General features: G+C 37.9%; 13 protein-coding genes and 1 non-coding gene across 28 annotated transcripts; 6 read left to right on the top strand and 8 right to left on the bottom strand.

Annotated features, from left to right (window-relative positions):
• Nucleotides 1–3,649: 3,649 nt before the first annotated feature.
• Nucleotides 3,650–9,319, bottom strand: LOC6569751 (calnexin). 2 transcript variants are annotated; one of them, XM_032741510.2, is made up of 9 exons: nucleotides 8,917–9,319; nucleotides 7,659–7,994; nucleotides 7,430–7,501; nucleotides 6,892–7,025; nucleotides 5,890–6,478; nucleotides 5,449–5,589; nucleotides 4,921–5,049; nucleotides 4,565–4,837; nucleotides 3,650–4,495 (listed from the first exon to the last, which is right to left on the bottom strand). In XM_032741510.2, exons 1-9 carry the CDS (start codon nucleotides 9,037–9,039, stop codon nucleotides 4,448–4,450), a joined length of 1,845 nt encoding a protein of 614 aa, XP_032597401.1. In that variant the 5' UTR covers nucleotides 9,040–9,319; the 3' UTR covers nucleotides 3,650–4,447. The 2 variants fall into 2 exon arrangements, with proteins under 2 accessions (XP_032597401.1, XP_032597402.1); XM_032741511.2 differs by lacking the exon at nucleotides 4,921–5,049 and adding an exon at nucleotides 5,196–5,321 and having other exon boundaries at nucleotides 8,917–9,305.
• A 95,197-nt stretch (nucleotides 9,320–104,516) lies between these two features.
• Nucleotides 104,517–241,518, top strand: LOC6569754 (tyrosine-protein phosphatase 99A). 3 transcript variants are annotated; one of them, XM_043214870.1, is made up of 18 exons: nucleotides 104,517–104,646; nucleotides 144,636–144,805; nucleotides 148,102–148,228; nucleotides 149,179–149,302; nucleotides 153,980–154,161; nucleotides 156,809–156,996; nucleotides 161,971–162,085; nucleotides 219,277–219,480; nucleotides 222,656–222,936; nucleotides 225,388–225,504; nucleotides 227,461–227,600; nucleotides 237,397–237,686; nucleotides 237,948–238,288; nucleotides 238,356–238,522; nucleotides 238,591–239,146; nucleotides 239,210–239,478; nucleotides 240,365–240,639; nucleotides 241,441–241,518. In XM_043214870.1, the coding sequence occupies exons 1-18, from the start codon at nucleotides 104,532–104,534 to the stop codon at nucleotides 241,473–241,475; spliced, it is 3,696 nt and encodes a 1,231-aa protein (XP_043070805.1). In that variant the 5' UTR covers nucleotides 104,517–104,531; the 3' UTR covers nucleotides 241,476–241,518. The 3 variants fall into 3 exon arrangements, with proteins under 3 accessions (XP_043070805.1, XP_032597405.1, XP_032597407.1); XM_032741514.1 differs by lacking the exons at nucleotides 104,517–104,646; nucleotides 144,636–144,805; nucleotides 148,102–148,228; ... (2 more) ...; nucleotides 156,809–156,996; nucleotides 161,971–162,085 and adding an exon at nucleotides 205,646–206,301 and having other exon boundaries at nucleotides 240,365–241,518; XM_032741516.2 differs by lacking the exons at nucleotides 104,517–104,646; nucleotides 144,636–144,805; nucleotides 148,102–148,228; ... (6 more) ...; nucleotides 225,388–225,504; nucleotides 227,461–227,600 and adding an exon at nucleotides 233,586–234,161 and having other exon boundaries at nucleotides 237,400–237,686; nucleotides 240,365–241,518.
• Nucleotides 241,519–246,689: 5,171 nt separating this feature from the next.
• Nucleotides 246,690–248,422, bottom strand: LOC6569755 (elongation factor Tu, mitochondrial). Its single transcript, XM_001996070.2, has 2 exons — nucleotides 248,312–248,422; nucleotides 246,690–248,257 (listed from the first exon to the last, which is right to left on the bottom strand). The coding sequence occupies exon 2, from the start codon at nucleotides 248,238–248,240 to the stop codon at nucleotides 246,771–246,773; it is 1,470 nt and encodes a 489-aa protein (XP_001996106.2). The 5' UTR covers nucleotides 248,241–248,257; nucleotides 248,312–248,422; the 3' UTR covers nucleotides 246,690–246,770.
• Nucleotides 248,423–248,473: 51 nt separating this feature from the next.
• LOC6569771 (uncharacterized protein C2orf42 homolog) lies at nucleotides 248,474–251,291 on the bottom strand. Of its 3 annotated transcripts, XM_032741534.1 has the most exons (6): nucleotides 250,347–251,291; nucleotides 249,666–250,289; nucleotides 249,342–249,503; nucleotides 249,108–249,272; nucleotides 248,948–249,054; nucleotides 248,474–248,533 (listed from the first exon to the last, which is right to left on the bottom strand). In XM_032741534.1, the coding sequence occupies exons 1-5, from the start codon at nucleotides 251,283–251,285 to the stop codon at nucleotides 248,950–248,952; spliced, it is 1,995 nt and encodes a 664-aa protein (XP_032597425.1). In that variant the 5' UTR covers nucleotides 251,286–251,291; the 3' UTR covers nucleotides 248,474–248,533; nucleotides 248,948–248,949. The 3 variants fall into 3 exon arrangements, with proteins under 3 accessions (XP_032597425.1, XP_032597424.1, XP_043070877.1); XM_032741533.1 differs by lacking the exon at nucleotides 248,474–248,533 and having other exon boundaries at nucleotides 248,823–249,054; XM_043214942.1 differs by lacking the exons at nucleotides 248,474–248,533; nucleotides 248,948–249,054 and having other exon boundaries at nucleotides 249,169–249,267.
• A 164-nt stretch (nucleotides 251,292–251,455) lies between these two features.
• LOC6569772 (glutamyl-tRNA(Gln) amidotransferase subunit A, mitochondrial) lies at nucleotides 251,456–254,172 on the bottom strand. Its single transcript, XM_001996072.2, has 4 exons — nucleotides 254,029–254,172; nucleotides 253,722–253,969; nucleotides 253,426–253,668; nucleotides 251,456–252,494 (listed from the first exon to the last, which is right to left on the bottom strand). The coding sequence occupies exons 1-4, from the start codon at nucleotides 254,059–254,061 to the stop codon at nucleotides 251,492–251,494; spliced, it is 1,527 nt and encodes a 508-aa protein (XP_001996108.1). The 5' UTR covers nucleotides 254,062–254,172; the 3' UTR covers nucleotides 251,456–251,491.
• LOC6569773 (NADH dehydrogenase [ubiquinone] 1 beta subcomplex subunit 11, mitochondrial) lies at nucleotides 252,600–253,336 on the top strand. Its single transcript, XM_001996073.2, has one exon. It carries the CDS (start codon nucleotides 252,702–252,704, stop codon nucleotides 253,170–253,172), a length of 471 nt encoding a protein of 156 aa, XP_001996109.1. The 5' UTR covers nucleotides 252,600–252,701; the 3' UTR covers nucleotides 253,173–253,336.
• A 95-nt stretch (nucleotides 254,173–254,267) lies between the features above and the next one.
• LOC6569774 (KAT8 regulatory NSL complex subunit 2) lies at nucleotides 254,268–257,268 on the bottom strand. Of its 2 annotated transcripts, XM_032741507.2 has the most exons (6): nucleotides 256,666–257,219; nucleotides 256,229–256,421; nucleotides 256,005–256,168; nucleotides 255,535–255,935; nucleotides 254,615–255,148; nucleotides 254,493–254,522 (listed from the first exon to the last, which is right to left on the bottom strand). In XM_032741507.2, the coding sequence occupies exons 1-5, from the start codon at nucleotides 257,174–257,176 to the stop codon at nucleotides 254,651–254,653; spliced, it is 1,767 nt and encodes a 588-aa protein (XP_032597398.1). In that variant the 5' UTR covers nucleotides 257,177–257,219; the 3' UTR covers nucleotides 254,493–254,522; nucleotides 254,615–254,650. The 2 variants fall into 2 exon arrangements, with proteins under 2 accessions (XP_001996110.1, XP_032597398.1); XM_001996074.2 differs by lacking the exon at nucleotides 254,615–255,148 and having other exon boundaries at nucleotides 254,268–254,522; nucleotides 256,666–257,268.
• Nucleotides 257,269–257,642: 374 nt separating this feature from the next.
• LOC6569775 lies at nucleotides 257,643–259,697 on the top strand. The gene is made up of 5 exons (XM_001996075.3): nucleotides 257,643–257,745; nucleotides 257,804–258,048; nucleotides 258,102–258,290; nucleotides 258,347–259,003; nucleotides 259,075–259,697. Exons 1-5 carry the CDS (start codon nucleotides 257,715–257,717, stop codon nucleotides 259,585–259,587), a joined length of 1,635 nt encoding a protein of 544 aa, XP_001996111.2. The 5' UTR covers nucleotides 257,643–257,714; the 3' UTR covers nucleotides 259,588–259,697.
• Nucleotides 259,580–260,812, bottom strand: LOC6569776. Of its 2 annotated transcripts, none has more exons than XM_001996076.2 (2): nucleotides 260,049–260,812; nucleotides 259,580–259,990 (listed from the first exon to the last, which is right to left on the bottom strand). In XM_001996076.2, exons 1-2 carry the CDS (start codon nucleotides 260,700–260,702, stop codon nucleotides 259,700–259,702), a joined length of 945 nt encoding a protein of 314 aa, XP_001996112.1. In that variant the 5' UTR covers nucleotides 260,703–260,812; the 3' UTR covers nucleotides 259,580–259,699. The 2 variants fall into 2 exon arrangements, with proteins under 2 accessions (XP_001996112.1, XP_032597489.1); XM_032741598.1 differs by having other exon boundaries at nucleotides 259,580–259,969.
• A 363-nt stretch (nucleotides 260,813–261,175) lies between these two features.
• LOC6569777 (40S ribosomal protein S8) lies at nucleotides 261,176–262,818 on the top strand. Its single transcript, XM_001996077.3, has 4 exons — nucleotides 261,176–261,240; nucleotides 261,501–261,607; nucleotides 261,842–262,253; nucleotides 262,484–262,818. The coding sequence occupies exons 1-4, from the start codon at nucleotides 261,237–261,239 to the stop codon at nucleotides 262,585–262,587; spliced, it is 627 nt and encodes a 208-aa protein (XP_001996113.1). The 5' UTR covers nucleotides 261,176–261,236; the 3' UTR covers nucleotides 262,588–262,818.
• Nucleotides 262,354–262,400, top strand: LOC116806015. Its single transcript, XR_004365499.1, has one exon. It is a non-coding gene; the product is annotated as a small nucleolar RNA R442 (small nucleolar RNA).
• Nucleotides 262,819–263,737: 919 nt separating the features above from the next.
• Nucleotides 263,738–269,950, bottom strand: LOC6569778 (zinc transporter ZIP13 homolog). 4 transcript variants are annotated; one of them, XM_001996078.2, is made up of 6 exons: nucleotides 269,500–269,950; nucleotides 265,204–265,601; nucleotides 265,043–265,150; nucleotides 264,560–264,973; nucleotides 264,340–264,495; nucleotides 263,738–264,276 (listed from the first exon to the last, which is right to left on the bottom strand). In XM_001996078.2, the coding sequence occupies exons 2-6, from the start codon at nucleotides 265,412–265,414 to the stop codon at nucleotides 264,098–264,100; spliced, it is 1,068 nt and encodes a 355-aa protein (XP_001996114.1). In that variant the 5' UTR covers nucleotides 265,415–265,601; nucleotides 269,500–269,950; the 3' UTR covers nucleotides 263,738–264,097. The 4 variants fall into 4 exon arrangements, with proteins under 4 accessions (XP_001996114.1, XP_032597535.1, XP_032597534.1 ...); XM_032741644.1 differs by lacking the exon at nucleotides 269,500–269,950 and adding an exon at nucleotides 268,625–268,714; XM_032741643.1 differs by lacking the exon at nucleotides 269,500–269,950 and adding an exon at nucleotides 267,031–267,136.
• Nucleotides 269,951–270,043: 93 nt separating this feature from the next.
• LOC6569620 (protein RUFY3) lies at nucleotides 270,044–283,066 on the top strand. 3 transcript variants are annotated; one of them, XM_032741639.1, is made up of 6 exons: nucleotides 270,044–270,478; nucleotides 277,441–277,874; nucleotides 277,957–278,210; nucleotides 278,274–278,700; nucleotides 281,328–281,425; nucleotides 282,244–283,066. In XM_032741639.1, the coding sequence occupies exons 1-6, from the start codon at nucleotides 270,169–270,171 to the stop codon at nucleotides 282,875–282,877; spliced, it is 2,157 nt and encodes a 718-aa protein (XP_032597530.1). In that variant the 5' UTR covers nucleotides 270,044–270,168; the 3' UTR covers nucleotides 282,878–283,066. The 3 variants fall into 3 exon arrangements, with proteins under 3 accessions (XP_032597530.1, XP_032597531.1, XP_032597532.1); XM_032741640.1 differs by lacking the exons at nucleotides 281,328–281,425; nucleotides 282,244–283,066 and adding an exon at nucleotides 279,639–280,374 and having other exon boundaries at nucleotides 270,086–270,478; XM_032741641.2 differs by lacking the exons at nucleotides 270,044–270,478; nucleotides 281,328–281,425; nucleotides 282,244–283,066 and adding exons at nucleotides 271,379–271,935; nucleotides 279,639–280,374.
• On the bottom strand, nucleotides 273,168–276,673 carry LOC6569621. 3 transcript variants are annotated; one of them, XM_032741636.1, is made up of 6 exons: nucleotides 274,572–276,673; nucleotides 273,853–274,235; nucleotides 273,700–273,781; nucleotides 273,489–273,614; nucleotides 273,308–273,438; nucleotides 273,168–273,248 (listed from the first exon to the last, which is right to left on the bottom strand). In XM_032741636.1, the coding sequence occupies exons 1-6, from the start codon at nucleotides 276,640–276,642 to the stop codon at nucleotides 273,204–273,206; spliced, it is 2,838 nt and encodes a 945-aa protein (XP_032597527.1). In that variant the 5' UTR covers nucleotides 276,643–276,673; the 3' UTR covers nucleotides 273,168–273,203. The 3 variants fall into 3 exon arrangements, with proteins under 3 accessions (XP_032597527.1, XP_032597528.1, XP_001996116.2); XM_032741637.1 differs by having other exon boundaries at nucleotides 273,308–273,432; XM_001996080.2 differs by lacking the exons at nucleotides 273,168–273,248; nucleotides 273,308–273,438 and having other exon boundaries at nucleotides 273,550–273,642.
• Nucleotides 283,067–288,358: the final 5,292 nt, after the last annotated feature.

Genomic DNA, 288,358 nt, shown 5'->3' with positions numbered 1-288,358 from the left:
TCAGCTAAATCATGTGGCTTTTGTCACTTAGCAAAGATTTCATATATTTGCACATAGCACCAAGCAATTAACACAGAAGCAAGGTTGTGAAATTGACTAAAAAGTGCGGAGAGGTCACGACTTGTGATGAGATAAACATTAGATAATTCTTACTTGTGTATAGAAATAATAAATAAAATTATATGTAAATATATTGTAGATCAACACAGAAAATGACAACCCGACGACAGGCAATCAGAGTATCAACAAACACAAGCTGAATTGCAGTTGCCATCAGCACTTTCCTTTAAGTAAAACAGTCGAAGGATCGAAGCAGTTTCTTCTTTTTTAGACAGTGACTAACTGCTCGAGCCTTGATTAAGGACTATCATCAACATCATTCACCACCCGAGGAGCATGCAATTCTTATAGTTATATTTTGTAAGTATTAATTATTATTTAGTTTGCATTGGAATGAAATTGCTGAAGACTCGCCTAACATAAAGCTTCAATCGGGACAATAAGTCGACTAGAGAGAATCGAGCAGATTGAATGGATTATATAGCATAAGAGTAGGGTTTCTGAGGAGAGTTTCTCGGTATCAAAACTAAAGAGGTAAGTCTCGAAGGGTACGCTCTATGAGGTGTGGGCCAAACCAGAAGATAATCCACACGAACCAATTAAAAAGATACTGCTCAAAAATCGGCATCTTACTTACGTATATATATATATATGTATATATATATGGAGTCTGAGTTTCTGCAGAACATGTTAAATATTTGATTGACTAACAATAACGTGTCCTTTTCGGTCTTCCGCTCGCAACTCATTTGAGTATAAAACGAATGGACATTCATTAGAAACGCTAAAATATGCAAATCTGTTTACAAAATTCAAAGTATTTGAAATGACATCAAACCTTTTCACAAGTCAACTCAATTCCCTTGACAAACGCAATTGACTTGAGTGAAAAATGGTTATTGGGGAAATGGAAATGGTTGGGAAATTGGGGAAGGGGAAGGGGGAATGGGGACATAAGAAGATTGTCGCTGCACGAAATCAATAAAAGTAATTTCGCAATCGAATAAATCTTTCTGAGTGAGCGTATTCAAAAAGCAATTTAGTTTTATGAATTTTATTTTTGCTTTTAATTTTTTTTCGCTATATTTATCTATAATCTTTATGCTGAAATCGAGCCTGCAATGTGCCCAATGCGTAATTAATGTCCCGACAGGACTCTCGTGTTCACTGGTAGTTGTCCAACATTCGATTCGATCAGATATATGCACGACTTAATTGCACGGAACTTGCCAAAATCGCTTACCACACATAAGGCACTTAAATTGCAACCCTCAAAGCCAACAACCCCAACTTGTCAAGGGGGGGAGGAGTGGGGGGAGGTGTGGTTTCCCTTGCAATAACATTACATATGGCATGTGGCAGTCAGGCTTACGCATCGATTGGCATAGACGAGAGGCCTGCTGCTGCTGCTGTTGCTGCTGCTGCAATGAGTTCCAGTTCCCCCAAAAAGTGTGGGAGTCCCCAAATATAAATAAAATACCCGTTTAAACTAATTCTACTTAAAGCGCTCACTCGGAAGCCAGCCGTTTTGTGAAGTCTTCAAAGGGGAATTGTTCGGCTTGGTTTGGTCTGTGTCTGGACCCGCATGTTTATTGTCTGCTTGAAGGGTTCAAAGTTATATTTTTTTACCCTCTGCCTGCCTTTGACACAAAAGTATGGGCAGAGAAAAAAAAAAGAAAACATTTTTATTAAAAATTATAATGCTTACGCATGGCAAAACTCGGCGAAGTTTGAGGAGAATGAGAGCACTGGACACCAACCAATATAATTGCAGCAGCATATGAGCAGGACGACGAGGGGCGCTGCTGCTGCTGTTGTTGTTGTGTGTCTGTCTATGAATTATGGTTGCAAGCTCGTCGCCCACTCCCTCGTTTTGTGCCATGTTATTTTAATATGCGACGAGACGTTTGCCCGCCGCAGTCAGCACAAAAATGTTAATCCTTTTAAGTGCGTCGATATCGCAGCAGACATCAGTTAAAGCCCCAATCCCCCAACACCAACACCAACCCCAACCCCAACCCTTACTTTCGCACCATGCTAACCATTTAATCTTTTGTGTCCCAAAAAGGTTTCCGGGTTGATTTCTAGACGGAATTCGAGTCGCACACATCTGTTGGCGGGCATAAATCTAATTTGAATAGAGAGTATTTTCCAATCCCATATACACATACATATACATGTATATATCTATATATATGTACATATATGATTGCATACATTTGGCCTTCGGGTTGTCATAACAATTTCATTAACAATTGCCTTGCCGCTTTTATAGCCAAGAAACTGTCTGGCCTGGCATATTTATGGGTTTGGGAAAATGAATTAAATTGCTATTGATATTTGCTTAAGACTTGAAGAACCGTTTAAAGTTTGCTTGAAATTGAATTTATTATTGAAAATCACTTAAATTACATTATTTGAAAGATACGCGTTTTGATAGTTGAAAAACTATACAAATTGAAACTCTTCTGCGGCTTAACGATAAAGAATTTGATGTTAAGTATAAATTGAATTTATTATTCAAATTGAATTTGCTATAATGTTTAAATATGCTTTTTGATAGTTGAACAATCTGCATCTATTAAGTCCACTTTAAATAAATAAATAAAATGAAAACTTTGCGAGCTGATTAAAAATCTTCTTCAGAAATGCATCAGGTGAATCGAGATATATAGAAAAATTTGTGGTTCTCAAATCGAGCAAATGATTTTCTAAACAGAAAATAATCATTTCTAAAATGAAAGTAAATTCCATATGAGAACAATATGAATATTTGTGTCGAAAGTTTTGGTTAAAAGGTAGCAATTAGTCTCCAAACTCCTGACTTAATGGCTAAGTAGAAACTACAATTAAAAGCATAGGAAACTAAAGAAGGCAGAGGCCACTACTTAATTAAAGTTGTGATAAATGGAATCAATAGTTACCAGAAAATGTTCTTTGTGTAGCAAATTTAAACTTAATTGTTCCTCAGTAAACAAGAATGGATTGAAGTGTATCTTAATCGTCGTTAATTCCAGTTGGTCAAATGTGATTTTTATAAATGTATTAAATCATTTGTGGTTCCATTTAAGCACACTTAAATTACACATCTTATCTTAGATTTGGATTCTTCCGGCAGTAAAAAATTATATACAAAATCCGCCCCTTTTAGTTGCTGAATCTCAAAATGCGAAATGAGAAATTTAGTCGGCCAAAATGTTGGCATTTATCGCAAATCACATTTAGCAATCTGCAAAGCGAAATGTTTCCACACAACATTATGGAAATTGTGGCTAAAAACCACAAAATATGCAGAGACGCGTTGTCGTCGTCTCGTCTGCACCGCTGATTGTGGTGGTTGTCGCTGCACGCACCACCAAGCACAAATCCAATTGGATGCCCAACATTGGCTGCACAACAAAAGTTTTCCATCACAATTTACAAGGGTTTGACAATTTAAATTAACACATTTCAGGAGGCATCATTTTGGTGGTTGCTGGACTCGATACCAATGTTTGTGGGTTTAGTCCTTCCTGGCCGCTGTTTGGCGTCGGTTGCTGTTGTTGTTGCTTGGTTCATTGGGAATTGTATTAAATAATGATTTGTGTTGTTGGTTTTGACATTTAGTTTTTATTTTTCGCTGTAAATTTTCATTGTTACACATGAACAAAATGAAATTTGTTTAAACTCTGAGTATAACTAGCGTATTCATAAAATTTCGTTTAAATTACATAATATTAAACTAGATATTTTCCCGTTGCTCTCTCTTTATCTCTCGATCTCCCTTACTCTCTCTCATTTACTGGAGTTTCTTTGCCTGTATCGCTTATTGGTTTATTTTGTTTATCTTTGATTCCCTCATTTGCCTAGTTTCGTTTTGAATTAGTTGAAAAAGGACATAAATCAAAAGTTGTTGTGTGTGTGAACAGAAAACTACACCAAATGAGACAGACGATTTTTTGGGGGGGCTGGGCGTAAACAGATGTATAGAGCTATATATATATATATATATTTATGTGTGTGTGTGTGTGGTATATGTATAGGGAGAGTAGACGAACAGAAATACAATGATAATACAAAATGTACCGTACGTATTTAAGAAGAAGACTAAACCGAAAAACCACAAATAAACGAGTTCATTAAATTAGCAGCTGCATGCGATAATCAACTATGGAACTATGCTCTCTTTGTGTGCCTGTGTGTCTGTGTGTGCCCGTGTGTGTGTAGCAAGTATCAACAACATGGTTTTGGTATTTCGTGGGTGTTTTTTAGCTCGAGTGTTAATTGAATCTTGAACATGATGTGTGGTTTGTTGTTGTGTTGCTGTTAAACATTATTTGGAATTAGTTTAAGTTTCAAGTATTTGTGAATGCGAGAGCTGCTTTGGATTGTGCCCCGCGCCCGCCCTCTAGTCCTTGCGCACGGTACGCTTGCGAGCGGATTTTGTAGTTGATTCCTGTGGCAATAAAGACAAGTACTCGATTAGATTGCAAACTATTGGGCAGATTCGTTGTTGTTGACTTACCTCAGTCTGTGTAGGCTCATCATCATTCTGCTGCTGCAATTCCTCTTTAATATCTAAATCAGACTTTGTATTATTTTTGGGACTGGCAGACTCTGAGGTCTTGCTGTCATCATCAACAGCCGACTTCGGTGCTGGTGCCTCATCCACATCCTCCTCGCTCTCATCCTGCTCCTCATCATCAACAGCAGCAGCAGCAGCGAGCTCTTCCTCATCATCGGGCTGCGGGGCATCCGTTTTCTTTGCCTGTGCAGCAGCAGCTGTTGCCGCCGAATCCTATATAACCATAATAGGCATTAGAACAGTTCTAACTGCTTCAAAATGAGACTACAGTTTGAATAGCTAGCGTGTTGCGTTACCTGACTCTTAGCTTTGCCAAATTTAAGATAAATGCCGGTGACAGACAACATAAGAAAGGCGACCAGGCCCAGGAGCGAGGCCGTTGGATATGCCTTGGCTAGCTCAGTGACCTTGTTGACCAATGAGTCCTACAAAATGAGATGAAAAGTAGCAAATAGCAATAACGGTGCAAAGTGCAAAGGCAAATGTGAAGCAATGTGTGTATTTTTGGTGTTTAAGCAGATACATTTCTATACGATATATATATATATATATCAGTAAAGTCGCATGAAACCTCTTTGGAGCGTCGATACAAATAGAAGACATAGCAGCTGGCTGGTATCAGCAGATATAGAAAATATAATGCCCACCAGCCGGGCTTGTAGTTCATGTGACGCATCATTCGATGCCACAGCGTTTTCTTCCGGTTCGTAGCAGAGTTCAAAGTTCAATTGTTTGTTTATGTTGTGTTCATATTATGCATATTTTGGGGGTAGGTTTTGAGTTTTGGGATGTGGGTTATGGGATATGGGCCGTAGCCAACTTACCGATTCGCGATCAATATAGCGACGCTTGATGTCAAAGCTGTTGGCGGCAAAGTCACGTGCCACCTCCACATCGTCCGTAACGATGAGATTGTCAAATAAGATCTCATTGGACATGGACCACAACTCCAGGCCAACAGCGCTCTAGAAAATAAAGCGTTTAAGTGTCATAAATATTATATTATATATTAAATACATCAAATTGTGGCAATTAAAATAATATAATGTTTAAATACAGCAAAATACAATGGTTACACAGGAATTATTTTTTTCATTAAAACTTTTAAATATAAAACTCGGAAACCACTTTAAAATTGTACAAATTAAAGCTGCTTTAAAATTCGAATTACTTTTAGATTATAATTGATTGGAATTTTCATTGTTTTTCATTTAAAACTATTTGCATAATTGAATAAACATTTAGTAATCATTTCATGCACTTACAATTGGCGTCATTTTGAAGGGTTGCAGATCCTCAAAGAAATCGGGATTGGCTATCTTGCGCGGTGCCCACTTGCCCTGGTAGTTGGGATTCTCGATCATGGCTGCACGCCATTTGCCCTTGTATTCGGGATTGGGTATGAGTGGTGCCTTCCATTTGCCGCAACCGGCAGACTTTTCGCACACCGGGTTATCGACGAGAGGCGCCTCCCATTCACCATCGATTTCGGTATCCCAATCGTCGGGCTTGGACGCTGTGGGATCGGCAATCATATCGGGTTCATCCTCGAGCCAACCATCGGGCATAACAGCGCTGGCATCGGGTATTTGGGGCGGTGCATCCTCGTTCCAGTCATCGGGCTTTTGGGATGTTGGATCGGGTATCTTTTCGCGTTCATCCCAATCGGATGGCTTCTGATCTGAGGGATCATCGATCTCGGCCGGTGGATTGACAGCGGGCTTAAAGTCCGTCAGCAGCGAGCCCTCATTAATGATCTTGTGATCCAAACGAATCTCAAAGCTGTTGTCCGGTCGCAGCACAAGCTGATACAAATGTGGCAGCTTGTCCTTGAAGGGCTCCTCCAAGCGGTTCCTTAAATAATAATAATGAGGAAAACCGCAGTGAAAATGAGAGCATAGATCGAGGGCTAGGGTTTATATCTATATGTATATATTAATAATTATTATGTATCTATATTTATTTGTTTGTTTACATCAAAAGACAGACTACTGATTTGATACAACATTTATACATCTGTGCCACCTAATATAGAACCTGTGTGATTTCAAAATGGGGAATGGAAAGTGTGAACAAGTGAATGACCCGCGAGAGCCAGCAGCAACTGTTGCACATGGGGTTAATCTAAATGCATAAAATATTCACAGCTTATCTGCACACAGTAAAGCAAAAGCAAAGCAAATATAGCGGCAAACGGTGGTTGCAATCGCCTGTGGCATATGCCCACATATAAATATATATCTCGTATGGGGGCAGGAGGCACTTACTTTGGTTTGTTACAGTGTTTCTCGGTTATGGTGCCGTTAATTGGATTTACGTGGCGGAATATGAAGTGCATTTTCACATCGTTGCCGCACTTGTCCGGTCCAAACATAATCGTGTACGGTGTCTTGTCATTGAACTATAGCCGCCAAAAACACACAAAATAGTAAACAATTATTAGAATATAAGTATATAAATGTGTATATAGGTCAAACAGTGCTCGTTCCGAAATTAGATCCATTTTTGCAATTGAAATTGAAATGCAAAGAAAATAAATAAATATAGAAAAAGTACACAAAATAAATGAAATATTCCGAGAAGCCTAAAAATGTTCAAATATAGAATTGTTGTACATTTCACAGAAGTGAATGTGAATTTTTTAAGATCCTAAATATTGTTAAGTAAAGCATTGACTAATTACATATATTTTAAGTCCTAAACAGAAGTTGAAGAGTATAAAAAATAGAATAACTTTTAAAGCCAAATTGTTCTACTTATCGAGTGAGCACTGTATCACATTTGTGCATTTCACATTTCACCTACCGTTGTCAGATCTTCGGTTTCCTTGCCTGCGGACAGTAGCTTTAGATAGGAACCGCCGCACTCTTGTCCCTCCTGCGAACCACATAGAAAGAGAGCAAGCGAGAAATTGGGTCGATTAGTTGACAGTTGACTATTAATTGGATTAGCCAATCCGTAGGCGAGTGCTAGGCTGATGCAATCCACATTTGTGGCGGCTGGGGTTGTTTCTCTGTTGTTGTTGTTAACGCACCTGCATTGTGACCTCATATTGAACCACGAGTGGTTTCTCCGGCTTGAAGTCAAACTTTTTGGTTAGGCGCGCCGAGATTGCAGCATGTTTTGCCTTGGACTTTAGCACCAGACCCTTATCCTTGGGCCACACAATGCGCAGCGGGGATTCCCAGTTCCAGATGCCATCGTATTTGGCAATCTCCTCCGAAATATCATCCTTTTTGGCCTGCGATTTGACCCACAATTTTCGTGATGCTTCAATATCGTCAAAATGATCGGCAAAGTGGAATTTTCTGGGCTCGATGATGGGACTCTCATAGTTCAGCTCCTCGCCGGCTACGTCAACAGGTTCCTCCTGAAAATGTTGAGATATTGATAACGATAAGAGATAACCAAACAGAGATAAGAAGATATGAGGGTGACTTAGACAAGAGAAGGGAGTTTAATCAAATTTACTTTATCTTTTCATGCTGTGCATATTCAAGTTTTTTATCTACGAGACATATTCACTTAGAAACAAGAGGAGTATTTATAAATCTATTCTTTCCACGAATATTATTGATAAATTTCACTATGTTTCAGATCAGAACAGATGGCAGCTGATGAAGAATATATAAGTTGAAATTGAAAGAAATTGTTCTTGAGCTAATTGAAGTTTATCACATTTTAAATATTCTCTAATATAAAAAACTTGCTCTAAATAAGTGCATATTTTAAGACCCTAACTATAACTAATAAATTTATATTTACAGATGCTTAATATTCTGGAATATAGCATTTTGTATTGGAGTAAATGAATAGACGAATAAATGAAATGCTTTATTCCGCTTTTTGGCATAATTCGAAATACAATTTCAACCCACTTAGTACAGGGAGTAAAAAAAAACCACGCGGCTGACACATATTTTTCTCGGCGCGTGCAAGAGAGAGAAAGAACGAGCGAGTAACAGACACACATCTAGACAGGGCTGTGTATGTGTGGCGTGAGGGGGGGCTTGCGTAAGTTTGTTGGCTTAGTTTACATCCGTGCATATGAATATTTTGTATACAAACATACATATGCATCTATGTAAACCTTGCAAGCCGATGTGAATTGGAGTCAGTGTTGTAAACTGCTCTCTCGCACATATGAATGAGTATTAACCCCTATAACGCCCCCCACCCGTAGAACAACAAAAGTTGTTGCTACTGACGTGTACTTTTTTGTGCGCCGGCTGCCATACATACATATTTACTTATTATAAATAAAGAAATGTGTGTGTGTGTGTTTTGCTCACCTGCACATCTTCGACGAGTCCGTCGTCGTCAAAGTCGTCGATTTCGGCAGCAGCAGAAAGCAGACAGCAGCAAGCCATCAGCAGCGCCAGCGCTGCGCGGCCCCGGCTAAATTTTTGCTGCATTTCTTTCGCTTTGCTCTGCTTTGTGTGTGTTTTTTCTTCTTTCTTTCTTTATTGGTTGCTTCAAGCGCTGGTTATTTTTTTTTTGGTAGCGCTTGTTTTTCGCTTTGTGCCCGCTTGCGTAGCTTTTCAACGTTAGCTGCGTTCTGGCTGGCGTTGTGGGAAAACGTCAAATGAAATCTAGCGCGGCCAACTAATTGTAATTAAGTTAAATTAAATTATACATTCTCACTGCGCCTACTTTGTGACTGTTTTGCTTCTTCTTTCGCTTTTTATTTTTTTCTAGCTGTGCTGTAACCCTAACTGGGTTTTAGTTGCTAAAAAATACCGAAAAATTCGTGTACGACTGAGTGTGTGAGTAGTGTTGCGCGGTGCGCATGGTAGCCACGCTGTCGACGCCATAGGTGGCGTTTTGTAGCGACTGATTTGAATTTTGTAAATAACGGAAAGAAGCATATAAATGGCAATTTATCAAAAATATTAATTAATATTTATTAGTTTATTAAGTAGAGAAATATTATGTAAGTTATCTGGTTCCATCAAAATTTTATTAAGCGTCATTTAATTTAAATTACCTTTTGCAAATTAAATTATGTAAGTAAGAAGAGCTCTCCACATACATGTTAAAAGTATATTTGTTAATGCTTTTTGTTATTTTCTTTTAATCAAACATATCCTATATATTATTTTCGATATTCCTATAATGCCATTAAAAATTAAACATATTACAATTTGAAAGATTTTCTTCAAGAAATGGTGTTAAATTGCAATGATCTCTGTAATCAAAACTTTCTAATTTACGACCATATATAAGAATAAACTTATACACAGTCTATATAAAATGTGCCTGGAATTATCGTTCTTTAGAATTCCAAGTAACTATTATACTAAAACATACTACCCACAATCATGATTAGCTTTTATGTATTCCTAGAAACTTGCATTGTTTTTTTTATCAATTGATTGCTGCATTTCGATAGCTATTGAACAACATATAAAAAGCGATTAAACTTGCATGTTGGCAATTATTTTAAAAGCTTGCCAGCTTCATTAATTCTCATCTATGCCAGCCACTGGACGTCCCATAATAAAATCAATGCGGACAGGAAAACTTTTCCATACTATGTACGTACATATAAATATATATATATATATATATATATACAGAAAATGTCGGACATTTGAACATAGAATTATAATAAAAATGGCTGGCTTTTATTCAGAGCGCCCTCAACAGACTGTTACCCCTTTCGTGGTGGCCAAGGCTTATTTTACCCATTGAATTTATCTAGTCAGGCATCGCTGCTGCAGTTGCAGTTGGGAACAAAAAAGCTTTCTGCTTAATGGAATATTTAACACAATTTAGAAAGTTTCCAAAGACAAACAATGGCTAAAATACTCGCTTTACACAATCAGCCACAACTTTTATTGCAGCTCTCCCTTCCTCTCCTTACCTGTCTCTCTCTCTTTCTCCTTATCTCACGTTACACAGCACACACACACACTGGCGAACATTTGTTGTTTATGGAAATTGTGTAATGACAGTTAATGACGCCACTACACCTAGATACATATGCACACACCGCGCCCCCTCGCCCTTCGTCCTCCTCTTGACTACTTGATGCCCCCACGTCTCCGCACAGCAGCAGCGCATAATTAGCTTGGAGTGCCAGTGTTAGTAAGTGTTTTATTAGCTCAAGCAACAAGCAACAAGCAGGACGCCTACAAACACTTGTTCTCGATTCTCGTTGTTTGTTGCCACACAACTGTTAGGCAGAGCGGCACACAATAGAGGCTCACATTATGCCACGTTGTTATATGCAACATTCATGCTGCATAGTAGGTATACTTTATAATGAGTTCACTATCAGAGACAGACAGATTTGTCTTTGTTATATTTTTCTTACTATTCTTGGAATTCAGTTAATAATTTTGAAAATGATGAAGATTTGTGAATGAATGCAAAGAAAGCATGACATATATCGGCATATTCATTATCGGTATCAATATCCGACTGAATGTAGCAATGTGTATGTGTATGTACGACTGCTTGACAGCCCATCTGTTTGAAATGAGCCAATCTCAGAGCCTACAACAGCGAAATTCACATTTGAATTCAAGTAATTTTGTTAATGTAGATATTATTATTATATAGTTTATTTATTATTATAATGGATTGCTTGTGCTTGCATAATCCCGTTTCATTCGCTTGCTGTCTAACTCCACATACTTCCGCTTGGGAATTATCAATATTTTAAAGATATCGATAATCTGCTGTTATCGTTCCTTAACACTACGAGTATTTGCTACTCAGCAGTATCGAGGGGGCAATGACAGCAGGGTTGCCAGATAACTTTGTTCAGTTTTTTAGTTTGCTATTAGAAATTCTACACTAATATCGATGAAGATCTTTTTTTTCTTTATGAATATACATTGAGCTTATATTGATCGCTGCATTTATTTATAAATAGTAAATTATTTTTGGCTAGTTATAAAATCGCTTGTCGAACAAACAGCTTTGAAGAAGTGAAGCGCATTTCATAGCCCCTCATTAAAATAACAAAGGGTTGGCATATAAATAAATCATGTGAATAAATCACTTAACATTGTGAACAATTAATTGTATTGGGTAATTATGATTTTATTGTCACATTTATTTGTAATAATTGTAGCTAGTGTAATAATTTATAAGTATTAAATTTGTAGCTGGTATAAAAAATATATATTATTAAATAAATAATATGATTAAATTTCTTAAATTATTAGTAATTGTGCTGATTATTGCCCAAAAATGTGTTGTACTCTTGAGTTTTGAGCATGTCCTTTATTTGGGCGCACTCATGAGAATTTCTTAGTCCGGGTGCTGCGTAAACATGCAACACTTGAGGAACGTACTTAACACCATAAACATAAGTACACAGCAACAGAAAATATGCAAAACACACACACACACACACACATACATACACATGTATGCAAAGTAACATTGGTAGGAGCTCATCAGGCGCCTTAATGCGCAGGAGCAGCAGCGGCAAAGGATGTCGACATTCATTTTGATGGCATAGCGCAAAAGTTTTGTTTTAAGCCTTTGGACAGCGCCACTGTGTACACAATAATAATAACACAAAAAAAAAAGGAAGAAATAAACTCTAAACATTTTCACCTGCAGGCCAAGGGCAGAGGTGGTGTGGAGGGGAAGGGGTGTGTGTGTGTGTGTGTGTGTGTGTGGCGAGTATCAAAAAACATATGAAGGAAACGTTGCTACAAGCGCATGAGCTCAACTTAGTGTGTACTTAACTTCCGTTACATGAACGCCATGCTGCACTTACACACTCAAAGTCACACCGACACACACATAGTCCATTCACACGCATGGACAACTGCATATGTGTGCGTGTTTTGGTGTTTGTTTGTTTATGCCAAAAGTGTTGTAAAGTGCGGCGCTTTGTCGGCAGGAAACGCTGAAAATTTATTACCGGACAATTTTACCCAGGCATAAAAAAGAGTAAGAGAATGACAGAGAGAGAGAGAGAGAGAAAGGGATAGAGAGGGGTGGGGGAGGGAGAGACAAGCGCATGGGGCACCTACCCACACACACACACACACACACATACATAGCAGCATGCATATGCATAGTATGCTGGGCAACCTAAGTGTATGCAAACATGCCTAAAAAAAAAAGGAGAGGGAGAGAAAAAAAGGAAAAAAATTTGGAACAGCTCGACTTGTGGGTGAGGGGTGGGGAAGGAGGGGGAGAAGGTTGGGGTTCGTGCTGGTGGCAACCTAAGCAGGCCTGTATTAAAAATTCAAAATGCCCGACGCCCAAGCGGACAAGAGCCTGCCTGCCATTAACACGGAGCTAGGCGGCACATACACACACACACACACAACCGCACACACACACACATCAGCACACACATTTGTTTGGTGGCCTCTTAAGCACCAGCTTTTATGTGTGTGTGTGTGTGTATATTTCGACGCCTTTGCTCTACTATGCGCGCCTTTCAACAGCTCGTTTTCGCACCTTTCAAATGAAACCTGTTCATGTCCTGTGTGTTGTGTGTGTGTGTGTGTTGTGTGTGTGCTCTTGTGTGTGGGCGCTCAAGAATTTGCAGTGCCGTTAAAACTGAATTGATTTGTTATTCATGTTTGCTGACTTATGGCCAACACTTTTGGTGTTGCGCCTACCATTCAACAGTATATCTGCTCTGTGGCGCCACGTTTCCTTTTTCCTTTATTTCTCACTTTGCTTGTATTTTCCCCCCTCTTTTTTGGTTTATTTTGCCGCTTTACCTTTTTTTTAGATGAATAGTGAAAATTTAATGCACGCAGCGCGCGCATTCACCTGAAAGACCTGTAAAGGTTTTATTAGTGTATGTGTGTGTGTGTGTATGAGTGTGTGTGTGTGTGTGGGCGTGTGTGTGTCTGTGGGCTTAAAACAGGTGCTGTGCCGACTCTGAAGTTGTTCGGCTTGGCTTTTATTTTTATTAAATTGCCGCAAGGGGAACATTTAGCGCATGTTTTAATAAAAAATTAAAAAACCAAAAAAAAGTTAAATAAAAATAAATAAAAGCAAAATGCGCGAGTTTTGCGGGTCATGAATGGGGCAATGGAGTGGGAGAATGTGTTTGAGTTGGGGTTCTTTTTTTTAAGGGTTTGGGCTTACCCCGCTTAAGTGGCCAAAACTGTATAAGGGGGGTGGTGGTGGAAGTGCAGGAAGCAGCGGCTATGCAATTTTTTTTGAGGACGCGCGCATGCATTAAAATAATTTTTTTATGATTATTATTATTTTAATTAAACCATTGAAAGTAGATTTATATGAGCATTTCAGTTCTTCACTCAAGTTTAATCGCTCCGCACTCACGTAATTTGTATACTTTTGGTTATTCAGAGTATTTTTAAGTACTTTGAGTGTTTCAAGGTATTCAGTATTTATTTAAGTGCTTAGAAGTCTCGTTTTAAGTATACAAATGTTTTTAAGTATTCAGTATTTATTTCAGCGCTTTAACGAAAGCACTTTTTAAAATTATAATGATGGCTCATAATTATTATAATATATCAGGAATAGTATGGAGGAAAAGGCTTCCCAAAGGCTAAACAACTTTTCTTTGTTTAGCTTCCAGCCTTCCAGTACTCGTCTTAATCTATTGGAAACTTTCTCTTTCACTCTCTCTCTCTCTTTTTTGATTTGGGTATATACCTATTGGCTTTTGTGTACCTTGTGGCACCTACTACTACTATTATGCCTGGTACTTAACACAAAACTCTGCCGTATTATCTGCCACAATTTTGTAACATTTTGCTGGAGAAAAGAAAAGGCTACCAAAAGTTTTAATCACCGAGGCTGACAAGTCAAGACAAATAAATGCGCCGCCAGTCACATCTTTTGTGTGTTCGGGCGTGAAACGAGTAATGCCACGCCCACAGTCAGTCAGCCAGCCAGCCATCCACGCCCCCTCATCAGTCTTTGCCTGGCTGGCGGGGGGGTCACATTGTGGAAAAAACATTTGCAGGCCAAAATAATAAATCAAGGCATAGAAAAATATTTAAATTTAAATGTTTTAAGCAGACGGGAAACCGGAACTCTGGCTGCGGTGGTAGTCACTTTCATTATTGAATATATAAATCACATTCATTTGGCTGCAATAACAAAAAAACAACAGCAAAAACAACAACAGATCCATTCTATACACACAGAATATCGCATACACATACCCTTTGAGAGGTGCAAGTGAGACTGACCTGGTGGATGGGTGAATGGGTGGATGGGTCGATTGTTGTTGTTTGTTTTGTTTGTATTCTGTGGCTGGCTGTGTGGTGGGGTTTTTACGATAAAAACAAACAAATTCATAGCTAATAAAATTGCTAATAAATAAACGAGAATGGCGTAAGCGCAAAAAGGGACACCAGCCAAAACAAAGCAGCCGCAAAGTAAAAAAAAACACAAACACAAACTCTCTCCAGAAAAAAAAGGAAACATATAATGAAAAACTCGGTGACGCCAACCTGGCCACATTGACCAACAGCCGGCGGCCATTTTGGGGCTAACGGTGCATTAACCAGGTGTGGGCGGCAGCTTGCCCACCAAGTTGAGTTGGGCGTGGCACTCGCGTGCCACAACTGCCAGCAATTGCCACCAATTCGGTGTACTCTGTCTATGCCGCTTTTTATTTTTGTGCACCTTTGTTTATTGTTGCCACTGGCGTGTTTTTTTTAAATTTATTATCAACATTTAGGTGTAAGTTCGACCATTGGATGCTCAGTGTTTCAAATTATTTATGTGCGGTGCACCAAGTTAAATAAGTTTAGAAAGCAAATTAGACAAACATTAATATGCAGAATTAAATGTGCTACAATTGTTGAGTATATTGGCAGCATAACTTTGAAATTAGTAGAGATGCAAACATATATAAAATTATAATATTTATTTTAATTATACTGTCTTATAAGCAACTGCTTTTACATACTGTTTTTGTTATAGTTAAATTAAAGAAATATAGAAATTATTATAGATGAAAATATTTTGTTGCTTGTTTTAGGTTTATTATAGCAACTGTTTTTAAATCTCATTGTAAAGTCATTAAAGAGATTTTAATGATGTAATGTTATAGTTATATACATTGATATTAATAGTTATATATTTTAAGATACAAAGATTATGTAAACTGCCCGTTAAAATTATACTGTGCTGTTATTAAATAATATCACAAAATGTTCCTATAGGTAATTAATAAAAAATAATTATTTATACACAGATACAATTTTATAAGCATTATATATATGTTTAAAACTTTCTATCGTTCTTGGAAAATCCAATGCAAATAATAGTTTGAACATAGCTTCAACTACCGCACAGGTCGCACTGCCTACAAGTTGTATAGAGTGTGTGAAAACCGCACATGTTTTTTTAGATGTTATCTTTTCATTTTTTTTTGTTTATCAATATTATTGTTTTCTTTGGGCATTTTGTTTGTCTATTCTGGAGCAATTTTAATCAAATGATTTCCGGCGTCGTGTTGTCGTCAACCGAAATCCAGAAATCCAATTACCTTTTGATGAAAACAGCGCTGGGCAATAGCAATGGCAATAACAAGTCGTGGGTGGTTTATGTAAATCAGTTTGGGAAACTGTATTCAAGTTTATTAGCCCTTTTTGGGCTGACCGCAGGTGCTGGACCATAAAAAGTGCCCAGGCAGCAGCAAACTGAGCGTTGAAAAAGAATGAAAGATCGGAACGTTAAAAACGTGGGTCATCATTTCATGTCTCAGCTCATAAATCTATGGCATAAAATGCGCTGAGGGCGGCAAAATTCTAGAGTTGTTAACCCCCGCACACACTTACAGAAAGAAACTCAAACCCTGACTGTATCCAAACTCATAATTCTCGTGCAATTTGGTTTTTATTTTTATTTTTATTTTTTATTTTTTGCTAAATGACGGGAAGTTGGTTTTACGCTTTCCTCCACTCACTATTTGCATTTTTATGAAATCTGAAAGTCAGGCATTTAATGAGCGCTGAAGTTGCTTAAGCATTTGGCCAAAAAGATTCAACATTGGATATGCGAAGATTTAATGCGCATATAAAGATTGTACCGCAAATTCTAGATCAACTTTTAATGGGCATTTCCCCAAAAGCTTTTGTCTGCCTACCAGACACATTTTGCCAATTGTCTTCGGCCATCTCCCCAAAAATCGAGCAGAAAATAAGGGGTAAAGACACAAAATATTGCACAGTTTAATGCGAAATTAATAAACCAAAAACAGCTGCTAAGCCATAAACCAAACTAACTGAGCTGCTGCTGGCGCCAGAACGGCTCAAACCCTCTAAACTTAGCCTCTGAAATGCGACCTAAATAAACACAGCCACATACACAGATAGACTCTCACACACACACACACACGCACAGATAAAGATAGGCATACACACAGATAGAGATACTGATACACAGATACAAATCCAAATCCAAGGTCGTGCTTTGAGACGCGCTCGTTCGCTGATAAACTCGTAGGGCCACAACCGCAAGGGAGCCAAACCGAAAGGCAAAACAAACCAAAGACAAAACATCCTGCATACAGTCAAGGGACTAAACCAAGCAAATAATCCTTTGGCCTAAATAAAAAAAATACGCAAAAATAAAGAATGGACCAAATACAACTGTAATCTGCATACCGAAAATGTAATACCCTTGACTGTGATATGCTAATGCGATACTTACTAAATATCTTGTCATTGAAGATAGTAGTTGTTAAATTTCTTGTATTAATCTAATAAATTTCAGGTAATCCTCCAAAACTTTGTCATACAATTTATGTAGAGCGTCGGTATTAAAATTCTTTCTTTACTTTAGGCAATTTTTCTGTTTTTGATTGATGAATCCAGATAGACCTACATGATATAGTTACCCGATTTAAACACGTCAATATATATTTCTTTTGTGTCACAAAAAAATGTCATCGACATAATTACACAACAAAAGAAGTTACTATAAAAAGGTAGAGGTGGGTAAGCTCATCCTGCCAAGTTTGAAAAAAAGCATTTTCCAATACACTTCACATTTCTGGCCACACTTCTGAAATGCCCAGCAAGGACATGGAAGACTAAATAAAAATCAAGGCGAAACGACAGTCGAAAAGGACAAGCAAAGCCAACAAGAGGCGAGTCGAGGGAGCCGTCAAAAATAGCGCCAATTGCGCCATCGTAGCGTTCTTCGAATTCATCTAGCCTTCGCACCAGGCCTCAATCTTTACTTTACACATACAAACACACACACACACACATACACACACACACAACAACAACACTCAAAGACACAATTGTTTGCTCTTGCTTCGCATATTGTGTTTGTTTTTTTTTATAGAATTTTAAAGGATGCGCGCCAAGGCATCCGCTCACGGCCGCCGCATTGTCCTTTTGCTTATCGCGATGCACGTAACGAACGAGGGGGCGTGGCACCCTGTCCCATGCCTCCTTGGAGTCGGCATTTTGAACTTTCTCAGCTTTTTGGATTTTGATTTGACCTCATCATTCACTTTCACCCTTGGCCTGTGCGGCGTATCCTTTGGCATTAATGTGCCCAAGTGTTGTCCTTGTTAACGGCTTACGATTTGAGCGGACGATAAGCGAGCTAATTTTGTGTAATAAAATGAATTAAAATCTAGAAATAAATGTTGCCCATTGTGAGCATGATACACAAATTGCCTTGTTAATGCCTCATTACGCATACGCGATGATGTACGTCTCACATTTCAAACAAACATGAAATTCCAATTGAACGACACACAAAGTGTAAGAACTTGATTTCAATCTAGCTGCTAAAAAAGCATTCACAATCGAAGGATACGCAATCAAGGAGCGTTCGAGAAATTGTGCAAATTGTATTCACATAGATAAAGGATTTAAATATGCATAGGGCTCGCAATCAGCTTAAAGTTTTAAGGCTAACAACGAGAACTCAAATACTAATACAGCTTTATACCCACACACACACACACACACACACACACACACTTATACTACTTAGTTATGTGTGCTTACATGCAAACAATTTGCTCATATATTGAAATTGGCCTTGCTTGTCGCATGTTTCAAACGCCCTTCTTTCGGAGCGGATATTCTACACTTGCAGGCAAAATGTGTGAATCAATCAAAAATTGATTTATTAGTTTTTCCATTAATATTATTAGTAAATAATTAATAAGTATACAAGTACACATTAAACCAAAATATTGAATACTTTATAGAAAAAATATATATCTGATTTCAAATCTAATTATAATCAATAATACACAATCTGTTTTTGGTTCTGCTTAGATTTCTTGCAATATTATTCACCAAATTTATTTTAAGCATCAGTATTCAGCACATTTATTAAGTAAAAGTTGGAATTATTAATATATAATCATAATAATCTGTTGAATGCGCTTTTTGATTAAAAATATATATATCTTTTTTGCAAACACCAAGATGGAATGAGGACTATAGGCCTATAATCAGATTGATGATTTAAGCAAGTAATATCCATGGTGAAGAACAATCTTGAAATACTCACCGGGTCCTTGACAACGGACTGCAGACTAAGAGGTCATCTAGCTAAACTAGGTGTGATTTTGTTATAATGAGTAGGAGTTCTCAAAGCACATTAAATCGGATTGCGCTGCCTTAGACAGACGAAGATGTAGTATCCTAGGAAAAAATACCTTAAGCTCAGAAGACATAAAAGCTCTGAAAGAAGGAGCTATAATCCCAGAATGAGGTAGAGTAGATTCAACTGGGTTATACAACTGATATCTGTATACACTTTGTGTTCTTTTTTTCAGTGTATTTCGTATATGTTACCCACCGCACCGCATTGTGTCCCTCTGGGCTCCGTTGTCCCTCAGTAGCAATGCTAATTCGATGCCAAACTATAAATTTGTTAGCTTGCCACATATGAAAGCGTTTATTTCAATATGTGGGCGTTTTGCTATTCAAAACTTTGCCCATTCCGTGCGATGGTGTCTGTCTATATTTGTTTAGGCCAGGCCAGAGCTTAGCATATGGCAACTGGCAACTGGCAACTGGCATGAACGAGAGGCGACTCAAGTGGCCCATCCGTCCATATGTTTGTGAGTGTGCGTATGTGTATGTGTGTGTGTGTCTGGGAGCAATCTGTGTGTGTACGTGGCTGTTGGCTCCGCTTTGAATCTCATTTGTGACACTCGTTAAACTTGTCGCCATTTAGTTAAATCAACTAAAACCTAAACTAAACTCTGCACTGGCCCCATATAGGCTCACGTACTCTGGACCGGATGCGAGGCGGAAGTTGTGCATATCTCAACGTTCCTGACTCCCCGACACTCCGATTGCCCGATTCCTTATCCTGGCTGGGCATGACGTGACTTTACATAAAGCAAATTTTTATCAGCATAATTTAGTTGTGTGTGTTTGTGGTGTAAATGCCTCCGCTAATACTAATTCCACTGTGGTACGAACTGCATTAGTTGTCGCCACGCCTCCCGCCTACAAAAGCCACAGAATTTGGCTTTAATTAAGCTCGCTGTCACTTGACTTATTAAAGTGAAGCACGCTAAAAGAAAAACATAACAAATTCTTTCACATGCGTAATTCACATTAGTGGTTCTTTGGTGGTTACGGGTGGTTTGGGGTTAGTCTCGAATCACCGTCGTGCAATTAACGTCCTGTAAGTTTATATTTTTGAAGTAGTTCATAATTTTTCACCCTGGTAGTTCGAGTAGAAGAGAACTGCGGCTAAGTATGGCAATTGCCTATGGCCAACACTGTGCAGTTGGCCGAGAAGATGCGCATAATTTACAAAGATTGTAAATTAACAGTGGAAGACGGGGGAAGTGGGAGGAAGAGGGGGAGTTGCAGCTGCAACCCCGTTGCGCTTTGGGGCATAAAACTTAAAGTGCTGCAAAAAGTTGGATAATCAATTTAGACCTGAGTGTTGATAATAGCCATAATTTTACTGGAATTTCAATGCATGTCGCAGCACAGCGCAGCTTCAGGACTCGGACGACTTAGTCTTACGACTTGCACTGCTGTCATCTGAAAGTAAAATGGATGAAATATGCAAGACATGGCAACTACAACAGCAGCAGCAACAACAGCATCAAGAGCAATGACAGCAACAACAATGATAGCAGCAACTCTGCTCAAACCGACGCACAACCGCAGAATTTAATCTGCCAGTCACTTGGCCAGCCTCATTATACAGAGGGTATTATGACTCTGCGGTGAAGTTTGTAACGTTCTTTAAGCAGACGTCTCTGTCTCCCATAATGTATATATAATTTTGATCAGCATCACTGTCCGAGTCGAGTATTCAAAATCGTGCCTCTATTTTGCAGGCAAGACATATTTCCTAGGCGGGTAAGATATCTGTATTATATAGCTTTCATAGGAAGGATTGGTCGAAGGAGGAGTTTCTTTTTGAAAAACTTGTTTGTTTAACAAGTCATCCAAATTACCCAAACTGTTCTAAAATATGTCAAAGATAACTAACGAGATCAGACTTCTTTATGTCAATAAGAGTGCCCATCTATTTATAAGGGTATGTAATCTTCGGCTTGCATATGATAACCGTTCTTGCCTGCTTTTAACTAGAGTTGGACTCGTGTCTTACATACTAAATTGATGTCATTATAATGTGAAAGAATGATAAATATAATACAATTAATATTAATCCCTTTTTATTCAGTATTCTGGCTTAACACTATTTTAAGTGTGCTTGGTCATATCCATGTCTTTTTCAGACGTTTAATTTATTCCCCAGTCAAGTTTTTCAAAACTGCGAATTAAAACTAATTTTCAGATGAACTTACTATTTGTCATAAGAAAAATTGTTGTTTTTTATAGCAATATTTGAGAAGCATTGTTAAGCTTCTGATGAATAAGCTTCGTTTGTCGCCTGACCTTAATACTTTTAATCAACCTTTTATTTAATAACCCAAATATCAATCCTTCAAAATTGTAGAATTTTTACTCAACTTTCCAGCTTGCTTAACCTACATTTATGAAAAGAACTATGCAATTATTCAAATTTTTTATGTTTTAATATCTCCAAAAATGAATGCACTACAAATTTGAGCATTTCATTTAAAGCAAGGGTCGAGTTTTGTGGGTCTATCCATCTCGCAGCACGTATTCATCTTTATGGAAGACTACCCAGTTGGGCGATGGAAACATCAACCGATTCATGCCAAACTCTCTTGCACTGCCTTATTAAATGGTTATGCCTGTGGCAAAAATCTTTGCAACTGGCTGGCTCCGGCCGTGACTTTGACTTCAGCCGGTTTGGCCGTTTTTCCGTTCGGCCAGTGCTTTTTAGCCAGGTTTGTGCTCAGCCACAACGTCAACGGTTTTGCTAACTTGCCAACAACGCTCAAAGCCAAAACTGCGCGGCTCAGCCGCTTTTCGCGTAATTAAAAAATGCGGCGAACGTTATACTACTAAAACATCCCAGCCCACTCCCCCTTGGGCTACCCAAACTAAATGGTCGCCCATCTGTACACTCGCTTCACTTCGCGGCTTTGTTAGATGAGGGGAGGATGAGGAGTTGGCGGTGGTGGGTGGTCTGGGGATTGAGGGGTAGTTTCGGTGCTGGCTACGTCTGCTGTGGTCCATTTTTGCTGCGCTTTGAGTTTTAGACAGAGCATAAGAGGTATCAACTCATCTGATTTGAACGCCGCAGCGCATACCCCTCACCCTCTCCGCTTTTATCCCCTCGCCCGACCCTCTCCTCTTGTCCGACGCGTAATTTGCGTAGCGCACTGGGCGAAAAAAAAATTGCATATTTCAAATTAATTAACGCTAATGAAAATGTTTAAAAGCTGCAACTTGCAGTTGTAGCCAAGCTATGGTGGTTGCGGTGAGGGGGGAGCAACAGCAAGCATCTCTTTCTCTCTCTCTCTCTCATTCTATCCACTCTGCTTTTTCGCTTTATTTGGCTATGTCTCGCTTACTGTTTGTCTACCCACTTCGGCTCTTTGTGGCAACTTTAGAAACTTGACTAAATCAGCAAAATTGTCAGCACGCCACAAATAGCACAAAGGGGCGCTACCCCTTTTCTCTCCCTTTCCCTTTCCCTCTCTCTGTCTCTGTCCGCTGTCTGTTTCGGTCTCTTTCACACACTGGTTCTGATTTCCGGTTCCGTTTGGTCTTGCTTTTGCTTGTCGCACACAACCAAAGCGGTTGCAGCAAACTTATTTGTTTCACACAAACTGTTGCACACAATGCAATTTCAATCAATTTTATGGCACATTTATTTCGCAAGCACCTGAGCACATCTTTCCTTTTGCCACACCGCACTTGCCTCATTTAATACGCTGCGTGGCCCCTGTAAATTACTTGGCCAAGTGCATTTTCATTGCATTGCATAGAAAATTTCATAATAAATTATGGTAAAGTTGTCTGACTTTCATTGTTTGCGAGGTGAAACAAAAGCAGCTTTCCATCCAACTTTTCCAACTAGGTGCTTTTGTTGTTCGCTTTTGCTTTTGGTATTTGCATCGAGCCAGCGAAGGAAACTTTCCATTGAACCTGTAGTAGTATATGAGTGTATGACTATGCCAAATATGAGGAACACACACACACACACACACACCCACACACCCATACCGTTAACACACACATATTTTTAAGTGACTCTCGGCATGAGAGCAACTTTGAGGCAAACAATAATGCACCTTGCTAGATTTTACCTTCTCAATCTAATCGAATTTTGCCTACTTCTAGAAATCAATACTTACTCACACCAACACCCACACACCCACACACACAAATTTTAATTTGCTTGTGGGTTGGAACGAAATTAATGCAATTCCTCAACTTTGATTTGATTTGGCTTGATTTTGTAATCTTTCTATCTTTTTAATTTCTATGCAATTTTTAAGGGGAAGACTATTTCGTCAGAATTCTATTCCATAGAATTTTTCAATTTATTTGGGAATTTATTTTGAAAAAAATTAGTAAGTATTGTAAATTTATCAATAGTGTAAAACTCAAATGACTTCTTGGCTATTGATTTTCTACAGCAAGTTTTCTTTTTTTACTTGAGTCCTTTTCTAAGTACAAATAAATAAAGAAATAAGGCTGAAATGATTTTAAAAATTTTATAATAATAATAATAATCAAGTTGATTGACTAAAAGTCAATTATACATTTTGGTTTCAGTTGAGCATTCATTTTCACTTGCAAAGTGCAGGAAGTCCTGCCAAAATTATAAGAGTCGAGCATATAAATATATGTATATATATAAATATAAATCACTTAGCTTGTGTCAATAAATTTGTACATGGTGCTATCAATATATTTGGGTAATCCTTTCCATTCGTTTCGGCTTGTCATGTTGACTAAACATAACTTTTGCTGCCCCAAAGGCAAGACTATGACAAATAGCTGCAACAGAGAGCGTTGCACAAACAACACATATCAAGCGCACTCACATACACACACACACACACGCAATTGCTGGACCAAGGATGCCAAGCACACAATTGTGTGTGTGCGTGTGTGCGCGTGTGTGTGTGTGGCAGCCAAAGCCAACATATGCTGCACTCCGTGAAGCGACATCGCCGCCTTTCACTTGTCATGTTGCATGGGCCAGTTGGCTGCCTCCTGTCCTGTTCCAGTTCCTGGTTTCTGCTGTTGTTTACTGGCGCATTTGATGTCTGTATGCTGACATTTGAAGTGGCGCCCATGGAGTTAGCCGGAAAGCGGTCCATATAAATGCCGACAGCATGCCACAAGCAGCGCTAGCCACTTGCCACTTTTCATTTGCTCACTTGGCCACTTGGCACATACTTGATTGTTGCCTGGCCACGACATTTAAATGGCTCACGCAAATGCATAATCGTGTAATTATGTTTGGTTGTCCTGCAAGCAGCTGCACCTGAGTTTTCTCGACTTTACCGCCTTTTAGCTTCAACGTTGCGCATACGCAGGGTGAGCCGCCGCATTAAGTCTGGGATTATTTTTATGTTTTTTGGTCGCTTGCTTGATTTAATGCGCCGCTTAGTAACCGACAATTGTGCACAACACTTTGTTTGGCATTTCTTTTTAGCCGCCTCGCCATGACACTTAACTGTGAAAAATTGTGAATTATTATGGCAGCACTTGGACCCCCCCCTCCGGTCCTCCTTCTTTGCTGCCGTTGCAAGTCACCATCACGTTCTCCCTTCAGCCAGTTTATGGCTACGATTTGTTACGCACCATTGGGCTGCCTTGCCCACAAAAGCTGTTGACGAAGCTGAAGCTGAAGCTGGCCAAACTGGGCCCAGGTAAACAAATAATTCAAAGTCATTTGTGTGTGACCTGACTTTAAGTCCACAGCAGTCTGGAGGAAGGGTAAGGGGGGGGGGGAGGGGGTAGCTGCTCAACAAAGCGTTGCTTCTGCGACTGCGACTTCCAAGTGTTGAAAAACTGTCAGCTAACCGTGCTACCATGTTGGTGATTATGACACTAAAGAGGGGCAGACGCTCTGCTGGGATGGGGCACGAGACCTCGGGGCTTGAGGCTTTGGGCTTTGGCTTTGCTCGTGTGGCAGCAAAAGGTGTCAAGAACGCTTTACGCATTCGTTTAGCGCGGACAGCGAAAGTAGCACGTCTCCAGCGTACCCTGTTACCACGCTTGTTAGATGGGTTATTAGGTTTGGTAATAGAGCTTTGACTTCATTTTAATACAAAATTCGTGTGAAATAGTTTTACTAGATAAAGCTGAATAATGACTTTCTTTTGATGTAAAACTTTTTTGCATAAATGTGGATTATGATCCATATTTCTAAGCTTATGACTTTAGAGCTTCTTCAATTTCGGTTTGGGAAATTCTGCATGTCTGTTTAAGTTAAGAGATTGTAGTTCAAAGACACCTCGACACCTTTTTCAAGTGTGCTTTAAGGACTTTGACTTTATATTAATGGGTTGCAAACTGAAAACCTTTCCTTTCTTTTAATATACGATTCTAATGTATAAGTGTGGAAAATTATTCAAGTCATCGAAGCTTACATCTTATAGCTCTAGTAAATATTAGGTTTAATGTTAATATTTTTAAATGTTGGGTGAAGTCTTTATATCACTGGCGGTGTACTGTTTACATCCAGGATATTTATTAGTCAGGCTGCCTGCACTGTTGTTACTTTTTGTACATTGTGCTCAGTTGATGCAGAGACTCTTGTATTTTTCTTGCTTTATGCTCAGCTTAGAGGATTTGTTACGTTAGTTAGATATGACAAATAAGTTGAGTACATGAGGATTGAAATGCTTAAGTAAAGCCAAGGCTTTAGTCTGCTATTTTCCAGCAAGTGTTATAGTTCTTTAAGTAAGTTTAAAAAATATTTAATTACAACATGTACGAATGCTATCGATGAGTGGGCTCGACTACGGGATACTAAAAGCGCCTTCTTTGATACTGCATTTAAAGTAATGAAAGCGATTCATATTGAAATTTTATTCTCTATAAGTGCTTTTAGGTACAAGTTGACATTCTATCTCTTATAATCACGGAGATCGCTAGATCGATCTGAGTGGTGCTACTGATCAGGAATATATATATATCTTATGAGGTCAGAGATTATTTGTTCTGCATGCTACATACTTTTTCACAATTTCATTATACCCATTTTCAATGGTTTCAGGGTCAAATAATCAGAAAGTAATGTGATATAAATAATCTCATTTTCTTACAAATGTCATAAAGTTATTATCGAAATCTAAGCTAGATGGCATTAAGAAGCCTAATCGTGTGCTGTTGGTTGGCTTTTAACCTAGAAATACTCTTTGCTCTTGCATTTTGCACCCTTGCACATGAAATATGTTTACCCAGAAGAGAGAAGAAGATGAAGATGGGGCAGCGGCAGGGGGGGGGGGGGAAGAAAACCAACTCAAGTCACCTACGTCTTGCGACTGGTTTACTTAGTCGCCGCCCTGCTCCTCTTTCTACCCAAAAATGATGTTGGCTTTGGCAAACAAAAAATCTCATTAATCCATTAAGTAAATGCGAGGAGCAAAAAAAGTTCAAAGCTGCTGCTGCTCGCTGCTGTAGAAGCACATCTACAAATTTTTGAGTTTATATATATGTATAAATATATGTATATATATATGTGTGTGTGTGTGTGTGTGTGTGTGTAGGTGTATGTACTTAGACTGTTTGACGGCACTGTAAAAGAAATCCTTTTGGGAGCACTAATGAGTTTGACATTGTTTCCTACTAACAAGGCGCCAAAGTTAGAGCCAGGCCAAAAGCAGCCGCCAGGTGGGACAACCGGCAACCAGCTAGCATCACTAACAGCATCACCAGCACCACCCATCCGCCCAGTATTACATTTGCCTTGGCCTCCTCTTGGTATTTCTATTACAATTTCAACAGATGCGTTGCCAGCTGGCTGTGCGCAGCTTTAATGAATTTTCTTGGAAATCTTCGCTCATTTTCTGCACTAATTGAAAGCCGTGTGCTGATAGCATTTTGCAGTTTTTTTTTTTGGGCTGTTAAAGCGCCCAAAGCCGATTATTGGGTATACTGGGTATATTATTGAGTATTAGCACTCGCAACAGATATGTATATATATATATGGAGATATTTTTCGACTGTTTTCCTGCTTGCATATATATATATGTATATATATATTTTTGGTATGACTAATGTTTCCCTCTTGACTCATTTGGTTATGCACACACACACAGTAAAAGCTGATGTATGCCACTCACACATCAATACACACACACACACACACAGACACACTCTCAAACTACGTTTTCAGGCGCCGATTGTAAATTACGCCCTAATGCACCCATTTGTATGCTACAAAAATTGGCGCTTATTGAATATTTAGCAAGGACTGCGCGTTTACCTGACAACGGACTACGGACTACTGACTACTGAGTGGCAGCCAGCAGTGTGTGTGTGTGTGTGTGTGTGTGTGCCTCGTTCTGTTTTTTGAATGAACTCATTTGGGATTTCGTATGCGTGTTTTTGCGAGCAGGCAGTGGCAAAGAGTCAACGTCAACTTTTTGGCACTTTAAATAATTAAACAAAAAAAAAAAGAGAAGAAAAAAAAGATAAAGTGTGGGCGGAGCTGAGCGGGTTGCATTTAGATGACACGCCCACTTTGGCGCTTGGGCGTTCATGCAAATGTCAAACGTTGGCAATTCGGGTGAAGCATTCCTAATCTTGTAGCAGCATTGATAGGCCAACGTCGACGAATGACTGACAGGCCAACTGCTCGGGGCCAGACGGAGCCAAATATCCGATAAGAGCTAAACAAGCAAATGAAATTCGAAGTGTGCCCGGAGCAAACATTGACAATACTGTGGAACAAAATTAGTATATAGTCTGTTCAGTTAATCGGAACTAATATCGAATATATTATGTAAACATGCATTGATTTAATTGTGCGTAAGATATTAAATGCTGTTTACTAACAACTAATGGCTGTTATTTAACATCATTTATGCCTGATTAAGATAATGCAGACTAACCACTCAATTTGATTTGTAATAAATAATGTAAAGTTATGGTAATTTAATAAATTAATGTAAATAACCAAGAAAAGAAAAGTCATTTCAAATTTATTTTTAGATTGTGCACAACATCATGAAAATATGTAATAAATAAAAGTCAATTCTCAAAAAGAAAAGTCATTTCAAATTATATTTTTAGCTTACGTACAAATTCATGGAAAAAAATGTAATAAGTCCAAGTTAAATCTAAATAAGAAAAATCATTGCAATGTGTCTTTGCGCAACACTCTATTTGAGTACCAAAGCCAACAAAAATAGTTTTAATGAAATCCACCAACTATAACTCATTTATAAGGCAGATGCGATATTGATCCAAGTGGTCGCAGTGAACAGAATCTAACAATAAAAATAAGTATAACTTTTGATACATTTTAAAAGCTTCTCTTTTCTCTAATAATTGAGTTTTATGTGCAAATTGTGGTGCTCGATTCTACTGTGCCATCCTTGCAAATGTCATTTTAAAAAACCTTTCAATTCAATCCATGCATCCGCGCCGCTCCTCCAGCTACCTTCCACAGTTGCTCTCGGCAACAACAGCAGCAGGGGAAAAGACTGAGGCGCAATTGGAAATAGAGCCTGGTTGCCTTTTGGTGGCATTTGCAGTGACGCAATCGATACTTCATTAAGATATCGTGTTTTTGTGCCTAGACGCTTTCCGTTTACGTTTCCTTGATTACTTTACACAGTTGCTCGTCTACTACTTTACTATACTTTACTTTAATCGGTTCGACTTGGTTTGGCTCGATTGCTTCAGCGTTGGCCTGCCTTATCTACATTTTGGCCTAGACTTCAAGGCTGGCTTGCCTGTTGGCTCTTTGTCTTTTACACTTGGCAAATAAATCGCAAAATCCTATTGCAAACGCCCCAAAAACATTATTTGCCACCGGATGTATGCATGGAGGCGTCATGTGGCTGTGCTCGCTATTTGCCATTTGTGGCGTTGCTGGTTGCCGACCCTTATTTAATCGGGGGAGCGCTGAGCTGAGCCAATCCAGATGAGTTCTGCCCGTTTCTGCCAGCATTGTTTATCTCACGAATACAATCAAATTAGCGCACATCGAGTACAAATAACTAAAGATAGCCAAACAAATACCACAAATGCCAGCTGCCACCAGTCTGATATTTAAGCGTGTGGGGGGATGGGGGATGAGGCATATGCAAAGAGTGCGCTTTGCACCTAAGTAGCCCAGCCCAGTGACCAAATGCAACTTTGTCCTGAAGTCAGTTGAAGACTTTTGAGTCGCATCTTTGTTGCCTGCGCCTGCTGAGCGTGTGTCATCTTCATCTTGCCAATGAATGGGTTCCGAGCAGGGCCACTCCTGGGATAGGATCTGTGGGGCGTCTGCAACAATTGCACTTTGTGTTTTGTTTTGCTATTGCGGCTGTCAGTGTGTCACGACTTTTGTTGCGCACTGTCAACTGGCGCTACAAGCAACTTTGTTTGACAGCTCAGAGCTCAGAGCTCAGTGAGCAACAAATACTATATGAGTGAAGGGTACATCAAATACACACAAATAACACAAGTAACTACACTTAAAAAAACTATAGAAGTTTATAAATTATAAAATGAGAACGCCAAAAAAACGGGATGACCATTTACCAGTTACTAGTTAAAATATAATATTTGAGCTCAAATAATTATACTTATAAATAACATTTATAATATTTCTTGTGAAAAATAATGTAAAAAGCAGAAAAAAGTATCTCCGACACCATAACGTATATATATTTCAGATTAATACCTACAGTCGAGTCGACCTAGCCATGTCCGACCATTTGCCTGTATAAAAACGAGGATCATATAAAATTGCGGAACTTGGGTTTAAAAAAAGTGATTCCAATGCTAAATTCGATTCCAAATCCACTCTGACTTCCGCTGAGTGCTTATGATTATTTGCTGTGCATCTAAGTTAGGGTCCAGGATCTGCACCCACACACACCACACGCACACGCGTAAAAATAAGTAGTGCATGTTGCGTTGCGCTGTCAAGCTTACCACAATGTTGCAGGCAACGCGCTTTTGCGTCTGTCGTCTGTTTGTTGTTTGTTCTTACATCAACTGCCACAAGACTGCCTGGTGCACGCGTTTAATCAACATTACTTGTGCTTAAATCAATTACAACTAATTACATTTTATGCCTCGCTGAAGGCAACTTTGTCTCCCTTTTCGTAATACCACCCTCCACTCTCGAGTGTCGCCTAAAAGAATGCGGTGAAAGATTTCGGCAAAAAAAAGAGGCGAACAAAGCGACCGAACTATCCTTTGAGTCTGCATTGCGACGAGATGCTCTACTTACAGTCAAGAGTCAAAAGCATTAATAGCAAACTGACATCGCAACACATTACCCTCTCGACTAATTCCCTCCCAAGCCACTACAAACTGACTTTCCTTTTAGAAATGCAGCGCAGCATATTTTTCACCTTTGTCTCATTTGGTAAATTGCCGTTGGCGGCTTTGGCTTTTGTATGGTTGACAAAGTGCAAAAATTAGATGACAACTGAACTGAATGGAAACATTCCATGTGCTAACATGCATTACAACCTGTTTTAGCCAAGGCTATTAGGCGGTGCCTCTACGAGTCTTGATACATGACTGCTGCTTATAGCCTGGGCCTAAATGTATAGTTTACCTTGTGTAGAATAGGCATTCAGAAAAGAAATACATATCTAATTATAAAATGTATGCAGATGCTTGAAAAGCTTACGTTTTAATACTGTAATAATGTAGTGGATATTCTAATTTTGTTGTAAGGTTTGTAACGAATTGAAGGAGAAGTCTAGAATCATTAGTCGATATAACTATCCGTCCGCCTTTCTGTTCCTTTCTGTCATTAAAATTAAGTTTATTCCACAGTTTCCATTAGAACAATCGGTTGGAATTTGAGTTCTTGTTTAAAGAACTTTTTTGTTTCAAAATATATTTGGTAACAAATTTACCCAATGTGTTTACTATCCTTAGCTCCTCATACTTGGAAAAAATGTAATTGAAATCGGACAATCTGGCAATCATATCAAATACCTCATATAGGAGAACCTTGTTGATAGCTGAGCTCTTGTATGAAAACTTTATTGTATACCACGTTATCTTCATCAAAGTAATTTAATTATATAGAGAATACAACAAAAAAAAATATATATAAAAGTTTAATTGTGTTTGAACTACAGACGAAGCCTGACGAGATTCGAAATATATCGGAGTAAATACAAATTAACAAAAGAACAATCGAAAAACATATTTAGTTTATAAATGGACTACACCAAACAATAAACAATAAACAATAATTAAAAAGGAATATTATATTAACACTGATATGCATTATTATTGTCTTGTTGTTTCTCTATTTTAATCTATAGCTAGTTTCATTTGACTTACTTCTTATTTATTACTACTCACTTGTTATGCAATAGGTTTATTTTTGCATTATGCTGTAATGATAATAATAGTGGAGAACTTAATAACATCGAGTTTTGCGGCTTAGACAGACTTCAGCAAATTTGAGCAGCTCATAAATATGCATTTGCGTTCTGTGTGTTTTCCTTTTATGTGCGAATGATTTTACATATTAATTTTTAATATTGCCTGATGGCAAGTTGAGCTCCTGCCTGCCAGTTAGCCAGGCTGCCACTTTGCCAGACTATTCGAGAAGTGGACAAAAAGCGGCGGACTAATTAGCGTACTCGCTGAATGGCCGATTGCCACGCAAATCGGGCAACTGTGTGTGTGTCCTGGCCAGGACTAAACATAGCGTTTAAAGCCGAAAAATAAACAACAATTTAGTGCAGATTAGCGCTGGAGTCCTTTTGTTTTTGCTTCTGTACCATTGTTTCCCAACGCTGAACAGGTGAACAACATGGGTTGGGTGGGTTTGGGTTTGGTATGGGTCGACTGGTGACATTTAGGCTTAAATGGCGCGTTGCCTGCTTACATGGACATGAACATTGCCAGTGTTTGGCTAATTGCTATGCTGACTCTCTCCTCCTCTCACTCTGCCTCTCCCTCTCTCTTTGTCTCAGTCAGACTTCCGCTTCCGCTGGACATGTGAGAAGCGTGGAGGTGGTGGGTCAGGGTGGTTGTGGCTTGTCGACGCTAGCAAACTAATTAGATTCGTGCGCCTCATTTAGTTACTTTTGATTTGTGCTCTGTGTGCCAAACTTTTGGCCCACAGGCGTTTTTCTTACTGCTGTTTCTAGGGGGCGTGCAGAGCAGGAGTGCTGCATGCTGCATGCTACATGATGCATTCTGCGTATTTGGTTCAAGTTCGGCGCTGCAATTTTAAATGCGGTCGAAGCAGTCCAAAGAAGAAGAAGAAGAATAAGCGTAGTAACAAAACTGCGCCAAGAAGAACAACAGCAACAACAACAACAACAACAACAACAACAACAACAACAACAACAACATAAAATATGCTAACAAAATTGCCAGCAAAATGCGACATGTGGCTGGGCAGAAAAAAGTTGTGCCAAGCCGCAAAAACAATAAACTTTTCTCTCAAAAAGTAAACGAAAGCGCAGCAACCAACAACAACAACAAAAACAATGACAAAATTATGCGAAATTTAATTTGACTTTTCCATTGCTATTTTTTTTGTTTTTTTGTTGATGTTTTTTGTTTTTAGTTGTTGTCGCTCGTTTTGCCAGCTACTTTTGCACTTTTCTTTTTAGTTTTGCTGCGGTTCGCTTTTGCCCCAATTGTTGGAGTGGTTGTTGCTGCTTGGCAGCTGCACTGCCAGCTGGCAAGTCCTGCCAACTGTGCTGCATAAGGATACCCCCAGCTCGTAATTTGCCAGCTTGGCTTGTACATATTTTATATTATTTAGTTGAAAAACAGTTCCTAGCAAAGGCAGCAGCAGCGCCAGCAGCAGAAAATAAAAAAACTATGGGACTTAAGAGCAACTCGAGCAAAGAAATATGATTATCTCACATGGCAGGCAGGCAATAAGGCAGAGAGAGGGGCTGAGCGGGGCTGTCAGGCAAGAAGGCACTGCAGTGCCAGGACATGTGTTGGCCAAATGAGTCGAGGACGAGCACTGCGCCTCTGACGCTAAATGGCAATTGTGCGCATCTAAAGACCCGCTAAGAGTCCCCTTCTCCCCTTCTCCACTTCCCCTCACCTCCGGCTCTGTGCTACATCATGTTGAATATTGCAGTTAAAGTTAAGCCGGGGGATTAGTAACTTTATGTGAATTAGTCGCACACAAAAAGTCATAAGGAACAACTGTACAGTGTGTTAGTTGAAAGAATGAAAGCAAATCTCTTCTGGCATTGATAATGCAAATATTTATTTATTTACAGGAGCTAGCTAAAAGTTGAATACTTATTAGCAACTTGGACAAAGCATAGATGCTGGGCACTCCAGCTTTGTACCAAGTGTTTGAATATCTAATATTAATATAGTAAATATTACAACTAATTATTGAGAGTATTTGAATTGTGATATTGATTAATTTCATTATTATTTACATTAATATATACATATGTGGATGAGTTACATTCAGTTATGTATGTAAATGTTTCAATACATCATTTTAATATACTAAATATTACAATTGTCATTGTTATTTAATTGCTTAAATTATTTATATTTTAATTAAATTATTTTCGAGCTGCTATTAAAGAGTGGCATTATTGTTTGAAATATTTCTAAATGAATTTAAAACTGTCACGATTTAGAAATGAATTTGATTATTTTTCGCATAAATTCTAATTGGCTTATGGCTGTTGAAACTTACTTTTTTATGCAGCAAAATTTGTACTGGATACAAAAAATCGTGCAAAAAACAATTTTATTTTAACAAAGTGAATTTTTAAACCATACGTTTGCCTGACATTGAATGTATGATGATAAAATGTACGTGTATTTTAATGTGGAGAGTCGAGTGCAAGTTTTAAAAATGATACATTTTTTGTGAATTTCCATTGGAGAATGAAAAATCTATGAATTGTTGCATTTTTTATCTCTTCATATACATAGATAAGTTTACATTCCTAATCATAAGTAGTGTTGCAATCTTTTTGCACTAGAATATTTTTGGGGGGTTTTTTTTTTTGAAAAGTTTGTCTGCTTGAATGGGAACTGAAATGGCTGCGGGGTTGCAAGTTAAGTTTGAGTGTGGCAAATTACTAATTTATGCGCACGTTTCAGCTGTGGCTGCCGTTGCATATAAAGATTGTGCGGCTGGCACCTGGGCAACATATGTGGCATGTGGCACAGTGGCATGTGGCATTGGGCATGCAATATGCATAATGTGCGCCCTTTGATTTGCCTTTTTGCGAGCACATTTATTTATATTTTATTTCATTCGACTCTCTCCCTCTCTCTACGGCGTCACACTGAGTTTCAACTTTGCATTTGTTATTTATGTTGTTTTGGGGGTTTGGGTGGCTGGTGGCGACTGCTGGCTAAACACTTTCGCATTTTGCCATAGCTTACACAAAGCTCACAAAACTCTACTCAAGCACACTCACACACACACACACACACACACACACCCACACATACAATTACACACACCTCACCACACTCGCATTGGGTTAAAAGTTGTTTTTGGTTTTTTGCTATATTTTTTTATTTATTATTTTTTTTGGTCTCCTGCCAAAAACTATAAAAAGTGGCAACAGAAAACAAGCAGTGTCAGCGTCAACTAAAGCGCTTAATATTAAAAACAAAACCGCAAAAGCAGCACCAAAAAAACAACAACAACCCAAATTCTGGAGCAGGTCATAAGAGTGCACAAAAAAAAATTAAGTATGTACTCGTACATATATGTATATGTGTGTATGCGTGTGTGTGTGTGTGCAACTTATATGTATATACATGTATGTGCAAGCTTTTAGCTGATACAAACAGCATTTGGCTGGTAAGCTGCATTGCAGTATCTACGCTGTCCATGCCCTTGCCCCTGCCCCTGCGCCCAACCGCCACCCACACATTGCGAGCTGCTTCATGTTTTTCTAATTTTTAGCATCCTTCTACACTTTCTCTCTCTCTCTCTCTCTCTCTCTCTCTCTCTCTCTCTCGCTACCCCTCTCTCTTTGTTACTCTGTTTACCATTTTGTTATTTTTTTTTGGTTTTTCTACTCGCTTTTTTTGTTTTGCTTGTTGTTGCAGCTCATACGCCAGTGACTTTTAACCTTCTCGCTTCGCTCTTTTCATTTATTTTCATTTTGTTTTCGTTCAGTGTATTTAACATTTTTCTCAAATGATACTCGACACAAGTGGCATTCGTTTGTCTGTCCCGCTTTGTGTCTGTTGCCCCGTCCTTGCCTCGCCTCTCCTGTCTTGTGGCAAGTCCATAAGCTTGTCTACCGTTAAGTGGAACTGCTGCTAACTGCGGTAGCAGTTGTCAAAGTGACCTCAAAGCAGCGACCCACCATAACAACAATAACAACAGCAACAACAACAACAACAGAAATAATAACTACCAGTTTACTGCAGTCGAGAATCCTCGACAAATGAGATGCTCTACTTGAAGACTGATTTCGTAGAATCCTATTACACATCTAATGCAATCAGTTGAAATTGCTATGAAGAAGACTTTTTCTTTTTATTATTTATGCATATTTGGCATATTTGAATTTTATTTTTGTTGGCTAAATTCAATTTTCGAATATAAAGTTGAGCACTTTGGGACTGACTACCAGTTACTTTTTTTATATGGTATTAATATATGTATGTATTTGTTAACTACAGATAATGCATCATAGAATCTGAATCTTAAATAAAAACTCGCAAACTGAAGAGCTAGTGTATAAAAATGGCGACGTGGTTAAAGGCTCATATGAATTTGATATTAGAGGGTTTTCTTATTCCATAGTTTCAATTTCAAATATCAATAGGTATTATTAACATATTAAATAAATCTTTTGAACTCTATATGAGTTAATTTTTAAGCTAATAGCTCAACACATATTAGGAATAATTATTTATCACAGGGTATTTTAATGAAAACCTATTTTTGTAAGCTTGCACTTTTGCTGAAAAACCTTAACTTGTACATTTTATGCAGGCACACATGTAAATATATATATAAGGAGAGAGAGAGAGAGGGAGAGAGTTGGACGTGTGAGTGAGAGAGAGAGAGAGAGAGAGAGGCAAGTTTGTTGTTATTGCATTTGTTTGCCTGTTCATTTGGCTACTGTAATGAGCCCCCAACTTGACCTGCTGAGCGCCAAATTACGTTTGACATTTATGCAAATTACATGGCCTGTTCTTGTTTCTTTTTAACATTCTTTTTTTGTTGTTGTTTGTAACAAGAGTTTAATTAAATTTATCGTGTTTTCGTGTGCGCTGTCTTGTATGTTGTAAAAAGCTCCTTTGAGGGCATTAAACGATCTCACATCGAGCCCCTTGATTTCCATGTGAACTGTAAGACCAAAAATGAATTTACTCTCAAACCAAATTCCAATTTACTGAATGTAAGCATATTTCAACAATGTGTTCGAGTGTGACAAAGTTGGGGCTGAGAAGTTAAGCTCAGCGCAAACCAGTCTCATTTTCTGAAATAACTTAATATTTTATATTTTCCAACTTGTTACGTTACTCGTGCTAAGTCAGCTTTTCATTAATTGGAATTCCATGCGAGACATATTTGCATTTTCTGCTTATACCCTATAATAATTGTGTGATAAGGTATATATATTCTTCAGCAAGTTAAACAGCCGAGTCGATATAGCCATGTCCGTCTGTTTGTCGGTGTGAACACTGGGATCTTAGAGACTATAAGAGCTATAGTCCTTAAAGTTTAAATATAAGTTTTCATGTGCCCGCACAGATTTACCGATAACTGCAACCATTTCGCGATTATCGATACATATCGATTTTTGATAGCAGTGACAGCCACATTTTAAAAGGCAGAACAAATATTACAAAATATATATTGAAATATTATTGCATTTAGAATTTTATAAATATCGAAACAATCAAGTTACAGACCAAAACGTATTCTTATATTTATCTCATATGCATTTGCATGAGTGAGAAAGGGATATTATGATAATCGAGGAGTGTGTGTGTATTATATAAATATATATATATAGTTCTTCTTTTATCAGTGATGGCCATAACAAATGAGAGCATTTCCACGCATTCTCACATTTGGGTGTGCAACAATTTTTAAAGGTTTATTTGTCAATAATTTATATTTATCGGCTGGGTAGAGGATAACTCGTAGTCGAGCACACTCTACTGACTATAGCATTCCTGCTTGATTACTTAAATCCATATTCGCTTCGCAATCATATGGGCAAGATTTGGCATTGACAGTTCGCAGAAGTGCGTCAGTTTATTAATTGAATAAAAGTCTGATACAAGTCGGAGTCAGAGTTCTGCAAGTGTCTGCAACGTTTATGGAGTCCACATTCGCAACTGCCACACGACACAGTAATCCTTAACTGTCCCAGTTCTTGGTGGGTGTGTGTGTGTATATGTGCTGTGCCTTGAGCACGCACTGACAGGCCAACGACGCCAATTTCCAGCGATGTTGTAACTAAAGGCGGCAACAGCAGCAACTGCGGCAACAACGGACAGCGTTCATCAAGTGCTGCCAGTGCTGTGTAGCAGCAACTCATTTGATTTACTTTTCATTTCCGGCTGCCAAGTGGCGCTGCCTGACAGCCGGATTGTCCCTCCGCCTGACTGCCTCTCTGAATGCCTACCTGCCATCTTGCACCTTAGGCAAACGCATGACACCTTCCTTGCAACAGCGACAACATGTAGCAGCAGCTACAACTCATGTGTCGTTCACGTTCCCCACCTCCCCTCAGCTGTCGTCCTGCACTCCATGTTGAGCGTTATGCAATTATAACTTTTGTCATTAGCAACTTAAAATGCAAATTGCTGCAATGAAGCGTCGTTGTCGTTGTCGTTGTCGTCGTACTCGTCGCACTTTTGTGGCAGCACTCTCACGTCGGTTAGCCAGAGGGTGGCCCGGAGGTGGGGTGGTTTCTGTGGCTATAAGATTGCTACACGGCACAAAAATTAGATTGCAATTACATCACTCTCAAAATTGGAATTTCAAAAATGTAAAGTACAAATTATTAATTATTTTCATATAGTGTTGAGTGAGAAATTCTAATTTAACAACTATAAACTAAAGAACTTTTTAATTTAACACTATTTTTATTGGAGTTGTTGTTGAATGGTATTAGAAAGTGAGCCCAAGGTTATTTTAAAGCAAAATTGGTCATTTGCAAAGTGCTTGCATAAAAAGTATTATTAAAAATTTTTTTATACCGAATATATCTTTATAGTAACTATATCTAGCTTTAAAAATTCTACAAATAAATTGCTTGACTTCTAAAATTTGATTGAAACCGATGTCAACTTCTTGCTGTGTAGATAGGTGTGCCATTTGATGTTATTTAAACTGTTATGACTTAAGTTGGCGCCGTTGCATCTTAAACGTTATCTAAGTAGCTAAACTCAAGGCTGCCAAGGCTGCTGTTGCGATGCTGCTGCTGCTGCTGCTGCTGCTGCTGCTGCTATCTGCCACAATCAGTTGCCATATGGGGCACACACATGTAGCTGGCGAATAGCTGGCCAAAAAAGTCAACACGTTACATAGTTGGCCAGCCAATTAGTGCTTGACGCCGGATAATTTGCTTTCTGTCTGTCAGTCTGTCGCTGTATAAAGTTGGTAACATGCAATGCCAATCAACAAACTTGCAGCTGACAAAAGCCACAAAAAAGTGCATCATAAAAGTGAGTGCACTCGCTGCACCCCAACACTCTACTCCCTACACCCTACATCCTACTCCCTACCCTGCTCTTGCCTCGCCATATCACGTATACGAAATTAAATAGTTAAGCGTTTCGTTTTTTATTATTATTTTTCTTTTTTGGCTTTAAGTTGATTTCCAAGTGGAGGGTTTGTCAGTTTTATTAAGATTGTTTTTTGTTGGTTTTGTTTTACTTGCGCAAGCAACGCTAGTTAAATCATTAAGATTTCAGTTTCAGCTTCAGCCGTTGCGTTTGCGGATGCGGTTGCGGACGTGGCTGCGGATGTGGATGCGGATGTGTGTGGGGTTTTTTTTTTACTTCTGCTTATAAATAATAAAGAGTGTACAACGCAATATTTTTGACAGACCCTGTCAAGATGTATTAAAATTTGCGTAAATTAATATTAAGACACACAAAGTTAAAAATATATTTTTTGTATGTTTTTATATTAATTTAGTTATTTAGAGTGTACGCAAAATATTAAGCTTTATGAAACTGTTGAAAAATATGTGTATTTAATTTATCTAGACTTCAAATTAAACAGATGTTTTCCCATCTTCTACTTAAGCAGTTAAGTTACTTATTGTTAATTAATTGGGGAATGAGCAAGATATGAAAACACAACAGTATTCTTATGGAACTCATATTCTTATAATTAAATTAGTTTAATATAAACTTAGACAGAATTGCGGTATTTACTTTCATAACCACAACTCAAGGCTTGACTAATTAAATGGAAATATAAATAGAACACATGTAAATTAGTTTAAAAAAGAAAACACAAATACAGAAAGAGACTTTGTCTTTAAAGTTAAAGGAGAAATGTATTTAATGTGGACTAAAATCAGTCTACAATTACAAAAAAAGTTTTTAAAAATAAAATAATGAACATTTTAGTTCAATTAAAGTTAATGAACAAAATCAAATTATAATTCAAAATGAAAAACAATGAAATAAAGGAATTAATAAATGTGGGTGATGTAAAATGCAAAATGAAGCAACATTTATTGCAAGGAAAGGGAAAAATAAATGAAATTCAATCAAACCAAAAATGCAATTATACAAAATAAAAATTAAATTATTAAATTAAGATTGAAATTTCAAAAAAAAAAAAAAATAATATAAAGTGTATTAAAATTAAAAAAATTATTCAACATTTATTGTAACTATTTGGAAAGCATAAAATGAAACCAAACCAACCAATCACAACAAATATTGTTAAACGTCAGTATAGTAATGATAAGGAAACTAAGACGTTGAGAGAGGGAGAGAGAAAAAGTGAGCAGACGACTATAACTATTGCCCATCCGTTTTTTATTTACTCTCTCACTCCATATCGCTCTCTCTCTCTCTCTCTCTCTCTCTCTTTCTTTCTTTCTCACTCCCTCCCCAAGCATAATAGTGCCAGCAAATTGCTGGCTTTAATTGAATTTAGTTCTTACCTGTGTCTATCAGTTGATTTCTTGCACATTCCAGTTAGTTTCGCTCTTCTATTTATTGGTGTTGAAAAGTTCAAGTGGCTGTCAGTACAATGTAAGACACTAAAACTTTATAGCCTACTTTGGAGCGAGCGCTCGCGACTTCTTCTGTGGGCCATAAAATGGCGCTAACGTGTGCAGTTGAAGTGCGCACTTGCTTAACAAGAACAACAACAGCAGCAACAAGAACAACAACAAGCCCCATCCCTTAGTTAACGGTTAACAGTTAACGGCTAAGCCTTGTAAGCTGACGGATATCCTCAATCGTTGGCCCTTCGATAAATTATGGCTCGTTGCGGATATAGGGATATACGCATACGGCACGTGTCTGCGCTGTCTAATTGGCAAAGCGAATGAATCTGTGGCAGGCAACGAACGAATGAATCAACCCACTGACCATTGAAATATACACCCTCCTCCACAGCTGGCCACCATTCACCCTCCCCCCGCCGCCACCCCCTTTTTTTGCTCAACTAATGCCCCAGCATTTTCAATTAGACGCTGCGCGTTTTCGATTTGCGTATTATTTATGGCCCCTGATCAAACGTGCGCATTATTCATAAGCTGAAAGCCAGCTTAATGCTTCTGCTTCTGCTCATAACGTTGCATGGGTTGGGGGTGGGTGGGGGGTTGCAACGTATCAATTGAGGGGTTGCAAGTGGTCCGTTTGCTTATTGAGTGCATATCATAATCTTAAAGAAACGTTACCGCATTTTCCTTTTAGTTAGATGCCATAAAGTTGGCTGCCAGAGATGCGTGTGCACCTTGCGGTTGCCACTTGCAATATGCACGGCACAGCATTGGCACACAGTTGTCATGACAGTTGCCAGTGATAAACGTTTGTGTTCTTACCACGAAGGCGATGGGCGCAAAATATGTGTATTCCACATCTTCACGTAGACAAACCGCAAATGTCTCGGTGTCCAGGTTACAAGAGACTCGCGACTTCAACCCACCAACCCATCAGCTCATCAACCCATCAACCCTACAACCCTTCAAGCACTTAAGGCAACCGCATAACCAAACCAGTCGAGCACATGAAGCCGCCTCGAGTCACAAACTCGCCGAGTCTCAGAGACCCTGCTAGTTGTATGCAGTCTGCGGTGCTTTGTCTCTCTGCCTTTCACTGATCTTTGGTGCCTCATGTCATGGGAGGAGAAGTGAAGGGGGCGGGTGGGGTATACGGGTTACGGGTTAAGGGATTCAGTTGATGTTTGTGCCGCAGGCATTATTCCCTGTTGCTTGTGCGCTATGTGTGTGTGTGTGTGTGTGTGTGAGTGTGTGTGGTAAGTGATTGGGTGGTCAAAGTATAACTAGAAGAGTAGTTGGCATGTTTCAGGATATTAAATAAATTAAAGATTTCATTAGCAATCGCTTGGGACTTGGGAATAGTTCTCAAAATTTACAAACTACACACATTTAAGTTGAAAATTGATTCATATTGAAGCTGATGCTTAGATTTTTATTAGGATGCATATATTTTTGCTTAAATAGTAGAAGTATGCTGGGTAAGTTTGACTGTGATGACTTGTTAAACAACAAGATTTTCAGACAAGAACTCCTTTTCGACCAATGAAAGAAACACAAAAATACACATATTGAATCTGAAATCTTCGGTAACTAAAGTTTTTTCTACAAGAACTCTCCTTCCAACGATCTTTTCTATGGGAAGTATACGAATATATTAGTCCAATTTCGATAATTATTTGGAGTAAGATAGCAAGCATCAATGGTGAGTTTGGTTGGGATAACTTATTGAACAAAAAGTACTTCATATAAGAAACAATTTTTTGATCGATTCTTCCTATTGGAGCTACATGATAGAGCAGTCTGATCTCGATGATTTCCAGTTCAAGAGTAGGAAGCATTTTATGATGCATATTTGAAAAGTTTGATTTAGATAATTTCGAAACAAAGAAGATTTGTATACTCGAACTCATATATAGATATAGTGGTCAGAACATGGCTAAATCCACTCTGCTATTGATAATGTCTCCTCCAATGCGAAACAAACTTCACGTACAAAATATAACAATAAAAATAAACAAGTTTTAATAGCAGACTCAAAGTTAATCTAGAAAATTTATATTTTGCATATCAAAAGTGACAGATTCTTTGAATACAAATTATTCAGCTTCATTTATAGCTGACTCAATATAGTCATTTCAATTTGTAAAGAGCTGACTGATTGAATAAACTCCAGCACAAAGCACTTTCAGTCGCCAACTTTGTGAAAAGCACCGCTCATTGATATGAATGGTCTCCAACCATTTTTCTTAGGTTCATTTCCGCCATTAACAGCGCATGCATTTCAATTCCGCAGTATTTCAGCAGAATCTAAAAATAGCTCTGTTAATTTGCGCCTTAACAGCACTGCAGCTGCGCAGTTGAGATCAAAACTCTCTTAAATGCTAGGTCACTGTTAAGTTAACAGCGCCGTGCGCTCAATTACGCTCTCGTGTGCCAATGCCAGGCGTTCCCATGTTATGAAAAATAAGTAGTGCACTAGGTGAATGCTTTGCTTTGTATGACTCCCACTCATTTCGTGGTGGCTCATTACAAAATAAGTTTTCTGGTGTCGCCTCGAATGGGCCAATTCCCTCTGTTCCGTTGCCACCCGCTTGCTCTCCTTGCCACAAACGATGCGTGTTCAGGCATCGTTTAAACCTTTTGGGGTCCCCCAAAAAATAGATTGCCTGCCACTTGATAAAACCTGTTGAAAAGTGCGCCGAGTGCACCGTTGATTTATTAGTTTCTGGCAGGAAAATATTTTAATTAAAAAAATCTTTCATATTTCGATCGTCTCAAACACACACACATGCACACACACACACGATTCAAGTCCTGTGCGCCATCCCTGAAGTAATTTTGCTGAGAGCAAACCAAAATATTGGCAACAAATGCAGACACCTAATAAAAGTTTTTGCGACAAGAGTAGAAAACTCAAGTTGTGCGAAAACAAAAACAATAATTTTCAAGTTTATTTGAGAGCTGCTCGACTTGCTACCAGCTCCAGGTCTTGTGCCCGTTCCTGGTGCAGATGCATGTCCAGGACTTAGCCACAGCCACAGCCACTCTCAAAAGGACTGGGAGTCAGTCAGTGGGACATTTGAGAGTTTTCCATTTGCCTTCTCGGTGCTTGTTGCTTTAGCTGTTGGAAAACTATTTGCCATCTCAACAATTTCTTGCACGTGCTGAGCATTTGCAATGCGAAGTGCTTTCAGACAGATAGAAAGACAGTGAAACAGACCGACGGAGAGGGCGGGGGAAGGTTGTCGACTCCTGTGGAGTGGTGTGTCAGGTACAATATTTCAATAAAATACATTTATGCCAAGTAAATTAGGCTGTAGCAGAGGCAAAGTTTTCAATGATTTGTCGATTCAAATATGCAATTCTTCTTTGACATTTTCTTGTTGTTATTTGACGAATTCTCACCGAGTTAAGAACTTTAGCTTTTAAATACCCACTTTGCTCAGTTGACTGCACATTGTTGGCAACATCAATTAAGATAATTTATTAGAAGCTTTGCAAAACACCTACTAATTATGGCTAATAGATATATGTGTGTGTGCGCATGTATGTGTGTGTGTGTGTATGTGTGTGCCAACTATTTCTCGTACAATGTCGAATAATTTATGCCAAAAGCGTAATTAAATTAATTAGGATTAACTTTGGCGGCGCACGCATTAAACTAGCTTTGATTAGCTTATGTTTCCACACATTTGCCCACCAAATCCATATATGTGCGGTAAGCAGCACATGTGGCATGCTGTTTAATCTAAATGTTGGCTTTTGGGCCTGCTTCTCTAATCATAAAGATGGCATAAGCGATGAGCTCTCTCTTCACATCCTCAGCTCCTCGACTCAATTTTCCATGTCCTTTTTCCTCTTGTGACTCAGCTGCCAATTTGGCAAACGTCTTTCACACAGACTGGGCTTTAATTGCTACCAGTTTTTCTCAGGATAACGAATATGACTTTAATGTGAATTGTGAACAAATTTATTTTCTGTCGTTTGCAATACATTCGAAACAGTCACTTATCTGAAATTGGAAATTGTTACAAGTCTTATAAATATTATTGCCGTGCATCTGATATTATTGAAATGAAACTAAATATTAAAAAAAAATGTTGACCAAGTATTTGCGATAATTTATAATTATTTGTTCGGTTAAGCAAGCAGTAGTGACTAAATAAATAAAAAAAAGTTAAATGTAAATATATAAATATGAATTGCAGTTAAATTCTATTTATTTTTGATTGCATTTTGTGGTGGCAAGCAATATAAAAACTGAGCGTATAACAATCGAATTAAGCTGTGTTTTGGTTTTGTGAAATACAAATCCGACTATGGAATTACGTTACAAAGCCCATTTGCATTCAATATATATAAATATATGTATATAATAAATAAATAATCGTTGTATGCCGCGATGTAAAAATGAAATATTCTTACTTGGGCATCAAAATAAATATTAACTTTCTCTTTTCAAGCATTTTTTTTTGTTATATTAAGTATGGCCAACATTTATTGTCTCTGGCGTCAGCTGTTGAGTTAATTATTAGTTGAGATGTATTTGCAAGTGGCACCAATTGCAAGGGCTGCCCCAGTTATCCACTTGGTGGCCTCATCTAATTTATGTTGCAAGTAAATGTGTCGCAAATCATTACGCGGAACATTTTTCTATTTATTTTTCTATTCTTTTCTTCCTTATTTTTTTTGCTGGCGCTTTATTTAATGGCTTGGAAATGGAAAAAATAAGCAAATCGAATGAAGAACACAAAAAAAAAAAACAAATGCCTCAAGCCGAGACGAAAATAAAATGCCAACCACAACAACAGCAGCAACAACAAATGGAGTATAAATGGGAGCAGGATCAACAATGATGTGAATGGACCATCTAAATATAGACACAAATCACAAAAACAAAGGACGAAATGCTTCAGCTCCTATTTCTGTTCCCATTGTTGTTGTTGTTGTGGTGGCATATTAAATCAAAAGTGTTGCATGAAGGCTCTGGTTCGCTTGCATAGAGAGCAAAAGTTGAGTTGAGTTGAGTGTTGGGAAAAAACAACCTTCACAAGGATTAAAGGCGTCCTCGTGCAAGGACGTTGTAGAAAACGATGTGAACGTTTAACGCCTGCAGGATATTTATGATCACGAATTTTCTTATTCTGCTGTCATCTCTCTCACTCTCTCTCTCTGCTGACTCCCTATGCTGTGCTTTTGGTCCTGTCTGGCGTTTCAGGACGTCGTCTCCTGTGCGCTTGTAACAGATTTATTAAAATGTGCAGCAACACGAAAACTGAAAGGAGCCCAAAGGACAGCTGTCTGTGGCACACTCACTGTGCCGCTGCTGTGGCATGAACTTAACTCCCATACTCCTTTGCAGTTCATTCCCGCAGCGTTTGAAATGTGCGCCCATTTATTTATACACATCGCTGGGCCGCGCCCACCAATCGACAGAAATGAGTTATAAAACTTCAATAATCTCGGCGAAATGTTTATTTATGTTTAGCACGAGAGCCCCAATATATAGCGAGTATGGGTATTCAGCGCATTGGGGGTATGCAAAGAGGAGCGAGAGCGAGAGCGAGCTGCCTGCGGCTGCCATTACAACATTTGCATCATATATATACGAAAAGAGGGGAGGGGGAGGGTGGCAGACGCAGGGAGTGGCTTGGTTGGTGAGGAGCACTTACAGCGAATCAATAACAAAATAAATCGTTTTACAACCGCAGGACATTGTATTGTGTTACACAAAAGATTGGCAACGCCAGCAACGAAAAGCGTTCCTTGCCACACTCTGCAGCCAAAGCGAAAGCGACGAAGAAAGTGAAGAAGCAGAAGCAACAAGAAGCAAGAAGAAGAAGAAGACGAAGCAGAAGAAGAAGGAGGAGCAGAAGTACAGCAAACACAATGCCCGGGCACTTGTACAGTAAAAACAAGCAATGAAAGGATATTATAGTAAAAGTATTTACAAGATGAAAAGGGACAAAGGCGTTCAATACACAGCAAGGTGGCAGCAGGTGCTAGGGGAAGGAGACAGGGGGAGGCGGGGTTCAGTAAGGTGAAAATACAAAGTGAAAGGAAGTAGAAAGTATAAATCGTTGCAATCAATTTTTGCTATGTGGTACGAATTGATAAACTGCGCAGGCAGGTGCCCAGGCTAACGTAGATTACACCCCCTCCCTCCCACAACCCTTGCAGCGCCATGCCGTCTTGTGCCCTTGTTGCATCCGCAGCTGTTGTAAGACGATAGGGCAACCTCCTATTTGGGTTACCTATAAAGCGCTCAAAGGGTGAATTGAGAATGGGGATTGCGTCTGCTTTGTTTACGGTCTGTTCTGGGCACACGCACACACAGCCTTACACTCAGAAAAAATTAACCTAATAAATATATGAAAATATTTCTAACATTTTGAAATTGATAATCACTAAAATATGGCGACTTTTTTTCAATTTCTTAGAAATACTTTCTATTGTTAAGACCCAATTTCTAAAAAGTAAATATGCAAAATCCATTTCAAAATAAGCCCTTCTAAAATTGAGAAACAAGTCATGAAATTGTCTGGCTCGATTGTCGATTTTTATTTATGAGTGTATGTACTAAGTGGGTGGATGTTGCATGCTCTGCTCCATGTAGCACCTGAAAATGAAGTAACAACAATTGCAGCAAGAGCAAAAGCAGCTTTGGTTACTGAACGAGCACAGGTCATGCGATACTTTATGGATAGCTGCACATTTAATTTGTATTGTGGCCAAAACCTAATGATTGCACTACCAAAAATGTTCTTCAACTTCTTGTTTTTCACAAGTTCGTTAGACAATGATTAATCTCATTACATTTTGCAATTTTGAGGAGAACTGGATTTGTAGCAATTAATCATAGTCGGAATGATGGTTGCAGTTGCAATGGAGAAATCCTGTCAGTTATTGAAGTGCCGGATCGCATGCCGAAGTGAAATAATCCTAAATGAAAAGAAATCTAATATTGACTGGGAAATTTAGCTATCAATGAAACTTAATTTATTAACTTCTAAAATTACTTCTGGGACGTTTTGGCACTCCAAATTATTTGCACACAAAATCTACTTATTCTCTTTAATTTGTCAAAGCAAAATCTCTTCTTATTTTAACAATCATTTTAAATCTAATTTATATCTGGCCGTAGCTTAACAATTAGAAGTTCGGCATGTTTTCTGTAGTGTAGTATTAATCTACTAATTTGTGGAATAATTAATGGCTTAATAAGTCCATTAAGTCTTATCCTGTAACTTATTTCAACCAGTTTCTATAATAGTAATCCTTTTGAGAAAGTAGTAAGCAAGTTGGTTATTTGTAATCATGGAATTCCTGTTGTTGACGGCTACTGTGGAAAAGATTCATGCAACATTATTTGTATGCAGCTTGCAGCTGTCTGTTGTGAGAATTTCAAAAGACTACCAAGTCCAATTTCATACAAGTAATATAATATTTTTAATCTTAATTGTATATAGTTGAGCATCGCAAAGCAAATAAAATAATATGAAACAATGACTTACTCAACTGCGAATAATTAGCTGTTTATCACTTAATAATTAAATCTTTTAGCAAACAGTTAAAAACAAACAGTTTTTTAACCACAACACGATGTTCTTACACTGAGAACAAAGTATTGCTCAGTCTGCACGTATCGGTTGCAATATTCAATGGCTCGTGTATCCCAATAAGAGGCAATTCAATTAGTAAGTGCAGGGAAATCTGTATATAAAGATTTACTCTCAGACACTTGGCATCAGTTTCGATATATTGAGGTTATAAGAATTCTATTGATCGCATCGCCATTTCTGTTGCTTCGACTGCTGTGCCTCAGCTCAGTTGCAAAGGCCGACTGCTGCAAGCCAACCAAGATTCAATAAAAACTGGCTGAAAATGGAGAGAACCACAACTGCCAAACATATCACACCCGTGAGAAATGCGAGAAGAAGGTGTGTGGCAATGGGGATGGCGTTAAGGGCACGTGCTGCGGCAGAGGCAAATGCAACGTGTATGGTTGCCACTGCAAAAATGGCTGCCTGCCCGGCGAAGCCGTTTCCAGTTTCCAGTTTCCGTGAGAAGCATGGATACTTCAATTTCGAGTATGTCGGCTATTGAAAGTTATTGTACAGGAGAAACATTGCAAACAGTTGTTTGGCTTGGACAATAAAATAATATTTTTCTATTCTGGAAAACTCAAGTGTGGCAAATAGCTTACAGCATTTTTAATTCACAAATAAAATGTAGCTATACAGAGTATGAAAAATCTCTCGGTTAATGGGTAAAGGTAATTTTCTGGGTAATTTTTAAATTATAATGAGACAACAACAACAAACAAACAAACATATATATTATCGTGATCTAATGAAATATTTACATTTCTTTGCTTCGTTTGTTGACTTTTAAATATTTGATTTTAATTTTCATGTTTTGATAAATTCCAATTTATTGCGTTGAGGTCAAAGCCAAAATTTCAATCCATATAGTCTAATGTTAAGACCATTTAAATGTTTGCTGTATTTCATAAAATGCAATATTCCATTTTGCCTCTTACATTCGAAATACTGAATGCAGAATTTTAGCCATAACGGAAGTATTCCATTTTGATGCCACAATGCTTTGAATAAAAGTGGTAAGGCTAGATTGATGGTGGATGGATGATGCTGCATTAATCACTGATATTTATTTTAGTTTTTGTCTCTAAACCCTTCGATGTGCTTTCAAATGGAAACATGATGATTTTATTTGGGGTTGAAGAGGGCATGATAGTTAGCCTGGGAAAGAGGCATTATATTAATTAAAAGTAACTTCCTATTTTCGGAAAAATTCAGTATTCGTCCTATCAATCTGAAAAAAAACAAAGATTAAAAAACCAAAAAAAAAAAAAAAAAATGAAATAGAAATTTAAAAAAAAATTTATAATAATAACTTATTACTTTACTAATAAACTAAAGGAAGACATTTTTGTTTCTGAGTCAATCATATTTTAATTTCAATTTTTATTGGAAAGACAATTTCAATTACTCAGTGTAAAATATATTAAATTAAAAACTGGTTTTGACTTGGAACATCATTCAACATATTAAGGTAAAAGTAATGTATGCGCCGCATTGGCTGGCATACATATTAAAAATGAAATTTATATCAAGATACAACCAGAAGCTATAGGGAGAGGGACAGAGACAGGGAGCGAGACTGTGTTAAGGTGCGAAAGAGATAGATAGAGAGAGAGAGAGCTGCTACAGTATTGGGCTAGTAAATATTTTATAATTTAATCAACATAAAAGCAACAAAGGCAATGACAATGGATATATAAGAGTACCTCGTTGCGAATCGAGGCGAGGCGACACGATGAGACGCCTCTGTGGTTAACGGGACTCTTACAATAAAAACGGCAATTGCTGAGGCAGAGACGATGGCGTTGCCAAAAATACGAATGTCAAATACGTTGCGCGATAATGTTTAATGATAAGCAGGCGAGCGAGGCCAAGTTGAAATACAGTCGGCAATAGTCGAAGATGTTTATCGTGCGAGTGCGACAATAAAAGCGAAGACAGCCACCATGTTGCAAGGCGGCCTAGAAAGAGAGAGTGAGAGAGAAGGGGGAGGGATAGGGAGTGTAGTTGTGGCACTGTTTCTGACAAATGGACCGTGTCTGACTGGCGACAGAGTGTGGGCTTTTTGGGCCCCCGTTGTCATCTAAACAATGGACAAGTTTATATTTGCATTTATTTCTATTAGGCGCACATTTGTCAAAAGCTGTTTATGTGCTCGCCCAAGATGAGATCTTGATCTCTCTTTGCCAGACTTGGGACACTGACTCCCATTCTCTGGCTTTAACTTAACAAGCCAAGTCGTCACCGAGTGTAGGCAATACTTTAAGTAACTTTCTACTTTCTGCTTGTGTGTGTGTGTTTGTGTGTGTGTTTTTGTGGGGATGCCATTGCAATAAAATATTTATTCGGTATTGTCGTGCACTTTTATTTGACATCATAAACAAAAGCCACGAAAGTGTAAACACAACTTGGCTCAACGCACTCACTCGCATTCACATTCACATTCACATTCACATTCACATTGGCAGCCTGAGCTGGGCTGGGCTGGGCAGGCAGTCAAAGTTTGTTTGCTCAGCTCCTCCTCTGTGTTGTTGTTGGTGTTGTCATTGTTGTTTTTGCTTTTGCCGTGTTGTTGACTTATTTAAGCCATAAAGTGCTCTCTCGCACACACGCACACTTGAATATTGACACGGTGCGAGCACGTGTGGGTGTGCCAAATTTAACACCGCCGTACGCACGTTCTTAGAGGGAGACAATAGCAATGGCAAAAAGCAAATAGCTCCAACGTCAACCGCTAACAAATACTATAAAAACATACATTACACTAAACGAATTCGAAATACTCTCACCCTACCTATTTCTATTCGCACTTGCTATTTGAATTTTTATTGATTTATTAGAGCACTAGAGCAATTTGACTGGTAAATGGTACTTTCAGAAATGCTTCTTTAAAAGTGATTAATAGTCTGAATTCAATATGAACATTTCTTTCATTCTTGAAAGTAAATTTATTGTCTATAAAGGATGTTGACAATTTTAGAAACTAGCCCGAGTATTGCTGGTTTTTGCGATGATTTATTGAATTTCGTGGCATAAAAAGTATGACAAAATCAATTTCACAAACACTTTTTATTTCTGGAATGGCAAGCGATTGTTTTAAAATGCAATTCATGTTTAATGAAAATCAAATATATATTTTTTAATTTAATAAAGCAAAATAGAAATGAAATACTGATTTAATTGTTTTTTTTCTTCTATTCGGTTGTTTGGAAAAAAGTGCTTACCATCTGTTGTATTATAATTAATTCAATCATTTCCGATCAGCAGTTTTATTTCAATCAAGTTGGGCATAGTGGAATCCGGATATAAAATTTAAATGTGAAAATGTGGTTAGCTACTGAAAAACATGCTTGAAATTCAATTTTAAGCTGCTTAACAACCTATTCAAATCCGTTGCTATATAGATGCAATTATTTATTATAATTGAAATGATGTAAGAAAATGAAAAATGTAAAACAAATGCTTTACATTTAGGTTACAAAAGTTGCTTCAAAGTTATGAGGCTCTCATTTGGGAGCATTAAAAACGACCGGCAGCAGTTCAAAATCGCATAAATTTTTGGGCTATCCGAGCTCAAGTGTGTGTGTGATTGGATTGTGTTGCTAGTTCTTGGCATTGCTCTTGGTGTATTTTGGATTTCGCTCTCGACTTGGTTTCTATGTTATTTTTATTGTGGTTTTTTCTGTGCTGGCAATATGGGAATCGTTGACCCCGTTGCCTACTTTTGGTGACGCTGCTCACGTTGAACTAGCCAAATAATCGTTTGGTCAACAGCCTTGGGGCCGCCACAAGTGGTCGAAAAATGTACTTGAATTTGGAATATTGTTGAATTTCATAGCGCATACAAATTGGATTTGAGTGTGGCACGAATAATTGCTAAGCAGCTAAGCGTTGTGACAGTTCATTATGCATCTACTCTGAGATTGTGGGCGTGGCTGGTGAGCCATATGTATATCAACAACAATTTGTATTTATATCCTTCGTATGCATTTTATGGCGTTGCTTAAGTAACGCCCCATTGCCCCAGCGCATATGCCACACGCAATCGCTGGAGGCTGAAAGTCTTCAGTCTTGTTTACGTTTAACACTGCCTCTGCTGCTGCTCCCGGGTGGTGGCGCCCCTAGGACGGCCACCTTCGTCGCTTACGTGCCACGCATATAAATTATTGTATCTCGGGCGTATTAAAAATGTACGAGTGCTCATCTTGTTATCCTGTTGTGTAAGCGGATTATGTCGGGCATAAATGTCATGCGTTGTGCGGCTGTTGAAACCACGCCACAGGACATTCCACCACTCTCTCCACTCTCCACCCTCCACTCCCCCATCTTCATCAGCGCATTCGTGTTCAGTCTTCAGAAACGACCTTGCTTATACCGTGACTCCTTGTCTTTTACGCTCTCTTTGCTCCAGTCCACGTGTATACTCTTGCCGAAGGTATTCTTATTTTTACAGCCAATGCGTAAAGTTCGATCCTTTGTCTCATTTGAATTGTCACCCAGAAATCCCATATTTTCTTATGAATATTTTAGTATTGAATACCTTCGGAAAAATTAAATTATATATTATTTAATATTATTCAAATCTAACAAAGTTATAGCTGCTTACAATTAATATTTTAAATTTAATTTGTTATTATTATCTGATTTTAAAAAGTTTGTTTTTAGTTTAAATTTAGTCTTATAGATAAAAAACTTTGGGAGAAATTGCATAAAATTTTAACAACATAATTTTATTCCGCACAGCTTTTGTTTTTCATTAACGACGCGGATTTTTTCATTCATTTTCATCAAAAATATTCTTTAATAATTTGGTTTTTTCGCAGAGTGCTTGTTCAATCAATAAAAAAACTGTTTTTGTACGGATTGATGAAAAAGTCAGTCGTCTTTTTCATAGCAGTAGGTTTACAACAAAGTTTAAATATTTACAGTAAGTGTATATTAAATTCGGTGGTTATTTAAATCAGCTCCGTTGAATTTTTTGTTGGGTTTGTGTGTCGCAGCGATTTGTGTGGAACTGGAGCTGTTTTTTTTTTTTTTGCCATTTCACATTAAGCATTACGCAGGGCCATGCACATGTCTCCCCTTCCCCAGCAATTTATGCCCTTCTCCTACTGCCCTTACCAGAGCCATTGACAATATTTTGATTTTACTTTTATTGAAATTTAAACTGGCGCTCGCCGGCTCGACAATCGTTGGCCGACAATTGTGCACAATTTGCACATAACTTGCGCTTAAAACCGTTAACCGATCGGAGCCTGAAAACCAAGAGAGAGTGAGAGAGAGAGAGAGAAAGGGACTGGTTGCGGGAAAGAGAAGAAGATGGCGAGCAATTTGCTACCAAAAACTGCAGTTGTTAATGGCAGTTTCCGATTTCATTTTAGCATTTCGGTCGCATTTTGTGCGCGAAAAAAAAGACTATATGCAAATATTACGAGTGGGTTTTTGGCGTGGCAAAATGTTTGCATTAGCCCCAATTTTTTTGGTTGCGAAAATTGCAAACGCGGCAGCAACAAGAACTGCAAGTGCAGCGACTGCTGTGGCCGCTGTTATCACATTGCTATGTGCCACCAATTTTGTATGCCACATGCGGCATGTATGATGAAAATAATGCAAGCGCTGATTATATATGAAAAGCCAACTATGCACCAATATATATTAGAAGATACTTGATGCAAAATTCAGTCATTGCTGAGCAGAGCCAAATTTACAATTATAATTTTGGTTTTTATGGATCTTATTTATTGGCCAACTTATTACTTGTACCCGAATTTTCAGTAAGTGGCTCTAAAATCCAAAAAACAGCCCACAAAATAATAATATGTAATACATATATATAATATGTATAAGTTAGTTATGCTTTATTAACTGTCCATAAAAGAATTCAGGATATTTCTAAGTCAAGCACCAACGCATCTAAAAAATATTCACAGGGTATTTATATATATTTATATTTCTATATTAACTTCGCGTTATCAAAGGTCAATAATCAAAAAGACAGTATATGTATCTCTTCGTCAAGCACCTAACACTGACTTGTTCATTTTGCGCCTGAGGACAGCAATCAACATTCAATTATCGCCACTGACAACAAAAAGCAATCTTTATAATTAGCATGTGTTACTTCTAACAAGTTAATTATAACGAAATATTCTATAATTGGCAATATTTGGTATTTGCTACACGCTACAATAAGTTTGGTCTAATTGGATTATGTTGCTTTGCTTTTTGAGGGTTTGCCTGGTGGTTTGGTTACGGCTTGGAATTGAGTTGGTGTTGCCTCGTACATGTTGCACTTATGATAAACTACTTGAGTTGGCAAGATTTATGCGACCCAGCTAGAAACGCAATAAGTGTGCTGAGAATGTGGCAAGTGCGATGATCTGGCCAGATGCTGCAACATTTTGTGGCAAGCAAATATGACTGCCAGCCAGGCAATCTGTCTGTTGGCATCACTGCTGGCCTATGCTAATGGCGACTCTGGACCGTTATGAGCTTACTGATATGGCCAAGCATAAAGCCTTAACAGTCATACATATACATACACACATACATAAATACACACATACATACACACATACATACACACACATATACACGTACATACATAAATACTTATATACACCCACCCACAGTGTAGCTGTGAGCCACTTGGTCGTTGTTGTTTTTGTGTGTGGTATTTTTTTTTGTTTATTTTTTTTTGTGAATCGCCTTTGAAATTTACGCTTTTGTCTTTGCTCTCTCCCTTTCCCGCTGGTTACGTCCCTCTCTGTCCAGCTCATACAAATTATTTGCAGCTTATCAGCGCGTTTGCTGTTGTCCATTTTTATGGGCATTTGCTTTTGTTTTCGTTGCCTTCTAGTTACTTAGACTGCTGGACACAGAGCAGTCAAACGTTGAGGTTTTCGAGGTTCGAATCCCAAAACTCATTTCGCTGCTGAGGGACTGTTTTCACTGTGGCAGTTGATGCGTGTGTTTGCCATTTTTCTCTCTGTGTGTGTGACCACAAACATACACACACACACAGACACAGTCGAGCACACACTTATCGCAGCCAGCATGAAAGGACATCACTTGAAAATTGCCTAAGCAGTTTTGCCCAACCTATTTTTTGTTGTTGTTGTTTTATTTTTTTCAATGTGAATTGCGCGATTCTTGTTTTGTTTTTACGATGCCCTCAAAATGGCTGGGCATAGATTTTTTGTTTTTGTTTTGGCATTTTGTTTTTGCTTTGCTTTTTTGTCAAATAAAATGTCGAAAACATGGGCAAGGGCCACAAATATTTGCCGCATCGCTTTTTCCAGCATGTCTCGTCCAAAACTTTTGTGCCGCACACACACACACACACACACACACACACCCATACACTCAAACTGGGATAGAAACAGACGACCAACATACTATTCAAAAAGCTATCAAGCGTTAACCACAAACATGTTGACCAGATTTCAGATTGCTCTTGTGCAAGTACATACATGATATATCTGATAGTTGAATAGATAAAGCGAATTGTGTAAACCGCATTGTTCAGTCCTTTAACTAACTCGCCCAAGTACTAAGTCTGTTACTCATTCCCCACCTCATTCCACTTGTTCACTTTAGTGAGGTTTTTTTGTGCATTTTATATACACTCTAATTTATTGGCGTTCCTTAAAAAAAAGGCCTAATGAGGTCTACAAATTATCATTGACCAGATGACGCCAGCTGCCTATTAAGAATCGGATATGTAACACATGTGGATTATGAATGGATCAAATATTCTTGGAACTCATTTGATTTCTAGTTTAACTACTTGGTCCTTTCATTTATCTTTATTTATTTATTTTTGTGCTTTTATTTATTGATGTGCACTAAAAACAGTCTACTGTTAAAATAATCTGGGGGTATTAAAATGTAAACTGCTCCGATATTTATTGCAATGATTGGGCAAACCAATCAGACTTTATAAAGGTTTTAAATTTTTTTTGTGCAGTTCTAATCTAATAATAATAATTTGTAACATCTTCGCTATAATTTATAAGTCTCAAACTTGTAGCATAAATAAATAAATAAAATAATATGATTCTTAAAGTTCTAGTAGCTGATCTGTCCTCTTCCCGTGTTAATCAAAATTCGAGTCACATCTCGATCAATTTGAACTCTTTTCTCAGCATTCATGCTTTTCAGAATTTCAGCATTATAATGGATAATTTTCTGTTTGTATGAGAAATTCCTTCCACTTCCCCTTTATGAGAAATTCCTTCCTTCCTTCTTGCACTTAAAGTAACTGTGAAATATTTAAGTGTTGGTTAATCAGCAACCTGCAGAATGTAGCCTTAACTCTTTTATACCCTAAATCCATTAAAATGGACAAAAAGAGAATATTGGTTGCGTGCAAATGTATGTAACAGCAAGAAAGAAGCATCTCAGACCCCAGAAATTATATATATTCTTGATCGGGGTCAACACCCGAGTCGATGTCCGTCTGTCTATCCGCCTGTCTGTATGATCACGCGTATATCAGAGACTACAGAAACTAGAGTTTGCTTTATTTTATCGATAACTGCCCCGCTTCTAGAATATCGATACTGTTCCATTTCCGATAGCAATAAATGTTACAATTTTAAAGGCAGAATCTTCTAATTGATACATAGTATGCGTATGCATATTATTGATTAGTTGGTCGAATATCAACGAAATCGGATAAGAATTAACCAAGTTATAGTCTAAATTATATTGTTATATTGATATCAGCATAAATTTGCGATCGCAGCGCGCACTTGGAAACTAGCTCACATTTTGGTGCAAAACTTTTAAAAAAGGAAACTAGAATAAATTTAATAACTGGGTGCAGGGTATATCGTAGTCGAGCTCAGTCGACTACAGCACTCTTACTTGCTTAAAATTAAATGTACAGAAATTGGTTAATAATCAGCTTATTTTTTGCTTTTTAATTTGTGAGATAAATAGCTTAATGAATATAATAAGTTAACCCGCTTGCAGCGATTTGCGGCACAATGAGCAACTTTCGTCGTGCGCCGCACAAAGTGAGCGGCCAGTTAAGCAGTTGATTTTGCGGTTGCGGTGTCACTGATTGAATCCATAGACGGTCAACAGCACAGAGCACCTACTCAACCAGCCAACTGCCAACCCCAAGCCCATTCGAGCAGATCCAACCAATAAATTGTGAACTGATTGGCTGCGCCCTGGTTGCAGTTGCAGGAGTCAGGCGACATTGATTTACGCCAGATGACTGCTGAGCTGTCATTAAATGTGACCACAGTTGCGGGACGAGGGGGTCAATTGTTGGGGCTGTAATTAAGCGGCGACTATTTGGACAACGTTGCGTATGCGCGATGCGAGTATGAAAAAGCCGACAAAAAAGGAAAACAATACAGGGTAAATAAATAAAAGATCGCCTCAAGGCTTTTCATATGTATTTTTGTGTAAATGAAATTAAATTAAAAGCGTTAAGTGCCAATGCAAATATCTGAAATGCATTTCATTACGATGCTTTTAAAGTTCTTAACTTGTTAATTAGCTACCCGCCTGCGTGCGTATTTATGTGCATAATGCATTTTAATTTGGTGGTGCAGCATCCACATCTCATATGCATAAATAAGTGGGAGCATAAAAACCGTTTAATGCTGTCACAATTATAAAAATATATACGAACTTGTGCAATTAAAATATGTGAAATATATTAACACTGCTGCCGAACTGAAGTTTTAATTTGTTATAGTTATGGCTGATATGTTGACTGAACCCTTCACCTGTTGGCATTATATTAATATCACAGTTTTTAATCAAATAATGAGTGCAATCATCAGCTGTTGTTAATAATTTATTCCATTGGTTTGATTTGATGATATGGCGACTGCAGGCAGAAAAGAGAGTTTTCGAACAAAAGATATTAATTGTTTATTCTTGTTTATTCTGTTGGCTCTACATATTTATTTCTGCGGCAATAAAGCGTTTCAACTTTATATATAATCGCTTTATGTTCATTACAATTAGTGCAGCATTTTTTCGAATTCTGTGTAACTTTTGAGTAATTTTGAGTAGAGGCTTGGAAAATATTGACTTAAGAAGTGTAAGCTATATTAAAAACGATAAAGGAAAGGTTAAGTACATATTTCCTGTAAAGCATTGAGTTATTGTTTTAAATATAATTTATTTATGTTATAGTTTCTAAAGTATTGACTAAAGTATTGAATTGAAGTACTGTTAGAGATCAATTCGTGTAGCTAAGAGTTAGATTTTATTTTATAAGTTGCAAGATACAACATATTTGTAGTTATAGATATGCAATTTCTTTTAGCTAGTTGGGTTACCTTACAATTATAAAAACCTTGCTCAAATGGAAAACAACCACATTACAAAAACTGTTGGAGTTAGGATAAATAAATATTTGATGAGTGAAAATTCTAATAAAAATAACAATTTAATTTTTGTTTGTTTCGGCCTAAAAGTTTATTTTTATACTCTGAATTAATTGGTGTCGGGGTAAAGCTCAAAGCTGCTTTTAATAGCTGCAACGTGCGTTGCAAGGAAGTGCGGCGATTAAATACTAGGAAAAGACACGTGACCAGAGTCTCATAAAATTATGAAGAGAGCACACATAATTAGATGGGCCCAATGCAATGCCACAAGCGCAAACTCAACTGACATCCTGTGGTTTTGATTTTTAATTTATGTTAATGAACTGCAGACTCGGCAAATAATTGAAAACATTTCGTTGTTTGTCGTTGTCGGGATGAGCACAACGCCTTTCAGCAGAAGACGTCGTTTCGGCGGCTTATGTCCTAAGTGCAAAGTACTTTTGTCATAAGAGTCCTGAAAATCTATTTCGCCACTGTGTTTGTTTTCTCGCACACAAAAACCCACGGCTAGGTAAACATTTCAAGAATGCGTAAAGGCGTGCTTGCGACTGTCGCATAGATAAGCCTCATATCAAATGGGAATGGTAGGGGTAGTCCCATCCCATCCCTTCTCTGTGTGTTATTAATGCATACAAGCACACGGAGTGCACACATACAAGCGCAGCTAATTACTCCCAAATGGAAGCACTTGCACACTTGACGTTCATTGTAATCGCATTCGAAATGGCAACAGCGTAAATATGTACACGAAGCAGCCACTATTATCTAATTTTATTAATTTAAGAGGATGTATCGCAAAATCAAATTTAATCGGAAGATGGGTTTCGGGTCATAGGGATAAGAATCAGAACTTAAGCAAGTAATATCAATGCTGAAGAACAGACTTGGAATACTCAGCGACTGTAGACTAAAAGGGAAACTAGTTAAATTGGGTACGCGCAGTAGCAGAATATACAGAATTTTGTGAAAACGAGAATGAATCCTCAAAGCACATAAGATCGGATTGCGAAGAGTTAGCCAGAAGCAACTGTTTTATCCTACAGAAATATGTCTTAGGCTAGGAAGACATAGAAACGCTCAACTCGACAAACATATATCAAGCAAGAATCAGGGCTGATGGGGGAAGATATAGACTCAGAAGGGGACACAATACATCAATCAGGGTCGCAGTGCAAGAGCACACACAATAGTTATATTTTGATAAATTCTTCATATTCTCTGCACAAATTTGCTGCTTTCGTCCATCGCTCATTATTCAACTTATCTGCATTATTCATAGATTCGTATTAGCCTAACTTTATGATACCCTTTCATTTCAATTTGTTTGAATATATACGATATAAAATGTGACAACTTTAGTATCCTCAGAAAAATGTAATTTATTGTGTCTGTGATTTGTTTCCCTTCGACATTTATGTTGTTCTAATGAATAGTTCTCATGACTTACAAGGATATTAAGTAGAATTGCTGTTATAAAAAAGTAGACAAAAAAAAAAACAAATACATTTGAAATTGATTTATATATATTTTGGGCTTCGTATAAAATAGAACCCAAAATTTAAGGACGTCTACTTATGTTAGTTTACACATATGTTTATGGCAAATCTGAAGAGCTATTTGCCATATTAATGAAATATTTAGGGTTAAGCAATTTGGAGCACATAAAATTATTATAGCATGTGTCATAGACGAGTCGTAGTTATACCCTTTCATGTGGGTCCCAGCTAAAGAAACACACACACACACACAGAGACAAACACACACAGGGCGGCAACTCGAGTCTGTTGTACAAAGGCAACAACAACAATGTTGCTGACAATGTCGCGACAACAGAAATGACAGCATAATAATAATAAAAAGAAACACATCATACAGCGCGATTGTGTGTGTGTGTGTGTGTGTAGTGTGTGTGTGTGTGGGTAGATGAAAAAGGCAAATGGCAACAAAAGCAACAACTACATACACCAAATATCGAATGGCATAAACAACGTTGCACAGTCGCATGGCATGTCTGTCTGTGAGTAGGTGTGCTTCCCTTTGTGTGCGTGGCAAGGAAAATGGCAGCGAACGAGTTACAATTTCAGCAACAATATGCACAACAACAAAAACAATCCTGATTACGATGATGATGACGATGATGATAATGATGAGCAAGCAAAGGCACAAGTGAAGGCGCCTGGCGTCTGTTTGTCGACGTTTTTGGCGCGTTTTGTAAATATTTACACATGTAGCAGTTACCAGTGATTGTTACCTGTGTGCAGGTTGTGGATGTAGATGGCGACGGGGATGGGATTGGGGATGGGGATAGGGATGGTGATGGAGATAGGGATGTGGATGAGCGCACGCTGCTCTTTATATGTGCATGTAAATACATGCAGCACGAGGGTAGCTCATATTATTATCTATCCCTTTTTAAGATCACACAATCAGCAGACTTGTCCAACGAACTATGCATCCATCTATCCATCCATCAATTAATGATGTATAAAATCATATCCATAATATCTGTCTAGCTATCTATCGAATTGTCAATCTATAATATCTATCTATAAAATGTCCAGCTAAGTTGCGCAACTAGAACTAAATATTATCTAAGTATTCATCCATATATGTCGATATCCTATTATTCTTTTATCCATCAATTAATGATGCCGACTCTATAATATTTATCCATCTATAATATTTATTTTTAAACTGTCCAGCTACTTTTGTATCTAACAACTCGTGTGTGAATCAATCTGTCCTTCCAGTCTTATCTATGTCTATACTATATTAAGCGGACAACTTGTGCAACTAAAATATCTTAACATTATATACATCCTCATCAATCCGGCTATATATCTTATTATCCTTACATCCATTCATGTACGATCTATAATATCTGTATATTAACTATCCAACTATCCATTCAGTTGTATGTACATCTATCTAAGTATCTATCCACCTGTCTATCCCTATACGATATATATAATAATTGGCATAATAACACGGACTAACTAGTCAGCCATATATCTACATATCTTATTATCTATCTATAAACTGCTATCTATGAACTTACTATCTATCTACATGTTTATGTTTCTATCTATCTATATATATATCAATTTCCATGTATCTTTCTGTATAGCTGTCCCTCTATCATCTCTGTTATATACTGCAGTTATCATAGTTGAGCATTATCTTCATTATTTATTTTCATCCATGTATTACTTATGTCCAACTATCCATCTATATTTTGTATATGTATCCGGCATATATCATTCGATTTGGCTATCTCTACATCATCTATTTCTCCCTCCCCGATAAAATGCCTCTTCGATTTCTCATGAATTCGGCGATTTGATATCCCCCCTCGAAAGCACTAAAAATCCACAACATTTTGTGCTGTGGTTGAGAGTTGGTGTGGTGCAGGTGGTGTGTTTAAATATTTACAGATAGGCGGCGGAGCCGGCGGCAATGTTTGTTAAATACTTTAAGGGAAATGTGCGAGGCCTACACGCAGGCGTTGTTATTTATTATGGTTTGTCGATATTTTAATTAAGTTTATAATGATTGCTGCTGTGGCTGGCAGGAGCGAGGGGATTGCACATGTCGAATGCCTTTGCCAGCTTAAGTACACATGGGTGTGGGCGTGGCCGTGGCCGTTGCGCCCCACAATGTTGTTTGTACTGTCTGCTATTCGGAGTCGTAGTCGTTGTCGTCGTCTATGACAAAATCAAAGCCAACAAAAAGCAATAACACACCAGGCACGTGACTTGTTTACCATATTGAATTATTTGTCTTTACGTTTTAAAAGCCCCAGTGCACAATGCACAAACACACAGATTGACGAAAAAAAGGCTATGTACCCGCACAAGCAATCAGGAGCAACTTTCAGTGCCCTGTGTAAAAATTGAAATTATTGCGGAAATATTGTTTGACATTGCCATTTTTGTGTTCTGGCGGTTGCAAAGTACGTGCGTGGCCATGGGCCATGGCTAATACTTACTACAACTGTTGGCAAAGTCAATCAGCTGCTCAGCAAAAAAGAAGCAAAACACAAAATAAAAATACTAAAAAAAAATATAGCACAACGTGTAAGTGTCTCTGACTTTAAATGTGTAGATTTTTATTTTTGCCTTTTACTCATTCCTCACAAAACCATTGAAATAAACTTTGCGAAAGTTTAGTACTCATTTAATGCTTGATTTTTTAGTAGATTTTTAAACAATTGCATATGGTTTGCTTTTATGTTCTATTTATTTCAGTATTATCACATGAATAAGTTTGTTGTTCTATACGTCTTTGCATATTAAGGTCATATTCGTTGACTGATTTTTTGTTTGATTCTGGAACAATTGAAAATATTGCATCATCGTGTTCTTTGGCTGAATTTTGTGGTTGTTGAAAGTCTATATATTTTTATGTTGTAGCTCGTTGGAGAACTAAAATTTTTTTGTTTCTGGTTTTGCTTGTAGTGCTCGACTTCAGCATCATTTTTCATTTTTCATGGCATATACATATAAAAAATTTTTGCATATATTTCACACAGTCAACTGACGATGATTTTGTTGTATTTTTATATTTTTTTGCTGCTTGCATAAATCAATTTATCAATTTCAAACTTGCTTCGGTGCTTTTGAATTTTGTTGTTGTTTTTTCTTTGTTGCTGCTCTTTTTGTCTCTTTGGCTATTTTGTAAACGTTTGTCAAAGTGTTTTACTTTTTGCCATTGCTAGTGAGTGCCACTCCTGCGTCCGCATCCTGCTACCATTTTCCACTCCAGTGTCAACAGCAGCAACTACAAAAATAAAAGCAACTACAAAAATGCAAATGCATTTTCCGCGAAACGCATAAAATGCATCTCAACAGCATTCCCCTGATGGTTGAAAGCCACCTCCACTTCATTTGTCATTTTGTCACATTAACGCAATGGAAATGCAATATGCTAATGTCAAATTTTATGAATGAAGCAAAAATATTTGCCTTGCGGTTGCACTTGGCATAAATATTAAAGTAGCCATCAGCCAAAATAGATAAAGGCAGGATGAGAGAGAGAGATGAAGGAGAACAGCGAAACTAGATTAAGTTTATAAATTTAATGCAGGATATTTAAGATTTCTTATAGTTATTAAAATTATAATTCTTTTCCCAATATTTGGTATGGTCAACTAAAGTACTTATTATTATCAAGATTATTGAATTTATAAACAAAAATCCATATGTATGTAGTTTATATGTTCACAAATGCTTTTTCCCAGCCTGTAAAGTTGTTTTTTTTTACAACCTTCAGCACATTGAGTCTGTTTACAGAGTGTATGAAAGCTGGCGGAAAATATTTAATAAAATGGATTCATGCACAAAATACGTTTGCCCAGTGGCCATTTAAATTTTGATTTTTATTTCTCTCTTCCGCACGTTTTCATTAAACATGCGTTTTTAAAAGGTTGTAATAATTTGACAATGTGTAAGTCCGGCACACAAGTGGCATAAAAACATTGCCGAAAAAATATCCATAAAACGTTGAATGATATTGAACAAAAACAAAATAATGAAAAATATAATGAAATAGCCAACAAGTGTCAAACGTTGTCGCCTACTTTGTCCATTGTCACCGAATTTTTTGCGTCTGCATCTTTTCATTTATTTACAATGGCCATCAAATATCAGCGCGTTGGGTTTCACAGTCCCTTAGTCTATCCATGGCATTTAACTATAAAGTGTGAGTTGTTATTAAAATGTCAGCAACAGAGCGTAAAAGTCACAGCAGGTTCCGATTGCGAGTGGATTCAAAATTGTTTCTGATCTCTTTTTTCAGTTTTTTTTGTGTTGCCCCCTTTTTGAAAACGGACCAATTTGTCAGCGATGCAATTGCGTCCATTCTCAAATGCCTTTACAAAGTGAAAACAATAGATTACATATTTTTGTGCTCGCACGCAGAGTAATACAAATATAAATAAACGGCTTTTCAAAAAGGTATCGATCGGAAGTCGACCTCAAACCCCGAATATATTCGTATATTGAATCCACTTATTGTTGAATAAATAATATTGAATCATATTTTTATATTGTTAGGTTTAAATAATCAAAATAACACAGTATGAATATTAATAAAAGAACCATAATACTAATGACAGTTTTCTTTTGACTTAAGTACAATTATATATTATAGATTTATTTAGATGACAAATTTGGCAAATTTTAGGCAAGATTTATGAACAGAAAATCCTTCAAAGATTTGATTAAATTTATGTTTTGCATTTTAATTTTCACATTCGATTTTTCAATAACGTTATCAAACAAGTATTTTGTAAAGTAATATGTTGCAAAAAATAATTGTAGACTTTAGAATTGCATAAAATTGAAATACCAAATCAATTTAATTCACAAGCCCGGATCATGTTTGATAAATCTTTGTTGCTGAATGAAAATTTCAAATTTGGTAGGCAGAAAATATATATTTAAATTACAGAAATTCAATTAATTTTTCATTACAAAAATAGAAGTTGAAGTCACATGGCAATCCTTTTAGAAAGTTACTTAAATTTAGTATTCAGCTGGACTGAGTGACAGGAGTCAACAGCAGCAAAGGGAAGAGAACTACGTGCAACAAGCGGCAAAAACTATGCCAACAACAATGGTAATAAAACAGTATTGTCTCTGGGTGCGACACACAAGTGTGAGTGTGCATATTGGTGTGTGTGCGAGTGTGTTTGAGTGTGTTTGTATGTGCTTCAAATATATACACAGTAAGCAATAAGCATAAAATACCGTCAATGTACTCTGCTCAGAGTTTTTGGTTTTTTGTCCACTGAGATTTGTGCAAAGTTTTGTGATTGCATTGTCCTTGTCTAAACTAGAAATTTGAAAATTAAATATTAGATAAATTGCATTTCAAAATGTTGAAACAGTGCACAACAATATATGCCCGAGTTCAGTCAGTGGGCGTGGCAGAGAAGAAAACGAGCGTTAAATATCTTTGTGCTTAAGATTTTAATTTATTTTATTAACCAGGTTGTTTACATAGTTCCCCCTCACATTTGCCGCCTTTGCCATTTTTGAAGGACTTTGCAAAACTTTAGCAGCATGCAAGTAAATGAAAAGAGCCTTTGAATTGTTGTTGTTGTTGTCGGCTTTTTAATTTAATTAATATTTGCTGTTGTAGCTGCAGGCGTCCAAAAGTAGGCAATAAAATATGTAGACCCGTCTTTAAGCAAACAGTTTGTGCACATTTTTTGTGACACTGAAATGAATTTGTAGCAATTCATTAAAATTCAAGCAGCCAAGCGGCATAAATTGCTCATATAAGCCAACAGCAATAACAACAATAACAACAACAAACATCTTCAGAGCAGCATATATCTTTCCATATACCCTTTCAGGCCGTCCAGCAAGAGCTGGGCTATAAATAAGCGCAACAGCAACAACAACAACAACCACAATAACAATAACAAAAACAATAGCAATACAAACTACAACATGGCATTTTCAAGGACATTTTCAACAAGCTAAGCCCGAGCGGTCCTTGGCCAGCTGGCCACTACCGCTTTCGGTATTTCTTATTTATTTTTGTTTTCTTTTTTTCCTCTGTATATTTTTTGCATTTTTTTTCTTCCTGTTTTCTGTTTATGTTTTTTTGTATTTTTATATTTGTTCTCTCGCCTGCGAAAATTTATACGACTTGCTAAAATTGCACATAAATTAAATTTATGTTTTATGAGCGTTGTCTTCTGTTGTTTTTCCCCTACTATTTTGTGTTCTGTTCTGTTTCGTTTTGTTACGTTTGCTTTAGTTTTCGGTTCTATTCTGCTTTCGTTTTATTACGTCTCTGCCACAGCGCCTAGGCCGCCTAAGAGGCAACTCATGGCTTCTACGGATGCGATCTAGAGATGGACGCGTGCCGACAAACCATTCACGCCACCAAATAACTTTCAAAGAGAATAACAAAGCTATTCAAGTTCATTGTTTTATTAAACGTTGGTCAAAGCAGTTCGATGACCCTTAACCGACTTCTTCGCTTGTGCGTCCAATTCTGGAAATGGGATTCACAATATCTGATTGACAAAAGCAGATTGGAATCTGTGCAAAAGAAATTCTTCTTTTGCTCTTCCTACCTAAGACTGGGGTGTATTACCTACACACACCAACAGACATCGCCTTATTGAACTTCCCTCCCTAACTAATCTTTGTGTTGTGGTAGGTGTCATGTTTGTTCTTGAATTACTAAACGGTCAAATTGATTCCGCTGCGTTGATGAGACAAATAATTTGGTCTGTTCGCTTTACACCTGCCCCTTACTTCTTTCCACTTTCTCTTAATCGTTGCCCTGCTAATTGATTTTGTCATGTAATCAATTCAGAGTACTCTATTTCGAACATTAATTAAACAAATTATTTTTAAATTTTGGTGTGATCGGTTTTTTTCTGTGTTTTTCTTCATCAATCAGGCAAGAAATGTTTGACCAATTTTGCCATAAAAATGCGAAAAAATATAAATAGTTAATTTAATTTAAATTCGAATTTATTATGTACTTTTTGTATTCTTGTGTGCTGTCAAACATTTGTTTTCCAAAAGAGGTTTGGCTCACCACTTTTTGCCTTAAATAAATGCATACGTCCTAGTTTTTTAGCACACAATTTCAATATCATTGTATTTGTATCTCGTCCTTTGTTTTTCTATCCAAAACGAACCCCACGCGTGGAGTCATGCCTTTTTCGTGTCAGTCTAGAGAACAGTTACACGCGCCCAACTCCACATTTCCGCCATGATGTTAACTTTCTGCTGCGTGGCATTCACGTGCCGGAAAAATCACATTTATTTAATACGCACAGTAAATTTTCAACACTTGGAAACTAAATAGACGTACATTTAGTGCCATTTCGATAGGCAGCATCCAGCATCCAGCATTCAACTGCCTCCCACCCCGCACAGAGAAAGTCTCTTTTTTCATTCACCATCTTCTTCATCTGAGGACAGTTGGTCCACATGACATTAATAATTCACTTTACGCAGTCAATTTAGCCAAATCGCTTGGCTATTCGGCCGGCCTTTTTCATTTTTTGTTATATGCTTTATATTTCTATATATTTCTTTTTTATTTGGTCCTCGTTGTTCATTATTTTTAAACGTCGTTGACAGTTGTAAATCTGTCAGGCTTATTAACCGTTAAATGTCACTTAACTGTCATGCTTTTGGTCAACAGCATCAGCAGCAGCAACAACAACAACAACAATTGCGCGGCGCGGCTTGTCTGCAAAATGATGTCCAAAAAATATGCGCATAATACAAAAAAAAAAAAATATAAAAAATTGTATAAAAGGCGCTGATGCCAGCGACAATAATAATAATAATAATAATAATAATAATGCCTGTAATAAAGCATCCATTTCAGCAATTGTAATTATTTTTCACGTCTTTATTACATTTAAATGCCAATTTATTGCCTTCGATTAAATTACGAGCCAGCATTCATAATGAATCGCCTTCTCCGGAATTTGAGGTGGTTGGGTGGTTGTGTGGTTGGGTGGTTGAGTGGCCAAGTGGGCGGCTCTAGGTATACCCATAGTGGCTGCTAACATTTGAAAATACGTTTTTAATACGTAATAAATTTGCATACCCTGTATAACTAAAATTAATGTTAGAAAGTTGTGCAAATCTTTTATAAATAAGTAATTTAGTTTTTATACAAATTGAATACTTAACACAGAATCTATTTAGCAGTACTCGCATTAAATACAGTCACGGAAATACAGTTTGACATTCAACTTAAAACTTAAATCTGACTATAGGGTATGTGCTAGTTAAACACACTTTAGTTTACCAATTTAACTTGTTAAATATGATTTATGAAATTGCTTTCCTGTAGCAGCTTGCCAAGGAAATCTCTGGAAATTTGTGTGTACATTCTTATAACTTTAAAGTCGATAATTAAATAATTAAATCAACTAAAATAAACAGAAAATTTTGCTAAATTAATGTTGCCATTTTGCAAATTTAAACAAGTCTTCAGCTCAAAATGTGCATATTTTCTTTTGCTTGTTTTGCTGTTGAAGCCTTTAGGCCATACTGCGTTGCATATATTAACTTACAGCTTGGCAGTTGAGCAATGAAAATTTGCCAGTATAAAGTTTAGCCAATCAATAATGCTGTCAAAATACACCTAAGCTTCATTGGGCAAAATGTTGTTCGGATAACTAAACAAAAAGAAAGAAAAAAGACAAACAACAAATTTTGAGAGGCAAGAGATGGATAGAAATAGAGGGGAAGTAAAAATATAAATACATTTTCATAAATCTGGCAGCACTTTAATAATTTCCGTTTATCTCTTGTAGCACTTGCAACGACTGTGCCACAAGTCTCACTGTCTGCGTCGCCGTCTCCATTTGTTGTTTTTATGGCTGCTTACTTCAATGGCCTCTTCACTTGCTGTTCTACTGTTGCTGCTGCTTGGCATTTTATAAATCGCTTGACATAGTAGCAACAACAATGACAACAACAATGACAACAACAATGACAACAACAACAACAACAAAAACGACAGCAACAACAATGGCAAAGTGAAAGTACAAAACTAAACAATGCAGGCTGTAAGCTGAGGGGCAGCAGGTTGCAGGTTTATTGTGGCAAGCGCTGAGTCAGTCCTGTGGCAATGGTGTTGCAAAAAAGTATCTACGAATATGAAACATGGCAATAAATATTGTGCAGGCATTAAACGTTTGGATTATTTTACTTGCAACAACAACAGCAAAGGCAGCAAACACACAGGCAGACAGACAGACAGACAGACAGACAGACACTGATGTGTATGCGAAGTGTTGGGCGGGGGGTGTGGTGTGGGCGTGGCTATTGCCAGCATTGAACATCTTCTAACTGCCTTATTTAGCAGTCAGCTTAGCTCTGTGCTTGTCTTGTTTATGCGTGTATGTTGTGTGTGCTGTGTATTGTGTGTGAGCGTTGTGTGTGTGTGTGTGTGTGTGTGTGTGTGTGTGTGTGTGTGTGTGTGTGTGTGCGTGTGTGTGTGTGTGCGTGTGTATTGTGTGTGTATTTTGTATGCCGACGGCAGCTTTTATCTGTTTCTTCGCTTTTGGCTTTTGTTTCACTCTTTAGTAAAGCATTTCCACATTTCCACACCATTAAATTGACAATGCAATAAAATGGCCAAGTCCTTTTGGCCAGATGCTGCTGCTGCTGCTGTTGCCTCTGTTGCTGCCTCTGCTGCTGCTCGTGCTTCTTCTTCCTCCTCTTTTTCTGTTCAGTTTAGCTGCATATATTTTGAAGGCAGCGGCATTAATAAAATAACTTGAAGCATACGCTCTTGCCGCTGACCACAACAAATGATGTAAGTTTGTTGACTGCTTACTAGCTACTGCCGTTATCTGGCTCTATATGTATATATATATATATATGTATATCAAAAAAGGCTTTTGGTGAAAAATATCTTAATTTTAAAGCCACTCGCAATTGCAGCTGGCTGGTCAATCAGTTTGAAAATAGCATTCAGCATGCGAGACAAGCAAATCGCTTAGTGCGGCTCGCTTCCGTTTTTTGTGGCAATGGCAACGGAAGGAAACGTTGCCACACACACACACAGTAGCCCCTTCTTGTGTGTGTGTGTGTGTGTGCGTATAATCTCAGCTGACTGCCCATTCAGGCAAATGCAATATGTCAGTTTGTACAACTGGCAGGCCAAGATACGACTGCAACCTTTCATGCTTCAAGCCAAGGGTGATCAACGTGGCCAACACACAAAAGGCTCAAGAATGTGTGTGAGTGTGTGTGTGTGTGTGTGCTGGAGGTGTTGAAAGCAATTGGCGTTAGAAAAATTTCAGGCTCACACACTTGCACACACAGCCCTTGCACACAGCTAGACAAAAACGCATTGAAAACGGGACGTGGCTGCAAACGTGCCTAAAAATGTGAACATTTTCGAGACTGCAAAGCGTGAAAAGGCAGTTGAAGTGCAACAAGAACAACAAAGAGCTCTTTAAATGCTGTCGGCTTATAGGCGTGGCAGACTTAAAAGGGTTGTGGCTATAAACTGGCGAAGAGGTAATTTCTCGCTCTTCTCTCTTTGGCTTTGAGGCAGGCCAAACTTGCCGGCAAAGCCAACATAAAATGCTAGCCACATAAAGTTGCAGCTACCGTTAAGTGTCTGCTTGAGCGAATGTGTGTGCGAATATGTGTATCTTTGTGTGTGTGGAATAATAATTTTGCATATGCAATTTGTGCGCTCGATAAGCCAAAATATGCAAAGTAGCAAAGACTGAAGGTGGTGGTTGCTCGAGTAACGGGTTGATGTTCAGTTGCTACCTCTTCGGGTGGTGTTCAATTGACAGCAGTTCCCTATGTCAATCGATTGCAAAATTGATGCTTGCTATGCAACTATATGCTAGGACTTGCTTATGCACTTGATGTTGCTCTTAATGGTTTTTAAGAAGTCAAAACGAAATTGGAAATTTATTGATGACTTAAATTCTAAAGCTTTAAAGTTTGTTATGAGTAAACATATGTATTTCCATCAGTTCTTACCATAAGTTCCTGCTTAACCATGGCTTATGAAATGCAGTATATCTGGTATGGAAGGAAGGGTTGGCAAATTACAAATTCAGCATTTAAATGTGGGTAGGCAAATCTCGTATTTTGATTGATAGGCATATTAAGCAAAATATTTAATAAACACAAACTTCAAGTTGTTTTAGATTGATTGAAAATGGTCCAGCAGAGACAACAAAAACTGGTTCTGTTTATTAAATTTTTGAGGTTGAATTTATACAGAGACCTTTTGGCTCAATTTGAAGTGAAAGCAACTGGTTCGGACTAAAAATGAACATTAGTATATATTAGGAACTGAAAGTCTATTCGTATTTATATTTATTATTTATTTAAATATTTATATATATTTATTTATTTAATGTGAACTAAAAATCGTGCGTTACTTTTTTAAGACCGGTTTTCAAAATTAGAAATTGAATTTAAAACAAATTAAAGTAACAAATTAAATAAAATTGAGGGGGAGTAGTTAAATCAAAAACTTTAAATGAAAATATTATGAAAAATAAAATAAAATAAAAATAAAATAATATTGTATATGATATTTTATTGGACGCACCCAGATACCTTTCTATATAATCCTGTTTAAAGATGGGTAGATTTGCCAGCCAAAGACCTAGATAAAATAGCGTTGAAGGGGTAGGTTTTGAGTGTTTGGAGCAAGTCCTTAATGTTATGATGGATTAGAAAATAAACTACACTTAACAAACACAAACACACAAAAGTTCTTTGTTTTTGACCCAATAAATATACATATATATATATTGATATATAAAATATATTTTTTATTGAGCCTAATTTAAAGTTTAGATTAAATTGGCAGCCTATAATTTTTGGGCAATTTAAAGGCCAATTTCGGCAATTGCTCCCCATACAAAAATTAACAGTTTTCATAATCGAAATGCGTAACGAGCCACATATTTTTGGTTGGTTTTCTTATGGCTTGTTTTCTATCGTTATATTCCATAGTATGCCCGGAGGCGTCGTTGTCCAAAATAGCAACAGAAGTCAACTGTCAAAAAAACAAGGCGAATAAGATGTGGCAAACGAACAGAGCGACAAGTAAAATGATAAGGACGAAGGACGAAGAGACGAAGGCGATGGAGAAGGCCGAGATGGGGGTGTGGGTGGCAGCACTACGAGTAAATTACAAATTAAATCATAAAACGCAAGTGACAGCGCACAGGGCAGAGATTTAGATTTATTACGTGACTGGAAACATTAAACGCTTTTGCCATTAACACACGCGCGACGACCAGCAAAAGGCACAACAAGGGGGCGGGGCAAGAGACAGGACAAGCTATGTGTGTCTGTGTATGTGTATCTTTATCCCATGCATCGCTTGTTTTGTAGACGACTTTTGTGCTTATCATCTGTTTATTTCGATTAAATTATTAAAACGTTTAATTGCCGAACAAAATGATACTCGAACTTGAATATGTCTGCATTTATCATTGAAATGTATCTGTATCTATATCTTTGTGTGTGCGTGTGTCTCGCTTGAATGCACTCGATTTCATTTATGGATGAATTAATGCAGTTTCTGTATTTCAACTTGCTATTTAAATGCTAATTACGTTTAATCCGTTTTGGTTGTAGACCAAGAAGCAGGAAAAAAAACTATTTTATTTGTATATATTGAAGTTGTTTGTGCTTTCATTGGCCAATTAGTTTTTGGGTGGCCTTTTGTGCTTAAGTCACATATTCACTAAATGACCCAGATAATTGATTGATACAATTGTCATGTGTGTTTGCCTGTGTGTGTGTGTGTGTGTGTGTGTGTGTGTGTGTGTGTGTCTTATGGTGTGATTTGTCGAGCACTTCCCGTACTCTCGATTAAAGTGCTTGCCCAAAGTAATTTTCATTTAATTGACATAATTGCGCACGCTGTGCATATATAATCAAACGGCTTACTGACGCACACATGCATATATGAATTTATATATATATATATATATCTATATATATATATAAATATATATATGAATGTGTGTACACAGACGTAGAGAAACATGCAGCTGTAGGCACTGGCGTCTGTTGCTCACTTTGCCGTTAAGCTGACAATGACAGCAACGACAATTTTATTGGCAGGCACTGGCAAAATGGCCACTGGCATAGATAAATATTTGTTGGCTTACCATTGCAATCTCCACTTAAACACATACACACACACACACACACAGACAAACAGACAATCGCACACACACATTTGGCGTGCCACGCCCCAATATTCAAAGCCAAAGCTTTCACTCAAATGTCACTTATCGCCTCACCGTCAGCGACAGCAAACTACACACACACACACACACACACACAGCCAGCAACAAGTGAGAAAGCAATGAGCACTTGTCGAAGAGCACGACTAGAAGATACCCTATATAGCAAATATCGTTGAAGTCGTTGAACTTACTTAATTTTAATGCTGCCTCACGTTGAAGATGAATGATCAGAAAGACTATATGCACCTATATCCAATCCAACCGTTTAAACTAACCTAACCTATACTTAATGCTGTGGCTGCTTCACACAAGAGTCAGATAAATATATGATTACTACGGCCGTTGCACAAACTCTACAGCTCGACTGAAATGCTCTAATTTTGTTCTCGCTTTATCTCTTATTGCTATAATTACAGAAAGAACAATGTATATTTTTTGCTATTCTTCAAAGCTGACTTTGTTATTGCTCTCACTTTAAGTTCGTAGTAATAGCAATAGCGTAGCATTCTTAATATTGCTCCAGGTTTAAGGGGTGTTCTCTTCCAAACAGACACTTAATTTCGACTCTGCTGATCAGTAATGTATTTATGTATATATACATTCGATGTTTCCTTTTGTCTGTTACATGCTGTTACATCATTTCAAGATACTCTCTTGGCCATTGACAATTACTGTTCTGGGTATAATAACAGTCACTTTCACATATGTGCCCAAAGTATGCTTCTTTCTGTGTGTGTGTGTGTAAGTGTGTGTTTGTTTTTAGCATTTGAGACTTACTTTTGATGGCTAATGACATACAATTGAAAAGTTGGCCAGCTCGCAATTCCCAGCCATAAGTTGGAAAATAAATATAAACAAAAGAAATTAACACTGGCATTTGGGCGGAGGGCAAGAGATAAAAACTGCAAGTGAATGAGAAAATGAGAGACGAGACAAGAGATGAAGATTAGGATTAAGCAGTTTTCATTTCGTTGAAAGCTTTTTTTGGGACACCTTTGTTGTGTGAGCTCTTAAATAACTTATTTTTCGCTTTATTGAGGCCAAACATGCAAGAAACAGCAAATATCTCGTAGCAAAATCTGTGTCTATGTGGTAAGTTCAGAAAATAATTGAAAAGTTCATAAAATACTTTTGAATGGATTTTCTCAGAGAGTAACTGACTGCAGTTAGTTAGCTGCATCGCTCTTCAGTGTTTCAATTATCAGGTAGAAGCTCAAAATAGCTTCTGTCGTAATTCGAGTCTAATGCTCCGCTGTTGGATATTAAGCCGCTAATAGGATTCCAAAGTTGAAACTGGTAGTTTGCCTTGGGCAATAGCCTCAACTCTGCCGGTGAACAATACGATATAAAATACAATACAATGCACAATAGCACAATACACACACACACACACACACAGGTCCCAGTGCATGACCTGGACTTACTTGTGCATTTATGTCCTGGCCGCTGATACCCTTGTCGGGCTGCATAATAAAGAGGTTGGCACGAATTGCTGAGTCGCTTGATATAATTATGCATTAATGTTAATTATCGCAAGGCATTGTTCGCTGCCAGGACAACGGACAAAAGGCGCTCTGGCAATTTGAGAACCAATCAGCGAACTCACAAGCTGAAACGAATGCAGCAAAAATGATTTTAATTACAATTAATTAATGACTGTTTAAATGTTCTTGCATGTGGCACCGCCGCAATGGCAGTTGCACAGTTGCCTGGTGTACTGCAACAGGCTTACCTTTGTTGCAATTAATTTGGCTTAATGAAAAGCCGACATATACCACACACCACGCACAGACACACAATGAAGTAAAACGCTGTCAAAGGCATATGCTAAATTTACCATCAAAGTGTCCTGAACAGAAGAAGTTCCTGCGAACCCTTAAGGGATCAAGTGGTCTCAAAACTAACCGAAAACTAAATTTCAAGGCTCATTGCGTGCGAATAATGTGGCCAATGTTTGAAGACGATGACGGGGTGCGGAGGATGAGCGGGGGGGTTGGCGAGGGTCGTGGCAAAGGATAACAGGCTATGAGCGGTCAGTCAATCATGTGTTTTGGGGCGGTCGGGTCGGGATCGGAGCTTAGAGGTCGCTTGTCGCTGTGCACTGAACCTCACTAATGCTGCGGTCACACACACATCCACACACACACAGACACACACAGACACACATGGGCCAAAAGTTTGACTTTCTTTGAGCGGATGTCTGCGCGGGTGGTTGAAGGGGCGGGTTTGGGGTGTCTGTGTCGCCTGGCAATTTGCATATAAAACACAAAAACGTTAATGATGCATAAAATGATTTTGTTGGCTTCTAAAATTTCTTTCTATACACACACACACACACACATACATCGTCATGTATATATTTATATATATGTATTTATATATCTGATGATATGAAAAGTCGTGCTATAAATGAATGAACAGCAAATGTAGGCGTAACCAGCCAGATAATACGCCCCTCTCGTTAGGCAGCATCTGTTAAATTGCTTGTTAACCTGTTGATACATTTTTATGTCTCAGACGCAAACTTTTCCAAAGATTTCACATTATCGATTTTCGCTGTGAGCGTGCAAAAATAAAAAATTAAATAAATGTACCATTTATATAAAATATAAAAGCAACAAAAAAATAAATGCAAAATAATAAAAAAAAAACAACAACAACAAAAAAAGAAATAACAACTCAAATCACATGTAAAATTATGAAAAATGAACATAAAACGACAGAGAGCTCCCCGAGGGCATTTGTTTTACAGGTAACAGCGTCAAATCGGGCCCAAAACCCTGCCGCCAAGTGAATGAGTCAGCCGGGAAACATAAATCATTCGAATGAGAAAATCAGTTAAAGCATAATGCTTCCATAAACATTGAAATGTGTTTTTATGTAGATGCTTTTTCCTTACCTATATATTTTTTTTATTATTATATAAAGCAGCAACAAGGGAGTATCACACCAATAAATAAACGCAAAATAGAAGCAAACAACATTTGCATGAAACGATCTATTCAAAAGTATGCTCAACATAAAATGTTATGGAATGCAAAGAGGATTGCAAAGATTTTTGTTAACGTGACTAAAAATATGAGTTCAAATTGATTGGTAAATCAATAGTTTGAGTTTTACTTCTAATTAACAAGGTTAAATTAATGAGCGTGAAAAGTTCTGAAAATAAAATGGAATACAAAAGAATATCAATTCGACAGTAGAAAGCTGATTTCAAGAACTAGAGTTAGAAAATGTTGCATTAGACATTATCGATCACAAAATCAAACTACAGACCAAAAGAAAAGGGACAAAAAAGGGCAAAAATTATGCACTATATGTTAAAAATATAAAAAACATGTTAAAATATAAATTTAAAGTCTGGCATGGCAATGCAAGTTTTTTAAAAGTTCAATTATCAATAATATACAGCTTGACATCCTCTGTGTCATTTAAATCATTTAAGGCACAATGATGCCCATGAGGCTTAAATAATTTTCAGACAGTTTTTTGCAATATTTTGCTGCTACAATTGAATGTATTTATTTCAGATCATCGAAGAAGTGTACTGTCAACATTTCAAAAGATTTTTTGATAATATTTTGCGCATTTATAGTGTGAAATTTGGTGTTACACAATGCCCAACAGAGGATCACAGCATGATAAATATATTATTCTAGTTTTGTTGCCAAATTTTCTTTTAAAAATCATTGCACACTTAAAAAATATATTAATGTATATTATATATTCATAAGAAAGCTCTGCTTGTCATGTGTGGCTTTAATTGTTATGATAAATCGATATTCGCGAAACGGGTGTAATTATTGATAAATTGAAATTAATTTGATTTACACGGAGAATACGCGAATTCACTTTTCAAATTTGAGGTGTCTGGTTAATATAATGTCTTGTACGTAAGCTTATCAATTTTATTTATTAAATCATTAAAAACAATTTAATTAAAAATTTAATTTATTAGGCTAACAATTTAGTTATTAAATATATTTCGAAATATATTTTGCAAGCAGCAGACTGCAGCATATCGATTAAGAGGTTGACATACATAAATATGGAATATAAATATGTACACCTAAAGTGAGTTGACAGCTCGTCTGTCAGTCATCGGAGCTCGTCCTTTAATCATTCTGGCATTCTGGCTTGAGGCTAATAATTTATAGGGCCATTTTGCATATTTGATGGTTTTAAGATTGAACACACATGAATATTTAAGATAAAAGTTTCCACTTTTGGGCAGGCAATCTGAGAACTAATTAAAGCCAACGTCGGATTTATGCGTCAAGCGTGCGTCACGCTGACTGACTGACACTCAACTTCCAACTGCCTCTGCCCCATCCTTTTTGCAACAACTTTGGTCTCATAGACAGAAACTGGGAGGGCGTCTCTCTCAGTGTGTGTGTGTGTGTGTGTGAAATGCAGCTGTGCGACTAAATTAATAACTGCAAAAGGATTAAAAAACTAACAGCCATGGCAAGGACATGCGCTCAACCAGCTGCTACTGCTGCTGCTCCCGAAGCTCCTCCAAAACTTTGGCTACAACCGAAGGGCTTGAAGAAAAAAAAACAACAAACTAACTAAGCAGCTGGTTGGCCAAGTCGACCGCCCAGCTCTAAGGTAAGAGGGGCGTGGCTCGACCCCAGGCGCTCATTTGCATAATATTTACTATTGAGCAACTCAAAGGCACCCAACCCGCCTCAGTCAACCCTTCACTCTGACAGTGTGGAAGAAAATAATTTGCTAAATTATGTCTTAAATAGTTAACAAAGTTTGCACGAAAAATTTGAGGCTCCTTTTCTTTAGTTGGTCGACTGTTGCACGCTGCTTGTTGCTGCTGCTGCTGCTGCTGCTGTTGTTGTTTTTATTATATATGTATGTAGTTTGTTAAGCAGCTTGTTAATTTACTTGGACTTTAGCTATCAGTGTTATTACAACTCCTGGCCAAACAAACATCAAAGTGGCATTAAAACTGTAAACGATGTGACAGACAAACAGTTGATGAACAAACACTGCTGCGAGCAACTGCAGCAACTTAAACTAATTTGCTTAAAGCTAGAACGATATAGTCAGTGACTGCTGCTGCGGCTGCTGCTGCTGTTGTTGCATGCCACGCACCGCCCACCTTTTCATTTGCTTATCTTCACATGACGCCGGTTGGCGACTGGCGCGCGGATGGTCGCCATATCGTAAATTTCTTCGCCACCCCGAAAACTTTCCATTAAGAAGCTCAAAAACAGATACGCCAAAAACTTCCAAGTGCTCATCCGCCTGGCCTGCTGCAGCTGCAAGCGGGTGGGTTAAGGTGGCTAGCGGTTGTAGGTGGTTTGGGTGGTGTAGACGCGACATACGCCGCGCAACAAATCACGCAAGGCCCCAGTCGAGCAGGCTAAATGGAAAAGCCGCCAACCCAAAATCTGCTGGCCAGATGCTCTAGTCCAGTTGTGGTCGACCAGCAGATACCCTGTGGCAGACTCTGCATATTTTGGATGTTTTGAATACACATCTGTAGAATCATACAAAATAATAAAAAACTAGAGTTCGTTTTTGAGCATAGAATGTGTCACATTAAGCTGAGAATCGTTAGCTCAAATGAAGTTTCATAATGCCAAATCAAGCATGTGCATTCAGAAATGTTGCCTCCTATGTTTATATTCATCTACGCTTTAAGACAATCCCCCTTCGTCATTGGAAAATTGTGCTCAGCAAAAAAAAAAGCAGGAAGTGCACGCAGTCTGTTAGTCGGGAAGCGAATATCATAATTTACTTTGTCACCCGCTGCGAATTAGCATTGTGTGTGTGGGTAGGTGGGTGGTTGTATGTGTATGTGTGTGTGTAGACCGCCACGCCCACCTTTGACTGCTCAGCGGGTCGGAACATTTTAAACAAAGCGACGCCACTTGAACGCCACTGCGAAAAACTTTCTACAAAGCACTTAAAAATTGTTAATGTGTGTGCGAGTGTGTGTGTAAGTGTGTGTGTGTGTGTGTGTTTGCTGACTTTTACATACGATAAAGAGCAGCGCATAGTGTGTGTGAGAGAGAGTGAGACAGCTAAATGGAGAGAGAGAGTGAGAGAGAGTGAGAGAACAAGTTTTTTCAGTCCAGACAAATAAGTGAAGTTGCAGCTTTCAACTTTCAGCCTCAGATTGCAGCCAATGAATAAGAGCTGATTCTCGCGGTTGCCTCCTCCACCCCTCTACCCCACACCCCTCTCTCTTGTAGCCCTTACTGCAGCTATGTGTGTGTGTTTGTCTGCATTTTGCCACAGAGCAAATTAATAAAAAAGCATTTGAGGCTGAAAGGACTCTAATAAATAATACTCTGGCGACAGCTTCATTTGTTTAAGTGAGACAGAGCCAGACAAGCTTCGAGATTCGAGATGCGAGATGCGAGAGTGGAGGATCGCACTCAACTGGCTGCATCACAGACTTTAATCTCTGACTGATCACCAATAAGCACACACACACACACTCACACACATCAGACTTTCATTTGGATGGTTTTGGCAATTCATTTCAAGCAGTTAAATTAACCACAGTCAACGAATAAACAATTCAGCTAAGAAAAGGCTACAATGACTAGCTGCTTATATGCTTTTAATGGGGTTAATCAAACAAATAATTAAAAAGTAAATTAAAATGGCTTTTAGATGTATGCAGCATTTAAAATATTTGTAATAAGACAAACCCAATCAGAAGGAAGAATTTTTAAATCTCATATTGATGACAAATAGTCACAGAAGGATGTTTGTTTGCCTTTAATTGCTCAGAGAATATGCTTCCATCTCTGTGTAAAAAGTGTATTTAAATTTTATTATGGCAGAGACAATTGAACAAGCTGCCTTAATTCACCTTCGCAATGTTGCAGTGAAATTTGCTTTAATAATTGATACCAACTCGCATTTGCTGCTCAAGCATATATAATACCAATATATATATATATATATATATATAAAAACAACTGGTTGTGATATTTTAAGCCGGGCACTTTACTTTCACATTGCCATTCGCATTGAGTGTAAGCCGTTGGCTTTATTCAATTACCCAACAAAATCATATTCGGGATACAGCAAACAAATTATCTGAAATTACATTTGTGTTATCGGCGATGAGTTTTGTGGATATCCCTTATGGTCATCCTGCCAATACAAATAACGCATATCACAGCAGACAGCACACACTCACACACTGACACTCACGCACACACACACACACACACACTGACACACTTTTTATGCGCTTAGCTTTCAATATGATTGCCCCTGATGCCATTTGCAAAGTCATCACGTATACGCCACCGCCACTGCCACCGCCACAAGCTCAGATCATATCAAAAGTAAAAGTGTGTGTGTGCAGGGGCGTGGGCGGGAGGCGTGTCTGGAAGGACAGTAACGGGACACACTTAGACGCTTTTAGATTGGCTCAATGCCTGATTTCATTTTGCGTTACGTCATTATTTCCCGTTGTTATTTGCCATTATGACAATTTAGTTAGTTAAATGCGTTACGAGCTTAAAACTAATTTCAGATTACGTTCACAGATTTGCCAGCAGAGACAGCAGACTCAAGCAATACATATGTATACAAATATGCGAATCAAAGAAAGCAAAAAATTTGCCTCAATAAACATGGTCCAGAGACTGAGAGAGAGAGAGAGCGAGAGAGAGAGATTGGGAAACAGAGAAACTGAGGTGGATAGCAAGCGAAGCAGCAGAGAATCGAATGTAATAAGTGATTTACATGACTCGCAGGAATTTTGCCGCAAGGCACAAAAAAAAATAAAAATATAGAAAAAACGAGAATTGAGAATTTGGTGGAATCGTAGAAATCGATACTTCATTAAGATACCAAACCATAGCGTGTACATAGCGACTGTCTGATTGTCTGTTTGGCTCCCCCACCCTTTGGAGTCTCTTTTGCCTCGTTGGCTGTCTCTGGCGCAGCATCGGCGGCCTATCTAAATTGATAGATGGCTCAGATGATAGACGGAATCGTGTCGCAGCTCCGCTGACTTGGCAGTTGCGCCACCATCCTCCCAGTGGAACCAGAGTCGTCGCAGTCGCAGTGGATGGTAATGGAGCGTATACGCAATATGCACATTTGCACAGTAAAAGCACATTAAAGTCAAGGGCAAAGTGAAAATATCTAGGTATAATAGATATCTTCGCAGAGATTCGATGTCGTTAGACATAGAAATGAGGAGCAAGAACTGAACTTAATGACAGCTACATGATTCGATGGGTTGGTTGTCAATTAAAAGAATGTGCCAAAGTATTGACAACAGAATATAAACTCGTGTCTGGAGAGCTTATTCAATAAATGTTTGAAGCACAAACTTTTTGTATTCATTTACAAGAATACTTGTTGTGAGATGTTTAAAATGTATTTACATATAAAAGCGTATAATTTATGAATATTGTCAATAATCAAAAGCCATAATTGCTGTCAACAGCAACGAGTAAGAGTATTGTAGTCAACGGAGTTCAACTTCGATATACCCTGAACGCAGCTGTTATAAAATAAATTACATATTGTTTTTGTTGACAAACTTTACTTTGAGATCAATTTGATAATAATTTTCGACTATAACTTTTGTGTTTTTATTCAATCTTCATATTTACTGTTGGTCAAAAATATATGAAGGTATTTTATAAATTAGTTAGAAGAATCTGCCTTGAAGAAGAACTTATGTTTCAAGATTGAAATCTCTAGCTGTTGTCGACTCGTCAGATGAATCTTATCGAGAATATATATATAAGAATATATATATGCTAAGTGCTTTTGCTCAACTTTATTATATCAACTGTACTCCTTTTTTATAGGCTCAGGGCATAAGCAAAAGAACATCTATACCCATTTACATCGTCTATATCAATTTACATGAGCGTGGCTGCTTTGGTCAGTCAGATCTTATTAGGCATATATATTCACATTTTGGCTACACACCTTGCCACGAGCTAATATTAACTTGGCCAAAGGGCATAAAAATGATTTTATTGACCATCAACAATTTAATTTGGCAACAATTCAAGGCCCGACAGCGATTCGGGTCTGATTAAGCTGACCGCGCCCATATTATTTTGTGCCCAGAGGCAGAGCAAATTCAATTTATGTGTGTCCTGGCAGCGTACACGTTGCTCAATTTATTGTTAGTTGGTTATAAATCAAGTAATTACTGCGTGTAAGTATACTATGCAACCACTACCTATACAAATACATATATCTATATATATGGAGAGAGAGAGATAGAGATATATATATGTAGATATAACGCTCTTCCGCTCTTCCGCTTGCAATTTCGTCTGCTGCAATTGCCTAAATAATTCATGTGTGCAGCTCGAATCAATTGAACATGGGGCTAAAAACTAAAATATCGCTGGCCTCATAAATTATTTAAATAGTTCAACTAAGCCATATCGAACCGCGTCCTGACTAACACTAGGTACACTAAATTAAAACCTCACCAAAGTGAGTAAGATTCCTGGTCATAATGAGTGCAGATATTGAAACTGAATTTGAATTTGCATTTGCATTTGCAAAATAGTTGTGCATTAAATTTGTATTATTTAAGTAGGGGCTCATAACTAAATAGACCAATGACAGCAAATAATTGCAACGGATATTGAAATTATATTTGTTTTTTCCACATTTTACATTTGACACGGGCGTAAATTAAATAATGTAAATTCATTTTCATATTCGTTTTCATTCATTTTTTTATAATGCATTTACCATTATTTCATATATATTGGCAAATCAACATAAGCAGTGCATTCAGTTTGCCATTTATATTGCATGTGAATTGCCAAATTGACATTTCAAAATACCTAATGCAATGTTAATACGAACACACACACATATATATATATATATATATGTACGAACATTTGTATTTGTAGTGCACGCTACTCTGATTTTGGTAAGCCGATTTAGTTCTGTACCTAGCTCATATAAATGTAACATGCATACATAAATACATATACAGATGCATGTATGAACATACATTTTATGTGGCTTAGTTTGGTAAATTTCGTATTTACACTTTATACACTGCACTCAACGTGAATGGGGCATATTAATATGGCACAATTCTTGAGCTGAAGATCTGAAATGATGATTATATTTAAATAGCTGACTTAGGTAATGAATGCTTAAATTTGAGTGTAGAATTTGTTAAAGTGAAAATTGGCATTGCAATTATAATAATAAATGTTTTCAATATATATCCCAGTCGAGCTATTTCGACTACAACATTCTTGGTTGTCTCCCACTGATTTTCTTCAGTTACAATAGCAGAGTATTGCTCATTCGGTTACAGCCGGCTTGAATGCATTTGAATTGGCTTACATTGTACTTACGAAAATTGTTTGTCTTAAGCAACCACTTAATAAATCTTGATTTGAATAAAAGCCCTTGGATATACAATAAAAACTTCAATTTCAGTTCAGATATATTTTAATTTAGTTTATAAATATTTATATATTTATTTATTTATACATTTACTTTGCTTTGTCACAGAACTATATAACTATAATAAAATATATAATGAATATGTTTTAATAAAAGTTTAGCCAAGTTCTCCAAATATTTAATTGCCAGTTATTTCATAGCTTCTCAAGAGTAATTGCTGAAATAATTATAAATTACCATTCAAAGTGACTGACATAGTCAGAATTTAAAATGAAATACATATTTTGCTCATAATTAACACTTTACCCTAAAAATCGGTTTTTCTGTGAAAAACTCATTCGAAAAGCGAGCGAGTTGCTGGGAATCAAATTACACAGCACCCGCAGAGTTAATTGAAGAAATCTCAATCAAAAAGAATGCCGACTCGTTAAGCCATTACCCAAAACGAATTTTTTTTGGTATGCTGTCAACCCTTCTGCCCCGCCCAAAATGCCGTCAACCCCACCGCGTTAAGGCCAAAAAAAAAGCGCCGGAAATAGAATGGCAACAGTCAAAGAGAGCAAAAGTGACGAGGGAGAAGTGAGACAAAAAGAAGAAAGGAGCAGAAAACACGCTAAGCCCACAGCGAAGGGCTATTAAGACGTAAAACATTTTTAACACCTTCCCAAAAAAGAGAAAAAAAAAAGAAAGAAACTGAGGGATCCCCCACCCCTGAGCGGGGTGGCGCTGTCAGCAAACGGAAGTGAAGACGCACTGACAAAAAAGTAGTTGAGCCGGCGCAGAGAAAAGAAAGTGTTGTAAAATGTTTCTAATTCAGCGCAACGCATTTAAAAGTAATGAAAATTGCCAAAGAAATTGACGGGCGTTGGAGACATGCTTGCCACGCCCCCTCCTTGCCACGCCCACTAGACACGCGTGCTGTTGTCACTTTGTGCAGGCAGAACACGCGTTTTGTGTGTGTTGTGTGTTGTCTGTGGGGTGTGTGTGTGAGTGTGTGTGTGTGTGGGGTGTGTGCGTGTGTGTGTGTGTGTGTGTGGGGCGTGTCGCATCCGTCATTGCCCTGCTCGCAGCATTTTTCCGCTTTTATTTATAATATGAACAATTTCCTTCAATGCTTCTGCTTAAGAGTGGCAACAACTGTACAATGAGTGCTGCCACTTGCCGCATGCCACTCGCCGCTTACCAACCAAAATGCACTTTTCTCAAAAAGAGAAAAAAAATACGAAAAACGAATGAAAATACTTTTCAATTTCGACAAGAAGGCAGAAGGGGTGGAGGCAGAGTGGGGGGCGGAGTCGGGCAGACAGATTCGTCGTTGTCGCTGCCATGTCTCGTGCTTGTCGCTAATGACAATACACTTGTCTGGGCCAACCAGTTTTAGTGTGTGTGTGTGTGTGTGTGTGTGTGTGTGTGTGTGTGTGTGGTGCGTTGTGCGCGCATTTACGCTTCTCACTTATTTGATTTACGTTTCATTTCCGGTTGCCATATGCTGCCTCGCATGCGAATGTTGCAGCAACTGCGACGCGCATACTTCTGTAGTAGTCTTCACTCTAGTTGTTGTAGTATCCTAAAAAACCACCCCAGCACCACCGCCCTTTTTGCTGCATTATAGTGCCACCTCGTGAGCACGTTATGCAATTATAACTTTTGTCGTTAGTAACTTTAAGCAACTTTAAACGTAAATTGCAGCCATGAAGTAGCTTTTGACACACACACTAATGCAACCACGCACACACACACACTAATACACTCACATACATACTAATACACTCACACACACAGAGACACACACACACACACATACACTAATGCTAAACGTTATAGTTTGTTGTCGGCTTTAGCGCCAAGTGTGTGAAAGGTGTTTTATTGAATTAAGTGGGTTTAACGGGATTTCTATAATGCTCAACACCGATGCTGGCAACGTTGCTGCCTGCCACTGCTGCCTGCCACTGCTGCCTGCCACTACTGCTTGCCACTGTCCCTGCATATGTATTTATTGTAACTACAGTTGCTGCTTCTTTTTCTCCTGTGTGTGTGTGTGGGAGTTTGTCAGGCGGCAACATCATCAACAACAAAAACAACTGTCGCACTTTTAGTTCAACTTTTTTCTACATAATGCATATTTTATTTAATTTTTATGAGTTGCCAACCAAAAGTAGAATTTTATGCTTGGATATGATAGGGTGGAGCTGGGGGCAGTTGGGCTCTACCAACTATTTGTAGCTAAAGAGCAACTGGCAACGGGCAACTGGCAACGGGCAACTGGCAACTGTTGAAATTGTTTGCCAACATTTAAGTGGCGCTGGAGTTATATAAAATGCTCACTGTGAAATTACATCCATCGCATCCAAATAATGCGCATAATGAGCACTTTGTCCAAACGTTTGTCGAGCACTTTCCACTCAACAGCGTTGAGTAATTATTGAACTTATTAACGGCTATAAAACAGTTATATTTGACCACTCCATGCAAATAGACACGCACACATACATAAACACAGTAAAAAATTGAATTCATTGATAATTAACTGGCTTTAATTGGGATGCCAATCATCGTCAATCAATTTTATTAATATTTCGTTATTGCTAAGCTGCTTCTGAGCTGCTTCTGAGCAATGTCTTTCTACATAGTATAATCATTAACAGCATAGATTTCCCTAAACACCTTATGCCTTTTTAATATTATTCTATTATAATGCTCTGAATTATATTTTTTTGTCTGCAGAACTCTGTCTTACTTTAATTATATATCTAATTTCAACATGTCGCCAGGAAATCTGTGTTGTCAAATGAAGTCCAGCAATTCTTCTGTCACTGCTCAGTAAGTGGAAGTAGAAAACTTTAATTTTACAGACCTATCGGATGTCTGTGTTAAGCAACCTGGGTTCCTCTAATATTGGAGTCAAGATGGGTGGGTTTCTCCTCTTTCTGCTGACCACCTAATTGTGTTAAATTTCTTATCATTTTATTTTCTACATATTACCAATCTATAATCATTAAACATTAATCATTTCAAATTCATAATTATCACTAAATGTACTTAAGGTATTGCTTTTTGGATAGTTTCGTCGGGCAAGCCCACAATTACAAAGTTCAACAACAACAACTCAAAGCCATAATCAGACTTGAGGTTGGAAACCCACTATTAATAACGACCATAATTAAACATAGACACCTTGTCATTAAACCCCTCCTGGACATAATTGATTAATTTTCATGCAAACAGCTTGTTGAACCTCAACTCTACTCTAATTGACATAGCATTTCATTTCTTCGAAGATGTCTTAATCAATTTTACCCAGACCACACTCCTCAATTGCTCATCTGTCTAACCAATTTAATACTACCCAATCAGCTATCTATCTATCATTCTTCAAAATTTAAGTATTTCAACAAGTCACACAAATAATTCAACTGCAAATACAAAAAATATGAAATTTAATTAGGTGCTTTGAGAATTGATGCTACGGCTTGCATATATTCGTTTTTGTCTATTCTAATCAGAAATTAACTTTTGCTTTTTAAAATCAGTTAAGCTATGACAAAATGATGGAAGTGGCGTGTTTTGAATGGTTCCCAAGTGGATTCTTAACCCTGGGCACATTAATGACGGGTTAGAGGGTAACATGAAGTTGTGCAAATGTGTTTTGTGTTTTTGTTTATTTACTTTATTTCAGATTTGCAGACTTACTACAAAATGGGAAACAAAATGAAAACCACAAATGCTGCCATTAACAGGAATTCTTGCTTTTAATAAGCTCGGCAATTTTTTTTTCCAACTTTGATATCGCTTTTGGTTGTATGGAAAGCGCAATTTGGCCCATGCCAGGAACAAAAAAGGATTAAAAAAAAAAAAAACAAAATGAAAAAAGGAAAAGTGCGCGTGTGGCATGCAAGAGTGAAACTCATTTCCCTCGACGAGCACTTAAAAGCCCGCTCAACTGCAGTTATTTCCCATGTTTAGCTCAACGAGAACTCTTGCTGATTTTTTGCTTTTTTGTATTTTTTTTTGGTTGGACATGCAATGTGGTGCATGCATCGCCTGGGTTTCTGCCTGGGTCACATTATGGTTATGCGCTTCGTCAAATTGACTTCCACTCGAAATTAGGCAAATGGGCAGCAATTAAACATGTGATTCTTTGTGGTCGCTCTTAACTTGGCCAACAGCACGCGGTGCGTTTGTATTTAATTTATTTGAGGTGTTTCTTTTTATTTTCTTTCCGTAAATGGTCGTTTAATATTAATAAGCCATTTAACTGCCACAACACGTTGATGCATGAGCCACAATTAGGCTGCAAATAGCTTGAATTGTTTGCTTAATAAACGCCATTCATCAAATCGACACGTTCTTTTTTCTTACAGAGGTCTACTGACGTGTTGCCCCCCTCTATAAAGCACGCAACGCCCAGACAGTTTAACCCCATTAGGAGCTCATTGCGATGCAGGTCAAATGGGCCACAACTTGTTGTTGGTCAAGATTTCGTAGCCGTGTTGAGCCATCGAAATTTCACTTGATATTAATTGATTTCAAACCCTCATTTGTCGAATATTAGTCTGAGTTCCTATTTATAATTATTAATAATAATATATTTTAATAATAAATCATATTTGAATAAACTTTCTTTCCGTTTTTTACTTCATCTAATAAACTATTAAATTTATCAAATTAAGAACAGAATAATTAAGAGAATCAAGTTCTCGGATTTAGCCTCATTTCTTTAAATCATTTTCAATAATTTATTTTTCGAGTAATATTACTTACAGAATTCAAATAAAGTTTATATCCTTTTTTAAAGAAACTTTTCGTATGTTGAAAAGCGAAAAAAAAAACAAATAAATGTAAACTATTTTAATATTTATAAAATTCAGCAGAATATAATTAAAGAAAAAGCATTGTTCCTTTTCAAAATAGCTAAAATGAAATTATTTGGGCTCATTCATCGAATATTGGCATGAGTACTTAGTTCAAAATATTTGTGTCCATTTACCATACTCAAATATAGTTTATATCCCTAGCCTAAGTGCTTTATGTGATAGACTATCAAAAAGATTTTATTGTTTATGATATGCGGTAAAGTTTAATTTTAAAAGTTTAATTCCAAATTGAAAAGTTTACCAAACTCCATCCAACAAAGTTTCTATTTCTTTTTTAAGAACTTCATCTGTTAAAGTAAAAACTTCATCTTTTTGTTGATAAAAAGAACAAAAGAAATTTTGAATTTTTTAATTTATGAAACTAAGTAAAATGTAACAAAGAAAGTATCCCCTCAATCTAATTATATTAAATTTTTTTAAGCTGCACACATTTTTTAATTTATTGACCTAAAAAAAATATTCGACTAATCAAATGAAAAATTATAAAAATATATATATATAGATATATATTTGAAGAGGGTTAGGGTATTTTAGAGCGGAATAAAGAGTACCTCAGCATCAAGCACACTCAATCAGGGGATTTTTATTTACATTTTGCCTGCGCTTGCATCGACTGCGGCCTAATTTGCCACATGCGGAGTCACTTTTGTTATTTGCATGCGACGACGAACTCAATCCCTTAACGGGATGCGACACTTGAGGCGCCGCAATTGACGGCGTCGAAACAAAAAAAAAGAAAAAAGCAATATAAATATTAATGCTATTTGCTTAACGTTTCAATTGCAAGTGGATTGATGAGGGATGGGCAGGACTTAAGGGCTGGGCAACACTTGGCTGATTCACACGCCAGACACAGGCCACATGAGGTGGCAGGCAGCAGCCAGCAGGCAGGAGGCAGGAGGCAGAATGACAGCAACGGGGCGTCGCATATTAATCAGAGCCCGCAAGGATATGCGATATAGAATATGTGAGGTATGAGCTGCGAAATTGAGAGAGGTACACATAGAAAGTGCGTAAAGCACTCAAAGCTCGATAAATGTTGCATCTGCAACTGCCTGCTGGCTGTTGGCAGTCGCAGGGACTATTTGACTCTGGGACGGGGTTGAGCGGTTGTCCTCGTTTTAGGGTGTAAGTCGACGCAAATACTTTAATCCACTTCAGAGTGACACTGAAATTAACAGCGTTGCGACAACAATAGCAACAACAACAACCCTCGAACATTTCGACAAGGGTTGAGGGATTGAGAGGAGTGGGCTGAGAACCGTTGCAATGGCATTCAAATTGGCTGCTATCGCAATTATTCATATGGCGGCGACACTCATAAAATGTCGCGCAAGTGGCGTCCAGCCAGCTTTCCAGACAGACAGACAGACAGACAAAAATGCATGCTGCCCGTTATTTTTCGGCATACACAAACACACACACACACACACACAGCGACACTCACAGTGACTCACAGAGCGATACTCACACACCGTCGTGACGTCCTTTTGACAGATGAAACACAAATGCAATTATCACTTTATTTTAAACGATTTATGTGCAACACAGTGCAGAACAGGACAGAATGGCTCTGTATCTGTGTGTGCCCGGCAAACACACAGACAACACACACACACACACACACACACAGGCAACGGACAACGGAACATATAAACATGCAGCCGACAGTGGCGAACGGAAACGGAAATGGCAACAAGCGCTGCCACACGAATCGTCCACGTGTATGTCCACGCTTCCCCCTCCATCCGCATCCCCTCCGCTCCACCCATCCCATGCACAATCAACGAACCGTGCGCCCAGCTCCTAGGTGAAATAAACTGCCAAAAAGACATAAAAATAAAAGCTCACCATAAAAGCAACCTCATCAAATCTTATATATATATATATGTGTACAGATATCTGGTCGTCTACGGAAAGTGCATTAACTAACGAATACATGCATTTGAACATATTTATTCATTTTTTAATAAAATGATATTGCTGCGATTCCACCATTTGAGTAACCATTTAAAAGCTTTCATTTAATGATGAGACCAATATTTATTATCTTAAGTATGTTATATATTATAAAAGTTTTCTACAGAAAATAAATTCAGTTTTCCAATTTAATAAATAAAAATATTAATAAATTAAATAAAATCAAATTAATAAAATAAAATTTATATATTGTCAAATCTGAAGAGAAGATAGTTATTCATGTCATTTTCACCCACCCCATCTTTGAAAGGTATTTCTTTTATTTGTGCAAAAATTATTATTTAGGCCGATTATGTTTTTAATTTATTACCTTTAAATTATTCGGCTAACATTATTTGTGAAAATTAGCTGCTGCTGATATTTATCGTGTATATTTTAATTTATCGCAGCAATCTGGGTGCAGAATAACATTAGAAATTATGGTAATTTTGGAAGAAACATAAATACTGAGCAAATAGGTGTTCATTATACAAATCTGACTCTAAAGCCTGAGAAATAAAATGAACCAAAAATGCAAAAGATTTACTTTGTTAATTTGCCAAAAATATTGAATTTTAAATTTAAAATAAAAGAATATTATTAACGTGATGTATGCAGCTTGATTTGACATTTGATCTTATGTGTGTACTATAAATACATATGCTAATATTTATTTATTTACTAATTATTTCTATCAAAGTGCTACAAAAACTACTTTTTTTGTGTGATTAGTTTAGGTGTGGAAAATGTAATAATTTAATATAAAATATATTTATTCTATTTCATATTATTTCTTGCATTTCAACTTAATTAAGTTGTAACTAATTGTATTGTTATGTCAATATTATGTCAACATCAACTAAATAAATAAATATGTGCTAATAAATTATTCTTATTTCGAATAAAAAAAAAAGATAATATTATTTCTGTTTTGTATGCAGTTTAATGTGTTATTTGAGCCTAATACAAATGGGACATATGTAACACTTTAATATATTTCAATCTTGATTATCGTATTGGATCAAGATATTTAAAGCATCAAATGACAGTTGCAGCAACTGCATTTTTGGTCAGTTGAGGGAAGCATTTTTGGGTTTATCGAAAGCATCTTGACAATGGGCTGTCAGAAATATCTAATGCCTCGATTGCAACAGATTTTGTCAATCTATAATATTTTTTCGTTGTTTTTTGTTGTTGCTTTATTGAAATTGAGATTGACAGAAGGTTAATGGCTCCGAATGAGGCTGATTCGGCGGCAATTTAACAACCCGCTGGGCAGTTGCAAGCAGTCGCTTAGGGTTGCTTCGAAGGGTGAGGGGATTGGGTTTTTGGACTAAAAGATTTGCGATAAAAAATGATTACACATATGAGCCGCTTGAGCCGCTCAAAATTGCAGCATTTGCGGCATGAAAATGCCACCGACTAGAAAAAAAAAAACACAAAACTCAACAATGATCAGAATCTGTAAGAGAGTATTTAGGGATGGATTGGGCAGGGCTGAGGATATGAGGGGTTGATTTGAGCTTGGGTCTGTTTCTCTCTCTCTCTCTCTCTCTCTCTCTGTCGACCCAGATTTGCACTTGCCACCCATTTTAGTTGGGTTATCAGTGGCCTCGTCTATAAATCACTGTCAAGTGTCATTCGCTCGGAGCAGCAGCAGGAGCAGAAATACCCTGCTCCTGCTGGCTTTTCAATACACACACACACCACACACACAGACACATATTGAGCTATCAGCTTACAGACATGTGCCCCAAGCCAACCAGAAAGGTGCATCAATGGAGGAAACTGCTGCAACAGCAGCAAAAGCCACTCCATGCAACAGCAACAACAATAGCAGCAGCAGCAGCCGCAGCAGCATCGGCAGCAGCAGCAAAAAGTAGCTAATTAAACTTTGTGCTTGAACTTTGGCATCGTCCTAAATTGGGAGATGGAGAGATGGGAGAGAAGGAGGCAGATAGAGAGGGGGAGAATCGGAGGGAATCGTGGCAGCAACACTTTCGCCGCTGACAATCCGTATTGCTTGCTGCAGTTGCCAATCAGTGCTGTCTGTGCACCCACCAATCACCCCAACTAACCCCTTCAATCCCCCAAAGAAACCCCCCCAGCTCACTTCCCTGCGAACGCTCGCATTCGTTATGCTTTGGTTAACATTTCGTTACGCTGTCAACCGCAAGTGAATCCTGAAACCCTGCCACGAGATCTTCTTCTGCTTCTTCTTGCCCATCTTCTGCGTGTCCAGGGCATTTGTTCACTGTAGCATCCCTAACCAACCCTAAATGCATTAGCGCTATCTCCATCTATCTGCATATCTCCTGTCGGTCTATCTGTCTCTTTTTCTTTCTCCTGGCTGGCATGCCTAATTTCCGCTATTGTTCATAATTTTTATTGCGCTTGTTGCGAATTAGTTTCGGTTACGCCTGATGCAATCCGAAACCCTCCCCTCCCCAATCCGCTGTTTTTATTGCAAATTTTTTGCAATTTAAAGTTTTTTTTTTTTGTTGCACGCTTCTTCATTTAGGGGTTGACTTTGACCAACTGACTCCTGCCTACAAAGGCGTTGACAGCGGTTACATTTGCAGTAACAACAACAACAACTATAACAACTTGTGATTAACATGACTGCCAACAAGCGCAAGCAATTGACAAGGGGCGTGAGCGGGGGGTGTGTGCAACGCTCAACTGCTGCAGTTGTGGGGTGGGTGGTGTAAACGCAGTTTGTATTTATGTTACAGCTCATTGCAATTAAATTGTGTCGAAGTTTCGCCTCGTTGCCTCGTTGCGCTGACTTTTACCCATGTCGATCTGACAGGGGGGTGTGGGTTGAAGATGGGGTGTGGGGGGTGCAATTAAAAGTTGTCTTTGGTAAACAGACAAGGCAAGCCTAACAGAGAAGTTGAGCATAGCAGTAGCAGGCAGCTTAACGGCTGTAGTAAGTAACAGCTAAGTAGTAACAGCCTGTTAAGCACTTGCACAACATATTTTACGTCATGAAAGTGTACAGAACGAATTTTCCCCACTCTGTAGACTATTTGGCACCCCAGCTTGCTTAACTGTTGCTTGCTAACAGCCTTGGTCAAATGAATGCTGCCGTTAACTGTACAAATCCAACACAGCAAATTATATCCTTAACATACAGCATGTTATCATCAAACATTGCAAACTGTAGACTTAACATACATAAAGTTAACTGTTGTCTATTGTCAGCAGTTTACAGAATGTTTTTCATACTCTCTTTACCCCAGCCAGTATCACAAGCAGTGACAGATATTCATATACAAAGTTAACAGCAAGCGCTGCCAAGGTGAAATTAACGAATTTAAGTCATTTGATAACAGTTGCTTGCTGCCTGTCGAGAGTCCAACAAAGTATTAAAGAAATGCTGATTTAGGATAGATTTGAAATATTTAAAAAAGTTGCCAAATTTCTGAAAAATGCCTATTTAAAATTATCTTAATATTCAACATTCAAATTTCGGCAAAAATGCAAAAAAATTTCTAGTTTCTATAATATTAAAAAATATACTTATAAAAATATACAATCTTAAGTAATAGGCTTGAGGCTATTAAAAGTATGCCAAATCAGAAGCGATACAGAATAATGTTAATTATGCCGTTAGACCAGTTTCTGTTATGGTAATAAAAGGCCTCTCCTCGAATATGTTACACAGACTACCCCAACACAAAACAAAGTTTCGAAACTGATTCGAAATAAAGTTATACATTGCACGCATTTACAGACCGTTTCGCTGAGGAAAACGCTCATTGAAGGGGACAGTTGGTCTGTTAAAAATAACATTAGCAGTTATAAAAGTCGAATTGTAGTTCGACTGTAGTCGCATAATGGTTCCTCAAATGTAATGTTAAGTTTCATATCGAAGGGGTGGTTTTTACTTTGCACCAGCAGCTGTTGGCTGTGGTGTCTGTTAACAACTTCGAACTTCGAACTGCTGTTAATCGAACACTCTGCAGTCGCATCACATTAAAAGTATAATGTTATGCTGAAGGGGACTGTTAGCTGTGCTCTATGTTAAAAACTTTGAGCTTCGAACTGCTCTGCTAGTCGCATTGAAAGTAGAATGTTATGCTGAAGGGGTGCTCTCTGCTATGCTAACAGCAGTTACTGTTAGCTGTGCTCTATTTTAAAAACTGCGAACTGCTGTTAATTGAACACTTTGCTGGTCGCATCAAACTCACCTAAAATGTTATGTTATGTTAGCTGGTTGCTGCTCTGCTAACATTTAGCTGTATGTTTTTAACTTTTACTACAGCAGCATCGCATGAGAGAGCAGCCCTCTGTTGAAGTAAGCAGCCTTGTTCAAGTCTTTTTCTGTTGTCTGTTAATCTCACACTCACCTTAATCCGGGAATTCAAATGCTGATAAAAAACATTTGCTATAAAATGCTCAGTTAGACTTAGCAGAACGTTATTGTTAATGCCAAAAGGGAGTCAGGACAACAGGTGTCTAGATCCATAGTAAAATTTTAATAATACAACAGCTAACATTTTTTTTCATGTTTTAAAATGGAAATATTTTATATTTAAAAAATGTACAAAATAAAAATAAATACATTTTAGAAGATATGTAAAATTCACCAATGAAATCAATTTCTAATTTACTGTTCCATTGCCATTTGGACATGCATTGTTTGCGTAGGTCGCGAGAAAAGAGCACAAGACGAGCTCTTATCAGTTGTCGGCTTATCAGTGGGAGAGTGTGTTGAGTTTCGGAGTCGGGAACGAGACGGAGAAAACGGAATTACGCCAACAGTTGAAACGCTCTCCAGCCCAGGACCAAAACGGGAAAGCGAAACATGCACGCAGAAATCAAGGCAAGCCGAATTGTTGTGCAGGCAACACGAATTCGACAACGACGCAACGTTCGGGAATAAGACACCGACACGAAGCCGCTGCGTCGCAGTTGCGTCGCTGCTGCTGCTGCTGCTACTGCTGCTGATGAGTCGAGAATTTATTAGCGCAAAAAACGAATGCGTTTCAGTTTCGTGTTTGTTGTGCGCTCGTCAGGATGTGTCCGCAACCGCTGACGGACCTCGTGCGTTCGCGTCGCGTGTGCGCGCGTCAACGACGCTAGAAAAAAAATAGAATAATCTGTGGATGCCACAGATGCAGCAACCGCAACGTTCTACAGTGTTTGTGCTTCAAATGTGCATGATAATAAAATCAAAATCAAAAAAAAAAATATATATATATACAAAAATATATGAAAAATGAAGTTGCCACACAATGCGCGGCAAGTGTGTTATTTTGTGTGTCAGTGGCAAGCAGTCTTCAAGTGCAGCAGCAATATCATCAGAAAAAAAGGTGCCTCTTCTCTCTACACACATTGACCCACAATCAGTAGCCAGCCTAGTGTATGTAAATTGTTGTTGCAACATTTGGAGGCGTGCCGCAAGTTGCATGCAAATTTTTCTTTCTTGTGCAGCTTCAATAATTTGACGCTTATGCAAAGCGCGTCGCAGGCGGCAAAGCCAACCAGCTAAAATGCGTTTTGCTTGCCACACGCCAACCCCTTCCTGCCACATGCCTCATGCCTCAAACTTTAAGGTTGGCATGTTTTGCATACTTTTGGGCTTTTCGGGTTAGCTTCAACTTTATGCTTTCGCTTGAGTTGAGCCACTTTGTGTTCGCAGTTTTCACTTTTCAATTTTTACTACACCCCGCCCCCTCCACGCCCCCCTCTGCTGTTGTGGACCATTAATTAATTAGTTTAATTAGTGGCTGTTGGCGCCATTTACTTAACCAAAAGCATTGTTTTCCACAAAGTTTTTGGCTGCCCATTTTTGCTAATGGCCAACATTAGGCGGCCAAAAGGAGCAAAATAAAAAAGGACCTCGATCAAGAAAATAAAATGTTCATGTGCCATTTAACAAACACACTAAGCGAAAAACCCTTTGTGAGCATTTTTCCCTTAATTTCCATCATTCTAGCCACCTACCCCCAACCCCTTTCCCATCCGCCCCATCCCCTTTGCATACTTTCTATTTTTTTTTTTTTTGTGCGCTGGGCAATAAAAGGGGACTCAAGACTCATTTGGGGCAGGCAGTTGGAACTAAAGCACAACTATGAAGGAAAATTTATTTACTTTGCCACGAAATTTGCGCTGATTTCCCGAACAGTATTTCTCCCTTTTATTTTTGGCCCGGCTAAAAAGAAAACGAAATGTTTGTCAACAAACGCAGTCGAGCACAAAAATGGCTAAGAAAAAAAGCAAAAAACCAAAAAAAAAAAAAAAAAACAACAGAAAAAAACTGTCCAAGCTGAAGATGCCACATGTATGTGGCATATTTCTCGAGACTCAAGTGTACCACGTCCGGCGTTGGAACTATGAGTGCTTTAAAATTTGCGGCACGTGCCCCAAATAGCAAACATCAGCAAATAATAAATTCATTGTAAGCCAACGCACGGCACTTGCAACACTCACACACAGTGTGGGGCAGCAACCTTGCAACCAAATTAGCTTATTTTGCTACATTTCTTTTTTTTTGGGTGTAAGCTCAGTTTACGGCACACTTAGTTGGCCATTAGGGTATGTGAGTGGCATGCCACAAATCCAGGCAGCAGACAATGTCAAGCAGTGGTCCAGTTGCACAAGCTGCCGCATCTTGTGGCACAAACAGCATTTCAGTTGCTACTACAATTGCATTTGCTTTGCTTGCAACACTTGCTGTTGATATTGTTGTTGTTGTGGCAACACCTGTTTATTTTTGCCTCTTCTTCTTCCTCATTCTGTGCATTTATTTAAAGCGGTATCACTTGAGAAAAGCCGCAGCTGCAACGCTACTTGAGTTGCAAGTTCTTTTTGTTTTCTTTTTTTCTTCTGGCAGCCATTGTGCAACGTGTGGCATCATAATCTACATGCTACATGCAGCGGCTCGAACAAATTGTGCAACATTAAGTTGCAACGCGTGCAGTTGACGGTGGATTGGAGTGTTTTTGTGGCAACTTTGTGACTTCCATTTGGATCATAAAGAAAAGTGCAGTAATTTACCAAATGGAATACTTCTTACGGGATTAACTTAAAGTGTTTTTATATTTAAAAAAAGTAATTTATATATCTTTAATATATATAAAATATTTCAGGATGCAAACTTAAATGTATAATTTTAAATATTTAATGAGTGCTCTATAAATAAATTAAGTCCTAGTAATATCAGAAGGATATTCGTTTAAAATTCAAACTCATGGATATTTTCCATAATGAAATCGAGGGAGGATACTTTTCCTTTTAAAAGCTCCCCATAAATTATTGAACAAAATAAAAGGATATTTAATATAAAACATAATTGAATCAAACTGAGAAAAAATCCATACTAGAAACAAAAACGTACTTTTTTTAAGATGGTTGTTTATTTTAGAATTATTTTTGATGTGTTTGAGAGACGTTCAGCACTTAACTTCTCAATTTCTCTCAGATGGTCAACAAATTTGAAATAGCTCTCCTTTAGAGGAAGATAGATACAATATCTTCACAAATATTTCAAATATTCAAAATTTGCTATGCAAGCTTTGTAAAATGGAAGTCTTAAAATGCATATATACTGTGGCAAAGTGCTTACAAGAAAAGTGTTTCAAGCTCAAATTGCTTCCATATAACCAGCAGCATTTCAATGTCTTTCAACAAACGAAATAAATGTGGCAGAAATACATAGGCTGCATCAGAAGGGTAGTAATTTTAAATGTATTTCATTAATTTTTTTTTAGCCATAATATCGTTCGTTCTTTTTTTTTTTGCATTTATTGTTTTCAATTGGTTTTTACAAAAAAAAAAAAAAATTAAAATAAAACTCAGAAACGATGGAAAAGTGATACAAGAATTTGTAATAACAATCAGTTTAAATGTTACCTTAATTGGGTTATAAGAATTTATAGGAAATTGATTTGAACTGAATTCTCCGAATTGCTTGAGTGTTCTTTGAATACACTCAAACAGAATTCAAATTCTTATTGATAAAATGTCGTGAATGCTATTTTGATTTTTACGAGTAAGTCTCCATTCAAATTGAGCACGTTTAGTCACAATGTGAATAGGAATGTAAATGTTTAACTGAGTTGGCTTTATGCTTTTCGATTTCATTCATTAGGAAATAGTTCTCAGACAAAAAATTTGAATATTTCTTAAAAATAATCTTCAAAAACTTGAACAAAAGCTTGACATAAATTTGTTAAACGTGTGTGAGCAATTTAAAAAATCAAATCGAAAGCAATGGTGAAGTGCTTTTTAATATTTGCTTGACTTTTAAAAGTATGTTTGAGCTTAGCAAATTTTGTAAAAAGTTTTTTACAATTTCATTCTCTGAGAAGTAGTTCAACAAACAAATTCTTGGGAATGTTTTAATTTAGTTGGTTAAGGAATATTTTCAATTTATGCACGTAGCTGGCTTAGGCAACTGTATTCCTTCACTCAAAAAGGTAATAGAATTTTCCTTCAACACCGGAAAATCTTAAAAGGATATGCGATTTGTGCTTTCTTGGCAACTTCTAGCTAAATTCAAGTCAATTGACGAATTTTTCTGCTGTCTATGGCAAGTTGAAAGAAAATAAAAATAAAAAAATTCCTCGTAATATTTATTCGAGTCCATTTGCAATATGTCAAAGCATTTCATTTATGTCAGCTGCTTACTTACAGCTATTTATTCTCTTTCTGCCTTATTTATTTATGATTATTGCCCCACGCTAGTTTTTCGCTACCTTTTCCTCAACTTTTCATTCCTTTCAGTTTTCCTTTTCCTCGCTGGCTTAATTCATTTTTTATATCAACGTAAATAAGCAGTAAATTACAAGCTGCAACTGCAAATGTTGCAGATGTTGTTCCAAATGCTGTTGTTGGTTCAACTGTTTTTACTGTTTTTGCTGTTGATATTTTGTTGCTAATTGCTGTTGCTACTGCTGCTGTTTAAATTATCCTGTGCATATTTTGTGTGATTTTGCTGCACTCGCTTTATGTGCTGCTTGCTACCTGCTGCTTGCTTCCTGTGCGACCAGCGTGCGTCACTGCAACATTTCTACACTTAACACGCTGCCCCTCCCAACCAATTTATTTTGGTGGCAACCTGCTGCAATTTAAGTTCAACTTACATGCGACTTCAACTCTCGCATACACTGCACGAAATGCTCTTTAACTCGATTGAGCTGGCAAATCGTCTACTGACATCTGTACTACTTCAGGCACCCCTCCCCCTCTGCACTCTCCACCCTCTGCACTAACACCTGCAGTTTGACACCCCTCCTTTTGCCACAAGACGTTGGAATTGTGTGTCTAACTGCGAAAAAAAGGTGGCAACGAAAGTTGAAAGCCGCTGAACTGAAATGCTGGCAGTCACTTTAATTGCTTTACGACTGCGACAACTGGTCATTAGATGTGCCACAAAAAGGGGTAGGGGTGTAGGGGGAGGGGTGCGGATGGGGATGGAACTTGTTGAGTTGCTGGTCAGCGGTTGTCAAGGTTTCCCTTGCCACCCCATCTACAAGTCGTTAAGGTGCTTAGCGTTAGAGGCGTCTCCTTGACAGTTGCTACTTGCAGCTCCAAACAGTTGCCGTAACGGTGAATTTAATAGCGTCGCCATTAGCGGGCTTCATGCGGCAATGTTTTCGTTTTGTGGATTAGGTGGCGCCTCCTCCCGCTTAGTGTCAGCTGCTTATGAAAACGTCTATTCACAGACAGCAGGCCTAAGACACTATACACACGCAGCAGAGTGAATACAAAACTTGTACTTCTTTTATCTTAAGCAATATTCTATGTGGGTCTTAAAGTTCTGCTTCTTCTAAGCAATATTCCGTTTTTACTGTACACAAAAAGCTGGAACTTCTTTTATTTTAAGTATTATTCTGGTTTTACAAGCAAGGAATGAATGAGTACTTAGTTGATTAAATAAATCATAATAAATCAAACTGTTTCGATCAGCATTTTTCAACTTAAACAAAATATACAGATAATAATATTAATAATGTAACTAGGCAACAGGATTGAGGAATACACAAAAGAACAAGTCTAAATACAAAAGTTATACTTCTTTTATTGTAAGCAATGCGAAAATCTGTTCTTAGAAACAAGGAATAAAATTATACTTAGTTGAATAACATATTTCGTATACGACTTCTGTTTGTGGATAATAAATTAAGCTTTTGTGATAAGCATTCTTTTAACTCAGAAAAATATGCAGAAAATAATATTTATTCTTCGGAATTGCACAAATACCAAAGGAATAAATAAAATTTAGCTAGGGCAAGATACGTTTCTCTTCAAAAGGTTTAGAAACTCGTAAATAAATAAATATTTATTGTATTGTATAAGGATATCCGTTCAAACTGATTATGCTTGAAACAAGAACCCGACTTTATTAGGAATTCGTGTGCTTAAAAAAATATTGTTGATTATTTTATGATTATTTTGTATGTCAAAGAGTTATGAGGAATATATAAATTACATCTGCTTTCATAGAAAATCAACACAAATGATCAAGAGAATTTAGAGATTTAGAGAAAGATACATTCGCTCATCAAATATTATTTTCAATGCAATGTACATAAAATGGAAGTCCTAAAATGCAGTATTCATTTAGAGTGGAAGAGTGATTTAAGCTCAAATTCAAAGAAATAATCTTTGAAATTCAGAAACAGAATTCAGTGCGCACTTGATTCCATATAACCAGCAGCATTTTAATGACTTTCAACAAAGGAAATATTTGTGGCAGATTATGCACATGCAAGCATATGGCAACTGACAAACAAAAATACCAAAGGTGCAGATAATAAAACTAGAGAGAAAGGTGGCAAAGCATACATTTGTATACCCTTGCCTGGCCGACAACAATGGGATATAAATATAAGTCTGATGTAAAAGTTGTGTTTGCAGCATTTAAAACCGAAAACAAATATGTGGATATACTACAAAAACAGTTGGATTTCAAATACGTGCGTTCTTCTACAAATTTGTGCATGTTTGTGGCAAGTCAAAAGCAACACACTCACAAAAAACTGTTTTGGTATGTGTCGACAATAACAAATATATATATATATATATATGTGTGTGTGTGTGTGTGTGTGAGTGCATACATATTTATGTATATGTTGGTATTCCTCGTTGAAAGCTGAAAACAGATATTGCAATGTGTTTTTTTTTATCACACATATTGCGGAACGTAGAACCGACCGAGAGCTAGTTATATGTAAAATAACTTTAATTACCAGCTTCCAGCTGACGGCAGACTGCAGACAGCAGCAACAACAAAAACAAGTTACTAACAAAAACCTTCATTTGCAAGAGTAGAAAAACAAATTATTGTGCCATAAAACTTTTTATGTATTTTAAGAGCTAACATGATTTGAAGATGGGATTTTACCCACACTGAAAGTTGCACAAATTTAAATAACTATGTTGCACGAACTCCTCTCCATATAAAAAGCTTCTCTTTAAAAAGTATATACGAGGGTTAAACGCTTAAATCGAAAATGCAGAAAATATTTAATTAATAGTTCACATTTGCAGATTTTGTCACTAGCAAGCTAAAGAAATATTTTGAAAGATTGGTCACCCATATTTGAACAATACGTTTCTAAAATAATTAACTTCATTTTATAGATTCATTTTTCTAGCAAACAGAAGAAATGTTTTGATAAATTGAATATCAACATGTTTCAAAAATAACTAACTCAAATTTATAAATTCGAAGCGCAATACTAATATATGCCAACCCTTGACAAAAATGTTATTTATTTTGAAAATCGGTTCAGTTATAACTAAGTTAAGGTGATGAAAACTTAATTTCGATTTATGAGAAATTTGCATGAACTGCAACCAAAAATCGTGTTTCCCAATTTCGATACGAAACAACAAAAATTTCAATTTAAATGATACAGATATCCAATATCCAATTCGCTTCTGAATATAACGAGAAATAGAATTGAACAACTGTAAAAATGTAATTAAGAACGATAAAGTATCTTGAAATTGAAAATTGCTATAAATTTTCTATTTTTTCCATGAACTCTGTAAATGAGGCAAAGTTATTCCATCGATCTTGCTGAAATTTGTACAGTGACAAATGATAGACAAACAAACCGTGTTTTGAAGTTGATAAAATAATGAAAGGCAAACAAATGAATTATTTTATGACTACTTCTCTTTAGAATTTAAAGAATGTCTTGCAAATTAAAATCTATCTCATATTCTGAATACTCATTTTTGGAGAGATGTCGTATGAAAATAAAATTCGGCCTAAAATTAAAGCTTAAAATGAAATTTCAGAGTTGATAAAAGAAAGCACACAAATGGAAAGCAAACATTTCTCAAATGAAATATATTATGACTATTTCCCATTAGAATTTAAAAAGCTTCTGGATGCCTTATGATTGTTTGATTGTGAAAATCAAATACTGCCTTATATTCAAACTTTATGAAATAAAAGAACAAACTGATGGAAGACAAAACATACAAATTAAAAGCAAAAATGTTCCAATAAAATAGAAGAATAATCTTAAACCTAAGTTCTCCATAGTATTTGAAAAAGCTCTTACAAATGAAAATGTATATATTTTTCTGAATACTGTGATTAAATATGTATACTGAATACAATTCAATATTAAAAACTTATCAAATATTCCCAATATTCTTCGATTTATGTGGAAGGCAAATGATAAACAAACAGAGTTTGAGTTATGATGAGTTTGAGAGTTGATAAAATAGAAAAAAAAAATGAATTTAACGCAAGTTAATTTTTATTTACAATTCTTGCCAATACGAGTTTATCTATTCTGTATAATAGTTTTTGAGAGTTGACTGATGGAAATAAAAAATTGTATTAAATATCTGGAAATTTGAAGACTTGAACTGTAAAGTCTGCTGTTGATGTGGCAGCATTTATATCAGTATCGATGACAACGCCTCCTCTTAATCTGCCACACATGCTGCTGAAGATTTTGGAGGAAGGCGGTGGAGCTTCATTGCGGGAATTAAAAGGCAAAGAAAAACTTTCATTTCAGTTTTGTAGCTCGTGCAAACATTAAAACAAAAGTTTTTCAAAGCAACCACAACATTTACGTCATGTGCAAAGTGTGTGTGCGTGTTTGTGTAAGAGTGTAAGTGTGTGTGTGTGTGTCTGTGTGTGTGTGTCTGTGTGTGTGTGTCTGTGTGTGCGTGTGAGTGTTTTTGGCGTGTGGTGTTGTTGTTCGTCCTTTAGTTGGAGCTAATGCTGTTAGTGTTGTTGTAGTTTTGTGTGTGCTTGTGGCATGGCGCATCAAAGTGGCAGCTTTAAGGCGCTTACTGCTCAGTTTGCAGTTTTTATAGTCAAAAGGCAACACGCCAAGCTGCTTGAGCAGCAGCAACACAAAAGCAACGCAACGGCAACAACAGCAACAACAATAACCGCCATTTGTTGCCACATGCTGTAACTGTTGCCGCATTAAGTGTGCAACCCTCAGCTGTGGTTCAATGTTGCTGCTGTTGTTGCTGTTGCAGTGAAGCGAGTTTCACTTTTATGTTGGCGCATCTACGCTACGTTTATCCTATTGCAACCGACAGTTGCAGCAAGCTCCTCCCCCGCCTGCACCATCAGCCATCAACCCACCATTAGTTCACTGGGCACCACCAGCAGAGATTTCACTTCATTTTATGTAGTCAGACTTCCGAGTGCGCCGAGTTCTTGTTATATAAAAAAGCCAAATTCATTTTGCACATATAACTTTTATACCCACACACAAATGTGCAATCTGTGTGTGTGTGCGTGTGTGTGTGCGTGTGTGATAGTGTGTGTGTTATTTTTATGCTCCCTGCTGCTTCAACTTGACATCCTTAAGTTAATTTTGCCAGCCCCATCTCCGAAATGACAGGCACAGTTGGAAGTAACTTTTAAAGTTCACACACTAAAACATCTAATTTATTGATCAAATATTTTCCAATCTTCATATTAAATCTCTAACAAATCAATTTCATTTTATTTTCTATTTTGCAGTTGTGACAAAATGATTACTCAAGGCTCAGCCAACAAAAAAAATTCATATATATAAACCACAATTGAAAAGCCATAAAAAACGTATTCAAAAAACAAAGAGAAGCAAAGCAAACGAGTAAAACGAGTTACAAATTGGCTTGCAAAAAGTAAACAAAAATATAATTCAATTTTATAGCCAATGGGCGAAAACTAAAAAACCAAACCCACTAACCAAAAACCAAACCAATCCAAACCAAACCAAACCAAACCAAAAAAAAAGTAACGTAAACCACCGCAAAACAATTGCTTTAAAAACGTAACAAATCAATTGTAAGAGAAAAAAAACAAAAGCAACAAGAACATCTACAAAATGACGCTGCGCATTTCGGCCAAATCGAGAAATCATCTTGGACTCATTATTTATGGCTTTGTGTTGGTGCTAACAACAACAACGCCAAAATCTATCGAAGCAGGACGCATTTTCGGTAAGTTTGCCACTTGGCCAAATTTCCTTTTAAGGGGAAAGTGAGACGATCGGCTCACTTGGCCAATATCCCATCAGCTTCTACGTGGGCAGGGCTTAATTAATGCGCACAGTTAGCAGCTAATGGAATTTTTAATGCGATACAGTCGCAATGTGAACACATTGGCTAAATCCAGTGTCAGTCCCCGGCAACTGACTCAAGCTTATATACCCAGCAGCCAACAAGCCGAAAGGGTTTATTATTTATTTACTTACTCTTTAGAAATTTAAAGAAATGTTGTAGGAACAAGAATCTTAAATTACATTTTAATTAAAAAAACGAATTAAAGTATAAACAATTAAAATTTAACAAGTAAAATAACATGAAAAAAAGAAAAGATGTTTTTTGTAAGTAAAATAAATAAATGCAACAAATAAAAGACATAAAATAAATTAAAATAATAGAATTAATAAAATAATGAAATTAAGCAATAAGACAAATTATATAATAAATGGGGGAGTGTGTGAAAACGCAGAGAAAAATTTAAAACCAACTTTCTAGCTGAATTGGAAGTACAAATTATAATCAATAAGCTATATAAAGTCTTAAATATAGAACGTATTAATATTTCCAGAGTTAAATTCACGGAAACTGAAAGCGTGTAAATCAAATTGGGAATATTCAGACCAATATCGTAGAACAAAGTTGAAATACAAGTATTAATACTTGTCAGCCATTATTATTAGTCATACTTGCCAACGCACACTCTACGGAAAGGGTATTTAGCAGTCAAGCGTGCTTAACTCTAAGGACACTTATTTATCTTTTATTGGATTTGGGTCATATCGCTGCCGTTCCGGGTACATGTTATTTTCGTATTAATTAGTATTACAAAAGGTTTGTTTTTTTCGATATCATGTACGTTAATGAGCTCTCCCATCCCCCTCAAACATAAAGGCACACACAAGTAAATACAAGTACAAATACTCACACACACACACACACACACACACACAGGCACACAAACACACACACGTGTGTGAATATGTAAATTTGGTGCGCAGTTCGTTAAAGTCAATGATTGTGTGTTTTTTTTTTATAATTAAATATAATTACATTTCTTGGAAACATGTTTTGCTGAAAAAGTGGTTTTCGATTTACAGAGCGAGAAGGTAGACTGTAAATGTTAGAAAGAGAGAGCGAAAGGCAGAAAGCAGAAGCATTTTGATGTGCAGCCCAATTAAACGCACAAAAATTTAATAAATGAAGCAAACATTTTGTGTGCATGTGGTTATAATTTACATGTAATTATGGTCGCACAACTGTAGTCCTGTTTTCTGACCCAAATACCAGTCAAACGGGTTGTGTAAATGCCGCTTGAAAAGTGTTTAGGCCGATTGGGTTGGATGTGGGATGTTGGTGTCAAAACAACACCGTTGGCAGCTAATTGCAGTTTTGTTCATGTGGCTGCACTTGAAAAACATGAACGCGAACGTTAGTTCTGTCTATAGGCCAGCTCTCTCTCTCTCTCTCTCTCTGTCTGACAATGATTAAAGCCAACAACAACAACAACAACCACACCAACAACGATAACAACAAACCGCCACCGACTTTTGTTGACACACATTCTGTTGCGGCTGGCCCCAAAAAGTATGCTATGAACATTTTGCAGGCAAATGAGAGAATTTGCGCGCCATCAACAATAAAAGAGACGGCAGATAAAGTAAAAAAAAAAAATAGTACACACACCGAATGTGTGTCTGTGTGTGTGTGTGTGTGTGTGTGTGCGTGTGTGTGTGTGCATTGGTGTACAACGCTTTGGCAGATTGTGCAACGCTTTTTGTAGAGCAATTTAAATGACGCTGTCGAGTGGCAACCGCCGTTGCCGCAGCAGCCGCAACAACAACAATCGTAACAGCAAAACTATAGCCGGGCGACTATTTATACACACACACATACAACGCACACACACACACACACACACACCACTGGCACACACTCGCATACACACACACACACATACTGCGCACAGTGAAAGCGTAAAGTTTACGCGCTTGTTTGCTATAATTTCGATTGTTTTCACTGCTGCAAGAGCAGCATCAGCAGCCGCCGCCAATGTGGCGCCTCCATCCGCCCCCCTTTCAAACACAACTAGCAGTGTGGCACGCCCATTGACAGGCCAACAGTCAGCAGCCTCAGGCAGGCAACCCACCCCGCTGCGCCCCTAGTTGTATTGATGTGGGCGACATTTGTTGTTCCTGTTGCAACTTTGACAGCTGCACTTGCAACAGCAACAGCAGTAGCAACAACAATTTGCCACTTAAAACATGCCCCATAAGTAGCTTACTTTTGCATTTGAGTTTTCACGCATTTCTTGCATTGTGTGTTTGGTTGGTTCAAGTCCATGAAAAAATATGAACAACTTTTTGCCCAATAATCTCTACAGCAATTAAAGTTGCACAACAATTGCAACGGCAGCAGCGCCAGGAGCAACTGCACTCAATATCACACTTTATGTGCCACGCCCCAATTCCCAGGCACTTAAGTGGGCGTCATGACTTGGGTAAATAATTGCGCACATGCTAATCTAGCTGGCAAATTAATTGAAGTTGGCCGTGCAATTACTGCAAAATGGATGTTGAGCAACGCACAGCGCCCAACGGAGATGCCACAAGCCAAGCTTTTAATATAACCTTTAGGTGAGAAATTTAAATTGTTTTCAATAAAGTATAATATATTAAAGTTTCGTTTTCAGCAGATTAACTCTAATCTACAAGGGTAGATAATCGACGGCATTCCCAAGATTATTCTTCTTTCTTGATTTAATGAAATTGATTTTCAAAAGAATTTGTCTCATTTTAAGAATGTCACAAAGTGTTGTAAATATTCGAGACAGTTATTCGATCCTTGTCAATTCGAGTCGAGTCAGCTGAAAGTGGCACAAGAAGGCACAGTTGGCTGAGGCAAGTCAACGATTACATACACTTGCAGAAAAAAACTGAACCGATTGCTGCCCCCGATAGTTAAATGAAATAATAGTCAGAAATTTGAAAAGTGTCTTATGAAAAACGCAGTAACTTTTGAGTGTCTCTTCGCTCCACTGACAATCAATAGTTTTTATGGCACTAGAATGTTATCGATACGGCTATCAGTGCTGATGAGGTACATATATACATATATATATATATATAGTTAATGGTTCAGAAAACATCACTTTCACACATCGAGGCCAAGTTAAAATACCCACTGCAGGCTTATAAAAATAAATGCCGCCCACGCCTCAGTTGTTGCCACAAAAAGTTTACTAAGCGTTTGTGGCCCATAAGTTTGCTTTATGGTGGCCACAAAAAGTGGCACGTGTGCATTAGCCCGCTTATGTCAGGAGATAGCAATATGCTATTCGCCACTTTACCAGCTCAAGACTCAATAACAAAACTTTTTGCATGACTATGGCAACACTTTGTGTTGTCCTTTGGGCCGGGTGGAAGAAACAAATGATATCGCGCCAAATTGGTAAATCGAACATTTAATGCTCCTCGACAACTATTAGCAGACACTCACGCATACACGCCATGACATCACACACACACACACACAGACACACGCACAGAGCCAGTTAAGGATTTGTTTTTAAATTATGCATACGTCGCGACGTCTAAGGATATAAATATACACAAATTTTGTGGCCTGCTATCAGACGACTTACTTGATATTCAGCTCATTATGTTGAAGCCAAACAATTGGCAACATCAACACAAACACAACGAGCAACAACAACAACAACAACAAGAACAACAGCATCTTCTTCCTCTTCCTCTTCCAGCTAGGATTATATTTCAGGCAGGCGTTGTCCTTGAGCACAGAATCGCTGACGGGCGTAATTTCTTTATTAGATTCATTGCACCCTCGAGCAAATTTTGCGGTAGCGGCAAGCAGCTGCAAAAAATGCTAAAAACAATTACATAAATTGCCTTTTGCCTTCTATTTAAGACAGCTCCGTTTTTGGACCAAACTTAAGCAGGCGTTAGGCATATAAGTTTTGTTTGTCGGAGAATTACGTTTGGTACAAACTTTAATCTAGACTTTGAGCAAATATATAAGAGAAGAATTACGGCTGAAATTCCTTCTTATTATTACACTTATTATGCCTATAATAATTCAGCAAGAGTATTCAGTTTCCGGCACTCCTTGGCCAAAAGTTGCTCTGTTGTTTTCCATTAATACATTTTGAATGTCGGATGAGTTTCATTTTCAGCAGGCGCATCAATTAACAATAGATATTCCTATTTGTATCTGCTTCGGCTTGCTTGTAAGAATATTGATTATTTGTCTAAATCAATATATATTTTTTATATGTTTCAGCTGTTTTATTACTGCTTTAGTTATCATATACACAGAAAATAGGGATTGGCCAACATTTCAAATTCAAATTTCAAATGCCAGAACACTGTCAAAAGTGAAGGAACAAGTTTTATTTGCTCGCTTTTCTGGTGAAAAACTTCCGTTGGTGTCCTTCTTGCGTCTCTGGCCAAGTAATAATTGAAATTTATTTGCATATTTGAGGCAAAACTGAATTTTATTTTATTCTATGGAATTTTTGTTCTGTGAAAACTCCCAATTAGTCTTTGGGGAAATGAAATTGTTGCAGTTCTTGCCATTCCAGCCTTGTAAATCTTTATCTGGCCATTGTTTTGTATTGTTGTTGCTGTTATTGTTATTGGTATTCAATTGAAGATAATAAATAAATTGTTGTTTTATATGTGTCATTAGGCCCACAAATTGAATTCTATTTTTGTTGTCTATGCAGTTTTGCTATTCAGCGCACAAATTAGTTAAATAAACATCAATTAATTACAAAATTATGACAATAAATATTTAAATTTTCAAACATAATTATAAGAAGGAAAATGGACAAAACAAAATTGCAAATATATTTTCAATAGCCATTTTTATTAAATTATTTAAATTAAATACACTTTGCGTGGTAAGCACAATTAAAATTTGAGAGAAAATTGCAATTGTGTTAGGAAAATATTCACGCGGTTATAATAGGAAGAAATGAAAACATTTTTTATATATCAGAAATATTTTGTTTTATCTGACATCAAAAATTATGTATATAATAAAAAAATCACAATTTTCAATGAACTATTTTGTAGAAAACTATGATTAAAAATAACTATTTCAACAGTTGCCATTGTTATTAATATTAGAAATCAAATGTTGTAAAGTATTTAATTGTGCAATATGAAAAACAAGAAGAAAATCACTGGCAATTTTCTAAATTTATTAAGCACACTTTTGTATAAATCTGTAATTAAGAATAAATATTTCAATAATTATCAATGTTATTAATATATGAAATTAGACTCGTGGGGATTCAAACTAAAATCAAAGTTATTTTATTACTATTTTGCATTACAAATGTGTTACGCAAATGCATAAGAATTACATTTGAATTGGTTTAATGTGGCAGTTAAGCATGGACAGCGTAATCTTAACGAGACCAGCCGAGAGAAATATTAGTTTCTATTAAAGGCAGCTTTAATCACTGGCAGTGGCAGAGCAAAGATGCCACAAAAGGTCCCACCTGCTTCATTATCCTAGCTGCTGCTGCTGGCCACGAGTGCCTATTATAATACCAGCTAAGCCGCTGCGATTATTGTCTACAAAATTCATGTATTTCATTATTAGGCAGTGTAGGCGCCCAGCACGGACAAGGGCTCAGCATATCCGGTTCAGAATTCAGCTCTGGGCAGCCGGGAGCTACGAGCAAGCAGCTCGCAACCTCCAGCTAGCTGAGCCGCTGCTGTGTGCTCTGTGGTCGCTTGTTCATTTGCTGTCATAATTTAATTTTTGCCACCGGCCGTGGAGACTCAACTCACACAGAGCCAAAGAGAGAGAGAGAGACACAGACACAGACACAGAAAGCACATCCTGTCTGCCAGTGGCCTGCGGCCTTTCAACTGCCTACTGTCTACTTTCTGCTACGTCCTGTATGCCCCGCCCACTGACTGGCTCACTTTTTGTCCATCCGTTTTCGCTGCATGCAGGCAGCAAAGAAAAAAAAAGGAAGAAAGCCAACATGATGTCAAATGGTCACGGACAGTCCTCAAAAATCCCAATGTGGTTGCTACACAGCGCCTCATTAATCCGAACAGTTGAATGGCTGCCATGCCACAATCTTTTGAGGCTTTGTTTTGCCTACTTCTGCATATCCTGCTACTCGGGCTACTCTATCTACTGTGGCTTCAGCCTTTGCTGTTGCTGTTTCTGTTTCTGCTTCGATCAGAGCTCGCTCATAAATCAGCTGCCTCGAGGCACTTCATCAACATCATCTGAAGCGCCAACTGGGACACTGCAATTTAGTCTCTCTTTCGCTCTATCTCTCTGCCTCCCCTCCTTTCCTCTCTCTCTCACTCTCACTCACTCACTGTCTCTCTTTATTACCCACACTTCCCGTGTCTGTTTCGCGCATGAATGGCACAATTTTGGTCGTCCAATTTACTACGCAAATTATAAACACCAAATGGAAAAACTGTAATAAAAACCGGCGGCTGCATAAAGAAAAACAAAAAAAACCAAAAAAAAAACCAAGCAACTTTCAACTTGTCCAAAAATTGAAATGCCTCAAGCTGATTTTGTACATTTATGCGCCTGAAAGTCAATAATGAAAATTTTAGCCAGGCCCACGACGCTTTAAGCCGTCGCCCCCGCCACGCCCCCTTCCATAAAAAAATAAGAGAATAAACTACCCCAAACAACTCGCGCGCAACTAAATGTAATAAAATTCGCATAAAAACATTTCACAGGCTTTAGACACTGCTAAACTTGTGCCGTCTGCCCGGAGCCCTGAGCCCGTAACCGGAGTCCGTTGCCGGAGCCGGAGAGATCATGTGACAGCAGAAGAAATTAAAGCAAGCTGCTTAAAAAGTTGTGCAACATCCGGATGAGAGGCCACCGTTGAGCACAAATAGCTTGCAGCAAAGTCGCTACCCAGCACAGTGTCCCATTTGGTGGTTATTTGTGGCAGGAATTGTTTTTAATAAAAGTATTTTACTTTACTAAAATCTTTTTTAAGACTAAAATCTTGTAAGTCGGATTTTTTTAAATTACCTATTTATATTTGTTTATCCTGAATTATCCTCGTCGCAAGCTTAAAGCTTATAAAGAGTTCGATTAAATTGAGCCTCAAATATAAGCGAAGATAAATATATAATTAATATTAGAAATGGTTTAGTGCTTATGTCTTCTTAATGTACAATTTGTGTGCGGAATTTTCGTAAATTTGAACTGTATTAAAGCTAAACAATTGTAACTGGGATACATATATTTAAAATTATTATTTATTTTGAATACATTTTTTGTTTTCGCTAGTTCCATTGCAGGTCAGGTCAGAAGCCAGCGAAAAAAACATATTTAAATGATGAAATGAGCACACCAAAATAATAAATATTTATTTTGTATTCAACTAAGGATTTATCCTAATGCCACAAGTTTAAAAGTCATAAATTATTGCGCTAGTCACAAGGGAGTTAAATAAAATGGAAGTGAAAATATAAATATAAAATGAAATGATAAAATGATTTGAGCTGAATGTTTGGTGGTATTACTTGTTATTATTAAACTTAATATTAAAATGCATTTTTAACCAAATTAAGCAGTTAATTTAATAGGAAAGATCATTAGTATTGTTTTTGCTCTTTTGTTGAGCTGTAACTGAAAAGTAAAATGATTTGTTCAAAGATTAAGTAGTTAATTAATGAATTTATTTATACATCTCGATTTTGATAGTTTAATTTTCCTTATGAAACTTACATTTTACAAATCCAACGATTGATGCATTGTTGTTACTTCTTCTATTATCGTATTCCGCAAATGGTACATTGCCAATTTGGAGACACTGTCAATGGCAACGTCTGATCTGATGCCTGTGCTACATTTGTATTTGGCGCCTGCAGTTGGCAGCACGCCCAAAGTTGCTGCTCCTTGACGTTGGGCCTATCACAACCAATTTACTAACGAAGCACATAAATCCAATTTCTGGCGAGAACCAGCTTACGACCAGCTATAACAACAACTACAAGTACAACAATAACAACAGTAAAAGAAAAGCTAAATTTTCCAAGTGTTTGTTGTTATTATTATTGTTGTTGCCAGCGACAATTTCCGTTTCCGCTCGACTTGGCCCTTATCCGGCGTCTCGAAATTACTATCCCCGTTGTCTAAGGCTTGCGCTTAGTTTATTAGGCTTATCAACGGCCCAGGCCGGTCCTGAACTGTGCTAGACAGAGTCCTGGCCGTGTCCTGGCCGTGGCCCGGATGTGTTTATTAGGAGCTTCGAGCGTTTACTCACCGTACTGTCAACGCATTTGCCCTCATTCCCCTTAACCCCGTCCACCACTCAGCATTCAGCACTCAACCAAATTCTTGTTAGCACTTGAGGTGCTGAATGAGCAGCGAGGCTTTTTCATTTTGTTGCACCTGCACCTTTGGGGCATTCAGTGAGTGCAATGCAAGCAAGCATCAACCAGATTCAAATCGATTGGTGTGCAAAGGCCTAAGTGCCACAACCAGAAGTCCACAGATACTTGGCCAGCATCAAAATCAAAAGCCAACAACACTTTGGGCTACCTCAGACTCGGTCAAGGTTCCGTTGCAACAGCAGCTGCAACAACAACCACAACCAACGGAACCTATGTGTTTGACACGTTTCACTTTATGCTCAGCTTCGAGCCTGTCCTCTGCACTTCTGCCCCCTGCCTGCATCCCTCTCTGACCAGCTGCCTCTTGTATCCTGAATAGAAATGTGACTCGAACTAGTTTTCTATCCAGACAGGAACACTAATCTGACAATGTGTTTGTGTTAAAATCTATTTTGTGTGCGAGCAGCACACTAAAGTAATTCACACGACAAACACAATCTAAGAAACCATAATAAAAATAACTCTTTAGATTCCAGTTTTAATCGAGAGTCCAAACCGTAACGAAATAAATTTCAACAAAGTTGTGGCAGGCCTCTAAATGCGATTTTCTTGAATATGCTTTGAAAATGAATTTTGAATGAAATAGTAATTTTCTTTTGTTTTTAAAATTGGAATTTTTTGGTCTTAGTTATGACAGATTTTACCAAATATAAATTCTGTATTAACCCGATTAGAAAACAGCTGGCATGGTATTTAAAACTGGTGATTATTTCATAATTAAAATAATGAAATTGTGACCAAGAAGACAACCTTTGACTTTGTAGAGCAAACTTCAACTGCATTTTTGCAGGAAGTTTTGAGCAACTTTTAAATAAATTCAATGGAAAAGTGTGTTGAAATTGTTAGTTCCTGTTGGCATGTCGTGCTCTCTTGCATAAAACCGACTCATACTCATCTCTAAGCCCAACTAAAACACAGTTTATAGGTTTTTTATAAGACATTTATGTGTAGATGGTTTAAAGACAGTTTCATTTCTGGACGAGACATGCAAATTTAAGTGAGTTTTAATGCAAACTGTGAATAAATCAGAGAAAACAAAAGCAAAGTAAGACATACAGAAGCAGTTATAGTTTAGGAAGGTGATGGGGAGTGTAGAGGAGGGGACATGGTTAGCAGGCAGCACATGTGTCTTGCTTGTACGCATATCCTTTCAAATACGCATTTATTTATGCTGCGAGGAATGAGCAAAAGTTTTAAATTAAACTTTATGTTATGTACGGACAAGTCCAGGCCAATGTAAATAGAAATGCAGGCAAGACTTTGACCTAAATACCCAAAGCACAGGCAAAAGGCAAAACACAGAACAAAAATACACATACACACTGACACACACACGCACACACACACACACACATACACACACACAAGATGCACAAGATGCCTGTTGGCTGGGATGCTCCATCTTATATTCATTGGACCTCGCTCTCTCTGTCTCTGATTGTCTTTGCGTATAGCCTTCTGTCTTCTGTACGCTGTCACTCTCAGTTAGCTAAGGCAAATAGCAGGTTTGGGCTTTTGTCCGCCTTCTGCTAGAGGCTTCTTTCTGACAATGGGCCACACACACAGCAGATATGTCGCCAATTAAGAAACTGTCGAAGTCCTTGAACCGTCCTCGCATTGAGGCAGGCATCGCTGTCTGTCTGTTATACGTGTGAGTATAATATGATTTCTTATAATTCAATCAAGCAGAAAGCTGCTTTCTTTTTCTATCATACACTCGCTGTCCCCTAGCCCACATCCATCTCTGATCTCTGTCCATTTTGCAGTCGTTGTGCGTGCAAATAAAAATAAGTGCGACTATAAAACAAAAGTCGGGCAAACGCGCATCCGGAAGTTGAGATTAACGCATCTTTTACGAGCAGCGCATTTGTCATACACTTTTCAGACCATAAAACGAACCTTGAAGGGTTGTCGAACCCCAGCTTCCTGCTCCTTACCCTCTGGCCCACTGTCATCTACCCATCGACAAGCATTAAGGCTTTTAATGCCCATGTCATATGACTTAATAGAGCCATGTGATTGACTTGCTTTTAGCGGTCTTAAAGTACAGTTAGGCGCTTTAGCTTTAATAGGCTGTAAAACAAGGAAGACAAGAAAAAGACTCTCAGACATATTTCACATTTAGAATATATATCTAACGCTGGTATAATCGTACAAATAATTGAATCATGAATGTAATTGAATTTCAGGTGATAGATTCTATAAGTTGTTGGACTAATATACCAATTACAATCTATAAAAATAAAACTTGATAAGCCAGTTAATTTCTGAGTGGGAAAAACATACCTCTGCAATGATGCTTAAAAGTTTATTTTAGTTTAAGTATTTGAAACTTTGGTCCTCTATAAGTTGGTGTACTAACGTACCAATAATAATCAATAGTAATAAAATCCTGAAGAATTTTATGTATTTCTGTCGAGAAGTTTCGGACATTTATAGTTCATGCTCCATGAAACGACCTCTGCAAAGTTAATAAAAAATTTATTTATATTTTTTATAGAAGAAAAACCTTATAGCTTATAACTATAAGGTTAATTAAGTTTGTGCACTAAAATACCTACAATAATCAATAATAAAAAAGGCTTAATAAATTAATTAACTTATTTGTAGTTCAGCTAATAATTAAAAGTTGCTTAAAAATTTATTTATTTTATTATTTATTAACCTCTTCTTTCAAAACTTAAGCTTCTAAAAGTTGGTGGACTAATCTATCAATAACAAAAATGAATAACAAAATCTTATAAAAAATTCATTAATTTCTTTATAGACGTTATTTACAAATATTTCTTTTGTCTTCGAAAATGTCGTTCCCATTTTTGTGACCAAAATAGGCAGCAGCACGTATAACATACAATATATGTATGTAGTATTCATATGCCAAAATACATATGAGACTTACACCTTGTTGCTGTCATTTGTCAATTCGCAGGCTGCTACAACTACCAGCCTCGCATATATATATATATGTATGGCAATAGGTCAATGTGTGGGTGTGCTAATTACTAGAAACACACAGAAATATGCATATATACACACACACACACACACGCGCACCATACGCATGATCAATCAAATTTGCTGTGGCAGGCAACTCGCTGAGGGACGCTCGGCTTGCAAATGGGTCACAGCAACTTGCCACACAGTCGTGATTTATGCATGTGTCAGGCTGAAATGAATAATTTGATTAATTTAATCAGCTGCACAAAGCAGCTCAAAATGCAAAACTAACGCTGCAAACGCAGCATGCCACGACGAGCGAATCTTTTAGATATACATAGATATATATATGTATATATATATAGTTATATATATATATTTGCGCTTTAAATTTGTTTGCCTGACTGACTGAGGGCCTATAAATAAAACTTTTGCTGGCAAACACCCATGAATATTTTACAAATGCTTAAAAATTGTTAACAAAACCAACGACCCAGCAGCGAAAGCAATGACAAATAACGCCAGCAACTGCGTAAATAAATGCAATACAATTTGAATGAACAGGCTTACACGTACTTAAATACACATGCACGACTGATGTGTGCTCCTCTGAGAGTGTGTATTTATATATATATGTGTGTGTGTGCGTGTGTGTGTGTGTGTGTGTGTGGGGTGTGTGCTTGTCAACCACTTGTTATGAACGCTACTCGTTTGCCTTCCGTCTGTCTGTGTGTATTTGGGTGTGTATATATTTGAAAACAATTTATATCCGATTTTAATATTGAATCCCTCGAGCGTAAATCGAAATCTCTTGGCACGAGCAAATCTTTTTGGGTGGGCCACCATTGGTGGTCGCCCAGACAGCATGTGGTAGCTGCCACACCGACACAGCACTCCATAGGCAACGCTTCGGCTAAAACACCAATTAGTCTACGGTGGGCACAATTTTCAAGCTTTGAATAACAAATCAGTGGCATTTAAGCGACAACTAAAAATAAATAAATATATAGAACATTTCATTTTGTTGGTAATCTCTCTTCGTAATTTGATCTTGGAAAAAATCTCAATGAAGAAACTTAATTGTTTACCAAGCAATGTGGAATTCTAATCTCATAATAGGCTTCATGTTGTTCTTAGAAAGAAGGCAAAGACAATATTTGCTCATGAGATTATTTAAAATGATCAGAGAAACATCATTTTCATCAATATTATAATTCTTTTTATTGGTTTTCTTTGATTATTGTTGATTTGTACATGTATTATAAGCAAACAACTCTGCTCTTGCATGTTGATTATATATTCTTGAACAGATTCTTTCTGATTAACTAAATTAAATAATTAAGTGATTATTAGAAAAGACAAGGAGGTTGATGATATTATTAGAAAGAAAGAAACCAATGAAAAAATCCAACTTTTTCATTGGCATATAGAAATCCACTATTAATTTTTGAGATTATTAAAGAAATTTATAAAAACAACTTTTTCATACATAAAATGCTTCTGCTTGTTGATAATTTAATCTAGGACAATTCTTAATCAAATCTCTTTTATATCAACTCAATTTTGAACTGAATATTCTAAAAACAGCTGCATATATTTTTCATGCAAAGAGAAACCAATTTTCATAAATAATCACAATTTTGAGCTGATTACTCTTGTGACAGCTGCACAAATTCATATTCAAACTAATCAGCTTGTTTTTGCTGGCAGTAAATGAGCTCCGCTCGCTATCTGTTCTATCTTCGAAATATTACCTCCTTGTGCGTCACATATATGTTATTAACATTATAATGCCATAATTGTGACCTTTTCAACAAATATGATTCTCCGGTTGCATCTATCCCTAAGGGTATCAAGGTTTCTGCAGCTCCTTGATTACCAATCAAGTATTTTTTTCGCGTTGCCTAGCGTCGCATTTTCTGTCAAATTGAGCTAATTAGACTTACATATGCATGAGTAATAGACACCATAACAAAGCATAACGTACACATACACACACACACACACACACACTGTCGTATACATTGGTATGTGTGTGCTTGCGTGAGTTTTCTTTCGTCGTGGCGCCCCAAAAAGTAGGCAACGTTTTGTTCTGTAATTGGAGAAACTGCTGCAAATGTAATCAGGACTTTTGATGATAGCGTTTTGGCCCCAGCAAGTCATGCGTTGAGTAAAAGCCAACAACAAACACAACAACAACAACAACGATAACAACAGCAATAATAACAAGAACAGCAACAACAACAAGTGACGTAAGTCGCATAAGGCGACTCTCACGCACAAACAAAAAATACATAAATCAAATTGTTGGAAATTGGTTACCAAGCAGAGATAAACTCGCATTATTATGCCTGCCATTTGGATGTCGGTGTGTGGGTTTCCGAGGTGCTTGGAATTGGGTGTGGGTTACTGGTAGGCAACAGATTTCTCATGCACACACTACACCCACTCCCACCCCCACACACACACACATATACGCAGCCACATGGGAAACCTGCTACTTATCAGCCATCAATCAATAGATATGACCCAGCTTTTGCCTAATATTAATAGCACTTCGCCAGCGTCGCAGATCATTTCAAGCCAAAGATTGATATGCTTGTAGATGTTGTCGTTGTTGTTGTTGTTGTTGTTGTTCTTGCTGTCTAAAGTTGCTCAACAATTTATTGAGCGCAACGAGAGCGGACATCAAATGTCTGGCAGCATCCCACAATACCATTGTCCCGTCTGGAATTAAAAAACTTTCTGCTGCAGTTGTCTGTGTTAACTGGTTTCTCGTTTCAGCTCTCTTATCTGATTTTCTGCCATTTTGCTTATGCATGCAATTCAATCTAAATGCAAAGCAAATCCGCGATTTGTTGTTGGCCCTCGACTCGCTCAATTAATCGAGCTTTGGAGTGATTACGTGAAGGGTTGTTATTTGCTGGCGACATCAGTTAGTCAAGTGGGATAGTGTGACCTCATGCTTATTGGCCAATTAATTTTGATGTATGCATGTGTCAGCGTGTTTGTGTATGTGTCGCCTTGTGTGTTGATTACTCCAGTCAACGCGGCGACCACAGGATGTGGGTGTGTCAATGTCGGCTGTCTCTGACGTCTAAGCCTTGTCATTTATGCATTAGCCAAGTTGGCCACTGTCTTGACCCTGTTGAAAATCACTGGCGCTGGCAGTGGCACTGGCACTGGCTCTAAGTCTGTCCTGCCAAATAAATGTTTTTGCCAATAAATGCAAAACTGCTTGAAATTTACATAATTTCATGCGGCTGAAAGAGTGCGTCAGTGTCGGGAATTAGTCTCAAACTTTCTTCGAAAGAACGGCAAACAAAGGCGACCGCAGTAAATTATGCAAATGCAAAAGGCAAACCAATTTAGCGCACAATTTGCACGTTGGCCGCAACATTTACTGGCTGTCCCATCTTTAACCAGAACCCTTACCACAGCCGCACATCCCCTTTTGGGCCACTTCTACACTTCCTGATTCACAGTTGGCGGCCAAGCTGACCAGGCCAAGGCACGTGGTGCAGTTAAAGGCTGGCCCCAAAACAGCTGGTGGCCCGCAGTAAATGTAGACCACATGATTTGTATCACAAATGGGCCACAAAATGGCTCACACATTGACACACACATACATACACACACACACATACACACACAACTTTATCGACACTCATACAAACAGTGGCCGAGTAGCCAATACAAACATTTATTGCTAATTGCTGAAAGGACATTTGCATAAACTTAACAAAACCCCAAAATTCGCATACAGACAGGCAAATAAACGACAACCAAATGACCAGACTCACAAACAAACACACACACACACACACACACTGAGACACACACATAAATGAACAAATAAACGTCTTGGCTTGTGCAAGTTTTATTTTGTAGAACATGCACTTTGGTCAAGTTATGCACTAAGAAAAAAAAAGAATTTTTCGATCATAACGTAAATTCCTTCATTTTTTATAACTTAATTTTATGGAAAACTTTTTAATGAAAAAATTAAATGATAATTATAAGTGTTTTTATGGTAGCCAAAGTGCCGAATATCTAATTTAAGTCTTCAATTTATTTATAAAATGATTGATTGCTGAAAATGGGTGCAAAATGCACATGTTAGTAATGCGATATGCATCAATAAGTTATATAAAGTCTTTTTAATTGCTGAAAATGCTTAGCAAAATATTTGATTTATTTTTTTTTAATTCTCTACAGTTTATATATATATTTCAATCGATATACATATATTTTTTTGTCTTTCTATGGCCCCAAAGCTGTTAGCTAAAATATATATGTCCTTTTTTTTGGGCGTGCAATTGCCCCTGGGGCGTGGCTATATCAATTTGCATGCCTGTCCGGCAGCTAGCAAACAATGCAGCACTGGGCCCGTTGGCTGCAGCCAACAACCAAGACCCAATATCCAAAACGGAATGGATCAGGACGAAAAGGCCCAAAAAAAATCAATAAACATAAATCAATTTGAGTAACCTGGCAATCAGGGTCAACTCTTTCAATTAAGAACTTATAATTGCTTTCAAAATGCAACACTTTTACCGACAATTATTTGGCATGGTTGAACAGCGTCAACATTTTAGGTCGGCATTAAACATTTTGGCAGCGTAAATAATTGCGGGCAAAACGATTAAATGTTTTTGGGCCTGAAAAAAAAACTCTTTGATCTGTCAAGCTGTTGCACACAAGTGTAGTTAATTATTTTCACAACCTTTGCAGAGATTTGTATGTGTGTGTGTGTGTCTGTGCCACACTTGTGCACTTCATTAGCTTGAAGTGCACGTCGCCTAACGTGGCGTATGCGTAATGGGTAATGGAGACGAACTGCTGAAGTCAAAAGCCGTATTTCATATGCAATTGACGCTTGACCCATTTTAATGTGCTGCACGAATATGTGGCAGGGTATAGGACAAGGAAAGGGGTAGGTAGAGTAAAGATAAGATGTCATGGCATTAGAGTTTTGCTCTTGAGCATGCTGCGTGCCATTTCATATGCTCATTCAGTCTGTGCCAAAGCATTAATTGACCAAATTAATGTGAATACGTTGCACGCACTCCATCACAGCGGGCAGGTTTGGGATAGAAGCAGAAACACTCTCTGGTTACGGTAGCATGATAATATCAAAGATACTGCTGCAAATGTGCGAATATTTCAATAAAGTTCTCGGCATTAGTCTCTACGAGAGGGCCTCTTCTATAGAGTTTTTGCCACTTGCAACTTTGACTTTAGCCTACGCTTAATATCGACAAATGCGGATAAGCATGCTTGACTAGCAGATGCCCTGCAAATTGCCTTAAATACATTGCATAGAAAATATATTTAAGTTGATAATAAATCTGTCCTCTCTCACGACCTTCTTCTTAAAACTTCCTCCGAGTCGTTGTAATTTCAATTATTCTTTGCATTTTATTATGAACCTTTTGGAGTTATCTGTGTGTTATAATACACTTTACTTACACCGTAATCAATTCAGAGTACTCTATTTCTATAAATAAAAACTGAATTGCAAATGATTTCTCTTGCGAATAACATTTTCGCCTGCATTTTTAGTCGGGCATCTTAAGCTATTTATACTAGCTATTTTGAATTATTTGGTATGATTGACATTTTCATGGATTTTCTGTGTCAACTGATATTAATCGAAATTAAATAAATAAATAAGTATATACTTCAAATATTTTTTTAAGCAGTCTATTTTATTGTGTGTAGTATTTCTTTCTTAATCTCTGGGGATGCTAGTCTGTTGATGCAGACAATGATTTATATGTATCTACTTTATAGTCTTGAATCGCGCCCAGCTGTTGCATACTCCTTCGCACTGTGATTAAACCCACTTGCCCACATTTGTTATGCCTGCAGGGTATGGCAACCACGAGGCAACACAAGTCGCAGCAACGATAGCGATTTACTAAAGTGCCCTCATCAAAGCAACAACAGGCACAGTTACAGGCAGAAAAACAGAAACGGAGGCAGAAACAGAGGCTTCCACATAGCCATTGCTTTGATTACTCGCTTGTTGTTGATTCTTTTCTTCTTCTCTGTTCTTTCCCTGTTTTTTTCATTTTTTTTTTCCTTACTTCTTTGTGCTTTGTGTCCTATGGAAGTCTTTGTGCGTTTTTAATTTGCATTGTCTGAAGTGGCAGGGCAGCCATTGAGCAGGGGGTCATTCTACGCAGCAGCAGCTGTCAACATTTAAACGGAATTTAATACTGCCGCATCACAGGACTAAAAATAACTGGTCCACAGCTTTTGCAACACGAGCAGGGACATGAGCAAGGACGCTACAATAGGCATGGATACAACAATTTCGAGCACAACATTTACCTGCAGTTGATAAATAAAAATTTGTGTAAACTTGTTCCAAGTGCCAAATTGTTTTGATAGAAATTCGTGTTGCCAAAAATTAGGTATTGCCATGGCAACAGTCAGTCCGGAAATGGCACACTATGCACACTTACAGATTTGCCAGTCAGGCAGACAGCACCTACCATCATGTAAAGAAACGGAAATTGTATTTCCCTGGCGCCAGCCAAATAAAAACTCAAGTCAACTTTTCCAAAACGTCAGGCAGTGAAATTAAAGTCTGTTTATAAAGTGATTGTAGAATGTTGTTGCAAATGCTGTTGCGGTCCAAGAAAGAATCTGTTGCCACTTTTACTGGATTTTCCATTGCCATACCCTGGGCACATTGCATTCTGTTTTATAAAAGGAGTATTAAAAAGATTGAGCTCAGAAAGTTCAAATAAATGTGAAAAAGTATCCAAAATGAGTATACGTATTTCTATATCAATATCAGAATGTATATTGAGTATACGTATTTATATATCAAGCAATGCAATTTGAAAAGTTAGCATATCCAATTGAAGCATATATATTCTCTGTGTGATATTTAGAGCAAGTTAATCTAGCTTTTTTGAGGACCACACTAATAACTAATCACACACATAACTAATAAATTATACATATAGAAATAGTTATAGTTGCAGTAAGTAGTATCTGCACGTCGATCAATCTGGCCTCTATATTTCTAGCATCTTTTTTGTGCTGGCTTGCCCGCTGCATTTGCCATTTAAATGGAAAATCTGGAGTGCGAATGGCATTTAGCAAACAAAACTTGGCCAAAAAGCCAGCGGCAAGCGGCGAGGGGCAAGCGGCAAGCGGCAAGTGGGTGAAAATGAGCCAAACAACAACGACGACGACGACTTCAATGTGTTTAGCTCAGCAGCTGAGCAGGCGAGCACTAGAATTATATAACACTGTGCTGGCAAGGACAAAGTACAGAAAGACGAAGGACGAACGCTTGTGTCTACAGTTATTGCAATTAGACGAAGGCAGTTTCCATTGTTATGGCCCTAATGAAAATGGCGCTGCAGTCGTTTTTGGCTTAACATTTTGGGGCCATTTGATATTAATTAATGTTAAGCATACGATCCGTTGCACCAATGGTGAAAATTCCATTTGCATATCCTTCTGCTGATGGATTAAAAATGTAATTGCAATTGCTATGGGATATTTAAAGCATTTTTTGGGTTCAATATAATTGCCACATTTGTTTGCCACACCCGTTGGTTGTATTAACGGCCAAAATGGAAGTGGCTGCAGCTGCTCACATGCGCATTGCGTATACGCCAACTGGTACGCAATACAAAATGTTTGGAAAACCGAACAGCTGCCACTTGTGGTAAGCATTTTTGCTTGCTTACTTGCTTGCTTGCTGTAAACAAGCAAAGCAACATTACAAAGTTTAACAGATACTCGAAGAAGAGAGAAGAAAGTTTCAAGCACTGGCTAATAAAGCGCAAAAAGTGGCAGCCACAACGTCGTCGAGTGGCTTTAAATGAATTGCAGTGCAGCTTGCAACACTGCAGTGCTGAAATACTTACCACTGCCACTGCTGCTGCCGCTTAATGTTTTAAGTAGCAGTGGGTGGTGGTGGGGGCAACAAAACAAACAGTCGCAACATTTGTTTACTTCTTGTGGCAACGTTAGTGGAAGTGGCAGCCAATCAGTTGACTTGGCTCTTACTCATTCTCTCTCTCTTTCTCTCTATCTCTCTCGCTCTCTCTATCTCTCTCTGTCTATCTGGGACAACAAAACCCAAATGCTGAGTTGCAGCATTTTTCACTTTTCGCTAGTTTTTCCCATTTCCATTGTCTTTTTGTCATTTTGGCAGTTCATGTTGATAAATTGCTAGCCAAATTTGAAGAAGACTGCTCCACTGCTTAGACCATTTCGCCCAATTTCTGTACAGTAGTTGTGCTGTGACCTCAATGATGACCAAAATTCGACTTTGGCTTTCAGCCCAAAATATATATAAAGATATATTTATGTATATATACATATAGCTTGCTGTATTTGAGTAAATAAGCAATTTTATGCAAACTGATCATTAGTTTTGGCTTATTAAGCGACGTTCAGTGCCATTATATTAGTTTTCCAACAATTCCTATTATTTTTGCTTTTTCTAGCACATTTTCGACCCAATTTTTGGCATGACCATGTCACTCTCACTTAGCTGTTAGCTAAAATAGGCAGGTGAACACCTCCGGAATGCAATTGGAATTGCATCAAGTGCGCATAAATTATGCAGATGAAGCAATTAGCAGGATGTGTGCAATTTTTGGACCACTTCTATCGCTCTGTGTGTGCCCAGTGTGCTCGCTCGTGCCTGAATCATTTAACATTGTCACCTGACAGCTACCGTAGCAAAAACATTCCAAAATTTACATACAATTTCAATGCTCATTTGCTAAATTCACAAATTAATTGTCACACACACACACACAGACACCTACACACACTTAGTTTGAATTGAAATAATTTAAATGGAATTTTCTGGTGCCTAATGAGGCAATAATGAGAAAGACCACATCCCGATAATTAATCGATAGAAAATCCACCAACTGCTGCGCAGCGGTTGTCCGAATGCCAAATTCATTTTATACAATTATGTTTCGCTTACAATTCGAATACTCTCATTATAATTGAATTTCGGAAATTTTGTGTATTTTAGAAATAATATATGTTTTGTTGTAGTTAAACGACAGCAGCAGTAGCAAAATTTGTGATTTGCATTTATGAATAGAATTAAAATATAAAATAAAAAAATTATTTCCAGTGAAGTGTTTCAAATTAATTTTAAATGGGATGCATGTGGCCCCTTGTCAGAGTATTTCAAATATACAGTCGCCCATTTTTTGATGACATAAACAGCTGAATAAAAAGCAAATTTTAAGCCGCTTGAAGCTCGACGAACACCTTGAAAATGTAATTTCCTGAATAACCATATTAAATCCAACATTTCAATTGAATGATTTTTCGGAATGTGCTCAAGAATAATATAATAATATACACACATATATATAAGTATATATATATATATACAAACCCACTTATATATTCATTTATACTTATGTATTTAGAGTTGCTTCAGGTGATGACAATGCGACTCGTTTGCTGGTTTTTCTTTCGCTTCTCTTGCGCTTTGTCAACGAGAAAGAAATGTAAAAAATGGAAACGTATATAATAAATAAGTGAAACGAAATGTTCATGGCATATGCAAATGTCGTTACTTGGGCGCGAATAATACAATTTCAATGGCATTCATAAAAACAATTTTCATAATTGAAGCAAAAACATTCAGCGAACCGCATCCCAATTTACATAACAACAACAAATACTGTCCAGAGAGTAGCTTAACATTTAAATGCGTGCGTTTTCTTTTTATTTGGCTGCTGCCGAAAAATTATGTTGGCCTCGTTTGTGATTTATGAAGCCGTCGTCGACTGGTCGACAGAAAAAAAAAAGAAAAAAACTTTTCCCACCTGCTACGTGGCACTTGAAGTTTATTTCTATGTGTGTTTGTGCAGCGCTCATCGACACGGCGCAAAAGTTTGCAGACATCTATTGAATGGGATTAGGAAGTGGTGGCTGGGTATATTCTGTGGATTCTGGGCTAACTGCAGCTCGATTGGTACGTTTATGGTCGCTTAACCGTAATTTTTATTATTTGGGGAGCCCACTCGAAAAATCAACAATTAAAAGCGCAGACGGCGCCCGCGGGTCATGCTGCGAACAAATTGAGGTCAGGCAAAGGGCTGCACACAACACAGAGAGAGAGAGAGATGGGGATAGAGAGAGAGAGAGAGGAAAGGTAATACAAGCTGAAACAACAGTTAAAAGAAAATTGGCTGCTGTTGCTACAGGCGACCGCAAATGAAGTCGACCGGGGCGGCAGCAACAGAAGGAGTCAAACTGGCAACTGGATGTGAATCTGGCACTTGGCCGTGGCTCCTGGCCAGGCACTTGTTGTTTCGCACAGGGCCCATAAAAGCAACACACAAAATTGTGCTAATTAACACTAAAAGCATGTCTACGTGTATGTGTCTATGTGTGTGTGTGTGTGTGTGTGTGTGTGTGTGTGTGTGTGACTTTACATTGCTGCTGTCGTCGGACTGTGTACGCGTTTAAAAATTATTATGCACATTATGGCTGTTCATTGTTTTAATAACCCAATTATTATGGCACCGAAAATAGGAGGAGACATCCGGCAGCTGGCTATAATGACGCCCCCTTTTTTTTTGGTCGGTGCACCATCTATGTTTACTTAGATATAGACAAGCTTTAATAAGCCTTCCCATTGCCCAGACCGCCAATAGTTTTATTGTGCGGCTGTCAAGTGGCAATATCACGCATACGACGCTTTGGCCCGCAGCAATCGCATGAGTAATATGCCATTCAAGCCAAACAATATATACATTAAGCATGTTGTTATTTGTCATTATTATCGTTAATTTTGTTTTTATTTATTATCAGTTTTTTCTATTATTATTATTGGTTCTGTTTTTGTTGTAACTGTTTTTTTTCCTTTTTTTGTTGGTTTTTGTTATGCTGGTTGCCATGCACCGCAGAAATTAAACACAAACATTTGTTAACAACTTTTGATGTATGTTGGCATCACAACAACCAACAACAACAACAACAAAGAGCAAACTGGCAACAATAACAAAACATATTGCCAAACACGGAAGCGACAAACCAAAAAAGCGCCTGCCCCTTCCTCTTGCGCCTTCCTTCGGGACTCACGTATGTTGGTGCGTCATATTGAGGCAAGCAAGGAAAACAAATCGCATGAAAGCAAAAATATTTCCGTTGCCCAAAATGGTTGTCAATAACTAACCACAATGCGTTGCTTGGGATTGATGGCCGACAGCCAACACGAAATTGGCCAAACTTTTACCAAACTAGTTGGCAACAACATGTTACTAAATATTTATTTTTATACGAGTACAACTCTGACTTGCGGCCAAACAGATCAATTCTCCTCAGCAGTTTTCTTTCAACTCGGCACTCAGAACAAGATTTAAAAAAAAAGTTTGGAAATGGATGAAAATTTGGGGCATGAAACTTTTGAGTTTATTGCTTTCCTTTTTTTGGGGGAGCACAATAAATCTAACAGGTTGCAGTGTATAAATTCCGCTTTAAATAATAATATCTTTTCAGTTTTGTTTATGATTTCTCAAAATAAAAACTTTGCTACCAAGAAATCATGTGCCTTAACTTGGCATTTTGAATATGCGTTCCAATGTCAGCTTATATAAATGATATGCTAAACTGTCTATGCTCAGTATTATTATTATCGAAAAGGCATTAGACAGCAGGCGTCTCGTGAAAAAACCAGCAGCGATAAAATAGCGCGGAAATGTGAAGATTAAATGGCCAAAAGGCAGAAGGAGTCGCTGCTGCTCTTGCCAACACACCAAATGTCAGCGAGCAAATTTAAATTTAAGCGACACAACGCTAATGTGAAGCTTTGCCATGCCTGCCGCACAAAAAAAATAAAATTTATATATATAAACACCTGGAGAGATAAGGGAAGGGAGGTGGGGCAGGTGTATGTAGATATGAGCGCCCAAAGCGAGCTGCTCGCACCGGATGTGCGTGTTTTTGGCTTTGGCCTACCTCGTTGAGAGACCAGGCTGCATGCCTAATGCCACAAAGTCATTTGGCGGCTTTAGCTACCAACTTCGAACAAACCAAAATACAAAAAAAAAAAAAAAAAAACGTAAGAAAGGTAAAAACGCAAAAGAGAAGCAATAGAAAGCAGACAACGCTGCCATCATTTATAATGTGTGTGTGTGTGTGTGTGTTTGCGTACAACACGGCGTATGTGTAACATGCCTTTCTACTAGCGGCAAACAAACAGTTGTCGTCGCTATTGGTTTAGGTAATGGCATGTTTCTGACTCTTGTTGATATTTCACTTGTTCTTCTTCTTATTGTTGTTGTTGTGGCTGTTGTTGTTGTTGTTGCTGCCTCTGCTGCGTGCGTTGTTATCATTAGCGCTACTTCGCTTAACGCCTTTTGCTTGGCCAACTTTTTGCGCTAAAGCATGTGACCTTATGAGAGTGGCCAAAAATATGCAAAAGTTAAATTGTGCTTAAGCCTAAAGCTGTGCCTCAAGCATAAGTTGGTATTATTATAAGTATTACAGACTGTGGCATATTGACAAGCTTCTATATTAAAATTCTCCTTAAGAGTGTAACTCTGAGAAATTATGCAAAGCTGTTCTTATTTCAGTTTGCTTACGTTTAAATTTATACATTCTACAAACTTCGCTATATAAGAAATCCTTTGATAAATTATCCAAAGCTTGTGATTATTTAAGTTAGCTTAACACTACTTCCATAAATTACTTTTTGAGTTTACAACCATATTTATTGTGCTTCTTTCAAGTTGTACCTGTAGAAAGGACATATTGACAAGCTTTTATATTAAAATTCAACTGAAAAACTATGCAAAAGCAGTTAAAATTTTAGTTTGCTGAAGTCAAATTAAATCAATTCCTTAAAATATAAGTTTTTGAATTATGGACAAAGTATAACTGCTTCAACTTGTATTTAACCTATTCATTTATTCGCTTAATTTTCCGCTTATTTTCACTTTGCTGAAGAGCTCTTCAATAGACACACTGCTTCTGCTTGCGAAGAGTATCGACTGTCGACGAATGTGGCACGCCTTGCCACTTGCCACATTTGCTGTCTGACGCCTTGCAACGATGATATATTAATTGGCTTTTTATTTATGATGCCGCAGCGTTTGCCTTTCCACTGTGGGTGTTGATATACATTCTTTTTGTGTGCTTTCTGCTGTTTTGCTTTCATTTATTTATTTATTTCTTTTTTTTATTTGGCACATTTGCGCAGACATTTTTGTTGCTTTGCTGCTGCCACAACTTTTATTTTTGCTTGATAATAATTGATTTTCGCTACAGAGTTTAACTCTCAACGCTGGCAAGTTCAGCAAACTGCTGACGTTCGCTCGGACCAAGGATCCTAGAAGGATTCAAGCAAACTAATTCAGCATTTGTCATGCATGTGATATGCGTGTATATGTGTGTGTATATGTGTGTGTGTATGCGTTTGCTATTGTTGTTGTTCTGTATAGTTTGGTAACTCTCTCGGTGACCATGACAATTTATTAGTAGCTGTAATGAGCAGAGTTTATTGAGGTCCCGTGTGTTTATGATTTAAATTTGCACGCACACCGAGGCACATAGCGGACATACCCTACGTAAACACACATACACAGACACACAGACACACACACACACACACTACAGACACACACGGAGCAAATGCAATTGCGCAATGCAAACCCTTATCATCATTAAAATAACTGCAGTTGCAACAGATGTTGTTGCCGTTGCTAAACAATAAATAAAGTCAATTTGCCGCTGCAATTATTTTATGAAAGCTGACAACAATAGTTAGCCAACTAGCTACCCACAACAACAGGCAAACAAACACACACACATATATACACATACACACACACACACACATATCTGCACTCATAATTATGCCATTTGCATAAGCAGAGTTATTTTGAATGTTTCCATATGTTCATAACATTTTCTGTTTGAGTTTTGGTTGAGGCTTAGAGAAAAATATTTGTATTTTGGAGAGCCGCAGCCACTGGTTGCCCATTTTGCCCGCATTACCCGCAAAACCTAAAACAAAATACAAAATGTGCAGTTGCTTATTACATTTGTGCATTTCGAAAGATTTGCATTTTGCAACAAAATCCATTTTCAGTGTTTAAAAATGTTGCTGGATTGCTGGATTCTTGAAAATACTTAATATGATGCCAACTTCTTTTGCCTTTGCCCAAATTGCCCAAAACCTTTTGACTCTAGTCTATTTTGATAGGGTATATAACCCTGAAACCAGATAAAATTGATGAAAAAAGTATGTAACAGGCAGAAAGAAACTTGTCCGATTCCATAAGGGATAAGAAACCGAGCACGATCTCAGAGACTATGAGAGCTAGAGCGTTAAGATTTGGAATACAGATACTCGCCTACCACAAACCGATTTCCTTTAATTAATTTTAATCGATAACAGCTACTGATTTCCCATAGCAGAAAAATCACAAGTTTAATTGCAGAGACTTCCAATTAATACTGAATATACCTTGACATTTCATCAAATTTCATCAGGATCGCATAGGAAATGCCCACACTGAGAGCTATTCCACAACTGTTTGCATTTACATTACTATTACCAGAACGAGCGCTGTGTTCAGGATATCTTATCTTATAAGTGGAGCTCAGTCGAATATAAGCTTTAAATAAATGCGAAATATATTTTCATATCTTCTTGTGGTGCAACTCTAGTCAAGTATTTCAATGCGAACAGCAGTCCAAGTTAGAGACAAATAAAGTCCACAAATAAAGTTACACTAAGCACATTTGCTGTATCCTTTGGTATTTGGAAAGCGTCTTAAATACAACCGATCAAGCATATGGTAATAAGTTTTGCTAGAAATCAATTAGCAGTGGGTGCAATATTCATGATTCTATTCAGCATTCAGTAGCTACACTTTGTGAATGGCAGCTGAGCTGACAAATTGCTTAAGTTAAACTGAATTATAATGGCGAACACATACTCAGACACACATACGCACAAAGAAAATCTGCTGCAAGACTGATGTCACGCCCACTCACCCACACACCCACACACACATATCAGCACACACACACACATACATTGCTGAAATTAGACTAATGAAAACAAATGCATATCGAAATTAATCCCATAATGTCGCCTTATTTATAGACAAGCAGCAGTAACAAATGGGCCAAGTCATTATCGTTGCCAAACGATGGGCGGTGACAGGGGGCGTCTTTGGGGGGCGTGGCCTAAGAAACCACTTCATTAAGCATAAGGCAATAAAGCAGCGAGAAATGCAAAATCATTGTGAAACTCGGGCCAAAATCGAAACCAGAGACAGAAAGTGTTGTCATTTGCTGCACGCAACACACACACAACACACACACGCACATGGATACGCACACACCCACATGAACACACACACACTTAAATGATGACGTCATGAGCAGTGGCAAAAGGAGAAGCTGCTTTTGCTGCTCCTGTTTTCTCATAAGCAAATAGTCATGATGCGTTTTAATTAGTAAACCGAGCACCTAATAGCTTAAATTAAATGACAGCAAAACTGATAAGCATAGAGAGAGGTGGATGGGGGAGGGAAGGGGAGGGAGAGCGGAGAGCATGGAGAGCCAGAGGCTGAAAGGGAGCCAACATGACAGCAATTTGCATTAGCAGGCATTCAAGTTTTGGCAGCTGTAATTAAAATAATAAACACGCACAAAATGCATTAGAAAATTTAGCTGAGATCTGCGCGAACAGAAATTGTGGATGATGCTGTGACAACAAGAGCAGCAGCAGCAGCACACACGCACCTCCATACACACACATACACACACACACACACAGAGACTCCTGCACACACACACACTCCAGCACATATATGCGACTAAAACGTTAGACAATGTCCCACGTTTCGTATACGCAACGCTGGATAATTGTTTGCATTGTCAAAGCGAATGTGTGTGTGTGTGTTTATGTGTGTGTGTTTGTTTGGCATACGTGTGCTATTTGTGTTGGCTGTTTCACTTAGTGCGTTAGCTGACTTTAGGCCTCAGGTGAGGCACATTGTGGATGGAATTGAGGCACGAAGAAGTCGTTCCCAGCTTGCGTGAGTGTTGTGTCTATTGTTGTTGCAAGCGCTACACTTGACCTGCAATGCAATGCGGCAACGACAATGGTTTGCCAACTGTGCCAAGAGCTGCTAATGACAAAATCAATCTGCAGATTGAGCATATCTAGGCAACAGCCTCACAATTTTGATTGTATGGCACAACTGGATACGATACAATAATTGTCAGCTTGTATTTTAGGGGCTTAGAGAACTACAATGTGTCCGTCTATGCCTATAGTACATAAGTAGCAACCTAAGTACAAACAATTTGTGTTGGCCACAATCAACAGTTAAACGTTTGCAGCTACTTAGCACACACAAAGAGACAGACTCTTGCATTTCCGCCACACACATACAAAACTGTTGGCAAAACAGTGCAACAACAGCAATAACAAGATGGGGGAAAAATTACAAATGACAACAATAAGCTAGAAAGGGTCAGGCTGTCTTTGGGTGTTATGGGTGGACTGTTGGGGCATGCAACTCTGAGGTTGACTGAGTGCTTGCCTGACTGCATTACAGCTCTAGACGTCAACTGTGTCAGACTGTTGTTGTTGTTGCCGTTGTTGTGTCGTTGAGTGCGTCTGTCGACGCTTGAGTGTATCAAACCCAACGCTACATCAGCTGCATACTTTTAGCTGCTACTGTCTCGCTCCCTCCCTGCGTGTGTGTGTGTGTGTTTGTGTACGTGTGCACTTAAGTGTCACTGTGTCAGTGAGCGACTGACCCAGTTTGTGATAAGCGTAATGGCACAAACACAAACAGCAGCAGAACCAACAACAGCGGCATGAAAAACAAGAGTCCTTGCATAATGGAAGAAATTAACACTTTTTGTGTCATAAGAAAAATAAATATTAATTTCTTTAAATAAGATCATTTGTTTATCTAGCAAGTGAAAGTATAGCGTGCAGCAGGCAGAATTTGTTCAAAATTTTAATCTAATTAACTCTCATTAAGTGCTGATTTACAAGTACTTCAAAAGTATAACAGACGGCAGCATTTTAGAAATACTCAAAGAATATAATTACCTGTACGTCTCAGTTACACTTTAAGATCAAAAATATGCAAAGGAAATTAAGTCTGAAATTGAGAAACAAGCTACTCTTATACAAAAGCAATCTCAAGCCAATATGGACATGGGACATTTACCTACAGCTAGGGTAACCAGCGTGATAATTCTTCAAAAAATGCCGGAACACATCTAACATCTAAGCACGTTTGCTCCATACTAATCGAGAATACACAAATAGCTTGGTCTCCCATTAATAACAGACGAAATAGCCAGACTTAGCTCTAAATATTCGAGATGACTCCCTGAGCAAACAAAGTAGTCATTAATCTGGAAGACAACATTACTGCCATCAGTTCACTAAAAAAACTCCATTTGTTAGGCTCTTCCCTTAAGAGGCCCATATAAGTTCAAGTCAGTTTCAATTCAACCTGTCAATTGCACGTTTTCTTTACAATATGTCATTATGTCTGAACATCGTAGCTTTAAGTTCACAAAACTCCACACACAGAACATATAACAATTAGTTATGATTATAAAAGTAAGAGTTTAATTATTGTCACCATCGGGACAGAATTTAAATGAAGAATAATACAAACAGATTTAATTGTGAATGTCAAAAATTTCTTCATAAATGCAATTTAGTTAAAAAAGTTTGTTCCTGATTAGGGCGACAATTACACTTAATATTTGGCTTATCTTCTCCGTAGTTAACTGAAAGGACGCTGTCAGCCTATCCCTGAAGACAAAATCCAACGGGATTTAATAAATTTAAAAAAAAAAAACTGTTCACCTGCCAACCAAAAAACATATTTAAATTACAAAAAATGAGGTTACCTTAACAATAAATTATCTTCATTAGTTTTGCCAATTTAAATTAGAGACTGTTTACGTTACATTTAGCTTCCCCTTCAACCGAGAACATTACAATATCAAATAGACGCAAATTGGTCCAAAAACATCTAATTATTTGATCAATATTTGCATTTATCATGAATAGTGTTGCTCGACCCCATGGTGCCACTGTGGCAGTTGCAAGTTGAGCGCGAAATCGTTGTTCGTTGACAATGCAACCAGATGGACATTTAAATAACGCTGCAATGTCTGTGGTCTTTTGCACCCAAAATAGTTGCGGCTTTAATTTTCAGATATATATACATATATATATATATTTATTTATTTATTTGTTTTTGTTCTTTTTTGTTTTGGGCAAACAGCTCAACCACAAATGAAACTTGAGCCCAAAAAGCAAGCCTAGCATTTTTACATTGTCAATTTGTTAGCGCTAATTTAACGTTGATTATCTCTGTCAGACACACACACACACACACATGAATGTATGTGTGTGTGTATAGATTATGTAACTTCGGCAGCAGCAATTTTGTGTCTTGGCTTCGTTTGGCAAGCTATTTGCCCGTTGACAATTAAATGAAAGTAAGATAAATTGTCGCGCTTGTTTACAGTTCAACTTGTCTCGCTTTCTCGTCGCTTCTGTTCAATTCAAGTCAAGTGGGCGGAGCCAGCCAATCTACGCATATAGTGCGACTCGATTCCATTTACTCCCCACCCCTTCCCCGACACACACAAATACCATCCTCCTTACCGAGCACATTGTATCGCTTAATTTATTGGATGCGTTGCGACGTTCATTTTGCCGCAAGTATTTTTCCAAGATAAATTCCCAAATGTCATGTCATTTGTTGTTGGCCCAAAGGCCTATATATATATATATAGAAAGCGGCATCTGTGGGCGTGATAACGCTGACAAGGTCTGACTATTTAGCCATGTTAATATCTCATTACGATTTGATATTGCGCCGCTTTCCTACCACACTGCGAAAAGCATTGTGCTCGAGGACCAGCAGTTTAAAGAGTTTTCGCTTCTACACAGGAAAATCTTACTAAGGAATATTTCAATATCTACACTAAGTTGCAAATTAAAATTAATGAAGATTAAAATCTGATATTTATTAAGCTTGTATATGAAATTATTATTATTGATTATTATTGATAAGTCCTTAAGCAGTTGCAATTTTCTTGTACTGCACAGAAAATAAATTATAAATTTATGGAAATTGAGTTGCAATTAAAACAGAAACATATTTATATACATATTAATTACTTTCTTTTGTATATAATTCAGAATCTTACTAAGAATACTACAAATCATAGTAAATTGTGGTTCCTTATCCAGACAAAGATGGTCTTAAACCTCCACACGAAAAAATGCTCGCATTCGTGCAGGAATTAGGTTTGATGGGGTAATAATAAGAATAATAATAATAATAATAATACTAAAATTAATAATAAGAATAATAATAATAATACATAATCACAAAATAATAATTTTCAATGATGATTATAAGACCTCAATGGTCGTTAAAACCAATCTGCCAGTTTATATTTGAGGAGGTACAGATGTCTGACTGATGTATACAGAATATAGCAGATATAATTTGAAACAAATATACAGCCATCTTTATTAATGAATGGAAAAACTAATATTATAGCGAATGCAAATTTGCAGCTGCAACCGCGTGGCACAACTCTCCAGGCAACAGCTGTCACTTACCAAAAATATAAATATGGGCACATTCATTTGAAGCTGTGGCTAAATCATTTTCCCTGTTTACACTCGATAGAACAACAGAACTGTGCGTGTCTCTGTGTGTGTGTCTGTGTGTGTGTTGCTGAATGCCGTTGGGAATGTGTTGCTAGTTGCTTGTTGCTGCTGTAACAGGTGCAATTGTCAGTTGGAGTAGCAACAACAGCAGCAGCTGCTGCTCTTACTGCACTTGTGGCATAATTAAAGCGCCGCTGGTGGTGTTATTGGGTCAAGTGGTGGTGTGAATAAGTTGTTGGCTGGATGAGTACGATTTCAAATGTAACATTCGAGGGATACTTAGCTTCGTTTTCTACTTCGGTGAAATGTAAATTTGATTATCCCAATAGCAAATATTTGTGCGAGCCCTGTTGACGCTGTCCACTGCGTATGCGGGAATGGGGGAGGGAGTTTTGGATGGGGGATGGTTGTCGAGGGTCGTTGTCATAGGGGGCTGTGGGGGGGCTGTTGACATATTTATCTAGACCATTTTGTTGTTCACATTGCTGTCGTTTGTTATTTACCCAGCAGCGTATTTCTAGACTCGATTTAGGTTCCCCATGATTCCGGTTTGTTTGGTCTGGCAATGATTAATTAAAACATGAACATTTTTATTGTTGTTCTTGTCTGTTATTGTTATTGTTTTTGGCTCGTCCAGTGTAAGGTTTATCTATGTAGATATATTTTACCACGTCAGCTTTTAAACAAATTACACAAACAACGCAAGCCATTAACGCCCCAAAACAACACCCCCACCCCCAACCCCACTCGCACTTCACTTCTACTGTATACTGGCATTAGCCTAAATATAAGGCCCGCCCGCCCCGCTCAGACCCGCCCAATTCTCGGTCTCACACTTTGGGGTCTTTGGAGCATAGCTAAAAGTTGCGGGCGTCGGATTTGGACTCATTAAGCAGCTTCAGCTGCTGGTGTCAAAATTGCTTTGCCCATGCGACTGTCTGTATGTGTATGTGTGTGTGTGTATCTGTGTGTGTGTGTGTGTGTGGATGCAAACACGTCGCCTAATGAGAAAGAAACTTACTCTACTATTTGAATTTGCTAGACGGCGGTGTCGAGTCCTTGTTTGCCAGCAAAACGCACAGCCAGACAAATAAACAGATTGGTTTGGGGCAACGGGCTCGTAAAATGGCTAACTAAACACACACACATATATGCATATCTATATATATATATACATATCTATATATTTACGGCCCCACCTCGGAACAAATTTTTTTCTAGATTGGTATACAAATGTAATTAAATTGAAATTTATGCTTTTATATATACCATAATTAATGCTTGCAGGCAGTCAATCACAGATTGCTTTTAATTAGCTATGAAATTTTGTTGTATTTATTTATTTCACAATAGATGTAACTGATATGTAATTATAGCAAAATTTATGATGCATAGAATTGTTTGTAATTGAAATTTATTAAAATACTTTGATATATCATTTTTAAATTATAAAACCTTTGCGATGGCTATTTAAAGTCAAATTCATTTAGAATTCATCAAAGAAGCATGCAAATTATGTAATATCAGAGATCATAGCGTTCCATAACATTGAGCGCCGTTAGCATTTGCCTGCCACAGTAACTGCCACATAAGGGCAGAGTGGGGGGGAGGTGCAGGGTGGCGTGGCAAGTAGAAAGGACGTGGCAAACTGCTGGCAAAAGCAGCGCTAATTACTTGCTCATTATGCCGGCTATTTAGCTTTAATTACGCCAAGCGCCATCCATGACAAGGGCGACAACGAGACTCTAACACACAACACACATAGATACACACACACACACACACTCGCACTCGCACATATATAGATACACTCGAACCGATATTCAACGGTAAAAACTCGCTAAAATGTTGCCTCGCAATATAGCAACAACATTTGGTGCCTTTCACTTTTTACCTGTCCCTATTTGCACACCATGCCCCTTAAATGTGCAACCGTTTTCTATTCAAGTGCCGCACGTGAGCAGGTGGGGTATGGGGCGTGGGAAGGGGCAGGTTACCGTTGTAGCATAGCGCTGTTGTGCCAATTTGCTGGCATTCAAAGCGGCTGCTTGCTGACTGTGTCAGTTGGTCCAAAAAGATTCCTCCTAAGGTCTGGCCATAATGCCTGCAAAAAGTACATTTACCACAGCAAGTAATGCGATGCCAATCGAATATGCAAAAACTATTGTTAATATCAAATAACATGCAGACACAAAAAACATATTGTGAATGAAAATCGATTTGCAGATTATGGTTTTCATTATTTATATTTTTTTGACTTAAATGGTTTTAAATTTCCAAGTTTATTTTTAGTTTATGCCACAAATGCTATGTACTTATATAGCTAGCTATACATGTATATATTTGCAATGCTTTTTTTTCACTTTTCAACACAAAGCGTTTACTTTTCAAAGCCACTGTTCAGTTTGGCTACACGTTTTATGGGTTTGGCAACGAAAATTACAGTTGAGGCGCACTTGAATATACATAATTGAGTACGCATACATTATTAAGGATTGCACAGCCATATAGCATATTAAACAGAGCCTTATGCTACTTATTAATATGCACATATTATTTACTGGTTCTAAGTCGCATTTGTGTAATGAGCTGAAAGCACTTCAAGCTGTCCGTCAAACAATTACCTAACCAAACTCAGCCTCAGCGTTTATATTATGCTGCTAGAGCTGAAGTTAAGTGAAATTGAAAAACGCACACAACCCGCATAAAAACAGACAAACACACTCACACACACACAAACACACACATACATACACACACACACACACACACTCACATGAATTGTGAGATGACAGAGCCGTCAGATTGGCATCAATTTGATGTCAGCATTATTGACTGATCCTTGATGGGGTCAGGTTCTTGCACTCGTCCTCGTTCTCATTCTCGTTCTCATGCTCGTTCTCATGCTCGTTCTCATGCTCGTTCTGATGCTCGTTCTCGTTTTATAAGATATTCTCATAAGCAAAACACTTTATGACGAATTGATGACAGGCCCACCTGCATGTCGTGGCTCACATCATCATAGCCTGCCGTATGCCACTTGCCACATGCCACATACCACACGCCACTTGTCAGCTTTTATCTGTACTTATAAATTGAAATGGGTAAACAGGGTATTGTCGAGCTGAATGTGCCATGGCAACAGAACAGACGCTTTGAGCAATGAATTCATTTAATAAAGATATGCTATGATTAAGATAGTCTATGAGCGGCAATGAGATTTACGGATCGACATGATTGCTTCTTTTAACAGAATTGAAAATGTATTCATAATTGACTTTAAAATCTTTAAAATTTAAAATTTGTGTAGACAATAATATGAATTATGAGTCGAAGTCCTAGTTTGGTGTTTACTAATAGAATATCATGTTCAGTTCTGATTGTAAAATCATAATTTGAAAAGAATTAAATTAATTAAAGATTGGAATTATAATAAATCGTCAATTCGAATCATAATCATATTTATTATTATAATATGTCACCAAACAATAAATAAATGAAACCAAAATACTCCAAGCTGCATATCTTTATATTCGAGGGTATCTCGAAGTGACGCATTGTCAATTATTTATATACACACCTGCACACATTGCCTCTGCCGCGTTGTGTGCGCGTGTGGGGCATATTATAATTTAATTATTTGCAGCGCTCAGGCATAAAAAAAGGGATATATTGTCGTCATGTGAACAGACCCGGGAGGCAACTGCTCCTGATGCTGGCATGGCTGTCCTTGTCAGGAGATGCTGCTATCTGTGGGTGGTTAGCATTTATTTATATTGGACAGCGAGGAAGCAGCCACCACCAAAAACTGACAGACTGTCTATTCAATCAGCGAGCCACTCAGCCAGCCAGTCAGCCCAGTCAGGCCAGTCAGTCAGACGGACAGACGGGCAGATAGAGGACTCGCATACACGTATCCTTTTTGAGCTGCTGTTCTTGGCACGTGCCTTAAGTCGGCGCCAATAAAAACAAATAAAATATGAAATAATAAAGTCCAAGCGAGATGTCTGTGAAAGCAGCGGCTTCAGTTTTAATTGGATAATTATTCAAGCACTTGAATTCGATGCTGAAATAAATGCGTCAGAATTGCAATCATAGCCAAGTCAAGAAGGGTGGGCAAAAAGAAATGCGTTAAAGGCAAGCAATTAATGATGAAATGCATATTTAAATGGAATGAAATGAGGCAAAGAGGGCAAAAAAGGAATGCCAGCGAATTCAATCGGAAAATAAGTTCACTTTACACAAGCTTCCAAATGCAGTTTTAAGCCAGAAAACGGTACGGAATTTTAATGAAGTTAATGCCGTTGTCGTGGTCTTAAAGCGGTTCACGGCAAACCGGCTTCAACTGAAACAGAATTGTGTTGCAATGATTTCTAAATGGCCGCTTACCAAATTGCAAGCGAAGTCAAACGACGCACAACTTGTTGGCCCTTTTGAAAATGCAGTCGAAAGGGCAACATAAAATGAACTTCTGTCGTTTGAGTATTGGCCATCCAAGGGAGGGGCGGTTGTGGGGTGGGTGGAGTGCAACGAGAATGCGCAAAAATTGAATGCATGTCGGCCAAAATGGAGCAAAAGCCTTTACAAGGCGATTGCCAGCCAGCTGTTAGCCAAAGGGCGCATGGATTAAAAAGCAAATGGCTCTGCCATAAAATGTTGCTGCTATCCTCGCAGGCCGGCAGTCAATGTCAATTTCGTGGCATTTTTGGCAACCGAACTGAAATCTCCCCATTTCCCCAGTATTTTGAACAACTCTGTGCTGACGGACGAATTGGCCGTTGTTAACTTGTTGCCGCGCATGGGGCTCTAATAAAGCCGTTGAAAGTACAACAAATGTTCCGAAAACTTCATTTGATGGATGCAGATTAACTAGCCGGATTTCAAAAAATATTTTAAAGCTATGCAATATGGTAATTTGTAAACCGATTACGAATAGAATTGTAGAGAAAACATTTTCCATTCACAATATGATTGCTTCTATATATCTGCAGAGTCGAAAGTAAAGTTATCCAAAATGTTTTTTGTTGATAATAAATTAATTTTAGAGCGTAAACTTTACTTATAAACATCTAAGCCCATATCAGGTTGCGTAAACCTACAAACTGAGTAATTAACTTGAATGTTAACAGATAACGAAACGGACATGTTTCTATGGAGTCTCTATGTATATATTCATTACACTAGATGCTCTTGGGAATTGTCAGTTATAATCAGTGGCAGCTAATTGCAAATGTTTAAGAGGCAGAGAGGAACGAACACCAGTTGAGCTCTCGAGTCAGCACGCATAACACTAACAATGACTGCCACTGACCCACAACTAACTGCAGCTGGCAACAAGCATAATACTATCCCCACAATTCCCCCCTGCGCTGTTCACCCCTTTTAATGGTACTCACAATGGGATTCTCTGGAGGGCCATTGCTCTGGCATAGCCATTGCAGTGCAGCTCCATTTGCTCTGGTTATGCTTGGCCAGTAAACGCTGGCCAAGTGCTTGTTGCTGTTGGCCATTGACTTGGCCAGCGTGAAGCACAAGGTTGCTGTTGGCCAATTCGACACGTCTAAATGCGCTAATAACGGTAATGATTTTAAGCTCGAACACAACGCAACGGATCGGATGCAACGATGCATGAATTCAATTTCAATACAACTAACAACACAAGTGCAGACACAGATACAGATACACAGATACAGACAGACAGGAAAGACAGACTGACTGCCGACGGTTCATGGGATGGTAGGGCAGATTGCCATGGCAGCAGACGCCACAAGAAGCAATTGTCGAGAGTGAAATTATTTTTGTTGATTAGAATCAACATAAATAAAATTAATTGTTGCCGCTTCGCCTGTCTCGCTTTGAGGGTTGCATTCAATTTGATTATTAGCATTTGCTCAAAGTCCACTCAACTGAACCACAGGCCAAGTGCACTGAAACTGCTGGTGCCTTCCCAGGGGGGTTGCTTGGCCCATGGCTTTGGCCATTTGTCGTTGGCTAATTTCCATAGACTCGATTCCGCAATGTTGAGCAGAGATGAGCACGTGTTGTCAACGTTTGGTAACTATCAAGATGGGGCTCTGGAAATTACACTTTAAGGGTGGAAAATTAGTGTACACAAATATAATTAATAATAATATATTAAAGAGCACCATTATTTGTGTAAGCAAAAACTATCTTCAAAAACACTCAACTGTAGAAAATGTTTGCCAGTATAATATACACAAGTTGTGTGTATATATTTTCATGTTTTATACTCACTAAAAAAGATCGTCCTTCGTCCGTCCCACTCACGCGCCCATCTCTAGTGCTGAGTGTCGCGGGAGGAGGACTCGAGGAGTCCCTTGGGTAGTCGTGCAGCCAGCCAAATAAGTACTCGTAATTATAATTTATTTACACAGCACTCGTCTGCTTCGCTGCATAATTTGGGCTGGTTTTTTAATTGCCCCACAGGCTGGCGCAACTTTGTATCTATCTATCTATCTATCGATGTGATTTGCCATGCTATTCAATATTGTACAGTGTGTACACACATTGGCAACATTTTGCGCTCGCGCATAAATTGCGCACAATTGTTTCCTGACTCATGGACGACATTATGCGAAATAATGAGGGGGGTTTGTGGGGCTGTTATTGGGCTGTCGAAACATTGTACGCCAGCAGGCGTCGCGATTTTGCATCGAAAAATGATCAGGAAATTAAACACCCTCCATATAGGTACATTTTTGACTACGGGCGCTTGTGTGTGTTTGTCCTCATCATGCGGCCTGCATAATAAGTATGCAAAATCTCACTGCCAGCTGCAGCGTACCGTGGTGCGTCATGGTGCCGAAAGCCATAAATTACACAAAACTGACCACACGACCAGCAGCAGCAGCAGCAGTAGCAGCAGCAGTCGAAGCAGCAGTGGCAGCAGTAGCAGCAGGAGTAGCAGTGCCAGCATCAGGATGCGGCAGCATTAGTTGTCCAGCATGCACGCACGCAATGCGCCAACGTGTTGTGAGTTACGTGGCAGGGGAAGGTGTGGGGATGGGGAAGTGGGCAAGTGTAGACCATTGGTCAGCTTATAATATGTAAAATATGCGTGCCAAGCAGCTTGTCTGTCTGTCAGTCTGTATATCTGTGGCACAGTTGCCGCCGGACAAGAGTCGAGTAATTAAAATCGTTTGGAGTTGGACACGAGTGACGCTCAAAAATTATGCCCTAGAGTTGTGGCTGTTATGGGCGACAACCCTATTTTTGAGGTTAATCATTGGAATGACACTTTTTTTATTTTTCGACTGATTGGATTCTCCACGCAGCAAATATTGGACAAATTGTGCACATAAATGGACCCCAGTAAATATTACATTTTCTTAAACTACTTTTGCTTAACATTTTGCTGTGTCGACTGTTTTTAGACTGCATTAAATAAAACTAAATAAATTCAGATTTATTTAAGCAAGACTATACTTCTAAAGAAATTGTTCTATTAAAATGGTAATTACATTTGTTAACTTTTTCTGTCGGAAAATGTTCTTTGCATTTCGAGCCTTGTTTATAAAATGGTAACAATCAAAAACCATATTCGTTTCTGTATACATTTAATTTTCTTTATTCTGTCGTATCCATGTCAACAAATTTCAATTGCAGTAGTATTTGTTAAACTCTTTACAATTAATACCTAAGATCGACATTTAAAAAGCTGCATGTGAGCAGAACATAACTCTGCCCTATAATCCCTGTAATCGGCTCGCATATTTTCCCCATAGATATCATTTTAATAAACATGCAGAACAACTCTATGATAATTGTAATGCATTGAAATGGTTTTTTGCGAAATTCTCCATTCAAATTAAAGCTTAAATCGTGTTTGCAACTGCTACTGTTGAGCACGCAACTCTCTCTCTCTGCTCTGTGATTAACCAATTTTTCATAGTATACTTTGGAGCGATTTGGGCCAAGTGTCGCCAGCATTTGGGGACTGGAAGTAGGGCACATCATTAAGAGACTTGCAGTCAACGGGGATGGCAACAGCTGCATCCAATGATGGTCATGTAACCAACGCAATGCAACCACCAAGCTACTGTTACTGTTACTGCCACTGCCTAACCAATGCAACATCCCCAGCCGAAAAAGAAGGAAATCAAGTCATAGCCATAGATGGGACTGTTGAAATGCTTTTCGGAGTCCCAGACGCAAATTGCATGGAAGCTGATTGCTGACGAGTTGTTGTTATTGCTGTTGTTGTTGTTGTCACTGTTGCTGTTGCTGTTGCTGCAACCAGTTGCACTGCATCCTGCGATTGTTTTTCTCCATGATTTTAAAATTCAGGACAGACATGGTTCGTCCTGACTCTGCTTCGCATGGCCTCTGCAGTGCTGGCCTTTGAATGATGCCTAATACTTATTATGCACACTTGAACGCTTACAAATTTATGCCGTCAGTCTGACTGGATGCCGGCAAAGCAACTGGGCTAGAAGCGACTTTAGCCATAATCGATTTGTTGTTTTTATAATTTTAATTGAAGCTTCAGCTTAGTTTGTACCTGAACCTCACAAGCTTGGGCTGCAATTGCATTTTTGGCATTTTCCTAAACAAATATTCCACAAAAGGATCAAAATGTAAACGTGTGTGTGTGTGTGTGTGTGAGCGTGTGTGTGTGCACAACGAGCTGCTGCACCTAGCCAACTGGCAACTGAAAAACACTCAATGAGCAGCCGCTTTGTGACCTAAGCCAAAATTTTAAGTAATTAAAATGCCTGCCAGACGTTTACAAAAACATTTCCGACAAGTCTGGCATAAGCCACTTTTCTTTTTGCCTTGATTGCAGCTCCCTCCCTATCTCTCTCTCTAATCTTTTCATTACCACAATTTTAATGCTGAACTTAACGCACTCTTTGCAGACGTAACGAATCTGGACTACGTCAAGGTGAATGCTGAAGCTGGCAAGAACGTGACCATACCCTGTCCGGGCGTAACGGAGCACTCGCTGGTGGACACGCTGGTCTGGAAGACAGCATCGACGACAATCGCACAGTTTGCCAATCGCATTCCATTGCTCCATAGCCCTAGGGTAAGTACGAATCAACTACAATAAAACATTCTCGGATGCAGTCCGTTTAGTTGAAAATAAACTACCTCACTTTAAATGCGGTTCTATCTTAATTTATAGTTAAAGTTTATACAGTCTTATTACTGTTTGTAAAATGCATTTTGTTTCCAAGGGTTCAAAGAACTAAAAGCACTCATTATAGTTTTTATGTTCTCTTTTTTTTTTTTTTGGGTTTTAAGGCAAAACTTATCCCACATCAATGTGAAATGCCATTCGATAATTTATATGAAGTTTGCTACTCCGCCGTTAATCATTTTAGGATAGAAAACAATTCTTATTGCAATTTTCATAAATCTAATCTTTAGATGAAATCAGAAAATAAACATAAAAATCCCCCGAGCACAGTTATAACTCAAATTGCCGCCCGACCTTCCGTCATATTAGAATTCATTACCCACTTACCAATATTTCGGCACTTGATGGCCCTAGCTGAGGCCACTTGAGTTGAGGCTATTAAATGTTTTCAGTTCTCTCACTGCGAAGCAGCAGGCAAAAAACCGTAGCTGTTAAAATAATTGATAGCCAGTTAGTTTCAAGACGGCTGTTTGAACTTTGCCAGTGCCAAACGACGACAAAGGCGAACAAAGAAAAAAAAAAAGAAAGAAATAAGAAAGTGCAGCGAAAGTCACGAGAACTAAGTGGCCATCAGTGGGAGTTTGCAGTTAGAAAGGAGCCAGGAGTGAGTTGAGAGACGGTGGGAGGAGCTCGAGAGCTGCATACAGACAGCGAAGCCAATATATTTTTAATGTTTGATAGTTGTGCTAAAATAAAAACGACGAGGCGCAAAAATGGTTTAAGTGGCTGCCAAGCAGCTCCTCTGAAAACAGCAGCTGCCGCCTTAAACGCACTCCGGGGGCCACTGAGGCGGGGCAAACAAAATGAAGAATGAACAAGTTTCAGCTGCAGCTGAGTAAAATGGCCGGGGACTAGGCAGAATTCAGGCAGGCTGCCCCATGCCCTCATGCCCCAATGCCCATATGCCCCCATGCCCCCATGCCCCCGTTGCCCATCTTGAGTCTTTCGTGTTAAATGGCAAACTGGGACACTTGAGCTGCAGCCAAGCCAAAGTTGGCGCCAAGCTAAGCAGCGAGTTTACCTGGTCCGCAGCGCACTTACTCATATTTCTTGGCCAATTTGGCCTTTGCCGTTGCTCAATGTGCGACGGCTGCGCCGCACACTGGTCCAAGTCAAGGCCAAAATCACAGACGAAATATTAATTCGTTTAATATATCTTTATTTAAGTATTTTTCCTTAAGTAGGATTTTGAATTGTAAATTAACATCAACAATCTTAAAGATGAGAAGAAGACAACAAACTTGATTCAAGACTGCTTAGCCTAGAATAAACGTATTTAATATTGGAATTTCTACTATATTAATATTTATATTATATCTGTGTATTATTTAAAGGTACAGCATAATAGATAAATCTAATTTTCTTGTGGTTAACAGTTTTGTCATAAAGAAACCCCAAAATACAAAATTCCTGAATGAATTAAACCATTTAAGAATTATTATTATAAATTATATTATATTTTATTAAATTCATATTTATTACTATTATTATTATTATTTATAACCTCAACCCGTAGAAAGATAATGCTAGCTTGTTAGTTGCATGTATAGTTTCACTGTTTGCCCCACAGTGCAATGTGTGCTTGATGCCTGGCTATTATGTGTATTAAAAGTTTTTCACCCTAGTTGCTTCATTTTATTACAACACCACACACACAGACACCCACAGTCACCCAACCTCCCCGTTAGGCAACTATTAACTTTTGTTTTATGTTCGTGGCTAAGAAAAGAAAAAGAAATGATTCATGTTCCTGTCGCCGAACTGTTTTGCCAGCTCAACGTGCTTAGTTCGAGGAACTAGAGATAGTACATCGGATCTTTTACGACATATGATAAAGCTGTCGGACACGCAGATTTACTGCTTACATGTGTGTGTGTGTGTATGTTCTGCTCGAATTTGTTGCATGTAATTAAAATTTTGTTGCAATTTGCTGCTCGATTGCAGATTGCAATGTAAATTGAAATTCCAATGTGGAAAAATGGCAAAATTGTTTTGTGGCCAGGCAGTTTTCGTTTATTGCTTAATAATCAAATCCAATCGAGCAACAATTTTATGCCACAAAACTGTAGTAGTAGCTGACAACAGTCCAGGCGATTGTGCTTACAATTTTGTGGCAAAACACACAAACACACGCACACAAAAAACCACTTGGAGATTATAAAGAGCTGCACAACAGATATTTGCACAATGGCCCTGTGAAACTCTGCCCAGCAATGTGTTCATGCTCACCTCTTGAAAGCCTGGTTGAAAGCCCATTTTAATATGAAACAATTCAATCCAGGAGATTGCAGGCAGGTCTCAAGCATAAAATCCCTAATTGGTTTTTCGAGAAATTATAACAAATACGTGTCGGTGCTGCTGGTTGCTATTTATCTGCTGTGATATCAGCAGCCTCTACAAGCATATTAAATGCCCTGCATTTATAAATGTTGTTTGGTTGCTAGCGAACCAAAACCAGAAACTTAAAGTCATTGCGAACATTACCAACCCAACCGCCGCAAAACTCAATTTGGCTCATGCTCAATTATGAGTACAACAACAACAACAACAACAGCAACATTTTCCATGAGAATTGCAAAGTTTTACGTATACGGCAACAAATTGTCGCCAGAGTCAAATGTTGGGCCAATGTATCGGACCATTTTAAGTGCTGGTCATGCAAACAAAACAGCCAGCCGATAGGTTAACTGCAACGGGAGGATGTCTGATGAGAAGGGGGTGTGGTTGGGGGGGTGGAACTTGGTCATACAGTAAACTTGCTCTTTGTTACTTATTTGTCTTTTGTATTAAAAAGTTTTGGGGAGCCTAAAGTAGAAACTCGTGTTGTCCACATTGTTGTCAGGCACTGTCAACGTCTCCATGTCCGTTTGTTTAGTTTTTGTTCTCATTTTGGCCCCTCCGGTCAGTACGAATACGAATACCTACTCCCTACCCCATATCCCCTAACCCCTCCCCATTGTTTGTACTACTTTGACTGCAGTTGTTTTGCACACACGAATGTGACAAAACTGTTTGTCATGCTAACTGATGTCAAGCCCAAAATAGATTAGACTTCAAGGCAACACACATACTGTCTGTCAGTCGTTTTAAAGTTCATGGAAGTGGTTTAACTGAATACAAATAAAATAATAATTATTAAATATTATTAATCTCAACTCGGTTCTTTGTTTGTTCAATTGCAGATACAACTTTTATCGGATAATTTTGGTTTGCAATTCTCACCGGCGCTGGCCAGCGACACCACTGAATACATTTGTCTCGTCAACGATCGTCACATACCTGAGGCGATTGTTGATCTGTTAGTACAAGGTAAGTTTATTAAATATATTAAAATATATATGTAATAATGGAGTTATTAAGTTATTATCTATTTCATTTTGTTCATTTACATCTAACTTAATTACTTTATTTTCCCATCAGTTTTAGAGCAATGAATCAAAGTTTAATCATAATATTAAAGATATAAAAAGTATAACTCTGAAAGTAAGGAAAGATTGTAAAAATCGATCCTTGCTGTGGAAGCTCATTTTGTCCGTTTGCATCTAACTTTCCTATCAGCTTTTTCAGCACGAAATTGAATCAAAATGCTAAAAGCAAATTAAATGTGAACGGTTTCGTTTCATTACAGAAAAATTGCAATTTAAATGTTTGCTATTGACTTGGTAGATTGCATTTAAAGGTTCATATGTTCATATGTATATGTCCACCATAAAAATAATGTATTCTGTCATCATCTATATCGAACATAACATCTCCATTAAGATTGCTCAACATTAAGAGTGTTTAAGCTGGTGCGTGCCGCATATCTTATTTTCCTCGTATTCATTTACATTTCTTTATTCCTCCCCCCTCTGGCTTGTTCTTGTTTTCTTTTTTTTTCTCTTTTTTTTTTTGATTCGGCATTCCACGTTTAATGAAAGCCATAACAACATTAATGATTTATCCGGTTTCCTTCCATTTTGTTGATTTCATTTGCAGATATGTGGATGAGTATGTATGTGTGTGTGTGTGTGTGTGTATGGATGCTTGTGTGTGTATGTGTGTGTGTGAGTACACATTTTCGATTTTCTCACCACACATTGGCACACACAAAAACACACTCACCCACATTTCGTTGCCATTCTCTTTCTTGTCATGATTTCCATTTGCATTTCACTGATAGCTGCCAGTTTTTCTCATGTGCTTTTCTCTCTTCTCGTTCTCCATCTCCCCTCTCTCTCTCTCTCTCACTCTCTCTTTCTCACTCTTTTGCCGTACAGATGTGCCCGATCCACCGGAGCGTCCTTTGTTAATAAGTTTCACATCACGCTCCGTGAACTTATCCTGGGCGCACTCTCAACATCCGCGGAATGCGCCAGTGACTCATTTCATTATTGAAACCCGGTAAGTACTCTACTTATAGCTATATATATATATATGTATATAATAATGTAGGTCAATCTCTTTGAGTTTAGTTCGTTGTTGAGGTCAAAACACAACAGATATGTGAAATATTATAATCTATCTATCATCATTACTGTATCTAGCATAAGTACTGCGCAGGACCACAGTATATTTATTAAAGGTAGAACCCTTGTAGATGTAGCTTAGAGGACAATGGGGTCTAATCATAACATGTATCTTACACATATTAGTATCTATGATATATACTTTACGTAGCCACACTTATAAATATATTACAGCTGCAATCCTTTGCGTCCTGCACTGCAAGTGTGTTCTAATTTACTGGACAACATGTATCTTAAACATATTATCATCCATCTATCGTCATTATCCTTCGCCTTGCTGTACCACGCCCGCAAAAACCCGTAACGGAAACGCGGTCAGTGGGCAGCTGAAGCACCATGCATATCCTTTCTGTGCCTTGCCAATGAGAAAACGTATGCAATCAATTAAAATCATGCGTTTATTGCTTTCCGCTCGTCGCTCGGCTGGAAATCCCCATGCAGATACCCTCGACGTGAGTCCTTTAATTAATATGTGCAACGATGGCTGTGATATGCGAGCATTCGAACAGGATACGCACTTCACTTGTGCTCCATTTAAATAGAAAAGAAAACATACACACAGTCACACACACGCGGACACAGAAGGAGCAAGGAGGCGTTCTTGCAACGGCTATTTTCCGAATAACTTGAACTGAATGCGTGGCATGAAATAAAAACGATTGCCGCGAGTGCTGCAGCACAAAGGCCATCCAGACGAGTATGCGAAATCCACTGAAAAGCGAAATTTTTTCAATAAATTTCCATCAGCCGCCGAACGAGGGGCGGCAAACGGGAGGCGTGGTCGCAACACAAGACACTGGGCCGGCAATCGATGACAGGCAAACTGGAAAGCAAGCAAAGCCTGTGGTGCATTTATGCAAAAATAAGAAATAACCCCACACACACACACACACACACACACGAAATACGCGCGAGTGCACACACACACACACACAGCACACACATACATTTGCACATATATGTTGCACACTATTTTGGGCATGCACCCAATGCACAAAATGAAGCAAGCATCGCTGGCTGTATTTTATGCAAATTTCCACCCCAACGATGTGAAGTGGATGTTGAGTTGTTGTTCGCTTCGTTGTTGTTCTTCTTGTTGTTGTTGTTTACATTGTTGTTGTTCATGTTGCTCTCGTTGTTGTTGTTGTTGTTGTTGCTGCAGCACGCCTCTTATTTACATTTTCGCTTGATTCGGTTTATATGCGCATATGCAAAAAGAAAAAAAGACTTGGCAGCGGCCGCCATGGCGCTTTGCGATATGCGAAATATCTTTGAGTGCTGCCTGTAAATTGAAAGACGATGACAACAAAATACTTCAAGCTGGAAATCTCGTCTCGCAAATCCACACTGAATGCCAATGCAATTGAAAGAGAGTTGTGTTCAATTGCGTTGAGGTGTGCTGAGGCATGTCGCGTGAAGTGTCGAGTTGAGTGGAGTGCCCCAAAACAAGTGGCTGTACATTAATGTACCCCATAAATGGCATTAACACCCAAACACAAATACAAATGCACTCACACACACACACACAACTACAAATGCACTCACACACACACACACACAACTACACAGTTGAGTGTGCATTGTGTTTGGCTCCAAACTTATGCACATTTGTTGAGTTGATGGGCGTATTGGCATCGATTTGAGTGCTGTTAACACTTTTATGGCATTTATTGAAATGTATCTGAGGAAAAAGAGCAAATTAAATTTACTGATTTAATAAAGACAAAGAAGATATCGAGACATAGATTGATTAATAGATAGAGAAGAGATAGGCAACTAAAGATTTCTTATATGCTCGATCTCTAAAAATATTCTTCATTCTATTTGATTCTAAGCAAATCGGATTTAAAAAAAAAACTTTTTAGGCAGGTAGAATTGCTATGCGGGATTTACAAATATTTTGATTTTCGATGTCAACAATTTTATAAAGATCGAAAACACACAAAATAATATAAGAGACTATTCATACTTGTTGGTTTTGGTTCTGAATGTATATTTGCAGAATGATAATCACAAAAAAAAAATGATATATATACAAATATTTATATTTAACTCAATCATAATTTTAAATGCGCTTCATTGACTGTGTGCAAAAAAAAAAAAAGAAGTGGAATTTATGTAACTTGAACAAACAGTTTTTTAAACGTTAATTAATTTAAAACAATAATGTGGGTGGTTTTATTGAGTTGTCAAATTGTAATTGCATAATAAATACTGAAAGGAAAACAATAATAATGGTTAAATTACAAAAATTGTATTATGGAATTGTTGTGAACCTGCACTGAATAGTACATAATAAAATTACATATTCCAACGATGTAGAATAATAGCCGTTTTATGTATTCGATTTAAATCTATTATCAACTAAACGGCAAACAATGCTGTCAATTGTAAGCTTAATGGAAAACATTTGGCAAACACAATGCCATATTTTGGAATATAATGAAATATGTGAAATTTAGTTTGTGGTTGGCCCCTTTGGAACATGATTTGGATTTATTCCCACTCATTAACTATGCAGTTCAATGTGCATATTTAATGCAGTTGCTCAGCTTACAAATACAACCATTTTTGGCTCTTTAAACAAGTCGTGCGTGAACTTTGGCTCTAGCCATGCAAATCACACACACACACACACACCCACATACACACGGTAAAATACGCACACCCAAATACCAAAAAAAAAACACACACACACATAAGCCATATGCTAAAAGCAGAAAAAAAAAATGTTAAGCGGATTAAAAAAAAAATTGTGTGTGTATTTTATAAAGATTCAAACACACGCATAGACACACACTCACACACGCACACACTCACTCACACACGCACACACACACACGCTTGCAGACTGAAAGCAGCCGCAAATTTATTTGCCATTGCGGTTATTTGGCTCTTGTTCTTATTGTTGTTGCTGCGGCTGCTGCTGCTGCTGCTGTCGAGCTGTTTTTTTCAGCAACATTTTTCAAAAGTTACACCGCCCATTTTTCATGAAGTCGCCAAGACTTTGTTGCCAGTATATATGCCACACGCCACACGCCCCCTGCCCGGGTAGCAGCTTGTATACATTTTTACAAAATACCCATTGACAATACAGCCACATGTGTTACACATACACACACAGAAACACACATAAATAGTGCTGGCCAAACGCATTTATTAATTTTAATGCCTTTTCACGCAACTTTAAAAATGTGTATGGTTCCTTTTTTTTCCACCATTTTTATTGGTAGAAAAACATATATATATTTTTTGGTCGGCTGCTTTTGGCGCATCTCATATTTAATGCATTTTTAATCACACATAAAAGCCGCGCCCTGTTCATCCCAGACAGCTGACACTGTGCTTGTAGCTCTAATAACATAATGTGAAAATACAAAAACCCCTCAACACAAACACAAACATAAAGACAAGCACATACACAACAGACACACATGCCACACACACACACACATGCCACACACACGCACACACATACACACACATGTTTGTGGAGCGTGCAGAAAATGTATGCAGCAGGCGAAAAACGATGATGATAAATTTTTTTGGCAACTTTAAACAAAATTTACTGCACTTTGATATTGGTCATGAAAAATGTTCATTTTGCGGCTCCTGTTGCAAACTTATGCGACACAACAAACTCTGAACAAAAATTTCAAACGAATAACGAGAAAACACCCTTCGTTTCTAAGAACTGCTTAATTTCAAACTTAATACCAACGCTTGCTTGGCAGTAAGCTATAAAGTTCTCATATCCTATCCATAATCATGCTTAGTTTATGTTGCTTTGTTTTATGCAACAACTATTGTCAGATAATTTGAATATTTTGCTTGATTTCTGTCAAATCAACAACTTTTCAAGAAACCAAATATAAATGTTTTTTAATTTTAATCAAATATCATTAAGGCGTTAATCAAGCTAATACTTGAAAAAGGATAAATCATAGTTTTACTAAAACAAAACGAATTCACATATTTTGACTGAGCTTGTCATTGTTTTGATTAAGATTAAACATATAAGCTTTAAAGAAAACTCTTTTAATACGTTACATATTAGCTAACCAAATGATAATACCTTATGCAGGCAAACAAAAAAAATCTCATAAAATTTTTTGTTAAATTTATAATTTGCGTATGTGTTAGAGAGTGTGTGTGTGTGTGTGTGTGTGTATGGTTAAAAGAAGCGCATAAATATTTTAGTACCTATGGCAAACTCGCACACATTTTATGCTCAGCAACAGTCGCTGTGGGCCGCCCACATCGGCCACGCCCATACATTTTCATAATGCATATGTTGGCTGTGTTTTATGGTAATCCCTTTGCTGATGGGCGCTTTAAAATGTTTCTGGCAAAGCTAATAAAAAATAAATAAATTGCCTTTGCAGGTGTCAATTGAAGCAAATGCAATAAAGATTAATAAATTTCGCAATGTAATTTATTCACGAAAAGATTTGAACAATTTAAAAAGATATAGCTAAAAAAGTTTAACGCATTTAGTGATTTATTCATGAACTGATTATGTTTATATATTGTTTTTTCCTTTGTTTCGCAGCGAGGGCGAGGATGGCATCTGGGATCAGCTGGCCCGGATCTATACGAGAACGAACGCGACATCATATCAGGTGACCGGACTGACGCCCTTCACCGTTTACAGCTTTCGTGTGCTGGCCGTTAACAAGCTGGGCATGAGTCCTCCCTCCAAGGAGTCCTACTACATTGTGACGCTGCGAGAAGGTGAGTCCAGCAGCCAAATGTTCGTTAAACGCCGGCTGTTTATTTGTGCAAATAGTTGTTCACTTTATGTTAGGCTCAACGGTGACAGTGACTCATAGAAATTACCAGACAGCTGACATGACACTTTTTACAATCGCATTAATTTTTCATTCGAATTTTATGCCCATCCGTCACAACGTGCCGCACCTTTCCCCATTTTAAGTGCCGCCCATGAAAAGTTGTGACCCCATAAAAGTGCCTGGCTGCCTTTAAGCCTTATATGCATTTAATTATTTCAACGCTTAAGTGCCAGTGTGTATCGCTCTGATAAAAACATTGATAGTCTTCTACGCAAACGTCCTCCCAATCCGTCAATATTGAATATAGGCCATAGATCTAAAAGCCCAAATTTAAGGCAGTTTTTGCTCTTACTTCAAAACAGCCAAATATATAAAAGCGTTAATAAGAAGATAACAACGTTATGCCATCAACAATATAAGACTGTTTTGAAATAAGTTCAGTACGATTTTTCTTAATTTGAGAGACACAAATATTTCTTATAAAAGTGACAAAATTAGACTAGTACCCAAGAGCAATAAATTCCAATAAGACAATCATGTTTCTAGTTTGAATTCGGCCTTAATCTAGATGCCAAAATATCATCAAAACCAATATCAGAAAAACGGATTAGTAAGAGTGACCAAGTTATGGCAAACGAAATCTTAATTATGAATTTGGTTTAGTGGTAGTTGTCCAATAAGGCCAATTCACTCGGGACACAATTGGCTCAGATTTGGAAGCAACGAGTTCAAAAGGAGATCCAATCGGATGCCTTGATAGACGATGAGATTTGCAAACTGATGAGGTTTAGCTAAAAAAGGGCAACTCAGTGTGCTTAATCTCTTACTGACAAGTGGCGAGTTAAGAATTAACAGGGAGCTTTTCTCAGTTTTGCTGCAAAAGTTAGCTGCACAAAAAAACAATAAACTACCTAAACAAATAATAGGCATGGAAAGGAAAAGCCTTCAAGTGTTTGCCGGTTTCTTGACAGAAAATTGTAAGCTACGAAATCATCAAGTTTAAACCACAGTTGCGGCAGAGATAAATATAATCAAACAATTTAAGCAAGTAACTATGGTAAATAATAGACTTACAACTGTATCTTGACAGGACTTTGTAGTTTTACTTAACTAAAATAGGTTCACTCAGTAGCGAAGTCCGTCCAATTTGTGACATCAGAGCAGAATGTGTCGCCTTAGCAATATGAAGATGTAATATCCTAGAGAAACATTATGTTATCAACCCGAAAGCCATAGAAACCATTAGAAAGGTTCTTGCATTCGTTCAATAATTAGGGGTGATTGAAGTGCTATAAACTGAGAGGGAAAATATGTTTGAAGCCTGACAGACACAGAAACCCACAAGCCGACAAAGATTCTTGCATTCCTTCAATAATTAGGGTTGATGGAAGAACTATAAGCCCAATAAAGGGCAAAATAGAACCAAATAATAATAATAATAAATATAGTTGATAAGCCGCAAATTGATAAGTATTGACAGGTAAACAAACAGATTGTTTCTATGTTGCAGTTGCATAGAGACGGCAACTGTGTGTGTTTGCGTGTGTGTGTGTGTGTGTGGCACCTGCTGCTAGCGGCTCCTCAGCACTGATGATTAATTGTTGCCTATTTTTGGGCACGAGTAAACCCCAAAAAGTCAGCGAACATCTCTCATAGGCCTCGAAAGTGCGCCTCGCACATTAATCACAGCTAAAAGTTGTCAACCTTCAACCCCTCTCCGTACTACCCCCCTACCCCCTCCTTCCCCCCTGTGTGTGTGTGTGTGTGTTAGCCATATATCCAAATGGCGACAGCGACAAGCTATTAGCAACACATTTGTCTTACGACTCCTGGACTCGAAAGGCAACTTTGCTGGGTTGGGTTGGGTGAAATTCCATTTATGCCGCACATTATCGGAATGCGACCCAAGCTGCTGATGTTGCAACACATGCGGTTGCAAATTAGTCAATAGTCTGCGGCTTTGTAGCTCATTAAGAGACCTATGTCTCTTCACATAGCTCTGCGGCTCTTGCCAATTTGTATAAATTAGTTGAAGCTTTCAATTTTCAGCTGTTCCGGGTGACAAAGTCTATGGCAAAAATGAAAATATCTTATAATATATTTATATTCAGCACGCCCAGAGATGTCAACTGACAAACTGCCAGAATAACTTGAGCAGCTCGCCTGCCCATCAGTAGAATATCAGGACGCCAGGACATCAGGACATCAGGACATCAGCATGGCTGAGACGCACGCACCATTTAACTTGATGCGACAGAGCAGCCCACAGGGAAACACAAAAGTCTCATGGGCGCAGGCTTACACTCTGGGGAGATTGTCGGCGGGTTGGGGTGGGCACAATGGCACTTGCAACTTATGTTGCGTGACAGTGACAACTTGACAATGCCACAGACAATGTTTTTACTTGAGGCAAGCGGGCGCAAAACGCGAACGCGACTTAAACTTTCGTGGTGCGCGGCATTTTTAATTTGCAATTTTTGAGTTAGCTCCAAGTTTTTTTTGTCAGTCCAAAAACTTTTCGCTAAACTCATGCTCATGGTTTTTGATTTGGATTTTGGGGCTCACTCTATCACATTCTTGCTTTGCAGCGCCAACGGGCAAACCGATACCAACGACGGCCCATAACACGTCCTCCACCTCGGTATACATCTCGTGGAAGCCACCGGCCCCGGACACCATTCTGGGTGAATTTCTCGGCTATCGCATTACATATCGTCCACGCGATCGCAACCCGAATGACACCAAGGAAATCTATATACGCGATAATACCGTAGAGGTGAGTTCACAAACAGACCCCCTCTCCCCCTATTTGAACATAATTGAATTTCCAGCATTTCTGACACTTTTGCATATTGAAAATGCCAGCAAGTGGCGCCGCAAAACGTGCAACATTGCCACATTGATTTCTATTTCGGGGTTCGTGTCTGTCTCCCTGCCTACCATACTCACAATACCTTTTTTGTATTTTTTTCAATTGCCCCTCAACCATTTATGCCCTTTGCCGTGGATATTGTGAAATTGTTGTGAATCGTGTATTATATATATATATATATATATTTTGAGTAGACGTATCTTGATCAAACCTTTAACGTATTCCTATTTTTATTTCAATCAGTAAATATATGCATGAAAACCCTTTCGTTTACCAAGCTCTCTAATCCCGAGTATGAAATTGATTTGTGTAATTTATAGATTTAAATGAGATAAGTTTTTTCCTATATAAGCTGGAAATTGTGAATTAATGTTACAAATTAAATGATATGAAATCAATAGTGATAATTTAAATTTTAATATGAATATGATATATATGATATATATGAACATAATATATTTTACATGTAAAATGGTGCAGCATTTAAAGCCAGAATTGGGAAAATCGAGCAAAAAAAAACTCAATCATACAAATCACATTGTTAATCCTCTCCAGCTCAATAATTTATATGAGAGCATATTCCAGCAAGAGTATCTAATATTTGGCTTGCAGAAGAGAACATTGTTTTTCTCTTGTTTTACGTGTTGTCATTCGATGGTTGTGCGGCGCTTCGCGTTGTATTAAAAAGTGATTTACACCTGCCGACAAAGGTGTTTTTCTCACAGAAACGCCCCAAGTCACAAGCCCCGAGCTTAAGGCTGCCGCCATGCCACACATGCGGCAAACGAGTAAGGGGTGGGGGGCTGCCAACGGGGGCTCATTTACCGTTAGCGTATCTTGTAGTGGTCGCTATCACAAGCAATTTGTTAACGATTAGTTGAGAGCAAGGCCAACATTTTGGACAGTATCTGTGTGCGTCCCTTAGGTGTGTGTGTGTGTGTGAGAGTGTGTATGTGTGTGTGTGTGTGTGTGTGTGTGTGGTGTGTGGCATTTCTATCACACCACACGCGACGGCACTAATGAAGTGTGGGAATGTTAAACATTAATACATGCGGGTTTTTGCCACATGTGGCACGTGCTGTGCTGCACACATGCCACTTGGGAATAGTACCTTTAGTTTAACCGCAAACTAAAAGCATTGTCTACATTTGGGGGCTCAAGGAATTTGGAATTTATGAAACTACTCTTATGCGATACGCAAAGTGCCGAAGGTATCCAAATGAAATCACAACAACTTCGATATATTTACTCGTTTCGCCCTGCGGGAATAGAAAGCTGAATTAGCAAATAGAAAAAGTAACGGGAAGATTTTCCCATGTTTAATGAATTGATTTTTCAATTTACGACCGTTTTTTATGGCCTGCACCCTTGGGGAATGGGCATAAAGAAAGGCACACTAAAGTTGCCCAAGAGTTTGTAAGGCATAAAAAGGGAATTTTTTTTTTGCTCTTTACTTGAAAAAGAATTTAAGAATTCAATGTAGATTGTATTGGTTTCTTTATTTCTATATCAAATTCAATTGCCAATGTTTGCTTTTATCACACACGCACAACTTTACACACTTATAGTTTAAATCAGCAGCAACATCCATATTAATAGCATATTATACATTCAGTCAACGAATTTAGCTGCTATGAAAGATTAGTTGCATATAAACATTTAATGTTATCATTGGATTTTCAGTTCACTGATGTATTTTGGAAATTCAAAATTATTATTGTGCATTACCCATTTTTACTGAAGATTAAAGTTTCTGCTAATTTCCGCCGCAAGTATCTGACTTGTATATATAAAATGTTCAGTGAAAATTTGAATGCTCCCCGCATAGCATTTAAGGCAATAATCTGCAATGCATGGAATGCATTTTTGAATATTCTACATTCAACTACATTCAATGTAGAATGCAATGTATGATGGGGACTTAAAATATGCAAAAATTATTAGCGATAATGCTCACGTACAATCCTCCACGCGACGTAGTTGCCTAAATTCCCTCCCAAAAATAAAAAATAAAAGAAACTAAGCCATAGGCAAAGGGGCTGTTAGCGGGTGGGCGGTGTGGGCGGTGTGGGGATGGGATGTGCAGTTCCGCTGATAGGGACATGGCACGCTTTTGTGCTTGAGTGCATATTTTGCAGTTATCTAGACGGCGGACTCGGACCGGGACCGGGACCGGGACCGGGACCTGGAACCCGCTGCTAAACCGTACTCGAGCTGAAGCTGAGCGCTCTTTTATTCTGTATATTTTCTGTTTTTTTTTTTACGTGTCAGTTGCGAGATGTTGAAATATTATCCTTGCAGGCAGAAACGTGCGACTTCATTTTTTGTGTGTGTGCGTATGTCATTGTGTGTGTGTGTGTGTGTGTCAGTATAAATCCTGCTGTAATCGAGGGCATGGCTTTCTGCTGCCTTTCTATTCCCATATCACTGCCGCAAGCTGTCAAACCCCCGTGGCCCCTACCCAAGCATCAGCTCGACCTCGGGCTACATTGAGCTGTCACGTGTGAAAACGCCTCGAGTTCTCGGCAGAATTCATGCCCCAAAATGTTAAAATTTGCCAATTTTCTAATTAAAATTTCTGCGCTGTAAAGCATAAATTTTGCTCGTTTAACGCCGTGTGAATTTCACACAAAAGCCACCAAGTGAAAACTAAACCGTATAAACTTTGTGCCTGATAACATTTTTTTTTTTCCTCCTTTATTCGTTTTTTTCTTTTTCTGTGCAGCTCAAAGCATATACGTGGATGTGTGTGTGTGTGTGTATTTCATTGTGTGGTATGTGGCAAGCTAAAAATTTGCAGCAACATAGTTATCCATGTTGATGTTTTTCTCTCGTTGTTGTTAATTGTTGTTTGAGTTTCGCTTTACACCTTTTTGACTGGCTCCTAGGATACCGAAAAGTATCAGGGCGAAACTTTTAATGATGCGCCCAGTGCTAGGCAATGCACTAATTACCAGCTTTGCGTCACAGCTCCGATCAAATCTATGCTAGCAATTTATCCTGCTTTTAGCATAGCTCACACACACACACACACGGCACACACACACACACATACGCTCAGCTTTATCAATTACATTATATCAATTAAGTGGCCAAGTTCTTTAAGGCAACATAAGAACTGGTAGCTGTTGTAAATTTCGGGGCTCATTTACTACTGAAGGCCACTCTCGAGTGGCGACTGCATAAAATAAAATTATAGGGCGGCATTAGCGCACACCAAAAACCAACTTAAGCCTGGCATATTCACTTACACAGGCAAGTAGGATTATTCTAGCCTAGAGAGCTCGACCAAAAGATACCTTGTAGCCAAGTCTTTGCATAATTCTCGCAAATATTCATTATAGATATGCAAGCAAAGAAACGATGTAATTGTGGCAAACAGAATTCGAATCAACAACTGTATAATTTGATGTAAAATAAGAAATGTATATTTTCTGCCTTTCGTTTATAGATTCATATTGATTTCTGTAGAAATAAAAGAAAGATTGGTTAAGATTGGTTAAAAAACTCGAACTTTCATTTCACAAATTAGAAACTATGCCAATTCATATTATATAATATCTAGCTCATCTACTCGCTGAGATTAATCTGTATCAATTCGGCTAATGCCGAATACAGATTTTATCTCTTATTCAATCTTTGATCACTCTGTATCAAGTCGACAGTTGACTCTGATTAAAATTCTGTCATATTTCCAAGTTATATATTATATATGAAGTTAGAACATATTTTATTATCTGCAGCTCTGATGTCATCGGTTGATTCTGTTCACGATTATAAATATAATTTTATTTATTATTATATTATAGCTCTCATATAATCTTAGACCCATCTGTATCTATTCGGCGTTCGCTTCTGATCACGATTGTCGACATGTATGCCGAATTTGGAGGGATGTGCTTCCATCCTATTCCAGCCTATTACTAGGCACTACCTCATACTACCCTTTTTGCCCAATTTTAATGGGTCGAGGGTAAAATAATATAAATGTACTATATACATACATATGTATGGAAGTTTGTTGGTTGTTAAATCAAAGCGCTCGCTGGCCAAGTCTGGGTTCTAGTAGCCACTTAAGCTTTTGGCGTGGCAGTCAATCCGTTTCTAAGCACATACTCTCACTCTCTCTTCCGCACTCACACTCACACTCACCCTCTCTCTCTCTCTCTCTCTCTTACTCTCTTACTCTCTAACTCTTAACCGCTTTGCGGTCCAGCATAGGCAGCAACAACAAGCAGCCAGCGCTCTAATGTATGCAACATAAATTGTGTTTGTTGTAACAGGCAGCCATTTTGGGCTTAACCACAACTTGTATGCATGTGTGTGAGTGTGTCTCTCTCTCTATGTGTGTGAGCTGCTTAAAGCCAGCGGCTTGTTTTATGGTTTCGCACTGCTTTTGACCTTACGTGAAATTTTAATAAGCCCCAAACGTTCCACATAAGTAGTTCTTGCCGGGCTTCAAGCGCTTCCTTCAATGATTGCTCTTAACGCCCATGTATTTTTATTTTATATACATGTAAATATATATATATTTATATATACACAATTAAGATGGGCGGCCATGAGCAACTCAATTTAATTTTTTTTTATTTGCGACGCTTTTTACAAGCAGCAAATACAATTTTTCGTGCATACATATTTGCCAGGCGATGCACAAAAGTGTGCAGTGCGCAATTTCCGCTTGAATCAGCCTGCAACTGGCAACTGCAACTGGCAGAATGCAACTGGCGGCAGCAGGCGAATTCATAAGGAGGAGCACGAAAGAGTGAAAGAATTAAGAAAATAAACCTCTGCACACTGTTCATTTTAATAGCCACGCATATTAAGTGGAAGTTTTTAATAATGTTTTGCATTCTCATTTTCACGTTTCCTTTGCAGAGTCACGAGATTCAGAACCTGCAAACGTACACCCAGTACAAGGTCACCGTGCAGGTCTTCAATCCGGAGGGCCTCGGCCCGGAGACAACCATTTTGGTGATGACCGATGAAGGAGGTGAGTTTTTCACTTATTTTCAACAATTTAAAATGTGCTGCCGTCATCAAAATATGCTTTGAATCACTGGAGACATATACAATTGAAGAATATACTCTTAAGAATTCTGAGAAAACATGTTTAATTTTAGACAATTTTAGTTAGTGCAGATTTCATTAGAGCTTGGTGTTATTTGATAACTTATTTCTTCGCTGGAAAAATGTACAAGCATTTTGAGAACAAAATTCTTATTTTAGAAAATGGGGTAATTTTGTCTAAAACTTTTACTAATTTTATGGCTTACTATTTTGTTTAGTCAGGTCTTCTGTCAGAAGAAATGAGGATTAAGGCACTTGACTGATTTTTTATTTTTCTTTAATCAATATCTAAATCTGTCTATTGTTACTATTGTTTCTTTTGATTCTTAAGAGTTGCAATACATTTGCTAACTAGAAATTTGAAGCCTTAACTTCAGTTTTCTCAATGCTTGACTTAAGTTGCAGCACATAATGCTTCATTTGTGAGCAGCTTTAGGCGATACAGAAACACATAGATAGGAAATGCTTTGAAACACAAACACACACAAATTCCATGCCACACACACATTTGGGATTCGTGCAATGCGAACGTGCATATTGCCACAAGTGGAATGCACAAAATATGAAATGCGAGCACTTGCTTAGACGTCAAAAGCGGATTGATTGAGTCTGCTGAAATTCAATATTTGATTTATATGCATTGCAAGCGCTTTGCAAGTTTTTTAGTCAGTTTTTCCTTGCGCTTTTTTTTTTTTTTGGAATTGTGACTGCTTATTGAAATGCCAACTGACCAGAAAGTGACCAAAACTATACAACACAATACACATTCAGCTCATATAGCATCCAATAGTTGCACGGCAACAACAAGTGCCACAATAACCAGAAAATCGCTTTTGTGTGCATTTTTATATGGACTGTAATCGAAAAATGAAAACTAGTTTCTTTGGTTTTTGAGCAGAGGTTTTTACAGCTCCAATGTTTTCGACTTATTATTTTTCTCACTTCTACGCTTTCTCTCTCTCTCTCTCTCTCTCACTCTCTATCTGTCTCGCACTGTCTCTGTCTCGGTCTTTATCCCTCCCAAATATATCAGCTGAAATGGAGAAAATAGCTGAGGCTTTGACGCGCTCGACCGCAAAATGCCAGTGACATGCACTGAAGCAGACAAATAAAAGTTGAGTTAGACCAATCAGAGGCAAAAATATGCTACAATTTCCCATATTTATTTCAGCAGCAGCTGTATGTGTGTATGTGTGTGTGTGCGATTGTATTCGAATATAAATAAAAATTGCTTACTTTAACTTTTGCCATATGCTGCGCACTCAGCACACACAAAATCGAGGCTAAAACCATTCAGGCATATCTCTTATACGAAACGTTACCATCTCCATCTCTATGCTGGCATCCGCTTATATCCTTATTTCGCTCCCATTTCCATTTCCACGTACAATTTTACTTTTTTTCGGAGGGATTTTGTTTTGTTGGCGCGGTCTAACGTGGATTTCCGTTGCCGTTTCAGTCTGTGGCTCAGACGCCGCCATTAACGGAAGTCCTCCGTCCTGCAGACGCCGGCCACTGCCTATGATTCCTTGCCAGTGGTTTGAGACAGAATATAAATAATAGGCAGCGTAAAATATTTTAAATGCACTCGCAAAGAGTGTTTCGATTTTCTAAATAAATTTGACTATAAGCTCAATATATTCTAAGTGAACTGACATTTTAGGTCTATGTGACTGTTTCTAAAAATCAGTTAATATTTTGCTTTTGGCTTGTGGATTTCTATAGCAAAGAATTGACCCAACATTTTGTAAACATCAGACTACTATTTCTTATGGATACTTATTAAATAACAATATTATTATCATAATTAATTTACGCTCCTTTGAAGATTATATTCAATCAGATTAAACAAGTTTTATGTACATTATTTAAAAGTGTATTTAAGCCTCGGCACCAACACATCTGCAATTTTGTCTTTCTTTTTCAGTTTTGTTACTTTGCCTTGCTTTCAATTCGGAAAGTTGACGATAAGCTGTTTACTCTGGCAACTCTCACAATTCTAAGAACTCGCAACTCTTTGAATTCAAAGTCTTAAGGAAAGTTGAATGCTTAACGCATAATTAGCATAAAATTCAGTGGCAAATCCGGGCCAGAACCACCTGAAGTTGCCACCTCCCTCCCTCACCACAATAACTGCTTAAGTATTGTATAATGAGAATATTTTCTCATAAAAAACGCAACTTTTAATACATATTGTCAAGTTATAAGTAAACATATGCGAAATTTGTTGGGGTGAAAAATATGAAGAAGCGAATAAGAAAAAATCAGAGTAGTATTTGAAGGCCAGATCTGGTTGGGTTAGATGATATATATAGTGGCTTACTTAACTCTGGCAGCAGATTTGTTTGCTTTTGGCAAAAGGCTCTTTTCGGCACATTTTCATAAGCGCCTTTGACTTGGGCTTCCTGCAGCAAAAGTTCGCTGCTGCAGAAATGCTCGCAGCTGGCATAATTTTGTAATTTCATTTCATTTCACATCTTCCTTTTCTTTTTCTTGTTACTCGTTTTATTTTATTTTTTTTTCTACATTTATTTAACGTTGTGTTTTTTTTTGTGGCTGCCAGGTGCAGACAGGCACGGCTTTCATGGGATTTGCAGCGGCTTAGTCGACAAGTTTAAACAGCTGTGCAGGATGCGGCCCCCGGTATGTGAATAAGAATATGAACGTGGAAGGATGTGGAATGTGCAAATGTGAATGCCGCGTGCCTTCGTGAGCATGGCAACATGTTGGCAATGCCTTTGACATACTTGATTAATTAGCAGTTAGAAGACTCACACATACACACACACAAAACTCAAATCATATTTCATGAATTTCATTTCCAAAGGCTGCCTACACCAGAAATCTAGTTCCAGACTGTATGTCTGCCCTGTGCTTGATTTCATGCTGTGTATCTGAGTGTGTGTGAGTGTGTGTGTTTAGTATGCCACAAGATGCCCCCCACATAGCCGCATGCGGTGAACATTATGAAGCCTTGCAGTGCAGCTTAGCAATAGGTGGCTACAGTAAACAGCCCTGCAATAAACATGCTCGCCGTGTCCCTTGACTGAAAGGACTGACTACGATTCGACCATCTAAAAAAAGCCGTTAACTATCCCGTCGAGAAGTGACGTATGAAAAGGAAAACCCAAAGAATTGGGTAGATTCATAGGGAACACCGCATTTTTTATACCCTTGCCGACAAACCCTTTTTTTTTTTAAATAATTTGATATATATGGCATTTGACAAGCTTTGGGAGATAATTTAATATGTCAATAAAACCAACAACTATCGCTAACTAAAAAAATATAAAGCAACATTTTTTCAATTTTTTAAGAATTCTTATTTTTATTTTAATCTAAAAAAAATGAACCAACAACTCGAGCGTAGCTCATGTTCGGCACACAGGAAAACATACAAAATGCAATGTGTAACACAGCTCTTAGCCAAAGGATAACACTTTCTGCAAGAGCAGACAAAAAATAAAAAGGACACGTGGCAGCAGCAATTGCAAAGCAATTCCAAAGGCTTCACATGTTTTGCTTTTATTCGATATTCTGTTGCTGTTGCTGTTGCTATTATTATTGTTGTATTTGTTGCTACTGGTGCTGCTGATGCCGTCTGTTAAATCCTGCGCCCTGCACTTTGACTCGAACTCGACTGGCGGCTCTGTCTCTTTGATTAAAATGTTGCCACTTGCCTTTTACGGTTGCTGTCGCCTTGTTAACTCTTGACATTGACCCGGCTACGACTACGCTTGGTAACTACGGCTTTGGCTTTGGCTTTGGCTCCGGTTCCAGCTTGAGCTCCGGCTTGGGACTTTTGGATCGACTTGCACTTTAGAATTTCATTTGGGCCTTTGTGGCACTCTCAGCCTCGCCCTGCAGTTGGCGATTGCCATTGACTGTGTGTGTGTGTGTGTCTGTGCTTGCCACGCCCCGAAACGTTTATCCTTCAGAACGAAATAATAGCCGCTGCCTTTTGTGCCTTGAGCCATGATAACTTCGTTTCGTTTTCATTTCACTTGCGTAGTTTTACTTTTGGCCTCGTCTTACATTGTGGCACATGATGGGTTTGTTAGTATTGTTGCCGTTTGTTATTGCTGTTGCCAAAGTCACAACTTTTGACTTTAACGCGTCATGTTTCAAGCAAAAGACAGTTATACATTTTCAGTTTCAGACATGACCCAAGGATTCTTGCCTTTATGTTCTGTGCGTCTTATCTGTTAGGTCATACCAAAGGCCAGACGTTGCCAAGTGTTTGAAGTGTCAGGTGTTGGCCAAACAAAATTTACTGCTGACCCAACAAAGTCTTGACATTTGTTGTTCACTGTCAGTTACTTTCTGCTTGCCAGCTCTCGGTTTTTGTATTTAGATAAGCTGACAAATGTAAAATGAGTCCTTTTCGACACAAGATTTTATCTGCAGTTCAAAGAACTCTATTAATGCTGATTAAAATTGTGTTGAGTTTGAGAGTCGCTTGCAAATATCTGAACACTTCATGGCTGCCTCATTCATAAATGTATCTATAAATAATCATATCATAATCCATTTTATACATTATGTTAACAAAATCAGGGCCATAATAAAGATCTCCCACTTCGACTCTAGCTTGATTCACTTACCAAATCAAGGCAGCCAATTCAAATGGTTCATTAGATGTCTTGTTCAGCACTCAGGACTCAGGACTCAGGAGTCGAGTGAAAACTGAATTTTCTGCGAGTCATTTATCAGGGCAGCTTGTCAACGCCAAATGAGGCGTGGCCCACACAAAATTAATAGACACATTGCATCATGGAGCAAAATGGAAAATTGCAGCGGAAAATAGAAAATGAAGCCACGCAGCAGCTGCTTTAGTTTGACAAAAAAACAACAAAAAAAAACAAGCTAGGAACGAAAGAAACGTACAAAATTGGCGTCGGCCACTCATACTAAATGAGCAGCAAAGTAAATGGAAAACTAAAAACGAGAAACGTGAAAGGTGAAAATGGAAAATGGAAAATGGCAAATCCAATTGCAGTGTGTGGACTGTCAAAGGCACCCAAACAACGTCACCAGGCCCACTTGCCACTAGTTCAGCTCCTGCTTCCAGTTCTGGGAACTGAGCTGAGATCCGATGAATTGAGTTGAGTTGAGTTTCGCGGTTTGATGGCAGTCGCCAGCTGTGTTTGCCTGAGGAGCAGCCAAGTCCTCAAACTCAACGCTGCTGCTCGTATAAAACTTGCAGCAACAAAATTAATTACCTTTGGCTACTTTCAACCAGTTGAGCGGCTCAAGGGAAGGGAGTGTGGCTACGACCGCTGTTTGCATGCCCGGCCAAAAAGGTGGCCCAACATCCGCTGACTGCTTTTAAAACGCAAGCCGCAAAGCTGTGCGCGAGAAAAAAACCGAAGTAAAAGCAGCGGCAGCGAACAAGTTTTAGCAGTGAAATACTGCGGGAGGCTAGCGGAAGTGACAAAAGCAGCAACAACAACAACAAGTTTAAAGCAGCTGTGCGGCAACAGCAACAAAATGGCGACAAGGACAACAAGCAGCAGCGTGGGCTGATATAAAAAAGATGGCTGCAGAAGACGAAGCGGATGAGATACAACGGCCAAAGTATGTTTTAATAAAAGCGGAAATGAAACAGCGTTACCGTTATTTCCTGTTTGCGCACAGTTTTGTTTGAAGCTGCCTCCAGAGATGCCTAACGAAAAAGAACTCCTTCCAGCACTCCATCCTTCTCTCTGAACTTCTGCATTTCATTTGCCAGCACTGCTGCCAAACCCAAAATGATAAACCGCAAACCACTTAAAAAAAACTTGCACCGGCTACTCTGCCACAAAGTACAAGCAAAAAAATATAAAAAAAAAAAATACAAAACTGAAAGAAGAAGATGAAGTGAAAGAAACGAGTGCGGCAAAAAACTTCTTGTAAATAGACGAAATTAATGAGCGGCAACGAAAATTACATCGTGCCTCCGGGTAAAATCTCAGGTAACACCGAAGCAAAAGAGAGAGAGAGAGAGAGCGAGAGCGAGAGAGAGAGAGAGAGAGAGAGAGAGAGAGATAAATAGAGATTGGAGGATGCAGCAATTGGTTGCAGCAGCTACAGATTCATGACTCTGGTGTATTGATTTCGTCTGTTGCCTAATTGAATTTTGAAGTACCTGCAGGTAAACTTGCCCGAATCGGAACTCAAGTCAGTTAAGTCAGTTGCTAATGCATTTGCAGCACAACCCTAACAAATATATGAGATCACGGGTCCATTACAAATTGCAAGATAGCGAAATATTAGTTACTTGTTAAATATGTAGTGATTGCTGCTGGATGAAAGCTGACCTGAGGCAACCCTTTTAGCCAAGTCAAGCATAGATAGGGACTTATTCCCTTGAAGATGGAGAAGTTTGAAATGCATTGAATAATAAAATTTGCAACAGGATCTTATTATTATATCATATAGCTGGCATAGGAAAAAATTAATTTTTGTATATTTTTTGATAAACATATTCACACCAAACTTTTCCAACATCTGCATTTTAATGTTTTTCACATTTATACACAAAATGATCGAGATTACTTTATCAGATGTCTACATTAGGAACAATCTGTCAAAAATAGGTCTTTTTTGAAAAACTATATTGCTGAATAAGATATCTAAACCAAAATGGTAGGAGTAGTAAAATAATATATCTATGGCATTACTATATTATAAAGCTATCAGAGGAACACTCGCTCGACTTTTAAAGTTCATAAAAAAAAAAATAAAATTACGGCAATTTGACAGCATTCTACAAATATATCTTCGGTGTATCTAGGCTTGATTCTTTCTGATTGTTAATAAATATGTGAGAATAAACATTATCTCTCGCAGTAAGAATTATTATAAGAATTATTTATGCTGACTTCATCTACAACCACACATATAATTGTTCTTTATTGCCTTACTTGTGGTCATCTTAGATGATAATATAAATCACTAAATAACCTTTCCAAAAATTATAAACTCGCATGTGCGATCCTCCCCTAGACATAAATAAAACTTCGGTAAATTTATCCACGTATGAATCAATAGTCAATCATATATACCTTAACAAAATATTGGGTGATTTATCAACCAATTTTAATAAAAGGATCAAACAAAGCGAAATCAAGCGCAAACTTTTCCCTTCGTCCTGACTCAAATTTTAAAAGCATAATTAGAACCGTTCCTTTCAACCCAACCTGAATACTACATTAGGGCCTTTAAGTCTGTATATTAAAAGCTTGTTAACATAACGTCTATGTAATCAAAAAAAAGAAAAAGAAATAATAATAAAAATAACGAACCCAATCTGAATAGAGTAATCTTCATATATGAGAATTGGCTTACTGCTTTTGAAAATAGCATGTATGTATTTGCATTTCCAATTCGAACGAGCCTTACCCGAAATGCCGCATCTGCCATAATATTTGCCACGCGCAGACAACTGTGCAGCGAACCGCAATTCAGCCAACGTTGTTGTTGGTGTTATTGTTGTTGTTGTCGTTGTTGTTGTTGTTGTTGTTGGAAATAGCAAGACCCAAAGAGTAAACTAATAAAACATTTGAAAGCAATCACAAGTTTTGCGCTGCAGTTCGATGGCTGTCATTGGATGTCTGCAGCCGCTTGACATGCAATTCCATCGCTGAAAATAAAGAAACTCCATGAACTGAAATCGAAACTGATACTGAAACTGAAATACGAAATGCAAAGTAAAATTATTCACCCATCGAAGCCACAGCACAACCCATCACACCACCAGCAGCGACCGCAAAAACCAAAAATGAAAATAAAAAATAAAAAATAAAAAATGGAGCGCGTCGCATGCCAAAAATAAAAACGAAATGAAATGTTGCAAAAGATGTTGAAAATAGCGTTGACAAATAATTTCATACCATGTCTGCGCATTTTGGCAGTGCGCCTGGCATTTGCCTCTGCTTAGATTTCCTTCGATTTCCTTTTTACCAGGATCAGTTTCATTTGATTTAGCCCCCACCCACGTTGTGTGTGTGTTGGGGCAGGCAGCTCATCCACCTGTCTGACGCTCACAATGACTTCCATTGAACTTTTTTGACAAATGCTCCCCGGGCTTACGACACACGCTCAATCACTTTATCGGAGACGGATTTTAAAGTCTTTAACTTGTCTTTTGACTTCTCTCTGTTTCCCAGCAAAAGAACAAGCGCGAATGTATGAGAATGTAAGGGAGTGTTCAACCAGGTGATACTCTGTAGAATGCATTATTATTCGAATCAACGTTTCCTAACGAGTTTGCAGTGTAGAAAAATTGATTATTAAAAATTATGAAAAATATTTTTAAATGTCCATGATTAGCTTTTAACATAATATATTAATTTATTTCGTTTTTTATTTATTTATTAAATGTGCACTAAAAAAGTTCACAATTTAAAACAAATGTTTTAAAAGGTTTCAAAATAACAATCAAATTCAACCCACAAAATAATTAAATTAATATTCAAAATAAAGGATAAAAGTTAAGATTAAAGATTTAAAACTATTGAAATTGAAATTAGATAGAAAATTAAATAACAAACGTTATAAATAATAAAACAAAGAAGAAGAAGTAGAGATCCACCATTGATAGATTGACTTTGGGAAATTGCTCAGTCTGATAAAGAATATTTACATACATTAAAGGCGAACTCGTTTGACAAGGATAATATATACATACCTTATAGGAGACTCCTTCTTAGCCCTAACATAAATACGAGGTAGCAAAGAGTAAAGTTCATAGTGAAAAGGATTGGATGAGTTTTTTGGGCAGCATCAAACACACTTGGCAAATCTTTTGAGGCCAGCTCGTCTAGCTTACATATGTATATGTGCACGTGTGTGTGTGTGTGTTTGTGTGTGTGGGTTTCCTTTCGTGCGTATCCTATTCGAAGCATCTCTTTTTGTCACCGTGTGTGTGTGTGTGTGTGTTTGTCGTGTGTTGGGCCTGCGGGTTTTTTTTCATTTTGCCCTTTTTTTTTGGCTTGGCAAAAGTGCAGAAAATTTGTGCAAGTTACGTGCTTGATTACATTTTTTCAAAGTTTTTACGTGGCTTTCGCTTTGCAGGGAGCAGAGACATTCATTGATGGGTTTGAGAAGCACCACAAGTACTTACGATAAGGTTAAGGGTTGTCCTATCCATCTGTGTGTTTGTCGGGACTGTGATATGTCTGCAGGCGTATTTTGGTTGTACTTTAGATTGTATTCTGTTTCTCGGCTTTTGATAGAGTCGATGTATATTTGATATACACACATGTATGTGTGCGTATCCGGCGATTAACATAATTGAGCAAACACCTGTCTGGCCGCAAAAGCAAAAGCTTTTAACAAATTGTGGTTTCGGCCGTAATCGGCTTAAATCGAACAAAACAAATCTAAACAATTAGGCAACGAACAAAGCGCAAACAATTGAATTTAAGCCAATCAACTACCAACTTTACTATCAGAGTTCATATTCATGTCAAACTGTCAGTCAAATGGACACGAACACACACACACACACACACGCACGCTCACACACACACACAGAGGTTAAAGTGATTTGTCAATGGTCACTGCCTTAGACATACTATATTCACAACAATTTGTTGTCATTTATAAATAACCCTTTCCAAGTTTACTTTAACTGCATCGAAGGCAGCTTAAAACTCTGGGCTGAAATATATGCTGAAATGTTGTAGTTAGTAAACTTTAATGTTTAATAGATGTTTGTCAAGCATTATTTAAAATTGCCAGAGCTTTTAAGACAGATTTCTATAAATATATAAATATACTGTATAATACTATAATACTTGAAGATATATTCCAATATAAAATTTGAATAACATTTAGCATATTTGCTTAGTCGTGACACGACACGCACTCAACTCTAGCTGCCTTCTCTCTCCCTCTCTCTCTCTCTCGTTTCCCTTCTGTCCTTCAACGAAATTAAGAGGCTGCCTCAATCGCAGCACCGAAAGGAATGCAAATCGCCAACTGCCACACAGAGTGTATTTGTGTGTCTACATGGCGTATGATAGATTTCAGTTTAAGCTTGTAGCAGGTACAGCTGCGGGGCATGTCCATTGTGCACACAAAGACATACATACAGCGTCAGAGCTGAGCTGAACTGAACTGAACTGAGTTGAGCTGCCTCTGCCACAGCCACTGTCGACTGACTCTTCGGGCTGTTGCGCATTCGTCTGCCAATATTGTTGTTGTTGTTGTTGGTTCTATTGGTGGTGCTGCTGCTGCTGCTGCTGCAAGGCTACACTCTGTAAAATTAGTTTTGCACTTTGTACATTGTCAGTGGCATTCTTTACACTTCTTGCTCTTGGTCACCGAGTGCGTACCCCACTCTCCCCTCCTATGCACACCCAGCAGTTGTTTGTCTGTCTCCAGTTCCTGCCCCGCTGCCTAACTTGGTTAAGCATCTGTGGTTCCTCACTATATATATATATATATATATATTTATATATGTATATATATTATACTTGTTTATATGTGTCTCATGCGGGCATCTATCTATGTCTATGTATATCTCCTGCGGGTTCTTTTCTGCTCTCTGCCCCTCGCTTTGCCTGCACTCAATTTCAGCTTGTCATGTTGCACATGTGCATTTATATGTATTTGCTACTAGATGCGACTTTCATGTGGTTAGTCTTACTCTCGCTCTCTCTGCACATTTAACGCTTAATGGGCGTGCCGCAAAACACCCTGCCACATGCCACCTGCCCCCGGGCCCAACCCCCTTTGCCTGGTTGCTTTAGCAAATCAGCTTTGAAATTTATCTAAATGCCTAAAGCTCGTTATAAAACGTGGCCTGGACGTTCGTAGATTTATGCAGACATGTGCCAAGTGCCAACTGCCAGTTGCCAGTTGGCAGTTCTGCCAGCTCTGCCAGCTCTGCCAGAGTTGGCCAACAAGTTGCTAGAGTTGCCACGTCTGCTGCTAACAAGCGACGCCGCAAAGTAGGCAACAACATTGCGCGCTTAGAGGCCTTAAGCCGACAAACGCTTTGCACTGATTGCCCACAGACATAAATACACAAACATAAGTACACACACACGCACATTAATTCACACATATATATGTGCATTTATTTTCATTTGCAGCACTTACTTGTCAACTCCCTCCTCATCCCTCCCCCATCTTTCCCCTGCTGTCCAGCTAAACGCACTTAGCCAAATTGCATTGCTTGGCAAATGTCTTCGCGCAGTCGCCGTTTACTGTTTTGTTGGCTGAAAACGTTAAAACCACATTTGGCCAAAACCAGCTCAACGACAACAACAACAACAACAACAGCAGCAGCACCACGTCGCTGCTTACCCTTCACCTCCCCCTGGATCGTCTGTCTGCTTTTTGTGCGTTTTTAAAATGTAAATCCTGCAAATTTTATGCACATAGTGTAGACGTCATACCGAGCCTTATCATCCCCCTACCATCTTGCCTCCCCTCACCCCTTTTTCGTTCTAACAGCGCTTATATAATATTTTGTAAAACTGCATTTACACCACAAACACATTTGCATTTGAAATGTGCTGCTGCTGTTATTACAACTTCAACTGACTCGCTGCCACGCCCACCAGCCAGTCACTGCTGGCTTTGCGAAATGCATTTGCCTTATTTGCCTTATGCAACAGTGGGCAAAAATCCACAAAATCCGCACTTGCAGATTTGTGAGCTATATGCTAATATCAAGCCGTCGTAAAGAGTCCCGCTTAGCAATAAGCTTTCCGCTCTAACCGTAAAAGGCGAATTATTCCGTTTGAGTCTCTTTCTCAGAATGATCCACATTCTCAGATTAAAAAAGATTATTCAAGGGATACATATTTTAAGACTGAGAAACACCATTCCACTCACATACAAAAACAATGGCTCTGAAAGATAGAAAATCGTCTTGAAGACTCGAAAAATGTTTTGTTTTTAAAAATGATTTATAAATATGGGAAACAAAAATTCCTAAAATTGAAAATACATCTTTCTATTAATATGAAATGTTTTCAATTATATATAATACAACGATAAAATAAATTTCTAAAAACAGAAGTGAAAACCAGTTTCGTAAAAAAATATACTTTCTAAAATTCACAACAAATAATATAAATTATTGCTATCGACTTAAATAAATAATGTAAGTTTATTTTGAATTAAATTATATTAATTTAAGAACAAACACTATTGTTTAGTAAAATGCTAATGCTAATTAAAAGCCTAGAAATAAGAAATATAATTTTCCAAGATTTAGGAAATTATTCATCGGAATTGAGAAAAGGGAAATATACTTTCCGAATTATTAGATGATCTGTTTGATGATTATCTAAATATAGTGGCAATTTGTTTGCTGAGGATATTGGCTAATATTCATAATAAATTTGACAATTATTATTTATTTATTATGTATTTCATTTCCAGTTGCAACCACTGTGCAACTGCAACGACTGCTGAGTGCTGCTGTCGACCGCATTTGTTTAGTTGTTACACTTGCTGTTGTTGTTGGCATTTCTTTTGCAACATTTTGTTAAATGCCTTGTAGCCTGGAAATCCTGTTTAGCAATATCCTCAACACAACATGGCAGGATCCGCAACGTGCCGTTTCTTTCCACAGCTGCCACCGCACAGCGACACATGTTGTCATACAATGCCAGTGTCCTGGCCAGAGGACAATACATGCAGTCATCTGCTTCATGAGCCAGCTTTAATGAATGTGCAAAAGATGGCAGGAATCGCACTCAGTCAGCTTGCTCTCTTTCTCTCTGAAATCAGCATAATTAAAATTTATTGCCAGCGGTTATTTTAGTGTCAAGATTAAAGTTGACTTTGCCCCCCTCCCATTAATCTGGGTATTCCTGATGGGTTGGCCCGGCCACAGCTGAGACAGTCGCCATTTAATTACAAATCAAGAGTCAACCACTTGGCCTCTCATTTTTTATGCAAAACTATTCACTTGAAGCGAAAAAATCCAGCATTTAAAATTATTAAAGTCGAGTCTTTTTCCAAGCAACAATTGCGTGAGGAAAAATTCAAATTAAATCTACTTTAAATATGGAATACAAATATTTGTTTTTTTATTTAATATTTCATTCCAAACTGAGCTGAAGTTCGATATTTTTCTCTCTGTGCATAGTTGGCTTAGTCAGCTTTAGTTTAGTTGCTGGCATTGTGAACGAAGCATAAACTATGTAAACGCTGCATGCCACAAGTTTGGCTATTGTCAGCGTGTTGTTCTTATTGTTGTTGCTGTTATTGTTTGGTTGTTGCAGTCAAGATGCGTTAATTTGATTTGAGCGCTTGTGGCATGCGGTCGCCGGCAGCAGCAAACTGAGCACAATATTTAAAAGCTGCGAATCTGCGCTTAGCTGGCAACCGACTGTGGCATGGCTTCACCAACAAAAGCAACATCGGCAGCGGCAGCGGCAGCAGCAGCAGCAGCAAGAACAGCAGCAGCAGCATCAACGACAAAAGTGGCAGCCACAACAACGACAACATCAACAGCAAAGTGAAGCTATATGACATGGTCGCTGTACCATGTCACAGTTCTCAGAGGTTCTCTCTCGCCCTCACTTCGCAGCCAGAAGCCATGACGACCAACCATAGCCTTTTGTTCCGCTATCCTTGTTGAGCAAAACTGTGATGCCCTTGCTGCCTTGGCTTGACTGTTAAAAGTTTGCCATAAAAAATAATCATAAAAATACCAACAATAACAACAAAGGCGAAAAATAAAATTAAAGCCAACGCAGAATGCATATTTTTTGAAGCAACAATAAACCAAACGGCGGCACCATAAAATTGTGCATTGTGCGGCCAAAAGACGTTGGCGTTGCTGCCGCACCACTTGATGTCGCACCAATCCACCCCAAACCACCCACGAATCCGCTGCAAATTGAAACTGCTGGAAGCCATACAAGGCTTTACTTGACGCTCTTAAGTTGGAGCAGGTTTAAATTAGCTACAAACCTGAAGAAAGAAACTAACTTTAAGTGAAGCCATAATGATGGATTCGCTTAGGACTCACTCTACACTCACTTTTTCTCTATTTTATACACTTGCCATTTGGATGTGATACCAAAAATATTACGTATAATGATGTTGCCACTTGAATATAATACAGAAATATTACGTATAATGATGTAAAACAATGCCATGGAGACAATTTTTACAGTGGCTTATATCAACTTACTATTCAAGGAGTTGCCATTAGCTATTCGAACTTCGCTTGTATTGTATTTTTCAAATCATTCTCTACCCCCCTCCCACACGCCTCCCTCACGTATGTCAACTGTTCAGCGTTGCATAAATTGTGAATATTTCAAAAGTTGCATGCAGTCCGTTTTGCATCTAAATGCTACATTTCAGCAGCGCAACATCAAATGACCTTCGCATATATTTCATATGCGAATTGTGGCAATACCCCTGCCCCTTGCTCCCTTCCGCTTTCCAAATGCCCACATCGAATTCGTCATCTACGTACACTTTTTTGGAGTTCTCCTATTTTGGTTTGCTGTGCGGCTGCACGTTCGTGTGGACGCAGGCTGACATTGTGGTGGCGGCGTCGCGTCGAGCGTTGCATAAATTTTATTCAATTTTTCTCATTTCGCGAAATGTATAAACACATCAACTCGACGCAAAACGTTGACGTCGACTACGTTTTTGTTGACTGTGTGTATTTGACAGGCGGCGGCCGCAATTGCCACAGCCGCAGATGTCCACTCCCCCCACGCCCCTTGACCACACCTGAGCGCAGAGAAAGAGAGAGAGACTTGCCCTGGCTTAGAATGCTGTGTCGCCTATTTTGCCAATATTTAAGCAGCACAGCACAGACGTACGTATACGCTACGTATGCGTGTGTGTGGCACGCGCATCAAATATAATTTTCAGCAATTTTCCCACCACTCGAACGGCAGCAGCAGCAGCTGCTCTTTTACTCCCTTTTGTAAGTCGAGCAGCGGAAAAGTATTTTGTGCTTTAAGTAACGTCAGGAAATGGCAGCGGATGTGGCACATGGAATGCAAATACACTAAAGTCTCAGCCAGGAGCAAGACCTCAGCTTATACACACATGGGCACATACCAACACACATACACAAACACACACACACACATGCATTGTAAGGCGATGCCCGTCGAAGCAAAGAAAAACGCTGGCAATAGCCAAGTAAATTCTCAAAACATTTTGCTCCTCGCTGCGCTTTTGTCGCATTAACGTACGTGATAATGTTGCAACAATAACAGCAACAACAATGGCAACAACAACAGCAACAACAATGGCAACAACAACAGCAACAACAATGGCAACAACAACAGCAACAACAACAATGTCAACTGGAACATACCAAAATATATGGCAACGCATTTGGGTCTGATTTGGTCCTTTCGATCCTGCCAAGTTTGCATACTACAGCAGCCATGTGTTGCTTTATTGAATACGAGCGTGCTCCGCACCACTTTTAACTGTGTTTTTTTTTTATTTGCATGCTGTGCTACTTACATGTTGTGCCACATGTCGTATGAGCTATATTTTAAAGCACATGCCTATTACAATTTAATACAATTACAAAGAAAGAAAGAACTCGTAAAAACGTGTGTGACCAGAGATATGGTCTTAAAAATATTATAATATGCATAGTATTTTTGAATTTAGTATATTAATTACATTACTTTGTTTAAATGACGATAGTGAAAGAACTGGAAGCAGTCTTTATATATTTACAAAAGTATTGTAGACAATTGTTGCACAATTCCAGATATTATAAAATAACCAATGGTATTAAAATATAAAATCGTTCAACAATTATTGCAAGATTACGTAATATTCACAAAAAATAATGATAATAAGGAGAGAGAATGGTCGGAGAGAGAGAGAGAGAGACAGAGAGCGACAAGAATTCAGAGATAAGAAAATTTCCGACTTTTGGTACATATATTTTCAACATTCAAACAAATACGCAGCTCAAACCTTTTAAAAGACGCACTATAAACACAAACACAACCTATTATAACTATTAAGCTCAAGAGATACTACATAAAGTCAACAATGATGTTAAAAAAGTAGACTGGTATTTTGAAAACTCTCAAAATCCTAGGACTTTATCTGAGGATACATTTACTGTTGTGAGTACGTCTAGACTCATTATTCTATTTAGCAGAACTCTTAGAATTTATAGTAATGTTACAGTCACGAAGTGTGCTGAGTACGTGTCTATCTCATGTCACTACATCTTTTCTTGATAAGAGTTCTCTTCCACTATATTATCGTTGTGAGATTATACATTCCGTGTTCTATGTTCTAATATATATCTCCGATTCACATTAGTACTTTAAAGATAAGTTGTTTAGGGTCTAAGATAATTGTAGTCAGTCGTAGTTTAGTAGTTTTTTAAAATATTAATATTAGCAACAAATATCTATAAAATGCAATTGGGATCAATATTGTCTGTTTAATAATCAGATTCGTTATATAGATTTCCATTTGATTCAAGTACACCTCATTTTTGGATAAACCCTTATAATAAGCTATGAAAAAGGTTAGAGAGTGTGATTTAGCTATAAGAATAGCATCCACATCTCCCATCTCTGTCTCTATGTCACTCTCAGTCTCACTCTCTCCCGTATCGCATAAATTGCATCACAAATCAATGCTAATGGTAAGCATACATTACTCATACGCAGCGTTGTCTGTTGCAACTATTGAAAAGAGGGGAGCAGAACAGCAGCCACACACTAAAAGCTTGAAGCTAATGATGCTTCAATGGCTGTTTCATCTGAGTTGCAAAACGTTGAATGAATGAGCATCATTGAATTGAATGACACAAGTGTTGCAAGACTTGCATCAAGTGCAACAGCAACAGCGACAGCAACAGCAGCGCTAAGTAAGTGCATGCTGACGTTTGAAGGGGGAACCTGCCACTGTCGACGATGTTGATAATGATGCATGTCTCAAATCAATTTTGTTGTATTATGCCAAAAATGTGCACGCTCTCGAGAGTGTGTATGTGTGTGTGTGTGTGTGTGTATGTGTGTGTGTGGAAAGTGCAGCGACAACAAACAACAATTGCTGCTGCACATTAACAGTCGGTGGTGCAAAATGGTAAGAGTTGCCTTCCGTGTACACCCAAACGCTCAGCTTTTATGTAACCCCCATTTTCTCAAGACCCCTCCACACTTTAAATAATATCCAGCATTTCTTTTGCTAACTTTTTGTATGTGCCACGCCCACCCGCACACCGCCTTCTTGAAGCAACTATTTTGAGTCGCAATACTTTGCAGCCATGTGGCATGTTGTGCAGTTTTCGTCTCATTCTCTACTTTCAATTGGAATGTGGGGCAACAGTTTTCTTTGCTTGCTTGAGAATTAGTGTTATTGGCTGCAGATGCACACACACACACACACACACACCTAAACACACACCCTTCACACACTACTTCGCTGTCGGTGTACGCTTGTTTTGTGTTTTTGCTAACTGGAACACATCGCATTGTAAATAATTGTCTTCAAGTCCATTTTACTTGTCCAATTTACGCTTCACTTAAATGTTTTTTTCCTTTTAGAGTCTTATTCAGCATTGTTTGCTGTTTGCTGTTTGCACTGTTTCTTCTTTGTACTTCTCATTTAATTAATGTCATCAATGTGTGATTAAGCTGTTAGAGTGTTGCATTTGCATTGTTTGATTGAAAGGGTGTTAATCAATGAAGCTGTCTATTTGATTGATTATATTTAGGTGTATGTGTGTATGGGTGTAAGGTTGCTTTCCCCAACACCAGTTCATCTGTCAGTTGTAGTGCCAGAGAAATTTATATTTCAAACTCCAAACTATTTATTTCCAAAACTTGTTTGCTTAAAAAAATATTATTTGCTATTTATTGATATAAGTAAAATACTTAAACAGGAAAATATGGTTCGATTGACTCTAAAAATAGTTTAAGAACATAAACATATTGAATGGCATTCCAAAACAAAATTGATAATAAAGTGGAGAAAGTATTCAACAGAAAAATGAGTCATATTTTGATTGATATTCTAATTTTTCGCGCATGATATTTCTGCACGCGATTGCCTATAAATAAATAGTTTGAAAACATAAACAAAATCAAATTTGTTATACACCGGATAATCCACTGAACAAAATCAATTATCAATACATTTATTCATTAGAGTTTATAATCTAAAAGTTAGCTTCACATTGAATAATTGTATATATTCACTTTTGTTCTTTTGTTTTTCAAATTTTTTATTGCAACAGTCATTTGGCTTTAATTTTTAACGCTCGACTAACTTGTCTATAAAACAGATGATAAAGATGGCTAGCTCACGCCTCTTGATGGCGATTTTCACACACATTTTTTTCGTTTTTTTTTTCAAAGCTATTTTCTTGTGCACATTTGGTGAAGCGCAAAGCGAAATGGAAAAACGTTTACGACATTCTCATTTAATCTTATTAAAAAGCTACACGCTCTTTAGCGCTTACGTTGTGGGGGCGTTGCTTTTGGATCGGTTTTGGGCCCACTTTGATATTGAAATAAGTTTTTAAATTAATTTTTTGTTAGCAAAAGTTTTGCCCAACTGAACTGAACTCAACTGAACTGGACTGAACTGGACTGGACAGAACAGGACAGGAGTCGACTGACTCTAAGCTGGACTCGCACAATCCCCCGGCCCCACTTCCCCTCTCCGCCCATGCAACTACCAAATGGGCGTGTGAATGGACCAATTGTGTGCCATATTGATTGAATCGGCCATACTATAGTATAGTAGATGTATATAAAAGCCATTGTTAGCTATTTGTTGCTGCAAAATTGAAAAACTTTTGCGCCCTGCCATTGATTGACAGAAAGTTGAGGGCGCAAAAAAAAAACCAGAAAACAGCAAAGAAAAATAAAAAATAAAAAAAAGAAACTTGTAATTAAAATATAAGCGTCGAGTGGATGCCACTTTGGTTGTGAGTTTAAATTTTTTAAGCTGGTGTAAAATGCTAGACAGCAACATTTTCACATTTTCACATTTCCACATTTTCAAAAATTTTCCAATGTTTTGCCATTGTGTATTTATTTATGAGAGTGTTTGTAATGCGCTCCAGGACGCGCTGTGGGAATTTGAATTCAGCTTGTCAGTGGGTTACAAATGCACTCCAGTCAGCACCACCTGCAGTCACGCCCCTGCCACCTACTGCCCCCTATACTATTTCCCCCACACACTTGCCCTCTTTGCAGCAGCAGCACGTTGGCTGTATTGGGTGTTTTATGCGCATTTCATTTGGCTCAAACGCTTTTCACATGTTTTATTTTGCAAACGACCTAAAGGGGCAACACTGACAGCTCCAGCCGGGTGTTGGTGATACCTACTACTCGAACCGCACCCACCTTGCAACTTGCCACACTAGCGCATAAATCACATAAACAACATTCTGATTTTTCGCGCATGATATTTGTGCCTTCCTTGCCGAAACAGACAAAAACTACTATGCGGCGATTTGTGGGCGGGCTTGCAATGTGGGGTTTGGTTGTCGAAAAACAAATACGGAAATACGGAAATACGCGAAGCATATAAAAACAGATAAAAAACACGATATATTTATAGACCGGGCAGCCAACCGCACTGCGCATGATGAGCAATAAAAATGAGTATAAAAATGAGAATACAATGAGACGACTTTTGAGTTATTACTTGAAATTTTTTGGCACTGATTTGTGTTGAATCCCCTGTTATTACTGCTTTCTTTTTTTTTTTTTTTTTTTTTTTGTTTTTCTTTTTTTTTTTTGTTTTCCTTCGGTGCTCATTCGATTGCAACATTTGCAACAATGCAATGACTTTTATGCTGCCATCAAATGTGCTTGCACCACAGTTCATTCTTTTTCCACAAAAGGGAACACAGATTTTCGCAATACATTGTTTTTCTTCACATTAGTCACATATATGCACACGCTGTTAAGAAAATGGAAGAAAAAAACTGATTAGAATCAAATTTTTAAGTGTATCTGTCTAATTGCTGTTATTTCATTAGAAAAACATGTCCCAATACATGAAATAAAGAAAACGAGGAATTAAAATGTAGAAAATTATAAATAACGCGTAATTATAGACTTAGTCTAGAATATTAGCCAAAAATATCCTACGTAAAATACCAAAAATATGCGATATTATCTCTCTAAATATTTGAAAAACTATGGCTGCATCCAATAGAAAAGATAAGTTGAAATTGAAAATATATCACACAAAATATAATTTGTGCAACTAAATTATTTGATTTAGCCTAGAAGAGAAATCAATAACTATTCTATGTAGAAATTTACGAACTCAAATTAAAAAATGATATCTGTAAAAGAAAATAAAATTGCATTCTTAAACAAAAAAGAGGAGCGGAATCATCAAATGTTTCAAATTAAATGCACCTTGTACAAATGATTTAGACATCTACTATGAAAGATAAACCAAAACCTATCTGACATAAAAATTGAGTAAGATGTAACCATTTTGGAGCAGCGGAAAGACTAACCCATGTTTAGAGATATTATCTTTCTAGAGAACCTAACTTCAACCTCACATTGAAGTTGAGGAGACAACATATAAATTTGTAACATTGTGCTCATAGCGCACAAAACATCAAGTCGTATCTCTTGTCATTTGCCGTTTTTATTTAATTTGCAGCACTTTTCTTCGTTTTTACAATGCGCTACATTTTTCAATTTATTTCAGAGACACACACACACACACACATATATATATATACTATGTATGTATATAGCGCTGTGCTTCGACGTAATTTACACATTTTTCTGCCACATTAAGCGACGTTTTGCCTCACAGAAGCAAACCAAGTCGAGTCGAATTGGGTTCGGTTGGGCTTTGACTTGATGTGGAAAATGGGGGGAATCGGGTTGGGTCAGGAGTGATATTCCCCAAAGTGCAATAAACATGCGCGCTACTGCCACACTCTCACACACACACACACACACACACACACACACACTGGTACCTATGTCATGACACACTTAAATTTTGCAAGACAGGCAAAAAAAAAAAAGAAGAAAAATAATATAAAAATAAAGAAGAAACTTTGGCGAATAAAAAGCAGACTAACGAAGAAATAAACTTCAAATAAGCGAGCGCACCATATCCAAGATGGCTTACAGCCTGACACAACCATACATATCCATGTATGTTTTTGTCTGTGTGTGTGTGTGTGTGTGTGTGCGTGTGTGTGCTTAGTAGCAGTTGCCGGCACTTAAACTCATCGTCAGACTCCGTTTTTAAAGCGCCTGCAAGCAGCTGCAATATGAGATACAAGGCCATATATGTAGGTTATATATATATATATATATATATATATAGTATATATATAGCATAGCATATCGGTATATCTATCAGTGTAAGGGAGCATGGGCCTCTTGTTGCGCACAGCCTTAAACACTCGACGCTTAAGCGCTGCACAAATATTTATTGTGTCATTGATTTTGCTCGCTAAGCCGCCAAGACTCGGCGCTCAATTTTCCTTTCGGATCCTTTTTGCCTTTTGCCTCTGCTTATTTACTCAACGCGTATTGCTTTTGTAGCACACTGTGTGCGAGTGTATGGGTGTGTGTGTGTGTGTGTGTGTGTGTTCGTAACTGGCAACACAAATATTAAATTTCACACATAGGGATGTAAATAAAAAGGGACACTTTTGTGCAGTATTCACCAGAGTCGGGTCCAAGCTGACACTGATTGAAATTGAAAATGTAATTTTGATATTTTTTTTGTTCGCCATTATTTTTGTTTTGGGGGTCAACCCTTTTGGAAGTTTCACAGTTCAAAGTTTAAATGCATCAAAAACTAAATGTGAAATGCAATTTGTATTGCTTTCATTGGAAGATACGATAAAAGCCCTGGCAATTTAGTAGTTTTGGCCAATTTTAGAGAATTGTTCGAGACAAAGCTTTTTAGTATTATACGCTATATGCAATAAGCACTCACAAATATAGATTATTGGATTCTTTATTGTGTGATGACCTCCTTTTTTAAATTGTTTTATATGTTTTCTTTTTTTTTATATATATACTCCGATATATTTTGTATGCAGTATAGATTTGTATGCAGCTGTAGAGTTTAAATTCGAATTTGAATTTAAAAAATCAACATTATTGAAATAAGTGATTGAATGATGTTTGATTTATACTAAATGAGAATTTCTCTTTTATTTAATTTCATTGCAGGTAAGTCGTGCAATCAATTTCGGATAAGCTTATGGAATGTGAGTTACAACAAAAAGAAATTATTAATTAAAATGAACTGCAGCAGCTATACAAACACCCACGCACAGCGAGAAGAGGAACACTGAGAGAGTGAGTGAGACAGAGAGAGAGAGAAAGAGGGAGAGGGGGAAAGAGTGAGAGCATACACAAAATGGGTGTGTAAATAGCAGAGTAACCGCATAAATCAACCGCAAATAAGTGTATATACCATATATATATATATATATGTATATATATATAATACAGAATGCCCCTTGGCCTGATTGCCGTTAAGCACACACGCACACACTTATCGATATGTGTGCGTGAAGTGACGACATTCCCGCTAAATATGCATCAATAATTCATAAAATTAAATAGCTGCATATTAAAATTGCCTATGGGCCCTTTATTGGTGCTCAGAGTTTGTAGAGTTGGGGCGTTGAGGAGTGGCTGGTGGGCCTGGAGGGGGCTGTGGCAACAATATGTGCACTTTGATTGACTGGTTGGGTTGACAGGCTAATGCCACATCACTCATATACGCGTTGCACGATTAGCTGGCAACATCAACATAATAATAATAAATTAAAGTATTAGCGCTTAATTAAAATTATCAATTGACCCAAACCAACAAGCGAATTGTCAACGAGATGACAGCACACACACACAAAACACACACACATACACACACACGTACATACACACACATGCACACCCAGCCCTGGCACACACACACATCTTCCTTTCCTTTTTTTAGTAAAATGGGTTTGGCATTAAATCAACAACACGCATACGCGTCATTGCCCATCATTGGCAACTGTTTGCACACGAGATTTGCTTGCACCCGGCTTTGGGGATATAGATACATGTATTTTAACTATATAAACAGCTATTTCGAATGCACTCAAACGCATATGCATTAAATTTGGAATGCACCGATACACATGATAAAACACGGCATGGATGGCTTAATGAATATTTATCATAATGCATCGATTGATTTTGACTAACCAAATGATAAAAATGATTGAATTAGCTTGAAAGGAAACGCGTATGTTTTACTCATGAACTAAGCCAATAAATATATAGATTTATAGACATATATTGCTGCTATATAAAATGGAATTATTTAAGCATATGTTTTGGTAAAATTATATTATTATAACAAACAGTTGATTAAGGGTATGCCACAGCTTCAGACCAAATTTACACACTTCGAACAACCTCTTTGAAGCTCTGCTGTCAACATTTTGTTCAATATTTGATAAAAATATGTTTATGGCATATTACGAAAAGCTGTCAAATGCTTAAATTGGCCCCTGTTGCGAGTGGACAGGATTTTGAGCACTCATCGTTCAACTCATTTAACTGCCAAACAAGAGAGATCAACGTGTGCAACAAGCCGAATAAATCCACTCGAAGTCTGACTCAATTCGGTGTGTCAGTGCTATTTTTATACGGATAAAGCAGTCGTGTGCCACAATCACACACACACACACACACAGTCACACATATAAATCAATCAAGCTGAGCAACTTTGCAGTCGCACAAAAGACTAATCACACTGAGCTGAATGTATGAACTCATGTCGCACAGTGTGTGGCATGTGGCAGTCGCAGTGGCAGTTGCAACGAGTCAATGACATCAATTTCCGTTGTCAATAATTTAACTTCAAAATGCAATTTAATCTACCTGGCTTGGCCTGGTGCGAGTATGAATTTATTTGTGTGTGTGTGTGTGTGTATGTACATGTGTGTGTGTATACATATATATATATATGAGTGTGTATATCTGTGTGGATGTGTGTGTGTTTGTCTTTTTTGTACAGTGCAAGCTGCCCCTGCAGCTTTTCAATCAACTAGCCCACACCAGCAGCAGCATTCGTATTCGCATACCTTAACAAGTGTTTACCGTTATTAATCGGATTACAGTTAACTCGCCGAGCAGTCAACGGGAGTGACAGAGACGAGTAACAGGATGCTGCAAACAAGCGCGTCAGCCAAGCAACATGTCCTTGCCACTTGCAGCCATTTACAGGCTACCTTCAAGCTGTACACGTTTCATACGAAACTTTTCAAGTGCCCAGATATGTAATAACATATCCCAAGAAGATGAACGTCTCTCTATCTTCCCTCGCTCTCCATCTCTCTCTCTCTCTATATATATAGCTCTCTCTCTCTCTCTCTCTGTCACTCAGGCTTAGTCTTGTGTCAATGCACATCTTGACAAGTGAGCAACATGAGAATTCAACTCGTATATCAAACTACAAAAAAAATAAAAACTCTAAATTTAGCTGTGACAACTTTTACTCAACTTTGTCTGCAATTGTGCAAATCTATCCCTTTCTCTCTCTCTCTCTCTCTCTCTCTCTCTCTCTCTCTCTATCTAGTTGTAGATTTATTTAATTAATTAAAGCGATAGGCAAAAACTTTTTGACCAGCATGTCTATTTGGCTGACAAGCCTCGTTGGTTTGCAAAAAAGCTGTCACATAAATCTGAACGCCAAAAGCCGTTCAACACTTTAACAACATGCAACTAAAGACAAAATCAAAAATGTGTTGCATACTTTTTGGGGGCACGTTTCATTTGCATATTGATACACATATTTTGATGGACACTATCGCGCCGCCATCCAACAATATAAAATTTGTGAAAATATCATATGTTTTTTTATGAATAGCTAAAATAGTTATTTCAGTGAAGAGCAAGAGAACATCACTTTAATATTTTTTTAAATTGCGAACAAATTCACAAAAAGAGTGAATTTTGCAGAAATAATATTACGTATAATCCTAATTTTTATATTTTAACATTCAAATGCCACTTTTCCGATTTTCTATAAAAAAACTAACTTTACTAAATATATATATATAAATATATATGCATAGATTACGTTCTGAATTGCATATCATAAGTATTCTCTGGAAAATATTTTTATAGTTCGACTCAAGAATAAAAAATAATCGAAATTTATTATTGGTTAAATCAAATTAATAAATATATATTTTCTTATATATTGTTGATATTTAACATATACATACTTGCAAATATCAGTGCATTTAGCTAATTTTATTAAAACAAATAAATTTAAACTCTGAAAACCAAATAACGACAAGTCCAACAATCGAGCACTCTCTTAATTTATGCACTTTTGTGGTTTGTTTCCTCCAAAAAGATGTAAATCAATATTTGAAATATTTGTCAATTAAACTAAACTAGTAGCTGATATTTACATATTTAAATTGGTGTGTGAATTATTTATCATTTAACCAGATTCCGTTGATGCAAAACGTAGCACTTAATCCTTCAAAACCATAAGGGTGTTAAACGGATTTCAAATGTGGCTACAAACAAAGCAGGCAGCATGCTATAAATTAATACAACTGTTGGCAATTGTTGTTGGTTTCAACATTAGTTGGTCAACAAATGCAAATGCTATACACAATTAATTGAAAACTGGACCGAACAAGGTTGAAGTGACCAACGCTTCAAAGCTGTTCAATGGCCAATATCCAAAAACTGGTTGCAACCGTAAACTGTGAAGTTGCTGATTGCTCCTGAGGCACACACACACACACACATAACTAGGACAATCTCTTTGTGAAAATGTCAGTGTGTGTGTGTGTGTGTGTATATGCAACTCTTCTGTGGTAAAAGCATGCATAAAATATGCCAATCTATATTCGCATTCTCACTCCCTGTTCATTTTGAGTATTTTCCCAGCAGCACAGACGTCACATTCATCTCCATTTGCTTGAAGTGATGAGAGTAAACACACACACACACACACACACACACACTCACACACACACACACATATATACACTCTTCAGACATTTGCCCCATTGGAACTTCAATTCATCCATAGTGCACAATTTTTAACACTCATACGCCCCGTTGCTGTTGCTCTGGGTTAGCTAGAGAAACACTTTGCAATGCACTTCTCTCTCTTCCTCTCTCTCACTCTCACACACGCTCCCTCTCTGCCTCCCTCTGTCTCTGTCGATTTCTGTAGCATTTTGTCATATTTCTACTCTTGTTGTTGTCTTTCAAGGTTCATCAAAGCCTTAACATTGTTTGGTCACAGTTGTTGGTTACGCTGCCAATCCAGTGCCTCCACCTTTTCCTCTGCCATGTCTGACAGGTACACAGGCAGAAAAAAGGCAACACTGAGCTCAACTACAAGCAGCTCACATATTTCTTGTTATTTTTGTGTTGCAAACTTAATGTTTATTCACTTATTCGTTTTATAGAAATTAGGTTAGTTATAGAAGTTATAATAAATATACACCAAATCTTGACTATGAATAATTAGTTTTGTAAAAGTTACGCACATAATATTTAAAATATTTAGGCAAGCGATATAACGATTAGTATTTCAAGATTAATGTCCATATTTCTTGGCATACATTCCTTCAGAATTCATATTGTTTTATTCTTCAAGTTTCAAATCGAGCTTGTGGTTAAACATTCTTAAATTTATGACATATTCGGAACCTCTTAAAAACAACTTAATATGCCTTTGTTTCATTCTTAAAGTTGTAAATCGCATACGTTCTTGAACATGCTTAAATTCATATTTGATATAGTCTCCAGAGCCAGTGCTCTTAGTTCAAGTAAACTAAGAACTTATATCTAAGTGAAAGTAATCAAGCTCTTGATTTTAGAACACATTGCTGCCTTACAACTTTTTGCACTTGATTTGTGCACAAAACAACCCGGTTTTTTGGCTAAGTGTATGTATGTACGTCAAACTGTCTTGTGAAATTCTTCCTGTGGGAGTTAAAATATGCAGAGACTTGCTGGCTGCTAGCACAGACTACCCACAGCTCCTGCTGAAGCTTGTGGCTCCTCTGCTCCACTCTCCGCTCTCCGCTGCTTGGCTGACTTTTTCGCTTTACACAGTTACACACACAGAGAGAAAGAGCTATGTGAGTGTGTAAATTTTTCGCATGGTGCTGCAACGGGTAGTTATGCTCTGGTGCATGTGCAACTTGTCTGTTGTTTATGACACCCCTGCCCCTGCCCCCTCCACCAACTATCCACAGCCCTTAGTCAAAAAGAGTGCCTGCTTGTGTCGTCATCATCGTCATCGTCGCTGTTGTCGTCATCAACATCATCATACTTCTCGGTTTCGTGCTCCAATCACAAGCATATCATCACATGCAGGCACGCACACATGCGCTTCAATTCACACACCCCACACACACAAACACACACACAAACACACACACACACACGCTGGTCTACACACACTCATGCACAGCTGTTGGGCTGACAAGGACTTTTTGTCGGTGGGCAACCATTTGAATTTATCCTTTGGTTTTAGCTTCAAATATTTTCTAATCTTGACTGACAAGAATTCTATAGATTTTTATGCATATACTATGTGTGTATATATATTTATTTATGAGCATCCAATATTGATGAACAAACGGCCATATTAAATACCATTCGTGATGATATTTCGAGCATGCCATAAAAACTCTCATATCAATAAATTGCATTTGCAATATTTGGGTTTAAGATTTAAATGTTGTTGGATAACTGTAATAAAAATTCATTTCGTTTGCACAAAAACGTACTCAAATATTTGTACAGAATACGCACTGCACAAAGTTATTCCATAATTAATAATGTTAATTAAACACATTTAATTTTTACATGGATTACATTGTCTCTTTTTACTTAATTGATAATTAAAAAGTGGCAAAATACACAATTAATTCATATTTATATTAATATTTTATTTTATATATGATTATATTATATATGACTATATAATAAATAAATTTATATATAAATGTGCACTTTTTATATACCCATTTCTACTTATTTTGAATTTTTAAAGTGTGCCATTTGCTGTCAAAATAAATATAGATATTATTCCTCTCGAACGAATTTCGATAAACTTCTCTTTGTTCCAAACGAAACTCAACATATTAAATTAAAGTCTAATTGCACATCTAGTGTTTAATCTGTGGTATTTGCAACACCACAAAAGTGCCTATTTAATCCATCCCTGCCCACCGTTAAGGACAACACATAATAAATACTGTAAAATACTAGAAATTTAATTCACAGTTTGTGGTTTATTTTAAATATACACATTTTATAAATCAAATGTTCGGTTCTACTCCACCTTTCCATTGAGGTGTGAAGCATTCAGTGTTATCAGCAAAAATGCTGCAGGATATTGAAAAAAGAAAACTGAACTACGTGCAACCTCCAACGTGCAACGTGCTACAAAAATGACACAAAAAACCAGGGCATTTGCAAAAAATTTAAAATTCAAAATAAAAGAGTATTTTAGATTGTGTGTGGGTATTTTTGTGTGTGTGTGTGTGTACATTTATAATTCTAACTTCCTCACTTACTCTACTCATCAACATCATTTGCTGATTTGCTGCTATTCAGCACCAAAATAGCAGAAAAATATTTTTCGATAAAAATGCATTCGCAATGGAATTTATTGAAGCTGCAGCAAATTGCAATGGCAACCCAATGTGTATGTGGCTAGGTGGTGTTAGTATGTGTGAGTATTTGTTTGTTTGTGTGGGTACAGATTGCCACTGTGAGTAATGGCCCAGACAAATTGTAAGGCAGTCTCTGCCACACAGTCCTTTCTCAGACACACTCATTCAGTCAGTCACTCAGTCAGTCAGCCAGCTGCGAGTCATTTTATAGTGAAAAGCTGAGTGGTTCTGGTAGTAGGTGTGGGTGGGTGGTGGTGATGCTGTGTTGTCATGCAGATCATGGCAGCAACAAAAATATTATTATGTCAGCATTATGTTCACAATGTCGTCTGCCATTAAGTCAACGACAACACCAACAGCAACAGTAACAGCAACAACACGAACAGCCATAACAATCGGGGCATGGGAATGGAGGGCCATGGAAATGATGGGGCATGGAAATGGGCATGGAAAGGGATTCTGAATAAGAGTGACATATGAAAGTATGCAGACAGTGGGTTTGCATAATAGAAAACATAAATTTTTGCAGTTTTATATGCTTTTATGTCCTGCGGCAGCATTTGGCCAAACGGATATCCATAGAAATGGGGATGTGTTGATCACAAAAAAACTAAATAAACTTGATACGAGATGCGCCAATAAGTCTGATAACAATAACAGAGGCGCCAAAAAAATAACAATTAAAAACAATATGTCTCAAGTTGTAGGCAATGTCAACACATCGAAAGAGTTATTTAAAGAAAGTTTTATAAGTTTACTAAAAGAGATCTTTAAAGAAAGATTTAGTTGTATAGTGCTGGTTCGTCTAGTCTTTGTTTGTTCTAAGAATGTATTAAGTAACTTTAAAAAAAGCTCTTTGTTTAAATAAGACAAGCAAACTTTTCTAGATTTTACTTGTGCCCTGCTGTGACAATTTCAAGCCTACTTTTATTTTGTAGTCATGCAGTTTCAAATTGTATACAGATGGATTGAGTAGCAGGAAGAAATATAGACTGTAAATCAGTTGCATAAATATTTATATAAACCATACATTCGATGTGTGCCTTAAATATCTATATATACTTCATAATCTGTTCAAATTAGTGCGACTTATTTCTCGTATAAATTATTTCACAGAACGGAATCGCTTTAATTTTCATACACATATGTAAACCAATATTATTAATATTCTGGCTCTTGCAAGTTCTTAATTGGAACAAAGAAGGAATATCTGTGGCAGGGTTATGGAAGCCAGTTGGTCAATGCAAATTTGCAGCTCTTCTGCCTGCGGTTGCTTAATTTAATAAATAAACTGAAAAGCTGTCCGCTTTGACAAATTGATTATTTTTTTTAATATCATTAAAAATGGTTAAAAAAGCATACAATGAAACTGTCCAAAAGGTGTGTAACAGGCAGATGGAAGCAACTCTGATCTTATAGAGTATATATGTTCATGATCAGGATTAACAGGCGAGTCAATTTAACTTTGTCGGTTATTTGAAAACAGCAAAGCAATAGAAAGAAGTATCTTTATACATATATATATATACATATATATATATATATATATGTATATATATGTATATATGATATGTATATCTTCATCAGCAACAAAAGCTGAATTTAAGGTATCTTCCAGTCGAACTCTTTCGACTAATGCATTCTTACATGTTTTATATGGTAAATACAAATAAAATGTTTTTTTTTTTACTCTTTTTGATTGTATTTAACGCATAATTTCCGCCAATTTGTGTTTAAAGAGACAATAACGACACTCTTTGTGTGTGTGTGTGTGTTTGGGCGTGTGTCTGTGAGCATGAAATTAAATTCCTCGTCAAAAACAATAACCTGGCTGCCAACCAGCTGCCAAACGAGCGCAACAACCAACAACAAAAAGACCAAAAAACGGTTGCCTTCAAAATCGCAGCGTTTGCTGCTGATTCTGCTGCTTCCGTTGCAGCAGCAGGAGCCTTTTGGCCAGAAGGGCGCACAAATAAATTTAATCGAATTTAATGTCAAAAGTGCACCATATAATTGGCTTAATGTTGTTGTAGCACCGGTTGTTCTTATTGTTGTTGTTGTAATTGAAAATGTTCTTGTTGTAGTTGTGGGAACAGCAGCAACGGCTAAAACTGCATTAACTGTGTTGCTGTGTGCGTGCTGGTTGTGTGTGTGTAATACGCACACCTGCCAGTGTGCCATTATAAACGGCTATCCCAACATCACACCCACCCCCCACCCCCTTCCCATCATCATCCCCTTGAACGTACACCCCTCGGCTTTAGCCTTTGTGTGTTTTTGCCGTTAAAAGCGCAAAATTCAATTTCGTTTTATTGTTCGCTGGTTAAACAGCAGCAGGGTGTAAATATCATATATATATATATATATATATAGAGAGAGAGAGATATATATGTGTATAGAAAGCTCTTTCTGTGGCTACAACTTTGGGGCGTGGCAATTGTATTACGCCCACCTGTGACTCGTGGCTACTTTCTGTGGGTGTGTAAGTGTTGCTACGGTGCGTATGAGTAATGTTTGCTCATCGTTGCCAAGCGTTGCCTGGTTAGCCTGGTTGGGTCAGGCGGGAGGGGTCGGGTGGCAGGTTGAGGGGTAAAAGGCAAAAGGATTTCCGCTAACGCAGCTATTATTGCAAAAGTTGTTGTTGGCCTTTGTTGCTGCCACGGCAGCTTCTGCTGCTGCTGTTGATGTAATGCAACTAATTTTGTTTTTGATCAGCGAACCGCAAATTTCGCGTGGGGATTAAGAGAAAAGGCAAAATTTTGTTATGGCCGCATTTGCCACGCGCAGTACAGGCTATCTATCTAGGGGCTTTTGGAAATTGAATACTCTTTCATGCACACTAATTAAACTGGCTGCCAAGAGAGCTATAGCTATACTTATTCTTATTACTTATAATCAGACTTATGTAGAGCTAGAGTGCAACGCAATTAAATTTAATCACTTCGAAAAAAAAAGTACAAACATTTTAGAAATTTACCTAGAAATAATCATTCGTAAAACAATGCTTAAGTTAGAAGGATTTATTTTCTTTTTTCAGAGAAATTTTTCTTAATTATAACAATATTTCTTAAAAGTAGAAATGCAAACGCTTATTTTTAGAAAATATCCCTTTCTCAATGCTCAGAAAATTGTATTGAAATTTGTTATTATTATTATATTTAGCTGCTATCTGCAATTAAGAAAACAAATACCCTGGTTTTTAGAAATATACCTTCTAATAATAATAATAAAGTTAGTTATCCTTTGCGCACAAGTATGGCGATTTTGCAAACATATTATTCTCATTTTTAACTTGAGTCGAAATTCGTAGTAGTCTTGCTGATAGCAGTTTGTTGAATATGAATTTACTTTTTGGCTTACAAAATCTATTGTAGAATATATATATATTTGTTATGGGATCAGATATTATGTTAAGCCTTCTGCCTGTTACACACCTTAGCACAATTTCATTATGACCCTCCTAACAAGATGTACTCATATGAGAGATATATGGTCCAATTATCTTATATCAATTAATATTAATGCAGCTTTAGGAAGTTTCCGCAAGACGCTCTCGCAATTTCATACATAGACTGACAGAAGTAATTTTCTAATTGTCTCCCTTTATTTAATGAGTTCCGAAATGTTTGTGCATTACTCGCTGGGTTGTGAACAAATTGAAATAACGTCTGCAAATATTAAATAGAAGCTCTTTGAGCCCGTTCAACTGTGAGTTGCCTTTGGCAGCTGGCCAAGTACGCATCATTTGTGAATTTCAATTAAGCGGCAAGTCAAAGCCATCGCTGGTTATTAACTTGTCAAAAGCGACCAAATGCCGAACTATAAGCGTATGTGCTACATGTGTGGCCATAACCACAGAGAACTCTGGCTCCAGGCATTGGAACTAATGCAACATTATTGGGAGACCCCCAACAGTTGTTGAGTACAGGTAGTCAAAGTCGTGGTACTGTGCCCACAGATACACATACATATATGTGGCACATTAGATTATATGGTGACGATGTGTCTCTGTTGCTGACCCGAAATCTGGCAATCGAATTATTACATTCCATGCAATTACTTGACCCGAGGGTCAACCAATTTGAATTGACATGCAAAGGGAAGACTGTATTTGGCAAATCAAAGTCAAGTAATTCCAGCAACTTAATCAAAATCATGTCAAGGCATTTGACTACATTTTCTACCTTTTTCTTACCTTGGGCAAAGTAGCTGTGCTTAAGCTGAGCACACAACCAGAAAAGTGTCAGCGTCACAATTAATTTTATTCGAAATATACATTTGCTTTTTCGATTGTCTCTGCTTTAGTTGAATACACGTTGATTGTCTAACACCCAAGCTGGCAATCTGAAGGCAAGTATTACTTTTCTACAGAGCTTGGCCCGAAAATTCAACACAAATCATTTTGGGCAATTTCCCAACAAGACCCATTCCAAAAGTGGCGTATTCATAAATTTCGAGCCGCTTTTTGCGAGCACAGTTTGCGCAGCAATTTTCCATCGTTTTTGTCGCAATTTCTTATCGCATGAGCATAAAATTAACAACCCAACAAAATGGCGTCGAAATCAACGTTGAAGCTTGCACGTTATTTGCACGAATACCCCTGCTAAGTAGGTTGTGGAGGAGGGGGGATGAGTGGAGACATTATTTAAAATCGACGCCGGCGGCGCTGCTATAAAAATTTGTGCACGATAAAATGGAATTATGAAGACGAAGAAGAAAGAGCGCAGAAAACACTGAGAAAATTGTGGCTTCCAACGAGCTCTGAGAGTATACGACACGTGTTCTTATTAATTTTAATGCATATTAAAAATCGCAGCCTGCGGTATTCTGCCCAGCCCAGGCCACCACCCTCCCCCCGCAGAAGCCTCGTCCTAAAGTTGTAAATTTTCAGCAGCGTATCAATAAAAGCCAGCAACGGTGAGAATCTTTGTGCCTGCCTGGCGGCACACAACTTTTGCAGCTTGCTCATAAAATGCCAAAACCACAACAGTATACAATACATACACCCACACACATACACACATACACACGTGTGTGTATGACAGACACTGACTTATGTTTATTAGATTTTATGAGCGCCTCAACTGAGCTTGAGCATCAGTTTCGTCCTGCGGTTGGCTCTTCACAATTTTCGCTTGTGCATTAAAATATCTTAATAGAAAAGAGATAAGTCATAAAATATTAAATGAGTGGCTACCACACACAAACACACATTCACACACACACAAAAGCTCATAATCAGTCAACGTGAGGCAAGAAGCAAGAGCCCAAGTGGCAACGTGGTTTCATCTGCTGCTGGCAGGCTCCGTGTTGTGGGGCTACAGCGGGGCTGCCATTATACCGCAACCCTGTGGTTATGATTTTGTCAATACCCTGTAATTTGTGAACTAAAAGTGGGTAAGATAAGAGGACTGGCAATGGAAACCTAAGTTAGCTTAAAAGTTACTTAAATAGTAAATAAAATAAATAAAAATGCGACAGAACAAGAAACTTGTTGCCGGCATAGTGGAACTATGACCAACATTTTGCACATTCACATTCTCAAGATTCCGCGATTCCATTATGAGTTGTCTGTCGTTGTCAATAAGTGAGTGGCAAAATTACTGATTGATTTGTCATTTTTATTTGTCTTTGCGCAATGAATAATAAAACCCTTAATTAAAATATAGGACAGCCTATAACCACTTTTGTGGGAAGACCACAACATACTTCACGAATGTTATATGTACAGAAAATGCCCAAAATGTATTGGCAATAATTGAACATTCTGATAACATTCGAGTAAATGGGATATGCAATTAGTGGAATCAGGCTATTTCAAAATGAGATCTTTCATTGTCTAGTTATATTAAATAGTAAAATTATAATCTGTTATATTATTAACTGTTAAACTAAGTGTCAGTAACATAACTCCCAACCTTTAATTAGTTTATTGTAATAAGTACTCTTTTAACGATAAATATTAAACACCTGCTTTCATTATTATTCATGGCCATCCATCAACCTTTACGGCCTTGAACATATTTTTCCATTCTAACGAACAAGCTGCGCATCGCTTATAGGGTATCATCTAGTCATTATTTGTGCCGATATAAAGATCGTATTGGGTCTTAGCACTCATATTTTCACTGTGTAGATAAATAATGCACAAAAGTTGTTCATTTAACTTTGCTTGTTTGTTTCGTTTCGTTTCGCTTTTTGTTTGTTTTACTCGTTGGCGGTTTGACTGCCAGCCTGCCCCGCCCAGCCTCCTCTTACCCCCTACGCTCCCATCCACGTCCAGCTGCCCCCAAAAGTTGCTAGGCCTGCCATGTGCAAGATATAAATCTTGAGAGCCTAAAACCGACTGGGGCAACTTTTTTTTTATTTTTTTCTTTGTTTTTTTTTTTGGGGCCAGTTGCACAGTCGAAAATAAGTTAAGAAACTCATTCACATAATTTTCGAGTTTATTGTTAGCAGTGCTCGTTGGTGTTGTTGTTGTGGTTGTTGCTGGTTGCTGCTGGCATGATATACACCTGCCTGGCAGGGCATAAACCTGACTCTAATTACCAGCAACGTGCCCTTCTCATCCCTCCTACTCCCCCTACAAGGAAAACGAGAGCCCATAAAATCTAAATAAAAATCATTCATTTTCTCAGCACAAAGCTGGCAGTGAACCTGAGGCGCCAAACGAATGCCAGCTTAACGGCTCCTTTAGATCCTTTCGATGATGTCGGAGCCTGGCGTAGGAGTTGCTCCTGTTCCTGCTCCTGCTCCTGCTCATGCTGCTCCTCTTATTGTTGTTGCTTTTGCGGTTGCCTCTTGTGCGTTAAATTTTTATAGCCTACACTTGGGCGCCCGAGCAAGTTACGGCCACTTAATGAATTAACATTATTTTGATGGGTTTTATGATTTTTTCATACTCGCCCCCAAGCACAAAACAACACACAACACACAAAATCAAATAGGCCACAAGCAGCCGCACAACACCTTTTAACTTTTTAATAAGCCAACAAAAATAAAAACAAAAAAATAACCGAAATATAAAAATATTTAGTAGATGCGAGCATAAGCATAACTCCACTCGAAATCATTTCATTAATAATTTGGCGTGGCATTTTGCAATAAGAGCCCTTTTTTTTGTATATAAAGCGCCAGGCTGCCAGGCTGCCAGGCCGGCTTGGAAATTGCTTTATAAGTACTTGGTTTCAATGCAAGTGCAAAAGTTTTTTCAGCCAGCGAAGTGAAAGTTTTTATTAAATGCATAAAACGAGTCAAAGTCGTGACTATGTGTGTGTGTGTGTGTGTGTGTGTGTGTGTGTGTGCGAGTGTGCGTGTGCGTGTGCGTGTGTGTGTGTGTGTGTGTGGGTATCGGGCGACATAAATCTAAGTGCTTTAACGCCCCTGTAGCAACTTTTGTAGCGCCTACTTTTGTGGCCAATGGTGCAAAACTGTTTTAACAGTCTGAGCCACCTTTATTGGCCCACACACACACACACACACACACACACTAACCCAAATGTATACATGTGTGTGCGTGTGTATTATATAAGCGTTACTGTGGCGCTTTGGTAATGAGTTTTCAAGTGGTTTTATGCATAGGCAGGTTAATTTTGGCATAATACGTAATGATGTATCTTTTGTGGAAGGGCTCACAAAATGGCCAAGCATTGTACCAGATATTGTTACACCCATGTATTTCAACACACACCCACATAGCCATACTCAAATAACAATAAAGCATACAGAGCCAGAACAAATGGGCAATAAGCAGACAGTTTGGCACCCCTTTTACTTATTGTCCATACACAGCACATATAGAAGGTGAAGATAATAACAATGATGGCACAGATAAGGAAGAGAAATATGATGCTTAAGTGCCTCATTCAACGGGCAAGCAAACTATCTGGATAATTACTGAAAGTTGCTTCAGTTACTAACTAAATAAGCATTTATTTAAACACATTTTATGTTTTTAAATATTTTTACTAAGTTATTTACAACATATTTCTATAATAATGTTTAAGCAATATACATAAATTAATAACAAAAACCATTTAAGTGATTTATTAACTAGTCCCTCATTAATACAAACGAATTAAATTAATTTGTGTGGTTTTAACTAAAAAAGCAGAAACCATAAACTATCTAAATAATTACTGAAAGTTGATTTAGTTACTAACAAAATAGGTATTTATAAATAAATATTTTTAAAAAAATTTTACTCAACTAAGTTATTTTCAACTCTGATCTATAATAATATATCTATATAATATAATAACAAACATTATTTATTTTTTAACTAGTCCCATTATTGATGCAAATTAATTAAATTGCTTATCGCAAGAGGAACTTGATGCTTAAATGGGTTAATCAAGGGAAAATGTTACAAATTTTACACCAGAAACTGTATTAACAATTAGTAAAATTAAAGTTGATTTAGCTACTAACTAAATAAACATATATTTATATGTTTTTAACATATTTGAAATATTTTAAATATTTTTAACTCAACAAAGTTATATTCAACGCTTATCTATAATAATGTGTAAGTAAAATAAATAAATATTATTATCTATTTTATTTTATTAAATATTTTATCATTTTGATGAAGTTGTAATACACGCGTAATTTTATTATCACTTCTAATATCAAACTAATTAAATACGATAATGGGTAGCTGATTGATAAGTTAATAACACTTACACAAATAAATAAGTAAATATTATCAGGCAATAAAAGCAAATTGCACACTGATTCAGTTCTCACGTTTTTGATATCGATATCAATGAATGCCTGCAAATATCCCACAATTGAAATGCGCGCCCAAAATAAAATACCTCGACGAATTAATTTCCCCTTTGCACTCGCCTTTTGCATAGTTTGGCGAGTCGCTCGCTCTCGCTCTCGCTCACGCTCACGCTCTCTTGGCCACAGTAGCAGCAGCAGCAGCAGCAGAATCATTAGCAGCAGCAGCAGCCAAGCAGCAGCAATAGCAGCTGCCGCATATGCCGCACCACGGCGAATTCAAGCAAAAGCCAACGGCGGCGAATCTATCTCAGTGTATCTGACAGTTGAAACAGTCGAGCCGTGTGTGTTTGTCTGTCTCTGTCATCATCATTGCCGCCGTCGCCGTCGTCTCGTTGCGCTGAGTATTACTTTTTTTCTGATTGTGGGCCCCTATTGCAAAAAACGAGGCATTCATATTTTCATTTCATATAAATTCAATAATAAAAACTGTCAATGGAACGCAACAAATGCAAATAATTAAATAACTGATTAAAAACAATTGTGAAAAACCCATGTGAAGTGTGCTGCGTAAGATTGAAAAATTCTCTGCGCAGCAGCCGCCTTTTTTTCCTACGGACAGTTTGCTACAAAATATATATAGATATATATGCATATAATATTCATCGTCGAAATATAACTGAAACAATGTTTAAAGAGATTAACTCAAATTTGTGTTTCTATATATAATCTGGACATTTTAAAGACCAAAGACATTAAACAACAAAATTTCGATTTGTGCCAAAGCCAAAGCAAAAAAAAAGAAATAATAATAAACACCCAACAAATTTTACAAGACATAAAAATTTGGCAATAAAAGTGCTTGTGTGAATCTACAGAAGAGTTGAATGAATACAACAAATAATAATAATAATAATAATAGTTCGTTCATTAATCTTGCCGTTGTTGTTGTGTTTGTTGTTGGTGTTGCCTTTGTTCGTTGTGTTTCAGTTGTTGTTGTTGTTGTTATTCGCATTTTGTGTACCTTTCAAGAAATCAATAAAAAAGCAGAACGCAACCCAAAAGACCAGCAAGGCAAATTCGCTCAAAACGAGTCTCTGAGCGAGCAGAGAGCGACAGAGAGCGCGCTCAAAAAAGAGAGCCAGTCACAGAGAGACTGAGAGAGAAAGAGAGAGTGTATATATGTGTGTGTGTGTGTGTAACTCTCTCTCTCTCTCTCTCGCTGCGTTTTGTTGACATTCTGCCGCTACAATTATTGTGCTTCTGGCGTATGTGTTTCTGCTGCCAACTTTAGTTTCGCATTCTTTTTACAACAACGCCGACATCATTTAGCATATTTAGCAAAGTAAAGAAAATGAACAAAGAAAGAACAACAATCAGAATTAAACTGATATTATAAGAGAGTTATATTCACAGACAGTTAAGTGACACAATTTCCAAATTCTGTGTGCCCGTTTCGCATTCGGTATTTTGTGGCGACTGTTTGGCCAAAAACTTCCTTCTCCACGTGCACTTTTCTGTGCGTGTTCGTGTGTGTGTGCATGTGTGTGTGTGTGTGTGTAGCCCAGCCCGGCTTTATTGATTTTTCGCATATCCTTTTGTGGCCGTGCATGCGCACACATATATATACATATATACATATATATATATATATACTCCAATGTACTCTCCCCAGTGCACTGACCTTAGCCATAGACACAATTCGGTTATTAATCGCATACCGTTTTTTTTTCTCTCTTCTTCTTCTTCTGTGTTTCCCCTACAAATTAACAGCATTCACAATACGACGACAGGGCGCTAAAAACAACAAAACAAGCCAATTTTTGATATACTATATGAGTGTTTTTATTGTATTGCCCCACAATGTGGGCCATTCATAAAAAAAACCGCTGCTTTCAGTTGGGGGAATCAACAAAAAAATAAATAAATAAATAAATAAGCAAACAAACAAATAAACAAACGTTCGCATGTGCTGTATGCATAGGGAAGTATGTCTGTCTCTCTCGCTGTCTGTCTGCCTCTCTGTCTCGCTGTCTGTCTGTCTCTTTGTCTCGCTGTCTGTCTGCCTGTCTGTCTGAATGTACATTTGATTTGGGTCTTTGGAAAGTGGCTGCTCAAGTGTGGTAATATGTGGGTTATCAAACAGTCTCACGCTTATTAGAGCCCATCCAAAATACATATATTCTTCTGCTTCTTCTTCATTTTTATATTTGTTTGTTGTTGTGTTTTGGGTAAAAGGGCTGCCCCATTTAATCGGCAAGCTATTGGTAATGCATTAGGTCTGACCCACTGAGCACATTTCCGTAATCATAATGGATATGTGTGACTTTAGCTCACATACAAACAAATGCATCGATTTTGAAATACTCTTCCTTATCTCGAGCTCGTAAAAATGCTTTAAAAACGTGAACATTTCTCTGGAAAATTCAAAAATACAAATTTTCATAGAACATAAAAACTAGAATTTTTATTTGCATTATTTTTCCTTAATTACAATCTGTCAGTGAGCATTTTTATAGATATCACAGAATTAATGTTACTCTATTTAAAACCAATAGCAGCAGCTTTATATATATTTGGCATATTGTTCTTATCATATCATATTTAACTTTTATATAATAGAACTGTCCATCAAGTACACTCTTCATTTTCACAATCATTAACACCTTGAATCTAATGAATGGGTCTGAAGTGTATTGAATCATTCAAACACACACAGCAAATATTTATTTCTGATTCACCCACAGAATAATAGCAACTTAAAGTCATATCTCACTCAGTCAATTCACTCGATTGAGTTCCCAATTAGATGATTTTTATTGGCACTTGAGACACTTGCTTTAACACACTTTCACATGCTGTCAGCAGAGTTGCCACCCACTCAAACACACACACACACATACGCACACACATTTGTAGCTTAAAGCTGAGCTGCTCTATAAAAATTGTCATTTATTTTTTAAAGAATTGAATGGGAAATCGGCTTAGGCACACTTGGCCTACTGTCGTCAAGTATCTGCTGGCCGCTTCCGCTGTCTATAATATATATGTATGTTACCTGCCAAAAAGATAACATAACATGCATGTTGACTATTTTTTATTATTTTATTTTTTTTATCAATACTGAAGACTTACAAAAAGGTCGCTTATTGTTATTTATGTGCAAGCAGAATCAAGCTTATCTCAGCTAGCGGCCAATGGCCATAAAAAACTCGTCACGGCTTACTTCAATGTGTGGGTGTGTGTGGAAGTGCTTTCTATTTATGGGTCATACACACACACACAGACACAAATGTGTTTATGTCTTTTCCGTTATGTTTCTGCACTTGACAGGGCAAACAGTGGGCAATTTTTCAATTACATTTGCAATCGCAATCGTGGCACATGTCACAAAACACACTCACAGAGGCTGACTAATCAAAATATATATATACACTATATGCTTCAAATTGGCCCTTGCAGCTGACCCCATCGTGTTTGTGAAATATTTCTTTATATGTATTTAAATATATATATACAAACACATTTGTATATGATTCGCACAAACAGCCAACAATTGTCGTTTGATTGACCAATTTTCCTAGCTCTGCTCGTCAATTCATTTTCCATATCGGTTTTGTCGCCCAACTTGGATATATACACATTTATCTGTTTCTCTCGCTCTCCCTCTCTCTCTCTCTCTCTCTCTCTCTCTCTTGTCTTGCGTTCTCGTTCTGTCTAACTGTCGGTCATAGTTTTTCCATTCCAACACTTCTTTTTCGCTTTATCATGATTAGAGTTACGACCAAGCAGCTAATGCGTTTGGCAGGTTACCTTTCTGAAATTGCTCAGGTTACGTTTTTCACAGACCTCCAACGGGTATTCTAGTTTTGTGGAGAAGCATATAATGCTTAGATGAAGATATTTCGATTATAAAGTGTCAAGCTCGGCTAACATTGAAAAATTCTTTGCCAAAGTGCTGGATACGACCTTGGATGTTTTATATTTATACAAAGAAGCACCTGCAAATATTCCAGTTTCAAATTCCGAAAGTTATACTTGCTCCTATCTTTTTCCATACTCCGAATACATTGAAAAAAAGGTATACTAATTTTGAGCACAAGTATGTAACAAACAGAAGAAGATGCATCTTCGACCCCATCAAGTATATATTTGGGAATAAAACTAGAATATATTTATATATGTTGAAGAATGGAAGTAACTGTTAGTGATTACTTAATGATACGTGTGCTCTTATCAAAGACATATTTATTCAGAGCAAGATATGCAAATATTTATTGACTAAAACAAATACAAATATTTCAGAGTGATGTTATTCCTTCTCCAAGTGTGTGCCAACTTCGGCGTGTCAATGAAAAACCCAACTCTTCTGTGTGTGTTTTCTTTTTTTGCATGCCACTGCAGTTTGATGAGCTGCTAATTAGCACCGGCTGTGCAACACACACACACACACACACACAGACACACACATGCACACTTTAGCCCAAGTAGCTGGCTCCAAGCACATGGTAAATGGCGTGCCGAGGCAGTTCTCAATGAATCAGCACGAGCGCAATGTAATTTGCACTTTGTACAGCTCTCCCTTCCTACACTGCCTCTCTCTTTCTCTTTCTCTCACACACTCTCACTGTCACTCTCTCTCTCTCTCTCTCTCTCACTCTGTCTCGCCCTCACTATGTATAAATATGTGTAGTTCTGAGTTGCACTGCAGTTAGTTTATAGAGGTGGAGCATTTTAGTTGTAGCAGTTGGTATGCGTGATTGACAGTTGTTAAGTTGGGCTAGCTTAGTTGCCTGGGTAATTAACTAGCTGGATTGGCAGCTGGATGGACAGCCAACAGGATTTTACTTTTGACCTGCCGAATTGCTGAAAGCATCTGCTTTGTGTGCTCGCCATGTGGAATATTAAATGATCATAACCAACGTTGACCAGTCTAAAGTTGCCTTTAATAGGCCTTCACGTAGATATTTTTATGGTCAATCAATCAGACACTAAATCAATCAATACAAATCGCTTTCTGTATTCAGTTGTGGCTTTACTTTTCCAAAGTTTAATTCACTAAATTATGAATCTAGGTGGGAGTTTTTATATATATATTATGAATACAGCAGAAACTTTGCAAAAAACCCAGAACAAATTTACTTAATTTAAAATTGTATGCTACTTAAAGCCATCATTTACAAAACTAATTGTTTAATCTGATTTAAAGTGGGAAAGTAAATATATTATAAGACTTTTATGTTAGCTTCTTCATCGTCTTTATTTATGTCTTGGGAATATATACTTTTAGTATTTTCCAACTCAAAGTCTGTAAAAGTCTTCTTTCTCCTCGTCTTAAGATTGTAGCGCATTCAGCTGTCGCCTAAAGCCGACTGCTCATAGAATCAGTGAGCTTTGCTTGTAATTTTTGTGATGAGGCGTGGAGTAGTCTGCAACGAGTGCCTCCAGCTGTTGCACACATGTCAACGCTGAAGATGTTGAGCTCGTCAATTTATTGCAAGTGCCTCAAATATATATATATATATATGTATTTTTTTTTATACTGGCACATTTTATCATATTTATTTGTATGGTTGCCACATGAGGCGAGTAATGTATTTTTATGCGGCTGCAACGGCTGCAAAGTCACGCCCCTATGTTTTTTTTGAAGACTGAACCATGTTGAACTCTGCCAAAGAAGTGTACAAAAGAAAGCGCAAGAAAACAAAGAGCGGCCAAAATATAAAAAAAAAAAAACGCTAAAACAATGGCAAAAAAGATCGAAAAAATGCAATAAATTATTATAAAGAGTGACAGCTGCGAGTGGATTATGTTTTATTTTTGGAGATGATTTTCTGTTTTGATAAACAGACAAACACAAAAAGGGTTTTACACGACGACAAGCGTTAAACTAAAAAATGACAATGATCAAGGGAAATCAGCAACAACAACAATAAAAACAATAACAACAATATTAAGCCAGTTTTTATATTTATTTATGCAGTGTCAAAATGGAAATCATTTAAGCAAATAAAAAACTTTAGCCATTAATAATAAATCAAAACAAATACGAACTAAACTAAAACAACAAACTTCGCACAAAATGTTGTAAGCAACAAAAGAAAAACAAAAACATATAATTAATAACAATAACTAAACGCTTTGAGTTCCAAGCTCGCACAGTGGAACAAAAGCGCACAACAACGCACAAAAAGTGATTGAAACGTTTTACGAGAGAAAGGGGAATTTAGAATAGCTAGCTAGAATGCCACGCCCACTGATGTTGCCCCTCGCACTGCGCGCCCTGCTGCAGCTGTTGCTCTTCAGCAGCATTGTGCAGCAGCATTGCTGCACAGCGTTGCCGAGCCTTGCTCCGCCAGCAGCAGCATTTGGTGGCAACAATGGCAGCAGCAGCAGCAGGACCACCACCAGCACCAGCATAACAACAACGATTAGCACCACAGCTGAGCTGCTGGCCAGCACAACGGAGCGGAATATGCTGGAACTAGTCAATGCGGAGGCAGCTGAGGCAGCTGAGGCATCAGCTGATTCCGGCTGGGAAACACATGAGACTGAATTTAAGTTAGCCACGCACATGCCCACCGGATCCGGATCTGGAACACAGTCTGCACCCACACCACCCACATCCATCGAGCAACAGGATCAGCCAGCTGCAATTCCCGCCACAACATTGGCCTTTGCCAATGCCGTTGCCGTTGCCGGCGATACAATGGACACAACGGGCGAAGCCACGCCCCCCTATGCCGCTGTCGATGATGATTATGGTAAATAGTTGCAAATATCTCTCTTACAATTATCATTCAACTCAACTCAACTCGAGCTGCATTGTATGACTCACTTGACCCCAGTTGACAGCCGATTACATTTGCATTTGCTTATGTCCGTCCAGCAGTTGACTCATTCCATTATTCTAGCAGTGCATTATTATTGCGGACAGCGCTAATCGCATGTAATGAGATAATCAAATAGCAAACAAACTGTACCCAACAAAATGCTAATCAACTAATTCGTCACACAAGTGCAACAAAGTCTTATTGCTTTACATTTACGTAACAAATATATTACACTCATTTCTTACACAGTTTTGTTCTCTGAATGGACAGAGAAACGAAATACATTCATTGTATATATTATAATATATAAATATTTATAATAATTTCATAAACAACAGCGTTGTTTGAATGCACAGATTAATTAATCACATATATATTACATATATTTAACCCATAAGCTCAGATCTACATTGGTAAATCATAAATGTTTCCTATAATATTCTGAATAAATTAGTAATTAAACCTTAAATTAAGATTTGCTTAAAGACTATGCTGAAAATGAGTAGTAGAAAACAAGCTTAATTGATAATTGTATGTGGAACAACAACTAATTAAGTTAACTTTATAAATCTCGCAAGGTGGGTTAGTTAACAACTCATTTTGTTTTTAGACAGTTCGCACTTAAAAAATGATAATTGCCGAGTTTCTCTTGACAGATTTATGAGGCTAACTTAATTAGTTGCAAATTTAATAAGTTTTGATTATACAGTTTTTCTTAAATTATATTTATTGATATATAATTATTCATAGATTAAACATATTGCTTATTATCAACATACAACCAATTTTTTTAGATTGTCAAAAACACAATAAATATTTAAAAAACAAACTTTTGTGTTGAATACCCCAAATATTTGATAGTTTTCCACATTTTTTTTAAATCCCAGCTATTTTTCCTAAAAGTTTCTAATATTAAAATGAAATGCTCCTGCACATTAGATTATAAATAGAAATGTTTGTTAAGAGCTTAAAACTTTTAATGTGAAAAATTATAATAAACCAACTTACAGCATATATTTATAAAAGTTGAAAGCGTAAATTTAAACTTTGAGCACTCCAAATGCCAGCCTAAGCTCTGCTTTACAAATTTTGCATTAAGTCTGAAAATTTGAGGTAACTGAAGATATTCCAGCTTCGTTAAGCTTTTGTTTTCCAACAATTAATCGCAGTACGTTATTAATAGCCCACACTTAATTTAATCATCTACTTTCAAACATTTAATTCCATTTAAATCGCTCACTTCACATTTTGCGCACTTTGTCGTAATTTTATTTTTTGTTTTTTTTGTTTTTGGACAACAGCTGTCCAATAACTCATTAAAAAATTATAAATTGGAGTTGATGGCTACTATCTGTAACAAGAGTTTTCCATTATAGCCTGACAGTATGTTCGGGTTCATTGACGCCGCAAAAAGTTGCTTGGAGTCCTAGAAGAAGAAGATATGCCCCGTAAACAGACAGTTGCTCAGTTATTATCGATGGGATACGACCAGAAAATAACAATAACAACAACAAGAACTTTGCCAATACCCTGCATACTTCAAGGCAATTAACAGAGTTTTCATTTCCGGCTTAACACGCAGCTATGTTGGCAATATTCTTCACCCCCAAACCAACCCGCATGGAAACCCCCCTTGCCGTAACGTGTAATATGGCTAAATTCTCACGCAAAACTTTGCCGCTTGGCAAATGAATTATTTAACATTGTTTTTCCGCGGGCCAAGTTTTTTTCGGGCCACGTTTAATGAAATATGCCCGAGGATTGACACCCACAATAACAACAGCAATGCTGAATGGCAGCTCGTCAAACGATTCATTGTTTCATTTCATTGAAATCCACGCCACACGCGATGCGATTGCCACTAAGAGCAAACAGAGCAATTAACAACTTAACTTTTATGGCCCACAATTATTTGGTATTTATTTGTTAAGCTCTCTAACTGCGCAGCTATCTTTATGAGCTTTGCTGCTTTAAATTCAAGCCGCTGACAAGCTGGCTTGCATTTTATTATATAACCCACCCACTGCCTCCATACACACCCCCTCTCAAAAAGCCTCTTCTATGCAATTTGCATGTTGAGTTCTCGCCATCGCGTGGTGGCCAGCAACATTATTAAGAGCAGTTGACTGACAGCTGGCAAATTGCGCAGGCCAATGCCCAGCAGAACGATAACAAGGGGGGTGGTGAGGGTGTGCTGAGTGTGACGTGGTTGGTTGTGGTGGCATCACACAAGGCTAATAGCTCGCTCTGATTTACTATCCACACGCAAAACTTCAATTAAATGCATTTATTTATTTTTTTCTTTCTCTATTTTTGTTATGCTTGCGCATTTGCAACCGATACGAATGGAAATAAATAAGCCAAATGGCGAGAATTAGTTCAAGGATTTAGTCTACATCATATTTCATGCGCCACAAATGACCCTGAACTTTAACAAAATACCAATTTAATTCAATTAAGCTTAATGTTTGTGAGCTTATCTGTGTTAGTAAACAAAGGAAAAAAATACTATTATTATTCTTAGTATTATGATCCAGTTTTCTGATCATTAGCACTTAATCAACTTATACACGACAAGCTGAAAAAAGAAGGAATTAATAAAGTTATAAGCAAGTAAGAATGCTGTAGTCTGGTAAGCTCGACTACGGAATACCCTGCACACAGCAATTAAATATATTATTCTTGTTATATTATGAAAAATAAATATAACTCACTAACAACTACAAATATGATAGAACAATGACCTTTGGCTAGACAATTTAAAAAACATTACCTAGCCTGGCAGCTTCTATCTCAATTGGCGCTTGCTTAAATCAATCACAGCAGTTGATTAAATAATTTACAACTAAATTCAACTAAATTATTTAAATGCTAATTTCTCAATCAGCTTCAAAGTCATTACTTTTTAGATGTGGTTTTTGCGTTCCCTGACTTATTTACCATTTCAATATGTAGGCAAGAAATTATATAGAAATTTGTATGCAAATTACATGACAGACAGACAGACAAATAACAATAACAATAATAACAACAACAATTGCGAATGACGACAACGCAGTTTGCAAATTGAGCATTTGGCGACTGTTCGCTCAAAATATATTCTCGGAGCGTTAATTATTATTTCTGTCAAAGCCATTTGTTTTACTATTCAGTCGAGCACCATATATTTATAGATATATATATAGTATGAATAGCGCTCATAAAGATTTATCTACCCAGAAGGCTGTAAAATAATGCCATAATTGCACTTCTAAGCACGTCCTCGATAATCTCCAATAGTGCTTAAAAATAGTAATGTTTTTTTTTTTAGTTAAGCCATTCAACAATCGAATATATATATTATATCAAAAAAATAATCAAGCATAAGAAATTCAACATGTATCTCAATAAACTCTCGATAAATAGTTTTTCCTTTCAATATTTTTCAGTCGCTCGACTTAAAAGTCTTTGAAGTTTAACTATTTACCAAGCAAATAATGCAAAATTTCTAATGTCTTTTTAAGTATACAAAAAAAATATCGTCCATTTATAAGAAATTGTACATTTTTCTTTATTTTCTGCAGCGCAAACAAAAATGTATTTAAGAGCTTAAGTTGACATAGAAAATGTTTGCAACATTAAGATTTATTGCTTTGTTATTGTGCCACAAACAATATGCTTAAGTATCGTTAAATCAATGCTTGCCACGCTAAGGCTAATTGACGGCTCCCCTTGCAGCACCCTACCCCTTAAAACCTGCCATTAAGCTGAATAATATTTAAAGAAAAAAAATATCAAGGCCAAAACCAGCTTTCTCAGCATTAATTTCGCCTGCCCAACTCAACGTGCCTGCTCCTAAGTAAATTTCTATCAAGTCATTAGTTTAATTAATTGTTTTTCGGAACTTTTGTGCAGGCAGCTGGGGTGGGAAAATACTCTGTTCCCATACACCCCCCAACGTCTCGCTGGTGTCCTGGTGGAGAGTTAATTTTTCTGTTAATTCATTTCAAGACGCAGCTGAACCGAGAGTTGCCCGTCACAATTTCGGGCTCCAGCTGAAAATTGCTGCTCATCAAATGCCAGCAGCCGACAGATAGAGATAAAGAGAGAGAGAGAGAGAGATAAAGAGGGATGATACCCCTCACTCCCCCCACTCACAGTCACACTACATTACTGAGTTATCTGTCGACTTCGTGGCACTTGAGCTGCGCCGAGTGGCATGAAATTGAAATTGGTTTGCACGCAACATGCAGCAAGTCGCAGTTTGCAATTAAATGCACAAAAGTATCTGTCAGATGCAGCCTGTTGTTGACATCGCCCAAACGACAAACAACAGTTGACAAAAAGTTTCACACAGCTCGCAACTCTTTGGAGTAGAATTAAGATAATTAATTTCAACGAGGTGCCATGTGCAAATGTCATAGGTGAAGATAAACTAGGCACTGAGCGATGATGCTTTATTTATCTTTAGAATTTGGTCTCAAAGCAAGAAGACTTCTCTTTTATATACCCTGCCAATTAGTAGGGTTTAAAAATTGTGTGAATGCTTGCAGCAGACATGTGCAACTCCATAAATCGTATTTGTCTTATTATAACTTATCTTAAAATATAATCTTCAATTTTTATACAGGCATCTTCGACAAATATATTTTATTCTTAATCTGATATGTGTTCTCTAATTTCTTCTCATCTTCTTCTCAAGTAGAATATTAAACGAATAAAATAATAACTTTAAGCCTCAGCTTGGATAATAAAATCAACTTTAACTGATGCTGACCGCTTTGGGTCAAACAAATATATTGTAGTAAAAATTTGCTATACAAAATATGGAGCTGAACTCAGGGAATCTCAAAGTAAATAGTCCTGTTTAAAGCAGGTTTTTATCAAGAGTCGAAAGCTAACTTTACTATGTATACATGCAGCATACGATTTAAGTTGGAAAATAGATTTTAAGCTTACAAAGACTTACTTTTTGGTATATCATCGCAAATGGATCGCATCAGAGTTTTTGGCCACTTGGAAGTTTTTTTGTTTTTTTTTTTATTTGTTGTCCAGGCGGAAAACTTGCTAATACAAATTGACGTAACTTTTAGCTTGTCAACAGCAAACAGCAGCTAAAGTTTTACAGCGTTTTTTGACAAATGATTTGCCTGGCAAGAAATAAACAAAAATACACACACATTCTCAACAAATTCGGTTTCTAAACGAAAAATAACTAAAAAGGCGGCAAACGCAAACTTTGCACTTCAACTTTGCAGCAGAACTTTCAATGCGTGTGTGTGTGTGTGTGTGTGTGTGTGTATGTGTGTGTGTGTGTGTGTGTGTGTGTTTGTGCGCTTGTATTTGTGTGTGCGTCACTTGTACAAAATTTTACAGGACTCTGAGTTATGAACATGACTTGTCAAAAAATACATTAAAAGTGCAAAATAGTGGCAGCAGCCAGCCAGCCAGCCAGCCAGAAGTTAGCCAGCCAGCACAAGAAGATGAAAACAATCATTTAGTAGCCCATCTCAAAAGATGTATGTGAGGATAACTATGAAAAAGCATAAATCATTGAACTTCCCGTGATGCTGCTGCTGCTGTTGCGGCTGCTTCTTGCTTCTTCTGGCTGGCAGCCATTTGGCAAAAAACAGCCATCAATCATTTTGCTTTTAATTTGTGACATGCACACATACAAACACACACACACACACACACGCAGACAGAGCCTATCTTAGTGCGTCTAAAAAGCGTTGCATACCCAAAAGGCGCAACGCTGAAACATGCTCAGGGCTGTGAAGAGCGCCTGCAGCTGATAAGCAAAGCTCGTCTATCTCTCCCCCTCTCTATCTACTTCTCTCTTTCTCTCTCCCTATCTCTCTCAAGCACACCTACGTGTCTTCTGCTGCTCTTTTTATGCTCAAACAACTTGAATACAATTTTTGTACGGCGTCTGCAGCTGAGACAAAAAAGTGTTAACTTGCAAGTACCCTGCTTCTAGATTCAGATATGAAGCTGATTTGATTGACGATATTAATTATTTTAAATATATTATGAATTTGAAATCAGTTTCATCAAATTAATTAATTCACCTAAAACTACCAATTTTTGCGACTTACTTTTTGTCAAACAAAAAAATATATGTGAATACATATTTAAATCTTTCGTGTTCTGAAGGCTACATTTATTTTTTTAAACGAACTATAAAGTGTTACAGAGAAATCATTTTTATATACTTACTTAACAAAGTGCCCAAATTGTTGCCCGCTTATCGGCTGCATTGTTGTGTGTTAATTTATGAAAATGTGAAGTTTGCTGGCTGCTTTGCTGTTGATAGTCCTGCCCAAAACAACAAAAATACACACATACTCGTATACACGCTCTCAACTGACAATGCCAAACCATACACATATCAACAGATAAACCATTTGTATGGCTCCTTTTAAGGCGCACCCAAAAAAACAAAAAAAAAAAACTGTTTGCCGGGGCAACAACTTCCGCCTAACTGCACTTCAACATGTCTATTTGTGCGGCATACACAAAACAACACACAACACAACGCAACACAACGGCTAAAGTACAACAACCCTGACTTCTGAACATGAACATCACTCAGTCCAACCACCCCCCATCCCCCGTCCCTCATGTACACCCACCTCCTCACTTGGTAGCCTGCCTTTTTTTGCACTTGAAAGTCACTTTGTAGACGTATGCCTTTTGTCTGCCTACGCTTCGTGTGTGTGTGTGTGTATGTGTGCGTGTGTGAGTGTGTGTGTCTGCTGCTCAAAGTCATAAACACCTTGTTAAAAAAAAAATGCTGAACGTGACATTGATGCCTTCTTTTGTGGCTGATACATGCCGTCTTTCCGCCGTGTCCTAAACAGTCTCAAGCATCACATCAGTCTGTGTTGCCCGCCACCCCCACCTTGCCCCCGGAACCGGAAGGCAATGGCTGGCAGTGTTGCATCGTGATGCGGCCATGTGCAGCTTCCTGTCGATAACCTTTCGCCCATGAGACGAGCCGGCGCCGCTGAATTTATCGCTCAATTGTTTGTGCCCCTCGTCCGTGGCACTCACTTAATTGGCTGCATAAACCTTAAAGCTGTGCCATGGATAATCAAGCTCGTCAAGAATGTTTTCAGCCAGTTCCTTGAAGCCAAATTTAATATAAAATGTATTTTTCGGTTAAAAATATAAATGATATTTCTGAAATTTTGGCAGCAAGCGAAATGAGAAAAATTAATAAAGTTGGCATCATTTTGGTATTTTGTACTATTGAAAATAAAAATGATTATCTGCACAGCAACTGCAATAAATAACCTCACAAAATATAACGAATGCTAGAGCAAAACATTTCAATTATTTAAAAAACACTTCACAGCACTAATGAAAAATACAAAATAACGCAGGAATAGCAACAGTGGTCATTTTACCAACACTAACTGCTATCGTAAGGCAACACTTTCCAGCACAAAAATATGAAAAAATCCTAGAAAAAAGATCAAACGCTGAAAAAAAACAAAACGGACTACTAGCAAACTAAAGCAACACTTCACAGCACTAACAGAAAAAATACCTAGCTACTCAAAGGCAAGAATAAAAACAGTTTGAGCATTTTTACCAACACTGACTCCCAACTGCACTGACGCAACACTTCACAGCACTGCAATAAAAAATAAAAATAACTCCGACTCGAAACAAAAATGTAAAGCGAGGAGCTTCAAGCGTTTTTAGTCGGATGGCAAGAATAGATGTATGTACTTTAACTGACAAACTGTTTATTCGGGCCAGTGCTTTGTTATGTGCCCAGCTAATGACCAAAACGGACACATGTCAAGCAGCTCAAAGTTCGCAAATTTGTGTCCATTGTCCGGCCAGTCCAGAATATTTAGTCTACAGTTGCGAGCAATCAAGGAGCAAGGCAAATGACATGTGCCCAGCAAATGGCCCCAGACAGTAGTTCAAATTGTTATAACAGGGATTATTTGTACAATGTGTGTGTGTGTGTACACAATTTCAATGCTTGCACATCAACTTGAATAATAGCTGCAGGACATAGCAAAATTCTATTCTAACAACATTAGACAACACAATGACAATCATTTGTGTTTAGTACAAATGTTTCAGCGATTGAATTAATGAGAGGCACTTAGCGCTTAAGGGAATATATTCTACATATTCGGCAAAACATGAACTTTCCATTTAACCATCAAATCAGACACTTTAATTACATTTTCATACTGTATTTATATTTTTGAGCCTTAAGGTTGACACTTAGTCACACCGTATTTATAGATTTATGTAATTTAAGAATTAAGATTGACAGCTAGTCAGCCTAATCATTATTTTCTACTTATTTAATTATGTTGACACCTCTAAATTGAGCGCAATGGTTTTAAATACGAATTTGTATGCGGTGAGTGTTAAAGCCAAGTCAAATTCATCAACGGCAGATGGCTAATTGTGAGCTTTGGTAAATTGGCTTCAGTCAGTTGGAAGCGACTTTTATTGAGTGCCAATCTTTGTCTGAGTGCTTTTATATGAACATTTAATTGTCAGCTGCAGTTATATTTACCATGAAGATGAACTGTTCAACCCAAATTTGACTCTAGTGAACAGTAAATTGTCAGGGTGTCAAAGCTGCATATTTATTTGCCATGAACCTTAAAATAATAAACAAATCAAAACTGAACCTTGAATAAAAAATACAAATAAATGTCAAAATGGCCATGTTATTCCGTACTTATTGTTTTTTAAATCGTCTGGCTTAAAATCAGTGTAAAGTGCTTGTTGACTTTAATGTGAGGCTAAAACAACTGTTTTTAAAGCGCTAACACATGAAATACGTTTACAAAAAGGCTATCACTTGAGTAGTGTCTCATTGTTCGTGGCGCGCCTGCTTTATAATTTTTCTTTTTTTAAATCAAAGTTTCCATTTTTTATTTCGTTTTTTTTTTTTTTTGCTTTTTGTATTTTGGCTTTATTTCGCATAATTTTTGCGCCCTTATGCGAGGCTCCAGCGTCGGAGCCTTTGAAGCGCCATTGAAAATCAGCCAAGCGCAACGCGTTCACATGTCAAATTGCAGGTGAATGTGTGTGTGTGTGTGCGAATGTGTGTGTGGGTGGGTGTGCACAGGTGTATGGCTTTCAACGGAGCTACACACGCTTAATTGTTTGTTTGACTCTGTGTCTGTGACAGACGTCCTTGTTTTTTCTTCTCTTTTTTTCTGTACGCCTCTCTGTCTATATTTACGCTTGGCACGTCGCCTTTTGTTTAGTTTTTACGTCTGGCCAAATCCGAAAGCAGCTCGTAAACTTCAGCATCAACAACAATAACACAGCCTAAAGGACAAACAACAACAGCAACTAAAATAAGGATTACGCGCAACAATAGCCCCATAAAGTCGTGTTTTATTTGGATGCCCTACAAATGCAAGACTTACGCGATGCCTTTTAAACAAAAAAATATATATCTAAATATATATATAACTTATCACTTATAGTATTTAACGGCAGGGTATAAAAGTTTCGCGCAGTCACAGAAAATTCTTCATTTTTTCTTGACTTTATATATCGCTTAGTTTTTTTAATTTCATTTTTTTTTGAGGCTCAGACAACTTAATGCTATTTGCTTTACACACTCTCTCGCACACACCCACACACACACACCTTACACAGTCCCTTCGGCATCTCAGCTCCAACTTCTGCCGCCGCCCTCCCCTCTGGGAACAGTGCCTTTGTTTGCCTTTCTTAACAACTTAAGCACGTCGTCTATATTGGTTTTCGGGCGCTACTCTTTTAAAAAAAAAAGATTTTGCTTCCTGCTTTTGCCTTTGCTTTGTGAAAATAATCACGCGCAGCTTGGACTTTTTTTTCCCCAACTTTTATTTTTATTTTTTGAGCATAGCTTTTCTCTTGCTTTTTCACACTTGGCTTCTTCCGCTTGGCGCCGGGCAAAACTCATAGTGTGCCTCACATCCCCCACCGCCACGCCCCCTCTATTGTTTTCTTTTAATTTGTAGCTGTGCTCTCACTGGTTGCTGTGGCCAATGCCTCAAATGCTCAGCCAGGAAGGGCCGGCCAACCATTGTGCGTTCATGTCTAACAGCGTATTAAGCAACTGAAACGCTTCACTAGTGCTTTAAAATTTGTGTCGAAGTAGTTCAAAGTTTTGCCTAAGAATAAACTGGAGAAGAGAATGAGCTTAGAAGCTGATAAAAATAATCGGTAATTGGTGCTTAAAATTATTCCAATTGATTAACGAATTAGTTGAATATAGTCTAAATTAATAGTATGCCAATATTCAAAAATAAAAATTGGGCAATATTTTATTTCGTTTTTTTTTTTTGTGTACTTATTATTCATGTACTTTCTTAAGTTGTTTCCATTTCTTGCCATCTTAAAATAGTTATGTCTTTATTTTTTTTAAAGTGATTCATAATTTACTGTCTATAAGTGCAGGCTAAATGCAGTCACTTCGAAACTTTGAAAGATTAAAATGTAGAAAATTAGAAACATTTGTTCTTTCTAACTTAAATATGTATTTATCTGGCTCCTGACATCTCTCCGATATAATTCGAATTGATTCGCAACTTTAAAGCTTGACAATAAAATAAAACTATAATTTAAAATAATTTATTTAAATATAAAATATAAATCGGAGTTAGTATCTAAGCTTATCGTATTTTGTCTTCCTTCGTATATGCAGCCTTTGAAGCTCATGTTTTTCTTGTAAGCAAATAATAATAGTACTAATAATCTTAATAAAGACAACTAAATCTTTTGTATATTGCATTCAATATTCTTACTGCTCTTCAGCTTCTGCAATGCAAACAATATGTGAAAAGCCTTACAACTATTAGTATTATTCTAGTTTGATTAGCACTACTCAAAGCAAAGGACTCAGAATAAGTACACTTATGACAGTGAAACTTAATTAACTCACTCTACTCACTCAGAGAGACAATCACACAAGAGATCTATATAGTCTTCGCATAATGGATACATCTATATACGTATGTATATCAGATGAGAGGAAGCAAATGAGTTTGGGGGAATCACGGTTAGCAGGTGGCATCATGGCATCATCCACATGCCACATGGACAGCGGCTAGGAGCCGTGGCATGCCGGATTGAAATGGTGCGCATGGAAATCAATTTACGGCTAACTAACGGCAAACAAAGCGGCTTCACATGAATGTGAACGACATGGCGCAAAACCAATCAGAAGCACTTAAGGCTGCTCAAAGAGCAGAGTGCCACACAGAGTGGGTGGCAGAGAGTGTGCGCTAGAGTGAGCCGGCAAGATTAAGATAGTGCCACAAAGAAAATGTACGGCCTGCTGTCTCTGGCATCTGTCAATGCTATTAACTTTTGTGCCACCCACGCACCCCAGTGCCCCCGTTGTTGCACCTCGACGACGACATTTATCCTTTGGCGCCTGGAATGTATGCAGCACTTTGTTGCTTAATTGATTTTAATGCCACGCGCACAGGGGCCTACAATTTGCCAATGCTCCAACGAGTTTCCTCCTCCATTCGAGTCGAGTACGAGTCGAGTCGAGTCGAGTTGAGTCTATAAATTGGCTTTTTCCTTTGCCGTTTGCCTTGTGGCCCAACTATCAACTGCAGCAGCTGCTCCACCCTCCACACTCTGCTCCTCCTCGTGTCCATTTCCCATTTGCCATTTCCGTTTTCAATTGCAAAAGGAAGCAGCAGCCATGAAAAAAAAAAATAACCAAAAGAAAAATAAGTCAAGAGAAGAGAAATGCCATTTATTGAATTGTATAAATTTTTGCACATTGACAGCGACTGTTTATTTTGCACACACACACACACACACACATGTCTTTGTATGTTGTGTTTTGTTAAGCTTTATCGCATTTGCATAGCAGCAGAGGCAGCAATTGCCATTGGCAGGTCAAGTGCTTGAACTGCCCTCGGGGTTCACTCATTTGTTCCTTTTGATTGCTGGCAAACGGAAAAGTGCTTTTTCTTTTGCCTTTTTTCATTGCTCTTATTTTTTGTTGTATTAGTAAAATAAATTACCATTTAGTGCTTTTTGCCACTTACATTGAATACACTTCTTACCCCTTTGTTGCGCCCCGAAGGCGTCACACATGGTCGGATGTTGTCCTTTGGTCCTGCCAAATGAAATTATTGCTGCAGCTTTGCATCCTTTGCCTTTGCCATTCCCTGGGATTATAACCGAACATGTGGGTGTGTCTCTCTCTCTCTCTCTCTTTCTGTGTGAGTGTGTGTAGACTTAGAGTGATTGTGCGGGAGAGAGAGAGAGAGAGAAAGAGAGAGAGTCTCTCACAATTGCAGCCATAATAAATTGTTCGCAATCGCATTTCCGTTTCTTTATGCGCTTCGATTACGTTGCGCTTGGCTTGCCCCAGCTCTTTGCCCCACTCTCTCGTAATTGAATATATAATTTTTTATTTTGTAGCTCCTTACACTCACTAGCACACACACACACACACACACACACATGCACAATCGCGTGAGTGGCATTTGAATATAAATTGTTTCATCTGCTTGCAAAATATTCATTTCAATTTATATGACTCTTTTTTTCTGTCCTTTTTTTTTGCTGTTTTTCCGTTTGCTAGCTTTATTTGATATTTAATAAATTATTTATGTGCTTATATACATGTGTGTGTGTGTGTGTGTGTGTGTGTGTGTAGATAGTCTTTGCTTTCGCTACTGCCAAGCAGCACTTCCGGTTCCTGTGCAGCAAAGTAAGATACGAAAAGTTTTTCTATTTGACTGCCAACCTCAGGGACTCACAGCTGTGTCGCCTTTAATGAAGCTTAATTCAACTTTTTCGGTTAAGTTCTCTAAGTATGCCAACTTCACATTTCAGCACATATATTGATACAAATATATATTTATTTAGCTTGCAACATTTTCATATCCTGTATTTGCATCTCTTTCTCATTTACAGTGCCAAGCAAACCTCAGAATCTCACTGTGCTGGATGTGTCCGCGAATAGCATTACAATGTCCTGGCATCCGCCAAAGAATCAAAATGGTGCCATTGCCGGTTACCATGTCTTTCACATACACGACAATCAAACGGGTGTCGAAATCGTTAAGAACTCCCGCAACTCCCCAGAAACTCTGATACACTTCGAACTCCAAAGTCTGAGTAAGTATAACATGATGATTACTTTTTAAACTTTCATATAAATTCTGAGAAATTGCCCAAAGTTTAAAAGAAGCAGTTTGATATAATCGTAGACCTGGAAAGTTCAGTGCAAAGCTTGGTTTATTTTTCAATGGTTAAACTTATTGTGAGGAACGTTTTTCAATCATATTCGATACTTTTTTAACACATTCAATAAATCTAAAAAAAAGTTGTAAGCTTAATAAAAAAAAATTTGCACTTAAGACAAGGACTCTTTACATTTATTGCAAGGATTTGGAAAATCCAAAAAAAAACCAATCAGACAAATTTATTTATTAGCTCAAGAGGCAAGAGAGCAAGATGGATATAAAGAGTGGGACAGATAATAAAGAGAAGGTACGCAAATCTCTGGACCTGTGAAGTAAGATAAGTTTTCCACAATTAAGCACGCTTTGAGGCTTACCGGCGTACAGCAAGTTTAATTAAGGAAGCGAGAGTTCCATCAAGAATACACGGAAAAGAAAAGTTAGGACGACCTAATAGAAAAGGGGAATCAATTTCGCCAATAATTAACTTATGTATAAAAACCACACTAAATAGTCTAATACGGTTAACAGAAGTCGGAAGATTAACAAGAGTAAGTGAAAAATGTTGTAAGAAATGCAAAACTTCATCGATACAGCTCAGCTTCAAAATTATATAAATTCACACAGCTAAAAGTCAATTGTCAAGTGACTGAAACGACATGCAAAAATAATTGAATTTAAATGCCACATCAAAAGCAAAAAGAGAAGCAGCAACTGCAACTGTGGACAGCAATAAGCATTCTGCAATTGACAAAATGCTGTGCGCTAAAAACTGCAGCAACAGCAACAATTGTGAAATTAATTAATTTAATATGCAACAGAAAAATTGGTATATTGCGAGACAAACACTTTATGAAAGTATGCCAAATGGTTGAAAATAAATGAAAATTTAATTTGAAATAACTGCAGCTGCCAAAAAGCAACTGAAACTGGCAAAGGATGTTGCTTAATGTGCAGCAACAGCAGCAGCAGCAAAAACAACAACAACAGTTGCAACATCAGTTGCAACTCATTCCTGGCGCACCTGACGCGCGTAATTAATTAAACAATGTGGGCGCCTCCAGCACAATATTCAAGCGTGCCACACGGCGTATGAGCAACACGGAATGTTGCACGTTGATTGCATGGCATGCTGACAGAATATACCTCCCCGCTCCTCCCCTGGCACCACGACACCCTAATAACTAACTCTTTCTACCTGCAACAATGCTGCAACGCTAATAATGCTGTGCTTGTTTTGCGTATTTGTTTTTTCAGTCCTGCCTTAAAGTATGCAATGACAAAGTGAAGCGAATTTCACAGAATTTGACAGAAAACGCGTTCCTTCGCCAAAGGAACCAACCCAACAAATTTCGCGACAAGCAAATAATTTGTTCGGTTAGCTTTGTCGGGAAACGGGGGGAGGGGCGTGGTACCTGCCTCGGTTTTGGCTCATAATTACAGGCGTCAAAGTTGCTAACAACAACAAAAAGTGGCCAGCGTTAGGCACTTGAAACTATTTAATTACAAAGCAGCGGGCAAACAATCGACTTGAGCTATAATTACAGCTAATGACAGGTAAGGGGTGGAGAGGGTGAAGAGGGTGGAGGTGGAGGCGTGTTGGCTATAGGATCTAAGGCAGAAGGGCGTTAATGTTGGGCACATTGCTGACAGCTTGACTGCTGTATCGCCCAGGTATATTGACAGTTTGCTTAAGGGTCCCGGACGCCATAAAAAGCAATTAAAATGACGCTTTAAGTCCTTTTGTTATTGCTGTTGTTGTTGTTGTCTGCCTTTTGGGCATGACTGTACTTTGAATGAGCGCTGCGGTTACCAGCGAGCTTAGGGTCGGTAATAAAGGCACTTGAGTGCTTCACACAAATTGGGAAAATATTTAAATGTGCGTAACTCGAGCAAATTTTAGCAGCTTGTAGTTGGCATGGCTTTATTTGGCAATAAACAATTAAAGAGCTCTTCAGCATTGAGCAATTACAGCAATTTTGGGGAATACAATGGGAATACAATATTAAGAAAAATAATAAGAGAGTTTATATATACATATATATGAGTTGACTGATTAGTTTACTATATCATATAGCTGCCAAAGAAACATTCGGTCGAAAGTAGATTTCTTGATGAACAACTTTTTTTATTTAACAACATATCCGAGTTTTCAAATATGCAAATTATTTTGCGGAGTTTAGACTAAGAGCAATTGAGTCTGGGTTACTATATCTTATTTCTGTCAGATATTTTATGCTTAACTAAATATCCGAATCAAACTTACCCATATTTCAACCACTTATATCGCTGAGTTCCCCTAGGACGACAGATAAGTTCGTGAATTAGCAACTTGATTTGTTTGCCAAGTTATCCTAACCAATCACATCAGTTATACATTTTGGTAATGATAATGCTAATAAAATCAATGTAGAACTACTACATTAAATAGTTACCAAATGAGTTAATGTTTGAACAACTCTTACCAAGTTTACCAAGTTATTCTAACCAGACTCATCAACTAATCATATTATTATCCTCTTCATATTTGAATCGGAAATCGTCAACATCATCTCACTATAATATACAGCTTTCAAAATTAAATTCGGTTGGTTTTTTCTTAAATTTAAAGTGGAATTTAGCAGATGGAAATTGACCCCAAAGATATTTCAACTTAGTATCAAATTTTAAGCTGTGTGTGCCTTGCTTACATGTTGTAGTATCTAGATTAGCCGAAGCCTATCTGAACTTAATGTGAACTTGTGAATTATAATCGACAAAGGGTTAAAAAGTCTCGCATCGCTTATGGATATCAGTTCTGTTACATCCCTTGAACTTCGACTTCTAACGCAAGTTCATCCATAGATTTTAACTCAATTTATTTGGCTTGTGGTAACCATGAAAACTGACCTGAAACGTCTTTGTAATTGAATTATAAAGGCAAAGGCACAATTCGTTGTCAAAAGAACAGCCCAGCCCTCTGGGGTAGATGAAACAGCAAAATGGATTTAATGTACAATAATCAAAGAACAAAGTCAAACTGCAAACTCATTGTTTTACACATATTTTCAATGCTCATTCTTCGTTTTTGTTTATTTTTTTTATTTTTTTTGTGCTTTTCTTTATTGCAGAACCCTTTACTGACTATCGTGTCATTGTCAAAGCGTTTACAACAAAGAACGAGGGCGAACCGTCCGATCAGATTGCCCAGCGTACGGATGTGGGCGGTGCCAGTAATCCGACCATTTTAAATCTGACGTGTCATTCGCAGGAATCGATTACGATACGTTGGAAGCGACCCCACGAATATTACAACACCATTGACTTTTACGTTGTGAAAACACGATTGGCCGGCCAGGATACGCACCGTGACATACGCATCAATGCATCCGCCAAGGAGCTGGAAACAGCGGTAAGCATTTAAAAAAAAATAAAAGAAAAAAAACTACGAAAAAGAGAAAACATTGCTCTAACTGACATCTCTCAAAGAGCGAGGAAGTTGCCAACTTTGCTGGCCAGCAATTTGTCATATATTCCCGGGGTTTGTCTTGTTTGTTTTGCATTTTTTGCCGTTTTTTTTTTTTTTTGCACTGCATTGCACTGCCGCCATTTTGTCGGCCATGTTGGAAAAAAAATTGGGGCGGCAGCGACACACACCTTTGATTGTCTGCAGAATTGTTGTGTGCGAGTTGTGTTTGCATTCTCTTTTTAACTGTGTAAAATGTTTTACACAACACACAACTTTTATTATTTGATTTTTTTGTTTCTTTATATTTGTATTTTTTTTATTTTTGGCGTTCTCTAACAAAATGCTGATTGTTGGCAACTTTGCAATGATATTTTTGATATTTCCGTCTTTTTTTTACCGCTCGTTGGTCACCCAAAAAGTATGCTTTGATAAACGTTGTAAAACAGTGAACTAGATAACGGCCAAAACACGAGTGAGAGAATTTGCCCAAAAAAAAGAGACAAAATGAAATGCCAACAATAATTGCATTTTTATGCTACAAACAGCATAAATAACCAGTGCAAATTCCACAAAACACCAGAGGATTACTCGACTCTGAGATGCCTTAGATTGTAAAAGCAGAGTATTTAAAAGAAAATAGTTTTGTTTTCTATTATTTATTTATTTTATATATATATATATATTTCTTATTTTATTAGAACATTATAAATAATAACATTAAAATAATTCGTAATAGTATTTACTTTACCAAAATATATACTTAAAAAGACAGTTGACTCAAAAAACATTCACAAAATCTAGTTTCTAACTCGTACTAAAGTTTATTTTCTTAACTGCTAATCATTCCCATGAATATCTATAATAATATACATGAAAAACGAGTCAAAATGAAGAAATTTTGTACCCTTTAATGGACCCATTTTTGTGTAATTTACATGACTTATTTTTATTTGTTCATCGCTGGGAATCGCAATAAAAAAGCCTTTCAAATTCCACAGCTGACTGAACGGTCGCTGTAAATCTCTCCCCGAAGACGAATACCGACGGGATTGGAAATATATCGAAAACATAGCCAAATTGAGATACCAAGTAAAACTGTGAGAAAAATGGCATTCCGCACGAATTTAGTTATGTAGCCAGAGGTGTATGAAAAGTATTTGGGATGAATTGTGAGCATTGCTGATAGAGAATCTTAAAAATTCAGCTTTTTAAACCAATCAAAAGTTGACCGGCGTAAATTGAATTCAGATGCAAATACCCCATTGCATGGCATGCCATAGTTATTATCGGAATATACATATAGAGCCTCTATAAAGAGGTCACAAGAAGAGCACCCTTTTTGGGTCCGCAGGCGACACATGTAAATATTTTACGAATGTTTATCTGCAGTTACGCCCACATAGGAGCCAGGACTACGGTTTTTGGCTTTTAGCTTTGGCTTTGGCATTGTCTTTGTGCAGCATGAATTGTTGGCCAAAACAATACACACACTCACAACTGGCACACCTGCACGGGTTTTCGTTGGAAATAAATTAAATTTATGCCGTTTTGTGGGTTTTTCTGGTATGCTACGTTTTGCCCCGTTTTTATTTAGCGCCCTGCATAGAATGCGAAACAAAATAAATAATATAAAGCGCCGCAGCGAAACAAGATACAGACAAAAATAAAAATATATATCGTAACAATAAAATTTTATTATGCTCGCACAATGTACAACTGACTTTTTTCTATATGTTTTGCGGAAAAGGTTTTTATTTCAGTTTTCATTTTTCTTTGCTTCGCTGTGCTTTGCTTCGCTGTTGTTATTTGCAATATGAGCTCATGCTCGGTTTCTGCATTGTTTGCTGAATTTTTTGGCTTTGTTTTGCTCAAAACTATTTTCGTAATTGAAATATTTTTCGGCAAAACAAAAATTGTTAATCAACAATAGATAAATTCTGCATATATGTAAGTTTTTTTTATAACTATGTATTTTTTAATCTATTTATATATTTGCCTATCACAGCTACAATTTTAAACTTGTAAAATATGGCTTTTGTCACAAGGGTTATAAATAAAATGAATATTCATAAATGTATTTTTGAGAGGTGTTCTTTGGATTTTTTTAAATTGCCACAAAACAACTAGAAATCACTGCCTAATAAAGGAGCAGTTGCTGAGTTCTCTAAATAGTCCTGCCTATCTATAAGCTCCTCTGGGTTATCCACCTCATCAAATAGGTCGCCATGTGTATAAATAGAAATAAATAAAAATCAAAGAGAATAATAAAACATATTCCCAACAATATTTAAGATAATAAGTAATGAAATAAATATTATACTCTTAGTACTTCATAATAAGCTCTTTAATATTTAATATCATCTCATTTTCTCTGTTTGCTTCTCTTTTATGCAGATGGTTTTGCCAAATCTGACAACGAATTCCTACTACGAAGTCAAAGTGGCAGCGGCATCGTTCAGCGTTATAAATCCCAAGAAAATTGTGTTGGGCAAGTTTTCGGATTCGAGAATTGTAAGTAGTGCATAAACAATTCATACACACACAGATACACACACACACACACACGCACACACCTGCTCCACATAACAAGCAATTTTGGCTACTGACACTCACTTTTTCAAGCAACTACAAATCAAAAATGCAATGGCCTTTTTTAGTTTTTTTTTTCTTGGGTGGGGCGTGGCATACCATAAACTTGGCTGTAATATTACAAAATGGCCTCGACGTTGCCATATCTGATTGCACCCACAGTATATATACTATATATATGTATATGTCTGTCTAGCAGTGCTGCCTGCAGCATATTTTGGCTGCTGCTTTGGCCAAGAGTTTATTGCATATTTGCCAGCTTGCCAGGCTAGTAGGACATGTCTTAATACACCCCTATATACATCTATATATATATAACCTTATACATTTTGTGGCATATCAATTTCGCTGGTATCCTCAATGCCTGCAGCTGACTGGCTGGCCTGCCTTCGTTTGCATCATTAAGCATCAGAGGGTGGCCAACGTGGCGTATGTGGAATAAGAGTTTTTGCATATTTAATGGCAATTTGTCAAGCATAATCAGGCGCCGCTACCCCCCTCCTGCCACGCCCATCATCAATCGACAAGTGCATTTTGTTGTTTACGCTCCGCTCGGTTTATTGACTTTTCAACTCGACTCAAAATACATTCAACTTGTCGTAACAATATCATAACAAAATCCCCGCCTGACACTTAACACACAGCCACAGTGTAAAGTTTGTGGCATGCATGGTATGTGTGTGTGTGTGTGTGTGTATTACAGCCCGTGACAAAAGATGGCAATTTTGCTAACCTCGTCGCTGATGGGGTTGCGGTCAGTTTTTAGTCATAACTCATAAAACCACACAACTTGTGCAATTTTTTGTTTATTTCTTTTTTTTCTGTTTATTATTTGTTAGTTTCTGTTGGGTTTTCTGCTGCGCTGCATTTACATATAATTCATGGCTGCTGTTCTGCTCTCGCTTGAATTTCAATTGGCTGCACCTTTTGGCCACATTTACATGCTTCGCTTCCGCTTGCCACATCCACATCAACATCCACTTCCAGTTTCACTTCCGCTCAGGCGCATAGTCAACAACAAAAATGTCCCTTAAATAAATATATAATTTATGCAGCAAAAAATACAAAATACAAAATAAAAATACAACGCAAATGTCTACAAGCCAAATGATTTAACTTGAAAAATGTTGTTTGTAGATTTGCTTAACGGCAAACATTTTCTTAGGCATTTAATCACATTTGTTGGCAAGTAGAAATCACCAATAAATGGTTCGAGTGACTTGCAGTTATTTTTTAAAGATGCATCTAACTTCGATATATTTTTTGATATTTTTATTTTAATTTTATTTGCCTCACTTCGAATTTATGGAATCACTTATAGTTTGGCATCAGTTAAATGTAAAAATTGAAAATAGCTTGAACAATTTCTTCTACAAATCTTATGTGATTATAGCTCAACAATAATTTTTTTCGTCATTTAAAGTAGCTTAAAAGTCAATACTCCACCTATAAATATATAAATAGACTGAGCAGTTAAAGCAAACAAGAAGTTTGGAGATGACTACCACAGGCTGTGACCCAGATTTGCAAATTGTTTGCCCCCTTTTTCTTAAGCCATTTCTTACTTACGGGCTATAGTAAGAAAAGCAAAGAAAAAACAAGTTTGAGTATAGGAAGTGCTAGGAAACAAAGCCCGGGCATAGCTTTGAAAATACGGGCCCCGTGCAAAATACATATTTGCATAAGATGAGAAAGACAAAAAAACAAAACACATTTTTCCCACTTTAAGTAGTGTCAGCTGCAGGCAAAAGCCATAAATCTCAGCGGGGTTTTGGAAGTCGCAGCTGCGAGCAACAACAACAAAAACAACAGCAATAACCAATACCATCCCCAATTTAAATCCCTAACTAACCTGCTACTTTCTTTTATTTATTTCAGATACAGTTGCAGCCGAACTGTGAGAAGTTGCAACCGTTGCTGCGTCAATCGCATAACGACTACAACTTGGCCGTATTGGTTGGCATCATCTTCAGCTGCTTTGGCATCGTGCTGATTGTCATGGCTTTCTTCCTCTGGAGGTAAGTGGCGCTCCTTGTTTACACACACACACACCCACACACACACACTAGTCTGTATACACATAACCCCCAACCCCAGACACAACCCCAACCCCGTTGAACTCGACTCTTTTTATAGTTTTAAGCATAACAAGTGCAGCTGCATTTGCGACGCGTGCTACCCCATAAATATATAAAAAGCACGCCCATCTCTTCGTTTTCAATACCCTGTAAGGAACTGTGTAAAAAGGGTTTGTTGAATTCATCTAAATGTACGTGACAGTCATAACCAAATATCCACGACCTTAGAAAGCTAATAAATTCATTCAGCTTGATTGAAATTATACGAGCTATAAGTACCCAATTAAATCGATATTTATCGATAGCTTACAATCGGTTATATCTCTTAATATACCTTCGGCATCAGGCTATATATGTACTGCATAACATTGAATATAACTCGGAGACAGAATAATTAAAGGTTTTTAAAATCGCTTAAGCTGCGAATTTCTCAATATGCAGAAGTAATAATAATAATATAATGGAAAAACTGAAAAAATATAAACCTGTGTTATATAATAACAAAACTGATTGTTATTTTCTTAAATATTTTAAGTTTTTAACTATATTTTTGATTATTTCCACTCACTCTTACATTCATATTCTTAACAATTTTCGATTCCATTATGAATCAGCTTTTCGGCTTATTTTCATTTCATTTAAATAAATTATAGGACAGGCTATTGGCACTAAAGTTACAGAATGTTATTCCTTATATTGTGTATATTCAAGAAAGTATACAACATTTGCAACATACTTTAACATACTTTCTGTTAAATGCACAGAATGTTGAACATATACAGGCAACATACTTAAACATTCAGTAATATAATAAACTTTAACAATGGAATCAGATAATAAAATGGTTATTAAAATCATTTAAATTTCCTGTTGGATGTTAGGGTATCTTTCAGTCTAACACTCTCAATGTGTGACACTCTTACTTGTTAAGAGTTGGCGCAACACACTCGCCACACGCCACACACTTCACCCAACCACCCAAGATAGTTGGGCACGCAACCACCCAACCACCCATTCGCCCACCCACCCGTGGCGCTGCTTAAAAATAGCCCAGGCAACAAATCAAACTGTCGACTGGTTCTGATGCTGATGCTGTCTGAGGCACCACTAGGTCCACACACAGCAGGCGATTTTTCGCTTCTTCTATTTTCGGAGCGTGTGCCGATGAAAATCAAAATGTTTTAATTTCCTATTTAATTTCCCTAAAATCAACAGCACATATAACTATATGTATATATATGTATATATATATAGTTGAGGGCAAATATAGCTATTATAATGTGGCAGCTAACGCCACGGGAGATCGAACTGGAGAGAAATATCTCACTCTGTCTCTCTCTCTCTCTCTCTCTCTCTCGATTTACGCGAGAAAGAGTTTGCTGGGAGTGGATTTGGGGGATTACCAAACACATTTCAGGGGCATTGCCGGAGCTCTTATCGAAAGCAGTGCTACATGTGTTGTCCGCTCTGCTTAGATTATTAAGAACAACAAGAATAACATCTCGGGCATTTAAACTGTACACTCAAAAATATAAATTTATATATTGCTATATATATTTATATTTTTTTCAATTACATTAATATGTCATTGAATTTAGATAGGGCAATAAAATGTCAATATTTATTTAGCATATACCTTAAAAGTAACAAAGTTTTGATCAGAGGCTTTCTCTGCTTTTCGTGGAGTGGCAAACCATGATAAAAAGCCTTGGTTTTTGAAAATTACCTTTCTTTCAGCAAATTTATGGTTCTGAGAAGTTTAGACGCACTTTTTGAGGGCATATTTTGCATATTCATTTCGAGCTCCTCCAGTTTTTTTCATCAAGAGTGGAAATGGTGGAGTTTCTTATAAGGCAATACCAAATTTAAATGGTTTCATTAACTTGAATCAAAACCACTCTCAGTCTATGTAAAATTCCTTTCCACAATACTAAAAATGCTTTCTTTTCCTCCTAAATACTTTTACGCAAAAGCATTATAAGCTTCTTAGCAATTTTTAATGGATTTAGGTTAGAACAAATCGATATATAGAATAAATAAAGTTTAGAAAAGAAAACTTTTGAATGCGATTCCTCTGTTCCACGCAACGTGTACAAAACAATAATGCAATTGTCCCTCTAAGCTAAATTTAAAAGAAAAAAATAATAATAATAATTACTGCTGCCAATTGTTCTGAAAGGATTCAAGGCAAACTTGGGCAGCGCTGCTGATTCTGCTTCACAGCACTTATAAAAATAAAAGGAAAATGACCAAAGAGCTGACATGAAGATGCTGTTTGGGCAAGGAGTGGGAAGGGAGAGGGTTCCATATTCATTCTGGCATTTTCATTAGGAATGTTAATTAAAATTCAAATCACAAAAACATAAACCCAACGGGGACGTCAAACGGAACGAAACGGAACGGAATGGAACACAAGACAAGCAAACAGTTTTAAGTTACTTAAAGTCTTTATTAAATGTGCGAGTGGTTAACCCTTTACCAGTCTTACGGGTAACAAAGGCCTCGGGCAGTTAACCAACCACACCCACACACACAACCACACACACCCACCCATAAACACCCACGACTCCTTGACGCCATAAAGAAAATGCGAAGCATTTTTAACTTCAATGAAAAATTTTTATTTCTTGTTTCTTGTTTTATTTATTTTCATTTTTTCCTTTGCTATGTCATTTTTCATGCTCCCGCGAATATGTCAAATAAAAGTTGCCGCTCGCATTTCAACCCCAGCTACCCCCCAGCTACACCCCCGCCCCACCCCCACTTCTAAAACCCCAACCCATCCACTTGTTTTTGCTAACAAATTAATGCCATTTTATTTATTTTTTACAAATACTGTGGAAAGTTAAGGCAGCCAAGGCAACGGAGTGGCAAGAGAGTGGGGTATATGGGGGGGGTAGGCACTTTCTGATGGCGAAAAGCCATTTTTCATGTTGCCAGCGCAGCGTTTTAGAGCGGAAAAAAATTATATTTTATTTAACAAATACAACAAAACAAATATCCGCAATTTCCCTTTCAATGCGAACAAATAAAAGAACCGAGCTAAGTAAATGGACGCAAAAAAATAAAGTAAAACACAAAGAAAAAGAATGAAAAAGGGTTTTTCTCCATGGAGTGTGGGTAAAAATAGGTAAATTGGCCGGGTTGGCTTCCAGAGCACAGCTAATGCGCTTGAAATCAGCTAATCTTGTGGTTTTTATAAACCTATTTAACCTATTATTGAACACCAAAGAAAACTTTAGATGAATATAAGTATTGATTTGCTTAATCAAAAGTATCCTTAATTAAAATAAACAGTGTTTTTTTAATATGCTTACCACAGAAATATCGTTCCCAAGTTTTATCATTGTTAAACATAAATCATCTTTTACATCAGATTAATTACATAATATCGTAAGCAATCATCTTTTCAAAGACTTTTCTTCAAGTTAATCAAAATTTCCACAATTTTAAACACAAAATAAAATAGAATTTTCTAATGAACTAACACTTGAATAATTAAAAAGCAAAATCTTAAAAATATCGAACCCCATAAGATATATATATTTTTGATCAGCATCACATTCAAGGTCGATCAGTCATGTCCATCTGTCTGTCAATTCGTCTCTCTGTTTGTTCCAGATAAGTTATTGAATATAACATTTATTTATTTACTTTATCGATAACTCTCAGTCCGTTTTGCATATATCGATATAAATCGATTTAATGCAACAATAAAAGCCAGCATTCTCAAGGTGTAGCCTTTCAATTTTGATTGATTTATAAATTAGTCTAATATATTCTTAGCTAATAATTAATTAGCACTTGAAATACAACACAAAATATTTGTATTTTTTCAAATGAGCTAATACTCGACTCGAAGTTTTTCAAAATTAGTTAGCACGTTGATAATCTTAAACACATAAAATATTCGACTGCTCAAATACATAATATATTCGATGAGTATCTTAATGCTTAACCATTTGACAATCTTCAATCCGAATGTAACCGTTCTCTCCCCTTTTGGATGCGCTTCCCTCGTCCATCCCTTAAGGTGTTTTTCGAATAAGTATTTTTCTACTCAATTGCTTGTATGAATTACTTTCGTCGATAGTTTTTGCCGCCTCTCAACTTTTGGCTGGCCAAAAACTTTTGTGCTGATACTCCGAGAATTTTTATTGCAACAATTTGCTGGTTACAATACAAAAATATGTCAACGATAACAGCAATTTTTATATACATTTTGACGCCGCATATAAAACTAAAACTATAACAACAAAAAAAAAAAAAGGAAAAAAGAAAAAAAGAAAAAAGGAAAAATAACTGAAATGGAAAACTTTGTTTGCCTTGCCTGTAAGAGGTAGAACTATCTCTCTACTTGTCTCATTCTCTTTCTCTGCCCTCTCTCTCTCTCTCTCTCTCTCTCTCTCTCTCTCTCTCTCTCTCTATCTCTCCCCCTCTATCTCTGAGTGTGTGGCTGGTAGTTTCATATTTTATGCACTTTGGCAACATTGTTTTGCGGCAACGGCTTTATTTGCCTGCGCCCCATGTGTGCTGTGGTGGGGGCGTGGTTGGGGAAGCGGGGCGCGGATTGGGGGAAGGCTTGTGTTAGAGTGTTTTTCCGCCAACTTTTCGCTCGAAAAAAAGAAGAAGAAAAAACAACAACAAAAATGCTGGCAAGAAATTGTTTTGGCTTCGTAAGCGCAACTTTTTGGCACAAAAGTTGCATTTGTTGTTGCCACAAATTATTAGAAAAACGTGTATGCGTAGATATCCCAAGGGATGAACAGAGGAGGTGTGTGGCAGAGGGGTTTAATGGCAAGGTAAGCTCACCTCAGGTTTTTCTCAGTAAGAAAAAAAAAAAAACAGAAAAAAATAAAAATAAAAATAAAAATGATGAAACCAAACAAGATTTGACTTCATCAGTTGCGATTTTTATTTATTTCTATTTTTTTGCTCGATTGTCTTCTGCTGGGAGCAATGAAACTTTTCCAACTTTAATTTGGAATATATATATATATCTATATATACAGCATCGACACTGGCCCAGGACATGACTTTCTGCACACTTTCTCTTTTTCTTTTTTATTTTTATTTATTTTTTATTTTTTTTTCTTTTCTTTGGTGTTATGCTGCTATGCATATTAAGTGGCAAGTTGGCGATTTCTTTGCCCGATATCATCAAACAGTTGTGGTTGTTGTTGTTGTTTTTGTTGCTGTGGCAAACTTTTGTTTTGTTCACACAATTGTTGTGTATTTTGTTGCAGATGCTATGCGGCATGTGCCAATTAGGCAATTAATTCGCTTATCTTTTGTTCAGTGGACTCCATTTGGATGTTATTCAATTTCATTCCCAATTAGTTGGAAAAAAAAAACTTCTATTCAGATATGTACGTATATATAACGTTTCAAAATTAGTATGGTTTCAAATTTAATTTAATATACAACATTCTTAAATTGAAATATTTTACCAGTTTTACCTTAAAAAAAAAATGAATAAAAAATTATACCATTCGAAATTATAATGGTTTCAAATCATACAAATTTGTTTTCGAAGATTTTAAAAAAATTTAATTCGTTATTTATTTTTTTTGCACATTAGAATTATTTACAAATTCTTGTCAACTTTGCACCGCTGTTTATCATCGGCAAATGCTAAATATGAATATGAGTAAATAGCAAACACAAATACGATATTAACTATCATTTTGCATGTGTGTGGCGAAAAGAGATAGACTGAGAATAAGCGCTTTGGCTTATCACACACACAAAGCTGATTGTTGTGACGCGAGCAAAAGCTCACACGCTCTCACTCTCTTATACAGATCGAGCAAATGAGCGCGGTGTCTGTTATTAACATGTCTACTGTGCTCTGTTAACGTGACTAGGCGACCACAGTGTTTGCCATCCGATTGGAATTTCAGTTGCGTTTTGATAATCGAACCGCGCGATCAAAGAAATGAGCGAGCAGCGTGCACGCTACAGCCAAAGCTGAATGCACGCGTCTGCGACAGACAGAGCGAGACAGAGAGTGAGCGAGATAGAGCAATAATATTGTTTATCAGCGAAGAAGCAAAAGGCTCGATAAGCTGTCAAATCGATACAATACTTCTTCTTCTTATGCCTCTTTTTTTTGTTTTGTTTTCTGTGTTTTCGTGTCAATTGCGTATTTTAATAATTTTGCAAGTTTTGCAATTGGCGTCAAAGCGGCTGCGAATATGACGTAATTTTGCTACGTACAACGTAACAACAACAACAACAGCAACGACAACAACAACAACAACAGCGAGCGCAACAAGTGCATTGCAATTTGTGGGCTTGTAGAAAACAAAGCCTGTTCAAAAATCTCAAAGACACCCCCGCCCCTCCCCCAACTTGTCAGAAGCTTGCACTCATCGCTATATTAAACATCATGTCAGCAGCTGCTGCAGCACCACAGGGGGAGAAGCAGCAGCCGCTGCAGCAGCGCAGCAGCAGCACAACACTTATACGCCGCAAATCGAAACGTGGAAATTGGTTTACGTAAGTTTTTGTTCGTTTCGCAGCAAGCAGCATAAGTGGGAAATTGGGCCATTTAGCTGCCCACTCACGTGTCACGCCTTAAAAAAAATAACAAAAAAAACAAAAGCAGAAAACGACGTAAACTGAATCTTCCGATCAACTTTATGACAAAAACAATAACAAAAACAATCAACAACAAGAATGCATAGCAAATGAGCACAAAAACAATAACAGCAACAACAGCAACAACAACAATGATGAAAATAACAACAGTAGCATTTCAACTGCTGCCGAAAGCATAAGAAATAAATAAACAAAACGGAAGTTGACAAAGAAAACAGAAACGAGAGCAAAAGGCTAAAAGCCGCACCAATAAATACACTAACATAATAATAAAAGTAAAATTAAATGTTGCTAAACTAAAGAAAAGTTAATCAGTTTGTTGAATACTAGTTCAAATAAAACGTCTAAAAAGTTAAGTTTAACTCCAAGCTTAATAAAAAACAATTATAATTTTTAATATTAAAATAAGCTAAAATAGAGTTCAAATGAAATAAAACTATGACAGCTTTAAGACTACTGCAATGTTATGCTTCAAACTCAACAAATTAACCCAAATAAAGATAAAAAGAGAAAACAAACACATGAAAAAACAAGTGCAACTGAGTAAATAGAAAAGTTTCCACAATACAACAAATATTTACATAACACATTAAAGGAGGGAATTGCCCTGTAATTATCCAAACATTAAACATTAATTAAGTTTTTTTCCCCAACAACAAAATCAAAAAACAATAACAAATAATGCTGTAAAAACAAAAACGAAATTAACACAATATGACTTTTAATGTGCAATTAAAATCGGTACTATATAAAATACATATGTGCATTAGATCTGGGCACTTACTTTTTTTAGTGTCGTTAATGAGTAATTTTATGATTTACAAAAGATCGTGACTACATTTATAACAAATGTTGTATATTTCCATACCTAATATCTGGTGCGTAAAAACCAAGCGAAAAAAAAACAACAACAATAAAATCAACAGACGGCGGCATTGAATAACACATACATATATATATATATATATATATATATATATATATATATAACAGATATATGTGTGCACGTAAATATCATTAAGTTATTCGTACGAAATCAAATAAAAGTAAATATCTCGGATACATTTCAGTTTCAGTTTCAGTTGTTGTTGTTTTCTTTTCACATCTCAAAGTGCTCGATGATTGTTGTTGTTGTTGTTGTTTTTAATATTATTCCTGTTGTTATTATTGTTGATAGGCAAATTCAGGCTGATACAGTTATTGGATATTAAACAGAAGACGCCGAGCATTTTCTTAAAGTTTTTATTTATTATTTATTATCGTGTCGCCGTCTCTTTATTCAAGATAAAAACTTTGCTCGTCTTGCTCAATTTGCTGTTTGTTATGGAAATATTTCATGACTAATCAAATAGTTTATTGAATTCATATTTACAAACATTTACACATAAAGTGTATATATATGTATATATGGCTAGGTGCGAAATGGGAAGCCAAAGAAAAATATGTTGAATAATTTTACACATTAAATCATTTTTATGCCCACATTGAAAATGTTTAAATAAAAGAATAACATATTTAACTGCTGGGTGCAGGGTATTTCATAGTCGAGAACAGCATTCTTACTTGTTTTTATGTCAAGTGCAAATTACACCTATAAAAAATGATTAAAACTGAGCAGTGCAGAACAAGTCTATTCAAATTAATATTTATTCATATTAAGAAAAACACAAATTCCTTTTTGAGCCTAAGCTGCTTGCTTTAAGTATTTTGATTTTAGAATGCAACAAATTTGAATCACAAATTCGCAATATTATTTTTCACTTCACTTTTATATAATGTGTGCAAAATGTGGTCAGATTGGATGTATTCAAGCTTATCGCATTCCTAATCTGTTATCAGCTGACAGAGATAAACACACCGAAACCAAAAGCCCAATTCACACTTACCTAGACAATACTGTATTATAGTATCAACAATGATGTCAGACGCAAATCCTAATTAGCTTTTTGCTTAACCTACAAAAAATTGCATTGTAAAAAAACAACAACAAAAATGATTTCCAGACTCAACAAATGATTTCTGTTGGCTGTTTAGAAAAGTTAGCGAAAACTTGGCAATATTTATATGCATAAATAGTTTGTGTGTGTGTGTGTGTTAGTGTGTGTTAGTGTGTGTGTTTCTACGCAAAAGTCTCCACTCTGTGGTGCCTTAAAAGAAGAAGAAAACAGTTTGCTTGCTTTGCTTGAAATCACTTGAGCCAATTACAAAACTTAACCTCAATATTATATAAGCAGCTGCCGCAGTTACTATTTATTTACACCGTAACCGTAACCCGTACACCATCCGCCACGCCCCCTCATTGTCACTCAGTGTTTATGCTACTCAAATATTTGCATAAAATCCATTCAAATGCCAAAAGCAGCAAAATATTTCATCTCATTTGCAGTGACTGCCATTCAGAAATTTTACTTGTTTATGCCTGGCTGCAGCTTAATGCCATTAATGTTAATGTTGACCATAACACCCCCCTACCCCTCCACTACTCACCCCCATCTAAGCGAAGGTCCTTCAAACAGTTTTCCCTATCTTTATTCTCACTCACTCACTCCCTCTCTCCCGCTCTCTATCTCTCGCTCTATTTTCTATCTCTGCTCGTCTACTTGGAGAGCTTATTATTTATGCATTTTGATTTTTTTCTAAAAGCTCGCTGCACACTCAAGTTCACTTCAATTTCCCGCTTTCCCCCCCTCCCCAGCTCACCTGACACCTGGTGTATTTTATAATTTTTGTTATTTCCGACTGAATTTCAACTAATTCCGTGAACAAAACTCCTCTCTAAAGTACTTTTTCAGAGAGATATATAGAGAGAGAGAGAGAGAGAGAGGGAGAGAGATACTTAAGTATTTACTGCCAGCAACTTGAAGCAGTCCCTTTTATTGAAGTGTGGCAAGCTTGAAACTTCGTTGCATACTTGCTACTCGAGATTCATAAATAATACAGCATATTTTTTATGCATTTTTATATAATTTTTTAGTTTTTAGTTGTCTATATTTAAGATACATAAAAGTGGAAAGATTATCCATTAGATGGGTTTAATACACAAACACAGGAAACCAACTAGGAAAATCTGTCGAAATTTATTGAATATATTTAATTAATACTCGAACATTTGTTGTTGTTTCACTAACTTCAGCAGAAAGTGCTTCCATGCCGCTTATTACTATCTGGACGATCCGCCACATCATCCGAATGCGCCCCAGGTCGATTGGGAGGTGCCCGTCAAGATTGGCGATGAGATCCGTGCCGCGGTGCCTGTGAACGAGTTTGCCAAACATGTGGCATCGTTGCATGCCGATGGCGATATTGGATTCAGTCGCGAATACGAAGCGATCCAGAACGAGTGCATCAGCGATGATCTCGCCTGCGAACACTCCCAGCATCCCGAGAACAAGCGCAAGAATCGATATCTCAATATAACCGCATGTAAGTCAATTACTAAATCCAATACAAATTTATTCAAATAACAAATATTTATTTTAAGATAGATTAGGAAAGAAGAACGCTGTTTTCTTCATCCGAATTTAAATTTAGTTTTGATTGATAATTACAATTTCTAATCATTTTTAAACAAATATTCTTGAATATATTTGAAAATTGATTCGCTTTGCACTCAAAGTAAATCTCTCTTTTGCTCCCTCCAATCTCTCATGACAAAAATATTTATATTTCTTCTCCTTTTCGCAGACGATCACAGTCGCGTTCATTTGCATCCGACGCCCGGTCAGAAGAAGAATCTGGACTATATCAATGCGAACTTCATCGATGGCTATCAGAAGTCGCATGCGTTCATTGGCACCCAGGGACCGTTGCCGGACACCTTCGATTGCTTCTGGCGCATGATTTGGGAGCAGCGAGTCGCAATCATTGTGATGATCACCAATCTTGTGGAGCGTGGCAGGCGCAAATGCGATATGTATTGGCCCAAGGATGGCATTGAGACGTACGGCGTCATACAGGTCAAGCTCGTCGAGGAGGAGGTCATGTCCACATACACAGTGCGCACCCTGCAAATCAAGCACCTCAAAGTGAGTAGCAGTTATTACAATTGAATCAGCATTTCAATTTATTTGATCTGTAATTATTTGCATCTAGCTGAAAAAGAAGAAGCAGTGCAATATGGAGAAAATTGTGTACCAATATCACTATACCAATTGGCCGGATCATGGCACACCGGATCATCCTTTGCCCGTGTTGAACTTCATCAAGAAATCCTCCGCTGCCAATCCCGCCGAGGCTGGACCCATTGTTGTGCACTGCAGGTGAGTCGCGGATCGATCTTGGATTGGGCTTCTCGCTGAATACAGTTTCCTTTCTTTAATTGTTGCAGCGCTGGCGTCGGTCGCACTGGCACCTATATCGTTCTGGACGCGATGCTCAAGCAGATTCAGCAAAAATCGATTGTCAACGTTTTTGGCTTCTTGCGTCACATTCGAGCCCAGCGCAATTTCCTCGTCCAGACGGAGGAGCAATACATATTCCTGCATGATGCACTCGTCGAGGCAATTGCCTCGGGCGAGACCAATTTGCCGGCTGAGCAAATCGAGGAGCTAAAGAATTGCACTCCGTATTTGGAGCAGCAGTACAAGAATATCATCCAGTTCCAGACAAAGGACATACACATTGCATCCGCCATGAAGCAGGTGAATTCGATCAAGAATCGTGGCGCCATTTTTCCCATTGAGGGCAGTCGTGTCCATTTGACGCCCAAGCCGGGCGAGGATGGCAGCGATTACATAAATGCATCCTGGCTGCATGGATTCCGGCGCTTGCGCGATTTCATTGTCACCCAGCATCCGATGACGCACACCATCAAGGATTTCTGGCAAATGGTCTGGGATCATAATGCGCAAACAGTTGTGCTTCTCTCCTCACTGGATGACATCGTAAGTTAGCCCCTAAAGTCACGGGAAGATTCGCTCTCGCTAAGAACTCATTGTTTCTTTCAGAATTTTGCCCAATTCTGGCCGGACGAGGCCACGCCCATCGAGAGCGATTATTATCGCGTCAAATACTTGAACAAGACGAACAAGAGCGATTATGTGAGTCGCGATTTTGTCATCCAGTCCATTCAGGATGACTACGAGCTGAGCGTCAAGATGCTGCACTGCCCCAGCTGGCCAGAGATGTCCAATCCGAACAGCATCTATGACTTCATTGTTGATGTCCACGAGCGCTGCAATGATTATCGCAATGGACCCATTGTCGTTGTTGACAGGTGAGAAATAAACTCAAAATCGACGCTTTTATTTTTATCTATATATAAGAATACAGTTTAATTTGAACAATCAGAAAGAAGCACAACTTATTCAGGGGAAAACTCATGAAATGATTTATGAATAGAATGGACAAATGACTGCAAAACTAAGTTGGCTGAAATATCAATTTTATCACTTATCATTTTATTATTAGTTAAAACCAATATTGGTATTCCAGTTAAGAAACCAAAGAGCAAAGAGCAGAAATTATTTGTGTTCAGTTTCTATTTTTTGCTTATGATCCTTTTAATTGAGAGACCATATACAAGATCCATATTCATGAATTACTAGTGAAATATAAAGAGTTTGAGTGAAAATAAAATAATAAAAAGATAAAATAATAAATAATAAATTAAATATGTTTATCAAACTCAAGCTTGGCATCTAAAAGAATACACAAAATCCTCAATCCATTCGGAAAACAGTTATTAACAGGGGTCATTCGTCCATAACAAGACATTAATTTGCATTTATAACAATTAGGATTTAATAAATTTACTCGAAACCAGACTTAAAAGCTGCCCAAAATCAGTTTGTAGGCCAGAAATGGGTTGTTAGACGACAGGCAAAGTTTTACAAAATTGGCATTAGTAACTTATAGGAAAAAGGTCAGGAAGGTCATCTATGAATGACGTGAATAACAATTGGACAGGTCAAGATTACTTGCTTGTCTGAAATAAACTTTCTGCGTTCGAAAAGTTAAATATTTTGAGACCCTGAGAGATTTTTGGACAGCCCAGAGAACTCAATTTGTGAATTAGGAAAGAGGGATTTACGTACAGAGTCAAAAGCCGCCATACTTTGTTTATTTTTATAATAACTAATTAAACCTTCAATCTTCTCCAGATATGGGGGAGCACAGGCGTGCACCTTCTGCGCCATCTCATCGCTGTCGATTGAGATGGAGTACTGCAATACGGCGAACGTGTATCAGTATGCGAAGCTGTATCATAACAAGCGTCCGGGTGTGTGGACCTCCAGCGAGGATATACGTCTCATCTATAATATTCTGTCCTATTTGCCCGGCAATCTGAGTTTACTGAAGCGCACGGCGCTCCGTACCGAATTCGAGGATGTGACAACGGCCACGCCGGATCTCTATAGCAAAATTTGCAGCAACGGTAATGTTACACTCCAACAACATCAACAACAACAACAACAGCAGCAGCTGTTGCTGCAACAACAGCATCTGCTGCAGCTGCAAATGCAACATGAAACACAACAACAACTACAACAGCTACAGCTACAACAGCAACAACAACAACAACAGCAACAGCAGCTACAGCAGCAGCAGCAGCAGCAAACACAGCAAACAAATCTCATTAGTCATAGTCATCATCAAACAGAAGCAGCTGTTGCAACAGACACAGACACAGAAACAGAAACAGCAAATACTAATTCTTCCTTATTACCCATCTCATCATTGTTACCACCCACAGTTGCCTCATTGTCCATCACACCCACACCAACACCAACACCAACAGCAACAGCATCAACATCAATGTCCAACAACAGCAATGACATGCCCAACAATCATACAACACCCACAACAACAACAACAACAATCCCAACACCACCAATTACACCAACAACAGCTGCAACAGTTGCAACAGCTGCAACAACAACAACAACAACATCAACACCCATAAATGATTTAACCCATACTAATGTCAATTTTACCACTGTTACTAACAATGCTGCCGATGTTGCTGACGAACTCAACTTGCAACAACAACAACAAATGCTCGCACTGATGCAACAACAAACGCAACTGCAACAACAATACAACACGCATCAACAACAATCGAATGATGCCAATTGCCTGCTGCCCCCAAATGTTGACGAATTGCACAATCCACCAACAACAACACCAACAACATTGAACAACAACAACAACATTAACAATCTGCAACAACCAGCAGTCACAGATGCTCAAAACTTAGATATTGTAGCCTAGACTTAAACTGAAGAGCATATGAATCATTTTATAAATGCTAAAATATGATATATATATATATATGTATAATTAAATATAAATATATATATATACATATATTTACATATAAATATTATTTGTAATTGAGAAACGTAATTATATTTAGTTGTAAGCATTGAAATGTGTATTTATTAAGTGAGTCCTTGAAAACACTATGCTTACTTTAATTTATTTTGATTTAAACTATTCTATGTTAATTTCTTTTTTTACAACTATTGATTTACATTTACGAACCATTATTAATTTTAAAATTTAACATTTAACATTTAACGTAAATTAGTCACAAGCAGAAAAAATAGTCAGCAAATAAGCAAACTAGCAACTTAGCAACAAGGCACATGATTAAGTCTATACATATTTAATAATAGTATGTAAATGTAGTTAACGCACAAACTGCAATAGTTCTCAACGAAAACGACAACAACAACAACAAATTAACTTTCCCGCATTTTGTTACATTTAATTTTAGTTTTATAGACAAGGATTAAACAAATATTTGTTGTACTTTTGTGCCATGCTCTCAATACTTAGTTCAAATCAGGTTCCAGTTGTAGTTACCTATTACTCTATATATATATATATATATATGTATATGTATATATAGATATTGTTTTGCATACATTTTTTGATTCAATGTCCGTCCTACAATCTGTTAATGTTTTCTGCTCACTTTTTACAACGATTAAATGTTGAAATTGCAAATGCAAAATAAAAATTAATTAAATCAAAGAACAAAAATCTTAGCGAAAATTAATGCGAATTTAATAGAAAAGAAAATGAACATATTTAAGAAATTGCGTATACATAATGTCGTCATATATAAATATATATATATATATATATATATATAGTATTATATATATATGTGTATTTTCCCAGGCACATGCAAGACATATTTTCTCAAATTTAAACAAGCACCTAAAAAGCACCACATCACTGTAAATCCAAAAAAAGAAACGAAATAATTGAAAATTGAATCACAGGCACATCACAACTGTAAATATATATACTTATATATGTAGAATTGCATGAAAGAATGAGAAAAATAACTAGAACCTAAGGCGAGCTATAAATATTGTAAAAAAAAACTAAAATAAAATAAAACTATGTAATACGAAAGAAGAAAAAACAAACTGCTTAGCGTTTAGTATTTAAGTACTAATTATTTGTAAAGCGTATCGCAAAGCAAAGTATTATTAAAATATACATATATATATATATATATATATATATATATATGTGTGTGTGTGTGTAAAATCCTGTATGGAAAAAATAATGAGAAACATTGTTGTCTCAGTTTTGGCATACGGCGAGCTACAGCTCCAGAACGGAAAATATAATTAATAAAAAACGAAAATGCAAAACAAAATACATTAAAATACTCTCAGCTTGAATCAGCTTATTGAAATTCATCGGGTATTTCAATTGTACAGTTTATACAGCTAATTAAAACTAACTATTACGCCGCACTTTTGAATTGCCATGGCTATGTATCCGTAAATCTATATATATAAATATATTTATAAATATATATATATAGGAATCAATGGATTGTGCATGTACAAGTTTTTTCTTAGTAAACATAATATATATTTATATATATATATGTGGTATACATATGCATCAAATTAATTGCAGTAGAGCAGGGTGCTATAAATACTTATAGTATGTATAATTGAGCTATCGATCCGGATTCTGAACAATTTGCACACACAATTCCCACAATGAATGCTTCTGAGTATTTGCGCCCTGTTCGCAGCGGCTCAAGATTAAGAGACAGTAAGATTTATACATTTATATGTGGAGTGTATATGTATATGTATATGTATATGTATGTATGTATGTGTATTTACTGATAACAACAAAATGTTTTAAAGACTGGTTTTTTGTACACTTTATCTTAAGCAGGTATACTCGATTATGTATATGTATTAATTATTCCATCTAAACCTTAAAAGCTTCTCTTCTTGTTTGCCCCATTTCAATCAGATTGGTTTCTCTTTCTCTCGTTGAAATTATATTCTCCACCGTTGAGAGTATGATTTGTACAAGATTTCAAATTTGTTTCTCTACAAACACAAAAGAATCATCGATTTCAATATGAACTTTAATGAGATGCGACCTTTTTTTATTTTATATTATTTTCTTCAAAATGAAATCAACTTAAATATTCTCTCAAAAAAACAAGCTGCATTTCTAAGAGAAAAGAAAACCGAACAATTCAACCTAACGACCAATTTTGAAATTATGTTTCGTTAAACAGAGCTAACGAACTCTAGGCACCTTTTTTAATAGTGTAAGATGATTAAAACCGATATATATACATATATATATATATCTAGATGGCTTGTAAATTCTCATACTAAAGGCAGAACTAGAATGCTTCATCTGTAATATAAAAAATCATATTATTTTCAAAACTAAACGATAACTAAAGCATTTTAATTATTAAACACAAAGTAGATCTTAGTTATACTATGCAAAAGAAAAAAAAAAAGAAAAAATGAAACAGTAAATTGCAAATATTAAATGAATGCGAAAAGTTTTGTTAATGACAGCCAAAAAAAAAAAAAAATAAACCTTGACAAGAATATGGCGAAGAAATTAAAAGCCAACGGGGAAAAACAAGATCCAAAAAGAAAAGAAAAATGCAAAATACAAATGAATAGAAAAATAACAAAAAAAAGTAAAGTAAAAAATTGCACACACTTCTCGAGCAAGGAAACCTTTCCAAGACTAACTACCTTCACAAATCATATATTAATATAAATATTATCTAATTGACGGTGTTAAATAAATGTGATGAATGTCAAACTTAAGCGTATAAAAACATGGGAATACAAAAAACAAAACGAAACAATTAACATAAAAGCCCAAATGAAAAACTCAAAAAAAAAAAACATAAAGAAAAATAAGAAAACCGATTTATTAAGAAAGCTGAAAAGTAGCGAAAAACTTAAGTAAGCATAACCCACGATTTTAGAGCTAAGCATAATGCATAAAGAAGGGATACAAATGAAACGACAGCCCCCATAATTTTGAAAGAGTATGAGTATAACAGAGTAGAAAAGCAAAATGAAAAACATAAGAAAATCCGAGCAAAAGTAGAGCAGCAAGTACTATATATGAAAATCAAAGTGAAGGCAGTTTAAAGACGGATATAGAAAGACGGCAAATAGAAAACAAGTTGAAGGCTTTTAAGTAGCGCACGAGGAATGCGAAAACCCGATGCATGATATGAAAATAGTATCTCGATATACAAGAAACAAAAACAAAAGTAAATTAAAAATAAACTTATGTATGTACACCTAAGTTACGAATAAGCTAAATGAAAAGTTGATATGGATGCAAAACAAAAAAGAAAAACTTATAAAACTAAAACGAATGCAAAATAGAAATAAAGAACATCTGATAAATAATGCTGGTTGTTCAATTATGATATTCTTTAAAGACATTACACACTTATTTTAAGCATTGATTTTTGATCGGTATGCAGTACTGGAGTCTTGCATCCCAGCGTTCAACTGCAATAAAATAAAATAAACAACAAAGTTAGGAGCAAAATAGAACACGAAACTTTACATTTATATTTGAAAAAAAACGATAGTTCTTGTGGCAGCTTTATGACATAGTAGTTCAATCTGACCGATTTAGACAAGTTTTCTGCCCACAGCAAAAATGAGGATATATATTTAGAAAATATATATTTCCAGCCTTGATAAATTTATAACTACCCAACTATAGTTAATCAGTTATTATTATTATTATTATTAGGGGGGAAGCTGCACCGCGACCTATTTGATCTATTGTGCCCCCTTTCTAAGCCTATAGCTCTTCCATCAGCCCCAACTCCCTTACGAACGTGAGGATCTTTGTTGGGTTGAGGTCTACTATGTCGTTGTAGTTAATCAGTTAGTTTTATATTTCACATCCGAAACCCAAATACACTTAGTATGCCTTGATAATAACACCATTCGATTGCCAACCTTAGTCGAATTCATTTTCTGAATAATATTTTTCCTGGTTTATTAAAGAGAAAAGGTAAGTAAACGTGAGTACAATAGAACTATTTTAATGTGCATTGGTACTTAGATCCTTGTACGTCGGAAAAATATATATTATATTTGAAAGAATGGATGGACCCAAAGTGGTTGTGCGTTTAAATAGCACAGGCGATGTGGTCTATGGCTGTGAGCGAGGCTGTGATCTGATCAAAATCGCTGACACCATCATATTTAAGGATGCACTTTGGTTTCTGGTACTTTGGGAGGGTTACGAGATGCTGGAGGCGGTACCATCTTCTTTGATGGATCACTATTTTCCCAAGGAAGTCATTGAATACTACGCAAAATATCTGAAAGAAGAGAAAAAAAAAATGAATAATGTATAAGATATACTGATATATTTGCGAAATTTGTGTTCTTTCTATCTGTTATATGTTGTTTTTTTTTTAGTTGTGTTCTGTTCCGAACAACAACAACTTGTAAGATAGAATTCGCTGCTACAGTTCCACTATTACCACCAATTCCATCCTCAACCCTGCTGCACGCGTCAACCTCCTTGACTTACCGAAGGCTGTACAGATTAACAGGCTTTACTTTTACTGTAAAGTTACATTATGGCAAACTTGGATTCGAAAAAGCTTCTGAACTTTCCTTGATTAAGAGGCAAGCTGGCCCTCTTCTTATCCCCGTCCGCGCTTTTTGGAGGACACTGAGTCCTCATTAACAATTTGAATGTCGGATTCAAATGACGAGAATGCTGAACCAGCAGAATCACTGTCTTCAAGTCTTCAAATTATAATCCTCATCATCCAACCAGGCGATAGTACGTACACAGACCAGTCGCACTAGTTAGGTTGTTGCGATGGCTTAGCTGACTCATGTCACAAATTTGCGGCATACTTTTAGGAGCGAAGAGCGCAGAGACAAACTGCAGTCAAATAATATGAAGGTACTTTATAGCATATTTTTAACGGACTTTGGACATAATATTTTTCTTCAGCCCTGGAAATCTTTGAATGACACTCGAAAAATTGTTTCTTTGAGCACAGAAAATATTGGTCCTTCGAGGTTCCTAAGTATACAGCGGAGTTATGGCTTAAGGACGCGTGTCATTTTTACAAAAGCAGCTCTAAATTGGCCATAGGATCTGCGATTTTCGAAGGACATTGTGTATATTTTTTTAATGTATTTTATTGATTAACGACAGACTTGCAGGATAGAAAATGGTGTGAAATACAATGTTTTTTTATGTTTACTTTTTGGCAGCAACTTTTTTCTCGCGCGCCTTTTTACCCTCCGTCAGCTCGATACGCTGTGTCTCGCTCAGCGGTGGCATGACCTTGGTGACGACACCTGTGCCCAAAGTCAGATTGCCATCACGTAGCGTAAAGCGTTGACCCTGCTCCAAGACCATCGGGCGGATGAGACGCAATATGAGTTTGGTGTCCTCGCCGGGCATAATCATGTCCTTGTCCGGTATTTGGACTTGAACCGCACAGTCCCAGGTGCGTGAGAACATCTGCAGCTGAATGAAGGACATGAAGGGTTTGGTGCGACCACCCTCCTCCTTGGACAGGATGTAGACTTGCGCCTCCAATTGATCGAGGGCTTTAACGCTGCCCGGTTTGCACATGACCATGCCACGTTTGATGTCATCACGCTTGACGCCACGCACCAAGGCGCCCAGCTGATCGCCTGCCTGGGCCTCCTCGAGAATCTGATGGAACATCTCCACACCGGTCACGGTTGATTTGAGCACCTTGTTGTAGCCAACAAATTCGCATTCCATGCCCTTCTTGACGACACCGCGCTCGAGGCGACCGGTGACGACAGTGCCACGCCCCGGAATCGAATACACATTCTCGACGGGCAAAAGGAATGGTTTGTCCAGCTCACGCACTGGTGTCGGTATAAAGCTATCGACCTCCTGCAACAATTTCAAAATAGCCTCAGAGCCAATCTCTGGATTCTTGTCCTCGAGCGCGCACAACGCAGAACCCTTGACAACGGGTATCTTATCGCCATCGTAGCCCATTTCGGTGAGCAGTTCACGTATCTCCATTTCGACCAGTTCGACCATTTCCTGATCCGCTGCATCCACCTTATTGATGAACACCACTATATGATCGATGCCAATCTGTTTGGCCAGCAACATGTGTTCGCGGGTCTGTGGCATGGCACCATCTGTGGCGGCAACAACGAGAATGGCGCCATCCATTTGGGCAGTGCCGGTGATCATGTTCTTGATGTAATCCGCATGACCGGGACAATCGGTGTGGCCATAATGTCGTGACTCCGTCTGATATTCCACATGTGCCACATTGATTGTAATGCCTCGGGCCTTCTCTTCGGGCGCATTATCGATTTCATTGTATTTCTTGCTCTCCGCCAACTGTTTGTCGGCCAGCACCTTGGTAATTGCAGCCGTTAGCGTTGTCTTACCGTGATCCACGTGACCAATGGTGCCCACATTGCAATGGGGTTTGGTCCGTTCGAACACCTTCTTTTCATTGGCATATTGACGCACCCGATATTGCTGCAAATTGCCCGTGAGAAGCAGCTGGGGGGAGACACCACAGTTGACTTGCCACTTGCTGCTACTGCTGCTGGCCATACTGCGCACCAATCTTGCCGTGCTCATGGTACGCCGGCTGCACCGGAATGCGACGACTCCTGTCCGGCAAACAGCTGCTGCAGCAATTGCTTGTGACAACATCTTCATTTAATGCTTACTTTCAGCTGTAATTGTCAATGGTAAAAAGTCTTCACTTTTTTAAGTATTAAACTACTCACAATTGCAATGAAAACGAGTATAATTTGAGCTTAAATTGAAAATTGCGTAAACATTAAAAATGTGCTGTTCGCCCACAAAGTTACCAGATCAAGTCAAGCGCACAGCGCTGCCACTACAATGTACTCATAAAAAAGTTGTGACAGGTGGCAACTTTGTTTGTATGTAATGCATTTATAGAAATAAAACTGATATATTCAAATTTTGGGCTGCTTAAAACAAATCTGTAGGTCAAAAAATAAAGATAATCATAATAATAGTTGCTACAGAAAGGTTGTTCTATTTGAAAATACCTCTCATATTCGTGTTTTTTTTTTTTATATAACATTAATATTAACAATTTATTTTATCTCACAAAAATATATGTATATTGATAATTTCAGAGTGGAAAACTTCCACTTACGAAACGAGCTTTTTGAATATAACAAAATATTTATTTTAAGTCAAAACATAACTCTTTTACAAAATATATGTTTTAATCGTGTTTTGCTTAAAGTTCGTTTTGCCTCGAAAGCAAAGTTAAGCAAAACTTATCTCAATTAAAATATTTTCCATTTGGATTGTAAACTTTTGAATGATGCCTCATCGGCAATTCAGTATTAGTTTTAGTACTATTATTATTATATTCTATTACTTACAATTAAATCGGTGCTCGCGTTTGCAGGGTAAATTCCACATCCATAAGACCAAAGTTGCTCCTTGGCAACACATCGGGAATCCAGGAGATAAGCATGCCACTCTTTACCTGCAAATCAAGTATATTAAATACAATTTTATGCTTATGTTTCTCAGCTAAACCTTATGCTCGGCATCGAATAGCATGTTGATCATATAAAGCCTCAGTCGAGTGTGAACCTGACGCTGTTTGGTCTGCGTCGAAGTTGGCACTTTTGCCTGACGCACATAAGGCACAAATTGACCATCCAAGTTCCGTTCAAAGCAGCGTTCCAGCTGCAAGCTGAGCTGTGAGGAAAGATATAAAATATGAATATAATGTTAAATTTATAAAATATGTATATATAATTTACACACATTGCGACTGCTGAAGATACGTTTGACGGTGTGCGAGGCACTAAAGTGCCAGACATACTTGGTGAGACCTTTGTGCTTTCCAGCTTCGAGGACTGAGACTTGATGCAGTGGACGACGCTTGATGCCAGCACTGAAACTCTTGCTAAAATGCGAGAATGTTTCCTGAAAGCGAGCATATATATTAGTATAAAATATATAATAAATATAAATATAAAATGTAGAATATAAATTATACAATATAAAATATAAGGCATAAAGTATAAAGTATAAATATATATAAATATATATCTAATTATACATCTAAATATTTATCACATTTATAACCTTGTGCACATGAAACTGTTGCAACACCTGCCGCATGCTGACAGCCTGCTCAGACTCCGTCGCTGGCTCAATGGATTCGTTGAGCAGCTCTATCACATACTCCAGCCAGGCGGCATAGGCCAACGCTGGCTCTACTGCCACGCTCACAGCTTCAACCACGGCTGCTGTGGGTTCGTTTACAATCAGGGCTCGCTTTGCCGGCAGCGGTGGCTGCTTGCGTGTCTTCACCTCATCCACTATTTCAGATGCTTTGAGTGCTGGTTTCTTGACCACCGCAAACGTTGTCAACTCAATGGCGGGCAATTGATTTGTGACTGCTGCTGGCGGCGCGAGTATATTGTAGGGTTCACCAACCAGTGGCAATTCAATGTCCTCACTACACAAATCGATTTGATCCGTCAGCTGATATTGATCCATGAGCTCAATATTGCAATCGGTTAGCTCCAAATGATGATCGTGCTGCTCCTGCTCCTCCTCCGCATATATATCACAGTTGGACAAGAGCTGTGCATCGTTGGCACAGCGCACCACGGCACTGCTGCTCCCGCTGTTCAATGCTGCTGGCGTCGTGTCTATATCCACATCGTATATCAGATCTGAGAGCTCCTCAGGTAGCGGCAGCAGCTATAAATGAAATCAATATGTTATTATTTTAAATCCCTGTTAAACTGTTCAACTTACATCCGAATCTGTCACACAGAACTCATCGCCAAAGATGTAAATGTCCTCGGGCGGATCAGCATCGCCGCAAATGTTAATATTCAGGCTCAGACGTAAATCATCATGGGTTGCCTCGCCCAGCGGTGTCTCCAGCCTGTCGGGCATCCAAAATGAGTGCAGACTCTTCGTGAAATTGCCATAAATTGTTTTGCCCTGCGGCGAACTTAGAATGCCAGCGAGGACGAGCAACAAATGATCACAGATTTCATCCTGCATTACCAGCGAATTGTCCGGCTCCACAATGATTTTCAGCTTGCGACAGGCACACGCATAGTTTGCCTTCCTTGTGGATACTCCATTGGCCAGTGCCGTCACATGAAGGTGTCCCGCCGAAAATGTATCCGAGCGTTGGCATTTCACAACAAAAGTGGACGGATTTAGACGCTGCACTGCGGGCAGCTGTTCCTCCTCGGCGGATTTGTATTGCTGCCAGAGCTTTTGTTTCTGCTCGAGACTGATGTTCAGATTCCAGAGCACCTCGCGGGAAACCGTGTAAACCAATGCCTTGGGCATCTGATCGTGTCCCTCGCGACACGCCTTGATATGCCGGCAGTCATTATCGCTCTTGCATGCAACCACATAGCAAATGGCCTTGCTGGAGACAACCGCTGCATTCGGTTGCAGCGACAACGTCACATCCTCGATGCACACAAAATTGCGCGCTTGCGTTTCTCGACCCTGTTCTTTGGATCGGAGCGAATAAACTGTGCATCCTGCACGCCGGCACACAAGTTGCACCCCGTCGAGCACATTCTTATGCTGTGGACAGTTTGGATTGCGGCAGAGGAGCGCACGACTGCCATTTATGGCACCACAAGTTGCACATTTCTTGAGGCCGCGTTGTGTGGGACGCTGAATTTGTTTTAAATCTGTATTTTTATTTTCGCTTGCCATGGCCATAGTGCTGCCAGACAGCTAAATAAAGTCAAACTATCGATATGAGTGGTATGCGGAAACTACATAACTGGCCAGAGTATCGACACAGAATGTCTGTGCTTCTTATGAAATCAATAACTATCGTTAGCTTCAATATTTTCACGCGCCAAACCACATTTCAGAATTGGTAATCGTGAGATGAAAGCTTTGTTTTATTTGATTTTTTTAAATTAATCCCTCGCTACATGCTTCTCCAAACTCTCTAAACAATCAAATTCCACCTGTGCCTCTATCCATCGTGCCACTGTCAACAGCAACTGCTCATTTAGATGATTACTCATGAGTTGCAAACTGAGCGGCAAGCCCGCCTTGGACAAACGGACGGGCAATGAAACCGCCGGAATTCCAGCCATATTAGCGGGCTGTGTGCAAAAGTCCTGCACGGCGCACTGATCCCGATTGCTTAGCGACGCAAAGTCCTTGTAAAGTGGAGCATCACTCAGTGTTGTAGGTGTCAATAAAATATCTACTTTATGTTCAGTTGCGCTCGGTTTAAAAACTTTGGCAAAATCGTCAGCGATTAAGCGACGCACTCGCAGGGCTTTCTCAAAATAATGTTCGTAGTTTTTGCGCAACAGCAAAAAATTGCCAGTTAAAATGCGCGTTTTGACCACCTGATTGAAACCCTCGGCACGAGATTGGGCATACAACTGTTCCGTGCTCCGCTCATCTTCGGAGCGATGGCCATACTCGATCCCATCATAGCGAGCCATGTTGCTGGCCACCTCGCATTGATTGAGTATTGAGTAGACAAATATACTCGAGGCAGTATTGGGCAACGACACCTGTTGCACATGAGCGCCGGCACATTCCAGTAAATCGGCCACTTTGGTCCAGGTTTCCAGCACTTCAGCGGTGAGTCCTTCACAGTGATATTCTTTGGGTATTCCAATGCGCAGCGAACGCAAATCAATTTGATCCACTTCTGGCAATTGTAATCTCTTGAATGACTTTTGTATGGTTGTTGAATCTAGGTGATCGGGACCGGCTACTGCATTCAGGATCTCAACACTGTCGCTGATTGAACGCGTTACAATTCCAGGCACATCCATCGAGTTGACCAATGGAATTAGTCCATGTCGTGAACATAGGCCATAAGTAGGCTTGAGACCTATCACGCCACAATAGGAGGCGGGATTGCGAGTTGATCCACCAGTGTCAGAGCCAATTGCACTGCAATAATAATACCATTTAATTAATTGTCAAACAATTTTTTTAAATATTACTTAATATACTCTTATCGATATATCGATTGTTTTGAATGTTTATAACAAGAACAGATGATAAGTGCTGACGAACGGTCACACTGCGCACCAAGCGAACGAGAAAAAAGTAAAACAATTGCAAAACTACTGCAAATATTTGTAACGTGCTGAAGCGATGTCTGCGCTCTTTCGCCTAACCAGCCGCGCCGTGGCGCTGCAGCGCTCCGTGGCCATCAGCCAGGCCGCAACGCTGCAACGTGCAACGTCGTGTCGCAGCATCAAAACATCGCCGAAAAAGGACGAAACAGTTGCAGCACCAGCGAGCGTAACAACCGAAGATTTTGCCAATCCCAGTCCAAAGAACTGGATGAGCTACGGTTTCGATTACAAGACCGAGGCGGACGATCGCAAGGCGACAAAATCGACATTCTTCTTTGCCGTCACACTGTGCCTGGTGTGGGGTACATTCTACTGGGCCTATTTGCCCGACACACAGCTGCGCAGTTGGGCACAACGCGAGGGCTTCTTGGAGCTCCGCCGTCGCGAGCAGGCTGGTCTCGATTTGATTAGCCCCAACTATGTGGATCCCTCAAAAATAGTGCTGCCATCAGACGAGGATCTCGGCAATACGGAAATTATCATTTAAACTAACTCTCTATCCATATTTAGTTTTTGTTATGTAACGGAAAAGAAACAAAACTGGTTGTAGACGAGTTTTTGTGGTTCCTTGAATAAAATTGCAAATGAGGCATGAAATCCGGTATTAACACTGCCTGTTTCGAGTGCTTTACGCCAGAATATATAAATCGAGATCTTTACACATTTGTTTTCTCGTTTGAGGTTAGAGTGAATCTTCAAAAAATGTAAACAAATAAAAGATATTTTTGATTTCTACTCACGCATAACACAAACCAGCTGCAACAGCTGATGCTGAACCGCCCGAGCTGCCACCGGCAATTCTCCAATTGTCCTGGCTCAAATCCTCACTCCAAATATTCTTCGTTGGCCCATAAATGGAGTCGACAGTGCCGGCGCCCATAGCAAATTGATCCATATTCGTTTTGCCCAACAGAATGGCACCGGCCGCACGTAATCTGTCGGCCACAGTTGCATCATAAGGTGGCACAAAATCCTTCAGCATGCTTTAGGGAAGAGTACCATTAGTACCATGATAATATTTAATCTAAATACCTACCGGGAGGCGCAAGTTGTGGGCAAATTGCTGGTGCAGAAATTATCCTTAATTGCTATGGTTATGCCGTCTAATCCACCAATGGGTTTTTGCTGTGCATATCTTTCAGTTGAATCCTCCGCCTGCTGCAAGGCCTGCTCAGGGGCAAGGCAAGCAAATGCGTTTAAGGTCTTTAAATTTTTGGCATCTTTTAGCGCCTGTTCCGTCACCGCTTTGGGTGAAAATTGTCCATTGATGTAACCGGCAGTTAGCTGCAAAGGTCGACATTTAAAAATAAGCCCATTACCTTGAAATAAATGTCGACACAAACCTGTTTGATGCCCAACTTCATGTGTCCCCTCATAATTATATCGCATCTACAACTCAATTTAAACAACCATAGTAAACAAAATAAAATTCAAGTACTCAATTTACGGCCTATGTGCATTCCACAGGGTGCCAATAAACACCCTGTGGACTAGAGATGCGCGCACAATCGATAAGTTCACAGAACTTTCAAGCTTCTTAACATAAACTGAAAAACTGATTAAAATATACATCTTAAAAACATCGACTAACAAGTAAACATATATTTGATAAAACATATTGCGATTGTTAAAACTAACTTCATACAACATTAAACATATATGATGCCCAAAAATTTGACTATACATTGCACATGGATGCATTCTTATTCTTATTAAGTTCGCCGTGGGCTGTGGTCGTATTAAGAGATTTATTTGCATCGACATCTTTCTCCAGTTTGATCTCCTGTTTAATGGGAATGGCAGACTGTTCTTCGTCTTCCGTCTCAGATTCGCATTTCTGTGAATAAGAAAATTATAATTATTATTAGTATTGATATCGATAACTGAAATCGAGAATTATATTAACTAATTGAAAATAATGATACATGCAGATATAGTCAATGTGATTTGATTTCGATTTTCAATTTAGTTGAGTAGCTGATCGACCCAGGGCATCTGGTTAATGACTTGAATAATATTCGAAATTTCACTTTCATCTAGATTTAATCCCAAAATCGATTCGTTTTGCGTTTGATCTGCTGAAGTTGCATCAATTGCTGCGATTACTTCGTCTTGATGGGGAAGTAAATGCTCTTGTTCCTCTGAATTATGATCTTGATGGGGAATTTCACTATCTTGAGATTCAGTGTAAACGTCGCCTTGATTGAAAATTGGATTTTCGAAAATAATATCTTGAACGGGAGGATCTGGATCCTCCAGCGGCAATCCCAGATCGGCACAGTCCAGATCCCATAAAAATGCATAATTCTGATCAATTGCATCAGGATCAATATCTAATATGCCATTGCCTAAGTCGAACAGATCAAATTCATCATTGACGGACTGATAAGAACCAACCGAGTCTTGTTCGTCGCATTCTGCAAATACATTTTCAAATGACGGCGTGCTTGGCTCTTCATAAAACTGTTATGTTAGAGTGGGGTGCGGTGTGGGGTGGGGCAGGGAGGTGAGAGGTCGTTATTTTATTCATAATTGATCACAAAGCTTGTTTGTTTTGTTTTTTTTACGAAAATACTTAGTAATGTTGTGTATTGGTTATTGTTATAGCTATGACTATATGGTAAATATATATATTGGGTTTTGTTTTGTTCTCAATTCGAAACAATCGAATAAATAAATGTAGTAAGTGTTGTATGTTGCATGTTGTATGTTGTATATGCAATTAGTATGTACACAAAAATGTAGCGAGAGACTTAATTTAAGTGCTATTAGTGATACGAATGTGTTGCTATAATTACTAGTAGTTTTTTGTTTTTGTTTTGTTTAGGCTCAGCCTGTAGTTAACGCACCTTTTGTATGTATTGGCGCTTGAGCGGCGCCACGTTAAAGTGGAGCACACAAGTGGAGTCCTCCAATATGCTGGCCACTGGCTCTTGGCAGACGACGCCGCTACGCTCCACGCCACAGGCACGATACAGCACCTGTCGCTTATCTTCGAGTATGTGCTTGCGACAATGCTTGCAACAGGGCAACGTGCGCTCCCCGCACTTAACGCCGCCCTCGGTGAAGACGCATTTGGGCTGCGTGGAGGATTTGGCTGTTAATTGGGTGTCGCGTGCACGTTTCTCCTTCATCTTCTTGTAGAGCACCGCCTCCATGCCCTGACGGCAATGATAGCCATTCAGCGCCTTGAGCTGCTCATACAATTTACGCTCGTGCGGCGTCTCTTTGAGCTGATCATGAATGCTACCTGCAATTGCAAGTGAATATTAAACAGTTGCTCCAAAATCTGTGTATAAACTCATTCATCATCATTTACAATAGGTCTCGCGTTCGCGGCGTATGTCCTGCAAATAGTTGCGACGACGTTGCCTCATCTCCTGTTGCAAATGTGTAATCTGCTCGCGATACAAATCCTGCAGCTTGATCAGCTTCATTTCGGACAGATGTACTGCCTCCGCACGCGTGTAGACGCCAGCATGTCTACAAATATAAATTGAATTACATTTTTGTCTACATAAATCAATCAAAATTCAAGTTTACTTAAGCGGATCATCTTCCTCGGAGTCGACGCTTTCGTAGTCGGATTCATAGAACTCCACATCCTTGGCGGTATTCCTCAGACAAGGTGGATCCTCATCATTGCTGGAACTGTCCGAAGCATAATCCAAAATGCGACGACGCTTGCGTACACTGGCCACCACCTGACCAATTGAATTCGTATGATCCTGATTGACTGTAAAAGGAATAATGATAAAAAGTCAACTTTGGTGGAGAAATAAAATAAAATTAAATTAAATTAAAAAATATATATAAATATATTTATTTATACGCCCATTCTACCTGTATATACTTACATATGCATTTTCTCTCTAGAATCATAAATAATAAATTTCTTTACCAAACATTTCCACAATATTCCCCAAAAACAACATTTACAGGGTGTACCTTTCCCACAGGGTACACAAAATTCATCTTACCAAATGGCATCACATGCGGTGAAACGACGTCAATTTCATCATCATCCGGTTCGGGTCTGGGCACCTCCTGTTTGATATCCTCTACATTGACATGATGCGACAGATTATTTAGTAAAATCTCATTAGTTTCGATCCTACTGCGAAGTCGTCCGACAGATAAATGTGTTTTTTGAAGTTGCGTTTGGCGATTGTGCTCGAAGCACAGGGTGGTCATGATTTGTTCCTTTTTGGTATCCAGTTTGGGCACTGCATTCCCGCACTTCCGGCCATTGGGATAGACATGGGTGCACTGGCGATAATTGGCGCGCGGATCGCGCAGAATGTGTCGAATACAATACTCGTAGCCATCGATGCGCATTAGGCTGCACGGGTATGTTGGATTGCTGCAATACTTAATCTTGGCCAGCTCGCTGTGGATTTGATCGCGGAGCTTTTGCTCTTTTTCCGGTGTGCAGGCTGTTCCGGTGAACCGTGCGCATTGCCGCAATTGGTTCGGTGAAAAACTTGCCATTATTTTTTATGTTTCTCTCTGCTTTTGTGCAGAATTTTCAACGACGCGACTGAAAATGCTTGGCTATCTTTAGAGATGTGCCATTTAGAACTATCGAATGTAATATCGATAGTTTATTTCATCATACACAGAAATCTGATAACTTTTTAAAATTTATTAAAATTAGTTTATATTTCTGTAATATGCCATACATGCAATATAAATTTCTATGAGATTAATTTTAGTATAATATTCCCTTTGATTTAATCACTTGTTTAATCTCGGAATGTTTACAGTTGGAAATATTTGTAGTTAATTTGAAGTGCATGTTCGTATGTAAAATAAATATTCGCTTAGAATGTATAAATCATACAAGTATATAAAGTTATTTTAATTAAAGTACAGAAACGACAATATTTCATTTATAGTGCATTGTTATCACTATTAGCATTATCATTAGTTAATTCAAAATGGGAACCAGTCCGATGCGGAACGAACTAGCTATCGAATTTCTTTAGTAAACAAACCGATTGTTTTATTGAGCATCGTAAACAGCCAAATGATGAACGAGGGAAAACTGAAGCAGAAATGTGGGTTATTTGAATAGTAATTGTAAACATTTAATTATTTGAGCAAATGCGAAATCAGATGAGATGTACGAAGACAGCGATTCGATAGCCGACAATGAGACCGAGGAGCACTTGGTGGAGAACCAAAATTCAATACCACCCCAACAATCAACTGACAAGCGTCGCAGCTATGTTTGGAGCTATTTTAGCACGGTGCCCGAACACTCCGATGTCTACAGATGTAAAGTGTGCAGCGAAACCTTTGGCAGCAAGACAACCATTCTGGGCAGGCACCTACAAACAGCACACGGCATCACGGATTTGGTAATACCGTTCTCATTGGCTATATATAGATTAATTAAAGTATTCTTTTCCAGCCACATCCGGATGATGCTGTGAAAAAGGGTCGTCCAAATCGCAGTTTTGTGTGGAACTTTTGCACCAAGCTCGATGAGAAGCGTGCCCTGTGTCATATATGTAAAAAAGTCTTGTATTTTGGTGGCGGCAACACGTCCAACATAACGAAGCATTTGCGACGCATGCACGCCGAGAAATTGGAGGAGGTGGTGGGTAAAGTGAAGCTATCTATGCTCAACTCATTTAAATCTCGAATGCATTGCAGGCCAAGCAACTGCCACGTGTCGGTCGCTGGGGAAGCGAAGCGCCATTCTTCAAGAAGGAGCGCAAGAGTTCGAGTTATGTGTGGAATTATTGTGAGAAGTTGACCAAAAACACGGTGCTCTGCAAACTCTGCAATCGACGGATGCGTTTCCATGGCACAGCCAATGTCATAACACATCTGCAGCGCAGGCATGACATTATGGATGAGACGACACCGGTGAAAATTGGTACACCGGAAAAGGTGCTGGAGGCGGCCACGTCCAGCACAACGGAGAATCCAACGCCGCGCTCCAGCCGCCGCAACAGTAGCGTTAGCGGCAGTCTCGTCTGGCGTTACATCACCCGAATCTCGGATGATACGGTGCGTTGTCGCGTCTGCCTGAAGAATCTATCGTATCAGGGCACGAGCAATCTGCAGCGACATCTGCATCGCATGCATAATATCGTGTGGAACGGCAGGGAGACGGCGAGTGTGCCCCCCAAGTCGGAGCCACATCAGGCGGATTCGAATACATTCTTTGACTTCTGCGAGGCGACCAGTGACGTAGCCATGTGGAAGTGCCAGATGTGCGAGGAGCACTTCGAGCACAACGACAGCATAGAGGATGCAATAAGCAAGCACATGATCCGGATACATGGCGCTGCGATTCGGGGTGATGTATGTCCTCATCTCCTTTTATTATATTTTACAATCTTTATTTAGGAATTAATAAAACTCAATTGTTTTAGGACTTTTCTGCAGCTGAGGATGAGTTGCATGACGATCTGGGGGCGCTTTATACGGAAGTTGTTGATGATGACGATGCCAATACAACAGCGGAGCATGTTACACAACAGGAGCAGGAGGACGATGTTGTCAACGATGATGTGCTCTATAATGATATCATCGAAATCGAGGAGGAGCTAAACAATAATGCCGAAGAGGATGGCGAACAATATATTGAAAGTGGCAGCTTTGCCAATTCGCTGTCTGTGCAATCCGGGGATAATGTGGTGTCCGATTATAGTAATGATAGCACCGATGCCCAATTGGTGACGACCACCATTCAGGCGGATGATACGCCCGTGATGCGTGAGCTGAAGGAGAATCTGTTGCGGCAGCAGGCTATGTATTTCAGTGAGAAAGCCAGTTTCTATCGCATGCAAAAGTTTCTTGTGGCGCAACAGGTGCGCAAGGAGCGACTGGAAATTGAGAAACTGAAAGCTGCTCAGGAGCCAAGAGAAAATCCTAGTGTCAGCTAGTGTCTGTTTCTGTTTTCTTTTTGTGTTAAGCTTAATTGTGTAATTGTAAGTTGCATGCAAGTGTTTATAATTATTGTTTAATCATTAAAATAACAAAATGAATTAATTAATTTTAGTTGTTCTCCACAACGTTCATGTCAAGTAGAAGTTTCTTCGTCTGCAGATCGATGAGTCGCCGCTTGGCTCTTGCCAATTCGGCCATCTCATTGTAATATATTGTCTCCGCTTTCAGTTTCTCATCCAATTGTGTTGTAGTCGTGTCCCCTATGGAATTGGTGTCCATCGCATGCTCCAATGAATGCGACAAATTCGCTGGATCCTCATCACAATTGCGGGTGACCATCATGTCCGAATTGTCTACGACATACTCGTAAAAGGGACCCTGCATTGAATCCGAGGTGAACTTTAATCAAAATGCATAAGCTGTAAAGATCGAGATGTGTTTTCTATCTAATGCTCACCTCATCCTCCATGTGATCGGTGACCTTTTCAATGATGCTGTCAACGTCGTCAAATTCCACCTTTTCCAACGGATCCACCTGCCTGCGATCCTCACTCTGTAGCAACTCCTTCTTGGGTGATATTAAACTGTGCTGTGAATAGCTTAGGTTCTTCGAGAGATTATGGTGGCGCCGGATAATGTGTCTCATCAGATTGGACGAGGAGTGCTTGGACGATAATGTTTTGCTGCAATGCTTACACTTCGCCATGAACTCGGAGATGCGCACAAAATGTGCCCACAGCTTATTGTTTTTGCCAATCACCTTGTTTCGCTCCGTGTGATGATGTTGTTGCTCCGTTTGCCGTACTTGGTGCTGGTTGTCAATGATGGCGCGGACCGCAGTTTTCGTTTCTCGCTCACCCATGTTCGCCTCGAAGTGAACATCTGCCTCGGGCTCGGGAGCGTTCAGCTCTTCGCGCAGTTCGGCAAGCATTTTACCCTCCTCACCGGCGAATATCGCACGAGCGAGTAACTTGTGATTCCGGATTAAGTGGCGCGTCAAATTAGATGAGGTGTGTTTCGAGGAGAGCGTCTTGTCGCAGTGCTTGCACTGCACTATGTATTCAGTGAGCCGGTGGAAATGTGTCAGCGCTTTGGCGTTGCGGCCAACCATGTTTACATTTGTTATTGTTTTGATATTGAACTGTTATTTGTGTACGCGCAAAAAAAATCCACGAATTACTCGGCTCCGAGTTGGCTTGGGTCAAGTTTTCTAGTTCATGTACAGTAGGGAGTCATCAATATTATCGACATATCGATTATTTTGAAACATCGTACAAATATCGCATTGTGTATGTAGAGCATTAACTATTTATATACGTATGGAATATTATAAACTTGCTAATTGCTTGCCAATTATTACAAAATTTATACTCAACATTACAAAATTAAATATTTTTTAGTCAGAAATGCATTGACATTGGCAGATAGCAATATAATTTCTAGTTCGTGTGGCGAGAGTTGTGCCGATAACATAGATATACTTTCGATTTCAATGTATCTTATGTAATTAAATCAGGTGGACAGTAATCCAAAGGCCAAAGCAACCCTGCAAAAGTGCTGCCCATCGCTGTCAAATGGTAACCTAAAAACTTTTGACACGAGGTTGTGCGTGTCTTTTCCTTTCTTTCTCGCTTTTTACTCGAACATGGGTGAGTCGTCGGCTAGTGCAAAATGTGTTAAAATATCAAGAAAATCAAATGTGAAATGCATAAAAATAACATAAAAGGGTGCCCTATCCATGCCTGCTAACAATGCAAATGCAGCATAAATGAGATATATGAAATTTGGCTAAATATTTGTGCAAAAAAGGCAACGGCACCGCATGCTGTGCAATTTTCTTGATATATTTTTGACTACGAATTTGGAGTTTTGATATTTATGTTGTGTGTGTTTTTGCTATGTTTTTAAGGTATTAGCCGTGATAGTTCACATAAGCGTCGCGCCACTGGTGGCAAGCGCAAGTCGCTTCGCAAGAAGCGCAAGTTCGAGTTGGGTCGTCCCGCTGCCAACACCAAGGTGAGTTTTGACCTGCTCCCTCACCATTTGTTGTGCTTTTTATTAAAATAAAATAAAATGATGTTAACGCGTGTCAACTGTAAGCGCACTCGACTTGCTCGTTTGCACACACCTTTGATGATCAAAAAGCATTATGTTCGGACTACTGATTATATTAAAAAAAAAAACTAATTTCGTATAATTTTATCATATTGTGTGTATCGCGCTAACTGTCTGGCAACTCTGTGCTTACAGCTTGGAGGTGCACGCGTTCACTCTGTACGCACCCGAGGTGGCAACACCAAATTGCGCGCTCTGCGCCTGGAAACCGGCAATTTTGCATGGGCTTCAGAGGGTGTTGCACGCAAAACGCGTATCGCCGATGTTGTCTATAATGCCTCCAATAACGAGTTGGTGCGCACCAAGACGCTGGTGAAGAACAGCATCGTGGTCATTGATGCGACGCCATTCCGTCAGTGGTACGAGGCGCATTATGTGCTGCCGCTGGGACGCAAACGTAATCCGAAGCACGCCCAGAAGGAGGATGAGAACGATGTGCTGACCAAGAAGCGCAGCGAGAAGGTCATGAAGAAGTATCTCGAGCGCCAAAAGTTCGGCAAGGTCGAGCAGGCCTTGGAGGATCAGTTCACTTCCGGTCGCATCTTGGGTATGTTTTCAATCCAAATTTATTCTTATTTTATTTTTCGCTGATGTAAAAACTTTAGCGATCCAACTAATTAATTGCGTCAAACTTGTTTTAAGTGCGATGTAAGCCAGTTGGGCGTGAATTTGGCTTGTCATAGTTACTCTGAGATCCCTCCTGCTTAGTGAATGATTTAATTAATTTTGATTATTATTATTTACTAATATTTACCATATTTTCTACTCTCCGTACAGCTTGCATTTCATCCCGCCCTGGTCAATGCGGTCGCTCCGATGGCTACATTCTGGAGGGCAAGGAATTGGAATTCTACCTTAAGAAGATCAAGTCTAAGAAATAAACTAGATAAGACATCCTGCTGCGAACCAACAAACAACTGATTTGCAGAAAAAAAAACAAAACAAATAAAACGGCTTGGTTTTTTATAAGAAGAAACATTACACATTTTACTTCAGTCGTTTTGTGTGTGTTTGTGTTGTGTGCGTGTCGTCCTGCAAATAACTATGTTAAATAGTTAATGATGGATCTTTAATTGGTATTAAAGTGGAATTCATAAATTGATTTAAATTAATTGAATAATTGGTTCTTATCAATGGGCTTTTAAGCCATTGCATTTTATAGCATTAGTTGGCTATGTGTTTTGGTCTAGATATTTTATATATCAACAGTTGGGATGTTTTTAATGCTTTAGAGCTTTTCTTGTCTTTCAACTTTAATATTCTTAACTGGCTTGATTAATATATAGTAATTAACAAAACTATAGCATTTATGTAAATACATAAATGTGTTATTTTATGCTAATGTTTTTCTAATTCTTTAATATTCTCCAAATTAACTTTGTTAATTGGGAACAATGATATGAAAATATTCATTGAGCGAGGGAAACTTGATTTTGAAAAAGGCTTTCTTCAACAAAGGAAACTCAATTTATAAGATACTGCAAATTAAAGAAAGAAGCAAACATTTTGAAACTTGACAATATGTTTAATCGCATATAATCAGATTTATCTACATATCTCATACATATGTATGTATTCTAAGTATGTATAAAGCACATCTATTAATTATTTCTGACTTCAACGATAATATTCTTAACTTTTGTTCAAAAGTTGTTTTTTATTTAATTCGATTAGTAATACCAGTTTAGTAACTATAGAATTTATTTTTACAGAACGGTTATTTTATGCATATGTTTTTTCCGCTTGTTATACAACCTCAAAATTAACTTTGTTAATTGGAATCACTGATATGAGAGCGTAACAAACCTGATAGTTTGATAAAATTAGATGAAATTACAAAAGCCTGAAATGTTTCTTTAAAAAAAAGTAAACTCAATTCAGAAATTAAAGAAAGTATCTATGGATATGGCACAGCAATATATTATTTCTGATTTCTAATATACTCAAGCCATAGAAGATCTTTCGATCAAGTAGCAAATAAAATCAACAGCGAAAAGGAATGAATATGCTTAAATGAAAAATATATTTAAGTATGTATATATATGATGTATATGCACTATATTTTCACTTGTATCTATGCAATGTTGTTGACTTCGTATGGTACAAAATATATGTATGTATATGTGTGTATGTATCCGTAATTAGTTACAGTAGTTTATAGTTTAAATATCATTCGTATTGGTTGGTTGGCTACTATTATATCATAACACAAACGGAGCGAGCTATATGTAATGCCGTGTTTAGTTTAGCACACAGCAGCAAATTCTTAGCGATTGATTTGTACTGCCAGTTACCAATTTTGATTTGCGGGAGACCGAAAAAAATAACAAAGAATTTTTAAAAAGAAATTTCCTAAATAGTGTAGAGCTGGAGCTGCTTGGAGGACGGTGCTCAGTGCTCGAACAGCACCGTCATGAGGCCCATTAGGGCGATGCCAAAGATGAGCGCCAGCAGCTGTTTGACAGACTCCTTGCGATCCTCCTCCTTCAAGAGATCGGGTAATACTGTGACCAAGGAAATGTGCAGGAAACCGCCAGCGGTAAATGGCATAATCCACGATGTGCGCGCCTCTGCAAAAGGAAGAAGATAAGAATGGAATTCAACATTACAGCCTGTTGTCACACTTTGCTTACCCATTGCTGAGGTGACGCCGGAACCACCAATGGCTACCAGAGCGCCCAAGAGACCAGCACCAGCGGTCAGCAGTTGGGCACGCGCTGCATCCCAACGACTGAAGCCGGATCGCAGCAATATGGCAAAATCGCCCACTTCATGTGGAATCTCATGCACTACACAAATTAAGAAATCAATTAGAGATGCTAACTCGCTGATCCTGAATCTGCAGATACTCACGCAATATGGCAAAGGTGGCCAAGACGCCATGCCTGAAGGAAACGAGAAAGGAGCCAGCGACGGCCAGGCCATGTGTAAAATTATCTATGGAATTGGCCAACAGATTCAAATAGCCAGCCACTTTTTTCGTCGGTTCCTTTTTGGTCTGTGCCTTTGTTTCGCGTTCGCGCAAAAAGCACACCTGATCCACATCCTCAATGTCGCAGGCACCACCACAGCTATCCGCTGTGTGTCCCTCGGGCAGCTTGCCGCCATGACGACGCAACAGACAGTTGGCTATTTCCACGCACTTGGGCTGCGGATTCTCCTCATCGGCACTGGTATAGCCTGAAAATATTTTCTCCACAATGGTGAAGCTAAGCAAACCGCCCAGCACCCACAGGCCAGAACCAAACGATGGATGACTATCGGCCTCTGTAAAACGAGTGGTAGTTTTATATATGTTTATTATCTAGAAAAAATCCCACTCGATGGATTACTCACTCTGATTATCGCCCTCCCAGGCCTCGGGGAGTAAATGAAAAAATACATCCCCCAACAGGCCGCCGACGGCAAAACTGAGCATTAGTCGCAAAAACTTGGACTCAGCGGCTGCAAGAAAGAGACAATTATTATATATATATACTAATAATATTTATACTTACGATCTTTATAGCCCTCCTTAGCCATCTTATCGACTGTGGGTATTATGAAGAGCGGAAAGATGCCGCTAAGCCCAATTACAATCGAGCCGAGCAGCGAGAATATCCAAGGCGTGTACTCCATGCTCTTGATATATTCGGGCACATACTGATTGACCACACTCGAGTAGATCAACCCAAAGTGCTCGTCGAAGAAATTTCTGCTGACATTCATCTTGTATTGTGAGTGAGTTTGTCGGCTTCTTCGTCCACTTGCTGATCGTGGTTTATCTCTTCTCCTAACTAAGGGTAATATATGCTAACTATCTTTGGTATTTCGGGCTTTTTGGCTCAGTCAGTGCCTTGGCATGTCCTCCTCCAACTGCAACGCTTGAGCCAATTTAATATGTCTTGTGACTTAACTGTGAATTATAAGAAATTATATAAACATTTTTTTCCAATTTTGTTAATCTTCAGTGAAGTTTTCATGTACTATTTTGATAGTCAACATGCGTCAAAAGTTTGAAGTCGATCAACAACAAATTTCTCCGGCCAGTCGCCCTAGCAACTGTCCATTATATTTGTGATATAATTGAATCGCGTTTGATGTATAAATCCCCGTCCCCCTCTAGAAAACAGACAATGGACGGCGTCAAAGCGGGTACAACAGCCGATAGAGAATCAGCGGTTGACACCGCCAGCACCACCACATCGATAAGCAGACCCAGTGTAAAACTCAAGTATCGACGACTTAAAATTGACTAGATAGCTGTCTAAAAAGTGACAGGTTCCACTAAGCCACAGCCTAAAGATTTTTTGCGAAAAGCTTTGGATGGGGCTTCTGGCATGATAACGATCTATAGATCTATAGATGGCACCTGCTGTTACAATGAATGCACTTAAAGTCTTTTATATGACAATTGTTTTCATCGTAATCGATAATCAGAAAAAACAGAATAGTGAACTCGTCTCTTTTTAAATATTATACGCCTTGCTTTTTAAAAAATTTTTCTTCATTTCGAATTTACGCAATTTTTATTATGCACTTTATTATTTGTATGACTAAAATTTACTCTTAATTTCCATTTCATTTATTATTGCATTACAACTATTGGCAGCAGCGTTCTGATAAGTGTGACTAGCTTTTTTTCCAATTTTTGAATTACTATATAAATTTATGCTTTCTGATAATGACTCAAATATAAATTTATTCCTCACTTTCATATTATTTATAATTGTATTACAACTGTTGGCAGCATCGTTCTGATAAGTATGACTAGCTTTTTTCCATGTATAACTCAAATAGCTACGATTTCTACAATTAAAAGCAATATTTTTTGTAATCAATATTTCGTAATTTGTAAATTTATTGAAGTCCAATATACAAAATGATAGCACATTTTTGTTGATATAGTGTACATATCTATCCATATATTATTTCTTTTCTTCTTAAAAATGACAACACTAAAATTGCCCTTGAATTGCGTTTATCAAGTATTTTCTAATTACAACTGTAAATATGAGTACATAGTAAATCTGATGGCTTTTAGACTTTAAGTAACACTAAGCACTTAAAGCCGAAAAATATATGCGATAACGTGCTCAGCATAAATTAGAATAGATAATTGCAACAGTTTATCAATACATGTGCACGGTATGAATGTTCACATAAACCGAGGGCAATCGATGGATTTTGAAATGCGATGCCCCAATGGTGAAACAAAAAAAAAACAAAAACAAGCGTGTTCCACACTCAAGGAAAACGAGCTGGCAGCAAGCGAAGCAAACCAACCAACCAAAAGCCAACCAAAGCTAAAATTAGCACAAATCTATAAAACTCAGTCAACATACTCGAAATGATAATCGAAATCGAATATTAAAGCGCACTTTTTTTTCTAAGCCGATCTGGCAACACTTTTCGCATCGAAATCCGTTCTCGCTGGCAGACAGCAGGCAACTGAAACGATGGCAAAAAAAAAGTGTTTGAAGTGGTTTTTTTTCTTGCTTAAATCCCGAATAACGAATAAAACACTTCTGATTCCATTGTGACACATTGTGAATTTTCAACAATCAGATGGTGATGCAGCTTAAATTGTACAGCTCTTTTTTTTACGCTATTTCCAGATAAGATACACACAAACACACACACACACACACTTGTATATGGCAATTATGAGTGTGTTCGTTGATATTGCGACTTATGAGCGGCTTTCAGCCAAATCCTTTAGCGGGGGGGTCATTTTAAAGCCGTGTGTCAACTGTTGATAAACAGCGAGAAACGTGACCAACTGACTCGCCCAGTCCGCCATGATTGATAACTCCGCTGGTAGAGAATATCACGTATACGTTGACCAATTCCCAAATTGGCATAGTAAATGCGTCTTCACACACACCCACAACAAAGCAAGAAAGTAGAAACTGTTCTGGTTTTTTTTTAATCTCTTTTTTTTCTTATCTTATAACAAATCAAAAACAGTTTCAAAAGTTGCTCTGATTGATTGTGATTGCTAAGCTAATCAGTGCAGACGCGCCTTGTTTGTTTGTTAGTAAATAAATAATAAATAGAAAGTAAAATAAATGCACTGCTTTCAAATAGACAAAAAAAATGTATATCAGCTGTGCTTCGCTTATCAATAAGAGCAATAGTCAAATTTGCTCAATTCTGGATGAATTTGTCATTTCGAGATACAATTCATACGAAATTCCGTTACGATCACAAAGAAAAGTGAAGAAACTGTTGTAAATTTATTTTGTAAGAAGTATTTTCAGTTTGTGATGAAATCTTTTTAGATTATCCACTTAAAAAATTTGTAATAGTTGCAATTTATGTAATAGTATATATTAATTTGTGTCTAAGTTTTAAAGTTTAGTTATTGATATAAAAACATTTTTTTTTTTGAATATCTATACACTTGTCTAAACAAACCTGGCCCCCATAGAACAAGTTGAACTCGGCTAATACCAGTATTTTTTTTGTCTTGTATTTGATATGTTGTGTTTTTTATTCTTTGTTGTTGTTTTTCTTTCTTGTTCTTGCCTGGGGTTCTTTAACTCGAACACATAAGCGAAAAGCGTAAATCAAAAAGAAATACGCATTGTGATGGAGCAGAGAGAGAGGGGTTCACAATTCTTGATATCAGAAGAGCTGAAATATTTTATGACTGCGTTACGCACACACACACACACACACATGCATAATTACATACACACACACGCATACATACATTTGTACAATACACATTTCAATTATAGAAATTGACACTGACACATACACACACACTGACACACGTACACAAAAGATATAGTACGATTTTTGAGTGAGTTGCGAAAAATTGACAAGTGCCGGTGCTTTGAACTTGATTTGTGGCATCCGTGCACTACTTGTTGTTGCTGCTGTTGTTTATCTCCAAGTGACAAAAATACAATAGAATTCGTTGCCACTCACTTGACTTAGTTGCTGCGCTAATGCGGAAATTTATGCTCTTTACTTTACTTTTAAATAAACACACGTCTTATCGCGCCGGCCACTCGACTCGTTCTGAGGCAGACGATGCTTCGCAGCCGGCTTAAATATGCCAGGCGAATTGTTCTGAGTTGGATATTTGATATCCTATTGGCCAATCAGGTAGCATCATAAGTGTAATGGCAGAGGTCGCCAAATCTGCACGTAGACCAGAGCGGTAACTCGACTTGAACTTGAGTGAAAATTTAGGTGTGCATTTCAATTTCGAGTGAATGACCAAAAATGGTAATATTTTCTTTGAGACAAATATCTGCAAGTCTAGAGTGGTAGTTGAGTCGAGTCGATTCAAGCGGGATTCGAAAATAACAATGACGAAATGATAAGAGGGGAGCGTGTTCGACGATCAGCTGTTCAGTGAATACAAGAGAGAGAGCGAGCATGACTTATCATCAAAGAGAACGAGAGTGAAACGACGCCATCGTTCGCTCTCACTGCAAGCATGACATATGTGCATGCATACACAAACACACGCGCACACACTCATACACACGTCTAGTGCACAACAAAGGAAATTGAAAAACGTTTCGTTTTATAAACTTCTGTCTCACCGTCACCATAACGGCGCAATTACCCTTCGGCTACAACAATAAAAAAAACCCGTTTTATCATTTGTTGTTATCGCTTCGATTGTGGTCAACTGGCTATTCAAGTGGTGCTTGGATCAGAGATTCTCTCTAATAGTAACTTTAGTGCTGTTTGCAAAAATAACAAATATGGCCGATAACTACGTACGTATGTGTGTGTGTGTATGCGTATGCATTAGATGTGGGTGTAGGTTAGTTACACTTCCGCCTTACCGTCAAATTTCTTGTTGCTAGCTGCTGTTTTCTTCCTCTTCTGAATTACACATGTAAACAACAAAACAAAAGTTGTTTGACTTTTGATCACAGACGACGTTACTTTTGTTGTTGCTGCTGGGCTAGTAAAGTATGCAAAATATGCTTAATGCGCAATATCGATCAACGCCTGTTGTTTATTCACGGCCACTAATCTGCACTGAGATTCAGTAACGGAACGTTATTCGAGATGCTTACAAACTTAACGTTTATTTTGTTTCTTATTGTTTACACTTATTGTTCAATTTATTATTGGGGAGTGTGACCCAGTTGTTGAAGCTTCATCAAGTGATGACGCTGAGTCGCGAGCAGTTACAGCTGAAATGAAATAAGTTCGCGTAACAAACGCAGTCTTGTTTTTGTTTTGTGCCGTGCGAAAAAAAAACAAACATGGCTGCACAACAAAACACATGATGTACTCACGCGATATATCGATAACAAGAAGTTGTTACTATAATTATTGGTCACACTGCTTTCAGATTGCATGCAACAGCTGTTTCAGTTGTTTTCTGTGTTTTGTGTCGAGGCTTTGTTTATGTTTTTTATCACAATTCGTGCAATAAAGTTTGATTATTGAAGTGTATTTTGTGTGTGTGGGTGTGTGTGCATGTTTAGTTAGTGCCGCTTGCAATGAGTACGGACGATCTGTTGGTGCGCCATGACAGAAGCGACGATTCGTCGCCATCAACACCAACGCCAGCATCAACATCAACTGCATCAACGCCTGCGCCAAATTCGTCTTTTAATCGCCTGCGCAGCACATTTCGACTCACCGAAAATATCTCCACGCACATTTTCAATCAGATTTCAACGCAATTCTCGAATGCGGCTGCCGCTGCAGCTGCCTCCGAAGTTATCGATGGCACAACCACATATCCCGAGGCGCCACAAACGGTGGCAACAGTCATTGGCACCGCCATACCCAAACGCAAAAAGCCCGGTGAGTTTTTGTGAACCTATAACTATTTTTATATATATTTAGTTTATAAAGAAAAAAGTCTAATTGTTAGTGCAAATAAAGTGTGTGCAAAAGGTATCGCGTGAGCCACCCTAGCGCAAATAAAAGCTTTTGCAAAAGCTGCGCTGCCAAAAGTGTGCTTGACAAATCAATAGCAGAAAGCTTTTCCTGCTTCAGTCTTACTCAACGCGACAACAGGATAACAGCTCGGCGTAATATTTTAAATTATTCAGCACATTTCTTCATCTCTTATTACCATTATTTTGCTGTTGAAATTGCAATTAAACATTTAGCACAGTGCATCGGCTAACAAACAACAAGCAGGTGCAGTTGCAAATTGAAGGAAACAAAAAGAAATATTTTCTTTTACACGTATGTTGTGTTTTTTTTGCACTGTGGAAGTGCTGCTATTAATGCCTTTTTCGGATTATCTATTTTTATCAATTAAAAAAGGAAGTGAGTCACAATGCGTGGTTTAGTGGAGGATGCAAAGAAAACCAAGCTGAGCACGTTTACCAACACTAATAACAATAACAACAACAACAACAATATGGCCAGTAAATCGAAGCTTTTGCTTAATGCAAGCAGCTCGAGAAAAAGCGTCATTAAAACACCAACGCCAGCAACAACAACAACAGGAGCAGGAAAAACAGTAAAAGCCAAAACGACGTCATCAAATGCAATGACAGCAGCAGCAACAACAACAAAGGCAGCAAAAGCACAAAAGGGCCAAAATCCACCCCAACAAGCAATGGCAACAACACCAGCAGCAGCAGCAACAACAACAACAACAATAGCAGCTGCAGTAGCAACAACAACAACAGCATCAATAGCAACAGCAGCACCCACAGCAGCAGCAACAAAAACAGCAACAATTGCAACTGCGCCGCAACAGCAATTGCCGCCGTACAGCAACAGCAACACAATTGCGCTGCCAAAAGCAATGCATGCCAACAACAGCAGCAACAGCGAGGAACTCGCCGGCGGTGTTCAGGACACAATTTATCTGTGCAACTTTCGTGTGTCTGTCGATGGTGAATGGTTGTGCCTCAAGGAGTTGCAGGACATCGATGTGGCCAACGGGCCAAAGACAGTGGGCGGCGGCGCAGCAATGTTAAATGTTGCAAGTGCTACAAGTTCATCTGCTGCTGGTGGTGGCAACAACTATATGCAGCAACGTGCCGCAGTTCATCAGTTTGGGCAGCGCAACAGTGGCAAGCGTTATGCGGGACTTGCCTCGGGCAGCGGCACACTCGAGGATAACGGTATTATGGCAATTGAAAATCTTATCGGGCGTCGTCTGTGCGACGTTGTCGGCTCAAATGCACTTGCAACAGCAGCAGCTGCAGCAGCAGCAGCAGCAACAACAGCGGCGTCACAGCAGCAGCACAAAAATGTCGGCCTCATCGGTGGCACGCTTGCTGATTGGTCGCATCTCTGTACGTTGCTTGCCACTTGCCTCTTGCCTCTTTTCTTTCTCACTCTCTCTCTCTCTCTTTATATCTAAAACCTTCTTTTAATTTTCATGCGTGTTTTATTTGGTTTTGTTTTGCCTTGCACTCGTTATTCGCATCTAAAAATGTAACTGCCACTCTTATGCTATAAACTTTTGATTTTTGTTTCTTTCGACGATCTGGCAACGTCAACAATACAGTTATAATGGGCGCGCTAAGTTGGCTGCGCCTTAATTAACAGTTTATTAAGTGTCTCGAAAGATCAAATTTATGTTTTTGTTTGAAAATCTTTTGCTTCAGTTTCAACACCTTTTTATACACTTTAATTTATTATTATTAACAAATTGTAATTTTTCAAAGAATTTTGGGAGATTAAGGGAGATATCTCTGACACCGCAAATCATATGTATTCTTGATTAGCATGAGTCGATTTGGCAATGTTGGCAATACCGGTTGGATCGAATTACTATATCATATAGCTGTCATAGGAATGAATAGTTGAAAGTCGAGATCTTGTGTAAAAAACTTTTTTTTGTTTAACAAAATATCCGAAGCAAATTTACCCAATATACATATAACTATGCTCCTCACATTTGATCAAAAAATCATTGAAATCCCTATATTATATTGCTCTTTCAGTAAAAATAGTTCGATATTTAAATTCTTGTATCAAATACTTAAGTTGTTTAACAAAAGACAATCTCCTTGCATGAGGATATGAGAACAACAAGATCGGTCTACTATATCATACAGCTTTCATAGAAATAATTGGTTGTTCAAGCCAAACTCAACAGTTATGCGCCATTTTATAACTATGTCAATTCGATTTTATATTACCAATCTGTTGGTTTTGATTTCTGACTATATTCTTTGGCGAATTTTTTGTTAGTATTTTTTTTTTTTAAGCTTTTGGTTGCGACTTTTCTTTTTTTTTTGTAATTGAGAAAAATTCTGCTCTCATTCAGCTGGTTGAAAATTGGCATAGCATAAGCGTGGTAATCTTAGATAATCTTAATTTGGCATGCTTTAGCATTATTATTATTATAATTGTTATATTACACTCTTGCTTTGCACTCATCAGCTTTGTCTGGGCCAGTTTCTTGTGTCGAGTGGCGACTTGTTGTCCAGGCTTATATCAGATTAGGGCAGACGCTGTCATCTTAAACGTACACTGAACTTTATTAAATATATTTCTTACAAAAAAGGAAGAAAAACAATGCAAATGATAAAATAAATCAACAGGAAAATGATGTTCACTTGCTGTCATCATCGTAGGTTACCCAACTCGATTTCGATGTCTTTAGATTAGATAATATTAGAATCAAATAGGATATAGATTATATTACAGTCAACTAACCGCACAGACCCCACTTGACGAGGCAGTTGAGGATAAGGGCTGTGATTTAACTGCCTGCTGATTGTCATTCGGCGACTCGGGTTCTATGCATATCAAAACTGATGATTCGATGCCATTTGGTTTACCTACATCTATAATTTGTCAGTTAAACAAAGATGCAATTTAAGTGTTTGCTACACACCTGAATTCTTCCCTTCCCTATCCACTTCTTCTTCACACATTACACTTGCAGGATTGACCCGATTAATTGTTTGCGCTTTTGGTTCTATGCTGATCAAAACGCTTGATTCACTTGCATTGTTTTTGCCTGTAATTGTGAGTTTGGTTTTAGAAAGCTGCAAACAAAGATTTTGGACTTGAGTACATTGCCACCGAGTGCATTTGCTACACACCTGAACATTGCCCTTCCCCAGCCACATATTTTTCATGCATTCTGCAATCGCTGCTCGCGTTAGTTCTACTTCTGTTCTGTTCCTGTTTTGGAAATATTAATATATTTGGGATAGATTGTGTCAATTTGAGTGGATTGCATTCTGCACACTTACCTCCGTCTCCCTGTGCCGTTCCCTCTCCTGACTCGGGGACAGACCGCCCTCCTGCCTCTTATGCTTAGCAGCCTTCTTATTCTTTTCTTTTGCACGCTCTTTGGCTTCCGACTCCCGATCTTTTGCACGCTGTCGCCCATCTGTTCTACCCTCTGCTGGCTGCTGCTGATGTTTCTGTTCCCGATCTCTGTTTTTATCTCGTGGTTCCGTGCTGGTCGATTGTTGTTTGCCGAGTGCCTGTGCTCGATTTTTCTCGGCTTTTCTATAGTACTCCTCGCGCTTCTCTCGACCCATCCTTATGGGTATGAACTTCCTCTTGAATTGATACCCCAGCGATGAGGTCGATGTCATCGTATCTTCAGACACATTTTCATACTTGCCATCTAGTTGGTCATATTTATCACTAGTTAATATTTTTAAAATATCTTCAGAAGCACTTAAATGTTTGTTATCTTAAGTTTAGATTGAATACTTCATTTTTAATACAAGCTTATATATATTTTTTTGGATATCTTAAGACTCATTTTAGTTTAATATTTTAAGTATATCTTCAGTGGCAGAATGAGATCAAGCGAGGTTATATTTATCACTAGCTAATATTTTGTATATATCTTCAGATACTTGTCACCTAAAGTTTAAAGTGATCATACCAATTGTTAGTGGTTGGTTTATGTTTTCTTATCAATCACTCAGTCAGCGAGATATTTGCTCAAACTTACCAGTTTTTTTGCGTGGCAGCAGCTTCTCCACATCATTGAAGCCGACGGGGCCGCTCAACCGCTGGCTCGGATTGCTGCCTACGAGGCTAATGCCCGGACTTTTCGTGCTCTCATATTTGTTAGATTTCATTTGTGCCTCGGCTCTGAATGTTGATTTCTTATTGACTCTGCGACTGTGGAACAGAGTGTTCCAGCAGCTTCTGTCCGGTTCGGGGATTACTTTCGGCACTGGCGCTGGTTCGCTTACAGTTTTCTCCGAACTGTATTGCTTTTCATTGGAATCAGTCGATTTGGCGACCGTTTTGACCGTTTTCTTCTGCTTTTTGCTACAGTACAGACAACAGCAGATGATCAATAATAATAGGAAAAAGATTATACCCAAAATGGCCGCTGCATATCCCGCATACATTCCACTATTATCTGGACTTGCATCCTCTGCTCCTTGATTATTGTCACTCTCATCTAGCAAAGTGTCGGCTTCGGTTTCGTTTTCATTGTCTTTGGCTGAACGACTATGCTTACGTGGCAACGAGGATTCTTTGGATTCTTGTTTCTTATCGTTCTTCTCCTTGAGCTTGTCCATATCTTTGTCCTTGTCTTTGTCCTTGTCTTTGTCCTTGTTCTTGTTCTTGTCTTTGTTTTTAGTGTCTTTGGGGCCAAGCTTCGGACCCTGATCCCTATTCCCGGTCATACTCATGTCTTCGGGTAACAAATCATAATCATTACTCTCAGTTTTGCACACGGTCTCCTGTTCCGGCACCTCTTCGTCCGACGGCGAATGTGTTAATTTCCTTTTATTGGGCAGAATCAGGGCCTCATAGATCTGTAGAATGCCACCCAGGCCAGGATAGAACATCTCATCCCTATAATGCAACTGGACATTCTCTCTAATCCAGGTGCGCAGCTTCTGATTGTAGATCTTTTGACTCATGCCCTGAAAACGATAACAGTTGCTCAACGTCTTGAAGAATTTGACCAGAATGAAGGCGGACTCCGGCGAACGTAGATTGTAAATGCGCCGATTTTTAAATGGCAAAAATATGTTGGTCAAAAAATTCGAGCTATCCTCCGGCTCCAAGTGCGGCAGCGGCACAATCATCATCTCATCATTATCGGCGGCACCATTCAAACAGTTGTGATCCAAGAGAGCACAACTCGAGGCATCTTTCTCGACACAGCTCGACTCATTGAGATGAATGGGTTTGATGCGCACATTCTTCAGCTGAGCTAGGATATCGGATTCGGGCAATTTCCAGCCATTGCCATTGGTGTTGAGCACCAGTTGACATTGGCGATACAATGCCACCAAACGTTGCACTGTGCACAGATTGAGACGACCCGCATAATAGGAGACTTGTGCCACCGGCACCAGATAATAACGCAAATATCCACCCAATGCATCATAGAAGGCCCTTTGCAGCAGACGTCGTGTCTCCAAATCGGACATCTTTCTCACGACATGATTAACGCTATTGAAGTACTTCATCAGCGTATGGATGACTTCATCGGTGACGAGACTCTGTGGATACGATTTGGGCAGCAGCAGTTCGAAATCCTTGCGAGCGGACAACAATGCAATATCCTCGGTGGAGAAGCAACGCTTTGGATAGCTACCAAAGAGATTGGTGCCCAGAAAGGTGGCCTCCTCGTTGGGGCAATTTTCGGGTTTGATTTTCGTCTGATCTCGCGACGTTGGCTCCCCATCGCCATTGAGTTCGCCCTGTTTGGTCTCCTCGGGCGAGGCAGCCGCATAATATGTGGCCTTAATGCGATCCTCAATGCTGCGCAGCAGTTCGGCACGCTCGAACGGATCCTCGTCCTGTTGTTGCTCCCGATCCTCGTCCAGATCGCGTGCCTGCTGAAAATGTTGCATGGACGAGACCTCTTCGTCATTGGTATTGGCATTTAGCTTGTTGCGATATTGATGCAACTCGGAGCTGAGCATCGATTGCAGCGTCAGCTCGTTCTGAAAGTCATTGGGCACCTCCAGCGTCGACAGATCGATGCTATAGATGGGGCAACCGCCGGGCGCCAGGAACAACAGCAACGAGAACAGCACATAAATGTTCATAATACATCTATTTCTTATTTAATTGTCGCATTGTTTTTGAAGTTAAAAGCTAGGTTGATGGGAACACTTTCAAATTTCCAGATCGATATCTGTCTATAATGTCAGAGACTCCTGTAAAATACTCGATTGCTATTACAAATAATCAAGTGTCTTATGGGATTTGGTATTTATTGTACTCATTTCTTATGTGAGGTCTTTGTTAGAGCCTGAGGATAATCGCCAATGGTTCCTCACCTTGTTATTCAGACAGTTAATTTCTAAAATTGAAGATGAGTCAGGATTTGCATTTCTAGTTTTGAGAAATGTATTTCTTAATCATAGAAAATATTTCTAAAATATAGAGAAGATCACAGGACTTAGGACAAGCCTTACTAATTTTAAGAAAAATGTTTTCTTATATCTTCAAATTATTTCCAAAACAACCACTTTTTAACTGTAGGATTTTGTATTTGTTTGAATACATTCAAATATTCAATCTTATTAGATCTTTTCCGAGCTGCGAAAAACTAATCTTTTCTGATATGGGTCTCATATTAGAGCTTGACCTAGCTGGGCATTTCCCACCTGGCAAGAAGGAGTTAGTTGATTCCTTTTCAGATTTTCACTGGAAGTTCTTTACACACAATTCTTTGTGCACACAGTTTTGCAAGCAAAGATCATAACAACAACAAGAACCACAACAATAATAAAAACGACGTTTACATTGAGTAGTTGCATCCAATAACAAAAAAATGCTGTCGAGGATGCGCTCCAAAAAACTAACACTCCAACTGGGAACCAATCGCTTCTCAATTGCAGCACGTGACACGGCGGAGATTGAACGGAGTAATTTGGTGAATATATGCAAACTGGTTGTCAAGGAGCTGTTGGAGCAATCGTTGCGATATGGACGCATGCTCGACTCGGATCATTTGCCGCTGCAGCATTTCTTTATCGTCATCGAGCATGTGCTCGGCCATGGCCTGAGACCAAAGAAGGGTCTACTGGGACCGCGCAAGGAACTCTGGGATCTGTTGCAGAGTGTCGAGAACTATTGTCCCGAGGCGCAGGATATAACGGCCAGTGTGAGGGATTTGCCCACGGTGCGCACCCACATTGGGCGTGCCCGGGCCTGGCTGAGGATTGCGCTGATGCAGAAGAAGCTGTCGGACTATCTGCAGGCGCTGATCGAACATCGCGAGGACTCCTTGTACGACTACTATGAGCCACAGGCTCTCATGATGAGCGATGAGGTGTGTGTTCCAGCTCAATCTCCATCTCAACTGGGCATCTTCTTCATTAACAAGTGATTATCCCCCCCACATCCGATTCTAGATTGTTGTCATTATGGGCATTCTCGTTGGCCTGAATGTCATCGATTGCAATTTGTGCGTGAAGGAAGAGGATCTCGATTCCCAGCAGGGAGTCATCGATTTTTCGCTCTATTTACGCTCCAGTTCCCGGAATGCTGATGAGGCCAATGAGGAATCGTCGGCCCAAGCAGCTTCAATGGATGCCACCGGACAGGGCAACATGATTGCTGTGCTGGATCAGAAGAACTACATTGAGGAGCTCAATCGGCATTTGAAGTGCGTCGAGCGTAAAAACCGTAAAAAGTGAATTCCGATTCAAGCTTCATTCGTTTTTCACAGCGCCACTGTTGGCAATCTGCAGGCCAAGGTTGAGTCCTTGACCACCACCAATGCTCTGATGAAAGAGGATCTGGCCATCGCTCGCAATAGTCTGCTGGCTCTCCAAGCCGAGAATCAGGCGATGCGACAATCCGCCCGCCAACAGACCCATTCCGACAACAGCTCCACGGGCAGCGCCAGTGACAAGGATAAAGACAAGGACAAGGACAAAACTGATGGCTTAAGCTCCGAGCTTATGGAGGAGCGAAAACGTAGCGCTGAGTTGGACAAAGAGCTCAAGCTGCAGGTGTCGCTCAAGGCGGAATCGGATATGGCTATGAAGCTGCTCGAGAAGGACATCCATGAGAAACAGGATACGATTATCTCACTGAGACGCCAACTCGACGACATCAAACAAATCAATCTCGAAATGTATCGCAAGCTGCAGGTGCGTATTGCCACAAGACACAACAAATACACACCCAAATTAGAGATGGACGCGGACTGTGAATATCGGAAGGATCTAACAGTTCCCTATTACCAGCTTTAGAGTAGAATTAAACAGACATATTAATATTCTGATTGTTGTTGGGATTTGTTAACAGATGTCAAAAACATGACTCGCAAGCTAAAAATTACACACTTTGTCTGTTGTCTGTTGATGTCACCTTTTGGGATCTCTATCCCCAGAACTCAATTAAACCTAGGAAGATGATAAGATGAATCTCTGCAATAATATTTATTAAGCAGAGAAAGCATTTCCGACCACATAAAGTATATATATTCATCATCAGTTTCAAAAGCGAGACGATTTAGTTATATTTGTCTGGCTCTCTGCGACAGATCACAGTTTTGCTAATATCGATACAAATCGATTTTTGATTGCAATAAAATCACTTTAGTAACAATTGGTTAACAGTCAAAATTTAATCAAAGATAAATTGATCATAAGATGAAAAAAGAAACGTAGAACTCACAACTATCCGAATGTCTTTTAGTTCAAATGTTTTTAAATGCTGGATTCAGTGTATCTGCCTCTCGAGCACTCTCGACTAGAGCATTCCAACTATTTCTATTTCAAAATACGACCACATAGTCCGCGTCCAACTCTGCACCCAAATTGAAAAAGAAAACACTAACACAAACACCTAATGAACGACACTGAATCAAAATCCAAACTCATCTGCTCACATTCATCAAGCCACTCATTTCATCGTCAGTCATTTGGTTTATTTCTTTGTCCTTGGTTGCATTTAATTCGACTCAAAAATTCACCATTCCTCGTAAACGCAAATATGGCCTTAATCAAGCTGTTGAAAGAGAGATAAAATCTAAAAGATAACTCCTACTACTACTCCCCCCACTCGTTTGAAATTTGAAATTTAGGAATGTGAAGATGAACTCACACAGAAGGGCGAGATGGTCTCTCGTTTGCAAACGAAAGCCTCACAAATTGGTAACATTTTACAATCGCTAGAAAAGAAATACGACAACAAGCTCCACGAGCACCATCAGCAGCATGCCCAGATGAGCGGAGGCGGAGGCGGCGGGGATCGTTCACCGAATACGCGACGCCAGCAGAATCTGCAAAAGTTTGAGGCAATGACAAAGAAGCAGAAACAGGACACTGGACCGCCCATGAAGCGGCTGCATCTCAAAATGGATGGTATTCCCCCCTTCAATCCCAACAACTATCGCAAGTCGCCGGGTACAGCAGCAGCTCCGAATCCACTCCAGCTGCAGCCAGAGGAGGGAGCAGCACTCAAGACGCCCACATCCGCCAAATCTTTGAATGATGAACTGGCCGAGGCTGCGGCTGCTGTAACGCATCATTTCAAGGGCGGCGGAGATGGTTCACGTAGCGATTACGCTTTGTCCAGCGAACAGGATGCGTCAGGATAAAATCATTAAGTCATTTAGTTTTATTAAACTGTTAAGACGGCATTTACTTGTGTTAATTGAATACACAATATTATTTGTGCTAGATGATTATTGGTGTCTAGAATGGATCTGTGGGCACTAAAAATAACCTTATAAGTACAGTGGTAGCTCGTTAATAAAAACGCTTACGGATTAGATTTCATTTTAGTAAGCAAACAATTTGTCAAAGTCAAATTTTATTTACAACAAAAATTTATTTGAATATAATATTTTTTAAATATTCTAATTTGCAGCACATTTTAAATTGGATTTTTACTAAATAAATCTTTAAATATAAATCAAATAAATTTAAAATTTAAATAACACTGAAATTTCTGTTTTAAGCTTCTCTAAAAAGCAAATCCAAAAAATGTTTCCCACTAAAATAAAATTAAAGTCAAATTCATGAAAATTACGGTATTCATTTTGTAACATTTCGGAAAATACAAATTTGCCGGCATCAACCACTGTACTATATAAAAAAGTTCCCATATCGGTTAACTACATAGCTGTTAAGATAACTGTAACTCAGAGTGCAACTGCTTAACAACATATATATCTATATATTTTAGAACCGATGTTAAATGTACGTTGCCTTCAATACTATATAAATATATAGAGAACCAAAGTCACATGTTATAGCAATATATATATACATATAGTACTCGTATAGCTACAGAAATTTGTTGAAGATTCTCAAAATTATAAGCTGTTAGCTGAATTCTTGCCCGATAATCCCCCCCAAAATAAAGTATTACATCATTATGTGTAAAGAGATGATTTATATATTATATTACAGATCTATGACACTCGAAACGCGTATCGTACTCTCAACTTGCTTGATCGGTATAAAATCTAATTTATACTTATGCCATATACTTAAAAAAAACTAGTTAAAATACTAACAATGTAATTATATAAATATGTATGTATCTATGTATCTATACATGCTAAAGGATGTAGTCCCTTATATACACATATATATATATATATATATATATATATATATATATATATATATATCTCAAAACCAAACCAAAGAAATAAAACTTATCTCAACTCGAGTCTTTCATTTCGGACTAACCCAAGATCTGTGATCATTGTTGTTAAAACAGCTCGTTCAAAAGATTCTTGTATTTGTATCTTTTTTGACAGGATTGCAAAGCATCGCTGACACACAAAACGGAGCTAATGAGCAAGTTAGAATGCCAAAAGGAAGATATGGCCAGCACAATTGAACAATTAGAGAAAAAGTAAGATCGCTGTTAAGTACAAATTGAGATAATTATGATATTTGGGTGTTTTTGTACTTTGAGAGATTTGCGTCGATTTTTAAGGTTTCTAAACAATAGCCCAAATCACTATTAATCCAGCCTTTTACGGATATCTGCACGAAACATGTTCTTAATTCATACGATTGAAAGGTATTTAAATTACTTTTCCAAAAAACCTGGAGAGTTAAATAAAAACTTTAGAAAATGCTCTATGTACAAAATAATAATTGATTGGGTTATATTCAAATTTTCAAGATAGTTTTAGACTCTGATTTTCAGATTCAGTAAAAGAGTAGAGATTTACTAAATGTTAAGATAATAGTTGCATTTATCGATTTTTGACTATTTTTGAAATAGAAAATCAATCTTTACTCTTTGAGTCGAAAATCTTTCTTAAGACAATCGATCGTTTATTGTATAAACAAGATCAGCTAAACGATCAATGTCTAAGAAGGTTTTGAATCTTTTTAATATGGGTTAAATGTTATGAATTTTTTTTTTTTATGTCTATATAAATATTTTCAAATATTGCTCATGCAAATAAATTTTAATTTATCAAGGTTAATAGATAGGTAGATATGATGATAGATTGATCGAACTAATGATAAATAGATTTTACAGCTCAAATTCTTTTTAAAGGCAATAAACTAAAGCAAATATTTATTATTTATTTATTAACATTACTTTTACGGAGCTTTTGAGATTAAAAACTGTGTGATAATAATTAAATATACACACATTAAGAGTAATAATCATTTTCAACGCCCCTAAATAAAAACATGTTTGCCTTTCCACAGATGGACTAGTGATAAGAGCAATTTGGGCGAGATATTGAAGAACACGTCACAAACGATGTCCAGCCAAGTGAGTGCCAGCGAGGAGCGAGCTGCGCGGGCGGAGGCGGAGACGCGCATTGAGCGCGAGTGGCGCGTGTCCTTGCAGGAGAAGGAGCTGAAGCTGAAGGAGAAGATTGCGACACTACAAGCGTGTGTCAAAGAGCTCAACGAGGAGAAGCAGAAGAACGACAAGCTAAAGTTGGATCTGGAAAAAGCGCGCACTCAATGGTCGGAGGCGCAGACGACGCTCGAGGAGCTGGGCATACAGTTGAGTATGAGTAAGCTGAAGATCTCCGAGTTCCAGGACAATGAGCGACGTCAGCAACAGCTGATCTCCGGTTCATCGCAATCTTTGCAAACAATGCCGGAGCCAGTGAGCAGTCCGGGCATTTGGGCGCCCGATTCGATAGCCACACATTGCACTGCCTGCACCCGGGAATTCAATTTGACCCGTCGCAAGCATCATTGTCGCAGTTGTGGCGAAATCTTTTGCAAATCCTGCTCGGAGAATTCGCTGCCCCTGCTCAATGCTCAGGGGCTGCCGGGTCGACCGGTGCGGGTATGCAATGCGTGCTATGCTTCCACTGGTAAATGATCAGCAACTATGCTAATATATATAAATATAAAGTGTATTCATAGTATGTTTGTAGTTATTTACATAATTGATTGTTATAAACACATATTGTTCAGCGTCATATATTTCATGACATTTACGTAGCTGTGCCCTCATACTATTTCCATTTGACTGGGCGTGTGCTTATACATTATATAATAAATATATTTTTATATTCCTATAATTTGAATTGAATGAAGCCTTATTAATAAATATAAAAGGAAATAATTTTCGGGCGATTTTATTTTTAAATTTCAACTGCTGCGCATTTCTACGAGCTGTTAAAATAACACTGTAACTGTTAACTTAACAGCAGATGGGTGGCCCAATGCATGGTTACACTTTGCTGGTATTTTTTTGTGACGTATCGCTTATCGATAGATTTGTGATGCTGAAGCAAATGCAGCCCTACAAAATGGCGGCAATATTTGAATGTTAAGCATATAAATGAAATTTAAGTGTATCTTCGAGATAAGGACATATCCTTAAAGATCTCGAAATAAAACATATGTGGACTTTCGTGGAACATTCATATTCTTACATAACATACCCTAAAACAATTTTCTTTTCTGTACAGACCATACAGCCATCAAAAAAGTATTCTAAATTTAAAATTGTGAAAGCCTTGTCTCTTCTGGGCTGATCTTTCACTTCCCTCTCTTCCATCTTCCTGGAAGACCACCTTGATAACTATAATTCATAAGGCTAAGAGACCAATTAACAGACCTAGTTCATATAGACCCATAAGTTTCAGCTTATACAGCAACATAGTTCAATAATAGTTATGAGAGTTATCATTTATTAATTAATATATGTAGACTTCTCCCCAAAAGCTTCTTCTAATTAAATAATTTTATAAAACTAATTTGGCACTCAACTGTTATCTTATCAACCGACACACACTCATCCCTATTATATTTATATACATTTATGTATACTTGAGCCAGGCCTCAAGTAGACACAAAACTACAACTAGGACGCATAAATGGCTGTCAAATTGTCGGCCATTATGTAATACCAAAGACGTAGTTTTTTAATTAAATCAAATAAAATTCACAGCTGGCAGCCCAAAAAAAAAAACTTTATAAATACGGCCAGCGGCAGTTTTGAAAGTTGTCATTACCATAACACCAGGCAGAGGGAGACAGGGAGAGAGAGAGAGAAGTAGAGAGATAGAGAGAGTGAGTTGAATATAAACCCGATATTTGGCTGGGAACCACGCGCCCTTGTCCCAATGCAGACAGACAGGCATATGTGCAGATTTCAACTAATAACAGTTGCCTCAACGCCCTGTCAAAGGGGCGTTTAAAATGTTTGGTGCCATAACTGAGGGTTAGATAACGAACGGGGTTGGCCAGGGGGAGGGTGGCTTGAAGAGCAGTTGCCCAGAGTGGGCTGGAGTACACAGAGAGAAAAATACAATTACTTAAAACGCACAAAATGAAATTACTAAAGTGAAGTTTTTTGATCTTATATCGAGCATGATTTAATTTAAGTACAAAACCTACAAGGTAAATAAATATAAATCGAGAAAGGAAATTGATATTAAAACCTCGAGTCGGTCTCATATTTCAATCACAAATAACAACTTTTTGAGGTTCCTGGCTTATGAATAATATTTTCGCACGCATTTAAGTCTGGTTTTTAAGTCTGGTTGTGTTTTTTTCTGTGTTTTCCCCAATCCATGCAACAAATGTTATTTGTTGTTACAAATGAATTTAAAAAAATTTTTTGTTTCGTTCCTAAATATTAATTTCAATATGCATTAACAATAGTTTTCATTTTTTATTAATTTACTTTCAAATTTTAAATTTATTACGTTTTCGATCAAAGATTATGTATGCTCATTTTGAATATATCGTTCCGGTCTCTAGTATGATTTAGTTTTATTACGAAATATTTCTCGCAGTGTACTACCCGCTCAACGAAATCGGAAACAGTGTTTGTGCCCAAACAATGGTTCTGAGAGTAGCGAGCGCCGAGCTGAAGGGCGTTGCCTCCTTCAGATATGCCTGATTGTTATTAAAAAATTATTATGTTATTATATGAATTAACAAATCCAGAATTCGAGCGTGTCACATCGAAAGTCAGCAGCGAGCTGCCGATAGAGACTGTTGTGTGACCTTGTTTTGGGCAAATGTGGCCAGCTCAAATTACGAGCATCATAATCTCATCGGACTGCTCGGCTAACGATCCTTGTAAATGGTCTCGTTTGCGTCAAGGGTGTCAGATGATGCTGTGCCGGAATTCGCAATATTGTATTAATGCATGCCTGTGTGTGTGTGTGCGTGTGTGTTTGCTGCTTGAGCCATTTATGTGTCACGACAATTGTTTGAAATCAGAGCTTCCTGCTGACGATTGATTATTCGCAGTGGATTTGAGCTGGGCTCCTCTGGCAAGGAATGCTTTTGGCGTGTGTCAAATGACACAAATGATATTGATACTATACACTGGCATTTGGCAATAATTCGATTACAATTACAAATAAACACGTTAATGGGAAAGAATATATATAAATAGTTTATTGTTCTTCAATTTCTTATCTTATCAGATCTGAATATCCAAAAACCGAACAATAAACTGTGTTAACTGATTGCAATATGCCAGCAACTTAAATACAATTGTTTCTCTATTTTCAAATTTTAGGTTTTCTATAATTTTGCAATGAAACCCTAAGTTTTCAGTTGCGATTCTTGTTTTCCAAAGTGAAATTGGAAGTGAAATACAATGTTTTTTTGTCAACATTTCCACGAAATTCGTTAATTTACAGTTGTTTGATTCTTATTTGCTTGATTAAATATGCCTTATTAAATATGCCATATTTATTTAAAAAAATATATAATTTTAATACAAAATAAAATGATATCAAAAAATGGCACTTATTTTACATTCATAGTTTTATTTTATAATTTATATCAAAGTGATTTTTTTAAAATAGTTTTCATGAGATTTTTAAGTCGTTAAAAATTAATACAATAATTACAATTTTTAATAAAACGATAACAAACAAAATGTTAGATTTTTAGTTACAAGTATTTTAACAATTTAAATTCATGTTCATTTCAAATTCAGTCAATTCAGTTAATAAATCAGAGTCTTCTGAATAGTTTGTGCATATTATTCAACTGTTTTCGCTTTTCCGCATATCAGATCTGCATATGACACCCAGAAAAATCTAACAACTAACAAGAAACTCTGTGAACAGCTAACAATATCGCAAGAGAAAACCCAAAAAAAAAAGTAAAGAAAATGAACACAAAAGTTTCTGTGAACTTTTAACAACATTTTCACGTTTCCTTGAATCTACAGCAAAACGAAGTATTCTGTTCCATTCTGGGTACGTGGAAGACGAAAAATGGCTTCTGACTCCCAGAAAAAAAGCGTTTCCTATTCTTATACATCTACCAGCCTCCCTCCCATCTCCTCGACCTTCCCTAGACTACTCGTATATGATGAGAAAATGTAATTTCATGGCTGGATGAACGACGAAACACGAAATACATGAGAACAGAACAAGAGTTCAAAGTTTCAGCTTGTAGCGAAGCGAAGCTTTCTAGTCGCAGGATATGCTGGCTGGCTCCCTGGCTGGTTCCCTGGGTGGCTGGCTGGCTGGCAAGGACTTTCACAGGACTTGAAAGCGCCGGAAGTTATTTAATGAGATTTTCTTGATGTCAAAGATAAGTCGAAGATTGTTCACAAGTCGCCAACTAAAGAAAGCTGCTTGTAAAACAATATGCAGAAGACAAAAAAAAAAAATAATAATAAAGTAAAATAAACCAAACCAAACATAGAAGCAGGCGCATGGATGGGGTGGATGGGGTGTTGGTGGGCGTTGGGAGGGGGTTTGGCTGAAAAGGATAAGCGCAGGACCGACAATTGTTGCACACACTTGAAATTAAATTAACTTTTTTCTCGCCCCCTGTCCACTTTGGAGTGGCTGCGTCCTCGCTTTGTTTCCAATGCCTGCCACTGACAGTTCTCCAAATGGAAAGCTCGCAAGGAAATGGACGTAGAAGGGAGAGGGTAGTGGAGGGGCTCATAGTAGCGAGGAGGTGTGTGGTTGTGTGCTATCTTTAGCTGCTCTTTGGGTGGCTGTACCCGACGAAAGATCTTTCGAAAATAGAGACAATGTTCATCCTCTTGGCGCGTCTTCGATGATTGCTCAAATATTGTCTTTGGACGCTAAACATAAAACACAAGTTCAACTACGCAACGCACAACAAAAGCAACAACAACAATAACATCAACAACAACAACAAAAGCAACAGCAACAACAATAATAAAAGAGTAGGAAAAAACATAAAACAAACAAATCGCAATTCGGAATGAATGAATGAGGCAATGACGCAAGGAAATCTCATTAGCCGCGTGTCTTCAAGTTTCATTTTTAATTTTGTACAATTTTTGATCTCTCTACACTCGGCAAAAAAATGTCATGCATTTTGTATGTATTTATTTTTCAAGTAGTTTTTGTTTGCCAAGCTTCTTAATACTCTAAACATTCTTTTTATTTTATTTTGCTGATCAAGGTCGAAAATCCTAGATCCTAGATGTAAGGCCTCGAAAATCCAAGATCAGAGAATGGAATTCAAATTTCAGTTGATTCTTTAGTTATTTATTATTGAACAATGTCGAAATTCCTCAATGATATAAGGTTTCGAAGAGGTTGTCGCACATCATAAGCCAGACAACGCTTATGATAATATCGATATTCCTTAAAGATATAAATAAAATAGTATTTTCAATTAAATACAAACAACATTTTTCTATATATATCTCTTCCTTAATGTATGACAGTGTTTATTTCTCCAAGTGTACATACAGTGGCCGCACACGCAAATACACACACATACACACGTACACACACACAAAAAGAGATCTTTGTATACAACTTAATATTTCGGTGGTCTTGATCAAATAATTTTGCGGCCAATGCACGGCAAATATTTGTCAACATTTTAAGGCACTTTTCTTTTGTCTGTCTCTCATTCTCAATCTCAATCTCCGACTCCGTCTCCGTCACCGTTTCAGTAAGTGCCCCAAACCCGCTCGAGCCGTCTGCTCTCTACCCCCCTCCCTTCCCCTCTCTTGTACGAGGGGAAGCATCTGTCACTGTCTCGGCTGCTGAATCAGAAGCAGTTCATTATAACCCTCAACCGGCTGCTCCTCACTTGAGCACTTGAGTCGCATCTTCTACGTCGGAGTCATCAAAAGCAAAGAAACATGGCCAACAGCATGCGGCAAGTAAAGTAGCAATGATCTCTCGCTTTGCGCAGCACTTTGCATTCACCATTCAAGCCAACCTAACTAACTTGGCTACTTGGTTATTTGTCTTACTACACTCTGTGATCTTTGCCAAAGACAACGGACAACATTATGAACTAAACTCATGATCAAGTTTAACTACACAAAGTTGTAATTATGCACGTGTATTGCATTGAATTGATTCTTTTTTAAATGCTG

Source organism: Drosophila grimshawi, unplaced genomic scaffold (genome assembly GCF_018153295.1).
Source record: "Drosophila grimshawi isolate 15287-2541.00 unplaced genomic scaffold, ASM1815329v1 contig_311, whole genome shotgun sequence".
In the NCBI taxonomy this organism is placed as follows: domain Eukaryota; kingdom Metazoa; phylum Arthropoda; class Insecta; order Diptera; family Drosophilidae; genus Drosophila; species Drosophila grimshawi.
Note: the sequence above shows the minus strand (reverse complement) of the source record. Positions and strands in the feature narration are given on the sequence as shown.

Bases quoted from the DNA above. Each gene is read 5' to 3' on its own strand.
- LOC6569754 (XM_032741514.1), top strand. From the start codon at position 205,782: ATGCCACGCCCACTGATGTTGCCCCTCGCACTGCGCGCCCTGCTGCAG. The intron at 237,687-237,947 runs GTAAGTCAATTA...TCCTTTTCGCAG, and splicing joins ATATCTCAATATAACCGCAT to ACGATCACAGTCGCGTTCAT. The intron at 239,479-240,364 runs GTGAGAAATAAA...AATCTTCTCCAG, and splicing joins CCCATTGTCGTTGTTGACAG to ATATGGGGGAGCACAGGCGT.
- LOC6569621 (XM_032741636.1), bottom strand. From the start codon at position 276,642: ATGAACATTTATGTGCTGTTCTCGTTGCTGTTGTTCCTGGCGCCCGGC. The intron at 273,782-273,852 runs GTAAGTGTGCAG...TTTCCAAAACAG, and splicing joins AACGGCACAGGGAGACGGAG to GAACAGAACAGAAGTAGAAC. The intron at 273,439-273,488 runs GTGTGTAGCAAA...GACAAATTATAG, and splicing joins TAGGGAAGGGAAGAATTCAG to ATGTAGGTAAACCAAATGGC.
- LOC6569773 (XM_001996073.2), top strand. From the start codon at position 252,702: ATGTCTGCGCTCTTTCGCCTAACCAGCCGCGCCGTGGCGCTGCAGCGC.
- LOC6569755 (XM_001996070.2), bottom strand. From the start codon at position 248,240: ATGAAGATGTTGTCACAAGCAATTGCTGCAGCAGCTGTTTGCCGGACA.
- LOC6569775 (XM_001996075.3), top strand. From the start codon at position 257,715: ATGATGAACGAGGGAAAACTGAAGCAGAAAT. The intron at 257,746-257,803 runs GTGGGTTATTTG...ATGCGAAATCAG, and splicing joins GGGAAAACTGAAGCAGAAAT to ATGAGATGTACGAAGACAGC. The intron at 259,004-259,074 runs GTATGTCCTCAT...CAATTGTTTTAG, and splicing joins GCGCTGCGATTCGGGGTGAT to GACTTTTCTGCAGCTGAGGA.
- LOC6569772 (XM_001996072.2), bottom strand. From the start codon at position 254,061: ATGAGGGGACACATGAAGTTGGGCATCAAACAG. The intron at 253,970-254,028 runs GTTTGTGTCGAC...CGACCTTTGCAG, and splicing joins TGAAGTTGGGCATCAAACAG to CTAACTGCCGGTTACATCAA. The intron at 252,495-253,425 runs GTGAGTAGAAAT...TTATTATTGCAG, and splicing joins GCAGCTGGTTTGTGTTATGC to TGCAATTGGCTCTGACACTG.
- LOC6569771 (XM_032741534.1), bottom strand. From the start codon at position 251,285: ATGGCCATGGCAAGCGAAAATAAAAATACAGATTTAAAACAAATTCAG. The intron at 250,290-250,346 runs GTAAGTTGAACA...TTTCATTTATAG, and splicing joins TCTGTGTGACAGATTCGGAT to CTGCTGCCGCTACCTGAGGA. The intron at 249,504-249,665 runs GTTATAAATGTG...GCTCGCTTTCAG, and splicing joins AACAGTTTCATGTGCACAAG to GAAACATTCTCGCATTTTAG.
- LOC6569778 (XM_001996078.2), bottom strand. From the start codon at position 265,414: ATGAATGTCAGCAGAAATTTCTTCGACGAGCACTTTGGGTTGATCTAC. The intron at 264,496-264,559 runs GTGAGTATCTGC...TAATTTGTGTAG, and splicing joins GGCCACCTTTGCCATATTGC to TGCATGAGATTCCACATGAA. The intron at 264,277-264,339 runs GTAAGCAAAGTG...TTCCTTTTGCAG, and splicing joins CGGCGTCACCTCAGCAATGG to AGGCGCGCACATCGTGGATT.
- LOC6569776 (XM_001996076.2), bottom strand. From the start codon at position 260,702: ATGGTTGGCCGCAACGCCAAAGCGCTGACACATTTCCACCGGCTCACT. The intron at 259,991-260,048 runs GTGAGCATTAGA...TTTTGATTAAAG, and splicing joins CCGATCACATGGAGGATGAG to TTCACCTCGGATTCAATGCA.
- LOC6569751 (XM_032741510.2), bottom strand. From the start codon at position 9,039: ATGCAGCAAAAATTTAGCCGGGGCCGCGCAGCGCTGGCGCTGCTGATG. The intron at 7,995-8,916 runs GTGAGCAAAACA...CAACATTTTCAG, and splicing joins GACTCGTCGAAGATGTGCAG to GAGGAACCTGTTGACGTAGC. The intron at 7,502-7,658 runs GTGCGTTAACAA...TGTGGTTCGCAG, and splicing joins AATATGAGGTCACAATGCAG to GAGGGACAAGAGTGCGGCGG.
- LOC6569774 (XM_032741507.2), bottom strand. From the start codon at position 257,176: ATGGCAAGTTTTTCACCGAACCAATTGCGGCAATGCGCACGGTTCACC. The intron at 256,422-256,665 runs GTAAGATGAATT...TTCCTTTTACAG, and splicing joins ACCGCATGTGATGCCATTTG to TCAATCAGGATCATACGAAT. The intron at 256,169-256,228 runs GTAAACTTGAAT...TTATATTTGTAG, and splicing joins GAGGAAGATGATCCGCTTAA to ACATGCTGGCGTCTACACGC.
- LOC6569777 (XM_001996077.3), top strand. The intron at 261,608-261,841 runs GTGAGTTTTGAC...CTGTGCTTACAG, and splicing joins GTCCCGCTGCCAACACCAAG to CTTGGAGGTGCACGCGTTCA. The intron at 262,254-262,483 runs GTATGTTTTCAA...CTCTCCGTACAG, and splicing joins CACTTCCGGTCGCATCTTGG to CTTGCATTTCATCCCGCCCT.
- LOC6569620 (XM_032741639.1), top strand. From the start codon at position 270,169: ATGAGTACGGACGATCTGTTGGTGCGCCATGACAGAAGCGACGATTCG. The intron at 270,479-277,440 runs GTGAGTTTTTGT...TCTCAATTGCAG, and splicing joins ACCCAAACGCAAAAAGCCCG to CACGTGACACGGCGGAGATT. The intron at 277,875-277,956 runs GTGTGTGTTCCA...ATCCGATTCTAG, and splicing joins CTCTCATGATGAGCGATGAG to ATTGTTGTCATTATGGGCAT.